Source organism: Castor canadensis, chromosome X (assembly GCF_047511655.1).
Source record: "Castor canadensis chromosome X, mCasCan1.hap1v2, whole genome shotgun sequence".
NCBI classification, from domain to species: Eukaryota; Metazoa; Chordata; class Mammalia; order Rodentia; family Castoridae; genus Castor; species Castor canadensis.
Window position 1 is genome coordinate 98464023 of NC_133405.1, and position 242756 is coordinate 98706778.

The window sequence follows — 242756 nt, forward strand, 5'->3', positions numbered from 1 at the left end:
TTAAATACTGCAAGCTAAACTTTTCTTGACTTAGGCTTTTAGCTCCACATATTTGTAAAACTCCTGAGAGACACAAGTACCCCAATATGACAGGTAGGAAGGGCTGGCAGAGTGGCTTCAAGCAATAGAGCACCTGTCTAGAAAGCATAAAGCCCTGAGTTCAAACCCCAGTACCCCCCCAAAAAAAAGAAAAAGAAAGAGAAAGAACAAGACTAACAAGTATGACTTCCAGAAAAGAGAAGACGGAGTAATGCTAAAGGGAGAAGAGAAAGAGATTTTAGAATTGCTTCAGGTTTAATGGGAGCAGAGGTAAAGGGCTATGCAGTGAACTGTCTGTGTCCTCCTAGAAGCATATTCAAAATCTAACCTTCAAATTATGATATTTTGAAGATGAGGGGTTTTTTTGTTTTTTTGGTTTGCTTTTTTTTTTCTTTCGTACTGAGAATCCAACCCAAATTCTCATGCATGCTAGGCAAACATTTAACTACTGAGCTACATCGCCAGCCCTGAGTTTTGGTTTCTTGTTTTGCTTTGCTTTGATTTTTGTGGTGCTGGCATCATGCTAAACAGTCTACTACTGAGCTAGACCTCCAGCCTCAAAGGTGAAGATTTCAAAAGGTGATTAAGTCATGAAAATGGAGCCCTCGTGCGTAGGATTAGACTTTAGTTCTCTTGTAGACAGAATCTCAGAGAGCTGCCTCACCTCATATCCAAGAAGTCAGGAGTCTACAAACTAATAACATAACATAATGTAATTCAGTACAACAAAGGGAAAATCATATAGATGCCTTGATAATAAAGATACACATTTGAAGCCACGTGCCATGACTCATGCCTGTAATCCTAGCTATCAGCAGGCAGAGATCAGAAGGATCACTATTCGAAGTCTGCCCCAGGCAAATAGTTTTCAAGACCCTATCTTGAAAAAACCCATCACATAAAAGGGCTGGTGGAGTGTCTCAAAGTGTAGGCCCTGAGTTCAAGCTCCAGTACTACAAAAAAAAGAAACAAGGTCTCACTATACAGCCCAGCCTGTCCTAGAACTTGCAATCATCCTACCTCAGCCTCCCTAGTGCTGGAATTACTAGGTAAACCACCACACCCGGTTCAGATTGATTATTTCAGAGTTACTTCCTCATAAGGTGGGGACAGGGAGACAGATGGAATAATGGAAAAATAGCTCATTGGTTAGTATCGGGCTCCTTTAGATTACTTTTTTTTGTGCAAGGATTAAGGTAAATTGAAACTAAGCTTTATATCTGACTTTCCAAGAAATCAGGATTAGAGAGAGAACAGTCAACTGGTATGATAATGGAATTTCTTTAATCCTTACACTAAAATAATAACCTGAAGACTGAAGGTGTAGTTCAGGGGTAAACTGCTTGCCTAAAAGGCATGAGACCCCTGAGTTTTATCCCCAGCACCCCCACACACACATACAATCCCTTCCATTACTGAATGGCATAAATGGGGCTGTTGATACAGCTTGGTGGTAGACTGCTTACCTAGCATACACAAGACCCCAGTCTCAAAGCTGTGAGTTCAAACCCTAGTCCCACCAAAAAAAAAAAAAAAAGGCTCCCCGGGGTCTGATTCCCAGCACCACAACAACAGCAACAAAGCCACTCCTGAGAACATACATTAATCCACAGGTAAACTAATGCTTTCATGAGGACCAAGAGGTCCTCATGACCCAGTCACTTCCCAAAGGCCCCACCTCCAAATACCATTAACAAAAGAATCTGGGGACTAAGTTTCCAACAGATGAATTTGGGGGACTCATTCAGACCATAGCAAATAGCCAAGGATACACCAATATTTGGAAATTGGATAGAAGTGGAGGAGTAGCCATAAATGGAGAAAGCAATAGAGAGGAAGAAACTGAGTTGCACTGGGAGGGGAGAGGGGAGGTAAGTGATTGCTAGTTTGGCAACATTGTCTCAGAGACAATGGGATTGACAGAAGCCAAATTAAATCCAGTTAAATATGGCCTTAGCCATGAGGAAGTGGAAACTGAAGAAAGCCAGAAGATTGGCTTGGCTGAGGAGTCAGATGAGGCCACGCCTAGACGGGTATGTGGTGGGTATATGATATATTCCTGAAATTGCGTCTATGGGGGGAGTTGACAACACTGGATTCAAACAACATTGATGGCTATCAAATAGGGGAATGTCTAAACAATGTTACATTTGTAACATGGAATATCAGCCAGTTAATAAGGACAAGCTAAAAGTATGTCCTCATAATAAACTTTTGGGAGGGGGATAGTACAGGAGTTTTGAACCCAGGGCCTCACGCTCTACCACTTCAGCTACGTACACCCCAAGCTCTAAAACACATGTCCTTATAGGTTAATATACCATCAAAAGAATATTTCCAAAGAAAAGTAAAGGATGGGTAGGTTGTATCTCTGTCAGTGCCCGATTATAATAAAAGTATGATATTTATAATTTCTTACAACCCTATGTGACTGTACACCTATCACAAAATTTTAAAGTTTAAATACTTTTTTGTTTTCACAGTAATCATTCATACTTTTTTCTACCAAAAATCTTTTACATTTTGTAAATAAAACAGAGCTGGAGGTGGAGTGGGAAGAAAGAAAAATTCCATCCCCTCAACTTCCCTGATCAAGGTGATAAAAGCCCAATTTCCAAGGTCTTTAAATTCGCCCCAGCCTGGAACCTCCTGAATGGATTCCCTAACGCGGGAAAAACTCCTAAAGCCGACGGCTACTCTAGCCTAACTCGGAGGACCAACTCGTTAGCCTGGTAGGTTAACCCCTCGAGCTCTTCAAGGGTTAAATAATTGAATGCCTGACCGGTTTCCGCATAGTGAAAGGAAGGCTCTCTCTCGCTCCCTCCCACTCCTCCCTAGTTCTCTAAGGTAATCTAGACCTTGGGTGACCTTTTCCGCCTGGGATGCCCCAGCCGGCTTCCCTCGGCTTCCCGATCCCTCTCGGGATGCTTTAAAGATCTGGAAAAGGGGGAAGAAGAGCCTCAGGCAAATTTTCTGAGCAGGATGAGTCACTTCCGGTCACAGGCTCGCTCCTCCGGAAGTAGGGCCTGATGTAAACACGGGAGCCGGGCAGCAAGGCCCGGGAGGTCGGAAAGCCGGGCCGCAGGCGGCACCGACAGCGGGGACCGGGGTTAGGGTCGCGTGGAGATCAGGAGGGCGAAGACTGCGAGGAGCTGGAGCACTATCTCACGGTTGGTCGGCATCATGGAGGGGTCTTCCTTAAGTAGGGAACTTGAAAGGCGGGGGAATCTGGGACAAGGGTATTGGGTGGGTGGAGCTGTTGGAAGAAGGAGGGTAGTCTTGGGAGAGGGAGAGGCATTCCGGGTAGGGTTCTTGGGTGGTGCAGGCATTTGCATAGAGGTATAAAAAGGGGTTCTTGGAAGCTGGAGCTATCCGAAGTGTGGGTCTTACAGTGAGACTGTCCCGGTGGAAAGTGTTACAGGGGGCAAAGGGAGGAGGTTTGGGTTCTTCGAGGATGGGCAGGGGTGCACCTGGGCAGAAGTCTTGGGGTTTGAAGGGAAGATGGGGGCTCTAGGGTAGGAATCTTGGGGAATGGGAACCAGAGTAGGCGTCTTGAGAGGTTGAAATTTTACCAGGTAGGGATTTGGAGTGATGTGTCTTGAGAAAGTGTCTTGAGGGGGTGGCTGTACCCTGGGACAGTGTCTAGGGGGAAAGGATGGAGGGTCTAGAGGAGGAGTGTTAGGTGGAGGGGTTCCTGAGAGTGAATGTAGGCCAGCTCGCTTGGACAGCACAGTACAGAGTATTGAATGTCCCAAGGGTGAGGGATTTAGAATGATGGCGGAATGCCAGGTTGGGTCTTCAGGGTATAAAGGGGTGTGAGAGGGGGCGTCAAGGCTCATTAAAGGCGTGAGAAGGATTTGGGGAAGCATGGGAGGAGAGTAAGGGTGAAAGGACTGAGGCAGATGCATGAGTTGGTTGAAATAGAGTTAGAAGGTATGAGTTAGGGAGTTTCTGTGGGTGGTGGACCATGCATAGCAGCTCAGGGTGGTGCAAGAAGAGGTGGAGGCCTTAGCCCCCTTCCCCCTATTTACTGACAGGTGGAGTTGGGTCCTGGTACAGGTGTGAAATAAGTGGGCGGGGCGTGGTTTCAAGGCCATGTCAGGCATTGGAACCAAGACTGACTGGGGGTGGAGAGGAGTTGTCACTGAAGCACTCCCTACCCCCTTACATCGTGACAATTCAGTAAGAGCTGGTGTCTAAGGAGGAAGTGGGGGATCCAAGTCTGTGTAGGCCTGAATCTGGGGTTGGCCAGATGTGAGAAAATGTGGGATTCCTGGTCATTCTGTTTGTGGCCTTGGTAGCTTAAAGCAGAGACTGTAGGACATCCCTCACCTCTTGTTTTTGTCTTCTTTGCACTTGGTAAAGAAGTTAGCAGAGTGGGGAGGAGGAAATCATTTTGGGACAGAAGTTCTAGGACTGGGAGCAGAGACTCCAGGACTCTTCTCAACTCTATCCTATTTGTGTACAGGGGAGCAATCCTGGACCATGACTCAGCAGCCACTTCGAGGGGTGACCAGTCTACGTTTCAACCAAGACCAAAGTAAGAGAGGCTTTCACCTATACCCTTATGGGATGGAGGAAGAGAGGGTTAGATGTGGGCTGTGAGCCCAGCTTCCCCCTCAGCATTTCTTGAAGAAGTCAGATTCCTTCTAATCCTAGGCTGCTTTTGCTGTGCCATGGAGACAGGTGTGCGCATCTACAATGTGGAGCCATTGATGGAGAAGGGACATCTGGGTAAGCTGCTGGTATAGTGAAGAAGGAATGGGCGGAAGGGCTGAGCTGGGCATTGGCACTCACCTGTACTGACACCCTGGTTCCTGTCCAGACCATGAGCAGGTGGGCAGTATGGGCCTGGTAGAGATGTTGCACCGCTCCAACCTGCTGGCCCTGGTGGGCGGTGGTAGCAGCCCCAAGTTCTCAGAGATCTCAGGTAAGTGCCCACATCCTCCCCTTGGCCCAGATTCCCCAAATTCCTGGCCTCCCACAGACACCCTAAGGCACTGGCAGATGAAGATGACAGAGCACCTCAGAGTCTCACAGTGAGGCCCAAACAGCTTGGTATTTTATTTTCATTTTAATGTTTTTTACATGGAGGTGTAGCTCAGTGGTAGAGCCCTTGCCTCGCATGCACAAGGCCCTGGCTTCAGTCCTTAACACCACCGAAACACTTATCAAGTGCATATCCTCAACTATGGAGCACTTACTGGGAATCTGAAACTGTTCTAAGCACTTTACGTATATTAACTCATTTAAAGTAAGAGGGAGGCTAAAAGGAGGACGTTGTGAAGGTGAATATGGTTGATATACTTTCTATACAAGAATGAATATAGAATTTTTAAACCTGTTGAAATCACCATAAAAAGGGGACTAAGGTAGAAAGGAGAAAAGTGGAGGGGATGAGCCAACTTAGGATACAATACATATATACATGCAAATATCATAATGAAATTCTGTATAGGTATCTTAAACAAACAAAGTTTTTTTTTCAAAAATGGAGAACAGGAAGGTAAAACAGGTCTTGTCTGGGGGTTAGTACCAGTGGGAGGAGGGAGGATATAAGGAAAGGGTGAGCTGGGCATTGGTGGCTCACGCCTGTAATCCTAGCTACTCAGGAGGCAGAGATCAGGAGGATTGAGGTCCGAAGGCCAGCCCAAGGCAAATAGTTCGTGAGACCCTATCTTGAAAAAACCCTTCACAAGAAAGGACTGATGGAGTGGCTTGGGGTGCAGGCCCTGAGTTCAAACTCCAGTACCACAAAAAAAAAGAGGAAAGAGTGTAGAAGGGTGAATATGGTGGAAATGCTATGTACGCATGTATGAAAATGGAAAATGAGACCTGTTGAAACTGTTCCAGGAATGGGGGGAGATAAAGGAGAATGATGGAGGGAATGAATTCAACTATGATGCATTGTAAGAACTTTTATAAATGTCACAGTGTACTCCTACTACACCAATAACAATAACAAAAAAAAAGAAGAGTAGCATATCAAAACCAATACCTACAATTCACAACAAAAATCCTCAGAGCAACTCCATGTGGTAGGAAGCATCATTATCTCTCCCACCTTTTGCTTTGCTGGGGATGGAAGCCAGGGCCTATTATCCCCATTTTTACTAATGAGTGAACAGGTCCAGTGAGGTTAAGCAACTTATCCAAGATCACACAATCAATAGGTTTTCAAATCTTGGAGCCGTCTCTCCAACAACCCCTTTGGCTTGAGCCTCAAGTGCCATCTTGTTTTAAGGGTTTTTCTTGTCGATCCCACTGCGACATGGCAAGAGTTGTCCTAGGTGAGTTACAGAGCCCTAGAATTCCTCACAGAAATCTCCTGGGGGTGTGGACTGGGATGGGGAAGTTGCAGGCCTGGGTGTTCATGAGCTGTAAGGTCCTTGACCAAACACTCAGCCCCTTCAAACCTTAATTTCCTTATCTCCAGATAAGCATAACAAACAGCTCTAGAATCTGTTCTCTCAGGCATCATGTCCACAAAGTGTTCATGCTGTGTGAGGCTCACATTTTTAGTGAAAGGCCAAGCAAGTGGGTTGTGGTCCCATGGGGAGTAGGGGTGGGTCCTGAGTCACCAGGGCTGCCCCTTACCCTAAATCTTGGCCCTGGCCAACCCACCCACCTGCCCAGCAGTGCTGATCTGGGACGATGCCCGGGAAGGCAAGGACTCCAAGGACAAGCTGGTGCTGGAATTCACCTTCACAAAGCCAGTGCTGGCTGTACGCATGCGCCATGACAAGTGAGCCTGATGAAGACTGGGGTGGGGGGCAGGAGGTCCCCACAGCAAGGGAGAGGGTTAGTCCCAGCTGGGCAGCCACCCTCCCCTCAAGGCCATCTTGTGTCATGTGATGCCTGCAGGATTGTGATCGTGCTGAGGAACCGCATCTATGTGTACTCTTTCCCCGATAATCCCCGAAAGCTGTTCGAGTTTGACACCCGGGACAACCCCAAGGGTGAGAGAACCCAGATATGCAGGTGTAAGGGTGGGAGATCATGGATGGGGCAGAGCTGAGGAAAAAAAAAAGAAGGGGCACACAGAGATGCTGGGAAAGAGGCAGGAAGACAGCTTCCCTGCACAGATGCTCAAATGGGCTGAGTCTTTTTGTCCCTCAGTCATTTCATGCTTCCCACCCTTGCCCTGCCCCACCCCTGGGTGCCCCAGAAAACAGTAGAAACACCTAGGGACAACGTTGGTGAGTGTATCAGGGAGCCCTGGACCTCCAGGGCTGTCATAGCAGCTTATTAGAATCTATGTAGCTGCTTGGGGAGGATAAGAATCTGCCTAGCTTGTAGGCAGTGCAGCTGAGTGGAAAGTCCGCCCCCCTGAGGCTGCTGTGGGTAACACATAATCCAGCTCTATCCACTCTGAAACCCTACTTGGCACCTCCTTCCCCTTCACCTGCCCATCCCCACTTCATCCTCACACCCTAGGGCTCTGTGACCTCTGCCCCAGCCTGGAGAAGCAACTGCTTGTATTCCCAGGACACAAGTGTGGAAGCCTGCAACTTGTGGTGAGCTATCCAGTGGGCAGTGGTGGAGACACGGGTGGGATGGCTCTCTCTGTAGACTCTTGGCCCCTCCCTTCCATGCCACCCAAGCCCAAACTGCTCCTCCTACCCCAGGACCTGGCAAGCACAAAGCCCGGCACCTCATCTGCTCCGTTTACCATCAATGCCCATCAGAGTGATGTGGCCTGTGTGTCCCTGAACCAGCCAGGCACTGTAGTAGCCTCAGCCTCCCAGAAAGGTACCCTCATTCGCCTTTTTGACACCCAGTCCAAGGAGAAGCTGGTTGAGCTGCGCAGAGGCACTGACCCTGCCACCCTATACTGGTGAGCACAGGATGTGTATGGTGGGCTGGTGACCTCACAGCACATGGCATCTGGGCATCACTGATGGTCTGTCTTCTAGCATTAACTTCAGCCACGACTCCTCCTTCCTCTGCGCTTCCAGTGATAAGGGCACTGTCCATATCTTTGCTCTTAAGGATACCCGCCTCAACCGTCGCTCGGCGTGAGTACCTCCTGCCCCGCCCTCCGGTGTTCCCCATCCCCCTGCCCACATGCTATACCGGGGCTTACCCAGTGCTGCCTGCAGGCTGGCTCGCGTGGGCAAGGTGGGGCCTATGATTGGGCAGTATGTGGACTCTCAGTGGAGCCTGGCGAGCTTTACTGTTCCTGCTGAGTCAGCTTGCATCTGCGCCTTCGGTCGCAATACTTCCAAGAACGTCAACTCTGTAATTGGTGAGTGTTAATAGCCTCTTGGTTTGGGGGTCTGCATGGACAAAGGCCTGAAGGTTGGACCTACAAGGAGTTGAGGGCTAACAGAATCTTGAGGGCACTGGAATGTGTGACTCAACTCCATCATCAGGAAAGGGACATGGCACTTGGGAAGAGGCCAGGAGGTAGGCTCTGAGACATGGGACACATGAGAGAATTGGAATGTGTAGCTGTGGCAGTCCCTAACCTTTTACCACCCTCCCCTACCCCCAGCCATCTGTGTAGATGGGACCTTCCACAAATATGTCTTCACTCCTGATGGAAACTGCAACAGAGAGGCTTTCGACGTGTACCTTGACATCTGTGATGATGATGACTTTTAAGAACCCTGGGGGCTGTGCTAGGAATCTACAGTAGCAGATTGCAAAGCTGAGCCCTGGGTGGGGAAGTGCTGTGGAAGCCACCAGTCAGCAAGCATTAATGAGGCCTGTGCCCACTCTCCACTCAAGCAGAACTACGTCTAAATAAACAGCTGACTTCTCCCCAAGCACTTTATGACTGTGTGCCTGAAGAGTCAGGCCAGAAAGCCAGGGAAGCAGCAGATTCCCTGGAACTCCTACCTTGGAAAAGATTGCCTGGGACTCAAAGGGAAGGGCTTAATGAAACCTGGGAATTTTCAAAAGCTTATCAGGAAGAGATGATCTCTGATGTGGCGAATATGAATAAAAGGCCCTAAACAGCATTTATGGTTTACCCTCAAGGGCGGGGCATGGGGTTTCCAGTAGAGGTGTGACCTTCTGTGATCCTGACAGGAAATGGAATGCAGCGCGGGTCCTCCTGACAGTCCCTGCCGCTTTATTGCTGCCTGGCTGGCTACTGTGTAAGCCGGCGGCACCGCCTGTACAGTCCCCCGTGGTGCCCCTCCCGGGGATGAATAAAAGTTTTGAAGAGTTAGGAGTGCCTCGACGCGTGGCGGAGGCTTGACTTCCCGGCAGTCCTTGCTGCCATAAGTTACTGTGTGTTAGCGACATTTCTGGTCACGTGCTCTGCAGTGTCTGCGCAGTATACCTAGTGGTTACTTGCTCCACCCAGACTCTATTTCCCCGTGTGCCCCGCGGCGCCGCGAGGTGTGACGGGTATTGTAGTCCCACCACCCTAAGGGCTGGTCCAGCAAACCAGCAGGATGTCGGAGGTGCGGCTGCCCCCGTTGCGAGCCCTCGACGACTTTGTTCTGGGGTCAGCGCGTCTGGCGGCTCCAGATCCTTGCGACCTGCAGCGATGGTGCCACCGCGTTATCAACAATCTCCTCTACTACCAATCCAACTATCTTCTCTGCTTTGTCATTGGTCTCGCACTGGCCGGGTGAGGGAGGAAGGTGGCGTTTGGCCGGGGACGCCAGCAGGGCCTGGAGGGTGGACTCGCGGGTCTTTGAGGACCAGGAGTGGGAACCCGAGGGAAGTGCTAGGCCAGGGTGGGGCATGGATTGGAGGGACTTAAAAGAGGCGGATCTTGGTTAAAAGGAGCTCCTGGGCGGGGGGTGGGGTGGAGGGAAGACTTGGGTAGGATGGAGAAATGTGGGACTAAAAGGAAAGCGGGCCGGGAGGTGGACCTGAAGATAAGGAGGGCCTGAAATGGAAGATGAGGTAATGTGGGTGATAGGGCCAGATTAAGGCAGCCCTGGGGGATTTAGGACAGACAAGGATGGAAATGTGAAGTTGAAGGATTTGAAGGGTAGGCTTGTGGAGGATATCGTCTAGGAGGGGAGCCTGACCGTGATTGGAACACGCCAAGAATTCCTTTTGGGGAATTTGGGCCCAGAGGGAGGACCCAGGGTTGAGAAGCCTGAAACCAGAAGTAGATGAAAAATCTGAAGGCGGGATATGGGCAGGGCTGGAAGTTAAGAGTGGGACCAAAGGCCTGGAAAGGGTTCTAGTAATGATGAGGGGGGGAGAATGGGAGTCTGGAGGGGACTTTTGAGGGGGAGGACTCCTGGGGAGAGGGAATTGTGTGTTGACAGAGGCCTGGATGAAGGATCTGCAAGGGTTCAGCTCAAATGGGTAAAGTGGGCACACGTGTGTTTCGGGGGAGAGGGAAGTTTGCGGAGTGGAGGGGGTAAGGGAGAGGAGCCCTGTATGGGTAGAGTCGGAAGGAAAGACCAGGGAAGTGTTGGGAGCCTGGGACGCCTAGCGGGATGGATGGATCTGAAATAGGGACCTCAGGAATTGTAGGATTGACACGGAGGAAATGAAGCTCCCCTTGAATCCCTGGAGGATAGACCTGTCGTTGATAGAGCTGGCAGGAGTATTTGCCGGGCTAGAAGATCCGGAGACAGGGGACCAAAGCTCTTGGGGCCCAGGATCGGAAGAATGGTGAGGCTAGCGTGGTGCCCTTGTTCCCGCAGGTATGTGAGTCCGCTCCACACGCTTCTGAGCGCTCTGGCAGTGGTAGTGGCCCTCGGAGTGCTGGTGTGGGCGGCTGAGACCCGCTCAGCTGTGCGTCGCTGCCGCCGCGCCCACCCCGCCGCCTGTCTGGCTGCAGTGCTTGCCGTCTGCCTCCTCGTTCTCTGGGTCGCGGGCGGTGCTTGCACCTTCCTGCTCAGCATCGCCGGGCCGGTGCTTCGTGAGTCTCTACTACCCCGAGATAGCTGGGAAAACAGCCAACGCATGCTTAAGACGCCAGACCTGCCTTGCACTTTTTCCTAGGCTGAGAGGGGACTGGGAACCCCGGAACAAGCTCCGTTAAAAGCGCCAATAAGGCTTTGCTCCCCACTTCTGGAGTACCCTTCTTATTACCGCCTTGTTGGGGTTCCTGGTGTTAAAGTGTCTTAAACTGGCCAGGACAGGCTCCCCAGCCGCTACTCTCTGGTTGCAGAGCAAATTACTCCGCCACACTTTAAGGATCAGAGGCTTCCTAGCCACTCACCACTCCATTGGTCTGCCTGTGTGCCAATTCCCTTTTGTGGGCCCTGATTGGAGACAAGGTGAGCCACCCCTCCATCACTGACCCCACTTCTCTTGGTACCACCCACAGTGATCCTGGTGCATGCCTCTTTGCGCCTGCGCAACCTTAAAAACAAGATTGAGAACAAGATCGAGAGCATTGGTCTCAAGCGGACACCAATGGGGCTGCTACTAGAGGCGCTGGGACAAGAGCAGGAGGCTGGATCCTAGGGGCCTGGCATCTGTACCCAGGACCTGGAGAACCCCACCCCCAGTCCGTACCCAGAACCCACAGTCCTCTCCCAGCCTTTAAAATAGGAGCCTAGAGTCCGCTGACTAGTCAAAACAACAGGACATCTTTGACTACCCACCCCAGTCCAAAACTAGGATGTCCCTCACACTCAAGCTCTCAGGATCAGTCTTCCCCAGCCCTGAACTTGGGACCTAGAGCCACCCACATCCAGCATCCAAACAGGTTTGAGACCAGAGCATCCATGGTCAGTCTCAAACCGTGGACCCAGAGATACTCCCCTACCCCAAATCTGGGACTCACAGGTCTATGCTCAGCCCCAAAGCTGGAGCTTGGGGCAGAACATTCCCGAATCTTGAACCCTGGACCAAAGCTTTTCCAGACCCCACCCCCAGCTTGGAACCCAGGTTAAGACATTGCCAAACTTTGAACCCAAGCCCCCAAGTGTCCTCAGCTCTCCCCTAGGTGGAGTCAGGTATCCTGACCCTGTTGAACCCTTGGTCCCAGGTGACTCCCTGCCCTCACCAGTCCCAGTAGCCTTCCTCCAACTCTGCTTAAGAGATTTTGCCCCTTCCCCCAGTGTTTCTGTGTCAAGGACCAAGGTGTGGGTTAGGGCAGGGATAGCTCCAACAGGGAGTAGGGCATATATAACAGTGTTGCTGCAACAATAAAGCTGTTGCATCTCTCCAGCCAACTTGGCCTCCTGGGTGAAGTCATTGCACCCTTGAATGGACAGTGCTCTTCTGCTTTGAACTCTGCTGGACTCTACATGTCTGGGTCTCTGTCAAGTGTATAGACTGAAGGGTGGCCACTCAGATCCTTCCTGAAACCCATTACCTCTGGATGAGTTGTAAAGTACAGGGAGGTTATAGGCATAGTGTGTGTATGATCATTGTTTGAATAACTGAGTCCTTGTTTGTGGTGAGTTAGGAATCTGAGTGCAGGCAGGAGTTGCCTCAGGTCACACATGCAAGTAAGGTCAAAACAGCTGACAACAGCTGGGCATGGTGGTACACGCCTGTAATCCCAGCACTTGAGAGGATTTCGAGTTGGGGGCCAGCCTGGGCTGCACAGCTAGACAGTTTGGAACAAAACGATGCCAATATCACAGGCTATTTCCACAGTGTTATTTCTTCTTACTATAAAAACATATCTTCTGGGCGCCGGTAGCTCACGCCTATAACCCTAGCTACTTAGGAAACAGAGATAAGGAAAAGTTCCTCGAGATCCTACCTCAAAAAACAACCATCACAAAAAAGGGCTGTTGGAGTGGCTCAAGGTGTAGGCCTTGAGTTCAAACCCCAGTACCACAAAAAAAAAAAAAAAGGATCTGGACTTTAGAGATGTGGGTCCCTGAGGCAAAGCAAACAGAGGAGCAACATGAGTTCAGTTTCCAATTTATTATAGAAATCCCCTTCCAGTGTGGATAGTGTCTTGGGCCCAGATCCATTGGTACAAAAAGAAAAGTTTAACACCAGGTAAAGGGGGTAGAGGAACCCCCAGCTGCAGAAAGTCACAGACAGGTATCATAGAAAACACAGCTTGTGTGAATTCCTTTAAAAAGTGGCAAATGGAAGAAAAGCCAAGGAGGACGTGATGTGACGTGACCTGTGACCAGACGTCACCTGAGGATTTCACTGGCATCTGGTTGCCAGGTTCAACCACCAAAACATCCCATACCCGGTGGCTCAGCCGCATGCCAACCTTCAGTAGGGCCTCTTGATTGGGGACGATCTGCACAGAGGCCACAGCCCCAGACAGGGACAGGGGCTCCTTCAGCCCCCCACCCATACCTTTATCCTTCCCAACGTGGGCACAGAGCCCACCTAACCAACTGCCTTGGTAGTAGGTGGCAGGGAGTTCTGTTCATATCAGTCTCTTGGCTGCCCCAAACAAGGCCCGAAGACCCTACATGGTCCTTTTTATTTATTGAGGACCATATAGGATTCCTGAATGGAACAGGCTGGGCATGGGGACAGGAAAGAACCCAACTAGGATGAGATCACAGTTTCTCTTTTATATATAAAATGCCTAGTGTTGGGCAAAGACAGTGAATACTAAATCACAACTGTAAACAGAAATGGAGGAAGGGGCTTAGAGTCCCCACAACATCAACCCTCCCCTTTGAAGCTAGCTGAGGTCCCCCAGTCCCCAGCACAGTGTGAGAGGAGAAGCAGGGGATTGGACACCTTCCTGGGCCCACAGGGAACCAGGGGCCTTGGAAGATCAGGTTGGTGCCCTCCAGGACTGAGAGCAACCACATCCCAGGACTCGGCGAGGTCAGCTGTGTGCTCTCCAGATGGAGTCATGCCCAGGCCAACAAGGGGCATGTCAGGAGGGGTCACACCAGTGTCCCTGGGGTTTGGGGGTCAGAACTGGAAGACTGCTCCCCCTCTAGTGTCAGGTCACTTAAACGAGCGTTCAGCTCCGGGGGGTACAGGAAGTCCGTGTAGTATCTTTAGAAGGGACAGCAGGAATCCGGAAGACAGGTGGGGAAGACGGAGAAGAGAGGAAAAGACAGACAAGACACAGAAAGAGAGAGGAAAAGAGGCTCGTTAAAGAGGTGGAGGCAGGCACAGGACAGCACCTTCAGGCTCCCAAGCATGGGGCACAGAGAAGAGAAGAGAAAAGCAAGGGGCACATTTGTCCCTTCCTCCCAGTACCCTGGCTTCAAGGCTCATTTCCAGCTGCCATGCACTGGTTCAAATATTAAAATCCTTCTATAGTTTGGGAAAGAGCTGTTGTGACCCACGATCCCCCTCCATTGGGACTCCAAGGACTAATAATACAGGTCAGGCCCACTACAGCAACCCTGTATCAAGAGTGCAGCTAGTTTCCTTATGGTCCCGGTTATCAGCTATCATGACTAGCTGCTCCCTGGCCTGGATATCTTTGCCATCTGCCTCAAGAGACCCCTACCCATCACTGAAAGCACCCCCATACCTGCCGGAGACAGGGGGCGCCGTGAAACTCCTTGAGTGCGGGATTGGCGCCTGGCTGGGGGTCCCGTATAGCCCCTGGCCCACCTCATAGCAGCGGGCATGGAGGAAGGGTGGGTGTGGAAGGCCCACGTGCGGGAGCATAGGCCGTCGCTGGGGCCCCATGGCCAGTCCCGAGTTCCGGATGTACCAGTCCCGCAGCCCCTCCAGGGCGAGGTTCTTGTGGCCACTGCGCTCACCAGCCGGGGGGATCCGGGTGGGTGGGGGCATCCACAGCAGAGGGTTTGGATGCACCTCCGGCCCCTCGGCAGCTTCCAGGGACAGGCCACAGGGCTTGGAACGGGTAGCACGGGTGTGGGGGTCCTTGCTGCGGAGGAGGGGGCTGTTGCCGTCAGGTGCATACATGGGTGGTGGGCCGGGAAGCATGGCGAGGAGCCCATCCCGGCGGGAGAGGGGTCCTGGGACCTCAGCTGCAGACAGCAGCTCCCCCCAGCCTGCCCCGCCACTACCTCGGGGCAGGCCGCGGTCCAAGGAATAGTCCAAGAGGAAGTCTCCACACACAGGTGGGAACCTGGGGGCCCCGCGAGAGGCAGGGGCTGCTGAGCTAGGCCGGGCAGCCCGTGGAGGGTCTGGGGGGCCAGCTGTGCGGGAAGAGAAGGCAGGGGTTGGTTGGGGGCGCTCATACAGCACCTCACTGCTCTTGCAGACCGGGGGACCGGCAGCAGGGGGAGCCAGAGGGGCAGGCGGGGAGCCAGCTCCCCCAGCAGCTGCCCGGTCCACCAGCAGGGCCTCGGAGCTGTTGCTGCGGCGGGTGCGAGCTGCGAATAGCGAGGCGCGATCGGAAGCAGGGTCCGCCCGGGGGAAGCCCATCTGGGAGTCCTGACTGCCGGACCACTGGCGAGAATGGAGGCCTTCCGGTCTGGGGTACAGAGGAGGGGTAACAGGAGTAGGGTCAGAAAAATCAGGCATGTGGCCTGAGTGCCCTCCCCACCCCATCTCTTTTTGAACCTCCTCTTGCACGACTCTAAAATGAGCTCAGGATTAGATGTTGTACTATGAAGATATAATGTAGTGGCAGGTAAAGGGCAGTGAGGTCTGGTCCCAGACTTGAGGCCATAGGGGTTGGAAATGCTTAGGGATTGGGGCTGCTGGCTCCAAGGGAGATGTGAGCATCTGTCTGGCTTATGAGAAAGCTAGCACAGGGCTCTTCCTTGTACACCTGGCCCCTGACCCCCTCTCCCCCCAAGGCTCTCTTGCAGGCGGGGGGGGGGGCTCCCTACCTCCAAAAGGAAGTCCTAGTCCTCAGGCCTGAAATTTAACACCTGCCTGAACTCTGTCCCATACTGTGTATGAACTGCCTTCAAAAGATCACCCCAACAGCCAGGAGGAACAGAATGCGGTCCCACCAGGACAGGGATTTTGTTTTGTTCGCAGTCTGAGAAAAGTGGGCACTTGAATATTTACTTATGAAACAGTATAGTGGTTAAAAGCAGACTCTACAGGCAAATTTGCCTGAGTTCAAATACCAGGACTTCGGTTTCCTCACAAGTTAACTAACCATTTGTGCCTCAGTTTCCTTATCTATAAAATGGGAAAGACAATACCACTCCCTCAGAGGAGCCTTGTGATGAAAATTAATTAATATCACAAAAAGCACACAGTAGGCACTCAGTACATGTTAACCAGAGCTTATGCCTGTATCTTTCAAAGGGAGATATTATGCCTATTTCATAAATGAGGAGACAAAGATTCAGAGGAGGGAAATGACTTTGTCCAAAAGGTACAGAAAGCCCATACTAAAGCCTCCAATTCCCACCCTCTTCTCACCAAGACAACTTCTGTTCACCTTGCAAGGTCCAGATGCTCACGCCCCACACCTCTTACTAGTCGTTCCTCAACACTTCCAGTTAGAACTAACAGTTCCCTCCTCTGATCCTCAGACCCACCCTCAGAGTCCCCTTACTTGCAGAGCTGGGGGCCAGTGCCCCGGGTGAGGACAGGGGTGGCAGGCACACTTCGCCCCTCAAAACTGGAGGCACTCCTGGGCAGCGAGCGTGTGGGGCTAGACAGAGATGGGCAGGCCCAGGTCGGGGCCCAGGTTAGAGACCACACCCAGCAGCAGGCCCTCCTGCCAACCCAGGCTCAGGATCCCATTCCTGCTCCTGGGGAAGTAGGGAAGGGGCTCACTCTTACCTGGTGGGGCTGGCCACAGAATTGCGCCGGCTCTTCAGATCGCCATAAATATCTGACGGGGGTGGTTTCCATGGGGCTCGCCGCTCGGGGCTCCCCCCAGATACTGCCCGCAACTGGTCCCAGGCCTTTGGTGGTGAGGGGCGCTCAGCCAGAGAGAAGCAGCTGCGGGGCTCCTCTGGGTGGAAGCAAAAGAGTGGAGTAGAATTCAATGAAGGGGCCCAGGGGGGCAGGAAAGGTTGGAGCAAACAAAGAGGGGGTGAATACTAGGATAGGTCAAGCAGACTCAGGGACAAAGCAGGGCAGAAAGGGGACAGGAGGAGCTAACAAGTAGGTCCCAGTGCTGAGGGGGCAGGACTGAGGTGATGTGAAGAAGATGGGAGCCCATAGGAAGATAGGGCATGGCTAAAGAAGTAGGTGAGGGACTAAACAACACAGAATGTTCTAAGGGAACACAGGAGGGAGCTGGGGCCAGTTTTGGGGGTAGGGGTCCTCACCATTATCATGGCTGGCCCCAGACTCTGAGAGGGAGCTGCTCTCCGAGTGTAGAACTACATCCTCTACAGGTAAAAAGAGGAAAACCGGCCTGTCATTCCCAAGTCCAGGCCCAGACACCATCTCCTTACACCACTGCATGGGCTCCTCTGCTTTGCCTGCCTTCTGCACCTTCATCCTGTTTGCTCCCCAAATATTCACCTTTACATAAATGGAAAACCGCAGCGGGCTTGTGTCTCCACCTTCCTGTGTCTACTGATCAGTCCTACCCTTGCCCTTGAGCTAGTTTGTCACAACTCTCCTTACTGGGTGGGTCCTTTAAGGTCCACCTCCCTCTCGGCCTTTGCTGGCTGCTCACCCATCCTACCCCTACCACCCACTTTGGCCAGAGTTCACTCTCCAGTCCACCTTCCCACTCACTGGTTGGACGCCGGGGCCTGGGCTCACCTTGGCTGAGCTGAGCAAGGCGTGTGCCCAGGCAGACTCCCTGGGTGGTGATGAGTGCCCCCGTGGACAGTGGCAGTGGCTGGGGTGGGAGCACTGGGAGGCCGAGGTGGGCCCGGACATCCCTGAGCTGCTCCTCCAGCTCGTGCAGCCTCCGCAGTGCATCTGCCTGCACCTGGCGCCGGCGCCGCCGCTGTTCTGTGCTCAGCTCAGGGGCCAGGGCCAAGCGGCGGGCAGCAGCCGCAATCTGTTGCTGCACTGACACCTCACGCTCTAGGGCCTCAAGAGCCAGCTCCTGCACAGCCCAAAAGGGGTGGACAGGACCAAATGTTGGAAGTGACCAAGCATGGGGATCAGATGCTGGGCAAAGCCCATCTAAAACTGGAGGCCAGACCTCCTCTTTCTGGGGGTAAGTCTATTTATTCATCCTCTAGGGAAGGGCCCATCTTGATGGGGGACTAGGCCTGTTCATCTTCCTAAAGGTGGGAGGTCTGTTCTGCAGAGTTAGGGACCAACATCATACTGGGAACCCATTTCCCCAAGCCCTTTCCCTTCTCATCTTAGCCTCTCCCTCCCCTGGCCACAATCCCCACTCTGCCCATGCCTGCCCCTGCACCATCTTACTGCTCACCTCAGCAGGGCACAAAGAATGGTGTGATGGGTTGGGATGAGGTGGAGGGTAGGCGCGTGCTGCAGGGGGCCGACGGCGCACCAACTGGGGCCGTTCACCAGGCTCCAGTGGGCACTCAGGGGGCAGCTGTCCAGTCAGCTCCTGGAGGGTGAAGGGGGCAGAGATGACCACAAGTTAGTTGAGGGACAGAATAAGCAGTGATGATCCCAGAAGCTACAGAAGTCCTCCAAGGATCCTGACCCTGCTGGACACCCCACACATGTTATCTCTTCCCAAGCTCCCAATCAAGGCAGGTGAGCAATGTAGACTCTTAGCCCCTCAATGGCCCAAACCTCTGGGGCAGTGGGCATGGGAGGCTGGGAAACCTTCTTTAGAATCCAGAATTCTGTTTGCTTACTTTTTAAAAAATAGCATACATTAATAGTACAAGGAGTATTTGTCTGATTTTTGAGATAGGGCCTCACTATGTAGCTGGGCTGGCCTTGAACTTTCAATCCTCCTGCCTCAGCCTCTGAGTGCTGGGAATACAAGGATGCATTACTGCATCCCTCAGCATCTGCTGAGTCCAGAATTTTTTAGTTTTTATAAAAGCACAGCATATTACATAACACTCCCTTTGGGCTCTGGGGCTGCATGGTCTGAACCCCATTATTATTTCAGGAAAACTGTGAAGATATTTACACTCAGAGGGGTAAATCAAAACTATAAGTTGCCCCATGTCAGTTAAGGGTAGGCTCTGCTGCCAAATTTTGGAAACAGTTTTCATGTTTTGAGGTTTGTCAACAAGGGACTGTGGGTCTATATCATCATATTTTATTGATTCCAAGACCTCTCAGCCAAGCTTTGAGGAGACAGAGGGTGACATGGAACCTATAGCACAGATAAGTGGTGCAGCAACTGCCATTGTAGTCTGCCTACCTAGGGGCCCCTCACCCCCTCCTGCATGATACCCTTAGGGCCAGGCCCTCACCGCCTCCTGAAGACACACTTTCCGGAGCTCCTGAAGTTTCAGGCTCAGTGCCTCTTGTAGGGCCCGCTGTCTGTCGAGCAGCCCCCGAAGACGCTCTGACTTCACCTGGGGGGCAGCGTCTCCAAACAGGGCAGCTGAACACAGAGGAAGCAAAGATCAGTGAGACAGCCAGGACATCCTGGAGCAGCTGTGGGACCAGGGACCAACCCTTCCCAAGCAGGCAGGTGGAGACTCAAAGCAAGAAAGAGGCAGTGGAAGGGGAAACCAGCCACCCACCTGGGGCATTGAAGGTAGGAGAGCTGATCAGCTGACCTTTGACTTCCATCCTGGTGCTGTCGGGAGGCCGTGGCTGATGGCTGGACAAGACCTGGCAGTGACGCACAGGAGGCATTAAGGAAACACATCCCATGAAGTCCCAGTCCCCAGCCCAACCCAGGTTCTCATACTCTAGCTGGGAATATGGAGTCCCCTGGGCCCCACCCTCCTCCCAGGCCTGCCCTGTCCAGATTTTGTGTTGACATCTGGACCCGCTTGGCTCTGGTACCTTGGTTCCCTTCCCATTGAGTGGGGACACAGCAAGTGGGAAGCTGACCAGACTTACAACGCCTCCTCAGAGGCCCATGGGCCACAGCCAGAAGTCTTCCCTGGGGAGAGAGAATTAATGGTACATATTCAACCAAGTGTAACAACAGCAGGCACTTATTAAGCACCTGGACGCCCGCAACAGTTACCTGCTACGCTACAATGAATCTTCGCAACCCCTGGGGATGGGAGTTCTGTGATTATTACCCCTAGCCCTTTTACAGATGAGGAGAGGAAGGCACAGAGGTGAAAGGACTTGCCCACGGCCAAGGACACAGCTCCCTCATGAGCTCCTCAGTCTATCAGGCCTCAAGGCTTTTGCCCAGGCTGTGGCTGCGTGGAGTGCTGTTTTCAGCCTCTCACCATCCAAGCCCTGCTTCTCACTTATTCTGAGGCTAAAATGTCACTTTCAGAGGTAGCCCGTGTGATGTTCTCTCACAACTGCTGTCAGACAAGAGATTGTGCCTCCCCTGTACCTCCGTGAAGACAGGAAATATGTCTATCCTGTTGCATCAGTGTCCCCCACACCTGGAATACTGCTGCACACAGCAAGTGCCCCATGACAGTCTGTCTGCCGGCTGGCTGAACAAATGACCGAATAATCAAATGCTGAGGGAGCTGAGACAGGGTTCAAGCTCAGCTCTGTGAGTCTATACTTGTCCCAATTCCGTCCTGAAGCCCTGTTACAGCAAGGAGTGTACACTTGACCCCAGGTTCCCTCTAGCCCTTCTCTCAATCTGTCCCTCTCCTGAATCTAGCCTAGGGAAGTCACCCTGCTGGAATTTGTGAGAGGCGAAGTCCACAACCACAGATAACACACCACCTGCCTCCTGTCTCCTTCTCTACCTCAGAAGCCCTGGCTGACCATTGAACCTCCTTGGCTAGCCTCCAGCCCTTCTTCATCCTCTCCTCTGGAGTTTGCTCCCTCCCTCCCACATCCTGCTTGGTCCCCAGCTGGGCAGCCAGGTGACATCACCTCCTACCACCTGGCCTAACCTCCTTGGCAGGTGACTGGGAGGGACTCATGGGCCCACGGAGTTCCCATTTCAACCTACCTTGAACTCCACAGCTTGTCACGACATGGCATCCAGGTGTGGGGAAGCCCCAGGCAACCAACGAGGCCTGGCTTCAAACCCCTTCCCCATCTTTACATTGTATGACAGGGTATGGTCAAGCTGCCTACAAGGTATCCCATTTCTCTGAAGTCCTTTTACTGCCCCACAAGGGTCTGTATCCCTCCCTGGAAACACTCATGCACTGTCCTCAATATGACAGTGAGATTAGTCCCTAAGCTTTGTTACAAATGCAGGTACAGTATATGCTTTATAGCAGTCTCACAGGCCCACCCATCTAAGGCCTGGCCAGCACTACCCAACAAGACAGGGTTTTCCTGATGCCCCAGCTCAGCCTCCTCTGTCCCTCAGCTCCGGAAGCAGCTACTTTCCCAGGTCCTATTTGAGTTTGGGGAATTTTCACAGGACTCCCCTGAGCCTTCCTCCACCCCAACAGGAACTGCCCCCTCCCTCATGGGCCCCTTCACCCCATTCACCAAGCCGAGGTTGCCCCAGTCCTTCAGTCTTTGGAAGCTCAGAGCATCCTGGAAGTAAACTCAGGGTCCAGACAGGAATCCTCACTCCACCCTGTCAGCCTGACCTAGGGGACATAGCTAGGGCATGAGTCATGGGGTCACTGGGCAGGCTAGACACAGGGTCAACGCCCCATACTCCACACCTGGCTGCAGAACCTTTGCCTCCGCTCCCTCCACACAATTGCCTTGGGGACTAGGTCTGCCCCTACCCCAGCCAGAGATGGTAAGAAGGGGATCTCAGCCCCTAGGGCCCCACTGGCGACCCTGGGGCCCTGTCCTGTCACCTCGATGGGCTGCAGCAGGAGAGTGCAGAGGCCCCCCCCCACCCCAAGGCGGGCCCAGCAGGTTTTTCAGGTCTGCCTTTCTGACACCACAGCGGGGGAAAGAAATTCCTGGCTGTAATGACTGTTTACAACCAAGACACCTCACCTGGGTGGCACCCTAACACTGTCAGTGGGACCCCCATTTTCACATCCTGCCACCACTGAAGCAAATACACATTCCCAAAGTCTGAACGGCTCCCCAGCCTGCCCTATAGCCCCAGTTTTCATCACTCTAGGTAAACAAATGGGGGGACAGGCAGATGCCTGCGAAGTGTTTCTCAGCTGAATCTGGCCTTTTCTAAAGGTCTGGTGGGGGAGGCAGATGCTACTCTGGCAGCAGGGAAGGGAGAGAAAGTAAGGGGTGGGGTAGAGAGGGGCACACATGGTCTATTCTCCCCAATCCCTCCTAGAATCCATTTCCGGCCTAGAATTCCTTTGTGCCAAGAAAGGAAATTGGTCATTTTGGGCTTCACCCCTCCACTCAGGCCCTCCTTCTGTGCTGACCCCCCCCTCGCCCCCCCCATATGCTACTGGTATACAGCTCCCACAGACCTGGCTCTCTCTTGAAGGGAACTTCAGTATACCCTATTCCAGTCCCCAGTCCCCATGCCCCACACTCCTGAGCCCACTGTTCCCAGGTACTCACCACTGGCAGAGAGTGCTTTAGGGTAGCCTCAGGTACCTCAAAAAATAAAATAGTTGTCTCGACCAGGCCCTGGCTCTATGGGCAGTGGCAGTGAGCAGCAGTGCCGGATGCCTTGGCCTCCTCCCACTAGGTAATGGCCCAGCCTACCTGGCCAGGAACTAGGCCAGCCCACACCCTTTAACCCTTACCTGCCTGCTACCAGAGTTAGGGCCACTCCTGGGGAGGCAGCTTTAGGCCATGTCCCTCAGGGTTCCCAGCATGGCCAAAGAGAACCTGGAACTCTCTTCTCCCCCAGACACCTTGTAAAGAACTGGGAAAGGACAAGGACGGCTAAGAGTCGTGGGAGTACCACTGCCTCTCCTGCTGCCAGACTCCCAGAGGACCAGAGCCTGCCCTGCCAAGTTAGCACCTTGGGGCTGGAGAGATGTACAGCCATGGTAAGAACTGGGTTTGTGTTTCTCCACAGTGTGCATCACATTCCCGAGACCCCCACTCTTCCCTCCCAGGAGTGTTAAGAGAAGGACTTCAGGCAATTTCCCCTGTCAATCACTGGGATAACAGTCTTCCTAGTTGGGGACAGAGAAAGTCAATCTTTCCAAGGAAAGGCCAAGACCCCATTACTTTCTACAGATCCAGAAGAAATAATCCTAGGAAATGATCCACAGCTTATGCCCTACAAACCTGGGGGATGGCACAAACCCAGCTCCTCAGAGCCACTTTACAGATGGGGAAGCTGAGGCTGGTGAGGTGAAGAGGCCTGATTGAGATCAGGCTGCATAAGAACAGGTAAAATCAGAACTCAGGGATTGACAGATTGAGGCTACTCCTGAGGGAGGAGGAGAAGGAAGGGGGCTCAGGGTTCTTCACATTCTTGATTGGTCTCCTCTACTCCTTCCCCTCACCATTTTAGGGCAAGAGTCAGCTTCATGGCAAACAAGGAACTGGGGGCTCCCAGGCTCTATGATGCACAGATCCCCAACAACAGCACCTGGACTCTGGCTCTAGGCCTGTCCCAGCATACAACACACATCCTGTGCTCCAGGAGGGACCATCTGCTCCATGACCTCAGGGCCTAAGCCTAATCCAAGTCCCTGCAACACCCCATGGAGGACTGCTGGGAACAGATGAGTGTGGCAAATGCTCCCTCCCTCCCAACTTGGCAGGTGGGCCAAGCCTACAGAAGAACTCCCCCTGTTGCATGCTATTAAGGCCTCCAGCCATTCCTGCCCACCTTTCTTCCAGGGTATGAGATTTCCGGTGTGGGACACAAAGGACCTTTTCATCGCCTTGCCCCCACCCTCTTCTTCCCTCCTTCAATGCCTGGGCTGGTGGAGTTGTGGGGGAAGGGGGCAGGTGGGCAGCTAGCTGGGCGTTAGTGGCCTCTAGCCATGACCTCTCCCACCTCTGTGGGATACCAAGGATGGTGGGAAGAGGGATGTTTATAAAATCAGAGCCAAGAGGAAAAAGAGAATCTGGCTGGCAGTGCAGATTGAGTCTTGAAGCTTTGGTTCCCTCATTTGTAAATGGGCAAAGGGTAGGTACAGAGGCCAAGGAAACTTTGGAAGGCATTTGGAAGTGCAAGGAAACTCAAACTCTGTCACTAATGATGGTTAACAATAGTAAACTCACATACATGGAGGTGGATTGGTGTGGGGGAGAGCAGGTAACTGGACCTCCTAGGTCAGGCAGAATTACATTGGTCCATGATTCCAACACATTGCAAGACAGCACAACCTTTAAACCCCACCCCAGCTGGTCCTGAGCCTCATATGGGACCTCTGCAGCTAGTACATGGTGGGTATGGGGTTCAATTCAGCTGTCACTTACTGGGTATGTGACTGCTTGAACTAGTCACTTAACCTCTCTATGCCTCAATGTCCTCATCTGTTTGTCAATTGTTTTTGGTGGCACTGGGGTTTATCATCCTCATCTGTTAAATGGAATGACAATAACCATAATTAGCTCACAGGGTTGTTGCCAGCACTGAGTTGATACATTTGCAGCTCACTTGGGACAGCACTTGGCTGGCTCTAAGTTCTTAGTAGGTGTTGGTTGTGTCAATTACAAGTATTCTTCCCCACAGAATCCAATATGTATATTTAGATACTTTTTTGAGACAGAGCTGGTACCTGTCAGACTCACCTGATAATCTGAAACAGAGCTGTTTTCCCCCAGATAACCTTGTCTGAACGTTCACCATCCAAAATCGTGAACTAAATGTATTCAGATGCACTTGAGATAGGCATAGCTGGTTTCCTTCAGCCTCTAAACCCTCCCTCCTTGTCAAACCAGACACTTGAAACAGAGCTGTTCCCCTAATTCTCCAATCTTTCCCTCTTCAACATTAAAAAATGCAGGAACAGGGCCGGGCATAGTGGCATGGGCCTGTAATCCTAGCACTCAGGGGGCTTGAGGCTGGTGAGGACGTGAGTTCTAGGCTAGCATGGGCTACAAAGATGGTCTCCCCAAAAAAATGCAGAAACCAAACACTTTCAGATAAATTGTCAGCACTCTCACTATCCAAACACAGGAACTGAATTTTTATCCCTGGTACTGGGGATAGAACCCAGAGCCTTGTGCATCCTAAGCAAGTGACTACCACTAAACCATACCCCCAACCCCTGAATACATTTTTGTTCTCCCCAATTTATGACGGGGGGTGGGAATGGAGTTTGTACTCAGGGCTTCCCAGTTGCAAAGCAGATGCTTGCTTTGTCCTTTGCTGCTTGAGACACACCTTATTTCTACATTTTTTTGGCATTACTGGGATTTGAACTCAGGGCCTCATGCTTGCTAGGCAGGTGTTCTACCACTTGAGTCACTCGGCCAGCCCCAGTCCTACATTTTTGAATCAGAGTCATTAACCCTCATCATCTGAACTTCTCCTCCTATGTATGATACAAAAACAAAATACCTTCAGAAAACTTTGCTTGCTTTACTGTCTGAACTTCCAGAACTCTCCCTCTCTCAGGACTCAGCTACCAAATAGATTGGGACAGTGAGGAAAGCTTGGTTTGGTATTAATAGGTTTGGATAAATGTTTTGGATAAATAAGATGGGTCTGGCATTTATTATTCAAACTCACAATGCTGGCTGGTGGAGTACCTCAAGTGCTAGAGTGCCTGCCTAGCAAGTGTGAGGCCCTGACTTCAAGCCCCAGTACCACAAAAAAAAGATCTCTCAAACTCACAATTTTATGATAAATATATGAACAAAACAATAATTGAATAGCACATTATCCTCTTGCTACCCAAATTCTCCCCATCCATCCTCAAAATCAGGGAGGTTCAGACAGTAAAGGAATTTCATGATATTGTTACTACCTGCTGGGCATGATTTTTTTTTCTGTGATGCTTGGGATTGGGCCCAGTGCCTCACACATACCAGGCAAGAACTCTACTACTGAGCTACACCATAGTCCCCTCTCCCTTGAAGATGAGTCTTCTGCCTGGGCGCTGGTGGCTCATGCCTGTAATCCTAGATACTGAGGAGGCAGAGATCAGGAGGATGGAGATTTGAAGCCAGCCTGGGCAAATGGTTTGCAAGAGACCCTCAGTTCAAAACCCAGTACCACCAAAACCAAAAAAGGCGGGTCTCCCTGTATCGCTCAGGCTGGCCTTGAACTCCTGGGCTCAAGTGATCCTCCCACCTCAGCCTCTCTAGCAGATGGGACTACAGGTGTGTAACACTGCACCTGGCTTAATGAGCCTGATTCTAACATCCAGTGACCACTTGTGTTCTCCCCCACCCACACACACACACCAGACCCACAGCAGAGATGGGATGGACTTAGCACCAAAAGGTTTATTGCTTACTGCTAGCAGAAGATTTAAGTCCCTTCCTGCTTCCCATTTCTACCAAGTCCTGAAGCCCCTGATCGAGAACAGACTTCTTTCCAGGCAGAGAAAACAGGAATCATACACCTAGGATCAAGATCAGAGGAACGGGGTAATATAACCTAGAAGATTCTTACACACCCTGGGTCCCCTACCTCCACATATTGTCTCTACTTCTCTGCCTCCCCCACCTACCATGAGACAACCCCCAACACAGCAAGGCTAGAAACATGACCCCAACCTCTCAGACTCCCAGAGAGCCACTGAATAATTTAGGGTGTTCTTTCACACTTGGGGAGGGCAGGGGGCATAGGAACATTTCCAAGTCATCCTGGGGAGGTAAGAGAAATGCAAGCTCAATGTGAGATCACCCTGGTGGAGTTGGGGGAGGGAGAAGTCAAATACGAAACCCCATCAGCCACACAAACTCACAAGACTGCCTGCTCCCGTTAAAGCGTTCAGGAGTACTTCAGAAGCCCTGGGAACAACAGAACCTTCAAGTTCAGGAACAGGATACAAGGAGACCCCCATCCTGGACTCAGGAGGAATGGGAAGGAGGTGTTAGGAAGGAAGATCTGAACAAGGTGAAAGGGGTCTAGGGTTTGGATGGGATGAAAGGACAGGACAGGAAGGAATGCAGGGGATAAGACAGAAAGAGTCATCACAGGATGGAGGTCAAGATGCAGGACAGGACTGGGGATGTGGTTTAAGTGGTAGAGTGCTTGCCTAGCAAGCATGAGGACCTGAGTTCAATTCCCACCCACCCTCCTTTTTTTTATACTGCAAAAGCAAAAAAAAAAAAAAAGTAAGGGGCTGGGCACAATGGTTCACGTCTATAATCCTACCTGGGAAGCAGAAATAGGGCGGATAGACATTTGAGGCCAGTCTGGGCAAAAACTTCACAAGACTCTATCTCAACCAATTAAAAAAAAAAAAGCTGGGAGTGGTAGTTCACGCCTGTCATCCCAGCCAAGAGGGAAGCAGAAGATTGCATGCAGGCCAGCCCAGACATAAATGTGAGATCGTATCCCAAAAATAAATAACTAAAGCATAAAGGGCTTGGGGGCGTGGCTCAAGTGGTACAGTACCTGTGTAGCAAGTGTAAAGTCCTGAGTTCAAACCTCAGTGCCACCAAAAAAAAAAAAAAAAAAAACCAAGCAGGACAGAGGACTGGAGTGTAGCTCAAGTGGTAGAATGCTTGCCTAGTATGTGTTCAAGAGTTCAATCCCCCAGTACCGCAAAAAAAAAAAAAGAAAGAAAAGAAAAAAGAAAAAGAAAGAGGGCAGAGAAAGAACAGAGTGCTGGCCAGTGGATGAGATAGAGTGGGTTCAGGACAAGAGAAAAAGTACAAGAAGGAGAAGAAACAGCAAGGCAGGGGTCAAGACCAGTACAGAGCAGGAGCCAAAAGACATGCTGGGACAGGCCAAACCAGTGGTCAAGGGAGGAGATAGGGAAAAGGGCAGGTTCAGGATGGAGGTCAGGAACAGGAAAAGACCAGGACAGAATGAGGACAGAAATGAGGTGGTGAAAAGAGAGAAACAGGACAGGGTTAGGGACAGGGGCAAGAGGCAGAAGAGGATGTCTAAAGGTGGTCAGCCAGGAGGGAGATCAGGAGTTGAGAGGGACCAGAGGGACAAGTGCAGGGTGGGGAGAAAGTACAGAAGTCAGAGGTCAGGAATCTGAATAGAACTGGATCAGATTGGGGTTAGAGGGACAGGACACTTGAATGGAAGGGGATAGGCATTTCAGGGGCAGGTCAAGCATCAGGATAGAAACAGGTAGTATTGGACAGTGCAAAATGGACTTCGGAGATGGGACAGAGTCAGGCACGGACCAAGTTAAGGATCCTGAGGTGGATTTGGGGGGGTCAGGACTGGATTTAGGCGGACAATACAGGGGTTGCCGATCACACTAGGCCAGAATACAGTTAGGTCAGGGGTCGGGCGCAAAGTCCTGAGGGCAAGGCTGGCAGGAGTTCGGGGTTATAAAATGTAGTCAGGTCAGACAGGGGTTAGGGGTAAAGGCACAGGGTTAGAGGTCGCAGGTGCGCAAGCAGGTACATCCTTGTGGGCGTTTCCTGGCCTTCACCCCGCCCGGTCCCCTTCAGTATTCCCATGGTGGGGGTTTGTTACTTACCAAGGGTCCTCACGCCGCAGCGCAGGCGGGGTGGAGTGTAGGCCAGCAGGGGCAATGGGCGCGCCCCTCCCTAGCTGTGCCCTGCTTGTCCCCGGGCGAGCGCTTACTCCCCTTCCGCGCCCTGACCGTGGGCCGCGGTCTGCCGCGCGAATGTTAGCTGTGGGGGCCAGACGCTAGACCCCCGGAGGATGGGAGAGGGGCACCGGCCCCGCCACGGGCGGTGGACCCGATCCCCCACCTTTAATTCGAGTCGGTACGCTCCTGGAGGCACGGCCACCTCCGCCGATGAGCGCGAGCCTTGGGGGTGAGGGGGAGGGAGAACGAAGGGGGCGGGGCGCGAGACCACAGCAGCGGCGGAGACGAAGTGCGCAGGCGCCAGCTCGGATCTTCGCTTTTCCTGCCCTGGGAGCGCCAGGAGCAAAGAAGCTGGGAGCGCGTGCGCACACGCTTTCTTGAGGGCAGCAGAGCCCTCCCTCGCCCAGGCCACGCCCCTCAGTGAGCAGGCTGACGCCCCTCATCCCAAGTCATCCTCCCCGGACTCCCGAGCAATAACCAAACTGCTCTCTATAAGCCATCATTGCACCTCTAAACTCCCCCAACGACCCCCTGTGTCGTCTCCCAAATGTCCCCCTAATGACCCTCCATCATCCTCCAAATTATACGCCGAAGTATTGTGTATGAATCTCAAGCAGTACCTCCAGTTCACACTCCATGGACACCCAAGCTGCACTAACACACTACTCACTCTCCATTAACCTTCAAAGCACACCATGTTGATCCCAGCTATACCCCTAAATTACCCTCCATGAATATTCAAATAGCACGCAAAAAATATTCATAGACCCCTCCTAATGCATCCCAAATCACTCTATTTATCTCTGAATTTCAACATCCAAACCATCTTCCACCATCCCCCCCCACACACACGGTATTCCTAAACTACTGTGCACTGATCATAAACAGTACTGTCCCTTCAATCCACTCTTTATTGACACTCAAGCTGTACTAATAAACTACCTTCCACTACCCCAAAGTTGTTCCCCCAAAACCATCTGCAACCAGCCCTGAAACTACTAACTTCTAAAAAGCACTTCTATTTTATTTATTTATTTGCAGTGCTGAGAACTAAACTTAGGGCCTTGAGCATGATAGGAAAGTGTTATACCACTGAGCCACACACTCAACCCCAAACATCACTTCTAACTCACTTTCCAGGGCTGGCAGAGTGGGCTCAAGTGATAAAACACCTGCCTAGCAAGCGTGAGGCACTGAGTTCAAGCCCCAGTGCTGCGAAAAAAACCAAACTCACTTTCCAAAGCACCATCCATTGACCCCAAAGTACTGTCCTGTGTTCTCCAAACCATTCTTTACTGATCCCCAAAGTGCTATATGACAGCCTCCAACACCACCCTAAAAATTTTGGGCCACTGAAATATGATAAAGATGCTCCCTACAGCAAGATGGTTGGTGATTATTTGGAGACATAATCCAAAATGTGCCACCCAAACCCTCCAATCACTCTACCTGCACCCCAAATTCAGGGACCCAAATTACAAAGCACTCTCCAATGATCTTTTCTTAAAACAATTTAATTAAGATACAATTTATATACTATAAAAGTCATCCATTTTTAAATATGCTTGACAATTTTAGTAAATCCACTCAAGTGTGCATCAATCACTATAACTCAGTTTTAAAGCATTTACAACATTCCATGAATATCCCTCTAAAAAAAAATAAAAAAAAAAAAGATCCCTCATGCCTGAATATAGTTAATCCTCATTCCCATCCCCAGCCTAGGTGACCACTATTCTCCTTTTGTCTCTATAGATTTGCCTTGTCCTGGACATTTTGTATAAATGCAAATGTGAATTCTTTGTTTTTGGCTTCTTTTACTTACCATAAGGTGTTTTTTGTTTTGTTTTGTTTGTTTTTTGGCAGAACTGGGGTTTGAACTCATGGCCTCATGCTTCCTAGGAGGCACTCTTAATGCTTGAATCTCTCAGACAGCCATTTTCTTGTGATGGGCTTTTTTTTTTTTAATTTTTTTTATTATTCATATGTGCATACAATGTTTGGGTCATTTCTCCCCCCCTCTCCCCCTCCGTTCCCCCACCACCACCCCCTCGCTACCCGGCAGAAACTATTTTGCCCTTATCTCTAATTTTGTTGAAGAGAGAGTATAAGCAATAATAGGAAGGAACAAGGGTTTTTGCTAGTTGAGATAAGGATAGCTGTACAGGGAGTTGACTCACATTAATTTCCTGTGCATGTGTGTTACCTTCTAGATTAATTCTTTTTGATCTAATCTTTTCTCTAGTTCTTGGTCCCCTTCTATTGGCCTCAGTTGCTTTTAAGGTATCTGCTTTAGTTTCTCTGCGTTGAGGGCAACAAATGCTATCCAGTTTTTTAGGTGTCTTACCTATCCTCACACCTCCCTTGTGTGCTCTCGCTTTTATCTTATGATCAAAGTTCAATCCCCTTGTTGTGTTTGCCCTCGATCTAATGTCCACATATGAGGAAGAACATATGATTTTTGGTCTTTTGGGCCAGGCTAACCTCACTCAGAATGATGTTCTCCAATTCCATCCATTTACCAGCGAGTGATAACATTTTGTTCTTCTTCATGGCTGCATAAAATTCCATTGTGTATAGATAGCACATTTTCTTAATCCATTTGTCAGTGGTGGGGCATCTTGGCTGTTTCCATAACTTGGCTATTGTGAATAGTGCTGCAATAAACATGGGTGTGCAGGTGCCTCTGGAGTAACCTGTGTCACAGTCTTTTGGGTATATCCCCAAGAGTGGTATTGCTGGATCATACGGTAGATCAATGTTTAGCTTTTTAAGTAGCCTCCAATTTTTTTCCAGAGTGGTTGTACTAGTTTACATTCCCACCAACAGTGTAAGAGGGTTCCTTTTTCCCTGCATTCTTGCCAACACCTGTTGTTGGTGGTGTTGCCAATGATGGCTATTCTAACAGGGGTGAGGTGGAATCTTAGTGTGGTTTTAATTTGCATTTCCTTTATTGCTAGAGATGGTGAGCATTTTTTCATGTGTTTTTTGGCCATTTGAATTTCTTCTTTTGAGAAAGTTCTGTTTAGTTCACTTGCCCATTTCTTTATTGGTTCATTAGTTTTGGGAGAATTTAGTTTTTTAAGTTCCCTATATATTCTGGTTATCAGTCCTTTGTCTGATGTGTAGCTGGCAAATATTTTCTCCCACTCTGTGGGTGTTCTCTTCAGTTTAGAGACCATTTCTTTTGATGAACAGAAGCTTTTTAGCTTTATGAGGTCCCATTTATCTATGCTATCTCTTAGTTGCTGTGCTGCTGGGGTTCCATTGAGAAAGTTCTTACCTAAACCTATTAACTCCAGAGTATTTCCTACTCTTTCCTGTTCTTGTGATGGGTTTTTTGAGATAGTGTCTCACAAACTATTTGTCCAGGCTGGCTTCCAATCATGATCCTTCTGATCTCTGCCTCCTGAGTAGCCAGGATTATAGCTGTGAGTCACCGACACCCAGCCACCATAAAGATTTGAGGTTCACCTCTGTTGTAGCATGTTCCACGTAGTCTCTGTTCCACTTGCTGCTGAATTGTAGTCTACTCGATGATCTCTTAACTGTTGTCCAAATTGCTCACTAACAGCTCCCCAACTGCAACTCACAGCAGCCTCCTGAATCCAGACTTCAAAACAGGCTCCCACTCAATACCCCAAACCACCATCAGCCCTCCACTACAGCACCAAACAGCTCTACTGATCCTCAGTCATCACTAAACTAGTCTTCCATGGCCTCACTTTCACCCCAAAACCACCTTCCAACAGCCCCATACACCATCAAATTGCCCATGACCAATGCCCAAGAAAGCAGGGCAGGTGGTGCTGCCTGTAGTACCAGCTACTCAGGGGACTGAGGCAGGAGGATCATTTAAGCCCAGGAGTTTGAGGCCAGCCTGAGCAAGATAATGAGACCTCCATGTCTTAAAAAAAAGAAAGAAAGAAAGAAAGAAAGAAAGAAAGAAAGAAAGAAAGAAAGAAAGAAAGAAAGAAAGAAAGAAAGAAAAGAGAAACTTCCTAGAATATCCTCAAAGTACCCTTTCAACAACACCCAGCCCTGGGGCTGGCAGAGTGACTCAAGTGGTAACAGCGCCTATGTAGCAAGCATTAGGCCCTGAGTTCAAACCCCAGTGCCACCAAAAAAAAAAAAGTTCAACAATATCCAACACTAACCACAAACTACTTTCCAATAATTACAAACTGCAACCCTAAAATTCTCCTTCCCCAACTTTGCCTCCTTGGTCTGGCCATTGTATCCTGAACTATAATCCCAAACCACTTTAATTTTTTTTTGAGACACTGGTTCAGTACATAGTTCAGGCTAACCTGGGATTCCCTGTTTAGCCCAGACTAGCCTTGACCTTGTGATCCTCCTGCCTCAGCCTCCTGAACGCTGAAATGAAAGGTGTGCATCACCACACCCAGTATCCAAACTTGTCTTACATTATGTACAGCTGCACCTACAAAACAACTACATTTTCCCAACAATACCACCCAAATCATGCTCCAAGAATTCCCAACTATGCCCTAAACTACCCTGCAAAGCCCTCAATATTACCTGCAAACATGCCTTATTTACCTTCTCCCCACGACACTACCACACCACTGTCCAGTGACCCTACATCCCTTTGATGGCTGCAACTGTACCAAATGCCCTCATTAACATCAAGCATAGCTAAGTCGGTCCAATAACCTCCAACTCTACGCAGAATCATCTATCAGTTTCCTGTGGCTGCTATAGGTAATTACCACAAACTTGGTGGCTTTAAACAATAGAAATGCAATTCTTTCACAGATTTGGGGGGTCCAAAGTCCAAAATGAGTTTCCCTGAGCCAAAGTCAAGGTGTCATGAGAGCTGTACTCCCTCTGGAGGCTCTAGAGGAAATCTGTTCTTTGCCTCTCCCAGTTTCTGGTGGTTGCTGGCATTCCTTGGCTTGTGGCCATATCACCACATTCTCAGTCCCTGATACCACATCACTTCCTCCTTTTCTGCCGGTCAAACCTGCTTCTCCTTACCTTTTATAAAAATACTTGTAGTTACAGTTAGGGTCTACCCGGATAATATAGAATAATCTCCCCATCTCAAAGTCCTTATTTAGAAGCCAAGCATGGTGGCACATGCCTGTGGTCCCATCTACTCAAGAGGCTGAGGCAGGAGAATTCCTTGAGCCCAGGAATCTGAGGCCAGCCTGGACAAGACTATAACAAGGCCTCATCTCAAAAAAATTCACAAACTTAATCACATATGCAAAGTCTCTCTCTCTCCCATTGGGGATTTTTGGTGCCATGCGTTGGTAAAAGAATTTACCAAGGGCCGGCAGAGAGGCTTAAGTGGTAAAGTGCCTTCCAAGAAAGCCTGAGGCTCTGAGTTCCAATCCCAGTGCCAACCAAAAAAAAGCAATTAAGAATTTACCAAGACATGTCGGGTCCCTGTGGTTCATATCTGTAACCCTGTTTACTTGGGAGGCTGAGATTGTGTGGATTGCATTTGGAGGCCAGCCTTGCCAAACAGTTCATGAGACCAATCTCCAAAATAGCCAGAGCAAAATGGACTGGAGGTGTGGCTCAAGCAGTAAAGTGTTGCTTTGCAAGCACGAAACCCTGAGTTCAAACCCCAGTCCCACAAAAAAAGAGAAGAATTTACCAAGACAAACAAATAGGAGAAGCAAGCAGTTTGTTATGGCACAGAGAAGCTGTGGCACCAATATGAAGGTTGGGGCAGGTTTATTTATGTAAAGCAAAGCAAATGTGTACCCTCAACAGGAGGGTGGGCAGACTCAAGAAGGAGTATTGCTCTAGGGGTCCCAACACCTCAAGCTTTTATTGGGGTCTATAGAAATGAGGGTGATCAATCCTGAAAAACCAGGCTATGTGTCCTTAATTCTCAGAGACTGACTCATGTGTCATCAACTCCACCAAAATGTCAGATAGTGGGACTTTTTGGCCTTGGATGGTCAGGCTAGGGCTGTTATTTTTTGTGGGCTCAGGGGCTGAGGCCAGGAGGACCTGCTGAATGTCACAAGCCATTCTGTGAATGTTGGCACTCCAGGATGTTGTTCCCACCAACATCCAAGCTATGGTTCTCAGCCATCAAATATATATATATATATATATATATATATATATATATATATATATGTATATATATTGTGCAAGGTATGCCCTAGGAAAGCACTTGTCATGAAGAAAATTGAGACGTGTGTATGAAGCTGGTGTTTGTTAAGGGGGGCATTGAATGACAGGGTCATTAACATGTGGGTCTATTCCACCTCACCCCTGTTAGAATAGCCATCATTAGCAACACCACTAACAACAGGTGTTGGTGAGGATGGGGGGAAAAAGGAACCCTCTTACACTGCTGGTGGGAATGTAAACTAGTACAACCACTCTGGAAAAAAATTTGGAGGCTACTTAAAAAGCTAAACATTGATCTACCATTTGATCCAGCAATACCACTCTTGGGGATATACCCAAAAGACTGTGACACAGGTTACTCCAGGTAACACAGGTTACCTGCACACCCATGTTTATTGCAGCACTATTCACAATAGCCAAGTTATGGAAACAGCCAAGATGCCCTACTACTGACGAATGGATCAAGATAATGTGGTATCTATACACAATGGAATTTTATGCAGCCATGAAGAAGAACGAACTATTATCATTCGCTGGTAAATGGATGGAATTGGAGAACATCATTCTGAGTGAGGTTAGCCTGGCCCAAAAGACCAAAAATCATATGTTCTCCCTCATATGTGGACATTAGATCAAGGGCAAACACAACAAGGGGACTGGACTTTGATCACATGATAAAGCGAGAGCACACAAGGGAGGGGTGAGGATAGGTAAGACATCCAAAAAACTAGATAGCATTTGTTGCCCTCAACGCAGAGAAACTAAAGCAGATACTTTAAAGCAACTGAGGCCAATAGGAGAAGGGGACCAGGAGCTAGAGAAAAGGTTAGATCAAAAAGAATTAACCTAGAAGGTAACACACACACACAGGAAATCAATGCGAGTCAACTCCCTGTATAGCTATCCTTACCTCAACTAGCAAAAACCCTTGTTCCTTCCTATTATTGCTTATACTCTCTCTTCAACAAAATTAGAGATAAGGGCAAAATAGTTTCTGCCGGGTAGCGAGGGGGTGGGGGGGAAGAGAGGGGGTAGGGGAAGGGGGTAGAAATGACCTCTTTTCATATGAATAAAAAAAATGGAAAGGCAAAAAAAATAATAAAATAAAATACAGAATAAGGAAATCTAAAAAAACACAAAAACAAAAAACATGTGGGTCTAGAGCCAGGCGCCAGTGGCTCACAGCTGTAACCCTAGCTACTCAGGAGGATCGCAGTTGGAAGCCAGCTAAAACAAAAAGTTCGTGAGACCCTATCTTGAAAAACCCTTCACAAAAATAGGGCTGGTGGAGTGGCTCAAGGTGAAGACCCTGAGTTCAAGCCCCAGGACCACAAAAAAAAAAAAAGTGGGTCTAATGCTACACATATTTGGTCCCCGTCTGTCACAAGTCTCTTTACACTGTTGCACCTTTTCCTCAGACTGTGATTTGATTTTGTTTTTGAGAGAGAGAGGGTCATGCTATGTTGCCCAGGTTGGCCCCAAACACTTGGACTCAAGTGATTCTCTTCCTTCAGCTTCCAGAGTAGCTGGGACTACAGGTGCACCATAGCACCTAGCTCAGACTATAGTTTCCTATTTGAGTGTGGAATGGAGACACCTGTAGAGAGGCTGTAGACGATGGAAGGGGGGTGTCTGTGTTCAAAGCCTAAATTTCATAAACTGGGGTGACCTCAGGCAAATGACTTCACCTTACAATACCTTGGTTTCCTGATCTATACCTTGAGAAAATAATTAGAACCCTCCTCAGGCTTGCTGTGAGGATGAAAATTAAGTTCAAAGAAAGACCAATAAATACTAGTTATTGTAAACCAGGAGCAGGTGGCTCACTCCTATAACCCTAACTATTGGAGAGGCTGAGATTGAGAGGATGGCAGTTTGAGGCCAGTCTGACAAATAATTCATGAGAGCCTGTGTCCCAAATAACCAGAGTAAGGGCTGGTGGAGTGGCTCAAGTGATAGAGCATCTGCTCTGTAAGTGCTGAAGCCCTGAGTTCAAACCCTAGTCTCACCAAAGAATATATATGTACATATGTTATTGTTACTTTTCCTTGTCTTTTACTTTTTGTTTTTCCTGCCCAAAACCTTAAACATATTCTCCAAAATTATTTTGTTATTTTATTTTATTTTATTTTGGTGATAGTGGGGTTTAACTCAGGACTTCACACTAGAACCACACCTCTAGCCTCTCTAGTATTTTTTTTTACACTTACCAGTCCTTTTTACTTGGCATTAATTGTCAGTCAGGATATGGAAATATTTGGCCATGACTGAGTTTGCAGATGGAAGTGAAGGAGGCAGTCACAGTCAGAAATGCAGTGTGCCCTCCACACTGGTCCTTCTTCACTGCTGGTGTGTGAGCTCCTTGTAAGAATGGCAGTAAAAAGCACATAGCAGTCAGACACCAGTGGCTTACGCCTGTAATCCTAGGTACTTAGGAGGCAGAGATCAGGAGGATTGTGGTTCGAAGTGAGCCAGGGCAAATAGTTCTCAAGACCCTATCTTGAAAAAACCTATCTCTAGTTTGACATCTATGAGTTTCTTCTTCAATGGTACAATTCACACCATCTTGAAGTCCTGGTGTCTGCTGAACCAAGCCTCTAGTATGCTTATAGTTTGATAATTTTGCTTTCTTTTCTCTTTTTGGCAGTACTGGGGTTTGAACTCATGGCTTTTGTACTTGCAGAACAGGAACTCTACACTTGGGCCATACTGCCCATCCATTCTGCTCTGGTTACTTTGGGAAGGGGTCTTTGGAACTATTTGCCTGGGCTAGCATCGAACCACAGTCCTCCAGATCTCAGCCTCCCAAGTAGCTAGGATTACAAGTATGAACCACTTGTGCCGCGATAATTTTGCTTTTTATGTTTAGGTTAAATCTGGAACTCATTTTTCTGAATGGTCTGAATAAAAAATGAAAAACAAATAAAAAAGCAGAAAATAGCCAGGAGCAATGGTTTAAGTCTCTACTCAGGGGTGGAGATTGAGAGGATCCAGGTTCAAGACCAGGCTGGGCAAAAAGTTCAAGAGACCAAATCTCATCCAATAAAACCTGGGTGTGGTGACACATGCCTGTCATCCCAACTATACGGAAAGCATAAATAGGAGGATTGCTGTCCAGGTCGGCCCATAAACAAGAGACCCTATTAGAAGATACCTAAAGAGAGCCAGGCACCAGTGACTCATACCTGTAATCCTAGCTACTCACTCAGGAGGCGGAGATCAGGAGGATGGAGGTTCGAAGCCAGCCAGGGCAAATAATTCTCAAGACCCTATCTCAGCTTTTCCGGTTGCGGCCCCGCGCGGTGTGGAGCTCAAGTTTTCGTTCGTGCCATGCAGTCCAAGGGTCCGCTCCAGTCTGTCAGGTCTTCGGACGCAGGAAGACCGCCACAGCCGTGGTGCACTGCAAACGTGGGAATGGCTTTATCAAGGTAAAAGGGCGTCCCCTGGAGATGACTGAGCCGCGCACGCTGCAATACAAGTTACTGGAGCTTGTCCTGCTTCTGGGCAAGGAGCAGTTTGCGGGCGTGGACATCCGGGTGCGCGTGAAGGGTGGTGGTCATGTCGCCAATCTCCAAAGCCCTGGTGGCCTATTACCAGAAGTATGTGGATGAGGCTTCTAAGAAGGAGATCAATGATATCCTGATCCAGCACCGGACACTGCTGGTAGCTGACCCCCCCCCCCCCGCCGCCCCGTCGCTGCGAATCCAAGAAATTTGGAGGACCTGGTGCCCGTGCCCACTACCAGAAATCTTACCAATAAGCCCTTCACAAAGATCAGGAGTCCTTTGTAATAAACATTGTGGGATTTTTAAGGTTAAAAGGGCTGGTGGAGTGGCTCAAGGTGTGGGCCCTGAGCTCAAACCCCAGTAACTCAGTACTGCAAAAAAAAAAAGAAAATACCTGAAGAGAGGTTTCTTGAGCTATAGGTGCTGCTCTTAAGCTACCCTGTTCAAAGCCCACTCCTCCCTTCTTTTGGAAGTGTACTTTCCTTCTTTCAGTCCTTCTCTCTTACTCTCAATAAAACTCTGTTACTGCTTCGCAAAAAAAAAAAAAAAAGAAAGAAAGAAAAGAGAGAAAGAAAGAAAGAGAAAAGAAAACACCTAAACTAAAAAAGGGCTGGAGGCATGGCTCAAGTGGTAGAGCACCTACCTAGCAAACACAAGGCTCTGAGTTCCAACCCCAGGACTGCCAAAAAAAAAAAAAAGACCTTAAAATTGAAAAGAAAAAATTAAATTAAAAAAATCAAATTCTGGGGAAGCCGATGCAGAAAGAAAGCTTCAGACCAGGGATTCCAAGCCAGCCTGGACAGCACATGTGCGAGGTCCGGGGTTTCACTTACCATACCAAAAAAAAGAAAACAAACAAACAAAAACTCGGGACGCTGAAGCAGGAGGATTACCAGCCTGGACTACACAGCAAGTTGCAGGCCAATCTGAACTACATAGAAAGACCCAGTCTTGAAAAACAAAAAAACAAAAGCATAGTGGCTCACATCTGTAATCCTAGCTACTCAGGAGGCAGAGATTAGGAGGATCACAGTTTGAGGTTTGAGGCCAGACTGGGGAAAAGTTTGCAAGACCCTGTATCAACCAATACAAAGCTGGGGCACATTGGCTTCTGCCATCTCAGCTACTCTGGAAGCATAAATAGGATTTCGATCCAAACCACCCAGGCAGAATCTGCAAGACCCTATTCCAAAAACAACTAAAGCAAAAAGGACTAGGGGTGTGACTCAAGTGGTAGAGCAACTGCCTGACAAGCACAAAGCCCTGAGTTCAAACCCCGGTACTGGTGCTATATCCCTTTGCATAGCTGCCCACCATCATCTCCCCTTTTAACGGTGTCTTAATAAATTTTTGTTTCCGACAGAGAGGTTGAGTTCAACTGCGGTATATTGTAAGAACTTTTGTAAATGTTACAATATACCCCCAGCACAACAATAATGAAAGTATAAATAAATAAATCTTTGTTTCCTCCTGAAAATAGTACCGCCTCCCCCAAAAGATCTAATACCTCCCCTCAAAATATAGTCATTTGTCCCCAAGACTTTTTTTGTGACTAGTCCATTTCTTTCCTAGTGATTTGAAATATTATTTACTAATTCCTATGAATACCCAGGATAAAAAATCTTTTCTGGTGGTGCTAGAGTTTGAACTCATCTTACCTCTTGCTAAGCAGGCACTCTACCACTTGAACTACGCCCCCAGATCTCAACTTTTTGTGTACTAGGAATTCAACCTAGGGCTTCTTACATGCTAAGCACATGCTTTACCACTGAGCTGCACCCTCAGCCCCTGTCGCTTGTGTGTGTGTGTGTGTGTGTGTGTGTGTGTGTGTTTCTGTGGTTTGAACTCAGGGTCTCACACTTTGTTAAGCAGACTTTCTACCACTTGAGCCATTCTGCCAGTTCTTTTTTGTGTTGGATATTTTCAAGATAGGGTCTCATGAACTATTTGCCAGGGCTGGCTTCCAACCACAATCCTCCTGATCTCTGCCTCCTGAGTAGCTAGGATTACAGGCGGGCCACCAGTGCCTGGCTCCCTATTGCTTTTTGTATTGTTTTTGTACCATTGATCTAGTTTCTTATTCCTGCTCACATATGGCATCTCGTGTATGTGATGTGGGGATCAAAAATAAGTCCTTGCAAATGCGAGGTGAATGCTGTAATGCTGAGCTGTAATCCCAGTCTCCATATCACATTTTTTTTGTTTTTGTTTGTTTAAGTTTTTTAAGTTTAAGTTTGTTTTTGTTTAAGAATGCCAGTACCAGAAAGAGCAATCCCAGTGAAGTTTCTAGCTGTCCAACTGATGGCGGGGCTTGGGACATTGGGAAGGAGGAAGGGACATTTTTGGGTCCAGCTTTTTTGTGGGCTGTGTGTACCTGAAAGGTATGGATGGGACCCTCCACTGTGTGCAAGCCGGCTTCCACGCATCTGGCACACAGAGGTGGTCGGTAAATATTGAATCAACTCATTTTCGGAGTTTACTGTATGTCTAACAAATAGCACTTTTCAGGATTTATCTCTGATCCTCATAACAACTACGCCAGCCAGGTATCACCACCCCTGTTTGACAGACCAGGAAAGTGGAGGCTCAGAGAAGGGAGGTCCCTTATGTTCAAACCCAGTTCGTCATGATTCCAGAAGTCATTCACAGAAGAACTAGATGTAATTTACTTCCGTCCACTCATTCATCCACCTGTCAATTCATTAATCGTCGATTGCGTAGCACAAGGACCATAGTACAACTGCTTTAGATGACATAAAACAGGCTGAGCGCTCTCAGAAGACCATCTCTGCCGCGGGACTGCGGGTACGCAAAAGGGCAGGGTTTCTGGCAGGCATATCCTGGGAATGTAGCTGCTTCTGCCTCCATTCTGGCTTTGCCTGAGAAGGCACGGCTAGATCGCAACTGGAGTGCGGTCTAGGACCCAGATATTTCGGATGTGGGCCGTGAGAGGGCGCGGTTCCTCAGCTAAAAGCTTGGCCTTGGAGACCCTTTGCACGCGGGCTGGATATTGGTGCGCAAGTGCAGAAGAGCCGAGGAGCTGCTTACCATTTTGCAGAGGGATAATTTGAGGGAGGGGGCGTGGCCCGGTGTGATGCAAACATGGAGGCGTGACTCAACCAAATTACCTCTCGCCTATTTGTCTTTGCCACTGAGGGCGTAGCTTAGGGGGTCCATTTCTCTGAATGAGGGAGGGCCGAATTCAGTGTTCGCTATGCCTCGAAGGCGTAGTTTAGGGCGGGCCTTCGAATCTCCCCTCAACGATTGGCTATGTCACTAAGGGGGTGGGACCCTATGAACAGTCCATCCCCAGTGTGGTCACTTCCTGTGGAGTTTCCCCAGTCCAGGGAGGAGGGGGAAGAGGACGAGGGGGAGGAGGCGGTCGTCCGGGGTTAGGTTGGGGGGTGTCGGTCCGTTCTGGGCGGGGGATGACTCACGGGCCCATCCCATCTCCCCGACGCTGCCCGCCCGCGCAGAGCTAGCTCCATGGCTTAGCGGAGGAGGAGGCGGTGGCGAGCGGGGGGAGGGGGACTCTTATTTTGTTAGGGGGACCGGGCCGAGGCCCGACCGGCCTGGCAGGGCTTGCCCGGGGCTGGGCGTCATGTCTCATGCGGCCAAGCCAGCTCTGGACGGCGTAGAGGCCAGCGCAGAGGGCCCTCGAGCCGTGTTCGTGCTGTTGGAGGAGCGGAGGCCGGCCGACTCGGCCCAGCTGCTCAGGTGCGGGGCCTCCTGGGGCCGGGAGTTCCACCTGAGGCTCCCAGGGGCCTCATCTGGGGACATCGGGGGCCCCGGATTGGGATTGGAGGCCCTTGGCCTACGTTTAGAGGACGTTTGGGCACTCGTTTTGGGGGAGCACCTAAGGAATCCGGTTGTGGCCTGCTTGGACTGAGGCTTAAAGAAGTCGTGGGAGTGCTTCGAGAGGGCCAGAATCAGATTTGGGAGGTCCTTGGTTGGGTCTAGAGGGGCATATTCTGGAGTATCAAGAAACTGGCCTGAACTTGGGGAACTCATTAGAGGCAGAATTTGGAGTCCTTGAGTAGTCGGGCATGAGGGGAATGAATTTGAGGGGACACTGTCAGGTGAGGCACTGATTTTAAGGAAATCCTGGAATCTTTTTTCCTCAATGTGGGAGAAAAGGTCCTGGGGGACAGCGGTACTGTTCCGGGAGCTTAGTGATTCCCAGTGACTGCTTGTTGTTTGGGAATTACTTGAATCTGGAGAGATTTGGGGGTATCTCAGATATGCCGCGTGTGTGTGTGTGTGTGTGTGTGAATGAGAGACAGCATTCAGCAAGACTTGATCAGAATAATCATTTCACTGCTGCCCACCCACCCTGCTGGGGCAGATCCTAGGGATAGTGAAAAAGCTGCCTTCCTACACAGCAGGGGCTTGAATGGGAGAAGGCCGGCCGACCGAGGGATGGTGATACTGTTATCTCTAAACTAGGGAGAGGGGGGAGGCCTCAGACCTTATTTGGGAACCCAGAGGAGGGTCTTATTCCTGCTGCCACTCACCCTAGCCTCTCAGCCAGCCCTGCCTACTCCCTACCCACACACCCCCTCTTCCTTTTATTTCACCCTCCCATTCTGTCTCTCAGTTCCCCGGTGTAATCTTGAGTCTGTCTCCAGAGCTGGAGTGAGTACCGATTGCACCATCCCGGCCTGGGTGGGTCCTCTGTCTGTCCTTTTCTCATATTCTCACTTCCATCAGCCCGTTTTGGAGCTCTGATCCTCCCTGTCCACACCCCTGTGTACCCCACCACCCATCTCTTCCAACTTCTGTGCAATGGGTGCGTGAGCATGGGAGGGGGCTTTGCCTCCTTTCTGTCGGGATTGTGCTGAGCTCAGCGGCTGCGGGAGCTTCCTCTTCCCAACTTCCTGGGTGGTTTTAGAGCCCCATCTGAGGGTGAGGGGAGGAAGGAAGACAGATTCTTGGGGAGGGGAGAGAATTCTTGCCAAGTGAAGTCACCCACAATTTTGAGGATTCGAAATCTTAGGATACATATTCTTTTTTCTTTTTTTGCGGTGCTGGGGATCGAACCCAGAGCCTCCCGCATGCTAGGCAAGTGCTCTACCACTGAGCTACACCCCCAGCAAGGATGCATACTCAGCCACGTGCATGTAAGTGTTGCCTGGACACTAGGGTCCTTTGTACCCAGCGTGGAGGGTTGAGCAGGAGCCCTTCTGTATATCGATTCACTATCTAATTCTTCATTACCTAGATCATCACAGTAGTGGGCACAGTTGAAAGGCAAGGGTATATGGGGTTTTTTTTTCTGTTTTTCTTTTTTTTGCAGTGCTGGGGATGGAACTCAGGGCCTCCTGCACTCTAGGCAAGAGCTACATCACCAGCCCCTGGAGGTGGGGGGGGTGTTTGTTTTGAGACAGAGTCTCACTTTGTAGCCCAGGCTGCCTCAGACTTGATTCCCCACCCCTGTGCTGGGGATATATGGCTTATTTCATGTTCCAGTAGGGTTGGTATTGGGGATGTGTGTTTTGATCTAAACAAAAGCAAGGAGAGGACTGGACAGGTTCCTCCAGCTAAGAAAAGAATGCTCGTATAAGGCAGATCATCCACCCAAATTCTCTCTCTTGTAAATGCAGACTGTGGGAGAGGGGAGCCTTTCATTTCCATTTTTATATTTGGGTGTGTATTGGTGGCCCCAGGAACTCTGGCTGGAGCTGGGAAAGACTCGTTTGCAGTGGTAGATCCTTCTGTAAAGTGAACCATCAAGCCCAGTTCTCTTTGTGATGTACTCAGTTTGTGTTACAATGGATTGTTAGGCTGAGGGGTGCCCCCTACTTGCTCTATATACACACATGGGTTCACATTGAGCTGTCAGGAAAACAGCAGGGGGTGTGGGGGCTGGGAGGACTCTGAATGCAAAGTGGATTGTCATTCCTAAAGTCTTGTTTTCCCCAAACCCAGGTTGTTGGTTCATGTGATTGTTAGTGTGAGGGGGTTGGGATGCAGGCGTTCTTATTGTTCTGACTCTCAGGGGACTCTGGGTAACTGCACAGAGTAGGGACAGGGGAAGGGGGTGGGGAACGGATGTGGGAATTCCTGGTGGTGATACCTAGCAGGATGGCTAAGTATGTATAAGAGGTCCCCCCGCCCTGTCACAGGGGAAAGGAGGGAAAGTAGGTCTCTCTATAATCACTGACCACTGCCCCTTCCTCCTTCCCACCCTCAGCCTGAACTCTTTGCTTCCGGAATCCGGGATTGTTGCTGACATTGAATTAGAAAACATCCTTGATCCTGACAGTTTCTACGAACTCAAAAGCCAGCCTCTCCCCCTGCGCTCCAGGTATGACTCGCATGTCTGATTGCCTTCAATTGGGCAAAGCCCCCGGCCCCCCTAGATGGGTAGAGACTCAGTGTCCCCCCTACCCATGCTGTCAGCAGCCTGTATTTTCTGAGTGGTAAATAAGGAGCCAGAAAGAATATGTCACACAGGAAAGCAGGTGGGCAAGCTAGGAAGCGTTCCACCGGACCTGCCTTGCTTGCTCCACTGCACCTGCTCACCCCTTCATGCACAAATATTCCTCCTGGCCTGGAGGATCCAGAAATGGGGCGTGGCTTACTTAAAGCCCGCCCCCTGTGGGTGGAGCCATAGCCAGAGTCCCTACTCAGCCCCCTCCACACTCTATAAACCTACTCACTCAGCCTTTGAGAAACCCCCTGCTTCTCTCTTCTTTCCCCCTACTTGGAAGTCTAAATGTGCTGAGTCATGGGCCTGGGCTCTAAGAGAGGGGAGGGGACATGGAAGAGGGGCAGGAAGAGAGGATTGTGAAATCTCAGATTTTCAAGACTAACTAGCTCCTGGCACCAGAGGCCTAGGCAGGAAGGAAGGATGGCCTAGAGCTCCCCTAGAGCCTGATGCCCACCCCCAGGAGCTCAGACAGCATCTCCAGCCCCAAATTGGATTTAGGAGTCCTTGGGATCCATGTTCCACTACCTCAGCCTCACTTCTGTTATGGCTCATCTTGAAATAGGAAGGATCTCTTGCAGTCCCCAGCAGTGGCGTCGACACTTAGTACATGAACTGGCTCCCAGTGAGGCTTCATCATGAGGACTCAAGACTAAATCTCCCCCACCAACCTGTGTCTGCTCAGGGCTGAGTAGGGTCTGGTCCCAGTGACTTCCCATGTCATGCTGTGACCCTTGAGGGCCACAACCAGGCCTGGTTGCTGTTTGTCCCCAACATGCCATAGTTTCTGAAGCCAGAGACCAAGCCTGGTTTCCGGGTCTACTCCAGCACATCATGACCCTTACTTAGGCTTGAGAAGAGAGCTCGAGCTTACCTGTGGCCCCATATTTCCCATTCCACAGCCTCCCAATATCACTGCAGGCCACGCCAGCCACCCCAGCTACACTCTCTGCATCGTCTTCTGCAGGGGGCTCCAGGACCCCTGCCATGTCGTCATCCTCTTCATCGAGGGTCTTGCTGCGGCAGCAGCTCATGAGGGCCCAGGCCCAGGAGCAGGAGAGGCGTGAGCGTCGAGAACAGGCTGCAGCTGCTCCTTTCCCCAATCCTGCACCTGCCTCTCCTGCTATCTCTGTGGTCGGCGTTTCTGCTGGGGGCCACACATTGGGCCGTCCACCCCCTGCGCAGGTGCCCAGGGAAGTACTCAAGGTAAGGCGAGGTCCAAAGGCCCTGGGAGTCAGTCCCAGTAATGGAGTGGTCCTAGGAGCTCAGGGATGGCCTGGGGTCCTGTTGACTTTTGGACGAGGTCCTAGAGGCTCTAAAGAGGGTCCATGGTAGCGTTTAAATAGTCCGTGCCTGCGTCCCATGTGTTTTTGTTTTCTTGGGGACTTCTGAGGGGTTCTTGGAAGTCATGAGGATGTCTTGGTAGGCTATGGAGGGTCCTGAGTGCCCCAGGTGGGCCCTGGCTTTGTTGGATGGTGTGTGCGGGTGTGATACATTAGTTCTTTGGCTATTGGGGTGTCTTCGGAAGCTATGCATAGTTCTACACCTTTTAGCTGGTGTCAGAGATTACAGAGACTGGTGGGGAGTTGTTGAGACTATGACAGAGGTCCTGCCAAGCTGTGGGTGGATCTTGGGGGCTGTAAAGGATTTCTGAGAAAAAGAGTTTGGGTCATTGGGTCACCAGTATGGTGAATCCAGTTCACCATTGGATTCACGAGTATGGGGTTTTTTGTTTTGTTTTGTTTTGTTTTTTGTAGTACTGGGGTTTGAACTCAGAACCTTGCACCTCTGCCACTTGAGCCATGCTTATAGGTTTTTTTTTTTTTTTGGTAGAATCTCATGTTTTTGCTTGGGGCTGGTTTAGATCATGGTCCTTTTACCTATGGCCTCCTGCATAGCTGGGACCACACACAGGCTTGTTAGTTGAAATGGGGTCGCTAACTCTGTGCCCTGGCCAGCCTGAAACTGTAATCCTTCTGGTCTCTGCCTTCCAAGTAGCTGGGGTTACAGGCGTGATTCATTGCATCTCGCTCACAAATATTTTTGAGGGGGTTCTCAGATTCTGGGTCCAGTTTGCCCACCTGAGCCTAGGAACAGATGACTTAAGGATTAGGATGGTCTCAGATTGCCCCTTTGAGCTCTGTTGTGCTTCTCCCCTTCCTACTCCATCCTTCTCAATCTCACAGGTACAAACCCACCTGGAAAACCCAACACGCTACCACCTGCAGCAGGCACGCCGGCAGCAGGTGAAACAGTACCTGTCCACCACACTTGGACCCAAACTGGCTTCCCAGGCCCTCACTCCACCTCCAGGGCCTGCAAGTGCCCAGCCACTGCCTGCCCCTGAGGCTTCCCATGCCACTGGCCCCACAGGCAGTGCTCCCAACAGCCCTATGGCGCTGCTCACCATCGGCTCCAGTTCAGAGAAGGAGGTAAGAGGCTCCCTGACAACATCTCCCCTTCTCATTGTTTTTCTATGGGGTCAGGGATGGAACCCAGGGCCTCACACATGCTAGACAAGCACTCTACCACTGAGCTACACCCCCAGCCTCCCCTTCCAATTCTTTTAACCTTGTACAATATTTACATCTTCCCCAGATTGATGATGTCATTGATGAGATCATCAGCCTGGAGTCCAGTTACAATGACGAAATGCTCAGCTATCTGCCTGGAGGCACTGCAGGACTACAGCTCCCAAGCACGGTGAGGCCCTGAGATGGGACACTGGTCTCAAAAATAGGGCATCCTTCTGTCACTAAGGCTATACCTATGCCGGCTGTGGGAATATATGAAATTCTTGCTGTGGACTGCACTAAGATAGGGAGGCCTTCTGTTGAGCATGAGGCATAGCACTGCCTGTGGGCCTTGTGCTGGCATTGTAAGGTAACTTCTATAGACTTTGATAGGTATGGGGTGGGGAGTTCATGGAGCCTCCAAGGCACTTGGGCAGTGGGAATTACCAAGAGGTGGGAATCAGGTAGCAATTTGAATGTCCCAAGAGATTCAGGTCATTGGGACATACCCAGACCGTGTAATGACAAACATACCAAAAGGCTGAAAAGTTGTCATGCATTAGAACAAGTGATTAGACCTCGTGGTGCTTGTAATGTACCAAGTCTCTTGCAATGAACTGGGCCAAGAGGTTGGATCCTTGTAGAAAGTGGACAGAACTTTGTAGCTGGGCACTGGTGGTTCACACCTGTAATCCTAGCCACCTGGGAGGCTGAGATCGGGAAGATCTAGGTTGGAGGCAAGCCCAGGCAAATAGTTTGTGAGACCTCATCTCCAAATAACCAGAGTAAAATGGACTAGAGGTGTGGCTCAAGAGGTAGTGTGCCTACTTTGCAAGCACCTGCTTTGCAAGTGCGAAGCCCTAAGTTCAAACCCCAGTCCCACTGAAAGAGAGAGAAAGAAACAAAAAGAACTTTCTAGATCAAGCGATATAGCATTGTAACATTCTGTTTCTGGAACATCCCAAGAATCTCATAACCTCTTGGGTAAATACTAACTAGCTATAGCTTTGCTTTTTCCCTACTTACCAAGAGGATGAAGCATATATATAAATGGTACCAGTTTGGGGCTGGGAATGCAACAGAGTGGTAGAGTGCTAGCATGTGCAAGGCCCTTGGTTCCATCTCCAAGCCTTTTCATTGATTTAGACACAGGAAGAGAGTGGGATCTTAGGTTAGACACATCCAGAAGACTAGAGGGTGTTTCAAAGCCATGGCAACTTATCAAGAGTGAGACTTGGGTGTACTCACATATTAGGGTATTAGTACTAGAATGTATCAGAGTGGTGTTAAGGAGAGGGGGAGAAAAACTAGGCTGATACAAAAGCAGTGCTAGTTGTTAAATAGTTGGACAAGAAATCCTGAGAGATCAGAATGTGCTGGAATATACTGGAGTCTGAGACCTTGGTACATGGCCAGCAGGAGACCATGGTACACAAGGTGGTGCAGCATGATCACAGCGAAAGGCTGCAGATTAGGTAGGAACTCTCCAGAAGGTCAGATTTTGGATGGAATGTTGCCATGACAATTTACCAAGGTCTGAGAAGATTGGGTTGGAGTGTTCCAAGAATGTTGGATCGGAATGTTGTGCTGGGAGGAGCTAATGGATTGGAATGTCGCATCGGAGCCGCCAAAGACCCGAAAACAGTGGTTTTCCAGCATTTCTTCTCAGAGCCAGCCCTGGGTTTGGGAGAGGGGTTTCAGAGGCCACTGAGGGATTTATGGGTCTGGATGGGGTGATAGGCACCCCAGGTAGGCAGCAGTCCTCACAAAGCAGGATCTACTTCATTGCATGCCTCATGTTGAGCTGCTATATGAAATTAACTTGATGGAGCCGGAGAGTCGACAAGAGCCACCCAGTCCTTGCATTAGTGGGCCCTGTTTGGGGTATGTGGAGGGTCAGAAGCCTGGATCTGAGGAGAGGACCAGCCTGGGCCTGTTCCCAACCACTGTTTCTATACCCTTGCTGCCCCCAGCTGCCTGTGTCAGGGAACCTGCTTGATGTGTATAGCAGTCAGGGTGTGGCTACGCCAGCCATCACTGTCAGCAACTCCTGCCCAGCTGAGCTACCCAACATCAAACGGGAGATCTCCGGTGAGTACCAGGGTCTTGGCCCCATGCCCTACGCTGTACCTTAAACTGAGTCCTGAGCCTATCAGGTCTGATTCTAAGGGAAAGGGTTTTGAGCAATACAGTAACAGAATGGGGCTGGGGCTAGTGGTGGGACTCAGTGGTAGAGCACCTACATAGCATGTATGAGGGCCTGGGGTCCATTCCCAGCACCGAGAGAGAGAGAGAGAGAGAGAGAGAGAGAGAGAGAGAGAGAGAGAGACAGACAGACAGACAGACAGAGAAAGAGAGAAATTCTTATGGGTCATGGTCCTGCTTTCACTCTATTTCTTCTTAACTGTCCTCTTGGGTGTAACGATTTCCTAGTGTCACTGGGGCTTTTTAAAAAACAGCAAAAAGAGAGACACTTTTTTTTTTTTTACGATGCTAGGGTTTGAACTCAGAGCCTAAACCTTGAGCCACTCCACTAGCGCTTTTTTGTGATGGGTTTTTTCGAGATAGGGTCTCACAAACTGTTTGCCTGGGCTGGCCTTGAACCATGATCCTCCTGATTTCTGCCTGAGTAGCTAGTATTACAGGCATGAGCCACCAATGCCCAAGAAGAGACATTTTAAAGAAAAAAAAGTTAGCCAGGCATGGTGGTACATTCCTGTAATCCCAGCACTGAGGAGGCTGAGTCAGAAGGATTTCGAGTTTGAGGCCAGCTTGAGCTACATAGTCAGACCTTGTCTCAAAAAAAAGGTCGGGTGGGGGGGTGCTTAAGAGTGTAGCTCAAGTGGTAGAGTGCCTGCCTGGCAGTGCAAGGCCCTGAGTTCAAACTCCAGTGCTGCCAAAAAAAAAAGTCACTTCAAGCTGTGCTCCATGTCATGCCCCTGTAGTCAAAACTACTTGGGAGGCTGAGGCAGGAGGACATCTTGAGTCCAGGAGATTAAGGCCAGCTTTGCAAACATGAAGCCCTGAGTTCCAGCTGCAGTTCCACCAAAAAATAAATAAATAATAAATAAATTAGCTGGGTACTGGTGGCTCACACCTATAATCCTAGCTGCGTGGAAAGCTGAGATCAGGAGGATTGAGGTTCCAGGCCAGCTAGGGCAAATAGTTCAAAAGACCCCTTCCCCAAAATAACCAGAGTAAAAATGAACTGGAGACGCAGCTCAAGTAGTAGAGCGCCTGTTTTACAAGTACAAAGCCATGAGTTCAAACCCCAGTCCCACCAAAAAAAAAAAAAAAAAAGTCCTATCTCCTATTCCCCACCGACTAACCCTTACCTCTGGATACACAGATTCACTCTTTCCTGTGTCCAGAGGCCCTAACCAACCCCCCCCACTCTCTTCCAGAAACTGAGGCCAAGGCCCTTTTGAAGGAACGGCAGAAGAAAGACAATCACAACCTAAGTAAGCTCTAGAGCATGTACACTTGCCTATGTGCTGTGGCGCTCTGCATGCTCCTTGCTCCAAGTCCTGGCCCTCCCTATGGGGAGCCCCTCCCTATGATAGCCTCCCAGCACCCCAGTTTCTCTCCCTTCCTTTACCCATTGATGACTCTTTCCTACTCTTTCTTTCTTCTCCCCCTGCCTCCAAAGTTGAGCGTCGCAGGCGATTCAACATTAACGATAGGATCAAGGAGCTGGGCACTCTCATCCCCAAGTCCAATGACCCGTGAGTCTGGCTGGGGACACATGGCCAGTGGGAGGTGGGGCAGTTCGAGGCCAGCCTGGGCAAGAAAGTTAGCAAGATCCCCCTCTCAATTAATAGGCCAGACATGGTGGTGCGTACTGATAATTCAAGCTATGCAGGAGGCATACATAGGAGGATGTCAGTCCAAGGTGTCCCTGGGCAGAAACACAAGTCCCTATCTGAAAAATAATGAGAGCAAAAAAGGGCTGGGGGCATGGCTCAGGAGGTAGAACTAGTGTGAGGCCCTAAATTCAAAACTGTAGTACTGCCAGAAATGAAAACAAACATGGAAAAAAAAACAGAAGAAAGAGGTTTGAGTTTGAGGTCAACCTGGACTAGGCAGTGAGACCCTGTCTCAAAAAAAGGAAGCACAGAATGAAGATGGGGAGTGTTGGGGAAGGGTGACTGTTTGCAGTGAGGAAGGTAGGACAGGCCTCACCAACAAACATTTAAATAAAGAATCTAAGAATAGCCAGGTATCTGTGGCTCACACCTATAATTCTAGCTACTCAGGAGGCAGAGGTCAGGAGGATCGCGGTTCGAAGCCAGCCTGGTCAAATAGTTCTCGAGACCGTATCTTGAAAAAACTCATCACAAAAAAGGGCTGGTGGAGTGGCTCAAGGTGCAGGCCCTGAGTTCAAACCCCAGTATGGCAAAGTAAATAAATAAACCTAAGAATGGGGCTAGGGATGTAGCTTAATGGTAGAATGCTTGCCTTGCATGTGCAAGGCACTGAATTCCATTGCCAGCACCACAAAAGAGAGGGAGAGAGTGCCACTTCGGAGTCCAGAGGACCAGAGGATATTCTAGGCACAGGCACAGCAGGGACAGAGGTCCTGAGATGAGAATGGTTTTCCACGTTCTAGAAACACTGAGAGGCCAATGTGGCTGTAGAGAGTCCTGGGCATGTGTAGGGTACAATCCTGCTTACCTCCGAGACTCCATGTGCAGCACTCCCACCATTCCTCCCTTGGCCTGCAGGGAAATGCGCTGGAACAAGGGCACCATCCTGAAGGCCTCTGTGGATTACATCCGCAAGTTACAGAAGGAGCAGCAGCGCTCCAAAGACCTGGAGAGCCGCCAGCGATCCTTGGAGCAGGCCAACCGCAGCCTGCAGCTCCGAATTCAGGTCTGGAAGGAGACAGTGACAGGAGTGGCAAGGGGGCTGGCTTCCTGCAGGTGGAAGCACAGGAAGAACAGGCCAGAGTTTCCCCTCTTGGCATACTCAGGGATCCCCAGACTTGCCAACTCCCATAATGAATAGGAGCTAATGTCCATAGCATTTATCTTGGGCCATGTACTGAGATAAGAGCTGTAGCCCATTACTTCATTTTACCCTCACAACAGCCATATGAGAGAGGGACTGTTAAACCCATTTTACAGATTGGGACTCTGAGGCTCAGAGACTATAAGCTACTTGCACAATTCACAACTAGCGAGTAGCAGTGGTTGAATTAGAACCCAGACAGCCTGCCCTTTTTACTAGTATACTTCTCTGGCCCTGAGGGACTTTGAATTGCGTCCAGCTTATCCTGTTTTTTGCAGGAGCTAGAACTGCAGGCCCAGATCCATGGTCTGCCAGTACCTCCCACCCCAGGGCTGCTCTCCCTGGCTACGACTTCAACGTCCGACAGCCTCAAGCCAGAGCAGCTGGACATTGAGGAGGAGAGCAGGCCAGGCGCAGCAACATTTCATGTGGCAGGGGGAGCTGCCCAGAATGCCCCCCACCAGCCCCCAGCACCGCCCTCAGATGCCCTTCTGGACCTGCACTTTCCCAGCGACCACTTGGGGGATCTGGGTGACCCCTTCCACCTGGGGCTGGAGGACATTCTGATGGAGGAGGAGGAAGGGGTGGTGGGAGGACTGTCTGGGGGTGCCCTGTCCCCATTGCGGGCTGCCTCTGACCCCCTGCTCTCTTCGGTATCCCCGGCTGTCTCCAAGGCCAGCAGCCGCCGCAGCAGCTTCAGCATGGAGGAAGAGTCCTGATCAGGCCTCACCCCTCCTCTGGGACTCCCCACACCCAGAAAAGGAGGACAAGCCAGGATGAGGCCCCGCCTTTAACCCCACCCTCCCATGAGATTGCCCGGCCCAGGAATTCTGGGGGAAGGAGGAGATGTGATCAGGCCCCACCCCTGTAATAGGCAAGGAGGAGGAGTCAGATGAGGCCTCGCCCCTTCCCCAAAGGAATCGCCCAGTGCTGGTATTTCAGAGGGAGAAGGCTTGATGGTTCGGAGAGCAGAGCCCATTCCCTGGGGATCACAGCCTTGCCTGTGCCCCCAGGGTCCCACCCTTGCCCAGGTGAGAGAAGGAGGCAGATGAGTCCTGCATCTGTCCTCTAAGGACTCTACTAACATAAATCTCCTAGGAGAATTGACAGTTTTGCCTTCCCTGGCACTGGAAGAAGAGTTGAAATGATGGAAGTCCCACTCCTGGGGGTTTAAGCCCGTCCCCTTCCCATGAACCCTGTCCTTGCCTGGGCAAGGAACAGAAGTAAGGATATGCTCCAGCCCCTTCCCTGGGGAACTCAGTCCTGGCCTTCTAGGAACGGAGGCAAGGCCAGGTAACATCCTTCCCTATAGGAAGAGCGCCCAGCACAGGTTTTTCAGGTGTGGAGAAATCAGTAGTGTCTGGCCACCCACATGGAGATCACAGCCCCTCCTTTGGCCCTTAGCAACATCCCATGCCAGCATTCCACAGTGCAGGGAGAAGCCAGACTTAAGCTCCCTGCCTTTACCTGGGACCAACCTGACCTGACCTGGGAGACCCTGAGTTGGCTTGCTCTTCGGGAAGAGGGCAGCTCTTGAAGTCCTGTGCATGGACTTTCCAGACTTATGTCTGGAGTGCAACTTTAAGCCCCCACCCTTGGGCAGAGTCCTGCCTCTTCCCTGAGGGTAGCATGGGGGACATGATGGGGATTAGTGGGGACCCAGTCCGGGTGCCCCACACCAATACCCCAGTACTTTTGTCCAACTTGTAAATGGACAGGGTGAAGGAAGGGGCTCTTCCAGGGAGCTCCCTAGTGCGGGAAAACGTGGAGTCTCTCCTACAAGGCAGGGGCTTGGACAAAGGGTTGCAGAAGTATATTGTACCCCCTCATTTGTTTATGTGATTTTTTTTATCAACTTCCCTACTCAGAAGCTAGGTCACCCCAACCTCTGTCCCCCACCCAGTTCTCCATTTGGAGGATTCCCCATTTCAGAGTTACCAAGAAACACTCCCTGCCCATTCCCACCCCTCATACCACCTACACCCAAGGTGTTGAGCATCAGATTGCTGGGGCCAGGCCCCAAGGTGGGTGTACTGAGCGGTCTGTAGGTTTGTGATTAATAAATGCTAGGCGTGTTTGATGCGCTTTTAACTTTGGCAAAGAGCCTACTGTCCTTGTTTGTGACTGTGCAGTAACCATAATCCATCTCCAAAATAACCAAAGCAGATAAAATGAGAAAAAAAAAGGACAAAATAACTAGAGCAAAATGGACCAGAGATATGGCTCAAGCTGTAGAGTGCCTGCTTTGCAAGTGCAAAGCCTTGAGTTAAACAGCATTCCACCAAAAAAAAAAAAAAAGTTCCTGGAAGAAACAAGATTTCAGAGGGATGATAAAGGAATTTAAATTGAGAGCCTGGAAGAAAACTACCTTCCCCCAGGGAAAACAGACCTTTTAAGGACCTGCCAGGCACCAATGTAACTGCTGCAGTTCCACCTGACTCACCTCTGCAGGTGTGTTGGTAAGAAAGTGCTGCTGCTTACTCCCATTTCCTCTTGGAAGAAGTTGAGGAATAGAATTTAAGTAACTCTTCTGAAGATAGGTGGGCTGTAAATGGATGAGGCACTAAATGGAAAAAAGCTATGTGAGAGCAGAGGGGCAAAGAAGATACTCTGAAAAGTTCACTTTTGAGGCAGTGCTGGGAATGAAACCCAGGGCCTCAGGCATACTAGGCAAGCTCTCTACCACTGAGCTACATCCCCAGCCCAGTAAGCTCACTTTTGAAACTATTAAGGAAGTATATAGAGAGGCTTTAACTCCCATTTCCTGTGTGGGGAGCAGGAAGTGATTCTTTCCCCAACCCATTTCTTGCTACTTTATCCTGTTACACTAAAATCCTTACTAAGACTTGAAAAAAAAAAAAACAATATGAGAATGCTGCCTGGCAGACAACAGATGTATTCAAGGACAAAGAAAAAAAAGGGGCCAGGACTGGTGGTGCACATCTATAATCCTAGCACTCATGAAGCAGAGGCAGGAGGATCTGTAGTTCAAGTCCAGCCTGGGCTACAGAGTGAAGCCCTGAATCAAAACAAATCATAAAGGTAGAGGAATAGAGACAATAGACAAGCAATTCAATTTTGGAACAGATATTTTATATTTGGGGAGAATTTAAGTGGAAGTGAGCAGACACAAGTAACTTACTGAAGACTGGGAAAAATAGTCTTCCTGGAATTCCTCAACCAAACTCTGATACCCAGGACCATAATCAGGCCTGGTCACTGCATCTTTCCCACCAGACTGTACCCCATGAGCACTTGTGCCAGGTCTGCCTGGTTATTACATCTCTCCCATCAGACTGACCCCTGGGCCTGGGACAGGGCTTGGTCACTGTGATGAGGCCTGGTTCTCCACCATAAAACTATATTCCAGATATTTTGGAGTGTGAAGCAGGAGGATCCAGAGTTCAAGGCCAGCCTGGGCTACATAGCAAGACCCAATATACTAAGTTCTGTAGATCTGGAAAAGACAACTACACGGGCAAGCAGAGGACAGTAGTCCTGGGCTTAGGTGAACCAAATGACGTTTCCAGGGATTGCACAATTCTGGAAGAAAGAGGAATTTGGGCCAGCCTGGGTTGGGTGGAGACTCCTCACCCAATACTTTGCTAAGGCATACACAACCTAAGAAGGCCACACTAAACGAAAGGCTACTTTGGACCTAGAATAAAAATTACTGTACATCCTTCTTAGAATATCCAAAAATGTACTTCCAAAGAATCAGATTGGCTGGAGGTGTGGCTCAGGGTAGAACACCTGCCTAGCATGTGTGAGGCCCTGAGTTCCACCCCCAGCAGCACCAAAACTAAAAACAATAATTAGGAGTCCAATACTCCTACGTCTTAGGCATGCCATAAATGATGTGTATTATTTTCCTGAAAAATGAAAATGGGAATAGCTGAAAAGCTAAAAGAATAAAAATTGAATATTAAAATAAATTTGGTTAACTGAAAAGAAGGCAGGAAAGAGGAACAAGGATCAAAAAACAGAAGGAACAAACAGAAACCTGTCAATAATTTCATAAAATGAGCATGGACTAAATGCTGCAATTAAAAGGCATCGATTTGCAAAGTACCAGTGGCTCCTGTTTGTAATCCTAGTGACTGACTCAGGAGGCAGAGATCATGAGGATCGAAGTTCAAAGCCAGCCTGCTGGGCAAACAGTTCACGAGACCCTATCTTGAAAAAACCTTCACAAAAAAAAAAGGACTGGTGGAGTAGCTCAAGATGTAGGCCCTGAGTTCAAGCCCTAGTACTGAAAAAAAAAAGCATCAGTTGGGCTGGGGCTGTAGCTCAGTGGTTAAGTGTTTGCCTAGCATGCATGAGGCCCTGGGTTTGGTCCCTAGTAGCACAAAAAACAATGCAAGGATTGGGGTGGGGATATACCTCAATGACAAGGCACTTACCTAGCATGTGTGAGATTCTGAGTTTGATCCTTAACACCACAAAAAGGGCAAAGCTGCTTTGTATTTGTGTTGGAGGGGGCACTGGGGCTTGAACTCAGGGTCTACACCTTGAGCCACTCCACCAGCCCTTTTTTGTGAAGGCTTTTTTTGAGATAGGGTCTCACAAACTATTTGCCCGAGGTTGGCTTCATGCCTGGGGTTGGCTTCGAACCGCGATCCTCCTGATCTCTGTTTCTTGAGTAGCTAGGGTTATAGGTGTGAGCTACTGGCACCCGGCTCAGCACCCAGCTTTTAATGCAATATTGAAAAAATCAAGCTGGGCTTGGTGGTTCATGCTTGTAATCAAAGCACTGAGGCTGAGGCAGAAGTATCACAAGTTTGATGCCTTCCTGGGTTACATCGGAGACCCTGGCTCAAAAAAAGGTGAAAAGATCAAAATTAATGTTAAACAATATATGCTGTACAAATAACAGCATTTTACATAAAGACAAGATTCTGCCCACACAGAATGGAGCACACCAAATTCTTGCACTCAAAAAAAAAAAAGATTCTAGCTCAGCATGGTGACTCACACCTGTAATCCCAGCTTCTAGGTGGTGGAGATCAGGAGGATCAAGTTTCCACGCCAGCCAGGGCAAATGTTAGCAAGGCCCCGTCTCAACTAGAATGAGTGTGATGGCATGTGCCTGTCGTCCCAGCTACACAGGGAGCATAAATAGAAGGATTGTGGTTCAGGCTGACCTGGCCATCAACAAAAGAACTCTATCCCAAAAATAACTAAATGCAAAAAGGGCTGGGGTATGGCTCAAGTGGTAGAGTGCCTTCCTAGCAAGCTGGAAGCTCTGAGTTTAACCCTGAGCACCACAACCCTCACAAAAGAGACAGGATTCTCCCCAGAGTTTGTAATAACTTCATAATTGTGCAAGTAAGGAGGCAGACAGGCTCAATGTTGTAAAAAAAAAATCCTCGTAATTTTTTCTGACAGTTGTCTTTGTATACTAAGGGAAGTTGACAAGTTTGTTTATAGCTGTAGTCTACAATATTGTAGGGTAAAAAGGAAAAATTATTTCATTCAAGTATGAGTTTGTGTGACCTAAAAAGCATTATTACCAACTGAGGTAGGAGGATCATTAATTCAAGGCCTGCCTCAGCTACATAGCTGGACCCTGTCTTAAAAATAAATAAATAGATAAACAAAATAAAGATGAGCACTGGTGTGGCTCAGCCTATAATCCTTGCTACTCAGGAGGCAGAGATCAGGAGGATCATGATTTGAAGCCAGCCATGACAAATAGTTCTCGAGACCCTTTCTCAAAATATCCCATCACAAAAAATGGCTGATGGAGTGGCTCAAGGTGAAAACCCTGAGTTCAGAACCCCAGTACCACAAAATAAATAAATTGGCACAATCCATTGCTTCTTGGCTTTTTGGCTAAGATCATGTGTTGTATCTGTTCTTATTAGTTTACTATCTCATATGTCCTCTACCCGAGGACACTATATTGAATGGATTTTTGGAACTAGGAGATAGAACAGGACCTTGCTTCATCCACTGCACATATCAAGCTGGTATTTCAGTACTTCCAGGAAGGATGCACCAATAAACAAACAAATAAATAAATAAATAGCTGGGTGCCAGTGGTTCACACCTGTATCCCTATCTTGAAAAAAACCATCACAAAAAAAGGGCTGGTGGAGTAGTTCAAGGTGTAGACCCTGAGTTCAAAACCCAGTACCACAAATAAATAAATAGGCACAATCCCATTTGTCAAATCTTGCTCTTATTTCCTGATTATTTGGAATCCTACTCAAAAACTAAAGGCCTATGCCTGTATCTCAAAGTGTTTTCCAGTAGTAATTTCAAAGTTTTAGGACTTACATTGAGGTCTTTGATGTATTTTAATTGGTTTTTGTACAGGTTGAGAAACAGGGATATAGTTTCAGACTTTTACATGTGAGTATCCAGTTGAAGAAGCTGTTTTTTCTCCATGTATTTTTTGGGCACCTTTGTCAGAAATCAGATGACTGTGGCTGCATGGCTTTATTTGTGGGTACTCTGTTCTATTTCTTTGGTCTATATGTCTGTTTTTGTGCCAGTACCATGCTATTTCTGTTACTATGACTCTGTAGTATAATTTAAAGTCAGGTATTATGACATCTCCAAGCAATGCTTTTTTCTCAAGGTTACTTTGGCTTTTTGAGTGTCTTTTGTGCTTCCATATGAATTTTAGGATTTTTTTTGTGGTACTGGGGTTTGAACCCAGGGCCTTGCTTTTGCTAGGTAGAAGTTCTACTATTTAAGCTATGTCCCCAACCAAGGATTTTTTTTCTATTTCTGGGAAAAATGTCATTGGAATTTTGATTTGGGGTTGCACTGAATTTGTCTCGGTATATAATTTTCTGATTGTAATTCATTTTTTATTTTTATTTTTTACAGTACTAGGGATTGGTCCAATGGTCTTGCACATGCTAAGTAAATGGTCTCCCACTGAGCAATCCTAGGCTGGAATCCCAGTACCTACAAAAAAAATAGAGACATATGAATAAAAAAAAATAGAAAGAATAATTTGTGAAGAAATGAGTCAAAATTACAGGGGAGCAGTTACAGTTTTTTGCTATAAACACCCAGTATTCCAAGTACAGAAAATAATCATTTCTTTTCTTTCCTTTTCTTTTTTTGTTTTTTTGGCAGTACTGGGGTTTGAACTCAGAGCCTGGTACTCAAATTTTCAATAACTAATAACATAAATATAAGCACAAGACTAAGCAAGTGTTGTTTTGATGCAGGATAGATCAGGGAAAATGAACATGAGAAACAGTAGCTAGGAATTCAGAGATAAGCACTGTATTAATAAATAGCTTGATTAAAAGCACACAGGCACTATTTTCTTTGTTTTAAACTTCACACTCCCTTAACAAACTGTAACATTTAGTAAAAAGAAAAAAAAGGGAGGAGAGCAGCTTTCTTCCCCCTGACCTTGCCTGCTTGCCCAAAAATAATTAGTGTTGTCTGAGAACTGAGCAAGGATATTGTAAAGAAAGACGCTTATCCTGGGAAAGAACTCCTGGGAAAATGACTCTTCTGGGGACAAAAAGTGTCCACAAGGAAAAATACTTATGCCAAGGATGGGCACCTGTCCTGAAGGGAGCATGTGGCAGGGATGCTCAAACGTCACTATGACATCATAGTGACCAAAATACAATGAGTGGACTAAACTTGAACTCTTTGGGCCAATTGAAAAGACAGTGTAAAAAGCAACTAATTTTACAGGTGTCAGAACAAAGAGGAGCACTTTCTCAAGGTAAATTTGCGCCAAACTCCCCACCCACTTTTTCACCATAATGCCCTGATGTTAGCCCACTCGCACTCGTTGTACCTGTCAGCAGATGTGCCCACACCCGTGTCTGGGCTGTGTACTGTCTTTCTACCTTTCCTTTGCCTTACTAATATAGTTTCTTGGTTTCTACCTCGATGTATCCTAAAATTGTTTTTGTGAAAATATCATGAACTCAGTACCAAGGGCCTCAGCTGTTTTGGAGACCTCCTCCCTGGAGTGCCTCCGGTTCTGATAACAGTTTGAAACAAACTTAATTCTTCTTGACTGTCAATTTCTCTTTGTCTTCCTCTCTTCCCTCCTCCCCCTCCTCCACCCCCCTCCTCCACCTTATTGGGGATGGATCTGAGGGACCTGGACATGCCAGCTCTATCACTGAGCTAAACTCCCAGTTGCTTACTGTGATTTTTGTTTTGTTTTGGTTTTGAGACAGTCTCCCAAGTGCTATGGTTGTAAGCATGTAAGACCATGCCTAGCCCATACTGCAAATGTCTTTTCTTTTTTTCCTTGTGGTACTGGGGTTTGAACTCAGGGCCTATACCTTGAGCCACTCCACCAGCCCTTTTATGTGATGGGTTTTTTCAAGATAGGGTCTGTCAAATTATTTGCCAGGGCTAGCTTTGAACTACAGTCCTCCTGATCTTTGCCTCCTGAGAAGTTAGGATTACAGGTGTAAGCTACCAGCACCCAGTGTGCTGCAAATTTCTGACAAAAGAGAGATTATTACTATTGGGTTCTTTTGTTTTGTTTTGTTTCTTTTTGCAGTACTGGGATTTGAACTCAGGGCCTACACATTGAGCCACTCTGCCAGCCCCTTTTTGTGATGGGTTTTTCAAGATAGGGTCTCCTGAACTATTTGCCTGGACTGGTTTCGAACCATGATCCTCCTGATCTCTGCCTCCTGAGTAGCTAGGATTACAGGGGCGAGCCACCGGCGCCCAATAACAGAATATTTTTAAAAAGCATGAACCTGGGACTGGAGTCATGGCTTAATTGGTAGGGGCTCAAGGTGTAGGCCTGAGTTGAAACCTCAGTAATGTCAAAAAACTTTTTTTTATGACTTGATTCATCCTGGCTAGCTCATTTATTCCAAAGGATCAAAGCCTTTGTTTAGAATACTAAGCATTCTTTTCAACAGTAATGCAACAGAATCAAGTGTTTGCAAATTAATTCAATTTCTTCCTGATGCTTTACTAAATGTAACTTTTTTTTTGAGACAACGTCTTGCTATTTAGCCCATGCTGGCCTAGAACTCACTATGGAGACCAGGCTGGCCTTAAACTCATGTTACTCCTGCCTCAGCCTCACAGGTGCTGGGATTACAGGTGTTCACTAACACACCTGGTTTTGGAACTGCTTTTTTTTGAAGTATTAAAACTAATAATTTCATAGACGATGCTTTCTAGAAGGCAATAAAATCAGAAACAAATATGCTGGGATATTCTCTTTGTGATTTTATGTATTTTAATTTATTTATTTATGGCAGCACTGGGGTTTGAACTCATGGGGCCTCACCTTGCTAGGCAGGAGCTCTACCACTTCAGTCACTCTGCCAGCACTTTTTTTTTTTTGTGGTACTAGGAATTGGATTTTGGCGCCCAGCTTACCAGCCATTTTTTGTGATGGGTTTTTCCAAGATAGGGTCTGGTGAACTATTTTTCCTTGGCTGGCTTCAAACTGTGATCCTTCTGATCTCTGCCTCTGGAGTAGCTAGGATTACAGGTGTGAGGCACTTGCACTGTCCTCTTTGTGATTTTAGATGTTAAGCTTTGAGCAAAAAAATCAACTTACCTCCTAGAGTGTCACAAGAAATTGCTGGAAGTCCAAATGGGGGAATGTTTCTAACCTTAGTTGAACATGTAAGTCATTCTAATGTCTACATAATCAGAGCTTACCATAAAAAGATATCTGTGTCTTATTTTTCTAATAAAATTAAAATTGAATTTAAAATGTTACTGCAAAAGCTAAAATACTATTGACATTAAAAAAAATATGCAGAGTGCCAATGGCTCACACCTATAATCCTAGCTACTCAGGAGGCAGAGATCAGAAGGATTGCAGTTCAAAGCCAGCTTTAGGCAAATAGTTCGAGAAATCCTATCTTGAAAATACCTAACACATTGCCTGGCCGAGTGGCTCAAGCAGTAAGAGTGCTAGGCAAGCATGAGGTCCTGAGTTCAAACCCTAGTGCCACACACAAAAAAATACCCAATGCAAAACAGAGTTGGTAGAGTGGCTGAAGTGGTAGAGAACCTGTCTAGCATTAAACAAAATATCTTTTTTTTCCCCCTGTGGTATTTGGGATTGAATTCCATGTCCCCAGCCCAAGAAACAAAATACCCTTTCTTTTTTATTATACTGTAAATGTATCCAATATGAACAAATGTGTCAGATTACTATTTAATATGTTCATGGTAGGATTAAGGAATAACTTCAGAATATAAGAAGATGCATCATCTTGTTTTTGGTGGGACTAGGGTTTGAATTTAGGGCTTCATGCTTGCAAAGCCCTACCACTTGCCTCCAGCCCAAGATGTAAAATCTTTATTGTTTCACAAAAGGTTTAGCACTCAGGAGCCTGAGGCAGGGCTGCTTAGCAAGTGGAGACTCTGAGTTCAAACGCCAGTACCACCAAAACAACAACAAAAAAGAGGCTGAGGCAGGAAGATCATGACTTTAAGGTCAACTTGGAGTACATAAGGAGATTCTGACTCAAAACCAAAATAAATAAATAAATAATAAAAGGAAGGAAGGAAGCTTATCTGAAATGAATTATTTTTTTGAGATAGAGTCTAGCATCTTGCTAATGTATCTCATACTGGCCTTGAACTCACTATGAAACTTAGGCTGGCCTGGAATTCATAATTTTGCCTTAGTCTTCAGAGTGCTAGGATTATAGATGTACATGAGGCTGAAATAGTTTTAAGCAACAGGTGCTATCATTAACTTTGTGATACAAACTTATCATTGTGTTTGGGTCATATTAAATTGATTTATGAAACACAATAATAAAAGAAAAAAATTGACTTATGAATTTTGTTTAGTGCATTTTTTTGTTACACTGGAGTTTGAATTTAGGGCTTCATGCTTGCTAGACACCTCAGTGCAGTCAAAAAAGATGGAATAATGGGAATTGGATTTGCCCTCCTGTATAAAACAATTAAAAATTCAGACAAATATATGAAAGATCTATGACCTTCAGACAATGAAGGAAAGTGATCCCCATGAAATGAGAAACAAGGGTGAGCCTTACCATCACCCACCTTCCTGCCTGTAGACAGAGGGGCAACTTAGGGTAAACCTTGAAAATACCATGCTATGTGAGATAAGCTAGACACAGGACAAATAGTTATAATTCCACTCACATGAGGTATTTAGACTAGGCAAATTTTTAGAGGCAAATAGTAGAATAGAGGTTAGCAGAGACTGGGAGGGGATGGAGAATGGGGAGTTATTATTGCTTAATGGATACAGAGTTCCAAAAAGTTCTAGAAATAGATAGTAGGAATGGTTTCACAACATTGCAAATGTGCTGAATGCCCCTGAATTGTACATGTAAAAATGATTAAAATAGCAACTTTTGTTATACATATTATAGCACAATTTTAAAGAAGACAAAGGGAACAAGATGCTTGTGACTCATGCCTGTTATTCTAACTATTGGGAGGCTGAGATCAGAGGGATCTTGGTTCTTGGTTCGAGGCCAGCCAGGGCGAATAGTTTGTGGCCCATCTCCAAAATAACCAGAGCAAAATGGACTGGAGGTGTGGTTCAAGTGGTAGAGCACCTGCTTTGCAAGTGTAAAGGGGTCTATTACTTTATGACAGTAATTGTGACTGTAAGTTCTTCGAAAGACACAAAATGCCAATGCAGACTTGGGAAAGATAGGTAGCAAGAATAACCCTATATACATATTAATGAAACTATATTTACAGTAAGACACCATCCCCCAAAGGAAATTCCAGGCCTAAATATCTTCCTTGGGGACTTGTACTATATACTTAAAGAAGAAATAATACCAGTTTTGAACAAACTCTTCCAGCAAATTTAAGAGGTGGGGCACTTCCTGGCACATTCTGTAAGACCAGCATTACTATGATACAAAGCCAGAGAGAAGTCATTCCAAAAAAAAAAGAAAGAAAGAAACCTACATAATTATCCTTCATGAACACAGATGCAAACGTTCTATTTTGTATGTTGGTGATGGAACCTAGGGCCTGGCACAGGCATGTTAGGAAAATTTTTTAGCACTGAGCTGCACCCCCAGTACTTCAGTTTTAGATTTTATTTTGAAACAATTTCAGGCTTGTAGAAAAGTTGCAAAATAATAATTCCCTCCCCAGTTGCTCCAGTGTTAACATTTTACCACCTTTCCTTTATCTTTCTGTCACTTTCTCTGTGTTTGTATTTGTGCTGAGACTCCCACACCATCCTTTCAGTTGAGGACCCAGCATAGCTAGGATTCATTATAATGAACAGATAGATAAACAACAGGACCAATAAGGGAAAAAAAAGACCCGGATAGGATCTGAGAAATCCACACACAGGCTTCCTTATGCTCTGTACCTCCTCTGAGGAAACAGAAAAGAAACATGGCCTGCAGACTCTGGTCAGGAAGAAAGCAGGCACAAGATTCCAGGAATCCTCTCCAAGGATCCCTCCAGCAAGTAAGTGTGACAGCAAGTGTGAGATATTGTCTACTAGGAACACTCAGACTCAGTGCCCAAGATTTTTAGTGGAACTGGTCAGTAAGTCCCCAACACATACCAGAATTCCAGGCTGAAGGAAGGCCAGAGTTGAACACAAACTACATTTCTTCTATGACCAGTTTAGTCACAGTCAGTCACTCATTTTTTAGTGCTGCTGGAGATGGAACCCAGGGCCTTGGAGCCCGCTAGACAAATGCTTTACCACTGAACTGTACCCCCAGTCCCAGTCACTCTTTTTTGTTATGTTAAATTTTTTTCCCAATACACATTTTTTTTATATACTAGGGTTTTGAACTCAGGGCCTCATGCTTGCTAGGGAGGCACTCAACCACTTGAGCCACTCTGCCAGCTGTTTTGTGTTGGGTATTTTTTTATGGTACTGGGTTTTGAACTCAGGGTCTGAACCATCATCCTCTTGATCTCTGTCTCCTGAGTAGCTAGGATTATAGGCGTGAGCCACCAGTGCCTGCAGCCACTCCTATTGAGGAAAAGTTTCTTTTCACTGTTGCAAACTTTACCAGCCTGGTCTCCAGATGCAAATCAAAGGCAACATCACAATTATGTTTTTCTAAGGATAGCCGTCTTGGTCTTCTCTAAAGGAAAGACATTCTCTTATACAACCACAGAATCAGTACCAAAGTCAAGACATTAAAATTTATATAGGGCTGGGCACTGGTGGCTCATGCCTGCAATCCTAGCTACTCAGAAGGCAGAGATCAGGAAGACTGCAGTTCAAAGCCAGCCTGGGCAAATAGTTTGAGATACCCTATCTCAAAAAAATCCATCACAAAAAAGGGCTGGTGGAGCGACTCAAGTTGTACAGCCTGAGTTCAAACTCCAGTACCACAAAAAAAAAAAGGTATAGGGCTGGGCATAGTGGTACATGCTTGTAATTCCAGCACTCAGGAGGCTGAGGCAGAAAGAAGGATCTCAAGTTTGAGGTTAGCCTGGGATACATAGAGAGACTTTGTCTCAAAGAAAAAGTCAGACTGAAGGTGTGGCTGAAACAGGAGATCACCTGCTTTGCAAGCACAAAGCCCTCAGTTTAAACCCCAGTCTCAGCTGGGTCCCCATGGCTCATGCCTGTAATTCTAGCTACTCAGGAGGCACAGATCAGGAGGATCACAGTCAGTGATCCAGTCCAGCCAAATAGTTCTCAGGGGAAAAAAGCCATCACAAAACAGGGCTGGTAGAGTTGCTCAAGGTATAAGCCCTGAGTTCAAACCCCAATAACATACAAACACACACACACACACACACACACACACACACACACACACACACACACACAATCAACCAGGAGGCCAAGGATGGAGACTGTGACAACATAATCTAACTCTATTACAAAATGTATGACACAACCTCACTGAAGGGGGTGAAGGCGGAGGATTGCTGACCTGGGTCACATTGGAAAATGGTGTAGAAACTCAAAGGCTAAAAAAAAAAAGGAGCCCTACAAAAGCAGTTAGTGGTTTCCCATGGGCATATGGGTGGGTTAACAGTTTTGATATTGCTATACATGTACACTGGGATTGAATGATTAAGGACATGTATGGTTGGAGCCAGGTTTTTCACTGTAGGAGTAGGAGGCTATAGACAAGCGGGAAGGCAAATCTAGAACAAGGCATGCATATGGTAGGGAAGACCAGTATCAAGTCACATTAATCTTAAAATGCATCTTAAAATACAGCTAAATGGAGTCTTTGCTCCCATTTCCTACATGGGGAACAGGAAACATTTCTCTTTTTCTTCCCCTCACCAACTTGTCTATACTTTATCTTGTTACACTAAAATAAATCTTGCTAAAACTTCCACTTTGTGAGACTCCTTGTGCAGCACCTTGAAATGCTTTCATGTTTGTGGATCTCAAGGACCTGTGACTTTGTATGGAAACTTGGAAGCTGTGGGAGCCCCCTCATCCATCCTCCAGTGACAGAACCAGTATGCCTCTGTGTCACAACAGTTCTGTGACTGGGTTCCTTATGTTAATATCTTATCTACCCACCTGAAGTAACTCTCTTTGCATCTGTACCAGCTTTCTGCTCTTGCCTTCAGTGAGGCCACTTTAACCTTTTCTTATCCATTCTGTACAAAGTGTAATTTGTAATCTTAAAGTTATTGTTAGGAATTAAAGCCAGAATAAAAGGATCTGTGATTGTCCTGGACATCAAGTGAAGTCATTAGTACTTGGTGAATTAATGCCAACAAAATAGATGTATCTTGTGAATTATTGTTATTCAATAAATTCTAACATTGTGGAAAGAAAAAATACAGCTAGATGTAGAAATAACTCAGATATGTGTATATATATGGCATAGTGTACATACATAGCTTCTGGGATCATAAACATAGTTGAAATATAAATGACAAACTGGAAGAAATACATGGAATATATATTACAGCGAAATGTTAATATCTCTACTACACAAAGAACTCTTGAAAACTGAGAGGGAAAAAGACCAAAAAGCCAATAGAATTGGCAAAAGATGTGAAGATAATTTCTACATTTGAAAAAAAAGATATTAAGGGCTGGGGGTGTGGTTCAGTGGTAAAGCATTGCCTAGCATGTGGGAGGCCTTGGGTTGATTCCCAGAACAGCAAAAAAAAAAAAGATATTAAAATGGTTATTAAACTTATGAAAAGATGAGGCCAAGTGTGGTGGTACATACCTGTAATCCCAGCACTTGGGAGGTTGAGGCAGGAGGATCTTGAGTTTGACACCAGACAGGGCTACATAGTGAGTTCCAGGCCAGCCTAGGCTACATAGCAAGACCCTGTCTCAAAAAAGAGAAATGAAAAACCAAAATCAAACAAAAAACTCCCCCTCAAGCCCAAAAAACAACAACAACAAAAAAGAGAGAAACATGAAAAGATGTCATAATAAGAGAAATACAAACTATACTAGAATGATACATCCATACTGTGGAATTCTATTCAATAAAAGAAAAAAATAACGATAGGCAACTTGGATGACTCACAAAAGTGTGATGATGAGTGGGGAAAAAAACACACAAAAGAGGATATGCATACTGTGTCCTTACATTTGTATAAAATTTTACAAAAGAGAAATGTAATCTACATGACAGGAAGCCACTTTGGTTCTCTGGGATGAGGCACAAATCGTTACATTGTTGTATACATTTGTCAAAACTCACTGAATTGTATCAATGTATTTATATAGAAAGATAGTGTATCTTAAAATTCAATGTTACAAAATTTTAAAGAAGGAGTCCTGGTGCAAATACTTTCCCACAGCAGGCTTAATCATTTCACTCCTATGAAATGAGATACTATTTCTTACTCTCAAATCAGTGAGATTTATAATGGATTTACGTACTTAACTCAATGTTCTTGGTGTTTCACTGTCCTGCTTTTGTTGTTGTTTTGCAGCGCTGAGGATCAAACCTAAGGCCTCGCGCTGATTATGCAAGCTTTCTACCCCTGATCTACACCATTGGCCCTAGGTTTTGTTTTCGTTTTGTTTTTAATGGACCTGTTTGGGAGAGGGGATTCGCGGCCAATCTTTCTTCTTAGGTATTTTTAATTTGTTGGTTGCTAGGTCCTTTACCTAACATGATGTGCAGCGTCAGGATAATAAAATCATTGTCAAAAATTTTTTTAAAGGTAAGTCTTCACCAGAGGCAGGATTCCCCTCAGGGGTCACCCAGTGGAGGGCGGGAACCAAACCAGAGGAAAGCTTCCGCTTTCATTTCCACGGTTATTAAGTCAACCACTCTCATTAAAGGAGTACCTCAGAAGGGTGATTTTCTGTCGGCAAACACTTCCCTAGCGACGAGTTCACCCATGCGACGGGGAGGCTATAAGATCGCGCAACAATAATGGGCAGTCTATAGAGCTCAAAAACCAGACCAGATGATTTACAATCTGGAAAAGCATTAAACTATTAATTCACATGACCTGCCATTTTTATTTTCTTCTCTCCATCTCTAAAATGCAGAACTTTTGAATTAGATTCCTCCCCCTTCATTCCTGGCCAGTGGTTAGGTCCGAACCGAATCCTGACAGTAGGCACGAGCTGAGGCTGCGCAGAGAGCTGGTGGGGGGGCGGGGGGGGAGTAACATGGCGCAAGCTCTGTCCGAGGAGGAGTTTCAGCGGATGCAGGTGCCGCTCGCCATTGGAAAGACAACCGGGCTAGGCGACCGAGGGCAGGGTAGAGAGAGGTCGTGCCATTGGCTCTGAGGAGTTGGTTGGGATGGACCTTGAGTCTGAGTGGTTGGTCTGGAGAAGGGAAACTGAGGCTGTGAGTGGCGAGTCTGTTGAATTGTGAGAATACTATTTAGGTTCTGAAGGTTGGATTGAGTTAGCCTTATGGGCGGGGGCGAGCGTCCTTGAGTAGGCGATACCTTATTCAGTCCTGGGGGGACGAGATCTCTGGGCCCTTATGTGGGGCATACCATCGGCGGTGATAACGTTAGGCTTTGAAGGAAGGAGATTCTGAGAGGGCGAAACCATTTTGTCTGGAGAGGAAGGAAACAGGCGTTGGGCCGTTTGCGTCATCGTGGGGGGAGCCCTTTGGAAGGCAATACCATTAGCTGGCAGGAGGTGGAAAGTTTGTGGGAGATACCACTATGTGAGGGGATTGGGGAAAGACCCCGGATATGTTCCTGGGAGGTGGAGATCCTAAGAGGGGCGGTACTATTGGATGATTAGGGATGATCCAATTAGGCCTGAGGTGAAGAAGGCCCTGAATGGGTAATACCATTAATCCCTAGTGGGGCCAGGACAAAAGTAGGTAAAAGAGGGATACCTTGGACTTCACAGAGGGGAGATCATTGGACTTTTGGGAGGTACCCTGTCTTGGTATTCTGACCATTTGATTCTGGAGACTATGAAACTGTGTGATAGCATTCTACTATGAGTGGGCCCTTCTTGAGTGAGTTCTTTACTGGGGTAGACTCTGAAAGGGGGAGCTCTGATTAGAGGCCTGTGGGGGGGAAGGAAGGAACTCTTGAGGAGAGGTAATCTTACTGGACCTTGAATGAGGGAAAACAGTTGTCCCTGTATGAAGGACACGGGATCATTGGACCGCAAATGGGAAAGACCACCATAACCTGTGCAGGGGAGTAAGAGCAATCCACCTGACCCACCCAACACCTTGTGTTGAGAGACCCTGAAAGGTGTAGGGTCATCCCATTGGATCATAACGGGAGGTTTTGTGAGGAGTGAGGGGGGGGAGGGGCGACCCTTGAATGAGGAAAATGCATCCTACCATGCATGAGGGAAAACCATTGGGCTTTTTGGGGGGAGGGATTCCAAGGGGATAGAAAGGGTGTTCCAGTTGGACTGGAACTTTCAGAGACTGATCGCTGAGGTCATAAAGAAGGCAGGGGCAAGAAAGATTCTGTAGAGGGCAAGCCCTCTGACCTTGAGCAGACCACCAGGTGGTGAGTGGTGGAGACACACAGTGCTTTGAGAGAGAGAGAAAGGTCCTGGTGGAGTAGGAGACAGTGAGTAGGGGTGGGAAGAGCCAGCCTCAGGGCCCGACAGAACTGGTGGAGAGAAGTGCGCTGTTTGGAATGGCCTATACTTCACATTCCTTTAATTCTTGAAGGGAACCTGGACATGCTTGAGAACCTTAAGAAGTGACAGGACCCTGGGAAGTCCCCTGACAGAATGAAAGTTGGGGAGGGGAATACCAGACCCTCTTCCCTTGGGAAATAGGTAGGAAGGGAGTCCCCTGTCCTTTGCCCTCAGGGGCCTCCAGGACTGGCCAGGGTGGTGTTCAGTGTGTGAAGAGGTCAGCCAAGATGAGGAGCAACTTAATCCTGTGCGTATAGAGAGTCAAGGAACAGCATGAGCGGGAGCTTGACTGTGTCAGCGCTCGGCCATGGCTCAAGTGCAGAGTGGATTGATGGGGGAGATGGAAGGAAGAGGTTGGTTGGAGTTACTAGTGGAGTTGGAGAAGATGGGACAGAGACTCATTGAGGATGCAGCATGCATAGCTCTTAAGGAGTGGCTGAGGAGGCATGTGGAAGGCACCAGTCCAGTCCATACAGCTTGGGGGCTTCGTTGCTTTATGGCGGGGGTAGGAGGGCTTTCCTGACAAGTCTTTTCTGCCTCTCTGTTTTCCCCAAAGGCTCAGCTCCTGGAACTCCGAACAAACAACTACCAGCTTTCGGATGAACTACGCAAGAATGGTGTTGGTGAGTCAAGAGAGTTTCATTAGATGGGGGTGGCTTTGGGGGACAGAGGCCATGGCCTGGTAGGAAGACTCTGACTTCTTGCCACTGCCTGAGACTGAGATTTCTTGCTTTCCCCACACTAGAACTTGCCAGTCTTCGGCAGAAAGTTGCCTACCTGGATAAGGAGTTCAGTAAAGCTCAGAAGGTATCTTCTTCCACCCATCCCCTGCTTCCCTCTACCTACCTACCTGACTCATTCACCCAGCCAGTGAACACCTACAGTGAACCAAACCTAATGTTATGTGCTGTTTTCATCTCATCATTTAAAGACTCCCCTTGGAAGTATCTTTAGTTCGTTCATTTTATTTAATCCTGCTTAATTAATTCATTAATTAATTTTTGTGGTTTGTTTTTTTTTTTTTGAGTCAGGGTCTTGCTGTATAACCCAGGCTGGCCTTGAATTCATGATCCTTCTGCCTTAGCCTTCGAAGTGCTGGGGTTATAGATGTGTACCACCATGCCCTGTTCTGTTTAATTTATTGATTAATCTTAATTTACTCTTAATTCATTCCAATCTTAATTACTTATTCATTCTCATTAACTTTTTTGTGAGGCTGTGGATTGAACCTAGGGCCTCATGCATGCAAGCAAACACTGTACATCCCCAGCCTTCATTCACTAACTTTTTATTTGAGAGGGGATCTTGTCATGTTGCCCAGGCTGGCCCTGAATTCCTGGCTTTGAGCAACCCTCCTGCCTTAAGCCTCCTGAATTACTAGGTCTATAAATGTGCATACCACACCTGGCGTTAATCACTAACTTTTTTGTGGCACTGGGGTTTGAACTCGGCCTCACGCTTGCTAGGCAGGTGCTCTTACCGCTTGAGCCACTCCACCAGCCCAATCACTAACTCTTAACTAAATAGTCAAGTCTATCAGTAAATCTGCCTTCAATCTGCCTCCCATTCTCCACCCACACTCCTATCTTGTGCTCCTACCTCCCATCCCTGTCCTGGTCCTGTTAGTAAAATGAGACCAAACCCACCTCTCAGGTTTCTAAATATGAGGTAGAATATAACCTATCATGGCCCCTCAAGACATTCATGGTCCATTCTTTTTTTGTGTGGTCTTGGGGTTTGAACTCAGCCTTGTACTTGCTAAGCAGGTGCTCTACCACTTGAGCTAAGTCCCCAGCCCCCTTTGTCTCATTCTTCATTGCTCTGTCTGAATGTGTAGCACAATATTCCATATGATATGTGCTCAGTAAGTATTTTTTGGATGAAGGAATCCAGAATGCATAAAATGTAGTAGACAGGAAAATGGGAAATGCTCTGGCCTGCCCAGCAGGGAAGTGGCAGTTTCCATGTTGGTGGGGCAGGGGTAATTGACATAGATATGTTTGGACAGATGTAGCCATCTGTCACAATTTCCCAGTTTGGAGATCCAGTCTATACAAAGTTAAATACTAAGACGTTCCCCAACTTCAAAGAATAGAGGAAAGTAAGATTTCCGCATGCTGCACCAGCAAAGCAGGAATTCTCATTCCCTTAATCATTCTGTCATTTCTGTGAGCTCCAAATTGTCATGAAAGTTCTGATATTGAATACACTCCCATCCCATAACCCATGTCATCATTGTCCTCCGTGAACGCTTGCCACAGTAGTCTCCATACCCTACAGAGGGGTCCATTGCTGTTCATTTTAGTTCTCTTCCTACCCCTCCCTTTAGGCACTGAGCAAGAGCAAGAAAGCTCAGGTAAGGGGATCTGTGGTGGGTGAATGTGTCTGTGAGACTGTGCCTTAGTGTGGGGATATTTCTGGGTGCTGGGGTCTCGTATTGGCCTTCCTTTCTCTGTATGTGCCCTTGCACCTGTTTTTTCCTTACTGCCACGTGTTTCTGTGTCTGTCTTTGTTTTTCTGTGTTTGTCTTGCATCCTCTATCTCTCTGCATATCTTTCTCCCTTTCTTTATCCTTTTCTCTGTCTCTCTGTCCATGTCTGTGTCTTCCCATTTCCTTCTCTCTGACTTTGTTTACCTCCTCAACCTTTCCTTTGCCTCTCCTCTACCTGTTCCTATCTCTGTCATCATTTCTCTTTTCTGCTTTTTCTTTCTTTTTCTCTGTCTCCTCATTCCTCTCTTCCCCATTTCTCTATCTTTCTGACTCATTTCTTTCCCTGACCCCCTCTCTTCTCTCTTTGTTCTGTTCTTTCCCTGGTGATTTCTCTATTCCTATCTTCCTGCCTTTTCTTTTTCTCTCTGCCTCCTGATCTTGCCCCCCTTCCCTATCTTCACCCCTTTTCCCATCTCTCTACCTCCCTTATTCCTATTGTTATCTTCCTCTCTTTCCTCTCAACCCCCTCCTTTCATGTTTTTCCCTCCCCATTTTCCCTTCTACTTTCCCGTGTGTGTGTATCTCTCTCTCATTTTATATCTCCCTGTACATCTCTTCCTATACTGCCTTATTCTCTGTACCCTATGCTCTCCCGCTGTGTCATTTTCTTCCTTTCTTTGTCTGCCCTGCCTCCCCATCTTTTCTACCCCTGTTGGAGTTTTGGCCCATTTCTGCCACTGCAGGAAGTCGAGGTACTGCTGAATGAAAACGAGATGCTGCAGGCAAAGCTGCACAGCCAGGAAGAGGACTTCCGTTTGCAGAACAGCACGCTTATGGCCGAGTTCAGCAAGGTGCTAGTGCCCGGGATAGATGGGGGTGGCGGGAATGGGGCATCCATGTGTGTATGGGTAGGGGCCATGGCTTAGGAGTAAACCTAAGCTGCAGAGGGTGTTTGGACAGGGTCTGGCCCTGAAGCACTGTCCGTGGTACTGAAACAGATCCCGGTCTGTTGCTGGGGGCAGTGATTTACAGATTGGGCCATCTGTTGTAGTGGTGGGAATAGAAAGCTTTGAACTCTGAGGTTGTTTGGTTCCTGGCCAAGGCACTCCTTTTCTTTGCGGTTCAAGTTTCCATGTATAGTTTAGGGCTGGTGCTATTGTGCCCAATGTTTTGTGGGATTTTAGGTAAAGTTCTTTTGCTTAATATGGGATGGAAAGGTATTTGAGGTACTTTCCCTTTTCCTTCCCTTCATCTGACATAAGTTTAGGATTCCACTTCTTCTAGGTGATTCATCCTGGATTGGCTAATTCTTTCAACTCACTGATTTTACTGCCCTGGCTGTTTCTAACCCTACTGAGAAATTGAAGATATTGTCTTTTGTTCTCTCTCTCTCTCTCTCTCTCTCTCTCTCTCTCTCTCTCTCTCTTCTCTCTCTCTCTCTCTCTCTCCCCCTGTCTCTCTCTCTCTCTCTCTCTCTCTCTCTCTCTCTCTCTCGGCAGTACTGGGGCAGTACTTGTGCTTGTTGGGCAGTCATTCTACCACTTAAGCCATACCTCCAGTCCTGCAACTTTTTTCTTATCTGTCTTCTGTATCCATGGTTGATCACTTTGTAACTTTTCAGTGTGTTTTAAGGAAGAATATTCTCTGGCAGAAAGAAAAATGGTATCTCCAAGGCTCTATTTGAGAATACACTGCTTAATACCTCAAAAAACAACCTTTAAGCAGGTACAATGCCAGGAGAGGCAGTTTTTTAAGTAGTGATTCTGAGCAGGGACTCTGGAACCAGAAGGCCTAGTCTAAGATCATGGCCTTACCTTTTACTAAGTATAACCTTCAGTGAGTTGCTTAGCCTTCCTGTTTCTTGTTTCCCAGATGTTAAAATAGAAATGATGATGATTGCACCTATCTCACAGGGCTTTTGTGAGGATTAAGCATAAGTCACAACAGAGCCTATCAGCTATGGAAGTGTTAGATCATTTTTTTGTGGTACTGAGGTTTTGAGCTCAGCACCTTGTACTTGCTAAGGTAAGTTTTCCACCACTTGAGCCATGTCCCCAGCACTTTTTGCTTTAGTTATTTTTTCAGATAAGTTCTCATGTTTTTTGTCCAGGGCCCATTTTGATCCATGACCCTCCTATCTACACCTCTCATGTAGTTGGGATTACAGACATGAACCGCCATGCCTGGCTTGTTTTTTTGAGACAGGGTCTTGCTAACTTTTTTCCCTTGGGCTGTCCTCAAATCTTGATCCCCCCATTTCTGCCTCCTGAGTAGAATTCTTCCATAAATTTAATTCATGTCTTTGTGTGTTGCTCTGGGTTGGTCACTGGACTAGGTGTAGAGACCATCATCATAGCCACCTTCTTACTCCTCTCAAGCACTGGAAGTACTCACAGGGAGACTTGGGGCTAAGCTGCCTTCGTCTGTTATTTGCCAAGACATTCCAGCTGAGTTGTTCCTTCAGCAAATAGTTATTGAAAACCTGTTATGTGCTCTGTGTTCTGGAAATACAGTTGTGACCAGCACAGAATGGTCCCAACTCTTGGGTAACTTACATTTTGGGGGTGAGTAGATGGGAAGCTATGATGTAGTAAACAAATAATAGTAGTGATATCTGAAATTTATATGGTATTTCCTGTATACCAAGAAATACTTCACTTGAAGTAGTCTACATTATTAATTTATTTCTTAAAATAAGACTGAGATATTTTTAGTATTCCTATTTAACAGATGAGGAAAACTGAGCCCAAGGGAAATTAAGTAATTTTTCCAAGGTCACCTAGCTAGTAAATGGCAGGGTAGGAATTTATATCCAAGCAATCTGTTTTCAGAATCTGTGCTTGTAGCTGTATATTACAAAAAAACTTAATTGTGATTAATGCTAGGTAAGAAAGTAACAAATATAAGGGCCACGGACATGGCTCAGTGGTAAATTGTCTGCCTAGTAAGCATGAGGCCATGAGTTAAAACCCTGGTACTACCACACACAAAAAAAAGAGGGCTGGGGATGTAACTCAGTGGTAGAGCATGAGGGAGGAAGGGAGGGAGGGAGGGAGGGAGGGAAGGAAGGAAGGAAGGAAGGAAGGAAGGAAGGAAGGAAGGAAGGAAGGAAGGAAGGAAGAACGAAAAAGAATATGTGGTGTTACGAGTACTGGAATTTCTGTGTTGAGTGATACTACTTGAAAGAATATCTGAGGAAAGCACTGAAGGATGCAAAGAAGTTAGTCATATGAAGAACTGGATGAAAGAAATAATGTTTTGGTTAGAAAATATCCCAAACAATAAAAATAAAAATTCTTGGTGGGCCTCAGTAGTCTGAAGTGAAAGTAGGAACGAGGGATCATCTTGCTGTGAGAACTGTGGTTTTAGCCAGGAGGTGAGCAGAGGCCTAGCTTAGTTTTATTTGCATGCCAAAGGCTGGCAATGCAAGAACTATAGGCAGTACTGTCTCTGGAAATGCCCTGAAAACTGTGGTGCCTGGGCTGAAAGGGAGGATCCAGGACAGAGTAATCTACAGATGGGGCAGTAGTGGGGGCTATCCATGGTGCTGACAACTTCCAGAGGAGTCTGAAGTCTTCAGTTACATCCAAGAGATTGGAAGTGGGCAAGGGAAAAATTGTTCTCGGTATTCTCATTCTTTTGGAATTTACCACTTAACAGATGTATGAATTTGAAGTTGTTTAACATCTCTGTGCCTCAGTGTCCTTATCTGTAAGGTGTGAGAACACCTATATCATAGGGTTCTTATGGGAATAAAATGAATTGCAAATGTATGGCCAGGCACTATGTATGTTTTAGCAAATGTTGTTCTGATTTGCTGATTCTCTGCTATCTCTCTCTTCCCCTGCTCAGCTCTGCAGCCAGATGGAACAGCTAGAGCAGGAGAACCAGCAACTGAAGGAAGGGGCTGCTGGAACAGGGGCTGTTCAAGTTGGGCCACATGTGGACGGGGAGCTGCTGAGACTGCAAGCAGAGAACACAGCCTTGCAGAAGAATGTGGCAGGTACATGGAGGCATTCCTGGGGATGCAGCAGCCTCACGTCTTGAGTAGAGCAAGTCCTCTCAGAGGAAGGAAAAGAGCTTCAGAGTGAGGCTTGGCCTTGCCATGAACCAGCATGTGGCTTTGGATTTTGGAAGCCATTTCACCTCTCTAAGCCAAAACTTGCTCATGTATACTGTGCACAATGAAGTCTAGAAGAAGGTAGTAGAGATTGTATTACTCTGTGCTTAGTTCAGGGCCTGGTACCTAGCAAAGGTTAACAGAGCAGCACTGTGAATGTTGAAAAAGAGATATTGGCTAGGTGGAGAATATGAAGGAAAGTGTTGGGGAGATTCTGAGCCCAGATTGTAAGTGGGGTCTAGACTGAAAGCTGAAAGCTCAGTAAAGTATGGGAAGGTCCTGATGTGTGGGCCGTTAGTGAGCAGCTGGGGCTTGTGTAGTAATTGGTGCTGCTTCCGTGATCAGGAAGGAGACTTGATGGAATATGGGTGGGAATTAAGTTATAGGAAGGATTCAGCTATAAATAAGGGGTACAGTATGGTAAACAGGATCTCAGAAGTTGGTAAGGTTTTAAAATGATTTTTGAGAAGCGTGGATGGTGCTTGTGGTCATTTTGGGGCAGGGTCTATATAACCTGAGAGGCTGAAGGGCAGTTCTCTCTATGGGAGTCATGACAAGGGACTTCAGAGACGACCTCATTTATTATACATCTTTGTTCTACCCACCAGCCCTGCAGGAGCGCTATGGGAAAGAGGCTGTGAAGTCCTCAGCTGTCAGTGAGGGCCAAGGGGATCCCCCAGGAGACCCAACCCCCACAGCCCCGCCCCCCCTGCCATTAGCAGAAGTGGAGCTGAAATGGGAAATGGAGAAAGAGGAAAAGAGATTGCTCTGGGAGCAGCTTCAAGGCTTGGAGGTGAATCTGGGTGTGTAGGAGCTGGGGTGCCAGGAGACAGGCAGATGCCCTGCCTCTGCCTGTGGTCCCATGGAAATGTCTGTGACATCACCATCTCATGGTCTGAGGGGTGAGGGAGACAGGAGGACAGGGGAAGGCCTCGGGAAAGCAGAGGCCTTCCCCAATCCTTGCTGACAACAACCCCATCCCTTATTTTGCCCTGCAGAGTTCCAAGCAGGCTGAAACATCCAGACTACAGGAGGAACTTGCTAAGGTGTGGCTGCTGGGCTTTTCCTAACAGAGCAGAAGGGGCATTACACCTCCTCAGAGCCTCACTTTCATCATGTGCAAAGAGGAGAGGCTCACACATATTTCTCAGTTGCTTTCAATATGGAATAGGCTAGCGTGCTCCCACTCTGTCTGTGCATGGCAGTCCCCGTTCCTTCTGCTTCCTCCCAACTTTGCCCATTCATTCATTCATCTAAGGAGTTACAGACTCCTGGCTCTTAAAACCTGGAGGCCTCGTGGTCAGACAAACCAATCAGGATCCTGCTTTCTGGGTCTCCCAGCCTAGCCATTCTATGATGTGACCATTGACCACTATTTTAGGAGCATAAATGCCTTTGGTACCCAAGAGATCTAGCTAGAAATAATATTGTTGCTGCTGACCAGCTGGGCAACCAAATTACTTAACCCTTCTGAGACTTGGTTTCCCTGTTTGTAAAACAGTAGTTCTTAATCCTCAGGGCTGTTTTGAGAATTCCATAGGATGGCATAAGTAAATCCTGTCTTTCAGAAAGGACTCAGGGGCTGGTGGCGTGGCTCAAGTGGTAGAGCACCTGCCTAGCAAGTGTGAGTCCCTGAGTTCAAACCCCAGTACTGCCCCCCAAAAAGAAAGGATTTAGTAAGAAGTATCTATGAATATTATTTTTGTTTTTATTAATATTATTCTCATTGTTATCACTTTTTTTCACTCTTTCCATTCCCCCCAGCTTTCTGAGAAACTGAAAAAGAAACAAGAAAGGTACGTTTCTTTTTTTCTCCGGAGTTTTGGGGTCCTAAAGGGGAAATGACTCCTGTTAATGACCCATTTATGTCTGTCTTTTTGTACTCAGTTTTTGCCGTCTGCAGACAGAGAAGGAGACGCTATTTAATGATAGCAGGTAACTATCATGGGGGCAGTGGTGGATAAATGGGAATCATGCCCAGCAGAATGGGCAAAGCTGGGAGACTGGGCCTCAAGTCATGCCTAATGCGCCCAGTGTTTGTCACCCATAGGAACAAGATAGAGGAGTTACAGCAGCGGAAAGAAGCTGATCTCAAAGCCCAGTTGGCTCGCACCCAGAAGCTGCAGCAGGAACTCGAGGCTGCCAATCAGGTGAGGGGCTGGGTACTGAGATCCCTGTGGTGGGGATCAGGGCTGGCAGTTTGGGGAGATCTGAGGTCCATGGAGGTTGATTGGGGAGTCTGATATTTCCTTTGTAGGAAGGACTAGATGTGTGTAGCTCCTCCAGGTGTTAAGAAAATGGGAAGCTATGAGAGCCCTGGGGTTTGGGATAGGTGTCTGGATGAATCAGATCCTGGGAAGTGGGGGAGCTGAGGACTTGGGGGCTTGTATGCCACAAGTTTGTATGAATATGAAATTCCCACTGGGAACAGGGAACAGGAATTGGAGTGAATCCAAGCTCTGGAACTTTCCCACTGGAAGCTGGGTGATGTTGAGACCTTTAAGGTCTGGGTGCCAGTACATTTGAGACTTCTAGGGGCCAAGAACATGGGTGCAAACTTTCAGTAGTGGGCCCTAGAAACTGGGAACATGAGGGCTGGGAAAGGAACCTGGGTAAAATTGAGATCCCCAGGAGCTGGTAGTAAGCTGGGTCTGAAGAGTGACAGGAGCTGGGTGCCAGTGGCTCACGCCTGTAATCCTAGCTACTCAGGAGGCAGAGATCAGGAGGATAGCAGTTCGAAGCCAGCCTGTGCAAATAGTTCATGAGACCCTATTTTGAAAAAAACCTTCACAAAAAGGGCTGGTGGTATGGCTCAAGGTGTAGGCCCTGAGTTCAAACCTCTGTACTGCCAAAAAAAAAAAAAAAAGAAGAAGAAGAGTGACAGGAGTACGGGTCAGTCTGAGATGTCTCCAGGAGCTGGAAACTAGGTTGTGTGAGTTTGAGATCTCTAGGATCTGGGACTAGGAGTTTGTATGGGTCTGAGACTCTTTGGAGCATGGGAAAAAGGGGTTGAGTGTGTCTGAAACTACTGGTGGTTAGGGTCTAGTGTCTGGGTGAAACTGTAGTCCCTGGGTGCTGACTACATCTGAGATCTTTAGGGGCTGGGAATCTTGGGGCTCCCAAGCTATAATCTGGACAAGTGTGAGACCTCATATTAAGCGGGGCTGAGAGAGTTTGAGCTCTTCAGGAGCTAGGGCCAGAAGCTTAGGTATGTCTGAGGTACTCCTAGGTGGGACAGAGGTAGGGGGAGTGTTTGCAGCCCTAGAGTCGGGGTAAACCTGAGATCTCCGATGGGTAGTCCAAGACACAGGTGCTAGGAACATGCTTTTGTGTGGTCAGGGAGAGAGTCCATTAGTTATACGCACTCCAGGGGAGGCTGAGGTCTCAAATGGGTTCACCTGACCACTTGCTCCCCACAGAGTTTGGCAGAACTAAGAGATCAGCAGCAGGGGGAACGCCTGGAGCATGCAGCAGCTTTGCGGGCCCTCCAAGATCAGGTACATTATACTGGTTGTGCTCATGGAGCTGGGTTGATGGTGGGGACAGACTGAGTGAGGTATGTTTATAGGCAGGTAGTGCCCCAGGGGTCTTACTTCTAGTTCTGGTCTGTGTGTCTGTTTTCCTTTCTTGGCTGTGGGTAGGTCCTGTCCCTCTGTACTGGACCCACTCTCACCTGTCATGGGGTTGGGGCCAGGTGTCCATCCAGAGTGCAGATGCACAAGAACAAGTGGAAGGGCTATTGGCTGAGAACAATGCCTTGAGGACTAGCCTGGCTGCTCTGGAACAGGTACAGGACACCTTGCTGATGCCTCCCCAAGTCCCCCAAGCTCTGCTTCTGTTCCATATCTGGGTAGTGTGGTCTGAACCCCATGCTATTCTCTGCCATCTCTTTCTGTCCTTCCTTTCTGTTGGCTTTCAGCCCTCTTCTCTCTGGCCATCCATTCCTGTTTCTCTGGCATTCTAGTTTCTCTCCAGTAAAGTGCATGAAATGTAATAATCTTGTCTATACTCAGTGATCCTATCTATCCATCCATCTTCCTATCTTTCTGTCTCCATATAACCACTCTCAGATCAAGCTATAGAGCATTTTCAGTACCCTAGAAGGTTCCCTTTACCCCTTCCCATGAGTACTCCCCAGAAAAGAAGTAACCAATATTCTGACCTTTAGCAACACGGATTCCTTCTGCTTGTTCTCCAACTTCATATAAGTGGAATCAATGTTCTTTTATCTCTGCCTTCTTTCTGGCACATTTGTATCTGTGAGGTTTATCCATATGTAGCATGGGTCTATTTTATTTACTGCAGAGTATTTCATTGCATGAATATACACATTTATCCATTTCTTTCACTGATTTTCTGTTTGTAATGTTTTCTTTTTGTCTTACTACTACCTACTTCTCTCCCTGTCTCTCTGGAACCAGGAGACCCAAGTTCTGTGCCTGGGCCCTGGGGTCCCTTTCATTCCATTTCTCATCATTACTGCTTTCTCCAGATCCAAACATCAAAGACACAGGAACTGAATATGCTCCGGGAACAGACCACTGGACTGGCAACTGAGTTACAGCAGCGGCAGGCTGAGTACAAAGATCTCATGGGACAGAAAGATGACCTCAACTCCCAACTCCAGGTGATGCCTCTGGCTCTGGCCTGTTTTGTAGTTTCCTAGTACTGGCTCAGTAGAGTTCCCATGAAGAGCTGTGGGAACATTGTGCAGTCAGGAGGATTAGATTCTGGTCTGAATCCCTAAGTTACTAGTACCTGTATGTCCTACCACAAGTTATTTCATTTCTGCAAGACTGACCCTCTTCAGTTATTTAGGATCTCTATCCTGGTTCCATAATATAGGCTGAATATCTCTTATCTGAAATGCCTGTGATCAGAAGTGTTTCAGATTTCAGATTTTTTCATATTTTGGCATATTTGCATATACTTAAGGAGATATCTTGGGAATAGGACCCAAGTCTAAAAATGAAATTTATATACCTTTGTATTCTTTTTTTGGGGGGGGTGCTAGGGATGGAACCCAGGGGGGTGTGCATGCTAGGCAAGTGCTCTACCACTAAGCCACATCCCCAGTCCCACAAAATTCATAAACCTTGTACACATGGCCTGAAGGTAATTTCATACAATATTTTTACTGCACCTGCATTTTGACTGTGACCTATCATAGGAGGTCAGATGTGGAATTTTCCTTTTTTTTTTTTTGTGGCACTGGGGTTTGAACTCAGGGCCCCACGCTTGCTAGGCAGGATCTCTTACCACTTGAACCATTCCACCAGCCCTTTTTTGTGATGGGTGTTTTTGAGATAGAGTCTCACAAACTTTTTGCCCAGGGCTAGCTTCAAACCAAAATCCTCCTGATCTCTGTCTCCTGAGTAGCTAGGATTATAGGAGTGAGCCACCGATGCCTGGCTGAATTTTCTACTTTTACACTCAAAAAGTTTCAGATTTTGGAGCATTTTGGATTTTTGGATTAAGGATTTTCAACCTGTAGAAACAATAATAATAGTAGCTTAAATATGATAAAAGTTTAGTTCTCTTCATATGTAACTTGAGTAAGTTGTTCAGGAATGATTGATAGCTTTCTAGTCACCAGTGAGCTGGGTTTTTTTCTCCACTGCTGTTCTGCCACCTTCAACACAAGACTTCTATATCAGGAATGGTGGCTCATGGCTTATAACATCATCAGAAAGGTGAGTCTCAAGGAATGGTGGCTCAAACTGCCTCATCGTCATGTTTGCATTTCATCTGAAAGAAAGGAGGAAAGGGGGCAGGGAATAAAACATAACTTGTGAGGCTTGTTGGTACACATCTATGATCCCAGCACTTGGGAACCTGAGGTGGGAGGATTGTGAGTTTGAGGCCAGCCTGAACTATATTCCCAGAACAGAGAGAGAGAGAGAGAGAGAGAGAGAGAGAGAGAGAGAGAAACATAACCTAACTTATATATACAGTTCCACAGAAATTAATCACATAAGCTGGGTGCAGTGGTATGCATCTGTAGTCTGCTTCTTGGGGAAGCTGAGGCAAGAGGATCACTTGAGCCCAGGAATTCAGAGCCAGCCTGGGCAACATAGTAAGACCCCATCTCAAAAAAAGAAAACAAGAAAGCAATGAATCACGTATCTGCATCTAACTGAGAAAGAGATGTCTTCTAGACCACCATGTGCCCAAGTACAAACTCTGTTACTAGGGAAGTAGGGGAGAGTGAATACTGGGGAACAACCAGCAGTGTTTGTCATATTTCCCATTATGATTTAGATGATAACACCCACTCTTCCAGGGGGAAGGGATATGGTCTAATAGAAATGTCCCAGGCAACTGGCACTTACAGGGGACTCTTACCAAACTCATCCCCTTTGTTCCTATGTTAGGAGTCATTAAGGGCCAATAGTCGGCTGCTGGAACAACTTCAAGAAATAGGGCAGGAGAAGGAGCAGTTAACCCAGGACCTCCAGGAGGCTCGGAAGGTGGGCACCAAGGGGACAAGGAAAGGGACTGGCTCAATCCATGGAGATGAGGGGAGGGTGTGACATTGTTAAATTCTGGGAATGGGAAGAGAAAGAAAGTGACCATTTTCATAAGGGCGGCCGAATGACTCAGCCAATTTGAAAGGGCTGGGTGGAGATGGAGTCTGGCCAGTTCCTGCTGCACAGGAGCAGGATGGTGGGCCTTTTCTGGTGTTGGGGGAGGAGGGTGACTGCCATCCTCCTGCCCCTCTTCCTGGCCCCCAGAGTGCTGAGAAGCGGAAGGTCATGCTGGATGAGCTAGCAATGGAAACACTGCAGGAGAAGTCTCAGCACAAGGAAGAGTTGGGAGCAATCCGACTTCGCCATGAGAAGGAGGTGCTGGGTGTGCGGGCACGCTATGAGCGCGAGCTCCGAGAGTTGCATGAAGACAAGAAGCGACAGGAGGAAGAGCTCCGTGGGCAGATCCGGGAGGAGAAGGTGGGTGGGTTGGTGATGATGCCCTTCTTCCTCTTTTCTTTTCCTTTTTTTTTTCCTGGTACTGGGGATTGAACCCAGGGCCTCTTACTTGCTAAACAAGTGCTTTACCACTTGAGCCACACCCCCAGCCCTGCCCTTCCTCCTCTAAAACCTGGGGACCACATTGTTGCCAGTGGGCCAGTAGATGGCATGTATGACGTGCCCACTCCTCTGCCTGCATGGCCCATGACTGTCTACTCCTTCCAGGCCCGAACACGGGAGCTGGAAAATCTCCAGCAGATGGTGGAAGAACTTCAAGCTCAGGTACACTCCATGGATGGAGCCAAGGGCTGGTTTGAACGGCGCTTGAAGGAAGCCGAGGTGAGTTGATGGTGCTTGTGGAGGCATAGAGGCTGGTTAGGGGCACCCATGCCAAACCAGGGGAGTGGGAGTGGTTACACCCTAGAACTTTCTGAGATGTCTTGTACTTGTAGGTATCCCCACAGTCCCCTTGACTCAATAGCAGTCCTCTGGAGAGGACCAGGGGCTGGCTAACAGCTAAGGCAGAATGTAAGGTGCACAGGGCCACTCTGCCTATGTGCAGATTTGAAAAATCACTTCTTTCTCCTGGACAGAATATTATTCTCCTCTGTCAGAATATTATTGTAATGCATGGAGTTTATTTGAACAGGAACCTTTATTGCCATTTTCTGGAAACCTCATAACAATACCTAAGAGGCAACGTCACATAGCAATGAAGAACACAGACTGGGGCCACTTGTTGCCCTGGCTTGGCCACTTCCTAGTTATGTGATCTTAGGCAAGTTATCTGAGCTCTCTGTGGCCTGTTTTCATCTTTGGTAGAAAGGGAATAGCAATAGGGCCTGAGGTATAATTCAGTGGTAGCTTGCATGCTTAACATGTGTGAGGCCCTGAGTTCAATCCCTAGCAGCAAAAATACTAAACAAAACCAAAAAAACTAAACAAATCCAAAAAAACCTACTGTCTATTATGGGAAGATTATAAAAAATGAGTGAATATATGCAAAATCCTTCAAACATTCCTGGCATGTACTATGTGTTATGTTTTGTTAAATAAAAGAAAATGGAAATGGAAATCTAGATTTACTATGTGAATGGCACAGTCTTACACTTCTACATACTTCTGCCTAAGGGTATGTGGTGTTTCTCACAAGAATTTTGTCTGCCAGGCATGGTGGTGCACTCCTGTAATTTCAGCATTCTTGAGGCTGAGGTAGGAGGATTGAGAGATTGATGCCAGCCTGGATTACATTGTGAGACCCTGTTTCAAAAAAAATCAATAGGGCTGGAGGCATGGCTCAAGTGGTAGAGTGCTTGCCTAGCAAGTGCAAGGCCCTGAGTTCAACCCCCAACACCACCAAAAATAAATAAAAAGAGCATCTGTTCTGTTGATCCCAAGAGTCCTGCTGAAATCTACATGCCCTTAACTGGGCATGACATCTTGTGGTGGGCTATGGCCAGACCTGAGACTTATCTTACAGGAATCCTTGCAACAGCAGCAGCAGGAACAAGAGGAAGCCCTCAAGCAGTGCCGGGAGCAGCATGCTGCTGAGCTAAAGGTGCCCCTAGCATGATGATGTTCGTCTCTGGGTGCTGGCAGGCCCTTGAGTGAGGACAGAGGTTTCTCAAGCTGTGACCTGAGCTGCTGTCTGCTTTGCAGGGCAAGGATGAGGAGCTGCAGAGTGTACGGGATCAGCTCCAGCAAGCCCAGGAGGAGAGAGATGGCCACCTAAAGACCATCAGCAACCTGAAGCAGGTCTGTGGTCTCTCCATGGCCCCAACACAGCCCTGAGCCTCACAGTACAGCACAGGGCAGGGAGGGGGCCCACTGCAGGCAGCTGTGCAGTCACCTGCCAGTCATGCCTTCTCTAACCACAGGAGGTGAAGGACACAGTGGATGGACAGAGGATTCTGGAGAAGAAGGGCTGTGCTGCGGTAAGGTGGGGAGGAGCTGAAGCACAGCCCACTACTGGCCTGTGCCCCCTCCCCTCTCATGGGCCCCCTGGGCCTCAGCCCTCATCTTTCCCCTTTCTCCATGCAGCTCAAGGACCTTAAGCGGCAGCTACACCTGGAGCGGAAACGGGCTGACAAGCTGCAGGAGCGACTGCAGGACATCCTCACCAACAGCAAGAGCCGCTCAGGTGAGACACCAGGACAGGCAGGCCAGCCTGTGGCTCAGGGTTTGCCAGGGCCTGGGCCTGTGGGCTACAGCGCTCTCAGTCCTGCTCTCTGGCCTTTACTATCTGTCTTGAACTCTGCCTCTTACCTGTCCCCATCTCTGTCTCTCCTCTTTCTTTTTCAGCACTGTTTCTTTCTATGTCTGTCTCCTTTTCACTGTCTCTTCTCTGTTCCTGTCTTTCTGTGTCTCTGTCTCATTTTGTTCTTTCTTTGTTTCCTCTATATTGACCTTTCTCTCTCTGTTTCTTACTTTTTTAGAAAACTTTTTTTAGAGTTGTAGATGGATTTTTTTTTAAATACTTGATCAGCTCGGTGCTTTTGGCTCATGCTTGTAATCCTAGCTACTCAGGAGGCAGAGATCAGGAGGAACACTGTTCAAAGCCAGCCAGGGCAAATAGTTCAAGAGATGCTATGTCGAAAAAAAAACATCACAAAAACAGGGCTGGTGGAGTGGCTCAAGGTTAAGGCCTTGAGTTCAAGCCCCAGTATCACAGAAAAAAAAATTTGATCTTCCAAAATAGTATTTTCCACCAACTTGAGGAGCAGAAACCTTCAAGGGCTTTGCAATTTTTTTGCTTCTTTGGCAGCCCTGATAGCTTGCTCTCACTGAGCTTTTCTAACTTCTAGGTTCTGATTTCTCTTAGCCATGATTTCAGCAAGAGAGGCACCAGTGATGGCCCTCTGGAATTTGACTACACGCCAGGTTCTTTTCTTTTGAATTTCTTCCGACTGTCCCTTTTTGTGCTTTCTTTTGTAGAGGACAGCCCAGTTTATATGTCGAGGATTCCTCTTGGAAAGGAATGCTGATTTGCATTTTGCATTGAGAAATTGGGAAATCTTCCCATCAGTACTGGTGTAGCGCCTCCCGTGCCTAGGGTAGATCTTGTATCCACTAAAACTGCCCAGCTCAACCTTCATGGTAGCAGCTGGTGGCCGGGGAAGATGAAAGATCTCTGCTTTCCTTCTCTAGATCTCTTTTTCTCCTCCACATCTTTTCTTCTCTTTTCCTTTATTTCTTACTCTCTCACCATCTCTATCCTGTCTCTTGCTTTCTCTGTCTTCTCCCTGTCTCCTCACATACACACTCCCACACCTCACTTGGTGTTTCTACATCTATTGTATCTGATCACTCATTCTATAAATCCTCACACTGAAGCCTAGGTTTCCTGATACAAACCCCCTGAGTCACTGCCCTCCAGGACCTCCCAGTGGAGCAAGGGAGACAGCAGCTGTTTTCATTATGTCGCTAACCCAATCCATACTACTTTCTGCCCCTTGAGGACAAAACACACACATACACACACACACAAAACTGAAGTTGCTTCCTCCTTTTAGTAGGGGGTGGCGGTCTGTAAATACAATGAAATAAATAAGATGCAGTGATGGTTCTGGTGCATCTCTCAGATCACAAACTCAGAGAAAACTTATTGCCAGTCACCAGTGCCTCACGCCTATAATCCTAGCTACTCAGGAGACAGAGATCAGGAGGATCAAGACATAGTTTGTGAGACCCTGTCTAGAAAAATACCCAACAGTAAAGGGCTGGTGGGAGTGGTTCAAGTGGTACAGCATCTGCCTAGCAAGTGTGAGGCTTTGAGTTCAAACCCCACTACCACCAAAAAAGAAAAAAAGAGAAAACTTTGCTCCCACTCATAGTTCTATGGAACCTCAACAGCCACCACACCCTTGCTGGAGATCTCTTGTGGTGTCAACCCCCTCTCTGACACCAGAAGCAGACATAAGGGCAGTGGCACATGCTCAGTGCCAGTATTTTTAGTTTTGGTTTTGTTTTGTTGACGTGGGGTCTTAATACATTGCCCAGGCTGGCCCTGAATTCCTGGACTCAAATGATTCTTCTGTAAGGATATGCCACCACACCCAGTCAGTGCCTGTGATGTGGCAAAACAGATGTCTCTCTTACCAAAGCAATTTCTGGCTGAGGCACTCAATCTCCTGAAATAACCTCTCTTTATGATGGAGGAGTTTTGTTTCTGTTTTGTTACAGATTGATGTAAGAAGTATGGGATAGATTAGAACTGATAATCTATCACATTCTCCTTGTGCATTAGATGGAACTGAGATCTAGGTGCATGGCTTAGAGTTTGTCTTCATCTTCTGTTTTTTTTTTTTTGTTGTTTGTTGTTGTTGTTGTAATTGGTGGGACTGGGGTTTGAACTCAGGGCTACGTGCTTGTAAAGCAGACACTCTACTGCTTGAGCCACACCTCCAGTCCATGTCTTTATCTTTTCTTTGTTTCTGCTCTGTGTTCTTCTCCGGGGTTTCTCTCCATCTCCATAATCTGCTTTGGGTATGCTACCATACTCTCTCCAGATACCTGTTTTCCTTTCTCCATACCTAAGTTTGAGTGCTTATGCTACTTGAGGGCTGTGTGTCCCCTCATTGTCCTCTTTCTTCCAGCCTCTCCCACTTGCCTCTCTTCTTGTGTTTGCCAACACAGGCAGCTATTTTTCCTGCATGCTTCTGCCTTTCCCCATGCCCAGGTGTGTCTCTTTGCCTCTTTCCATCTCTGTCAAATCTATTTCTGTCTCTTCCTGCCAGTCACTACCTGGCACCAAGGGTGAGGGGGGTTTGGCCTCAGGTTTCTCTTCCCTCCACTGCCTAGGCCTCGAGGAGCTGGTTCTCTCTGAGATGAACTCACCAAGCCGGACCCAGACAGGAGACAGCAGTAGCATCTCCTCCTTCAGCTACCGGGAGATCTTGCGGGAGAAGGAGAGCTCAGCTGTTCCAGCCAGGGTGAGGGGCAAGAAAGAGCCTGTAGCCTCAGCTTCTCCCACCCAAGATCTGGGGCACCCCCACTTTTCCCTTACGTAAAGCCCAGCAGAAGCATTTTACTTTTTCTTTTTGGTGCTGGAGTCAAACCCAGGGCTCACATATATACTCTACCATTGAGCTACACCTCCAGTCCCTGGCACCAGCATTTTTTGTCAACTTCTCCCCAAGCTCATCAACTTGGATTCAGATTGCTACATGGAGGACAGGCCATTCATTCTCTCTGATCCTCTGTTTCTCCCTCTGTGGGCTAATTCCACTTTTCCTGGTGTTGTGAAGTACATGGCTTGTAATAAGTACACCATCCACATAGAAGTTTCCTTCTTCCAACTCCTCACTCATATTATTGCCATCTGCCACATCATCTTCCCTGTCAGCCACTTTTATTGTGAAATAATGCTTTTATATTATTCCATAAAATGTGTATATTGTAGGAATTACAAAAAGCACACAGTGCCGCCAGAAGAAAAAATAATAAAAAACACAAATGAGGGCTGGCGGAATGGTTGAAGTGGTAGAGCACCTGCCTAGCAAGTGTAAGGCCCTGAGTTCAAACCCCAGTACCACCAAAAAAAAAAGCACAAATGAGCAAAGTTCTTTTCAGAAAAATTGAGCTCAGGAGTTTGGGATCAGCTTGGACAACATAGTTAAACCTCATCTCAAAAAAATTCTTAATTCATATCCTTCCAGATCTCTGTTTTAAAACACACAAAATGACAGTGATGATGTAGCTTAGTGGCAGAGCTCTTGCTTCACATGTACAAGCCCTGGGTTCAATCCCCAGTACTGAACACAAAAACAAACAAAAATGAGATTTGAGTGTTATTACATTATCTCTTCCTTTCCAATTTAGTAAATATTAGTCTTATTTAATACTGTGACCTCAATCAGAATTCTCTAGTTGGCCCCAAAATGCCCTTTATTGTGAAAACCAGCATTCATGTTCAGAGCACATGTCGCATCTGGTGATCTCTGTCCCTTAAATCCCTTTAGTGTGATCCCTTTTTTTTTTTCCCTGACACTAAACTTGTAGACAAGACGAGCCCAGGTGACCTGCAGGAAATTTCCCACCTTTTAGATTTTTCTACTGGCTTCCTGGACTCCATTTCCTGTCAGCTGTGAATTAGATCTCATTTGCTACTATAACTCCCTGATCCTCTCAATCAAGCTATGTGGTGATTACACTGTATACCCCCCATTAGGCCAAGGGAAATGCAGAGTCTCTGAGGGGGCCAAAACTGGCCTTCAGCCCTAGCTTCAGTGCCCATGCTCTCCTAGCACCTCCACCTCCTGACTCATGTCTGGGGTGGGTGATGCTAAGCCTGGGTTGGCCTCTCTCTCTTTCCTGCAGTCCTTATCCAGTAGCCCTCAGGCTCAGCCCCCTCGGTCAGCAGAGCTGTCAGATGAGGAAGTAGCTGAGCTCTTTCAGCGGCTGGCTGAGACACAGCAGGAGAAGTGGATGCTGGAGGAGAAGGTGCTGGCTGTCTGCCTGCTTGTCCCCACTTGAAGTGCCCTGGGGTGGGGCAGTGAGGAGGGGGTCTGGCCTGGCCCTTCATCATGGGTGAACATGTTCAGTTGACAGGCCTGAGGTGGGCTGGGTCATCTTGCAGGTGAAACACCTGGAGGTCAGCAGTGCCTCCATGGCAGAAGACCTCTGCCGGAAGAGTGCCATCATTGAGACCTACGTCATGGACAGCCGGATAGGTCAGTGCCCCCGCTCTAGCCCTCACTCCCAGTCCAGGCTTCGCCTACCCCTCCTTCTCCATTGTTCTATGCTGTGGCTTCTCTCTTCTGGGAACTTAGCAAAGATACTGACAAGACCAGGACCCATGGAGGGGAGAGCAGGGAAGCTTTGTGTCTATATCTTGCACCCTCCCTCCTCTCCATGTCCCTGTCATCTCTCCACGGTCCATTCTCTAGTGGGTTTCTCTGGCCTTCTCTGTCTCCTTTCTCCTCCCTGTGTCTTCTTTCTCTCTCTCTCTCTCTCTCTCTCTCTCTCTCTCTCTCTCTCTCTCTCCTCTATCCTCTATCCTCTCTCCTCTTTCCCTCTCCCTTCATTCCCCTCTCCCTCACTCTCCTTTCTTCTGTCTTTGTGGTCTCTTTTCTGTTCCCATCCTTCACCTTCTCTCACTGGCTCTGTTGTTCTTTCCCCATAAGTTTTCATTTTCTGTGTCTTACCCCTTTTGAGGCCCTTAACTCTTTTTTGCCATCCTCTTAGGTCCTTTCCTCCCTCCCACCCATCTGCCACCTCTCCTCCTCCTCTCCTCTCCTCTCCCCTGTCTTCTTTCTGATCTTCTCCTCTCCCTGATTTTTCCTAATTATTAACCAGAACAATACCCAGTGACTTGTGCTGAGGGTTTACTGTATGCTCTGTGCTTCACATGCAATCATATGCATTTTTCCAACTCCACCAGTTACATATCTCCATTTTCAGGGTCACATGGCTATCAAGTGACTGAGCTGGGTTTTATATGTCAAATCTGCTGCCCCCTGCATAACATGGCTTCTTCCCCTCCCCCAACCCGCTCTCCTCTTTGTTTCCTTCTTTTCTCCTCTGGCTCTGCCCACTCTCTCACCTCTCCTCTGGCTCTGCCGAGGGGGTGGTGCTCAGCCTGGGCCCTTGCAGATGTGTCTGTGGCAGCGGGCCACACAGACCGAAGTGGGCTTGGCAGCGTCCTGAGAGACCTAGTGAAGCCAGGAGACGAGAACCTTCGAGAGATGAACAAGAAGCTGCAGAACATGCTGGAGGAGCAGCTCACCAAGAATATGCACTTGCACAAGGCGAGTGTGGCCTACCGGCCTACACATCCATCCATCCAGCCACCTACCTCCCCAGCCACATGGTCCCTGGGTCATCTGCCAGTCCTCCTTGTCCTCCCAGCCATCCCCGTATGGATTCATCCACCACCTTTTCATAATCTCACCTTCCATTCTCCAATCACCTTGTCAGTTTAGGCTTTCACGCTTCCCTCTGTCTTTCCACCCACTCATCCATTCATACACGCATTCATCCAACCCATTACCCATGTGTCCATCTACTTACTCTATTTCCTCCTGTTTCCTGACATACCACTCTCCCTTATCTACTCATGAATCATCCTTTGTCTTACCTTTCATCTGTTTACCCAGTGGCCTTCCTACCTACCTATTGTCCTTTGTACAATTCATTTGTGTATATGTTTGCTTGCCATAGATCCCTCATGTGTTCACCCATATGTCTGTCCCCACCAAATATTACCCCCATCTGTGGGGAAGTCAGATCCAGCTCCTGCCTTGCAGAAGCAAGCTCATATTTATTAGAAGAGAAGGTGGTGGAAGCCCTCAGTTCAAACCCTAGTCCCCAAAAAGAGAGAGAGAGGGAGGGAGGGATAGAGAGGGAGGGAGGGAGAGAGAGAGAGAAGAAGATGGTGAGCGTGGCAGGTATATCCTCCAGCAGCACCAGGCCATAGCATCTCCTTAACTCCAGAGACTCCTCACTAATCCTTACAACTTCTCTGTGCCCAGGCCTTTGCTAGGGGCTCTGTGAACTTCTCCAGGTATCTTCCCATCCCAGGCCAGAAACCACTGGGCATTGATTACTGGGGTGAGAAGGAAATCACAGATGACACCCTAGGTTTGGTGATAAGAACTGCCCTTGCCCCCTTCTCTGGCCCCTGATGGTTCATTTGTTTCTTAGGACATGGAAGTTCTGTCCCAGGAAATTGTGCGGCTCAGCAAGGAGTGCGTGGGGTCTCCTGACCCAGACCTAGAACCTGGAGAAACCAGCTAAAGACCTGCAAACTGCACCCACTCCCTCTCCTTCCCACTCCCCAGGATGCCTTTCCCTTGGGCTGTGGTGGGAAAATGGGGGCCCATACCAAAATCTAATAGTTTGAGGGCATGGACATTAAAGGGGCTAGAGGCCTGTTACTGGTGTTAATGACCTGTCTTAGGGCGGAGGCCCGTGAGGAGGGGTCCCAAGGGAAGGGCAGGTATTTCTTCTTGGCCCTGGCTCCCAGGGGCTTCTGCCTTCATCTCTGCATGAATTCTCCTTTCCAGTGACCAACTCTTTTTTTATTTTATTTTATTTTTTAATTTATGTCTGGAAGCTTGGCTACTCTGCATTTGGAACTGGGGATATTGGGTGGGGGTGCAGTTCATGTTCAGCGTTCTAGCAACGCGAGTATGTGTGTATGTGTGTGTGCGTGTGTGTGTGTGTGTGTGTGTGTGTGTGTGTGTGTGTAAAGGCTGTGCAGCCAAAATACCATCTGGCCAGACGGGCCCACCCACTGACTGTCTGGTCTCATTCTTTTCAATCAAGAGGGATGCGCTGGGGATGGGGAGGTCATTCCATTGGAATGGGGAGGGGGGTCTCTGTCTACAACTTCTTCCACCCTCACCTCACTTGCCTCCTGACCACCCTCTCAAACTGAGTGGAGCAAAAATACATATAGATATGTATGTGGGTAGATGGCTATGGAATTGTGGGTATAGGTGAGTGGGCATATGAGGGGATAGATAAGTGCTTGGATGGACTGGATAAATGAGTGGGAGCATGCTCAGCAAGATGATGCATAGTTGGGAAATAAATGGATAGATGGTGGTTGAATGAATAAATGGGTAGATGGATCAGTAAGTGGATAGGTAGAAGATGAATAAGTGGAAATGTAAATGAACAATGAGTGTATAGATGCATGGACAAATGTACAGGTGGATGAGTTAGGTGGATGGATGGGTTTGTGGACAGGTTGAGAGTAAATTGACAGATGTGTAAGGGAATGCATAGATGGATGAGCTAATGAATGGGAAGAGTAAATAGGTTCATAAATGATGAGTGGAGGGATGAACAGATAAATGGGTGGAGGATTGGTAAATGGTTAGGCTGTAGTGGACATACAAATGGAGGAGTGAGTTGGTGGGTGAATTAATGACTAAATGGATAGATGACTGTTTTGCAAGCAGGAAGCCTGAGTTCAAACCCCAGTCCTACCAAAAAAATTTTTGTTGGTGGTAGAGTGGTTCAAATAGTAAGAGCACCTGCTTAGCAAGAGTGAGGCCCTGAGTTCAGACCCCAGTGCTGCCAAAAAAAAAAAAAAATTGGGGCAGAGGGATGGGTAGAATGATTGGATACGTGGGGATGGGGAGTGGAGGGATAGAAGAATAGTCAAATTAGGGTGTGATAAGAGGATTTATAGGTAGATATATGAATTGAAAGGCCAGACTTGGCCCTGCCTTACTGCGTCCTCCTCACCACACACCTTTAGTTAAAATTAGGTGTCCTGCCCTGGTAGGGCATTTCATACCCACCCATGATCCCAGCACTTGAAAGTTTGCCAGCCTGGGCTGCATAGTGAGACCCTGTGTCAAAACAAATAAATAAATAAAAAGCTTCCTGCCAGGCCCTGTGCCATCCCCTTTCACACTGCTTCCGTGAATGCTCCAAATACCACTGTCAAGTTGGGATAACTCCATCTGACAACTGAGGAAACAATGCAAGTCACTTGCTCAAGGACAAGGCAAGTCAGTAGCAAAGCTGGGGTTTGAACCCACCCATGCCTGCCAGAGGCATTCCATACTCCTGCTCCTGGCACCCAGGAGAAGAGCCCTCTAGGGGAGAAGGTGTGATTTGAGGCCACTGGATATGGACATAAGGAAGCCTGCCCCCTTGGCAAGGAGCAGGCCAGGGCAGGAGAGGCCTGGATTGTCTCCATTAGCACTCACCTTCCTCCTTATTTCACATCCAAAAGCCGAGTGGGATTTGTGTACTCCAGTCTCATACTGGAAGTCTTGTTTAGAGCTGGAGTTCTGACCAAGACCCCCGGGGGTGGCTTTGGAAGCCTAGCCATCTAGAGAAACTCCCCCTTCAATAATCCCCTCCTGCTTCTGCCCTTCCACAGCGGGGGGGGGGGGGGGCAGGGAGGGGACACAGCGCTGCATCATTCTCCGTGGCACTCCGCACTCCGCTCTGGGGCCATTAACAGACGCCTCCCCATCGATCGGAGCCGCTAAGTGCTGCTGATTCAGGCGGGTGGGGGGTTGGGGCCCCTGGGGCAGAGAGGGTAGGAGCTGGGCAGGAAAAGGGGGGGAGTCCAGGAAGGAGGTGGGGAGAACTGGCAAAACTCCCTGCCACCCCCATTTTCCAGATGACGCGACTGAGGCCCAACCAGCTTTGTAGGAGGCGGAGTCTCCCCAGGGTCTCTCTCAGCTGTCCTAGGGGAGGGGGCTCTGGGAGCCACGAGGCCCCTCCCTGCCTCTCGCTCCATCTCCCAGCAAGCTCAGAGGGGCGGGGAGAGAGAGCTGGAGGAGGAGAACTCAGGCAGCTCTGCAGAGGGGCCAGGAGCTCCGGTCTTTGGTCCCCCCCAGCCCCACCGCTGTTGCTGCTGCTGCAGCAGGGACACAGGTGAGGACGGCCCTATAGGGAGGGGGAGGGGGTCACCACTAGCGCTGTCCCTTGTCCTTTCCTGGTCCATCTCCCATGCCCTAGCCCATCCTGGGACAGTCCCTAGGGGTCCCACTGAACCTTGCCCTTCCAGAGCCACCTTCTAGGGACCCAGCCCCTTTCCCCTGTCTGTGCCACCTTCCCTCCTAGGCCTGGCGGTGGCTGCTCTCTTCACCTCCTCCTGCTGCTGCTGCCGCTGCTGCTACTGCTGCTGCCCAGCACACCGCCAGCCCTTCGGGGTGTGGTTTCCCCAGACCTGCCCCCAACGGTGGGACCCAGCCTTCTCCCGGCCTCTCCAGCCAGCCTTCTGCAGGGTCCAGCAGCCAGCCCCCTCCCTGGAGACACGCCCAACTGCTTTTCAACACCCCACCCCCTCTCCAGCCCATTTTGGGGGTAACTGCCTTCCTCTTATTCTTTTGGGATCTCCTGGATGCTCAGAGGCTCTGCCCAACTTTGGTGCAGTTTAGTTCCAGCCCCTTGGGATTCCCCGATGCCCCTTTTCCCTCCCTCTCAGAACTCTTCAGAGCGTGAATCGGGGTTTCCTGAGCCCCTGCAGATTCCCCCTTGCCCAGATAATTCCTAGTCTCTTAAAAAGTAACCAAGTCCGGAGTCTACCCCTTCAGCTATCCCACTCTTCTCTCCAGCCCCACTAGGGGTCCCTTGCCTCTCCTGCCTTCCCCAGAACTCCTGCAGAGTGTAGACAAACGGCCCCCCCAGGCTATTCTTGGCAGCTCTAGGCACTCCCAAGACACTTTTTAGCCTCTTTACAACCTCCTGGCTCTATAGCCACCCTTAAGATGCTCCAGCCCCCTTTTCAGATCCACCAGAAGGCTCCAGTCCCCTTATCTTTTCCCCAGAAGTCTTGAGGGTGTGGACAACCCTCCTCCCCTTTCTCAGACCCTCTAGAAACCTCCCCCCCTTCAGATACTCTCAGCCTCCTTCAAGCATCTCTGGTCCTATCTCTACCTCTCTGGATGTCCCTGTCTCTTCTCCAACAGGGCTAAGGGGTTCCAAGCCCTTCTTCCCTCTCTGAGAACTCTTGAGAGTGTGGACAACTCCCCACCTGCTTCTTGGTCCCTCTAGATACCTGCAGACGTTTCTCAGGAACATGCTGACCCCTCTAGAATCATCTCAGTCTCTCTGAACCTGAGGGATCCTTCTTGGGCTCCTCTGGCCACCTCAGCCCTGTCTCAGTCCCTCAGGATGTTGCCCAGGTCCCTCCTAAGACCCTCTAAATGCCCCCCAAGCTCCTGCCCGTCTCTCTAGTTCCTCCTGCTGGTTCCTCTTGGCCTCTCTAGAAACCCCCAGTTTCCTTGCCTGGTAGCCCAGGGCCTCTCCAAGCCCCCATCATCCTGGAGACAGCCACATTCTCCTAAACGCCACACCCCCCGAGTCTCAGGGGGCTTGGGGAGCCCCAGGATGGCGGCAGGAGTGGCCACGTGGCTGCCCTTTGCTCGGGCTGCCGCGGTGGGCTGGCTGCCCCTGGCCCAGCAGCCCCTGCCCCCCGCGCCGGGGGTGAAGACGTCTCGAGGGGATGAGGTTCTGGTGGTGAACGTGAGCGGCCGGCGCTTTGAGACCTGGAAAAACACGCTGGATCGCTACCCAGACACTCTGCTGGGCAGCTCGGAGAAGGAGTTCTTCTATGATGCAGACTCAGGCGAGTACTTCTTCGATCGCGACCCGGACATGTTCCGGCACGTGCTGAACTTCTACCGCACAGGCCGGCTGCACTGTCCGCGGCAGGAGTGCATCCAGGCCTTCGACGAAGAGCTGGCCTTCTATGGCCTGGTCCCCGAGCTTGTGGGCGACTGCTGCCTTGAAGAGTACCGGGACAAAAAGAAGGAGAACGCCGAGCGTCTGGCAGAGGACGAGGAGGCCGAGCAAGCTGGGGATGGTCCTGCCCTGCCAGCGGGCAGCTCCTTGCGACAGCGACTCTGGCGGGCCTTTGAGAACCCACACACAAGCACCGCGGCGCTCGTTTTCTACTACGTGACTGGTTTTTTCATTGCCGTGTCTGTCATCGCCAACGTAGTGGAGACCATCCCGTGCCGCGGCCCCGCGCGGCGGCCACCGAGGGAGCAACCCTGTGGTGACCGCTTCCCGATGGCCTTTTTCTGCATGGACACAGCTTGTGTGCTCATATTCACCGGGGAATATCTCCTTCGGCTCTTCGCGGCCCCCAGCCGTTGCCGTTTTCTGCGGAGTGTCATGAGCCTCATTGATGTGGTAGCCATCCTGCCCTACTACATTGGGCTTTTTGTGCCCAAGAATGATGATGTCTCGGGTGCCTTTGTCACTCTGCGCGTGTTCCGCGTCTTTCGCATCTTCAAGTTTTCTAGGCACTCACAGGGCTTGCGGATTCTGGGCTACACACTCAAGAGCTGTGCCTCTGAGCTGGGCTTTCTCCTCTTTTCCCTCACCATGGCCATCATCATCTTCGCCACTGTCATGTTCTATGCTGAGAAGGGCACCAGCAAGACCAACTTTACCAGCATCCCTGCAGCCTTCTGGTATACGATTGTCACCATGACCACACTTGGGTGAGTGCAGACCCTTGTTGGGAGCTGTACGATCAGTCAGTTACACTCACAGTTACATTCACCCTTTGTGTAAAATTAGGAAGTTTAGATGAATGATCTCTGTCTCTCTCTGTGGTACTGGAGATCAAACCCAGGGCCGCCTTACACATGCTAAGCATGTGCTCAGCACATCTCTCCACTCTCCCTTTCTTCCTTTCTCTCTCTCTCTCTCTCTCTCTCTTTCCCTGCCACCAAGATCTTGCTATATACTCCAGGCTGGTCTCAAATTCTCAACTCTCCTGCCTCAGTCTCCCAAGTGCTGGGATTACAGTGGGCACCATCATGCCCAACTTTTTTCTCTTTTTTAGCTTCAGTTTGCTCATCTGTAAAAATTTAGGGATTTGTTCTTAATCTTCTAGTCACTCCCAGCCCTGACCATATCTTAATTTTTCTAGGCCAGCAGACTTGGGTTCAAGGATTGTTTTAGCTGCTTTCTTTCTGTTGATATTTTCTCAGGGTCTCAGTTTCCCCCACTGTAAAGTGAGAAATGATCCTTTCATCATCTAGAGAGGATTCAGTGACATCAGGGTTGTGAGTTCTCTGCATGTTTCTGGTCCAGGTTACGTAGGTATTGGCTTCCTCTCATCCTTTTTTTCCATTTTGAGGAACCATGTCTCCCAACATTCTACAGTTGTCTGCTGTGTGGGGCACGTCCTCTGGGGTTTTGTGATTCCTTGATGTTTCCCAGAAGATATTTTCAGCATTATTTTTTACTCCCAGTCCCTGAGAGGAATCAGAGTTGGGATAAAACTATCAAATGGAATCACCAAACTTATGAAGTTTTTTTTTTTTGGGAGTGGAGGGAGGTGCGGGGAATTGAACCCAAGGCCTTACACATGCTAGCCGCAGGCTCTCACTGAACTTCATCTCCAGCCCTCATGATTTTTTTTTTTTTATTGTGGTAGTGGGGTTTAAACCCAGGTCCTCAAGTTTGCACTCTACCACTTGAGCCACGACCCCAGCCCCATGATGTTCTTTTTGTTTATTTGTTCACTTAGGATCTCACTGTATAGACCAGGCTGGCCTGGAACTCATAATCCTCCTGCCTTTGCTTTCCAAGTGCTGGGATTACAGGCCTGTACCACCAGACCTGGCTTCCTCTTTGTGTGCTTAAACACATTGCGTAGGGAAGATGCTGTGACCCTTCTCTAAATTTCCATCACTGGATTTAAGGATACTGTTGGTGCTCAGTGTCTGTAGAATGAATGGCTGAATTGGCCTGGCTTAGTGCCTTATTAGAGGTACAGAAAAAGTGATTTGGGGTTTCTTTTTTCTTTCATTTTTTGGGGGGATTAGAAACCGGAAATAAATTCTGGTTGGAGGTTCAGGATTGGATCAACAAACCAATATTGAGCCCTGACCTTGAATTGGCACTGGATATTTTGGTGTCCTTTGTCCTAGTCAGTCCTTACAACAATCCTGTGAGGGCAGGTGGCTTTCCATGTCTCATAATTGAGACAGTCTGAGGCGACACATCCCAGAGCCAGAAATGGCCAAGTTGGAGAAACTTTGGAGCAGAGTCCTGAATGTTTAAAATGACTGAAAACACAGAAATAAGAAAGAGCCATCCTAGGGCACAGCCTGAGCAGAGGCGTAGAAGCTGGAGACTTGTAAGAGTTCTGATTGGTCCTGTGGATAGCACATGTGCTCCTCCTGAGCCAACTGTGGAACCTCCCTGAGCTGCATCTTCTTCTTCTGAGAAAAAAAAGTCAGTAAACTTGGTTCTGTTCCATCTCCTTGGGAGGGGGCAGCATGGAGGAGGGCAGGCAGAGCCTCAAGGCTCCCTATTTTATTGTATAAGGACAGGTTTGTAGTTTTGTTTTTGGTTGTTTTTTTTTTTTTTTTGACGATACTGGGGTTTGAACTCAGGGCCTTACCCTTGCTAGGCAGGTGCTCTACCGCTTGAGCCACTCCATCAGACCCTTTTTTTGTGATAGGTTATTTTGACATAGGGTCTCGTGAACTATTTGCCCTAGCTGACCTTGAACCTTGATCCTCCTGATCTCTGCCTCCTGAGCAGCTAGGATTATAGGCATGAGCCAGCAGTGCCTACCAGTGCCCACTGTATGCGGATAGTTTTAAGGCTTCGCCTGGGGAGGGTGGAATTAGAAGGGGGTCCTACCTAGACAAAGTAGAGTGGTAGCCAAAATTCATGGAATACTCTTCCTAGGATACAGAACCCCTCAGCTGCCCTGTAGTGGGACTCTCTCCCCAGGAGCTGTGTTTACTTGCCTGTGACTTCCTCATTTTCCCTTCTGCTTGGTCTCAATAGATTTCCAACTGACTCCAACTCCCAGGGCATAGCTCAGATGGGAGTAGCAGCTGGTAGAGACTTAGTGACAGCCCCATTTCTCATTTGACTCCCACTGCTGGCCAGGGAGGTCATTCTCCACATTTTGCAGAGCAAGAAACTAAGGCTCAGAGACTCTAAGGGCCTGGTCCAGGTTGCAGAGCAAGTGAGGGCTGGATGGAATGGAATGGGGGACTGAGAGGTTGGTAGGCACTTTTCCTGACCTTGGCCTACCTCCCCCCTTCCCCAGCTATGGAGACATGGTGCCCAGCACCATTGCTGGCAAGATTTTTGGATCCATCTGCTCACTTAGTGGTGTCTTGGTCATTGCTCTGCCTGTGCCAGTCATTGTATCCAACTTTAGCCGTATCTACCACCAGAACCAGCGTGCTGACAAGCGCCGGGCGCAGCAGGTAACCTTATCTTCCTGTTGAATTCCTGTCATTACCTACACCCTGAGCCGGTCCACTGGGGCTCACCCACCGGACCCTCTGTCTCCTCCTCTCTCTGTAGAAGGTGCGCCTGGCAAGGATCCGATTGGCAAAAAGTGGAACCACCAACGCCTTCCTGCAGTATAAGCAAAACGGGGGCCTTGAGGTAGGGAGGGGGCCAGGCTGGGGTTGGGGGCGAGGAGGGATGGCAGGAGGAACGTGCTGACCTCTTTCTGCTCTGTGCATTCCAGGACAGTGGCAGTGGGGAGGGACAGGCATTGTGTGTCAGGAACCGTTCTGCTTTTGAGCAACAACATCACCATTTGCTGCACTGTCTAGAGAAGACGACGGTGAGGCCTAACGAGAGTTACCCTGGCACGAGGGAGGGGGTCCCTCTGCCACCACGCCAACCCCCTCACTGGGATGGAAGGCTTGCCACTAGTTGTAGAAATCACACAGGGCTTCCTGGAAGATGCTGAGCCTTGAACGATGGGCAAGGAAAGGGAAGAGAGAGTGACTTCCAGAAAGGAGGGAACAGGCTGAGCAAAAGCCTAACGGTGAAACCCGCTCCTATGGGGTTCCCTGTGACCCTGCTCTCCTTCTGCCCACAGTGCCATGAGTTCACAGATGAGCTAACCTTCAGTGAGGCCCTGGGAGCTGTCTCGCTGGGTGGCCGCACCAGCCGCAGCACCTCTGTGTCCTCCCAGCCAGTGGGGCCTGGCAGCCTGCTATCATCTTGCTGCCCCCGGAGGGCCAAGCGCCGTGCCATCCGCCTTGCCAACTCCACTGCTTCAGTCAGCCGCGGAAGCATGCAGGAGCTGGACACACTGGCAGGGCTTCGGAGGAGTCCTGCCCCTCAGAGGTAAGCACCTGAGCCACCTGCTGGTCAGGAGCACAACACTTGGACCAGTGCGTCTGAGCAGGGTGAACACTTGGTGCAATGCCAGGGACCCATAGGTACTCTACAAATGCCAGGATTGCTGTGGCAAGTATCAAGATCACTCCAGGCCCAGCAAGTCAAGTTCAAACCCAAACCTCCTTCAGGCGGGTACCTTGAGCTTATCTGGAACACCTCATTCTCATTCATTCGTTCAAATATTTTTTGAGCATTGGTGGTGGTACATGCCTATAGTTCCAGTTACTCAGGAGGCCGAGGCAGAAGGATCACGTGAGCCCATGAATTCGAGGCCAGCCTAGGCAACATAGAAAGATCCTATCTCAAAAAAATAATTTATTAGCCAGCCGCTGGTGGCTCATGCCTGTAATCCTAGCTGCTCTGGAGGCTGAGATCAAGAGGATCTTGGTTCAAGACTAGCCCAGGCAAATAGTTCTTGATATTTCATCTCCAAAACTGACCAGAGCAAAATGGACTGGAGGTGCGGTTCAAGTGATGATAGAGCGCCTGCTTTGCAAGCACAAAACCCTGAGCTCAAACCCCAGTTCCACCAAAAAAAAGTTTATTGATCATCTACCTACTGTATACCACCTACACTTTTAGGCACTTGAGGTATAGCAGTGAACAGAACAGACCGAAATCCCTACACTGGTTTGGGTGGTGGTAGGAGCTCAGTGGTAGAACACTTGCTTGGCATGCAGAAGGCTTTGAGTTCCATCCCCAGCCGTGCCTCCCCTCTCCAAAACAAAAGAAAGAAAGGAAGAAAGAAAAAAGGGCTGGTAGAGTGGTTTAAATGGTAGAGTGCTTGCCTAGCAAGCGTGAGGTCCTGAGTTCAAAACTCTAGTACCACCAAAAACAAAACAAAAACAAAAACAAAAAAAGAAAGAAAAAAAAAAGAAGTCCGAAACTTTCTAGTGGGATGAAATAGTTAACACACAAACGAATACACAGATTATATAGCGGGTCAAAGATTTGTAAGTGCCAAGAAGAAAAATCTGGGATGGTGCCTAGAGTGAAGAGCAGAGAGTGATGAAGTTTTTTCTTTTCTTTTTAATTAGCTTTTTGTTTTTTTGTTTTTTGTTTGTTTGTTTGTTTGTTTTGCAGTGCTGGAAATGCAGCCCAGGGCCTCACTCATGCTAGGCAAGTGCTCTACCTTTGAGCCGCATCTCGGCCTAATGCAGTTTTATTAACGTGGCCAAGGAAAGCTTTTCTGTGATGACATCTGTGCCCAGGCCTGAAGGAGGCAAGGGAGTGAGCCATGCAGATAACTAGAGGAAGAGCTTTCTAGGCAGAGGGTACAGCCTGTGCAAGTGCCTTGAGTTACCTCAGGGAGGAAGCAACTGAGGGTGGAGCTGGAGCAGAGTGATAGGCCAGCCAAGTCCAAAGGAATGAGGACATAGGTTTGTAGATCCTAGTCTAGACTTTTTTGAGAGAGTCTCACTCTATAGCCCAGAATAGCCTCAAATTCTCAATTCTCCTGCCTCAGTCTTGAGAGTGCTGGGATTACAGGCATGCTCCACCACACTCAGCTACTAGTGTAGATTCTTGCAGGAATTGTGGTATCGTCAGTAGTAACAACAGGAAGTAATACTTTTGTGGACTTGAGGTGTAGCTCAGTGGTAGGGTGTGTGCTTAGGATGCACAAGACCCTGGGTTTAATCACCAGCACCACATAAAGTTATATGTGTGTGTGTATATGTGTGTGCACGACTCACGTTCTAGGCACTGCTCTGAGCACTTTGTATAATTTAGTATCTCATTTGATTTCCACAATAACCTCATAAAGTAGGAAATACTGTTACTTCCATGCTACAAATGTAAAAAAGGTTTAGCGTGATAAAAGTGTTACCATGACTTGAACCCAGGACTAGCTGACTTTAGAGCCCTCACTCTCCCCATCATAATTAAGGATGCAGGGGGATCCTGTAGGCACTCAATAAATGCCAGGATTGCCGTGGCAAGCATCAAGATGACTTTTGAAGAGCCTTCCATCTTCCCCACCCCTGTCCACAGCCGCTCAAGCCTCAATGCCAAGCCCCATGACAGCCTTGACCTGAACTGCGACAGCCGGGACTTCGTGGCCGCCATCATCAGTATCCCCACCCCTCCAGCCAACACACCAGATGAGAGCCAACTTTCCTCCCCTGGCAGCAGTGGTGGAGGTGGTGGCAGGGCTAGTAGCACCCTCAGGAACTCCAGCCTGGGTACCCCCTGCCTCCTTCCTGAGACTGTTAAGATCTCTTCTCTGTGAGGGGTGGGCCTGCCCATTCAGAGGGTCCTCTTCATTCTTGGAGACTCCCTTCCAAAGCCATATTTTGAGGAGGCAGAGAGGGGAAGGGCTGGGGACTCCTTCTGCCCCCTGCAGAGAACTATGCAATGGAGTTTCATGGAAATACCCACCTGATGGAAAGGAGTCTGGAAATGGGAAATTGTCCCACCCCAGACAGTTTTCTTGGTGAGAGCGGAAGCTCTGGTTTTTCCACAGGCCCCTGGCCTCCTTGCCCCAGCACAGTGGGACTGGTTCTTCTCCCCCAGCTGGTCTACTGCATGCACCTCTCCTCGGGCCCTCGGAGGTAGGAAAACCTCTCCCCCATCTGACATGGGAGCTCTGACCTGACAAGGAGAGTTGAGATTCCTCTTCTCTTTGGCTGGGCTGTGGAAGTTTGGGGGTTCAGAGAAGGGAACCCTCATCACTGATCTAGCCCCTAGGAGACATCCTTGCCCTCCACCAGGCCCAGCAATTCCCAGATTCCGAAGCTTATAATGCAACCATGGGCTTCATGAGCTGTGACCTCAGCAGTGACCTGCCACCCCTAGGCCTTAGCTGAAGGGTTGGGCTGCCTCTCCCAACACACAGATAGCACAAACACCACCGCCCCCTTCTCTGGCTGCTGGAAGTGGGCTCCTGCCACCCTGTCCTCTGCTGGGCTTCCAGGAAACTAGCAATAGCAGCTGCTGCTGTGACAATATGCAAAGCCTCTGACCAGTTTGCTGCAAAATTTACATCTGCCTTGATCAGATGGGCCACCTCTAACTACTCCTCCTTCTCTCTTCTCTTCCTGGGTTGGGCTGGAGTCTGGACTGGCTGAGATAAGAGCCTGGCAGCCAGCAAGAGCTGAGTTGTGTTTGGAGATCATGGGCCAATTCCATGTTCTTGGGCAGGAGCCCAGAAGTGTCAAGGCCTGGGATCTGGGCTGTTCCTGAATTCTGTGAGTTATAGGAGGAACTTCTTGATCACCTCCCCCAGCTCCACCCCATATAAGCATCTCACTCCTGGGTCACCTTTTGGAACTCTGCTGTCAGGCTGAAATCCTGATACCATCTCAGATTCCCTGTCCCTAGCACTGTCCTCCTGGAGCTAGTGGCTGACAAAGATGTAGTTTCCATCAGTCAATAAAACCTGAGAGAAGAGATGAGGACTGAGCACCTCCTGACTCTGTGGGTTTGGGGACTGGGTTGGGCTGATCTCAATTCCTTTCAACAGTAGAAGGGCTGATGTGGGAGGTGGGTAGCTGGTGATATATTCTGGACAATGAGAACCTAGGAGAACTGAAAAAGGGAGGTTTGAAAAGTCGACCCCTATAACCAGTGAGACACTGGGCCCTGAGACATTGCCTTTGGACATTCTCTGCTTCAGTCCTTTCACAGATGGGGAAGCTGAGATCCAGAGCAGCACATAGTTTGAGGTGACTTAAACCAAACAGCTGTGAATTAATCCTAATAAAAGCAGCTCTCCATTTGACTATTCCCCTTCCTTGTGAAGTCTGCTACGATTTCTCTTTTGGGCTACTGGCTCCATTAGGCCAATGTGTGATTGAGCTCTGTAGAACACTGAGAAGGCAGACCGATCTGTTCCGATCAGGTCGATGTGTTCCAATCCTTGGGTGAGAGAATCACTTACCTTCTCTTACAGCAGGTTGCTAATCTGTGGGATAGAGACAATAATTCATTGATTCATCCAATATTTATTAACTGCTCATGATGTGCTAGCCCTAGGGTACAAAGACAGGCAAAGTAGACATTGTCTTTGATATACAGAATTGAGCATGGAAGGCAGACAATTAAGCAATTACAACAGAGTGTGAACTAAGGTCAGTGCATTTAGAAGTATGTATATGGCAGCACGCAAGGAAAGAAATGGAGTTAGGCAGGGAAAAGATGGAAGGCTGAAAACATTGTAGACAGAACAGCTTGTGCAATGACCTGGAGGTTAGGGAGTGAGCTCAGGGCCTTTGGGGAACTGAAACTAGTTCAGTTCAGCTGGGAAGGGGAGTGTGAAGCTGAAGGGGAGGAAAGAGGGAGAAGAAAAGCCAGATCATATCACAAAAGGCCTTAGAAACTAGGAAATGGATTGGGACTTCTTTCTAAGGATAATGGGGACCTCTGAAAATTTAGAAACAAGAGACTCATGATGAGGCTTGTGCTTCAGAGGATCAATCTGACTGTGGAGAGTGAGTTACAGAGACACTGTTCTGAATGAAGCAGAGGGGCAGTTAGGAGACTTTTGTGAGTTGGTTGCGGATGGTGGCTAGGATCAGAGTGATGGCAGTAGAACTGGAGAGTCAAGAGATTTGGGAGACTAAATGGGCAGGATTTGGGAGTGACAGGCATGTGAAAATTGGAGATGGAGCAGTCAAGGGTGACTCCCAGGCTTCTGGCTTGGGCAATGGCTGCCTGGGGTGCTGTTCACTGTCAAAAGAAAGATCAAAACTGTTAGTGCAGTGCCAGGCACATATTAAGTACTGGACAAAGGTTAGCCATGAATATTATCATAAATTCAGTTTTCGCTGGAGAGATAACCAATAGGGAGTGGGATATATGGGTCTGGAGTGAGACTGCCATGGAAAGATTCGATGTAATAATGTGCATAGGCATTTGACACAAAGTCATGAACGTGGCAGGCCCAGTCCCCTCATCCCATTAAGTCTCAGGAGCAGAAACCACCACTAGGGTGACTTTCACTTGGGTTGAGCATCTGGAGAGAGGTCAGTGGCACTCAGAAAAGCTTTTCACAGTCTTTTTGGCTTCTAGGGATGGTCCTTGCCTTTCACAACACTTTCTTAGTTCATGAGCTCATCTGAACTCTGTAACTATTCCCTGAGGCAGTGTAGGCAGGCATTATCCCATTCTTGATATTTTGCTTTTGATGAGAAATCTCAAAAGAGGCACAATGATTTGCACAAGGTCATACAGCATAATGATCCATTTGTGCCAGGAACAGAGGTCTTCCTGCTACCAAAACCTGGGATCCTCCAATTGCACCACCATGCAGAATAGTTTATTGAGCACATACTATGTGCTAGCTACAGCAACAGGCCACTTACTAACATTCGTCTCTGATCCTCAAATTGGAATTATTGTCATTTTATAGATTCGTAGAAATGGAGGGTGGAGTGGGTATGAAATGACTTGCTAGGATCACACCTCTAATCCTAGCTACTCAGGAGGCGGAGATCTGGAGGATGGTGGTTCGAGGCCAGCCCCTGACAAAAGTTAACGAGACCCCAATCTCAACCTATGAAAGCTGGGCGTGGTTGTGTGCTTGTCATTCCAGCTATGTGGGAAGTGTAAATAGAAGAATCACTGGTGTTTGAGACTCTATCCCAAAAAGAACTAAAGCAAAAAGGGTTGGGGGTATAGCTCAAGAGATAGAACGCCTGTGTAGAAACCCCAGTATCGCCAAAAGGAAAAAAAAAAAAACAAACCACACTTAGACAGGAAGGGCAGAGCCAGGATTAGTTTAGTAGCCATCCGACTGCTCAATAGCAGGGGTTTTCCCAACACTATTGCGAGATGCTGACTGGTGACGGAGACGCCAGCTGGTGACGGAGAAGGTTCATAAACATTGTCTCGATGTAAGCAAACTCAGTTTTAGAAAAATAATAAAAATAAAAGGCTTGCTGCGCCTGCGCACTAGCTATAGGGGCGGAGAGGTCAACGCGAGGGCGAGAGGGCGGAGGCGCCAGAGAAGGCGTGTCTCTGTTTCCCAAACACCCACTGTCTCCACAGTGCAAGTCTGTTTCAGGGTTGGCCTGTCTCAAGTAAGTGACGGCATTTCTTGGCCAATCATCGTAGGACTTAGATTGTTGCCAGGGTGAAGCGGTGCCCACCCCATCGGATTTGCAGATGGGTGGAACAGGAACTGACGTAATAGGGGAAATGTATGCTCTGGGAATGTTGATGTTTTCCAGTCTCGGCAACTGCGTTCAAGTTGGAAGCCTGGAGGAGAGGCAGTCTTTCGGTGCACGGGGAAGGCTACGCTGTTCTTTCGCAGTACCCACGCCTGCGAATTTGAATCTCGAGGAAAGAAGCGAAAATCAGAACGGGACTGACAAGAAGGCTGGGAACCAGGGTGCCGACTTTGAAATTTGAGACGGAGGGCACGGGAGGGCAAGCGCTCCTCTCTGATTGGTTCGTGGGCGTCGTCAAGGGCCCACATAGCTTCTTCCATTGGTTTGTGTCTGTAATTGTTGTGGCAGCAGCGGCGATTTTGCCCACGTACTTCCGAGCAAGAGGCGGGGCTGTGCCCTGGTGCGCGTGCGCAGCACCGGGGGCCCCACCCGGTAGTTCAAGAACCTGTGAGGGGGCGGGGCGAAGAGGTGCTTGTTTTGGTTCTGTTTCCTTTGAAGCAGAAGCCCGGAACGAGGTAGCGATAAACTCGCTGGACTTGGAGAGGCGGTACAACGAACTCATCGCGGTGCCTTCATCTTGGACTTTACATCCGGGATCTCTTCCGGGCGTGACCTGCATACCGCCTACGGTTCTCGAACCGGTGTCTCGATCTCTTTATCCGGGCCTTGCTGTTCCCGTCGTGCTTCGCGCACTACAGTAGCCCCCTCATCCGGGTTCTCTCCCAGCGTGCCCCGCGCCGGGTTTGCTGGGGGGTACTTGGCGGTGCCGCCATGACTATTCTCCCCAAAAAGAAGCCGCCGCCTCCCGACGCCGACCCCGCCAACGAGCCGCCGCCGCCCGGGCCGCTGCCCCCAGCGCCGCGGCGCGGCGGGGGTGTGGGCGTGGGCGGTGGCGGCACGGGCGTGGGTGGTGGCGACCGCGACCGTGACTCGGGCGTCGTAGGGGCCCGTTCCCGGGCTTCACCACCACCGCAGGGCCCGCTACCGGGCCCTCCAGGCGCCCTTCACCGTTGGGCACTAGCCGTGCCGCCTGGCGCAGTGGCAGGCCCTCGTCCACAACAAGCCTCTCCACCTCCTTGCGGGGGCCCTGGTGGTCCCGGCGGCGGCCCGGGTGACACGCTCGGTGGAACAGCCGCGGGTGTGGGCGCGGCGGGAGTGGTGGTGGGCGTGGGCGGCGCCGTAGGCGTGGGCGGCTGCTGCTCAGGACCTGGGCACAGCAAGCGGCGGCGTCAGGCTCCCGGGGTTGGCGCAGTTGGTGGGGGTAGCCCGGAGCGTGAGGAGGTCGGCGCTGGCTACAACAGTGAGGACGAATATGAAGCGGCTGCAGCACGCATTGAGGCCATGGACCCTGCCACCGTCGAGCAGGTAAGAACTGGAGGGTGAGGGGTGGGCAGGTATATCAAATGGGACCTCCAGACTGAGAAGGAACCCAAGGAACGCTGTTCGGGATTGCTCCATGGGACCTCGGCCTAAATACAGGGCCTGACAGTCTTCGGTGGTGGAAGCATGAGGAGTCCTCTAACCTTTCACGAAAGGACTGGGGGGGGGGGGTTTAAGGTCCTAGATAAGGTAAGGGGCTTAAAGATGGCCTCTGAGGCCTCTTTTGGGTCCTTTAGTTGTCATTCCAGGCCCCGTGTTCTCATCCTCAAGACCAATGATGGGAATTTTCCAGGATTCACAGGAAGGATGGAACTCTTCCTGAGAGGGAGGTCTCAGGTCTCTCCAAGGGATTTAGGTCTGTGTTCAGTAACTAGAGTGTTATTTTCCTCTGGGAGAAGAGTCTGAGATTTCTTTTCCGGGGAACTCAAATAAGGTGACAACCTCGGAGAAGTGATCTGAGCATCCCCAAGGAACCTAAACCCTTTGAAGTCTGACATTCTGTGTATAGAAGGACTCCCCTCCCCTGGGTAGAGTTGACAGGAGCGCCTGAAAATGGGTCCTGCCTGAGACCTCCCGGGTCCTAAACCTGCCTTGAGGGACCTGAGATTCCTTGTAGAATTAAGGACTTCTTGCACACTCACATGCTTCAGAGAGGAATTCCCTAGGCTTTCTTCCAGGGGTGTAAGACTTCTTTCAGGGAGATAAGATTCTTTCTCTCTTGGGGACCAGGACCACAACCAGTACTCAGGGACTAGAGACTACTTGGGTACAGGAGAATCATCTCCTTTCTGAGTGACAAGGATCTGTGTTTTCTGTCGGTGCCCTGAGACTTCCTTCTCTAGGATATTATTCTAAGGCATGGGCCCTTGGCCCCCCCCCCCCCACCTCCCAAGAAGGGCCTGAGCCTTTCTTCAAGAGAATGAGACTCAAGGCTTTGAATACTGTGGTCTAGGTTTCCCTACTCCTGGATTGGGGTTTTTAGAGACCAGACTTAAGCTCCCTTCAGGGGTCTAACATCCCCCTGCAAGCATTCCAGACAAGATGAATTCTTTAGGAGACCTTTCTTTTGAGGGACTGGTGTCTGAGTGTTCTTAGGAGTCTGAGAGCCCTCGACAAGGATGAATATGAGACTATTCTACCTCAGTTGTTTTTATTTTTTGGCAGCACCAGGGTTTGAACTCTAGACCTCACACTCTTACCGCTTGAGCCTCTCCACCAGCCCTTTTTTGTGATGGATTTTTTTTTCTCTCTCTCTTTTTTGATGGTACTGGGGTTTGAATTCAGGGCCTCACACTTGCTAGGCAGGTGCTTTACCACTTAAGTCATTCTGCCAGCACTGTTTTTAGTTGGGTATTTTTTTGAGGGAGGGTCTTGCGAACTATCGCCTGGGCTGGCGTCGAACCTCAATCCTCCTGATTTCTGCCTACTGAGCAGCTAGGATTACAAGTGTGCACCACCAGTGTCTGGCATTCTATCTCAATTATAAGTACTGAATCGCACTGTGAAGATTTAACATCCCAGGTTTCCCTCTGAGGGCTTCTCTTTGACTCCCAGGGGCTTGAGCTTCTTGTCAAGTGTCCTGAGACCACTGCTTAGGACATGGGCAGCATGGGGTCCTAGAGGTGATGGCTGATCCCTCCTTGTGAATCTAAAATTACCGTCAAGGGCCTGAGACTGACTGTACTTGTACTAAGGACATTTGGGTTTACCTTTAGGAACAGGAGTCCTATACACCACCCCAGAGGCTGTTGTGTTTCTGAAGATAAGCTTGAAACTTCCTCCTCAAGAAACTTGAGGTACTTCCTCAGAGACAAGAGGACTTCTCCCCACCAGAACTGAGTCCTGACATGCTTCTTTGGGGGATGGATATAGGGTCCTGAGACTACCCCCACGGGTTTAAACTTTACCTCAGATGTTTGAGAGCCTGTTTTCCCTCTTTAGGAGCTGGGACCTGAATCTGTCCTGAGGGAAGTGCCAGCTCACCTGGGACAAAGTACATAATACTCCAGCCCCAGGGGCCTTTTAGGAGCATTGGATTTCCTGCCTTGGGGACTTGGGTCTAAGTCTCCTATTCCCCTCAGACACATGGGCAGGGTGGAATTCTGAGGAAAAGAGTCTGGGCCTCTTTCTAGGGGCCTGAGCCATTCTCAGGGACAAGAGATCCTTTGACGTAGGGATTGATGCTTGAGTTCTCACTTATTTGGGCATGATGCTCTCCTCCTAGGTGATCTTTTCTCAACAGGGAGAGGAAGACATGAGGTCATCTTGAGTGTGGCTCAATGGAGGTTTCCTCCATTGGACAGAGAACCTGGGGGCTCCACAGGTCTATCACAAGAAGCCCTTACCCTGAGCTACCTCAGGTGAGGGCCAAGAAGGTTCCCCTACATTCTGTGAGAAGATTGTCAGATCCTGGGACCAAGAAGTCTGAGGCCTGCTCTGGAACTGGGAGAGATTCTGATACTGTTCAGCGATGCTAGCTTCCCACTTCCAGGGTCCAGAAAATAATCTAAGTTCTGAACCACTTTTGTTTTTTTAAAATGAGACTTGGGTTTGAATTCAGGGCTTCCCACTTACAAAGTGGGCACTCTTAACACTTGAGCTGCACCTCCATTCCATTTTGCTCTGGGTTTTTTTTTTCCCCTTTGTTTTTTTTTTTTTTTTTTGGTGATAGTGGGGTTTGAATTCAGGGCCTCATGGTTGCTAGGCAGGTGCTCTAACACTCGAGCCATTCCTCCAGCACTGCTCTGGTTATTTTGGAGAAGGAGTCTCGTGAACTATTTTGCCCTGGCTGGCCTCGAACTACAATCGTCCTGATTTTCACCTCTCAAGTAGCTTGGATTGCAGGTGTGAACCAACAGTGCCTTGAACCACTCTGCCAGCCTTTTTTCGCACTGGGTATTTTCGAGATAGGGTCTTGAGAACTATTTGCCCAGGCTGGTTTCCAACTGCGATCCTCCTGATCTCTACCACCTGAGTAGCTAGGATTACAGGCATGAGCCACCAGTGCCCTGCTCTGAACTTGCTTTTTGAAAAGCATTTTTCTTCTCAGGGACAGGAAAGGGGCTTGGGACATCCCCACTTTACACTCACCCCCCTGACACACACACTTTTTTTTTTTGGCAGAACTGGGGTTTGAACTCAGGGCCAGACCTCTTTTGGCCATGGGTGTTTTTTTTTTTTTTTTTGAGCTGAGATCCTGATCTCTGCCTCCTGAGTAGCTAGGATTTACAGGCATGAGCTACCAGCACTTGGCTCCCTCTCCCTTTTGGCTCAGGTAAATCTCTGTGTTTTTTACAGAGACAGGCCTGGTCTTGAGTTCACTGTTTTTGTCCCCTCCCCACTCATCATTTCTTGTTTGTATTTTTTGTTGGCGGCACCAAGGTTTGAACTCAAGGCCTCACACTTGCTGCAAGGCAGGTGTTCTTACTGCTTAAGCCACTCCACCACCCCTATTTTGTGATGAATATTTTTTGAAATAGGGTCTTGGAAGCTCTTTCTCCTGGGCAGGCTTCAAACCCTGAGCCTCCTGAGTAGCTAGGATTACAGGCTACCCATCATTTCTAGCAGGATAAATCATCTGGACTCAGGGAGCCAGAACCAAGAGTTGTTTCTTTTCTCCATGGTTGGGGTAAAAATCTCTTTCTCCCCTACAGAAATAGGGAGCCATACATTCGTGCTCTCAGGGACAGAGATGACGAAAGTATACTGCTGCCATGGTAATGCAAAAAGCCACTTCGTTACAACCTTATAGTCCCACCCTCACATTTGCCCCATAAGAACATGGAAGTCAAACTTTATGGGCTTGTGATACCTGCCTTTTCTGATGATGGAGAGGCTTTCTGCCCTACTTTTGGGATAAAGAGGAAGAAGTTGCTCCTCTTCTCCTCGCCTTACCTGGCCCAACTTGGGACCTTTTGAGAATGATGGAAGTAGAGCGTCATTCTGCCACTCCAATCTTGATCAGAAACTGTCACCAAGACTGTTTTGTAGCCTGGAGGCCTATTGAATCCCTTGGGCAGAGGGGATATTGGTTCCATTTCTGTGAACATACCTCTACTGTCTGACAGCTGGGGTCCAGGTTCTGGGGAGGTGGTGTCCGGGGGTTCCTTTTCAGGCATGGCTTCCTTGCTGAGCGCTTACTCTCTGAAAGGATGACTTGTAAGCATTCTGAGCTTGGGGACCCCATAGAACTCTTTAAGAAGGGGACATACATGCTGAGGTGGTGGAAGATGCTGGATATAGCACTGAAGTCAGGTTGTCTGGGTTCCAGCTCCGGTGGGTTGGTTGGGTTTTGCTGAATGAACCACAATAGGTTTTTTCTATGTTTTTTGCACCTCAGTTTCCTCACTGGTCAGATACAGTGCTGATGAGGTGTCATTTAGCTTTGGGGTTTTAGGGAACTCAAAGCTCTCTAGACTTGGAGGTGGTAGTGAATAATTGGTGTCATTTGAAGAAAACCTGGCTTTCTTCTTTCTCCTCTCTACTTGCCTATCCTTTCCCAGCTATCCAAGCTTGACGGGAAGGACAGAGTGGCATGTTTGGTATGAGGCTCAGGGTTTTTGAGGGGTGTCAATTTTTGTGGCTAACTGTCGTGAATAAGCTTGGTGGAATTGCTTGATGGATGGTGTGGAGAGAGTTGTGTGTGGACAGTTCAGGCTTCAGAGCTGGACAGGCTTGATTTCAAACCCCAGTATCTTCTGCTGAGCTGCTTTAGGAAGGTAGAATAACTACTCCCTCTCTCAGCTGCCATTTTTGCAAAAATCCATCCCTGCTCAGGGTTATTAATTGTGTGACTGTCCGACCTTTCCCACCTTGGACCTTGGCTTGTACTTTTTGCCCAGAATGGACAGTTTGGCCCAGGAACATCTTGCTTCATTAGGAGTCTTTGTTACAACCCTAGTAACCCATCATTTGGCATCTAGGAATTTGCCTATTCTTTGGGCTCCTCTTACCCCTTCTGGAGTTGAGTAGCTAGCTGGAGCTGGTGGGGAAACAGAAATGGTCCCTGCCTAGGTAACGTGAATTCAAGTCCTGTTTCTGCACTAAGCCTTTGTGTATCTTCTGGCAATTCCTTTTTCTGGGTATTGGTTTCTCCATCCACAAAATGGATTATGATAAGAAGAGAGGTTGAACTCATTGCTCTAAAGCAAGTTGCAGTTTCTTCTTAGTTTTTTTGTGGGGGGAGGATGACTGGGGTTTAAGCTCAGGGCTTTGTGCTTGCAAAGCATGTGTTCTACTGCTTGAGCCATACCTCCAGTCCATTTTCCATTTTTTTGTTCTGATTTTTTTTTGGCAGTGCTGGAGTTTGAATTCAGAGCCTCACAGTTGCTAGGCAGATGCTTTCGTCACCTGAGCCACTCCACCAGCCCTTCTTTATGATGATTTTTTTCCAGATGGGGTCTCAAACTATTTGTCCAGAGAGGACCTCAAGCTGCGACCCCCAGCTTCCCGAGTAGCTAGAATTACAGGTGTGAGCTTGGGGATGTATTTTCTTTCAGAGGATATGCTATAACATTTAAACTAGTGTTCAACTTCCTTTTTTCTGGCAAGTGCTATAGGCCCTTGGGTGGGTGTTTGTTTTGCAATATTGGGAGTTGAACTCAAGGTGTTGGACTTACTAGGCAGGTGCTCTACTATTTGAACCATTCTACTATCACCCTCCCCTTTTTGCAGCACTTGGGTTGGAACTCAGGGCTTCACGCTTGCTAGGCAGATGCTCTACCACTTGAACCATGCTTCCAGACCTGTTTCTGTTTTTTTAACAGCTTTACTGAGATGTAACTCAGGTACCATGCAATTCCACAATTGAAATTGTACATCTGTAGAATGGTGCATCCATCACCAATCAATTTTAGGACATTTTCATCTCTCCAAAAAGAAACCCTAAGCTGGTGCCAGTGGGTCATGCCTGTAACCCTAAACTATTTGGGAAGTTGAGATCGGGAGGATTGAGGTTTGAGAGCAGCCCAGGCAAATAGTTCATGAGACCTCATCTCCAAAATAACCAGAATAAAATGGACTGGAGGTGCTGCTCAAGAGACGCCTATTTTACAGGCATGAAACCCTAAGTTCAAACCCCAGTCACACCAAAAACAACAAAAAAAGAAACCCCTTACCCATTATCTCCCAGTCCCTCTAGTTCCTTCCAGCCTCTGGAAACCACTAATCTTTTTTTTGGTGTTGATTTATTTGTCTATTCTGTATATAAGTGGAATCATACAATATGAGTCCTTTGTAAGTTAGTTTTTTTTAGTTAGCATAATGTGTTCAAGGCTTATCCATGGTGTACCGTGTGTCAGCCAAACAGTAGGATTTGGGATTTTTTTAATCCTCCCATCAGTGGCTCAGCAGTAGGTTGGGGTCTTGTTCCTCTATCCTGCTTCTGCTGTGGAGGACTTGTGTGGGTCCTTTGAAAGCAGTGTGTCTGTGTTTCTCATTGGATGGGCTGCCTGTGTTTTGCCTATGGAGCTGAGTCAGTGTTCCTGGGTGTTTGGGGAAGAGGGTGGTCTTGGCAGCAGGGTTGCTGGGTCAGAACTGTGAGGCTCAGAATACTAAACACCTCTTGGCCATGGGCTCTGAGAAGACATCTGACCATTGCTACCACTACTACTGCCATCTTTCCCTGCTCCCTTCCCCTTCATTGGCAGCTCATTCACCCATAGGCAGGCTGGGTCAGCAGCTTCCCAGGCTGAGAAGGAGGATTCCAGGCCCCTACTGCCTTAATTCTAACCCCTTCCCTAGGGAGGTGGATTGTGCAGAATGGAAGCCATGCCATGTTTTCTTGTAGCCACAAGGCCCTTGGAGCTCAGATACCAAAGATTGCTTCAGTGAAACCAGTTTTGGGCTTTATATGAGTTTCCCATAGCTGTGTGTCAAATTACCAGGAACTGGTTAACTTAAGCAACAGAAATGTATTTTCTTACAATTCTGGTGACCAGAAGTTCGAAATTGGTTCCACTTGCCCAAAATCAAGGTGTTGGCGGGACCATCCTTTCTCCAGAAGTTCTGGAGAATCTCCAGAATCTATTTTGGAGAATTCAGTTCTTTTCCAGCTTGTGGTGGCTTCCACCATTCCTTGATTTGTAGCTGCATCACTGCAGTCTCTGCCACTGTTTTCATATTGCCTTTTCTGTGTGTGTATGTGTGGTTTCTTCTGTCTGTATCAAATCTCCCTGACTCTCTTAATAAGAATACTTGTGATTGCATTTAGGTCTCAGCTGATACCCCAAGGTCACCTTCCCATGCATGATCCTTGAGTTACACGGTTTTGCTAAATAAATCTTTGCTAAACTTCCAAAGGAAATTTTTTATTTTTATTTTTTTGTGGTACTGGGATTTGAACTCGGGGTCTACACCTTGAGCCACTCCACCAGCCCTTTTTTTTGTGAAGGGTTTTTTCAAGATAGGGTCTCGCGGAATTCTTTGCCGGTGTTGGCTTTGAACCTCAATCCTTCTGATCTCTGCCTCCTAAGTAGCTAGGATTACAGGCGTGAGCCACTGGCTCCACTGCCTCTGGCTCCAAAAGAAATTCTTAATCACTTCATTATAACATTATCACTTTTCATTATAACATTTATAGGTTCCAGGGATTAGGGTCTGATATCTTTGGGTGGCCATTATTCAGCCTGCTATCAATCAGAGAGGGAAAGGGAACCCATTAAGTGGTCCTGCCCAGTATCTCTCTTACTGGGAAGCTTGTTATCCCATTTCACAGATTGGAAAACTGTGACTTAGAGCAGTTCATCACATAGCTAATAATAGGTGGAACTGGCTTTGACTTCGTTAAGCCTTTAGACTAATAAGTCAGAGCCCTGCCTCAGTTCCTGGGATACTTTGGTGTCAGAGAGCTTTGCCCATCCCTCTGTGAAGTCTTAGATAGGGAGAGACTCTCCTGTAGGCTCAGAAGTGAACTTGAAAGTTCAGGGCCTGGACTTGACCAGGTTAAACTTGTCTGTGGGTGGGCTGTACTCCAACCCCACTCCCATCAGCACTTCTTAAATATTTTTTTCCCAAAGGAAGAGGAAGGCCAGAGATGCCTGCCAGTGGTCCAGCCTCTAGATACAGGCCTAGATACCAGTCTGGCTGCCCTAGGACCAAAGTCCTGTTTGTGCAAAGGATCTGTCTATTTAAGCCTCCATTTTTAGGGACAAACCAGGATTTTTCCCAGGAGCTGCTGCCAGGGATGTCTCTGCTGTGACTCATGAGGTGTCTTCTGTTGCCTCTATACAAGACTTTGCTGGTGTCCAAACCCCAGCTCCTTTCCAACTTTGTAAAATGAGGATAGTACTTCCTGCCACTTGGGCTCCAGTATCGACAATAAAATGAGGTCACCCCTTGCATCTGGCACCTGGCCTGGGGCAGACACGCAACTAAATGTGGGTTCATTTTTTCCTGGCCCTTCGCTCTTACTTGTCCAGTCCTACTTTGGCTTTTGCTCTACTGAACTCATTACTAGGCTCTGGTCACCCCTGGTGCTTAGTGGCAGAAGTGACTTAATAATTTCTCATCTAATTTACAAGCATTTCCAGAGGTCTTGGTGTGTTAATCCTTTGCTCAGGTGCCAGCCTTAATGTCAGGGTCAGGTCCCTTCCTCTGTTTCACAATACCCTGGGTGTGCTCATCTCTTTGGAAGCCCTGTGTACACCATGTGTGGTCATTGCCTGTTTTTCTACCCCTCCCCGGGCAGTTTGTGAGCTTATCAGGGTAGATACCAAATCTGATTCATTTCTTCATCCTCATTGTACAGCGCAGGATCTGACTCAGATATTTGTTGGATGAATAAGTAGGAGCCCTCTTTGCTTGCCCTTTCTCCTCTCTTATCTTCCTTCTCTCCATACCTGGAAGGTTGCTGTGCTCCTTTTTTTTTCCTTCAGAACTCTTCTGTCAGGTCTGGGCCTACTGTTGCAGTTGCAGTTTTCCTGCTGGACATTCCAGGCTGGGGTGGGTCCCATAGTCCTGGGAGATGGCTGACCCTGTTGGGCAGGGGTGGACTTGGGTGTAACTCTGGATAGAATGTGCTAGTCCACAGCTAGTCCAGGAGGGGTACCTGGACTGCTGGAAAGTTAAATACAAACAGGAGTCTGTGCTGTCCATTGTCGCTGCTAGAAATGCAGTCACACTTTCCTGGGGTCGTGGGCCCTGATGATGGGTCTCATAGGTATTCCTTTGTCTCTTCATCCCTTCCTGTCCAGTGACTTCACTTAGGACTTTTTGAAGGCCTCTACATCATACATTATGTCTGTCTATGCCTGTCTCTTCCCTTTTATGACTGGTGGCCACCTTGCCATTATATGGTATGTAATTTACAAAGTCTCTTCAGGTTCTGAAACTCCTCTTGAGTCTCCTGACAGTTCTGTAAAGTACTCTTGAATTTGATAGGAAACTGAAGTTTCTTGAGTTTACACAGCTTACCTAAAATCAAGCAGCACCTCCAAACCTTACACTTATTGCTTTGCCAGAAATTCCTCTCCCCCAGTTTTCCTGGGTGATGAGTTCCACCCCTTGCCTGAGCTGGGGACAAATGGCCTTGCAGAACTGTATAACCCTCTGTGTGGTCAACATTAGCTGGGAATCCTATAAATTCCTGGGTTGGATGATGTCTCCAAGAGGCAGGCTTGGGATCTTATACTTTATAGGCAGCCCTGTTGCTGGGTCAGGCTGGCTTCTTCTGGTGGCCGGCAGAGGGCGCGAGGGGCCTGGGAAAGGTATGCTGCTTCTGCTTTGTTTGAAATGGGAAATACATCTTAACTGGTACGTGGTCATTATTTTTTAAATATCTGAAAGAACACATTTGTGCAAGTTCGTTTAACCTGAATCTTTGGGGTTAGATATGATTTGGGATTTAGAAAATTTTCAGAGTTTAGAAAAATTACCTGGTGTATATATAATTTGTATTAGCGCTCCAGCAGAGCTGGAGCAGCACTTCATGATCAAACAACTGGGGCTGGCAGAATGGCTCAAGTGGTAAGAGGGTCTGCCTAGCAAGCGTGGGGCCCTGAGTTTAAACCCTAATGCCACCAGAAAAATTTTGCATGATTAAACGTTTTTGTAGGAAATGTTTGAATCTTCACCTCCAAGTGGGAGACCTAGGTATGGGTCAGTTCTGGTCAGGTTATGATGCAACATGAGTTAGATAAAGGCTGGATTTTAAAATTTCTTTTTAGAAAGACTTTTGATGTGCAAAAGCTTTTTGGATTTTGGAATTTTGGACAAGGTATTGCACACCTTTATTAAGAAGGAAGGTGTAGGAAAATCACCTGTAGCACCAGCACTTTAGGGGTAGTATTTTGTTGTCTAGCCTTCCCAGTTTTGTGTGTGTATATGTTTGTATGTATAGATGGGTGTAAACATACATGTGTGTATATATATGTTAAATGTATTCAGTCACAATTGAGGTCTTACTTTACTTTGCACACTTTTTGCCTTGCATCGTACATCTTACAATACCCTAGCTGTATGAGGGGCTAAAGATTTAGGCTCTTGTCAGTTACTCTTCAACATCTCCCCTGGGTGAAACTCCTTGAAATAGAACCAGATTCTCTCCATCCAGGTACTTGCCCAGTCTGGGCCTCTGGCTGCCCGAGTGAGGCCCTGCAAGATCAGCAGGAATGAGAAAGCAGATGGGGTCTGTACTTTCAGGGCATTTGGGGCCCCTCTGGGAATAAGTCTTATTCTCACCCAGCACTGATTCTGTAAAAGAAAAGGTCTCCGTTCTGTGGGCATGTAGTGTTCCAGAAGGGACAAGAACTACCTAGTGTCCTCCCTGTCAGTCATTGGGCACTTCAGGAGCTTGAGGGCAGGGCCCTTGGGAGGTGGTATAGGCATTCCCTGTTTCTGACCGTGCACCTCTTCCCTCCAGCAGGAGCACTGGTTTGAAAAGGCCCTACGGGACAAGAAAGGCTTCATCATCAAGCAGATGAAGGAGGACGGCGCCTGTCTATTCCGGGCTGTAGGTGAGTCTCTGCCTCAGGCCCTAAGGGTCTAGGGCTGTGCCTGAGCTGTTTCCCAGTTGTCAGGAGTAGCCTCTAAGACAAGGTTGAGGCAGAGGTAGCTTATGTCTTAGGGTTCCAAGCTGTAGCCTCAAGTTGGTATCTTACTTCTGACTCTGAGTGTGGTAGTATGAGAATAATAATAACAATGATAAAATAATGTATGTCACTTAGGGACAGATTGTTCTGCTGGCACTAAGGAAACCCTTTTTATTCTCCCTCAAGCTAGGTGACTATAGGGACTGTTGTTGCTTCTATTTGTCAAATGGGAAAGGTAGCTCAGATGGGGACTGACTTGCTCAGGATCACACAGATAGTATGTGATAGAGTTAATATTTGGAGTCTTGGGTTGTAGTAGTCTGAGGTTCTTGCTCTTTTTTTTAATTTTTTTTTATTGTTTATACATTTACTTGTATGTATATACATTGTTTGGGCCATCTCTCCCCTCTGCCCCCCTCCCCCTCCGTGAGGCTCTTAACCATAGCACATAGTTGTCAGGAATATAGGCTACCTGAGTTTGCACTCAGACCTTATCTCCTGTATGTTTGGGGTCTCCATTCCTCTGTGTGTGTGCGTGTGTGTGCGTGTGTGTGCGTGTGTGTAACTAGGTTTTTACAAGGTTCTTCTATCATGGATTTTTTCTTTTAAGTTACACGAAAGTAGATAGAATAGTGAAATGTTACATACCCCATCTAGCTTCGTAATAGTCATCAGCACATGGCTAGCCTTGTTTCTTCACTACCCTTCCCACTCTTTCTCACTCTCCTGAAACCAAGAATATTTTTAAGTCAAAATCCTGACAATAGGATCATTTCATTCGTAAATATTTCTGTATGTTTCTCTAACAGATACAGACTCTGTCCTGTTTTTAAACATCAAAATGCCATTATCACATGTAACAAAATTAATAACTTCATAATACTATCTGCTAGCCAGCCTGAGCTAGATCTTTGAGGCTCTTTTGGTTCTGAATCTGTGACCCAATAAGTAGCTGTGAAGTTCTGTGCTAGTATGAAGGAGAAACTGGGAGTGTGATCTAGTCCTCTCTCTGGAGCTCTGCCCTGTCCCACAAAAAAGTGCCTCTTGATAAGAGCTTTGAACTGGCAGTCAGAAGACCAAGCTCCTAGTTCTGGCCCGAACTCATAACTGTTGTGTGGCACTCAGCCTCTGTTTTCTCAAATGGTGGGGAACAAATGGTGGTGTTCCCAAGGACTCCTTGAGTTTCTTACTAGTTTGTTCTTTTTTCAGGCTCTGGGTAACCCCCATGTCTACTGGTGGGTTGGACTGGTTCAGGTACCATTCCTGGTTGCATTACTGATTATTACTGTGACCTTGGGCAAGCAGTTCTTTATTCCAAAGCCTCTTCCTTTAACTGTAAAATGTTGGGGCCAAAAAACAACAATTAAACCATTGTTACGTTGGTTTAATGAGGATACTTTGGTAAACCCCTTCAGTGCCTGACATATAGTAGACCCTCATGGAACAATAGCATTGGTAAAGCCCAGGGCCAGAAATGTTTGTTGAATGGGTGGGGGTGAGTGGTCACTTCCTTCTTCTACTAAGCAGAAGCTGTGCAGGCAATCGGCTCTGTTGGACTAGGGGAAATCCCAACCCTCCTACCCCTCTGGCTCTAGTTCATGTTCTCCCTGAATATTTCCTAGAGAAAGAGCTGGGTTTGGGGGAATCTTGAATAAAAGGAAGGCAGAGAAAGAACAGGTGGGGGAAATTGATAGGTGCTAGGCTCTGCATTGACCTCAGGCTGGATGTGAGGGAAACAGGGTCACTAGTGGACTTAGGCATCTGGACTTGAGTGGTCACTTAGGAGCTAGTGAGGACCTGGTGTGTAACCCATATCAAAAGCAGTCTTTGTGTGTGTGTGTGTGTGTGTGTGTGTGTGTCTAGCTATTCTCCCCAAACACCCCAACACCTCCCCCTCCCCCCACCACCATTGGGGCCTTCCAGTAAGGGGCCCGAGCTTACAGGAAGAGCTGACCACAGCAGGTTGAAGGCCTTTCCTTATCAGCACTGTGGCTACACATTTCCCCTGACTGGGCTGCCCTCGGCTTTTCTCTGTAAAACCTCAGAAGTCCCATGGCCTATCCCCTGAAGTACGTGGCCTCTGGTCTCTAGGCCTCATCTAGAGGTTTCCCTGGTGCCGAGTACACAATACATGTGCCTGGGAAGGGGACTTTGTCCCCAGGCCTTCTGCTGTCCCCCTGTTTTCAGCTTAGCATGTACAGGGACAGATGGCAGCCACCTTAGGCTTAGTGCAAAGGCCTACAGGCTCTTGACTTCTTGCCATGCATTGAATAGTTGAAAGGAACTTACAACTGGGAGTTGGAGTTGGGTGGATTGCAAACAGAGAACACTCTGTTTCACTGGCATTCAACTGGGTGCTTCAGGCTGTCCTGCAAAATTTGGATCATTACCCCATGATAAAGATAAGAATAGATGGAGGCTTGGAAAAGGAGGGCTTGGGGATGTAGCTCCGGGTAGAGTGCGTTTGCAAGGCCTTGGGGTTGATCCCCAGCACCACACCCCCAAAAAAGAAAGAGATAGATATGAGAGAGAGACAGACAGACAGACAGACAGACTGAAAGAAAGGAAAGGAAAGGAAAAATGAGCCAGGTGCAGGTGGCTCACATCTGTAATCCTAGCTACTCGGGAAGCAGAGATCAAGGAGGATTGAGGTACAAAGCCAGCCCAGGAAAATAGTTTGCGAGACCCTATCCTGAAAATACTCAACACAAAAAGGGCTGGCAGGGTGGCTTGGGTGGTAGAGAGCCTGCCTAGCAAGCATGAGGCCCTGAGTTCAAACCCCAAAAGTGACACGCTCAGAATCATCAGTGGTAGAGCTAGCATGGGAACCCCTAGGTGTGTAAAGGACACATTCTTTCTATGGTCCTAGGAGCCCTTAGCTTGGTTGTCTACTGACTGGGTGACTTCGGCTGTGTTCCTTGACTTTCTCTGGGCCTTAACTTCTAACTAGGAGCATTTAGTCCTCTACTGTTTGGAATCCTGAGGCAGGTAGTTTTCTGCCCTCTGTTTTGTCTCTGAGGTTTGGGCAGCCCTTTTTGAACCAATATCTAATGCTTGTACCAAATTCTCCCCTACTGCTTCCTGTTGGGGATTCACGAGCATCAGTGAACTGAAGGCTTGGGTGGAGTGGAGGTGGGAGCCTGAGTCTCAGAGGTATCCCGTGGCCCCACCCTGCCTCTGCTATGCTCAGATAACCTCCTCCTGGAAACATGAGTCTGCATCTCTTCCTCTTTCTCTTCTTTCCTCCCTTTCTCCATGTAGGTTTGACTCAGCAGAAATCTCTGGCCCTGGCCATAGCTGTGGTGCTGGCCTCTGAGCAAAGTGGGGGTCACATGGATGTGTCTGCATGGGCCAGAAGGGAGTTCCTGGAGCTATGTGTGTTATGACCAGAAATATTAGCCAGGCCCACTCCCCTGGGCCTTTTTATCTTGGAACATGGACCATCAGCACTGGGAGGGATAAATTTTAGATCAGTTTTAACTGTTTTGTAAATGAGGAAATTGAGGTCTCAAGAGAAGGCCAGGACCTTGTCATATCTGGGCCACACAGCCAGTGTCAGAACATCAGTGTTGAGGTTGAACTAGGCCACAAAGGAGAAGATTCCCATTGGCTGTTTCCTGTACACCAGCCTCTTCACCTCTCTGCCCTGCATCCTTCTGTTTTCTCATCTTTGCCATAGGAATCCTTGAGCAGTGGAACACACATCTAAGAGACCAGGCTGTCCAGGTGGCTGTGTTCTCCTGTCTTCCCCACTGGGGTGTGTCCATTGAGGTAGTTGGGTTTGTGGCCTAGGTAAACCACAGCTGCTTGACAGGCGGGTGGAATCTTTTCCTGGCTCCTTTTTTTTTCCCCCCCGGTGGCACTGGGGTTTGAACTCAGGGCTTTGTGCTTGCAAAGCAGGCACTCTACCTCTTGAGCCACACCTCCAGTCCATTTACTCTGGTTATTTTGGAAATGGGGGAGTCTCGTGAACTATTTGCCTGGGCTGGATTTGAACTGCCATCCTCCCAATCTCAGCCTCCCGAGAAGCTAGGATTACAGGTCCTGGCTCCCTTTTCCTCAGTGAGACTGGGGTTCCCACTAGAGCAGGAGGGCAGTGGGGAGCAGACCAGGTTGCTGACGTCCCCTTCTGTGTGTAACCACATTTCTGTGGGTTTTTTTTTAGGTTCCTTTCAGACAGCATGCTTTCTTTTCTGGCCTTAGCAGAACTTCTGGCAGACAGGCAGGCAGTAACCTGGGGAGTAGGCGATTCCCAGAAGCCTCTAAAGCAAATGGGAGGACCCTGTACTTACAGTCCTTTAAAAATACTCAGGTTCTCCCGCTTTGCTTCTCCATGGAAGCCTGGGCAAATACTGGTTACATTTTAGGGAACTTGAGGAGAAAGGACCTCCCCCAGGCAGCAGGGGAGAGAGGTTGAGGCAAATTTGTTAGTCATTCCTCCTCCTACCTACCCCTGGCAAAGGCTAGGAAGGAAGTGTGTGTATGTGTGTGGGGGGGGTGGTATTCTGCACAGTCTCATGGCTTGTACAGCATTAGTCTTTCCTGGTTGGTGGCAAGGGCATCTACTTGATGCATGTGAGATTCTCTGTTGTGTGGTTGGCTGTGTGGGTATTTAGTTTCTGAGTATCTTTGGCAGGCTCTGCTGGCTGCATGTGGGTACGAGTGTGCATTTCTATGCAGGTGTCTCTTTAATGTGTTAAGAATATCTTTGTTTTGTTTTGTTTTTTTGATACCACAAGTTTTTGGCGGTGCTGGGGTTTGAACTCAGGGCCTCATGCTTGTAAGGCAGGCGCTCTACCATGGTTTGTATTTTTGAGACAGGGTCCCTTTATGTATCCCAAGCTGGCCTCAAAACTTGGGTCTTCCTGCCTCAGCCTCCTGAATGCTGGAATTACAGGTCTGTGCAACCACACCAAGTTGTGCTGAGAATTTCTGAGGGATCCCTTCCAGCTGGACCATGAGAGGGGAGAGAGCAGGTGCAGATGGCCAAGTGCAGCGTCAGCAAGAGGAGGAGTTTCAGTTTCTGTCAAAACAAGTTCTCTGAATTCCCCTACCTCTGCAGGTCATTGGGCTGCTCTTTCTCCTACCTTGAGCACCCCCAAAGGGAAGTCCAGCCTGGCCCAAGCTCCAAATAACAATGTTCCGGGAGGAGGAGGGCTTTCCTAGAGAACAGAGATGGGACTAGGACAGAAAAGCTAAATCAAATAGAGTGTTTTGGCACTGACTCATGCCTGTAATCCTAGCTACTGGAGAGGCAGAGATCAGGAGGAACACGGTTTGAAGATAGCCCCGGGCAAATAGTTCTCTCTCAAGACTGTATCTCTAAAATAACCAACACAAAAAAGGGCTGGCCTGGGAGTGGCTCAAGGTATAGGCCTTGAGTTCAAACTCCAGTACCACCAAAAAAAAAAATTGAGTGCTTATGCTTTCCCTGTTTCTATCTTTGAAGAAGTGTCTGTTCTCCTTTATTGAGGAGGTCCTGTTGGTTTTTCCTTTCCACATTTTTTTTCATTATAATGGTTGTAAAATTAGGGTACAACCTATAATCAATGTGGGGGGTCCCCCCAAGAGCTATGATGAGTGTGAAAGTGTTGTAACTTTCTCATACCTAAGGACCCTATTTGGGAAACCTGTATTATTAGTTTGATTTGGTTGTTAAAGTTTTGAATGGAGAGCACAGAGATAGGCTGTGGACCTTTGGGTTCAGTAAAGGGAAAGTCATTCCTGCTTGCAAGAGGAGGTGTAGCCACCATTCTGCATTTGGGGCTTTCCTGTGGTGGAGGAAGTGCAACAGAAATGCGGAAGGGCTCAATAAGTAATTCCCATAGCCTTCTGACTGACTCTGTGGGTGGGTAGCTAGTAATATGGTGACAAGTAGAGGTCCTGTTTGTTGCCCAAGTCCTATGCCTCAGGTGCTTGGCAAACCTTCCCCTGTAGTCTTTACAGCACCCTGTGGGTAGAAGAAGGGGTACTGTCCCCATTTATGGATGAGGAGATTTCAGCCTAGAAGTTAAAGGCTTTGTCTAGTGCCACACAGCTAGGAGATGACAGAGGCTTACTTCCAGCTAAAGGGGTCAATAGCAGGGAAAAGGGGGAAACCCTCATAGAGTTCTCCTCCTGCCCCCTTCCCAGTCCCGGAGTCTTGCCTCTTTTCCTCCATTTTCCTGCATTTAGCTCTGGCAGATACAGCTCTCAGGCCTGCAAGTGACTGTTGACCCATAGGAGGTGTGTGTTTGCCTATCTCCCTGAGCCTGGCAGCCCACCGCCATTAACCCCTTTGCTCCCATCTCAGTTCCTGTTTACTGCAGCTGCATACTGCCCTGCCTCCAGGCTACCCAAGCTCAGCCTACAGAAATAGCTCCTCCAGCAGCCCAGGCAGCCACAGCCACTGCGGGCTCTGTGGTCCTGGCTTCTAAGAAAGGCAGCAGCAGGGGGGCCCCAGCCTGTGTGCAGGACATGTGACTTGCTGGAAGTGCTGCTGGGTAGGGGTGGGGGGCCATGTAGCCACAGAAGCCACATCCTTGTTTACATCTGTGAAGGGGCTACCCCTTCCCACCTTTGCAGTCCCCACTCCCCACGCCCCTCAGATCTCTTTAAGCACAGCCTACTTTCTATCTCAGAGCAGCCTTTGTCTCCTTACTGTACAGAACCCTCCAGGGAGGGAAGTGGAGGATATCAAAGGACTTCTGGAGGTCTTCGGAGGGGTAGACTGCCAGGGATGGAAGAGCTCTCTGGAGCCTTCCCTGAGTGTCCTGTCCCTGCTTCTATGCCCCAGGGAGATCCCATCAGAGCATTGGCCCTCTGGGGAAACAAAGGGAAGTTCCCTCTTGTGGCAGCCAGTAGAAATCAGGCTTGTTTAATCTTCAAGGCCACTTTAATTTCTTAGGGAGAAGCGCCTCCTGCCCCCCACCCTGTGTAGCAGCTCAGCAAACTGTTCCTTTGCTGTATCAGACCCTGAGCTAGGGATGGCTTATGTGTGAACTGCCCTCTGCCTCCAGTGGGAGCCCAGTGTGATCAGGATGAATGTGGTGATAGAGCTTCCCTGGGAATGGGAACTGTGCTAAAGACTGGGGGTGTAGCTGAGAGAGTTCTGGCCTAGCATGTGTGAAGCCCGGAGTTTCATCCCCAGAACCACAAAAAAAGAAAAAAAAAAAAAAAAACCCAAAATGTAACATATTGGTGTTTGAGAAGTAGGCATTACAGAGGATAGGAAGTGTTCAAAGGGACATGTGTGAGGATCCTTTAATGGGCAGAGGAAACCAGGTTCTCTCTTCTCTTAGTTTAACCAAATCTTATGGTGCCTGGAGCATTTGGTCCATGGTCTGCCCTTGCTTGAATTAAGCTGCATTTGAGTACATGTGTGTCTTGCCTCTCTTACTAGACTGTATGTCCCTTGAAGGCAGGGACAGGATTTTGCTTCTGGTTCTTGTTTGTTTGTTTGTTTGTGGTACTTGGGTTTGAACTCGGCCTTATGCTTGCTAGGCTAGCACTTTACCACTTGAGCCACTCAGCTGTTTTGTGTTGAGTATTTTCGATAGGGTCTCTTGAATTATTTGTCCAGGGCTGGCCCTGATCTCTAGGATTACAGGTGTGAACCACTTGGCTGGCTCACTTTTTTTTTTTTGTTTTTTTTTTTGAGACACGGTCTCACAATGCATCTCAGACTGGTCTGGTACTCATAATTCTCCTGTTTTAGCCCTCCCCCGAGTGTTGGGATTATAGCAGTGCCTGTAGACCTGGTTTAGGATTTTACTTCTGTCACCTTCACAGTACCCCTCATTCAGGTTTCACTACACAGAAGGGGACTCTGATTCACTGAGTGACTTCTGTCCCAAGCCCACTGCTGGTTACTTTATACACATTATCTCATTGAATCCCCATAAGAGGCTTATCAGGTCATGATCTGTCTTACTTCCATTTTATAGATGAGGCATAGGAAGTCAGAGGATCTTGTCTCTGGCTGCTGGCTGCTTGGCTCACTAGCATCTGGCAGAATTGGGCTTCGAACCTTCTTTTTTTTTCCTTCATACCTTTCTCCGTGTGTGTGTGTGTGTGTGTGTGTGTGTGTGTGTGTGTGTGTGTGTGTGTTAGTTAAAGATGGGATCCATACCTTTCTGTGTGTGTGTGTGTGTGTGTGTGTTAGTTAAAGATCGGATCCAGGGCCTTGTGCATACTTTTTTTTTTTAAGGAAAAAAACCCTATATGACTCTTGTGAACTTGGGCAAGCCACAGGTCTCAGTTTCCTCAAGTGAAAAGTGAGAAGGAATATGGAATGTCCAAGGAGACTTAGAATGTTGTTGATTTGTCTGAGTGACCTGTCATGCCCTAAACAAAGTTATCTGCCAGTGAGAGCTGCGGTTGTATCCTTCTCACCTGTACTCTATTGTTCTTCAAAATTGTCTTTGCCTGCCTCTTTTTCCATGAGCAGTTCCCAACCCACAAAGGCAAGAACTCTCCAGGTCTTGGAGTAGGAAAGGGAGTTTCCCTTGTCCCTTGTCAGAATTCTTCTCTGGTGGCAGCTCTGACCTCAGCCTCTCCTTTTTTCTGTCCACCAGCTGACCAGGTATATGGAGACCAGGACATGCATGAGGTTGTGCGAAAGCACTGCATGGACTATCTGGTGAGATCCTCTAGAGGCCTTGGGGTAGGGGGAGGGTGGGGTGATCTTTGCAAGCAGACCTTGATCTTCCAATCTGTTCTGCAGATGAAGAATGCTGACTACTTCTCCAACTATGTCACAGAAGACTTCACAACCTATATCAACCGGAAGCGGAAAAACAACTGCCATGGAAACCACATTGAGATGCAGGCCATGGCAGAAATGTACAACCGTCCTGTGGAGGTCTACCAGTACAGCACAGGTACTTCTGTAGTGGGTAGGTGAGGGCTTAATGGTACCTCATCTGAGCCTGCCATTCTTGGCCCCCTGTGGATGCTCCCTCCTTTTCTTTCTCTGCAGAACCTATCAACACATTCCATGGAATCCATCAGAATGAAGATGAACCCATCCGTGTCAGCTACCATCGGAATATTCACTATAATTCAGTGGTGAATCCTAATAAGGCCACCATTGGTGTAGGGCTGGGCCTACCATCTTTCAAACCAGGAGTAAGTATGTTCCTGTGCCCAGTATGGTTGTTGGATATGGAGTTTTTGGTCCTTCCCCAAAGCCCCAAATGTCCTATGTCTTCTCTGGGTCCCCTTTGAGGTTTAACCACTCTATAAAATTAGGGAGTTATTACCATTAATCTCTCAGTTCTCATTCTGTGGTCTTGATTTGCCTGTCAATGAACTGGCTCACTTATCTTTTCATGCCTGTTGAGGGCTGGCATTTTAGGATATAGAGTCAGTCCTTGGACTGCAGTGGCTCAAGTGATAGATTGCCTGCCTAGCAAGCTCAAGGCCCTGAGTTCAATCCCCTGCCCCACCAAAAAAAGAAATCTAAAAAACATTCCATGCTGGATGTGGTGGTTCACATCTGTAATCTCTTCACTTGGGAAGTTGAGGCAGGAGTATGGCAAATTCCAGGCCAGCCTGGAACCTTTTTGGAGACCTCGTCTCAAAAGAAAAAAATCTAATAAAACAAACAAACAAAAAAAAGGCAATCACCATAAAATAAAAACAAAAGACTTAGAATATAGAGTTCTCTTTGGAAAGAATAAACCAGGACTTAGTCTGGGTGTCTTGGCGTCTTCTTCCCTGACTATAGCAGTTACAGAGCCAAGGTCACAGAAACTTGAAATGGGCTGAAATGTGTAGGCCTGGCCCACTGCTTACTGGTTGTGGAGCCTGGGCAGGTGTACAAACACTTTGAGCAGCCTCGTGGATACAGAAAGCACTTCCCACCCAGCGTGTACTGACAGATTCTCATTCATTTTCATTCTCTGTTCTCTCCCCATCTTCTCCTCTCCTGCCTCCCCCCCCCCCAACCTCCTGGGGACTTTGAGATCATTTATTCTGGTTTCACTTCCTACAAACAGAAAGTGGTCCTGCCTCATTTTAGGAAACACCTTTAACACCAACACACCCTCTAACACAGGGTTGGGTTTTTTGTTTGTTTATTTGTTTGTTTGTCCAGTTCTGGTGTTTGAACTCAGGGCCTTAACACTTGCTAGGCTCTACCTCTTGAGTCACACTCTGTCAGCCCCCTTTTTTTTTCTTTTTTCTTTTTTTTTTTTTGCTGTACTGGGGCTTGAACTCAGGGCCTTCGTCTTGAGCCATTCCACCAGCCCTTCTTTGTGAAGGTAATTTTCGAGATAGGGTCTCACAAACTGTTTGCCCGGACTGGCTTTGAACCTCCTGATCTCTGCCTCCTGGGAAACTAGGATTATGGATGTGAGCCACCTGCACCTGGCTGTGTTGGGTATTTTTAAGATAGGGTCTCTCAAACTATTTGCCCAGGCTGGCCTTGGAATGCAGAATCCTCCTGGATCCTCTTGATCTCTGCCTCAAGAGTAGCTAGCTCTGCAGGTGTGAGCCACTAGAACTCAGCTGTTTTGTTTTTTAACTTTTTTAGAAAAGTTTTAGATTTATAGAATTATTGTGAAGAGTTTCCATATGCCCCATTGTGATTAATGTTAGTGTTGTACATTTATCATAATTGACAAACCAGTGTTAATATATTAATACAGTTTATGCAGAGTACTTCAGTAATCTGATGACCTTTTTTCTGTTCCAGGATCCTATCCAGGGCCTGCCTAACAAGTGGGAGGTCCTGTATTCAAACCCTAGTGCCTCCAGGAAAAAAAAAAAGGATGGGGGCATGGCTCAAGTGGTAGAACACCTGCCCAGCAGGATTCTATCCAACATGCCCTCTTACATTTAGTTGAATTTTCTTTTTTTTTATGGTACTGGGATTTGAACTCAGGACTTTATACTTGAAAAGCAGGCACTCTACTGTTTGAGCCACACCTTCAGTCCCCTTGTTTTGTTTTTCATCTGTTTACTGGCTATAGTTTTGCCTTTTCTAGAATGTCATTTAATTGAAATCATACATGTATGTAGCTTTTTCAAGCTGGCTTTTTTTTTTTCTGTACTGGAGTTTGAACTCAGGGCCTATGCCTTGAGCCACTCTGCCAGCCCTTTTTTGTGATGGATTTTTTTGAGATAGGGTGTCAAGAACTATTTGCCCAGGCTGGCTTCAAACTGTGATCCTCCTGATCTCTGCTTCCTGAGTAGCTAGGATTACAGGTGTGAACCACTGTTTCCCAGCCAGACTGGCTTTTTTTGACTTAACACTATGCTTATAAGATTCATCCATGACTTTTCCTGGTTTGACTGCTTATTTTACCTCTTTTTTTTTTTTTTTTTTTTTTTTGATGGTACTGGGATTTGAATTGAAAGCCTCGCTAAGTGGGCACTCTACCATCTACCACTTAAGCCACACTTCCAGCCCTTTTTTTGCTTTAGTTGGTGTTCAGATAGTCTCCCCCCCTTTTTTTTTTTTTTTTTTTTGCTGTACTGGTGTTTGAACTCAGGGCCTTAAGCTTGCTAGGCAGGTGCTCTACCATATGAGCCACTCCACCAGCCCATTGTGTTCCCCTACCCACCACCCCAAGGAAAGGGATGGCTTTGGACCTTGATCTTCCTACTTAGGCCTTTCCTTTCCTTTAGCTGGGATTATAGATATGCACCACCATGTCCAGCCAGAGCTGGCCTCCAACCTCAATCCTCCCTTCCTATCTCTGCCTCCTAGGTGGCTGGGATTATAAATGTTAGTTTTTGCCCTGGCGTCTTTCTTTAAAAATGTGAATATTTAGGCTGGTATGATGGCTTAAGCCTGTAATCTCTGCTACTCAGGAAGTGGAGATCTGGAGGATCGAGGTTTGAGGCCAGCCCAGGCAATATGTTAGAGACCCCATCTGAAACAGTAGCTGGGTATAGTGTTACATGCCTGTCATCTCAACATGGGAGCATAAATAGAAGGATTGAGGTCTGAGACCCTGTCTCAAAAATAACCAAGCAAAAACTCTGGGGGCATAGTTCCAGTGGTAGAGTGCCTGCCTAGCGAGCATGAGGCCCTGAGTTCAACCTCCAGAACCACCAACAAAATTTTAAAAAGTGAATGCTTTATGTTTTCCTGATGAATAGACTTAATTGTTTTGAACAGTTTTAGATTTACAGAGTAATTGAAAAGAATATACAGAGTTTCATTTGGTCCCTTCCTTCCTGCAAAGTTTCCTATTACTATCTCTTGATAACTCTGGTGCATTTCTTACAAATGTATGAACCAATTTCGATACATTCTTTTTTCTTTTTTTGAGATAAAGTCTCAGCATGTAGGCCAGGCTGGTCATGAACTCGTAATTTCTGTCTCTTAGCCTCTTGAATGCTGGGATTACAGGTCTGCATGGTGCATTCTTATTAGTTGGAGCCATGAAGCCTCCTTCTTCCCTTGTTTAGGTGACCTTGACAGTTTTAAGGAGAAACCCTCAAATGTATTATATTGTAGAAAGCTTCTCTTCTGGACTGGGAGCTTGGCTCAAGTGGTAGAGTGCCTGCAGAGCAAGATTGAGGCCCTGAGTTCAGATGACAGTACTGCAGGGGGAAAAGAATATTTTGACAAATTTTGGAATTTGATGGTCTCATTTGTGGGTTTGGGGAGGAAGAGCACATGTAAACTGCCATTATATTATATTAGGGATAAATACTAGGAATGGGATTATAACTGTTGCCTTGGTTTTTTTTTGTTTGTTTGTTTGTTTTTTCCGGTGCTGGGGACTGAACTCAGGGCCTTACACTTGCCAGGCAAGTGCTCTTCCACTGAGCCAAATCCCCAACCCCGGGATTATAACTGTTGATGTTGTCCTTGATCACTTGGCAGAAGTAGTGTTTATCAGGTTTCTCCACTGTAAAGTTACTCTTTCTCTCCTTTACCATACTGTACTGTTTGAAAGGAAATCACACTTAAGGAATTTTTTTTTTAATGGTACTGGGATTTGAACTCAGGACTTTATACTTGTGTAAATTATTTAAAATTTTTCTACAGGGGACTTATCCCCCATTTATTAACATATTTACTCATTCATTTATATCAGTGTGCATTTATGGGTTTTCATTTTATACTTTGAGTTTTAATCTTTCTTTGTTTCTTTCTTTTTTTCAGTACTGGGGTTTGAACTCAGGGCCTACACTTTGAGCCACTCTGCCAGCCCTTTTTTTATGATGGTTTTTTTTTGAGAGAGGGTCTCCCAGAACTATTTGCCTGGCCTGGCTTTGAGCGCATTCCTTCTGATCTCTGCCTCCTGAGTAGCTGGAATTACAGATGTGAGCCACAGGCACCTGGCTCTACCTTTATTTCTTTTCTTGATCAAATTGTGCCAGCTTTTTGTGTATGTATATGTTTGTGGTGCTGCAGATCTAATCCAGGGCCTTGCACATACTGGGCAAATACTCTACCACTGAGCTCTACATTTCTAGTCCCTATTCCAACTTTTTATTTATTTTGTTTGGCAGTACTGGGGTTTGAACTCAGGACTTCATATTTACTAGGCAGGTGCTCTACCACTTGAGCCACTCCTGCCTGTCCTCTATTCCAACTTTTATTAAATATTTCTTGGCCTCCTGGTGCTGTTCTTACACTGTAGAGAGTGGAAGCGAAGTAAACCTACCCCATAATACACCTCAGCCCAGGCCCTGTGGCTGGTCTGTATTGTGAATGGGGAGACATGGAGAAAGAAAAAATTAAAAAACATTTCCCACTTTTTGGTGATTCAAGGTGTCCAGGTTCATCTTGTGTATTTCTACCTCTAGTCCTAGAATTGGCCACTTTTCCAAGGGTCTCTTGGAACTTCTTATAAGAGAATGGTTTTAGAACTTAAGAGCTAGGTGCTAAGTATGCTCTTGGCTACCAGGTTGTCTTTTAGGCCCTCTCATCTAACAAAGTAAGGAGACATGTGACATGCTAACCTGTGTGTGTATGTGTATCAATATGTAACCATCTGAATCTATATTAAGCTAAACTTGGCTGTATTCTTATGTCTCCACTCAAATCCTTTTACCACAAGCCTCATTCTAGCCTTCTCCCCTTGTTTAAGAGTAAATTCCCTCTCCAAAGGTGGGAAACCTTACCCTATCACCCACAAGTCATTTACATAACTGCTACTTGCATATACATGTATAAGCAGGGTTAGACTCATTAACCAGTACCCCCCAGAGTACAGTGATATGCGCAATTCCTTTTGCCTTTAAATTCTATTCATTTCCAAAGTGCCTTAGGTCACCAACTCCCCTCAGGTCCTTGCATACATTTGTAATTCATTTAGATTCTTTTGTCTCCGTCTGCATTCTATTCTGGGATCCCCTCCTCCCCTTCTTTTTCTTTCTTTCTTTTTTTTTTTAAATCAGTATACATTAAGGATTAGTCTTTGTTTTGTAAAGTTCTAAGGGTTTTGACAAGCGCATAACAACATCTTGTATCTACCATTACAGGACTATTCACAATAGTTTCAGCACCCTCGAATTTCTCTGTGCTCCCTTCCTCCTCGAAACTACTGATTGTTTATTGACTCTGGTTTTGCCTATTTTAAAACGTCACATAAGTGGATTCATGCGATATGTAGCCTTTTCAAACTGCTGCTTTTAGGTAGCAGTATGCATTAAGGTTCCTCTGTTTTTTCATGGTTTGTTAGCTTCTTTCTTATCACTTACTCTTCCATTTATGGAAGAGTTTGTTTAATCATTCACCTATTCAGCTACATCCTTAGTTGCTTCCAGGGTGATTTTTTTGTTTGTTTGTTTGTTTTTTTAGTTTTTCTGTTTGTTTAGTGAAAGTGGTAGTAAAATTTATTAGGCAAGGAATACACTTTCAATTTGAGACTCAAGCAGGAGATGAAATTGACTTCTTCCAGCTTCCAGTTTTTGAATAAAGCTTGTATAAACTGCTGCATGCAGGTTTTTGTGTGGACGTAAGTTTTCAGATCAGTTGTGTAAATATCTAGAAAGAGCTTGTAAGACCATGCTTTGATTTCTAAGAAACTGTTAAACTGTCTTCCAGGGTTGTGCGTCCCCAGTGTAATGGATAGTTTGTTGCTGGTGCTCCACATCTTTCCCAGCAATTGATCTTGCTAGTGTTTTGTTTTTAGCTATTCTGTTTAGATGTGTAGTGGTAGCTTGCTTGCTTTCTCTCTCTCTTTTTTTTTTTTTTTTTTTTGGCAGCACTGGGGTTTGAACTCAGGGCCTTATGCTTGGTAGGCAGGTGCTCTTACTGCTTGAGCCATTCCTCCAGCTCTCATTGGTTTTAACGTGCCTAATGATAGTGTTCAGCAATTTTTTAGCGGCCTGCCGCTGATCATCTTTTACATGTTTATTTGCCGTGTATGTATCTTCTTTGTAGAATTGTGTGTAGATTGTTTGCCAATTTTTTTTCTATTTTTGCGGTACTGGGGTTTGAACTCAGGGTTTCACACTTGATAGGCAGATGCTGTACCACTTGAGCCACTCCACCAGCCCTTTTTTGGGTATTTTTGAGACAGAGTCTCGGGAACTGTTTGCCCTGGGCTGGCGTTGAACAGTGATCATCCTGGTCTCTGCCTCCCTAGTAGCTAGGATTACGGACATGAACCACCAGCACTCAGCTGCTTTTTTTTTTTTTTTTTTTTTTTAACAGTGCTGTAAATTGAACTCTGCCTCCCATATGTGCCACCAGCCCATGTTTGTCTATATTAACTGGCCTATTCTAACATAGACTTAAAATACTTTCCCCCACTGTTCTCCAAAGTATAAAATTACATTTTACTTCATTAGCATACATGCATTTGTGGGCAGAATGTATATATGCATTAAAATGTTAACTCCTGGGCTGGTGGAATGGCTAAAGTGGTAGAGCGTCTTTCTAGCAAGTGTGAGGACTGGAGTTTAAACCCCATTACTGCCAAAAAATACTTAATTCTTAGAGCTAATCCCAAGTATGGCCAAAATTAGAAAGTGTTAACTCACTGGTTGTGATGGTGCCTGCCTGTAAACAGTGCTCAGGAGAAGGAGACCCAGGCAGGAGAATCTTGAGCTTAAGGCCCAACTGGAACAACATAACAAGATCCTGTCTCAGAAAAAAAAAAAATCCTGTCTCAAGAAAAGAAATGTTAACTAAAGCTTAAACTTCATGAAGCAGTGTTTGTACTTACTCCCTGGAACATGCTGTCCTATTTCACACCCTGACCTGTGGTAATCTCAGTGTCCTACAAACTTAGAGCACCCATACCATGCCAATGCTGGTCCTTCATCCCTTCACACAGCCCCCTTACATGATTATGCTTCCTCCACCCCTTGTCCACACAGCTCATTTCTCTGGTCATCTTTTCTCTTTGCCCCATCTGGACATATGTGAGAAAGGCTCCAGCATTGTGAAATTGAGTCATGAGTAAATGAGTATTCTTTAACTTAAGGCCTAGGCTGGCTGTAGACTCAGTGCCATAGCTGAGGTGTCTGCAGTTGTCAGGGCTTTCTGAGCATAGGAGTTTGGAATATCATAATTCAAGCCTGCTTTACTCCAGTCCCTGATAAATAGGCAGTCTGCCACAGGGTGCTTTGTGGGAGTACCTGCTTTTCCATGTCTTCCTTGCCTTGGCCTGTGGGACTACCTTCCTGAGCCTATTTGGGCTCTTCACCAGGTTCATAGTGTCATCCTACATTATTGTTCCTGTGCAGTTTGCAGAGCAGTCTCTCATGAAGAATGCCATAAAAACATCGGAGGAGTCATGGATTGAACAGCAAATGTTGGAGGACAAGAAACGAGCCACAGACTGGGAGGCCACGAATGAGGCCATAGAAGAACAGGTGGCTCGAGAATCCTACCTGCAGTGGCTGAGGGATCAGGAGAAACAGGCCCGCCAGGTCCGAGGCCCTAGCCAGGTACGTCTTAGACTCTGTCATTGGCCTGCCCAAAACCCCAGTAATTCCCACATTTTGCCTCAAATAAGCAGGAAAAAATGAAGTTGTTTTGACATCAGGGATGGAGAGAAGCTACCAGTTCCATTGTCACTCATCTTGGTCTTAGTCTTGGCTTTGTGCCTTGGAAGTCTCAACACTTGTGCAAAACAAGCTCTAAAGGAGTGATGGAGAGCAGCTACTGCTGCTGTGACACACAAAAGTGATGGATAACTGCACAAAGACAAGCTTTTGTTGAATACCCTTGCACACCAGCTTCCATAGTGAGGATACAAAATCTGGTCCAGCCCTCTCTGCCTTCAGTGGTCCAGCTATTGAAGGAGACAGACTCATCATCACTGGGGCCCAATGAACCTGACTGCAAGACCAGTGGAGGTGGGAAAGTTGGGGAGGACCCAGGGAAAGGTTTTATTGTAAGAGTAGGGAGGGGGAGGGCAGACAGGCATCTGAGAAAATAAAGAGTTTAGAGTGATTGTAGATACTTGAAAGAGCTCTTAGAATACTGGAATGCTTTGGTGAGCCCAGCAGGCCAAGATCCCTGTCCTTGTGATATAGAATGAAACAAATAATCAAAATGAGTAAATTAGTTGAGAGGTGCCATGGAAGAAGAATGGAGAGTCAGGATACAGGGGATGAGTAGGGCTCAGTGGGGATAGGTGATAGCTCACAGTATTAAACAGTGTGGTCAGGGTGGGCCTTAGAGGACGTAATACTTTGGCAAAAGCTTGTAGAAGGGGAGTACATTAGCTGAGTGCCAGGACCAGGAAGGCAGAGGACCAGGCCAGCACATCTGATGTGACTCAGGCACAGCCTGTAGTAAGACCAGTACGGCTGAACAGAATGTAGTAGTGGATGCAGTCAGGGATTAGTGGGGTCAGGTTGGGTGTGGTTTGTGGGCTATAATGAAAGCTTGGGCTTTTACTCTGAGTGAGACAGAAACAATGGGAGAATTTTGAGCAGAGGAACGGTGGGATCTGAGTTAGAACTTTACAGGATCCCCCTGACTACTGATTGTAGAATTAGAGTCAGATGGGGGACAAAGGAGGAAGCAGGGGCCCAGTGAGGAGGAAGCTATTGTAGTAGTCCAGGTGACTGGTAATGGTGCTGGCTGCGGTAGTGAGAAGGGGTTGGATTCAAGATCTCTTTTTGGGAGTACTGGTGTTTGAACTTAGGACCCCATGCTTGCTAGGCAGGCAGACTCCACAAGCCTTTTTTTGTGTTGGGTTTTTTTTTGTTTGTTTTCCTTCGGCGGCACTGGGGTTTGAACTCAGGGCCTCAAGCTTGCTAGGTAGCCGCTTTACCACTTGAGCTATTCCACCAGCCCTTGTGTTGGGTATTTTTGAGATAGGGTCTCACAAACTTTTTTGCCTAGGCTGGTCTCTAACTGCTATCCTTCTGATCTCTTGCCTCCCTAGTAGCTAGGATTACAGGTGTGAGCCACTGGTGCTCCAGTTGATTCTTGAAAGTAGAGGGAGTAGAACTTCTGTTAGTTGGCTTCAACAGAGTGAGAGAGTGAGTTTAAGAAACTTAACCTATGTCCTGTGAGGCACCCTGGGGTCCATTTTATGAGTGGGAATGACAGGGATATTCCCTGTCCCTGTATCATAGCCAGGAACCTGAGAAGGGAGGAGTACTTGGGTCTGGGGCTCAGAATTGTAGTGGCTGGTGTAAGTCTTTACTATATTTCCTTCCCTACCACAGCCCCGGAAAGCCAGCGCCACATGCAGTTCTGCCACGGCAGCAGCCTCCAGTGGTCTAGAGGAGTGGACTAGCCGGTCTCCAAGGCAGCGGAGTTCAGCCTCATCACCTGAGCACCCTGAGCTGCATGCCGAGCTGGGCATCAAGCCCCCTTCCCCAGGCACAGTCTTAGCTCTTGCCAAACCTCCTTCACCCTGTGCACCAGGTCAGTGACTTGATTGCAGGATGAGAGCTGGTGTTAGGTCCTGCCTGTGTGTGTCCTGGGCCCTACCTCTGAGTGTTCATCTACCTTAGGTACAAGCAGTCAGTTCTCGGCAGGGGCTGACCGGGCCACTTCCCCTCTCGTGTCCCTCTACCCTGCTCTGGAGTGCCGAGCCCTTATTCAGCAGATGTCCCCCTCTGCCTTTGGTAAGTTTCCTCTGGTGATTGGCCATTTGGGAGTTGGGAAGAAACAGCAAATCCTAAGAGGGGGTTTCTAGAGCTTCTGGACATCTCCCCATGAAAAGAAGTCAGAGGCACCAGGGTAGTTTTTCAGGCCCAAGGAGTTTTCCCCACAATGGGGGTCTAGTGGGTTCTCACAGGCCTGGGGGGAACCTATGAGAGAAAGTGGTAACAGGGACCTGTTGGGGTTTCTCCAGAGCCACGAATCAGCCAAGAGCAAGGGTGCTCCATCATCCTTTTCCTCTTCTCTCTTCTGCCCAGCAGGTCTGAATGACTGGGATGATGATGAGATCCTAGCATCGGTGCTGGCAGTGTCCCAACAGGAATACCTAGACAGTATGAAGAAAAACAAAGTGCACAGAGACCCACCCCCAGACAAGAGTTGATGGAGACCCAGGGACTGGATACCATCTCCCAACCCTGTACTCCTGCCCTCTGGTGCCACCCCACGTTCTTTGGCTTTCTTCTTCCCTCTTACCTCCTTCCCTTCTTCCCTCTCTTGCCTCCTTTCTACTTCTGTCTGGCTGGCCCACCCTGCGCTCCCTCTCATTCCTGCCACCACTATTCATCTCCGCCAGCTGATGTGCCCTGTTGCCCCCTGCACAGCACCATCCCTGCATTCCACAGGGGACTCTGGCAAGGGTGCCAAAGGTAGGCGAGAGGCACACAGAGAAAGACCACCTGGCAGCCAGGCAGCCCCAGAGGAGAGAGACAAAGGAAAGTCTCCTGCTCACCCTTCTTCTGAGATCAGATAAGCTTGTCACCCCTCTCCCCACAGTGATGCCAGGGAGGTGGGAGGAAGAAGTGGGAAATTTCCCTTCCCAGTACCCTAAGAATGTCTGAGCCTTCAATGTTGAATTTTTCTTTATTAAAATGTACTTTTATCTTATAAAATCAACCAATCAAAAAGATGTAAACGACAGCATTGGCTCTGTGAAGGCGGCATCTTTCTGGTTTGGGGGCAGGCAGGCTGGCCATGTGGCATGGAGGGTACGCAAGGACGTGGGTTGCTGCTGTTTTCTGGCCTCCAGCTCCTTGGAGGTGGACAGAGGGCCTAGGGTGTAAACCAGGGTGGCAGGACAGGAGTGGCAAACGTCACACTGGTTTTTGGACAATGAGACCCTGACCTTGCTGCATTCCTTTTGCTTCCACCACCACCACTAGTCTCTGGAATCTTGAGGTGGGGGGGCATCTTTGGAGATCATAGCCGCCACCCAGGATTTGAGTGTAGGGCGTGGGAGCAGCCTTGGCAGATGGGGCACCCGTGCCCTGCAGGTGTTGACAAGATCTACCATCTGTAATGTCCTTGGCACAATAAAACCAAATGTCAGTTTCCCTGAGCTGCTCTGTTCTGTGTGGGGCAGGGGATGGGTGGGACTCTGGGAAGAGGAGGTGATGACACAGGGCTCGGCTTGACCTCTGAGATCCACATGATCTCCAGTACAATGTGTCTGCAAGTTGGGGTTCATACTTGATTAACTGTTTATTAAACTTTCTTCTGGCCAGGTGCAGTGGTATGTATCTGTAGTCCAAGATACTCTCCAGGCTGAGACCAGAGGATTGCTAGAGCCCAGGAGTTCAAGGCCAGCCTGAGCAACATAGGCAGCCTCTGTCCTTTAAAAAGCAAACAAAACAACAAACCACCTTCAGGGTCTGTTACCAAAAAAATCTCTTTTGTCTGTCCCCACTCTTGCCTACCATAATTCCTGGGGGGAGGGTTGGGGAATGGGAGCATGGGACAGAGATTGAACGTCCCATCTGAATTCCAACTGCTCTTGCCTCCACCCCCTCCTCCTGTCTCTCACCATCAATGTTTGCTCTTTCTTGTGAATCTGATGGGGAAATGCTTTGGAAATGCACAACTGACACTTGCATTAGCAACATGAGTTTGGTGGAAATGACCAGAGGCACATCCTTGGCTGGAAGAATGAAATGGCTAATTCCTTTTTTTTTGTTCTTCACCAGTCCTCTTGACACCTCTGAGCCTCCCCCTCTTAGGGGCAGGCTGATCCCCAGGTTTTCTCAAAACATCTTTTTTTGCCATGCCTCCTTTATGGGGGTCTCTGTAGACCCCAAGAATGTTTGGCACTGAGGTGGGGGCATGACATACCTAGTGGCTGGCTGCAGGGCATCTGCAATGTAATGGTCAAGCAAGATTTGAAACCTACCTCTGCCTTTTCTAGTCCTGTGTGGCCTTGGGCCTCTTGAGTGTCAAGTGTCCCTTCAACTACAGGGGTGGTGAGTAACCTACTACCTCCTGCTCCCTGTGATTATGAGCATTGACAGAGAATGTATATGGCAACATAATGTACCAGTGGGCATAGTACCCTGCACATTCTGAGAGCACAAATGATTGATTATCCTATTGTAGAAGTTTATGCACCATTTGGTTTCCACCTGCAATTTGCCCTTCCCTTCTCTGAGAGATAGAGGGTCACCTGAGAAGCCATTTGACCCCATTCGCATTTTTACAAATATCAGCAACAACTACTAGAAATACACTTCCTGGCCAGGGGGCTGTGTGTGTGTCTTAAGATCAGCACTCCCACCAAAGCCTGGCAGGCTGATAGTAGACTACTGGTAATGTCGCGTGAACAAGAGAGATCACGTGTTTGCTTTTTGAAAAATGTCTGTGTGTGTGACTGCAGTGAGTCCAAATTTTTCTGTGCATCTCAGTGTGTCTCCAGTATGTGAGAGAGAGAGAGATGAGGGCTTGTTTCCAGGTGTGTCAGATGGTGACTGTGGGACTCTAACAGTTTGTGTCTGTATCTGAGATAAGTGCATGTCTGCGTGGGTCTGTCTGTGACAGTGCATCTGTGGTTTCTGTCTGATGGGGTGGATGTCCGTTTGTGACAGATACTAAGTAGCTATTTCTGTACAGTTTGTTGCAGTGACAAGGCTGCATGTCTGATGGTGTGTTTGTGACTGGGTCTGTCCATGTCCATTTTTTGTGACACTGCCAACCTGTGTGGCTCTCACATCACTACATGCCTGCCTTTGGAACACTGCATGTGTATCTCTGGAGCATCTGTCTCTTCTTGTGACAGACTCTGGGTCCATAATTTCTGGGACAATACAAGTCTTTCTGTGATAGTGCATGTCTGGTGGTGCCAGTGTGTTTGTAACAAGTTTGTCAGTATGTAGCAGAATGTTTCTGTATTGTCACAGTATTGTAAGTCCATGTGAGTTTCTGAAGTGTCTGTCTTTCTATAATGTTGAGTGTCAATTCTGAGACATTACTTTTCTGACTCTGCATATGGTCTAGGACAAGTTCACATAAATGTGTCACAGTGCTTGTTTGTGCATATCTCACGGATTTCTGTGATTCTGGAGTTGCATGTCTGTCTTCCTGGAGCATGAGGCCCTCTCTGGCCATTTTTCATGTAACTGTTTTTACCACTTTTGAAGCCTCTACCATGGCCTCATTCCCTGGTCTCTCTCTCTCAGAAACTCAGCCCCCACAAGAACCAATGCCTCCTGTTTAAGACCCTAGACCCACTAACTGGTCAGGTGTTGCCTAGGTTAAAGGTTGCAAAACACCCCGCAGTGTGAGAATCAGTGTACCTCCCACGGCAGTGGTCAAGGATGTTACCCCTCCCCGAGGACTGGACAGACTCTTTGGGGGGCCTCATTTCAGTTTTCAGGCGAAGGCTGCCGGTTGCTTAAAGAACTCTGGTCCTGGGTGAGAAAGTACCTTTCCAGACAGATTAAGCCCCAGGCCCAGAGTCTTAAAAAATGGCCTGGAGCTATCTCCGTGCTAATCTTGAGGCAGCTACAGCGACGACAAACCAGCTTCCTAAGAAAGGAGGCTGCGCAGTTATTTTTTAAGTGTACACACATAACACACCCCCCCCACCACCACCACCACCACCAACCACCCTGCTCAACCAAAACAAACGCGGGTTGCTGCATAGGGATTCCCAGAACCGGTTTCTTCTCCGTGTGCGCCCCCATCATTTGCATTCAGGCTCCGCCTCCGCGGAAGAACCAGGCGTATTTTGCATAAGAGGGCACTTGAAGTGTTGAGGGTGGTTTGCAAATAAGGGCTAGTTCCGATTGGCTGGGGTACAGCAGGTGCCGCGTCAGGATTGATCAAAGCCAGGTGGGCGGGGCTGTCGCTCTGAGCGACTCTCTCGGGAGGCGCGTGCCCCGGCTCAGTAGCGTTGGGGCTGGCGCGCGCGACGAATCTTAACGCTGCGCCGTCTGTGGGCGCTTCCGGGCCACCAGTTTCCCTGCCTGCCACCCTGGCGCCCCCCAGCCCTGGCTCCCCAGCCGCGCTGCCCCGGGCGTCCACGCCCTGCGGGCTCAGCGGATTCAGCGGGCTCAATCTGCGCAGTACCTCCTCCATGTTGACCAAGCCTCTTCAGGGGCTCCCTGCGCCCCCCGTGACCCCCACACAGCCGCCAGGTGAGCGCAGACTCCCCTTCCGCGACAAGGTGGGGTCGGCCGGAATGGTGGGTGCCGGTGCGGGGGCTGGGGAGTCATGGCAAGGCTCAGTACGCCGCCACCCTGACTTCCTCGCCTCCGCCTGCGTAGGAGGCAAAGATCGGGCAGCGTTCGAGGCCGAGTACCGACTCGGCCCCCTCCTGGGGAAGGGGGGCTTTGGCACCGTCTTTGCGGGACACCGCGTCACAGATCGACTCCAGGTATGCACCACGAGCGTCTTCGGAGAGTCAGGTGTGTTTGGCAGGGTTTGGGGGTCCTTGACCTGGGATGCTGGTTGACTCAGGTAGCCTGCAATGTGTGAGGTAGGGTCATGAGGACCAGGATGCGGGTTGCTGAGGGGAGGGGGTGCCAGTCGCGCGCGCGCATGCCCGCCCTTCTGTGGCAGTCCAGGTGGATTTGGGGGAGGGAGGTAGGAGGTTTCAGGGCAGGAATTCCGGAGATTTAGGGAGTTAGGCTGGGGAGTGGGGTTCTTGAGGACTCAACCCCAAGACACAGGGGGTATATATATGTATCTATATATATATATATACATGTACATATATGCATACATATATGAAGGTGGGGGCCTAGATGGAGATTTGGGGGATTTGGGAGGTAGATACTAAAAATATGGAGTTGTGAGACCAGGACCCCGGTGCAGAGTTGGGGTGTCCTGGAGATGAATAGAAAGATCGAGGGCTTAAGGTGTCAAGAAATTAGATGTGGATCAGGGGTAGAGCTATTGCCTCTCCCCCCGCATTACAAAAGCAAAAGAGGGGGTACAACTCAATCCCTAGAATTGAGGGGTCCTGATGCCCAAGGAAGAGAGAATCCAGGCCTAAGCATGGTTGGGAAGAAGCAAAATTGGTTCTGGGGGCTATGAAGTGGAGGTTAGAAGTCCTGGCCTATTATATGAGGTGTAGTGTGTTTGAGAACCAGAAATACTATGGTACTGGCAGGTGAACACAAAGGAGGTGGAGGGTTTAGATTGTCAGGTGTCTGTGAGGGTCTTATGCTGGCCTCCTTATCTCGGCTCTTTTCTCCAGGTGGCCATCAAAGTGATCTCTCGAAATCGTGTGCTGGGCTGGTCCACCTTGGTGAGTATCTTTGATGTCCTCCTTGACCTGAACTTAATCCCTTGGTTTTTAAAGGGGATGTGATTCCCTGGACCTGTGTAGCAGTGAGAGCACTCCCACCAGCCTATGTTTACTCCTTGAGGTGACACAGTTCTGATTCACTTCACTTCCCCCAAAGCCCTGGATTTTCCTCTTCAGATCTCTCATCTTCCTTTCAAGCATTGCTTCGGGGGCTGCCCACAGGGCATCCTGATGGGGAAAGTGGCATAGGTCACTGGTTGCCATGGTGATGCTAGGTGATGCTAGCTGCTTCTCATTGCCTCTGAACACTAACGGACATCAGGGCGGGTCTGGGTAAATTGTAGGGAAAAGAGCGCCCCCTGCGGGCATTTTGGAAACAGCGCCTGCGCAGGCCGTGGGACTCAGAGGAAGAGGGTGCGCCTGCGCAGCAGCAGAATTTGCATCTCCGTGAGAAAACCTGTCTGCGGCTGTGCGGTGTGGCCTCTAAAGGGCCCCACCTCACGCAAGAAGTCTCCTTCTGGCAGTCACTGCGCACAGTTTGGAGGCAAGAGAAGACCCGTTATTAAGCTATTCTAGGTGCTGGGTGGCAGTGACGATCATGTAATAGTTTTTACTCTGCCAGGTCCTCTGCAGTTAGTCACTTTATGCTATTTAACAAATGAATTGTTAACCCATAAAATTGGGTGCTTACTATGTGCTAGGCATGATTATAAGAACTTGAAAATACTGCATTATTTATTAGAGCTCATTTTGTGCTAAGTCCCTATCTACTAATTGCATCCACCTGTTTAACAAATACTGAGTCCTACCCTGTTAACAGGCACTGTTTGGCACTTGAGGTATGTGAACAAAACTGACAACCTGCAGAGCAGGGTGGCTCACCTACGTGAAGGGCAAAAAGTATGAGACTCTATGTGAAAAGTAACTAAAGCAAACAGGGCTGGGGGAATGGGTGGCCCTGAGTTTGAAGCCCAGTACCACCAAAAAAACCTGGACCATTGTAAAATGATAGTGTGTTAGCTCCATGTCAGACCTTGTACTGCAAACTGTTTTCATTTGTTTAACACTTAATTGAGCACTTACTGCCTAAAAGTGCCATTCTAATCTGTGAACAAAGTCAATAAAATATAATACATAATAGTGTTTCTGCAGAAAAATTTTTCTTAAAAATCATCTCCATTTAAACATTTACTGAATGCCTACATGCTAGATGTGTATAATCTCTGCTCAATTCATCTTCTGTATGACTTTGAGGCCTCTCTCCTTTGTGTGTGTGTGTGTGTGTGTGTGTGTAGTTAAACTCACAGCCTCACTTGCTAGGCAGATGCTGTATGGTTTGACCCACACTCCCCAGTTACTTCAAGACATTAAAACTAGGATACTGGCCAGGCGCCAGTGGCTCATGCCTGTAATCCTAGCTGATCAGGAGGATCTCGGTTCGAAGCCAGCCTGGGCAAATAGTTTACGAAACCCTATCCAAAAAAAAAAAAAACATAAAACCGGGCTGGTGGAGTGATTCAAGGTGTAGGCCCTGAGTTCAAGTTCCAGTAATGCAAAAAAAACGGCTAGCATACTAAGGTGGAGGTAGGTTGCTGAAAGCCATAGGCAGGAAGCCAAGGGGCTATAAAATGAACTTGGGGAGAAATTGGCCTCAGCTACTGACTTGACATCTGCCTTCTCTTTTCTCTTTGCTTTTTACCCCCAGCCAGACTCAGTCACATGCCCACTCGAAGTGGCATTGCTTTGGAAGGTGGGTGAAGGCAGTGGGCATCCTGGCGTGATCCGCCTGCTTGACTGGTTTGAGACTCCAGAAGGCTTCATGCTGGTCCTTGAGCGGCCTATGCCTGCCCAAGATCTTTTTGACTACATCACAGAGAAGGGTCCACTGGGTGAGAGCCGAAGCCGCTGCTTCTTTACCCAGGTAGTGGCAGCTGTCCAGCACTGCCATGCCCGTGGAGTTGTCCACCGCGATATCAAGGATGAGAACATCCTGATAGACCTCTGCCGGGGTTGTATCAAACTCATCGATTTTGGTTCTGGTGCCCTGCTTCATGATGAACCCTACACTGACTTTGATGGTAAGGTTTTTAACCTTTAATATTTCTAGCCTCCTTACCTTTGATCTCTAATAGTGTGTTCTGTAACCCTTGATCTACACTGCACCTTTATAAGGTTCTTGATTTCTAGTACTTGGGAGTCTTAGGCCTAGATAGATCTCTAGTAAAGTCCATTTACTGGCAGGGCCCTAGTCATGTTCTGGGCTGTAATTACAGAGAGGAATCCTGAGTGTTCCTTTTTTGCTAGAAGGACCTTACTGATATTTTTTTAAGTGCTTTCATTCTTTTGAGGGGACTCTGACATTTTCGCTGCTGTTTGTCTGGTGATGGGACTCTGCTGTTCTATTTAAACAGCTACTATTCTGGTGACAAGATCTTCCCCTACAGTGAGTTCCATACTTCCCTGGGGACTAGAGATTGAAGAAGGGTATCATCAGAGAGGGATCTAACCCTTGGCTTGTGTGCAGGGACAAGGGTGTATAGCCCTCCAGAGTGGATCTCTCGACACCAGTACCACGCCCTCCCAGCCACTGTCTGGTCACTGGGCGTTCTCCTCTATGACATGGTGTGTGGGGACATTCCCTTCGAGAGGGACCAAGAGATTCTGGAAGCTGAGCTCCACTTCCCTGCCCATGTCTCCCCAGGTGAGGCCTGCACTGACCCCAGTCCAGCAGACTCCATTTTTCCCAAGAACTGGTACCCCCTATTGACTGTTAATATCTCCTTGTGCTTTTTGACCCACAGACTGCTGTGCCCTAATCCGCCGGTGCCTGGCCCCTAAACCTTCTTCCCGACCCTCACTGGAGGAGATCCTACTGGACCCCTGGATGCAAACACCAGCTGAGGAAGTGCCCCTCAACCCCCCCAAAGGAAGCCCCACCCCCTTGGCGTGGTCCCTGCTTCCCTAGGCCCACCAGGCTCCCACTGGTTGGAATCCCATGGTCATGCCACAGGGATAGATGGACATCTGTTGACCTGGTTATACAGGTTGTTAAAAATCCAGTATTACTAAGGTCAGGGATTAGGGTTCAGGGGTCAGAAGATGAGCCAAGTCTGCCCAGTTCCCATCCCAATCCTGTGAAGAAGCCTTCCTCCCAGAACCTGTGGTCCCTTATTCTGGAGGGGGAAATTCCTTGCCACTTGTTCTGTTCAGGATGTTGATTTGGTTGGAGATTTCCCTTCTGAGCCCTAGGGCTCTTCATTCTGACAAGTTGTAACCCCTACACTGGCACCTCCTATACTACCACCACACAAACTTAGACACTTAGTTCAAATGCTCTCACTTGGGCAAGGGTGCTTTCCTTAAAATACCCCAGCAGCTCTTTCTTTAGCAAAAGGGCCCTTTCCCCTAGCTGAGGGTCCCATGTATTCAGTCAAGCTGCTTGCCTATCTCATCCCAGAATTGCTTATTCTGGGGGAGGTAATGCCCTATTGGTATCCTAGGGCTCTGTGTGTGGGTGTTGGGTTTTCTTTTTTTTTTTTTTTCTTTTTTGGTGATTTTTGGTGAGGGGACCCTAATGTTACCCCAAGTGCTCTTATTCTGGTGAGAAGAACCTGACTTCCATAATTTAGGAAGGAATGGGAGATGGACACCACCGGACACCACCAGAGACAAAGATGGGAATGGATGGTTTTGGGGGGGATGGGCTGGGGGAAATGTCCTGCTGTTTATTCTCCTGGGGTCCCCCCTCTCCAACTTTTGCTGCCTCCTACTGAGCCAGGATTGTCCCATTGCTAAAATGTAAATACTTGTGTACTGGAGGTAGGAGAGCTACAAGTGTGCCCTCCAGTCCCTTCTACCCCTGCCTGGATTATTTAAAAAGCCATGTGTGGAAACCCACTATTTAATAAATAAAATCACAAGCGACTGACCATGTGTACAGGCAGGTGTTTGTGGAGCATGTACTGTATGTGGAGCCTACGGTAGACTACTGGAAGGAAGAAATTCCTTCCTTGTTGAAGAAATGCCCTCTCAGAACCAAGAGTGGTGGTACCCCTCTAATCTCAGCACTGAGGCTGAGGCCGGAGGTTCCAGTATAGAGACCTTGTCTCAAAAGAAACATTCCCTTTAGGACACTGACAGGACTGGGGCTCTAAATCTTGTGAACCCTTGTATTCTCCCTACATGATCATCATTCTATCTTGCTGTCACTTGACCCTGCCTCAGTTCTGCCTCCCTCATTTTCCTATCTAAAATCTGTCAGGGCCCATTCCCCTAGCCAAGAGTCCCATATATTCAGTTAAGCAGCTTGCTTATTTCATCCCAAGAATTGCTTATTCTGGAAGGAGGTAATAATATCCTATTGGTATCCCAGGGCTCTGAGTATGGGGTTTTTTTTGGGGGGGTGATTTTTGATACAGGGGCCCTACTGTTGTGCTCTTAATTCTGGTGAGAAGAACCTGACTTCTATAATTTAGGAAAGAATGGGAAATGGACACTATCAGGAATTGTAATGTTCTGTGGAGTTTCTCTATTCATGGAGAGAGTTCATGATATATTGAGGTGGGGGAGGTTTTCTTTCTTCCTAAGCAGGTGCTCCATCACCCCTTTTTTTGTGTGGGGTTTTTCCAGGATAGGGGCTCCCGAACTATTTCCCCGGGCTGGCTTTGAACCGTGATCCTCCTGATCTCTGATTCCTGGGTAGCTAGGATTCCATGCGTGAACCCCCGCGCCCATTCGGGAGGGATTATGTCAGAACATTCTGAGGACGTCAAGATACTCTATCAGAACTCTGCCTTCACACTCGTATAACTCAAGTGGAAGGCTTGGATGTGCTCGCCAGTTCTTCACCTGTCCCCAGCGCCTCTTGGCTCAGCCACTCGCTTGCCCCGCCCCTAGAAGTCTCCGCGGACCCTCGAGGAGGCGGGATCTGGCCGGGAAAGAGGAACTTCAGTCCAACCACAAAGACCTAGGAGTTCCTGATACGAAAAAGGGCGGTGTCATCTGCAGGTGTTGCCAATAAAAGAGCAGAGGTGACGGAGTCCCTAAACCAGTAAGGTCATGAGACAAGATGGGCGGGGGGGTATGGTGTTCGGGATTAGTTAGGCAGACAAATGGGAGACGGGCAAGAATGGGCCAATGAGGTTCTATAAAGACGGTCGGAGAACCAGCCGGCCGCATCCTCCTGTAACGGTCTGACGGATTTGGAAAGCCCTAGGCCACCATCTTAGCTTCACTCTTAGACGCGGTAGAGGAAGGCCACGACACGGGCCATTCGGGTAGTCTTCCCGCCCTGAACCCAGAGGCCCGGGAGCGGAAGTTACGGACACGGAAGTCGCCTGCTGTTGCCGAGGGGACGGGCCGGGCAGATGCCAACATGGCAGCGGTTGGGGTTGGCGCTTCCACCGCGGCGGCCGGGCCAGGGGCGGTCTCCGCGGGGACGTTGGAGCCTGGGACCGCGAGTGCGGGTGAGACGCGCTGGGGCCGAGCAGTCGACGGCGGGGCGGAGGTCGGGAGCGTTGAAGGTCGGAATGGGTCCTCACTGAAGTGACAGGGAGCATCCGGTATAGACCGATCTATATGTGTGTGTTGTTGGAAAAGGAGAAGAGGACGGAACGGAATAGTGTGTATTAGGGGCAGTAACAGACTGTTCTGAGAATGCCTCCGGGTAGGGTCCCGCATTTGGAAAATAAAGACCTTTCTGAATGTGGAGGGAATCTCCTTTTGGGGAGACTAAGACCACCGAGACCATTCGGAGTGCGGAGTGTGCGGGGCTTCCTTATGGAAGGGAGAGACCATTCCGAGGGCGTGGGAATTCTTACAAGGGAAAGACTTCCGACGGTGGTGGTTCCTTCCTTGTAAATTGTCAGGGTGGGGCAGGTTCTTCCTTGTGTACCAGCGGGTCCATTTTGAGGACGAGAAGGGCCTTCATTATATGGGGAGAAAAATGTTCTGGGGAGGTCCCTTCCTAATGGAGGTAGAGCTCATTGTATATTAAAGTGGGAGGGATTCTTCCTAGTATGTCAGAGAAAGAACATTCTGAGGGTACCGAGTCCTTCCTTATACTAAAGAGTTCATTGTGAGTGTAGGTAGAGCAAGGAATTATTCCTTGGCTGAGGAGGGAGGGTGTGCAGGGGTGGGAGGATGGACCATGTGGAGTATAGGGAAGTGTTTCCTTGTGTGACTGAGGAAAACAGACCATTTTTGTTGGGATAATGGCTCATCATATAGGGTTAAATCCTTGGGACAATGGGGGAAAATGGAAGAAATAACCATTCCTTAGGGGTGATCATACCTTCTGCAATGGTCCCATTCCCTGTATTGGGATGTTATTCTTCTACATAGGACTATCCCTCATTAAGTAGGAGTATCACCCATAAAATGGGAGTCGTCATAGTTCCTTCAGAGACCACAGACATATGAGTTCATTTGAGGTAATCCATATACGTTCTGTAGCCCAGTGATAGGCACACAGTAAGCACACAGTAAACGTTGAGAATGCAGTTGCTGCCATTCTGTCAGGAAGAGAGTTGCTTCTCAGTGGAGGGAGAGGGAGCTGAGGTGGGTATCCAGGGCCTATAAATTTGCTGACACCTCAGCAGGGATTCCAGGTATGATCTGGACAGTGGGTTCCGCTTCTCCCTTTCTGACTTCCTGCCTTTAGCTAATTGAGTGGAAGCAGATAGGGGTCAGACCCTTATTAGGTCAAGGTGGGCAGGCAGAGGGGGGAGTTGCAGAGGAGCAGGGATGGGTAGTAGTGTGGGTATGCCTCAGCAGCTTCTGACCCCCTCCTTTCCCTGCCCCTTCCATTCCCTACAGCTCACCGGCGCCTCAAGTACATATCCCTAGCTGTGCTGGTGGTCCAGAATGCCTCCCTCATCCTCAGCATCCGCTACGCCCGCACACTGCCTGGGGACCGCTTCTTTGCCACCACAGCTGTGGTCATGGCTGAAGTGCTCAAAGGTCTCACCTGCCTCCTGCTACTCTTCGCACAGAAGAGGGGTACGAGCCAGGGAGGGGGTTGCTGGGTGGGACTTCCCAAGTATGTGTGTGTGCTCACATGGAGGGTTTTCTGGGGAGTACATATATATATATTTTTAAGAATAATACCAGCTGGTGGTAGTGTGTATCTGTAGTTCTAGCTATCCAGGAGGTTGAGTCAGATTACTTGAGTTTAGGAGTTCCAGGCCAGTCTGGGCAACATAGTAAGACCCTGTCTCAAAACAATCCAGATGTGGTGGTACATGCTGTAATCCCAGCTACAAGGAGGGAGGGGCAGGCAGGAGGATCTCCAGTTTGAAGCTGACCCTGGCAAAAGTGGGAGACGGTTATCAAAAATAAACTAAAGCAGAAAGGGCAGAGGGCATGGCTCAAGTGATAGAGCCCTTGCCTAGTAAGCTGGAGGCCCTGAGTTGAATCCCTAGTACTATTCCCAGAAAAACCCAAAATAAGCCAGGCGCCTGTGGCTCACACCTGAGCAACTCAGGAGATAGAATCAGAAGTATCGCAGTTCGAAGCCAACCCAGGCAAATAGTTTGTGAGACCCTATCTTGAAAAAACAGTCAAAACAAAGAGCTGGTGGAGTGGCTCAAGGTATAGGCCCTGAGTCAGTTCAAACCCCAGTACTGCAAAAAAAAAAAAAAAGGGGGAAGTAAAATTATAATACCTAAAAGTCATACATAACTTCAAAAATAATATTAAAAAAATTAATAAATGGTGTTCAAATTTATGATTTAAGTGTCCTGAACGTTTTTAAAAATGTGTTGGTACGTGGCCAGTGTTTTATAATTGTTTGATGTCTTCTAAGTCTATTAATCTCCAGGTTCCCCTCCAACTTTATTTTTTTTTTCTGTCTTGGAAATTAATTTGTTGAAGAACTTAGGTCATTTGTCTTGTAGACTCTTGGTAGTCTGAATTCTGCTCATTGCCTCTCTGTGGTATTATTTAACACGTTCTTCTGTTTTCCATACTTCCTCTAAGTTAGAAGTTGGGTTTACCTACTAATTTAAACATTTCCCTGGAGCCATTGTCCTTTGAGATGTTGCCCAGTTGTTTTTTCTCAAAGCCTTGTATATGTAAAGGATAGAAATTAATGAACTATGCCCAATGAAGTTACATAGAATAAAACCTTTTTTTGTGTGACATTGGGGTTTGAACTCAGTCTCACAATTGCTAGGTGGCTCTACCACTGGGCCACTCCACCAACCCTTTTTTGTGATGAGAACTATTTGCCTGAGGCTTTGAATGGGTGATCCTTCTGATTTCTGCCTCCTGAGTAGCTAGCATTACAGGTATGAGGCATCAGCGCCCTGCAAGAAAACATTCTTACTCACCCTTGAACTCCAGGAACCTGGGATGCAGCAGTTTAGGAAGCCTGCTCTTTTCTTGATTGATTCTGTGGACACTTAGGAAGGAATGCTGAGTCAGGCCCTGGGCTGTGCAGGTAGGTGTGTTAACATCACAGTTATGCATCTTGCCCTTACAAGGTTGATATTTGAGATAGGAAGTCACAGATAGCTAGAGCTCTTGCTCACAATTTCAATTTGTGTTTCTTTTTTTTTCTTTTTTGATTTCTTTGAGAAGAGGTATCCCTGAGCTGCCCAGTCTACTTTTGAATTTGAACTCAGACTTTCAAACTCCTAGGCTCAAGAAATCCTCCCATTTCAGCCTCCTGAATAGCTGGGGCTACAGGCATGCCATCATGCCCTACTTAATTTGTTTTCCTTTGAATTAGCTTGATAGTAAAACCTAACCATGGGCTTCTGATATAGCTCAGTGGTAGAGCTCTCACCTAGCATGTACTAAGACCCTGAGTTCCATCCCCAGCACTGAAGAAATGAAAAAAAAGAAAGAAAAGAAAAACCTAGCCTGACTTGATGTGGAGATCTTGGTATATTTGTGTTTTTAAATTTTCCCATTTTGTGTGAATAGTCACACAGCTCACCACAGAAATACGAATGTGCTGCTTTATGATACGCAGTACCACTTATGTGGGGTTTGTGATGTGATCTGTGGTCCATACACCATGTTACCTTTCTAACACCTGGGAAATGAGAGTTTAGAATCCAGTAATTACGCCTTAAATGAGCACTGTGAAGGGCAAGGGCAGAGTTTTGTGAATGAGCAGTGGTGTGGAGACCACCCACCTCCTTGTCAAAGACTTAAAAGATGAACTGAGGACTAGTGGAGTGGCTCAAGTGGTAGAGTGCCCACCTAGCAAGTTCAAGGCCCTGAGTTCAATCATCAGTACCACCAGATTTTAAAAAAAAAAATAGGCCAGCTTCTGGTGGCTCATGCATGTAAATCTTAGCTACTCAGGAGGCAGTGATCATAAGGATTGCAGTTCAAAGCCAGCCTATGCAAATAGTTTGTGAGACCCTATCTCAAAAAAATGCTTCACAGAAAAGGACTAGTGTAGTGGCTCAAAGAATAGGCCCTGAGTTCAAACCCCAGCCATTCCACCAGCCTAAAAAGGGGCTGTAGGTCAGTGGTAGAGCACACGCTTAGCATATTTGAGGGTCCTGGGTTCAATCCCCAGCACCAAAAAGTCTAAAACTTCCCCTCTGTTCATGAGATGGCCTTCTACCCAAGCTGAAGGCTTTGTACTTCATAAGCTCCTAGTTAATGATGATTAATTATTTCATTGTACAAATGTGTTGAGTGCTTGCCCTGAATTGAGCTCTATGCCAGGGAGATAGGCTCTTAGATAAGTGAAATGTAGTTGATGATTAGAAGACACAGTGTTATGGATGATTATCTTATGGCCATTTCTCTTCTTAACAGTGGTGAAAATAGAACCTGAGGCCTCACATAACTGCTGGGCAAGCACCCCATTAAACTGAGTATCCGAAAGGCTTCTTGTGGACATGGTTGTACTGTAGGGGAAACTGAGCACAATGGCTGAAGGTATAGAGTGCAATGCTTAATATGCACAAGGCCCTGTGCTCCATCCCCAGCACCACAAAATAAAAATAAAAAAGGACAAGCCTGGTGTGGTGGCTCACGCTTACAATCCTAGCTACTCGGGAGGCAGAGAGGAGGAGGATTGTGGTTCAAAGCCAGTCTGGCAAAAAGTCTGCAAGACTCTATCTCAGCCAATAAAAAGCTGGGCACAGTAGCATGTACCTGTTATCCCAGCTACACAGGAAGCATAAAAAAGAGGTTTGCAGTCCAGGCTGGCCTGGGCATGAAAGTGAGACTATTTGAAAAATAATGAAAGTGAAAAAGGGCTCAAGTAAGTAGAGCAGCTGCCTGCTAAATGCAAGGCCCTGAGTTCAGACTCTAGTACTGCCAAAAAAATACACACAAGGACAGACCTCATTCCAGCCCCCAGGGAGCCTGAGGGAGTAAGGGTAGGTGTAGGGCATGGAGGTGGATGCAGGAACCGGGCCTGGTCCCAGTCGCTTTAGTTGTCCATGCTGAAAGGGCTGTCTTCCTCCCACCTAGGTAACGTGAAACACCTGGTTCTCTTCCTCCACGAGGCCGTCCTGGTACAGTACGTGGACACACTCAAGCTCGCAGTGCCCTCTCTCATCTATACCTTGCAGAATAACCTCCAGTACGTGGCCATCTCCAACCTCCCAGCTGCCACTTTCCAGGTGAGCCCCAAACCAAGCATGGCCCCAGGGAAACTGGCTGCTTGGAGGATATCGTGTGGGGAGGAAGGCAGGCTGCAAAAAGCAGGAGCTGTGTCACTTTCAGAATGTTCTTAGAACTCCCTTGACCTCAGTTCCTGCATGTGTGAGAATGAGGGCTAGAAATAATGATATCTGCTAAAGGGAATGCTAGGTTGATTGAAAGAAATACCTGGAACTGGGTGTGGTGGCGCATGTCTGTAATACCAGGAGGCTGAGGCAGGAGGATCAAGAGTTTGAGGTCAGCCTAAGCTATATAGCAAGACCTTGTCTCAGAAAAGCAAAAAAAAAAAAGAATTAGGACTCACTGGGGATGTAGCTGTACTACCAAAAAATATATATAAATAAACTTAAGGCTATTTGTGGGAAATTTTGTACGATGTTAAAAGAGCCTAGATGCTGGGGCCAGGTTGCTTGGATTCAAATGTCTGCTCTGCTACTTTTCAGCTGTGTGATTTTTGGGCAAGTCGCCTAACCACCTCTCTGTGCCTTAGTTTTGCTCTTCTTCCTTTTTTTTTTTTTTTATGGTTTGTTTGGTTTTCGGATAGGGTCTCACTATGTAGCTGGATTCCAGGCTGGCCCGGAAATGCTTATTTTCCTCCTGCCTCGGCCTCCAAAGTGATGGGATTACAGGTGTGCGCCACCATGTCTGGTTTACTCCTTTTTAAATTGGGGATTACAGTGGTGCCCACTCCTATGTTAGTTTTGAGGATTAAATGAACTAATTCCCATATAGTACTGAAATCCACACCTGGCACATAGTTATATGTAAATATTTGTCAGCTTTATTGTTTTATGGTTGATTCATTTGTATCAAGCCCTCCCTCATCACAAAGCCCACCATTTAGTCATCACCTACTGTGAGGTGTTTTATATACCTCAGCCTTATTTTATAGAGATGAGGCCAAGGCCCAGATAGCACAAGTACTTTGTCCCTGGTAACACAGCCAGGAAGCTGGATTGGGATGTGGAGTTGGGTGTGGCCTGGGACTTCCTGACACAGCTACCTTTCTGTGTACTCTCTGGTTTTGTTGTCACGTACCCCACCGTATACTTTTCATTGTGGCTGGAAGCCCACAGTGGATGCCGTCCCCTGTGTGCATGTTGGGGGTCAAGATCAGCACTCAGTGCCTTCCATATGCTGCTTGCAGGTCACTTATCAGCTGAAGATCCTGACTACAGCACTGTTCTCCGTGCTCATGCTCAACCGCAGCCTCTCACGGCTGCAGTGGGCCTCCCTGCTACTCCTCTTCACTGGTGTCGCCATTGTCCAGGCACAGCAAGCTGGTGGGGGTGGCCCACGGCCACTGGATCAGAACCCTGGGGCAGGCCTAGCAGCTGTCGTGGCCTCCTGTCTCTCATCAGGCTTCGCAGGTGTCTATTTTGAGAAGATCCTCAAAGGCAGCTCAGGTTCTGTGTGGCTGCGCAACCTGCAGCTGGGCCTCTTTGGCACAGCACTGGGCCTGGTGGGGCTCTGGTGGGCTGAGGGCACCGCCGTGGCCCACCGCGGTTTCTTCTTTGGGTACACTCCTGCCGTCTGGGGCGTGGTACTAAACCAGGCCTTTGGTGGGCTGCTGGTGGCTGTTGTTGTCAAGTACGCTGACAACATCCTTAAGGGCTTTGCCACCTCCCTGTCCATTGTGCTGTCCACTGTTGCCTCCATTCGCCTCTTTGGCTTCCACCTGGACCCATTATTTGCCCTTGGCGCTGGGCTCGTCATTGGTGCCGTCTACCTCTACAGCCTTCCCCGAGGTGCAGTCAAAGCCATAGCTTCTGCTTCTTCCTCCGCCTCTGCCTCTGGACCCTGTATTCACCAGCAGCCTCCAGGGCAACCACCACCACCGCAGCTGTCTTCCCACCGTGGGGACCTCATCACGGAGCCCTTTCTGCCAAAGTCAGTGCTGGTGAAATGAGGGCTGGTAGCGGTTGGGGGAAACAGGGAAGGGGACTGGGGTGAAAGGTGTTGGGCATCTGCAGGACCCAAGTTGTAACCAGGTCCTGGCTCCTCTGGGGTTGGAAGACAGTTTTTTCTCCCAGGTCATTACTTCTGGAGGGGCATGGGACTGGGGCTGGATGTCACATGAACCCTTCCTGATATACTGAGTGACTCCCCTCCCCTGGAGGGGGGTTTTAGAGCCTCTTCCTTTGCCCTAGTCCAACCTCTTCAGAGACAGGGTTGGGGGTATTGCATTCAAGGCTTTTTTGTCTGCCCACTGCCCTTTGCTGGGAGGTATCCTCTCACATCTGGGGCAGTCCATCCCAGCCATTCCTCCACTTCTGTAAGGACAGACTGAAGTCCTGCAGCTCTTCAGTAATGACTAAGGCCTACCTGTGGGATTCAGTTGCCCGTTTGAGGACTTCTGTCCTCCCTGACCACCACTCTGGATCATGTTAGCAGCTTGGTGTCTCTCTTGTGGCCCGGAGACCCTTGAAGACAGGTCTATTGCAAGTGCCCAGGGCAAGGAAGAAACACCTGCTGAGAGTTCAGCAGCATCCCTTCTGGAGGGAGGGTGCAGTAGGGGTGTTCATTTTTTAGTGGTTTAGAGGCTCATGGTGTAACCAGATCATTAATGATCCAGAGTGTGGGAAAAATGGGAAGGGGAGGTCCTCAAAATGGCTGAATCTCACTGAATTGAAGACACTGGCAGTTGCCAGATACAGGGTTATTTTCTGAGACATCCGAAGGGAAAAAATAAAGCTGCCAGTCCCACTCTTGCTACCCCGTTGACTTTATGAGGCACCCTCACTTCATAGGGGGTTGTCTCAGGTTAAACCATGGAGCCTGCTCCCTGCACTCCCCAAAGCTTATTAATTCCTTAACTGTATCCCAGGGTGTGTGTATATGTATGTGTGAGCGTGTGTGTGCATTTGTGCGTGTAAGGAAAGTGCCTGGGCTGTCTTTGCTATATGTAAATAGGGCCATTGGATCTTTATTTTTGATTAATTTGTTCTGATTTTTTGGTTTGTTTTATAAAGAACTGTAATGAACAAATGTCAGGATACCCAATGCCAAATAAAGATGTTGTATTTATTTAGTCCATGTGTAGCTTTCTGACCCAGGGGCCCCATGATCTCCACATAAGCACAGTTACTAACCCCAGGACTACCAGCCTTACTACCACAACCCTCACTTGCTCAGGAAACCCACCTTCCAGCCCACCCCAGCTTTCTGTGTTTCTCTTTCCTCCCCATTCCCACCACAGGTTGCTCACCAAGGTGAAGGGTTCGTAGCCGCCGGGATTGAAGACGTTGGCCTGGCCCTGTTCTCTCTCCTTGCCCTGGCCCAGCTGGGACCAAACTTGATCAGTATTAGGGGTAGGGTGAGGTAGACATGGAACCCCCTCTCCATGCTACCCCTGCCCCCTGCAGAGCTGACATGACTAAGCTCTTTGTTAATGACCCACCTCAGCTCCTGCTACCCTTACAGTATTTCTTATTCTGCAAATAAAATGTTTTGCATCTTGCCAGCTTGGGTTGGGAAGCTTGAAAAGAGTGAGGAAAGGAAGCACTCAAGTCTCATGGACCTGATCCACAAAAAAGCTTTTATTGGAAACACCAAGGGGGGTGACTAGGAGTATAGCTCAGTAGTAAGAGCGCTTGCTTAGCATGTGCAAAGCCCTGGGTTCTATCCCCAGTACCACACAAAAAAAGAGAAAGAGAGAAAAGAAAAGAAAGAAAGAAAAAAAAACTATCAGGGCTGCGGAGAGCAAAGGTTCAATCCTGCTGTTTGGTTCGAGAGGCCTCAGCGTTTGCCCGGAGCACAGCGCCTGGGGATGGGTATGGACGCTGTTGGAAGAGGGGCCCAGCTGCTGTCGTGTCAGCGCCTGTCTTGGCCTCATTCCGCTTGGGGAGTCCTGTTGACCATGTGCCCCTGGAGGTGACAGAGGGTCAGGGTGGGAAGGGGAGTGTGGTGGGCACCCCCGACTGGCCAACACAAGAATGGGGGGAGGAGATGGTGAGGAGAAGGATGGTGTTCACAGGTAGAGTGAGATTCATGAGGAAACAGAAAGGCTCACAAGGGGTTTTCACTTACCGGGGCGCGTCTGAGTATGAGCTCGGGTCCATGGGGTCTAACTCTTCATCCTTTCGGCTCACTACTGTGGAAGTAAGTGACAGGTCAAATTTTTTACTCAAGGCACAAGAAGCCCCTGATCATTGACCCCCCTCATCCCTGGAAGAAAAGGAACCTGTGGCTGCCATGAACCACAGCACCCCTTTTCCAGAGCCCAGGTCCAGGCACACACCTGAGAGGGGACTTCCTTATATACCCTGGCACCTCACTTGTTTCACCCAAGTCCCAGCCTGCTCTGCTTACCCTTCTTGCTCTTGGGGTACGGAGCCAGTTCTTCCCGGCGATGGTGGCGACGTTCTTTGCCCTCTTCCCGGTCTGCCTTGTCATACCCACGGTCCCGATCCCGTTCCCTGTCCCGCTCTCTCTCTCTGTCTACTTTGTCATAGCCACGCTCTCGATCTCTGTCAGACTTGTCGTGATTCCGGTCTGACTTCTCGTGGCCCCTGTCTGGCTTCTCATGACCACGGTCTGACTTCTCATGGCCCCTGTCAGACTTCTCATGACTTCGGTCCAACTTTTCCTCAGCATCTACAGGGACACAGAAGTCCTGAAGTGACCTCCTCCCACCAAATACCCAGCATCCCCTGCCTTCAACAAACTCAAAAGCCTGGGGTTGGGCCTGCCCAGCCTCACCTGCCCCTTCCTCATCCGGTGTAATTTTCGTGGCCCCTCTCTGAGAACGGCTAGGGTCACCCCAGATACCCTTGCACCTGCCAACTCACCTGCACTGTTGTTCCTGAGCTTCTTGGCAGATTTGGTAACAATGGAGTTGGGGTCATGGGGGGAGAGCCAGGACACAAGGTCTGTGTCCACATTCCAGTAGTAAGGGAGCCCACTGTAAGGCAATGGGAAGGGAAGAGTGTTAGAACAGATACCCTCTCACTGTATCAACTCTTATTTTCCCAATCCCTGCCTATACCTGCCCCATGTCTGGATCCCCCTATCTCTTCCCTATGTCCGTTATGTACCCCACAGTCAGGGGCAACACAGGAAGAGCAAAGTCTGAAGCCAGCTACCACCACCCACTTAGGTCCCCAGGCTCACCAGGAAGGGTCAAACACTTTGTACCAGCTTGGTGGCAGGCCCTCCAACCGGGTGGCCTCATAGTCCACAGGATCATCATCATAGTCCTCAGCAATGATCTCTTCCTCCGGTTCTGGCAGAACAAGGAAGAGGAGGAGGGGGAGAGCAGTTAAGGATCAAGGGAGTTCTCATGTTACAGTCAGGGCCTGGAAAGACACAACAACTCACATCTATAGAAGACACAAGTGTGTACGTATGTTTGCCAGGAAATGAAGTATTTCTCATATTCCAAATACATCTGTTTTAGGGGGTTTACCAGAAAATTTACCTAAGTAAGTCCTTTATTTCTGGGTTCCAGTGATTAATTTATGCTGTTATCCAAACCTATCTGGTTTCAGAATTGATAGGGATTCATCAAAAAAAATGTATCTGTAACAGGCTGGGGGCATGGCTCAAATAGTAGAGCACCTGCTTGCCTGGCAAGCATGAGGCCTTAAGTTCAAACCCCAGGACCACCAAAAAAAATATCCACATTTATTCAGATCCTGAGTCCAGACAGTAGGTGGCACTGTGTTATCTAAACCTATTTAGATGAAATAAGTGAACAGCAAGGGGTTTATCTGCAAATAATTTCCAATCTACTCAGCTTCCAAACTTGGTAATTTACAATTTCTGAGTCCTGTATTTTGAGTAACAGGAGTTGGAATAGCAAGGGATTTATCCAAACATTGCTCTGAATCCACTCAGTTCCTGAGGCCTGACATAAAGTAAGCCTGCAAAGATGTCTGTTAATAACAGCAGAATAAGCTGAATGCCAGTGGCTCACTCCTATGATCCTAGCTACTTGGGAAGCTGAGATCGGGAAGACCACGGTTCAAGGCCAGTCTGGGAAAATAGTTCAAGAGACCTCCATCTCCAAAATAACCAGAGCAGAAACTGGAGGTGTGGTTCAAGCAGTAGAGCTCCTACTTTGCAAGCATGAAGCCCTGAGTTCAAACCCCAGTCCCACAAAAAAAAATACACATACATATAAAATGGTGTCTATTAGCTCAGCTCAGTTCCTGGTCCTCAGTAGACCTATAACAGATGTCAGCTGTGGATATAATTAACAATGAAATATATATGCCAGCAACAGCACAGTGCCTGTCACACAGTAGGCCTGAAAGAGATGTCAAGTATAATTATCAATATTACTAATAAGATATATATTAATTAGCATTAGCCCTGGTACTCTCAATAGACTTAAAAAATATCAATGGTATGGGGGTTGGGGGTGTAGCTTAGTGGCACAGCACATCTAACATGAGTGAGACTGAGGATTCAATCCCTAGCACTGCACCCCCCATACCAATGATCATCAGTAGTATCATTATGCCTTAGATCTGTATGCCTTAGATCTTATTACAAGACGGCATACATCCGGGTATGTATGCAAAAAAAAAAAAGATGGCACACAGCTGTCTTGTAATAGATGTCAGTTATCAATAAGGAAATTACACCTTTTCCAGTGTCTGGCACACTATAGTCTAAAACAGATGCCAGCTTTTAGTATTATTAGCAATATGGTATAATTAGCAGCCAGCAATACAGTAGGCAGTAGGCTTAAATGATAGATCACCACTGTCCTTTTATTTATTTACTTATGTATTTTGGGCAGTTCTAGGGTTTGAACTCAGGGTCTTGAGCTTGTTAGGCAGGTAATCTACCACTTGTAGCCACACTCTCAGCTCTTTTTTGCTTTAGTTATTTTTCAGATAGGGTTTTGTGCTTTTTGGCCAGGGCAGGCCTCCTACCTACACCTTCCACCTACACCTCGCAGGTAGCTGGGATCAGAAAAGCATGTGCCACCACACCCAGCCAACTACTATCATTTTATGCTGTTAACCATAATATGTATACCAGGCATTTAGGAAGCCCAAATATATGTCATTGATATGGTGAACTAAATAAGTTATCTATCACCATTATTGTGTCCACAACCACAAAATCTCTGAAACACATGCTATATGTGGTAACCAACAAAGCCTCAGTTTGATCCCCAGCACCAAAAAAGAAAAGACAAAACAAAACAAAGCCTCAATACCTTGCCACTGTACTTGCCACACAGAAGACTGCAGGAGATGTCAGCTGTCATTTCTATTAAGTACCCTGTAGTCACCGCTATGGATTGAATCATGGATTTATTTTATTTAATGATTTTTTGACACTGGATCTCACTATGCTGCCCAAATTGGCCTTGAACTCCTAAGCTCAAGAGATCCTCTAACCTCAGTCTCCCAAGTAGCTTGTACTACAAATGCACGCCACCATGCTCAGCTTGATTCATGAATTGAACTCAGCATCGGGTATCAGAATTACTAAGGATGAAATATCTATCCTTCAACCACTATCCATACACAGTGTTTACCACGCAGTAGGAATAGCTAGGAAATGCCTGCCAGGCCATGCAAGGTAGCAACTGTCAGTATCAACAAAGTGCCTGTCTAAATGGCACATGGTAGTCCCATCTGCTCTTAATTTTCTCACCAGGCTCCAGATGTTTGAGGATGCCTCTCTTGGCCAGGCGGGTCTGCAGTGCAACAGGCAGCGGCATAGCGGGTAGCTGACAGACCTAGAGATAAATGGACAGATTAAAAACCAGCTCAAATGAAGATTCGAATCTGGATTCAATAACCATGCGACTCCTGCAGCGTGCACTCATCAGGTCCCCACCTACCCAACTACACCACTAGCTGGGTGAGCAGAACTAATCTACGTGCTAAAAGATGGAAGAGACAGATGAATTATCACCGAAAGTCTCACCACTGCTGTTCTCGAGGCCGGATGCTTCAGGACCCAGTTCCTCTCCAAGACCTAGGCTCCGCCCACCGCCGAAGGGACGACATGCAACACACCCGTAACCCAGAAATGGGCTCACCCAACGTCCCTCCAGCACTGCGCGATGGGAGGAACCAAGATGCTGGAATGGGGAAGACAATGCAGCACCTCGTCTAGCGCTAAAAAACAAAATGAGCCCACCCCGTTGTTACCGGTACAATGGGTGCGGATAGTGCAAAGCTTTCAGACCGCCGCCTCTCTCGTCGTCACTACTTAGGTTCAGCAATACCAAACAAGCTTCTTTTCCCAAAGCACAAAATGAGGCCTGCTCTCCCCAGCCGTAACCCGGCGACGCCAAGGGCCCAGGCGAACCGACTACGTATGTACAGACAGCCAATAAGATTGTGTCTGTGGCCTTACGTATGGAGAAGCTACCCAATTGTTTTCCTAGAATAGTGGGACGCTCGCGCGCCTGTGTGCGTTTACACTGGGGGCGTGGCCCGCGAGAGTGTCCCGACTGTGCAGCTAGAAGCCGGCGTCATGGAGGAGTACGCTCGGGAGCCTTGGTACGACGATGGGCACAGGCATAGGGAATGTTGTGGTGGTGCCCAGGCCAGCCATGGGAGGCGGGCGGGGGAGGAAGCACCTGCCACCCAATGCCATATCCCGGCCTCGGGAGACTTAGAAACTTAACTCCCTCACCTGGCTCCTCGCTCTGGCTTCGTTAAGAGCTGCTACAGTCGTGTGCCCGAGACGGTGCAGTGTAGGACAAACCACCACACATTTCCCGACTTTGTGTCTCCTATTCGCTCTTTGTTAACGAATGGAAACACGCTGATGAAATCCAGTCCAGCGGAGGGGTGGGGGCGGTATTGAGCGGAAATCCCCAGGGTCACCTCACGCGGTTTTTCCCAGGTCGCTTTAGTGAATTGGGAGGGGGCATGGATGAGCATATTGTGGACAAGGAGAGGACGTTGGATTCTCCTCCTGGTCTTCTTGGCTTTTCTCTGATTTAGGCTTAAAAGTGACAAAGGGGCAGACTTGGTTCGACGTGCTCATTGTCACAGAAAGGAGTGCCACACCCTGTACTTTAGTGACAATACTAGCCTACTATAGGCCTTATTGAAGGTGTCAACTCTTTGTGTAGATCAGTTCATCTGAGCTTTGGTAGTAGCAAAACAGTTGGCTGATTCTTTGGTGGGAATCGAGTATCCCCCCCCTTTGCCCTATTTGTCGCTTATTGAGATGGGGGGGGTGTCTCACCATATTGCTCAGGCTGGCCTCGAACCTGGTAATCCTCCCGTGGGATTACAGGTATGCACCACCGCACCGGGTTTTTCATTTTGTGCTTTAAGAGGTGGGGAAACATCTGGTAGGATTGGCTTGTTACTATTTGAAGCATGAACTTCCCATTGGGGTGACTTGGTTTCTCCCAGTTGGAAAGAGTCCAGGTGACAGGGCCTGTCACGGAGGAGACTCACATTAACCCCATCCTTCCCTTCCTGCTTTCAGTCCATGGCGAATTGTGGATGATTGTGGTGGAGCTTTCACTATGGGTGTCATCGGCGGAGGAGTCTTCCAGGCTATCAAAGGCTTCCGCAATGCCCCTGTTGTGAGTCTGGGCCTTCCTCCAGTGGTGTGAGAATCAGCCTTGGCTACAGAATACTGCCCTGAAAACTGCTTGGAGCTGCCTGTCAACACACTTACTTATCCTGTGTGCCAGGCTTCCCTCCTGGACCTGGGGGGTTTGGGAACTCTGTTCTCTACCTGTCCAACCAGAGCTCCTCTGCGAAAATGCTGTGCTGTCATAACAGTCATGGAATGGGGGGAAGCTCAGTGGTAGAGCACTTGATAAGCATGTGTGAGGTCCTGGGTTCCATCCCCAGCACCAGGAAAAAAATAGTCTTCACCAAATCTTAAATGTGTGTGCAAAGTCAGATTTTACCTAGAGACAAGAGTCTGAGTTAGAAACCTGGATATTGGGAAATGACAGGAGTTTAATTGACAATTGAAAAAAAGTCAAGTCTGCTTCTCTCTCTGACCACTCTCCCTGCCAGAAGATTTCATCAAATGCCATGGCTTTAAATGCCATTCTTTTGCCAAAATCTCTGTAATTTATTTTTTCCCTCTAAAATACTTAGCTTTATGCTGGTGGAGTGGCAGCCTAGCAAGCCTGAGTCCCTGAGTTCAAATCCCAGTACTGCCAAAAAAAATAAATAAATAAAAACCACTAACAATGAACATGTGTACTTTACATACTAAAGCATTTCCCAAAATTTTAATGTACACAGTGACCAAAAACACTGAACACTTGAAGGTGGTTAAGCAGCTTCATAATCAAACCAGGCTTTCCTTATTTGCCAAAAGAACAACTCTTTCCATTCTCTTCCAAAGTTTCAACAATGTTAACATTAAAACCAAACACAAATTGAAACCAAGTAGCTTAACAGGCCACTCAACTTCTTAAATAAAAGTAACTTTTCCTTATCTTTTTAAATGAAAGTAACTTTTCCTTTCTTTTTAAATGAAAGTAACTCTTCCCAGTGCGTCCCCTGAGGTAAGTCAAGGAAATACTTTCTGAGTAATTTGATTGTATTAGATTCTACACTTTCTTTTTTTGAGACAGGGTATTGCTATGTTGCTCAGGGTAGCCTGGAACTTTGGATCCTTCTCCCTCAGCCCGCTGAGTGCTAGAATTACAGGTGTGCACCATGCCTAGCTTCTGCAATTTTTATTTGTAGTTCTGTCCCCTCAAGTCCTAGAATTCTCTTTCCTGTGTCTTTGCTCACGTTTCTTATCACATGTTTCTCCCCTCCTTTTTTTTTCTTTTTTTGGTGACCTCCAGCATATATGCTAAGTATGTGCTCTACTACTGAACTAACCCAGCCCCCAACACAGGACATATGCCTCTTCCTCAATGAGACCTTTCCTGACTCCTTAGCCACCATCATACCTCCTTGTCCTATTTCCTTTAGAGTACGTGTTGCTGTCTGGAGCTGTCTTGCTTCTCTGCTTAAGATCTGTCTCTCCCACTACAGTGTGAGCTCTGGGAGAACACTGCTGTACCACTAAGTATAGTATGGTGCCTGCCCTGTAGAAGGTGCTTGTTAATCATGTATTGAATGAACGAGTGAACAAACAGATAAGTTAAATTCATTCCAACTCTAGGTCTGTGTTTGGTTTGGTTTGTTTGTCTGTTTGTTTCTTTCAGTGCTAGGAATCGAACCCAAGGCCTCACATCATTCTAGGCAAGCTTTCTGCTAATATACTATACCTTTGTCCACCCTCCCCCCTTCCCTCTTTTAAAGGCTAGAAACCCTATCTGCCAGTGGCCTCAACCCTGCCCTGACCCCTTTCCTTGCTTTCCCCAGGGAATTCGACACCGGTTGAGAGGTAGTGCCAATGCTGTGAGGATCCGAGCACCCCAGATTGGAGGTGAGGAGTTTGGGGGGACAGGACATGTGATGGCAACTTTCAGGGTGGTTGATACTTTGGGGCCAGAATGCAAGTTGCAGGTATAGATTTTAGCACCAAGTCTGCCCAGGACTTCCCAGGGGAGTAACATTCCCCAGCAATTTAATTTGGAGGGGCAAGAATATGGATTCTGGAATTTAAATCTAGGCCCTGACTCATCCCTGTTATGACCTTGGGCTAGTAGCATACCCTCTCTGAACCTCATCTGATGAGGGTAAATTAACCACCCTAGTAGTTTTGTAATTTGCTTAATTTACATGGTAGTTACAAAGTGCTGGTGGCTATGCTGAGCCCTTCAATATTATTAGTTAATTTAAATTTGCAGAAGTCAAATAACACAGAGTACCTCAAATAGGTCCTGGTACACAGTAAGTGGGGAATAAACATTTTAACTACAGGCTGAGTATTCTTATCCAAAATGCTTGAGACTACAAGTGTTTCCAATTTCAAAATTTTTAAATTTTTTTTGGTGGTACTGGGGTTTGAACTCAGGGCCTCACACTTGCTAGCCAGTCACTCTATGACTTGAGTCACCTCGCCAGCCCTGTTTTGTGTTGGGTATTTTCGAGATAGGGTCTCCTGAACTATTTGTTCAGGCGGCCTTTGAACCGCGATCCTCCTGATCTCTGCAGTAACTAGGATTACAGGCGTGAACCACCAGCACTGGTGAATTTTTCAATTTTAGAATATTTGAGTAATAAGATATCTTAGGAATGGTACCCAAGTCTAAACATGAAGTTCATTTATGTTTCATGTACACCTTATACATATATCACAAAGATAATTTTATCCAATATAATTTTTTTCCTTTTTTTTGCACAGTATGGGGGATTGAATGGAAGGCCTTGAGCATGTGTTAATTATTTTCGAGATAGGGTCTCGAGAACTATTTGCCCAGACTGGCTCTGAACCACAATCCTCCTGATCTCTGCCTCCTGAGGAGCTAGAATTACATGTGTGAGCCACCAGTGCCCAGCTTATTTTTTTTTTAAGAGATGAGGTCTCAGCTGGGCACTGGTGGCTCATGGCTATAATCCTAGCTACTTGGAAGACTGAGATCAGGAGGATTTCAGTTCAAGGCCAACCTGGGCAAATAGTTTGAGAGACCTCCATCTTCAAAATAACCAGAGCAAAATGGAGGAGGTGTGGCTCAAGTGGTTGAGCTCCTGCTTGTCAAATGCAGAGCTCTGAGTTCAAACTCCAGTCCCACCAAAAAAAGGGAGATGAGGTTTCGGGACTGAGGTTGTAGCTCAGTGATAGAACACTAGGCTAGCATGCACAAAGGCCTTGGCTCAAGTGAACTGCCTTTAGCTTCTCAGCCTCCCCAGTAGCTGGGACTATAGGTATATAACACTGCACACAGCTAATTTTACGCCATATGTTTAGTTTGCCTGCATTTGATTGCAACACGTTTCATGAGGTCAGCTGTGGAATTTTAAATGCTATATGAAAGATGAATCTAGGGCTGTAGGTGTGGTTCGAGTGATACAGCGCCTGCCTAGTAAGTGCCAATGCTCTGAGTTCAAATCCCAGTACTGCCACACACACACAAAAAAAGATGAATCTGCTTGTAACCATTTGTCAACTCCCTATGAAGGTGAAGGGAATTTTGATGGCAATTATTGACTGGAGTGGGAACTACACATGATGGGACAGACAGAATATTCCTTGGGAGTTTGCTATCTGTCTCTGTGTCTTGGTGTATGCTTACCATGCACTCTACCACTGAGATACTTCCCCAGCCCCTTTCTTGCTATTCTGCGCCAGAGTCTTCAAGCCTTGAGAAAGTGGCTTCTTGAGATTTCTGTAGAATGTTAATTAGACCTCTAACCCCCTACAGGTAGCTTCGCAGTGTGGGGAGGCCTTTTCTCTACTATCGACTGTGGCCTGGTGCGACTGCGGGGCAAGGAAGATCCCTGGAACTCCATCACCAGTGGAGCATTGACTGGGGCTGTGCTGGCTGCCCGCAGTGAGTGCCCCCAACCCCTGGTCCTAGCCTTCCCTCGCCCCACTCCCCGTTCTCCCTGCCCTCACTTCTGTCTCTCCACCTCCAGGTGGCCCACTGGCCATGGTGGGCTCAGCGATGATGGGGGGCATCCTATTGGCCCTCATAGAGGGTGTCGGCATCCTCCTCACTCGGTATACAGCCCAGCAGTTCCGCAACGGTGAGGACCTGGGCAACGATGGTCAGGGAGGGGTAAGACTTGCTCTGCCAGCCTCCTTTACTGTTCCTACCTCATTCATTGCCTCTTTCTCTTCTCTCCAGCGCCCCCGTTCCTGGAAGACCCCAGCCAGCTAGCCCCTAAGGAAGGTAGCCCAGCCCCAGGCTATCCCAGCTATCAGCAATACCACTAAAGAAGCCACCACCGCCACCATGGGAGCTGCTCCTCGGTTCCCTCCCCGATGATCTACCTCCAAGGGAGGGCTGGCTCCCACTTAGCCTTGGGACCTTCTAGAGAGGGCCTCTACTTGCTCCCTTGTCCCAGGGTGGGGGTGGGGCACCCCAGCTGCCCTGACAGATGGGTCTCCGTTTTCTCTCAGGGCACCCCAGCCCCACACATGTAACAAGCCCTCACCCCAGCTCCTTTGTGTGGCACCCTGATGAGTATTTAAAGTCAGTTTTGAAATTCATGTTTATGCACTGCTTGAGTCACCCCCACGGCCCTCTCCTCAGGACAAGGAGCAGAGCTCTTACATGGAAGCCTAAGACTTGGAGTCCTACAACGAGTGGACTCAGTAAAAGCTTGCAAGTGAATGAGCAGAGAGAGAGAAGATGCATGAAGAGTGTCTCCAGTGGTAGAGCGCCTGCCTAGCAAGTGTGAGGCCCTAAGTTCAAACTCCAATACTAGCATAGCAAAAAAAAAAAAAAGTGAATTAGGCACATGAATAAGGGTGGGGAGAAGAGACGTGTCATCGGCAGATGAGCAGGCTTGGGGAAGAAGTGTGGGAACACAAAGATTGCTGGGGAGGTCTACACATTGTATCACTGATGCCATTTACACACTCCAATACCCCTGACCCCTCCTCTCCCCTCCCCATTGCCAAGGCTGGGAAATAGACCTCAAAGGAAGCCCTTTCTGTATGCCAGACACCCCATTTGCAAAAAAGAATCCCCTCACTGTGGCCCTGGGATGGAAGCAGGAATCCAGGAGACCCGGCTTCCTTAAAGAAGTCACCTTGTGTCAGTCTCTAGTTCTGTCACAGGCTTACCATGCTAGTCTCCCATCCTCATGTTGTCAATTTGTTTTAATTTTTTTTTTTTTACAATACTGGAGTTAGAATTCAGGGCCTTACACTTCTTGAGCCATGAATTCAGCGCTTTGGTTTTTGGCTGTACTGGGAGTTTGAACTTGGGGCTTCATGTTTGTGAGGCAGGTGCTCTACAACTTGAGCCACACCTCCAGTCTTTTTTGCTCTGGTTATTTTGGAGATAGAATCTAACTTTTTGCCCAGGCCAGCCTGGACTTGGATCCTATTTTATGCTTCCCAGAATTACTGGGATAACAGGTGTGTACCACCACACCCCGCTTTTTTACACTGAGATGGAAAACTTGCAAACTTTTGCCTGGGCCGACCTTGAGCGATGATCCTCCTGATCTCAGCCTCCTAAGTAGCTAGGATTGCAGGCGTGAGCCACTTGCATTCAGCTTTGTTTTATGTTTATGAGTCAAGGTATCAGACACTATATAGTGTAGACTGGCCTGGAACTTGCCATCCTTCTGCCCCAGCCTCCCAAATGCTAGAGTTATAGGAGGCACCACCATGCCTGGCTCCACTTGTTTTTTAAAGGCAACCACAAAACAAAATAGCCAGAAATGTTTCCTGTAAACCTAGCTACTCAGGAGGCAGAGATCAGGAGGACAGCGGTTCGAAGACTGCCCAGGGAAATAGTTTGCAAGACCCTATCTAGATAATACCCATTGCAAAAAAGGGCTGGTGGAGTGGCTCAAGGTGTAGGCCCTGAGTTCAAACCCCATATATTACAGCAGTGTTGGGAATGATACCCAGGCCTCTGCATCCTAGGCAAGTGCTCTACTGCTGCTCCATACACCCAGCCCAAGAAGTGTCTGGTAGAGCATTAACTTCCCATCAGCTGGCCTGGCCAATGAAAGTCAAAAGTTATGCAAGTGTTCTTGGCAACTCTGTGTAATGAATTCGAATTTAAACTGGTTTCTTGGGCTTCTAAAGTAGAAGTGTTATTTGTGACATCTGTACTAAAAAGGTCAGAGACACATGTAGACCACCTTTCCAATCGTGACTGCTGCCGTGGGAACTGAAGCTCCCATGATGAGAGGGTCAGTTGTCCCTGTCAAGACTTCTGAAGCTGGGTGTGGGTGGTTTATGCCTGTAATCCTAGCTATTTGGGAGGCTAAAATCAAGAGGATCAAGGTTCGAGGCCAGCCCCAGGCCAATAGTTCTCGAAACCCAATCTTGAAAAAACACATCACAAAAAAGGGCTGGCAGAGTGGCTCAAGTGGTAAGATCACCTGGCCAGCAAGCGTGAGGCCCTGAGTTCAAACCTCAGTACTGCCAAAGAAACATGAGCGCCAGGAGCTCATGTCTGTAATCCTAGCTATTTGGGAGGCTGAGATCAGGAGGATTGCAGTTTGAGGCCAGCACAGGCAAACAGTTTGGGAAGTCTCATGTCCAAAATAACGGGATGGGAGGGGGGATGATGGATAGGAGATACGGTTCAAGCTGTAGAGCACCCTCCTTGCAAGCACAAAGGCCTGAGTTTGAACTCTAGTACCACCAAAAAAACCAAAAAAACAACTCAGTTCTTCTGACTGGCCCAAACTTGCCTTGTTTTTAGAGACTACTGGATATTTTTAAGGAAAAGGGCAGTAGTATTATTGTTTTGTGGACACCCACAGCAAAGGGAGGTGGTTTCAAATGTCTGGATATGTCTAAGGATTGTCCTGAACAGGCAGAGTAAATTAGTGCCCAGCAGGTTGGAGCTGGGTGCCAACAGAAGTAGCAATAAGGATCTCAGGGCCAGGATAGCCCTGGCTGGGGACTTGGCGCAGTGCTAAAGGGCTTCACTAGCAAGCTACTAATTTGTATCTTCATGGAGTACAGATGCTGTGAGTGAAGAAACAGCAATAGAACAGGCAGGAAGGTCTCTGAATTCCCAAACAGACCCTCCAAAACAGACCTCCCCACCGTTACAGCCAGGTGGGCCAGGGCTTGTGCCTGCTAGTAAGGACTTCCGCAGAAGCAAAGTCTTACTTCAACGTCTAGTTTTCACAAGACCAAAGTTTGGCATTAGTCTTTGTGTGTGTGTGTGTATGTGGTGCTGAAGATGGAACCCAGGGCCTTGTGCTCTACACAAAGCCACACCCCCAACCTGTTTCAATGATCTTTGAGGGACATGTGAGTATCAGAGGGAACAAGGGGCCTTCAGAAAGAGTGCTGCCCTCTGAGGTGTTTTACTTAGTCATTTAGTTTTGAGATGGGGTTTCACTATGGTGCCCAGGCTGATTTCAAACTCCTGCGTTCAAGGTATCCACCTACCTCAGCATCCCCAGTAGCTGGAACTACAGTCACTCACAACTGTGCCTGCCTTCCGAAGTTTTTTAAAAGAACAGATACTATATTTTTTTAGGGGGAGAGAGGAGAGGAAGAGAGAGGGAGAGGAGAGAGAGAGCAGTCAAACACCAATGAAATTCACAGCAACACCTATAGTCTGAGAAAACACACAAGAGAGGGTTTTTTTGTTTTGTTTTGTTTTGTTTGTTTTGTTTTTTAATGTGACAGAGAGAGCCAAAAGTACAGTAGACCTTTGACGTCTTCAGGTCTGTGGTTCCAAGGAGCTGGCCACTGGGGAGCAACTGCGCATGCCCGGAATGCACAGCGTGCAGTGCTCACTGCAGCAGCCTCACTCATTTTCCCCATTACGCTGCCAAATTCCGCTGAAGCCGCGCCGCTTTCACCCAGTCTCGTTTTCACGTGAGCACTCAAATTACGCACCTTCATGTTTCCCTTGCTTTCTGGGAGGCAGACTCGCACAAAATGAAGGGCGGGGAAACACTCAGCAGAGCATACGAAATTTCAACACAACTGAGGAAAACGGGACTCAGCTCTGCGTCAACTGAGCTGCGCAACGCATGTCCAAGAATTTCAGTTTTGGGTTTTGAAATTGCTTTAGATATTAATTAATATATAAATTAATTAATTTGTTTATTTGACTGCACGTTGGTCAAGACCACATGTAACAAATCTGAATGTAATAGGGTAGTCACACCTGTAATCCCAGCACTCAGGAGGCCAAGGCAGGAGTATGTGAGTTTGAGAACAGCCTGAATTCCATACTGACATCCTGTCTCAAAAACAAAAAAAGGAATAGGGTGTCAAAATTCAATAATAATCACAATCCATAGTGAACTAAAAAGAAAGAAAGCAAAAAGAATCAGAAAGTTAACCTTGTTTCCTTGTCTTGGGCAGAAGCTGCGCTCTCTAGTCATCACCCTCTGGAAAATTCCTAAGAATCCTCAAGGACAGTTTTTCCTTTGATCATGTAGTGTGTGTTTAGGTGGGGTATGTTGGAGATGCAGCTTAAAACCTATTATGGAGCCAGGCACCTGTGGCTCACACCGGTAATCCTAGCTACTCAAGAGGCGGAGATCAGCAGGATCGAGGTTCCAAGCCAGCCCAGCCCGGGCAAATAGTTCTAGAGACCCTATCTCAAAAAACCCTTCACAAAAATAGGGCTGGAGAGTGGCTCAAGATGAAGGCCTTGAGTTCAAGCCCCAGTACTGCCAAAAAAAAAAAAGACCTATTATGGAGGCTTCCATAGGCATATACACTCTAGTAAGTTATTAAGTCCTTTTGGCCAGCAATAGGGTAGAATTCAAAGGGTAGGGTAGTAGTCAAAGGGAAATTCCAAACCCTGCTTTGCTTGGTCTACTTTAACTCAGCCACAACAAAGTACAGGGGATGGAGGTCCCCAGAAAGGTTGGAGCTCATTGCCATCCTGGCTGTTTGCAGTTTGACAGTACTGGGAATGAAATCCAGGGCCTCCATCACTCCACCACTAAGCTACATTGCCAGTTCTTGTAGAATTTTGTGAGATCGCTTTGAATTTTCCTGAAGACTATGGATGATAATAACTGTAAATTTTCTGAGTACAAATTAAAAGTTGCTAGGTGTGGTGGTGCATGCCTGGAATCCCAGCACTAGAGAGGCTGAGGCAGGAAGATCGTGAGTTCCAGGCTAGCCTGGACTACATAGCAAAATCCTATCCCAAAATGTTCTAACTTTAGGTTTTTTCCCCCAGATAATTACCAACTATTACTCATTTTATTTTTATTTTTATTGTGATAAAACACTTACAAGATTTACCCTCTTAACAAAAAGTTCAAATGTACAATACCTTCCTATTGACCCTAAGTACAATGTTGTACAGAAGATCTCTGGAGTTTTTCATTTTGTGGTACTGGGATTTGAACTCAGGGCTTCACACTTGCTAGGCAGGCACTCTACCCCTTGAGCCATTCCGTCAGCCCCTATGCTTATTAGTTAGTAACTCTACATTTCCTCCTCTTCTCAGGCCATTGCAACTATCACTCTTACTTTTTAAAAAAGTTTTGGTAAGTACTGGGATTTGAACTCAGGGCCTTGCACTGGCTAGTCAGGTTGTTAGAAAGAACAACCACAACTTACAACACATTAGGAGGCATTCTTAAGAGTTCCAGGTCTGGTTTCCATCCAAATTCTACCTTTCCAGTCTTTTCCATGATTGTGTTGCAGGCAAGTAAGACATGCACAGGTCCATCTTTTTTTTTTTTTTTTTTTTTGCGGTACTGGGGCTTTGAACTCAAGGCCTTCACCTTGAGCTACTCCACCAGTCCTTTTTTGTGAAGGTTTTTTTCACGATAGGGTCTCGGGAACTATTTGCCAAGGCTGTCTTCAAACTGCGACTCTCTTGATCTCTGCCTCCTGAATAGCTAGGATTACAGGCGTGAGCTACTGGCACCTGGCTCCTTTGCTATCTTAAGTAATAGCAAGGCACAGGAAATTTCTTATTTTGTTGTCCTTTTTGTTTGTTTGTTTTGTAGTACTGGGGATTGAACTCAGCCTCTTGCTTGTTAGATAAATGCTCTACTACTTAAGCCATGCCCCAATCCTGTTGTGCATTTATTTAAAAAGTTCCTCTATGGGAGAGGGGAGAGTGAATGAAGGAGATTAAAGTGAGGGTGTATGGTTGATGGACTTCATGTACTTATATGAAATAGAACAAAGAAACCTGTGATTGCTTTAAGTGGGATGGGGAGGGGTTGAGGGGGAGAGGCATTGGGGGCGATCTAACCAATGTACCATATAAGTCTATTCGGAATTGTCACAGTGAATCCCCCTGTACGACAAATATATCCTAAAACAAACAAACAAAAAAACAACCTCTAGTGGTTAAGAACCTAGTGCAGTGGTGCACACTTATAGTGCCAAATGCTCAGTAGGCTGAGGCAGGAGAATTGCTTGAGCCCAGGAGTTTGAGCCCAGCCTGGGCAAAATAGTGAGACCTAAAAATAAATCAATAAGTCAGGCACCAATAGTTCACACCTTTAATCCTAATTACTTGGGAGGCTGAGATCAGGAGGATCTTGGTTTGAGGCCAGCCTGGGCAAATAGTTTATGAGACCCCATCTCCAAAAATAACCAGAGCAAAATAGACTAGAGGTATGGCTCAAGCAGTAGAGTACTTGCCTAGCATGCTTGAGGTCCTGGGTTCCAATCCCAGTATGGCAATAAGTAAGTAAGTAAATAAATAAAGTGATCAGGGAATCTCTTTGTTAAAGCATTTCAGAGTCACAGATTGAGCCCAGCACTGGTGGCTAGTGCCTGTTATCCTAGCTACTCAGGAAGCAGAGATCAGGAGGATCATGGTTCTAAGCCAGCCAGGGCAAACAATTTGTGAGACCCTATTTCAAAAATACCCAACACAAAAAAAGGGCTGGCAAAGTGGCTCAAGCGGTGGAGTACCTGCCTAGCTAGTGTGAAGCCCTGAGTTCAAATGCTGGTACCTTTAGGGAAGGAGTTGAGGGGGAGAGACTATGAAGGCAATGTAGCTAATGTACAATATAAGCCTAATCAGAATTGTCACTATGAACCCCCCCCATAACGAATATATCCTTATAAAAAAAAAATCCTGTTACCACAAAAAAAATTATCATAAAATATGCATGAAAGACTTACCACTTAAACCCTTCTAAGGATGGAGGAAAACCTAACTCAGTTTCTGCTGTTCTCTCTCTTAACAATCAACACAGAAGACTAGTAGCCAAATGTGTGTGTGGGGGGGTGAGTCCCTCACACCCCAAGTAAGCAGTCAATTCTGCAGGAGCCCAGGTGGGTGTTCTCTGATTCAATTCCATTTGGATCCTGTCTACCTGGCTCTAGCATTATTAGATCCTGCCCTGGGCACTCAATACCAAGACTGTCCCCACTTCCAGTGTTAATCACAAGGCTCAGGTTGTCTTTTTATGGATGGGGGCAGTGCTGCGGATGGAATCCAGGGTCTTGTATGCCACTGGGCTCTTTGAAGCCCTTACCTGTGTTTTGTTTGTCTGTTTGTTCTGGTGGTACTGGGATTTGAACTCAGGGCTCACTAGACAGGTGCTTGGCTGCTTGAACCATGCCTCCTTGCCTGTGCTTTTGATTGACAGGAGATAAATGGGTCTCTACCCCTTTTGGGTTCCATCAGGATAATACAGCGGCTGCCAGAAAGCAGGCTAGCTCTTTCCTTTGCTTACCCACTTATTACAAAGGTAATGACAAGGGATTAACACCAAATGAAGAGATGGATAGGGCAGGGGCTGGGGGTGGGCACCAAAGTGCCACGCCCCCTCCACGTGCTTGGTTTACAGAATCCCTCCTAATCCAGTTCTTTGAGCTTATTATGGAGGCTTCATTATAAGAGCAGATTCATTAAATCAGCGACTACTGATGACCAACTGAGCCTTCAGCCTTTCTCCCCTCCCACGAGGTTGTGGGTGGGTCTGAATGTCCCAACCCTTTCATCCCGCCTTGGTGTTTCCTGTCACCAGCCCCCATCCTGAAGCTACCTAGGGTGGCCAGCCTGCAGTCAACATTAGCATACAAAAAGACACTCATCATTTGGAAGATTCCAAGGATTTTAGGAGTTGTATGCCAGGAAATGGGGACAAAGACCAAAGCGGATTCACAAAATCACAGGCTGTGCACTAAACGCATTCACACTGTTGTGCTAGGGACACCACCATCTCTTTCCAGGTCTTAAAACCACTTCTTATTATTTGCAGTGTTGGGGATGGAACCCTGGGCCTTGAACACACTAGGCAGGTGCTCTGCCACTGAGCTGCACCCGCAGCTAGTATTTGTCCTTTAGTAATTGGCCACTTTCACCTAGCATGATGTCCTCAAGTAAATAGCATGGGTCAGAATCCCCTTCCTTCTTTAAGGCCAAAGATAGCCCTTTGGGTGACTATGACACATTTTTCTTATCTGCTTATCATCCATGGATCAAGTTGATTCCACCTTTTGGGTTTGTGAATAATGCTGTTATTAGGGGGTGTGCAAATATCTCTTCTTGGGGCTGGGGGTGTCCCTCAGTGGTAGAGTGCTTGGTCCTGGTCCCCAGCATCAGAGAGGAAGGAAGGAAGGGAGGGAGGGAAGAAGAAAAGAAGGAATGAAAAGAGAGAGAGAGAGGGAGCGTGAGAGGGGGAGGGGGAGAGGGAGAGAGAGAGAGAAGGGAAGGAAAAGAGAAAGAAAGGAAGGAAGGAAGGAAGGAAGGAAGAAAATATATCGTAATGTCCTTGATTTCAATTCTTCGGGGTATTTACTGTTGGAACTCAGCAAACAATACCTCCCTTTTGATATGCTGGGGGCCTTAGAACCTCAGTCTGAAGGTCCCTGTGACCTTCTCTGTTTTCTCCCACTCCCAGGGCAGGGACAAGCTTTCTGCAAATTTCCCTTGACTGCTTAAAGTCTGGACCCCCAAGGATGAAAATAATTACCCCAGGTCCCTTCCTGGAGTTTCCATTAACTAAACTCTTTTCACAGGAAGAAAGACTGAAGACTACCAACACAGCCTGACAAGCCTTTTGTCACACATCATTGTCCTCTATTTTGGTCCCATAGAGAGTCATTGTCCTTTCTGTGAGCCAAACAGATTTTGTACCAGGCTGTAGTGTGTGTTCTCCGAACCCAATGAGTTCTCCTAAAAAACACTTGGTTCCACTGACGCTCCCCATCCTCCCCTGCCCCTATAGAAATAGGAGTATACAAGTTTGGACATAATTTGAGTCCATCAATGTATCACTCCTGTGTCCCCCATGCTGTGACTTTTCCCTTTGCACTAATATATTTGCATGCCTTTTTCTCCTACTCAATCTTGGTTTGTTTATCTCTGCCACCCTTTGGAGGGCCAGGGGAAATTTCTCTTCATGCTGACAATACTCAGAAATGGAATTGGCAGATCGCATCAGTGTTTTCTTTTTGAACAGAAGCTATACACAACACCAACAAATCAGGGATAGTGGGCTAGGGAGGCTCTGGCAAATCTGGGCAGGGTGGAGACAGCATGGTGACAGGTAAACCATCAATGCGCTCTCCTTGTTCAGGAAGCCCAGGGTGTTGCAGCAGTGGGAATCCATGTGAAGGAAAAGCAGCAAATTTCACACTGACAAGCAAGCAGGTCTCATGACTCCAGTGTCATTTAGTTCATTGTCCTTGGACTTGTAGACCTCTACAAGGGTTCTAGAATCCTGGAAACAACTCATTTTGTGCACAGTTCTCGTAGCAGTATTTGACTTTTGTGCTATGATCATGTTTCTTTCTTTTTTTTGGAGGGGGGCAGTTACTGGGGTTTGAACTCAGGGCCTCACACTTGCCAGGCAGGTGCTCTACCACCCTAATAAGGCTTCTTTTAAACACAAAAACTACATAATCACTAAAATATAGTCATAAGACTGCCTTTAAAAATAAATAAAATAAGGACTGGGGTGTGGCTCTAGTGGTAGAGTGCCTGCCTAGCACGCTCAAGGCCCTGGGTTCAAACCCCAGCACCACAAAAAAAGAAAAAGGAAACTTCTACTAAAAGAAACAAACAAAACATAAATTTAAAAAAAAAGAAACCTCTATTAATCTCAGAAGAGAATAAGTTAATTATTTTTACAGGAAAAGGAATCGAAATTCTAATGATACATAAAATAATGTATATGTTAATTATAGTTATCTTGACTAAGCTTCAGAAACATTTTTTGCCAGACCTGGTGACTCGCCTATAATCCTAGCTACTCAGGAGGCAGAGCTCAGGAGGATCACAGTTCGAAGCCAGCCCGGGCAGATGGTTCACAAGAAATCCATCCTATCTCGAAAAAATCCATCACAAAACAGGGCTGGTAGGGTGGATCATGTGATAGAGTGCCTGCCTAGCAACCATGAGGCCCTGAGTTCAAACCCTGGTATCACCAAAAAAAGCAAACCTAAACCTTTTTTTTTTGTCACTTTTGTTTTGAGGCAAGGTCTCTCTATGGAGGTCAGACTGGCCTGGAACTCTCCATCCTCCTGCCTCAGCCTCCTCAGTGTTGGGTTACAAGCATGGGCCACTACGTCTGGCTGGTAACCTTTTTTTTTTCCTCTCTTTTAAAATTAGTATACATTAATTGTACAAAAGGTTTTATTATAATATTTGTATACATGCATACAATGTACCTTGATCAAACTCACCCTCTCTATTACTCTTCCTTATCCCCCTCTGTTAAAATAATTTTAATGGGTTTCATTATTCTATTTTCACACATGTGTATAAAGCACTTTGCTCATATTCATCCCTCCCCCCCCACATTTTACCCTCTCCTTCCCTGTCACCTCTGTTTTTTTTTTTTTTTCAATTTCTTTGGTGATAAAGGGATTTGAACTAAGGGCCTGCAGCTTGCTATGCAGGTACTTTACCATTTCAGCCACACTGCAGCCCTACTTGCTCCCCCACCCCCATTTTATCAAGCCACTCATTTTTTCAAGTCTAGGTTCCATATAAGAGAGAAAATCTGCTGTATTTGTCATTCTCATTCTGTCTTTTTGTGTATGTGTGTTACTGGGGTTTGAACTCAGGGCCCACATCTTGACAGGAGTTCCTGTTTTTCTTATTGATTTCTCTATAAATCATATATATATATATAGATACATATATATATTTTTGGTGGTACTGGGGTTTTGAACTCAGGGTCTTGAACTTGCAAGTACTCTCTCCTACTTGAACCACACCCCCAGAACTTCTGGGTCTTTTTGTTTTGTTTTGGCAGCACTGGAGTTTGAACTCAAAACTTTACACTTGCTAAGCAGGCACTCTACCACTTGAGCCACTCTGCCAGCCCCCTTCCAAGTTCACTGTACTTGTTGGTGTTGTCACTTGTGGTGACACAACTTTATAGAGCAGAGACGTCAGTCTCGGGCTGTATGTTGGCCAGAGGCCACTCAGCTCCAAGAGGTCAGCCTCTGCCTTTGCCATTTAAGGTTCCCCAAAGTAAGCCAGGTATGATGGTTCGCACCTGTAGTCCCAGCACTCAGAGGCTGAGGTAGGAGGATCTTGAGTTTGAGGCCAGCCTGGGCTATGCAGTGAGACCCTGTTTCAAAAAAAAAAAAAAGTCTCCTCAAAGTGGCTACTTGCTTTATGAAAGACAGCAAGGGGAAGGGAAGAGTCTCTCACAAAATGATTGTTTCAACCTTTTTTGGTTTTTGGCGGTACCAGGGTTTGAACTCAGAGCCTCACTTGCTAGGCAGGCATTCTACCACTTGAGCCACTCCACCAGCTCTTTTTTGTGACTTTTTTTTGTGATACTCCTGATCTCTGCCTCCCTATTAGCTAGGATTATAGGTGTGGAATAGGCAAGCATTCCAACACTGAGTTACAACCCCAGCCTCTTTGAAGCATCATTTTATGTGGCTTGAAATCCTTTGGAATAATATATGGATAAAAATCTATATATGTATCTATTTATGGAAAAGCAAGTAGATACAGACAGTAAATTAAGACAGGGTCAGGAGGATATGGGGAGAGACAGAGACAGAGTCAGAGATAAGTAGGAACAGTTGAGGAGAAGAAGACAGAACCAGCCAAGGGCACATAAGGACAGAAAGAGAAACACAGAGTCATAGAGAAATGAAGGTCTGGGAATGGAAAGGAGCATTTATTGACTTCATACTGAATATCACTTTTTTTTTTTTCAGTACTGGGGTTTGAACTCTGGGCCTACATCTTGATACACTCTACCAGCCCTTTTTTGTGTTGATTTTTTTCAAGATAGGGTCTCACGCAGTATTTCCCCGGCTGGCTTCGAACTGCGATCCTCTTGATCTCTGCCTCCTGAGTAGCTAGGATTACAGGCGTGAGCCACAGGCGCCTGGCCTGAATATCACTCTTAACAAACCTTCAGTGCCATTCTGAGGTTATGGTTACTCGTCTTAGCCTGACAGCGGTTGCGGGGCTGAGTCTTTAGTGTGGTCAAGTCATCTGTTTAGGCGTGGCTCACAACATGCAGTCTGTAACTCTTAGTCCAACGAACAGAGTACCGTTCATCTCCTGCCTAAGGAGGGAGCGGAGAGGACACGACCCCCACATCACTCCACTAAGTCAATTTTCCCTGCCTGTCTGGTCGATCCACAGCAAGGTCTATTGCCCTAGCAACTGCCCTCCGACTGCCATGGCAACCGCCAGCGTAGGCACCAGCTCTCCACCTGGCCCCTTGGGCATCTCCATGGGGACATACGGGATGGAGGGGCTGCCAGAGCCCGGGGCTGCGCCTGCGTAGAGCAGCAGAAGAGGGTGCACGGGAGGGGGCTCGGCTCCTGCGTGTGCGCAGCCGCAGAACCCCACGGCTGTGCCTGCCAGCCTCCTCGCTGCGCACTTGCCAGCCAGTCCGCCCGTCCGGAGCCCGGCTCGCTGGGGCAGCATGGCGGGGTCGCCGCTGCTCCGCGGGCCGCGGGCCGGGGGCGTCGGCCTTTTGGTGTTGCTGCTGCTGGGCCTCCTTCGGCTGCCTCCCGCGCTGTGCGCGCGGCCGGTAAAGGTGCGACCCCAGTCCGATGCGGGTGCGGGGGGGGAGGGGAGAAGGATGCTGCGGGCCGGGGTCGGGGACGCATCCTTGCCCGAGCCAGTGCCCGGCATGTAAGGAGAGATCGGCCAGGGGGACCCGGGCTCTAGCCCGCAGTCCGCGCGGAGTCCAGGCCGACACACCGAGAGCAGGTTCAGTTTCTGCGTGTGCCGGTGGTGATGTCCTTGGCTCGGCCACCAGCCGCGCCCTGTCACCCCTCCGCATTCTGAGCCAGGCTGGGCCTCGCCCCGCCCGCGGTCTGTGGCGCTGTCCAAGGCCTAGGGCGCATTCAGGTAGGGCGTACGCGTCAGTATGTGTGCGTGATGTGAGGACAGTGGTGCGGGGGTATTGTGTCCTAAGTGTGTGTCCTTTGGTTTGACCTCATCCGAGTGTCCAAAGATGATATCGAGTGTCCGGGCGTGTACGGTGTGCGATATTGGGGATGCGTCTGTGTGTGACTTTTGTGACCCCGTGTGTACATATGAGTGAATTATTATGTGTGATGACGTGGTCTATGGGCGTGTGTTGTGTGAGTTCGTTTTTTATTTCGAAAAGAGTGGTCCTTGTCTCTGCGTGTACATCCCATGTTGGTTCTTTGGGCTGGGTGCTAGGGATTTTGTATGTGCCGTCATGAGGCCATTTCTCTTAGCTTCGTTGTGGAGCTGTGTCATCGTGGAGAAAGGAGCCATGATGTCTCTGTTCTGCATTGTGTCTTCAAGCATGGTGCGTGTCCTTGCGCTTGGGTGGCCTGGATCATCCCACCAACATGGAGTGTACACACCGGACAGGACCACAACGCCCCATCCCAAATAATGCCAAAGTGCGGTTCCTTGCGCATGGATGTGGCAGTGTTGGGTTGCATATACACATCTCACGGGCGGGCGGGCGCGCGCGCGCGAGAGAGAGAGAGAGAGAGAGAGAAAGAGAGCGAGAGAGAGAGAGAGAGAGAGAGAGAGAGAGAGAGAGACACTGATTGCTGATGAGTAATTTTCTCAGGGCCTGTCTGAGGGGTGGTGGGTGCTAACCAAGGCACTTAGAACAGCTTCCTCTTCTAGCTCTTCAGGGCTGTCTGAATCAATGTTAAATTATTAAGTATTTTATATAGAACACTATATTTAACGTATGTTAAATATAGTAAAGGATAAAATGATAAAATAACCCTTGCATACCCACTAAACTTATGAAATAAAAGTATGACCAGTAATAGAAGCCTCCATGTGTCCCATCTGGGTATCCTCTCTTCCCCCTATAGTCATTATCCTGTATTATGTATTTTCTGTGCTCAGATTCTTTTATTTTATTTTTCTGAGACAGGGTCTCAACTATTTGCTGGGGCTGGCTTCGACAGTGATCCTCCTAATCTCTGCCTCTTCAGTAGCTAGAATTACAGACGTGAGCCACTGGCACCCACTGTCCGCAGATTCTTTACTTTTATTTGAAGCTTATTGCTAAATAATCTATCATTTAGTTTCTCCTGCTTTTAAGCCTCATAGAAATGGAATACAACTGGTCATCTGCCACCTGGTAGTCACTAAGGGTCCCTAGGAAGTTCTTTTGTGTGTCTGGTAGTCTCAGGCAGTCTGCAGTGGGATTCTGGAATTTGCCTTTGTGAGTGTGAGTGTGTGTGAGGTTTTGTGACTCAAGCAATCTACCACTGAGTAACAACCTTAGTCAGAACTTGCCTTTTTTGGCTTTACTTTGTGGCTATAATTAACTTAACTTTATTGCTGCATAAGATTTTATTCTCTGAGTATGAGTCTACAAGCATGTCATGCTTTCTACATGCATTCTCAATGTGTCAGTGGACAGTGGATTGTTTCCAGGCCTTTCCTTCTTTCCTTCCTCCCCCTGCTTTAATGAGATTACCAATGTGGCTGTTATCTTCCATCAATTTATGTCCAGTAGTATAGGTGCTCATGCTCCTGTGGGGTGTAACACCCCAGGAGTGGGTCAGAAAACATGTGGCTCTTTTGAGGCAATGCCAACCTGCTCTTCAAAATTATTTTGCCAATTTAATTCCCACCCGCAAAGCGTAAGAATTATTCCAAACCCAGTCTGCAGAGGAACCGGGGTAAGTTCTGAGAGTCACTAAGGCATCGATGGGGATGTGTGCTTCTGGGGGTCTTTGGTGGTCTTGAGCGTGTCTGGAGATACCTGGGGGGTCTCCCGCGGCCTTAGAGACATTTGGGTACTTTGGTGGGGGCACGGTGGTTTGGTCTGAGGGATCCCACCTCCTTTTCCTGCAGGAGCCTCGTAGCCTGAGCGCAGCGTCACCGCCCATGACTGAGGCTGGCACTCCCCGCCGCTTCCGTCGGGCAGTGCCCCGAGGAGAGGCGGCGGGCGCGGTGCAGGAGCTGGCCCGGGCGCTGGCGCACCTGCTGGAGGCGGAGAGGCAGGAGCGCGCGCGGGCCGAGGCGCAAGAGGTCGAGGATCAGCAGGCGCGCGTCCTGGCGCAGCTGCTGCGGGGCTGGGGCTCCCCCCGCTCCTCCGACGCGCCCTTGGGCCTGGACGACGACCCCGATGCTCCCGCGGCACAACTCGCCCGCGCCCTGCTCCGCGCCCGCCTTGATCCCGCCGCCCTCGCAGCCCAGCTTGTCCCCGCGCCCGCTCCAGCCGCTGCGCTGCGACCCCGGCCCCCAGTATACGACGACGGTCCCACCGGCCCGGATGCTGAGGACGCTGGCGATGAAACATCCGATGTGGACCCCGAGCTGCTGAGGTGCCTGCCGGACAAGGGGCGGGGAGGGCGTGGTGAGGGGCCCGGCCCTGCTTCACGTGGGGGGGGGCGATGTTTCCTTAGTCCAGAGGAGGGGCAAAGGTCCTGGGGCCCTGGGAGGGAGTGAGGTCCTGGATCCAAGGTGGGGCGAAGATGACTGGCTGGAGGGACAGTGCAGGGACGTGGACTCCGGGTCTTGGGGAAGAGCGGGGGTTCTGGTGGACCATTTCTGCTGGGAGAGGTAGGTGGGGAAGCCATAGTTTCTGGGGTGGGGGGCGGCTACGTCTGACTGCCTGGAAGCAGTGGCGCCGGGACGCTGGAGTGGGGAGGGAGCAGGCAGTATGAGGTTCTGGGGTTCTGCCGTCCGGGGCTTCCGCGGTGACACGGGGGACAGAGCCTCACGCTTTCTGCTTTCCGCGCTGCCCGGCAGGTACTTGCTGGGAAGGATCCTCACCGGAAACGTGGAACCCGAGACTGCGGCTGCCCCGCGCCGCCTCCGCCGTGCTGTAGATCAGGATCTGGGCCCGGAGGTGCCCCCTGAAGGTGTTCTTGGGGCGCTGCTGCGCGTGAAGCGTCTGGAGAACCCCCCGCCCCAGGCGCCCGCCCGCCGCCTCCTGCCACCCTGAGCCCCGCCTGCATCCCATGCGCCTTGGAACCTCCAGGTCCCGAGCTTGAGCTTTCTACCCCGAGCACGTTGACAGCAGCTTGTCCGAGAGTCCCACCCTGGCCCTCAATAAACATGGTCTGAAGCAGCTGTTTGTCTGAGTGGCAGCGGCTAGGGGGTGGTGACTGGCGCTGGTAGTCATCCCTGGAAGAGGACAGAAGGGTCCTCCCCCCAGGCCCTGCATTTCAGATACACCACTCCCCAGTCTGCACCAGTCCTGGCTGGCAGAAGCTTCCGCAGGGACTGTGGCAATTGCAGTCCGCTCCAGAAACTGCTGCTAGACGAGGCTTCACTGGGGTGTGGGGATCCCAAGGCTGTGAGGTCACCTTCAGGGCCTACTTGGCATCTTCCGGGGTTCTGTCCTCCGGAGGGCCAAGTACCACCGGCTAAGCTGGTTTATACTCACTCATGGTCTTTGCTGCCTCAGGGGATGGGTGAGTCTTCATTCGAATGTCTCCTACTCCATTGTCTTCCATCAGCTATCTTTAATATACAGCTTCTATCACTAGCTAGCCTTCTGTCAACCAGGAGCAGGATTTTTTTTTTTTTGGTGGTCCTGGGGTTTGAACTCAGAGCCTCCTCCTTGCTAGGCAGGGGCTCTTACCGCTTGAACCAGCCTTGTTTTGTGCTGGGTGTTTTCCAGATAGGGTCTCTGGAACTATTTACCTGGGCTGGCTTTGCACATCAATCCTCCTGATCTCTGCTTCCTAGCATAGCTAGGATTACAGGCATGAGCCACCAATGTCCAGCTCAGGGGCAGGCTTTTTAAGTGTCTTATTTATCTCTACATCTTGGTACCCAAAGCAGGGCCTGGCATACGCACAGTTCTCCCAGGCATATTTTTTCTTCCTTCCTTCCTTCCTTCCTTCCTTCTCTCTCTTGCTGAGACAGGGTCTCATCATGTAGCTTAGGCTGGCCTCAAACTTGTGATCCATCCTTCTACCTCAGCCCCTGCCCTCGCCCAAGTGCTGGGATTACAAAGATGTGCCAAGTCCCCCAAATTTCTTCAGTAGCTTTTTTTTGTGTGGGGGGGGCTGGGGTTCGAATTTAGGGCTTTACACTTGCAAAGCAGGCACTGTACTGCTTGAGCCATGCCTTCAGTCCTCCCCCAAATTTCTTGAATGAAAGAATTCTCATATTTCCAGTAACATTCTATCCAGTCTCACTTCCACCCACGAAACATCTGGTAGGGAGGCAGCTTGGAATCATGAGAACACCACCTATTTAATTTTGCACAGAACCTCTCAAAGTGACAACATAGCCAACACTAGACACCCCCATGTTACCAAAAAAACCCCTCACCAAATGAAAATAAGGTGTCCATCAGTCCCCATTACACCAAGAGTGTCCATGATACTTGTTTGCTCCGTGTGGGGGCAGTCTCATGTCAAGGGAACCATCACCCTGGCCTGGGAAAGGGGTTGCTTTACTTGATCAAGACCTTCAGGCCACACAGCAGCCACAGCTGCACATAGCTTTCTGGTGCCGGGTCCTCTCCCGATCGGGCCCTGCCATGGCTTCCTGGGCCCTCTGGATCTCCCGGATGAGCAGGGAAAAGGCTTCCTCCACACCTTTCCGCGTCTTGGCTGAGGTCTCCACGAAGGGGGCTCCCCAGCTTTGGGCAAGGGCTGCAGCAGCAGCACGAGCATCTCCAGCGGTACCCTCCAGGTCACACTTGTTGCCCACCAGGACAAGGGGCTGGTTGTGGTGGGGGCCCCAGGTGGCCCACATCTGCTGCAGTTGGTCCAGAGATGAGGGGTCATCGAGAGCAAAGACACCCAGCACCCCATCACCAACTGCCAAGCACTGGTCACGCAGGGCTCTGTGGCTATCCTGCCCTGCCGTGTCCAGCACATTCAGAATGTAGCCTCCATTGTCCAAGGCCACCTCCTTCCAGTAGGAATCCTGGATGGTGGGGTCGTGGTCCTTCACAAAGCACTGGTGAGTCATCTGGATGGTCAGTGCGCTCTTGCCCACGCCGCTTGCGCCCACCACCACCGCCTTGTACTCGGGCAGCTGCTTGCTAGCATCCCTGCAGTGTGCCCAAGCCTCATGGCTCTCCTCTGGGGAGCACAGGCCTGGGCCCAGGCCTGAGATGCTAGACTTCGTTGGCAGCGGCATGCCCCAAACAGGCAGCTGAAAGAAGAGATGCGAACAGCAGGCTCTGTGAGGGAAGAAAACAGGGGTGAGGTCAAGGGGACCTCTGGGTGTCATGGAATCAACATTTGCTAAGTGCCTATTGTGTGCTGATCATTTTCTAATAGGTATAGTTATTTATGCTATTCTCTCTCTTTCTTCCTTCTGGATATAAACTGTATAAAGGTAGGTTTTTTTGTTTTTTCTTTTAATTCTTTTGGCAGGTTTGGGGATCAAACCCCTGGCCTCTATCACTGAGCTACTCAGCCCCAAAGTTGAGACATAATTTACATCTCATGAGGTTCACCCAGATAAAATGTACAAAGAGCCAGGTGCCAGTGGCTCACATCTGTAATCCTAGCTACTCAGGAGGCAGAGATCAGGAGGATCACGGTTCGAAGTCATCCCCAGGCAAACAGTTCAGAAGACCCTATCTCAAAAATACCCAACCAGGCAGTGACTGGTAAAGTGGCTCAAGTGGTAGAGCGCCTGCCTGCCTAGTAAGTGTGGGGCCCTGAGTTCAAACCACAGTACTGGTAAAAACCAAAAAAAGTACAATGAACTTTTAACATAGTCACAAACTTGTGCAACCACCACCATAATCAAGTTTAGAACATTTTTGAGGGCGTTCCTTCCCATTGTGGAGGTGGGAGGGGGAGGGAGGGGTTGGTCATTTTTGAACCCCAGCCAGGCACTGTGCCGATCAGATGGTTGTCTACTCTGAATTTTCCCGAGTTTATTATCTTTGTGTGTGTGTGTGTGTGTGTGGTACTCGGGCTTGAACTCAGGGCCTTTTGCTTGCTAGGTAGGCACTGTACCACTTGAGCCACTCTGCCAGACCAGGACATTATTATCTAAAAAGAAAATAAAGTAAATAAGTAAATCATGTTGTTTGTTAGCCATTTTCATTAGAATTTCGTCATATATTTATTGAGAACCTTCTCTGTGGCAGGGACATAGAGGCGCACAAAACATAATACAACACAGCCCCTGTGAATGTTATTTTCTACATTGTCAATAACGCCACATTGCTATCTGACAACAGACAGCAAACAAGATAAATAAGTAAAATCGATTTCAGCAGCAGGTGGTCAGCATGCAGCAGGTGCTCAGTTAATGTCAGGCACTTTTTGTTTTATTATTTAATCTTTCATTGATTCATTCAAGGATCTTCCTGTATGCCAGGCATTATGATTAAGGCACTGAACAAAACAGACTCAACTCCTCGCCTTGGGAACCTGAGATTCTGGCAGGGAGACAATAAACATGATAAGTAAGGAAATTATCTTGCATATTGGAAGAGGATGGGCACACAGCAGGTGCTCAATTTGTGTTAGCTATTAATAGCAAGTCACCATTAACTCACTGAATGCACCTCCATCTCCGGTTTGGGAATCGCCCTCCAAGAGTGCACCACAATGGCAGTCACCACAAGGCTCTCTGGAAAGCCGGGAGCAGTGGCAGTTGAGGGGGGGGCAGATACGGGGTTCCAGGTGTGCACAGCAGGTTCTGCTGAGTTTGGGATAGGGAGGTGGGGGAAGGGCAAGGTCTCAGATGGAAGGAGCCCTGAAAATAGTCACTGGAAGAGCTTGCTCCAAAAGGATGGGCAGGATGAGGAGAAAAGGGAGCCCAGAGCAGAGCTTGGGGGATTATCAACGTTTGGGGACAGAAAGAGAGAGGAGTGTGTTGAGGACCCAATGAGCAGAGGGCCCAGGAGGGGCCAGTGAAGGGGGGAGCAGTGCAGGTGGAAAGGAGAGGCCGGTTCTGGAATACTGGGAGGTGGTGCTGAGGCTTTCTCTAGAGATTAGGGGTGGGGGAGCAGGCAAGGATAACTCCCAAGTTGGGGGCCGGAACAGCTGGGAGTGTGGGGGTGCCATCCTCAGAGGTGGGGGAAGTGTGAGGAGGGCTCCGCCCTCTTGGCCAAGGTGCTGGCGATTACCGTAATGACCTACCGTGAGAGCAGGGCAGCAGGCACTCTTCTCTCCCGAGAGCTTGGTAGGGCAGGGGGAGCCCCTGACGTGCCCACAACTCACCCCATCTTTGTGACACCCTGGGGAGGCCGAGATTAGGTCGCCATGCCCGCTGTAGCGATGAGTGAGAGCGAGTGACGGGATCGGCCCAGGCCACACGACTGAGATGCCACAGATCGGGGTCTCAGCCTTCTGCTCAAGTAACACAGATCCCCTGGCCGTGGTGAGTGCTAATGGCGTGTCCCCAAAGAGTCCCCGAGCCCCGGTGGCCGTCCACTGAGCTGCCTGGGCCAGTCGCCTGGCCTCACCTACCTGACCTGGGACGGGGAGCTGACGAACTGGGGACACAGGGCCAGGGAGAGTGAGAAGGGTACGGGGTTGCCCCAAATAGGCCTTGCGGTCCCCTTTCAGGGTTCGCCTGGACAACTCGCCGGCTCACTTACCGAGCCAGGTGAGGTGGGGAGGGGTGCCTCTAAAACTGTCCCCGCGAGCCCCTCCACTTTGGGCTCAGTCTGGATAGCGGCGCCCGGGTGGTCCTTTCTCGTCCCATCCAGAGAAGCGGCCCCGCTTCCCGCTCAGCGCGGGCACCCTGACGAAGCGGGGTGAGCGAGGGGCTCGCTCCCTCAGGGGAAAGAGAGGCGGACGGGAAAGGGTCCCCTCAAACCGACGCGGAAAGACCCCCCCAGGCTGGAGTGGGGCCGGGGCAGGGGCGTCCCGCTCACCTGAGTCCCGAGAGCGGTGGTGCGCTGAGAGGTGGCCCGCAGCTCTGACGGGACAGGCTGGGGGCTTGGCTGCTCCCCACCTCCGGCTGCCGCTGGGCGGGGGAGTGGGCATGCGCAGGCGCCCTCTCTCGCCCCCTCCCACCTGCTCGCAATCCCCTCGCTGCCCCCGCCCCCGCGGGGCCACTGCCCGGGTCATGCCTGGGGCACCTGACCAGGGCCACGGAGGCGGCTGTGCTGTGGGCAGCCGGCAGGACCCCGCACCTCCCCCGGCGCCACGCCGCGCCTCTCCTGCCTGGGCCTCCTTTGAGATGGGACCTGTTGAACTGTGTAGAGGTGTGTCAGACTTTGACCTAGAGGGCAGGATTTGGGGATTTCAGGGACCATTTTTTGAAGGCTTAATTGGGGCTAGGGAGCCTGTGTGGCAGCTTCAACTTGGGGTTTTGGTAGCTCTGGACGGGGTGGTATCTGTCCCACAGGGAAAGAGTTGCAGAGGAAGGACTATTCTGTCATGTCATAAAGAACTTGATTTGAGGTAGATGTGCAAGTTATAAGTTTCCCAGACTCCCTTGCAGCTATGGCAATTATAGGACCCAGTTCTGACCAATGAGATGGAAGCAGGGGTGGGGCATCTGTAACCCTCCTACAAGAGGGTGGACCCAAGCCCTCTTGTCCTTCCTCATTCTTCTTTTTGACTAGGTGGGTCTCTGGGGGTCATCTTGGGAACAGAAGGTGGCAATGAAGAAAATTCCCAGAAACCTCAACCAAAGTAGTTCTCCTTTATGGGAGAAATAAAACTCCAAAACTGGCCTCCAGCTTCCCCCTCAGAACTGAACTCTTTCCCTCAGGAAGACCACGACCAAGTCAAAAACATCCCCACCTATTGGGATCAAGCCAATGAGACAGATGGGGAAATGGGGGCCTGGTAAGGATGCTCCTGATAATTCTCTTGTCTTCTCAGCCTAGGGCATGGCTGGGCTGCCTGTGAGGCCATTTATAAGCCAGGCACTCATTTCCTCATGGATTCTCCAGTGGAGAATCTCCAGTAGAGCCAGTCATGTTCTATTTTCAGTTAGATTTTTAAGGCAATGAATGGACAGAGGTTGATTTCATGAAGACCCTCTCCCGACAGTTACTCATTAGCCCTGCTAGCTGGAGATGCAGGGTTCTCAAAGTACTCAAAGTTAAAAGGCTTTCTCCAGGATTTGTAACAACTTTAGTTTTATTAAATATGCAACCCCACCATAACTACTAGTTGTCTCCCCTCTCCAATGTTATCCTTGTAATTCAGCCCCCCTCATGGGGCCACTGAATCGCCTCACTTTCTTTCTGGGTGGAGTATTGTTGTACCTTAAGCAGGCAGTGGGCAGGGGCAGATGCACAACTGATCATTCTAGTCCACTTAAATGTATTTACACTTAAATAAGCACCCGTGGGTGACTTGCAAAGGATATTCAGGGTGGGCCAGAGTGAGAAACCACCCTCATCCAAGGTACAGGTTTCAAGGAACTAAGAACTAAGGATGGTCTCTCTTGGGCTTCCGAAGGTAGAGAAGAGGGAGCATGTTCTGAGATTTAGTGTGGTTGAGGAATGTCCTCCCCAAACTTGATCTGGTGGACAACATTCTTCACATGCAGGATGTCCTGAGGAGGAAGCAAGAACAAGGCAGATGAGAGGAATGAAGATAACTGTACCTCAGCCAGGAGGAGGCATTCCCCACTCCAGCCCCCAGCCACTCCATCTCCTAGACTACTCCACAGCCCCACACCATGCTAAATACCCAATCACAGAAGGGATGTGTGCATAGACGGGGGGTGGTGAGTGTGCTAAAGGATCTGCCCACACTCACCTGGTGGTGGACATAGGCCTGACAGATGTAACACCAGGCAGACAGGTCCACACAGCTGAGGACCAGTGGGTGTCTAGAGGCTTCAAAGTGGCACACCATATGAGCACTGACGTAGCGACTACAGTAGATCTGAGATGGGGGAGTAAGCGTCAGTGGGGCTCAGCACCACCCTGAGGTTTACTGCTGGGCCAACCTCCACCCCATTCCCTTTCTCTGCTCCATACCTTATAGCAAGATAAACACAACCAGTTCTCCTCAAATGTTCCGCAGCGTTCACAAGGCTGAGCTGTGTCCAGGCCTTCTTCAGGTATGGGGCATACTGCCCCCAAATGGGGACACCAGGACAGTGGTGTCACAGCATAAAATATGTCCTAGGGTAGGTAGGTGAACCTGAGTAAGATGGGGACCCCATCTCTCCACTATACATAACATTCTTCTGCTTGGAGGCATGAACGGGTAAGAGAAAGAAGCCATAACCCAGTCTCTTCCTGAGCTTACCTCATCACTGTCACCAAGTTCCCCAAAGTCTTGCATCAGCACTGAGCAGTCAGTGTCCTGACCTCCAGCTGCCTCTCCTAGTAAGCCCTCTTCTCCTAGGGTCTGAGACTCTAGGGTCTCCTGAACACAGAAGGAAAACATATACCTGAGAAATCAAATTGTTTTTGTGTGTGGTACTGGGGTTTGAACTCTAGCCCTCATGCTTGTGAGGCAGGTGCTCTACCACTTGAGCCACACAGCCCTCTTTGCTTTAGTTATTTTTCAGATAGGATTTCTTGTTTTTGTGTGTGTGTGTTGGGGGGGGGGTTAGTAGCCTGGACCAAGATCCTCCTACTTAACGCTTCCTGCATAGTGTATGCCACCACACCCAGGGGGTCTTGCTAACTTTTTTGCCCAGTCTGGCCACTAACAGTCCCTCCCAATCTCCATCTCCCAAGTAGCTCGGATTACAGACATGTACCACTATGTCTATCGAGAAGCCTAATTCTTACCCTTCCTTCCCTCTCTCCAGGTGTGGAGGACCATACCTGAGTTTCATTGCCTAGTTCCAAAATCCTGTGACTCCCAATCAGCTGACAGGGGGATGACTGGGCTGTGGCTCCCCGCACAGGTGAGGCTGCTGGAGTCTGCTTGTCTGTGTTTGAGGCTAGAGGAGTTTGAATCACCTCACTTTCTCCTGCAGTCTCCTCTGAAGTGGTCTGGTCCAGCATGACTTCCCCTGTGGCTGCTTCTGAGTTGACCTGGTCCACTCTGGCTCCTCTCACAGACTCCACTGAAGTGGCCTCGTCCCCTGTAGCTCCTTCCACAGTCTCCTCTGTGGTGGCCTGCTCCACTGCAGCTTCTTCCACAGACTCCTCTGTGGTGGCCTGGTCCACTGTGGCTTCTCCCACAGACTCCTCTGTGGTGGCCTGACCCACTGTGGCTCCTCCCACAGACTCTTCTGAGGTGGTTTGGTCCACTGTGGCTCTTTCCACAGTCTCCTCTGAGGTGGTCTGGTCTAGTTTAGCTCCCCCAGTGGCTCTCTCTAAGCACTGGTCCTGAGTGAGTGTGGCTACATTAGCTGTCTTTGATTTAGTCTGTCCTGGAGTAGACTCTTTTGCAGGTAATGTTGAGGTAGCCTTCTTCATGCCTGCTCTCAGAATCTTCCCTTCTGGCATGGTCACCCCTTTAGCCAATTTAGGATTGGTTGGATGGGATGCCTTCTTGGTGACGGGCTTAGAAGCGGAAGATGTCTCCTTGTCTTCTACCTCTGAAACCATGGAGGGAGATCCTTGTGTGTGAGTGCTGTCCCTTTCCTTGCTTCTAATCCCTTCCCCCACTCCCTGAGTCCCTTTATTGTCCCCAATTTCTCCCATCCACTCACTCATGACCCGCAAACTGCGCCAGTATCTGCGATGAACTTGGATGGTCTCAGTGATTGAAGCCAAGGCCCCTGGTTGCGGAGGCCGCAGCAAGGGCAGTAGTGGTGGCGGGTCTCCAAGGAGGGAGTGGGTGCAGGCAGCCATGGACTCTGAGATAGATGTCAGGTTGTAGCCACCCTTGGGTAAGGAAAAGGGAAGAGAAAGGTATAGTGGGGGGTCATCAGGAATTTGGATGGTCAGAGGTCCTGCCACCCCAATTCTACCTCCTCCCTGCTTCAGGACCCTGAGTCTGGAGTGGAAGGTAGCATGAGGAACAAATGAGTGGAGCCCACATTTGTGAGATGGGCAGCACTTACTGCATGGTAAACTATTTGCAAGTGCACTGACGATCGCATTAGTAATAGCTGACATTTATTAAGCATTTGCTGTGTGTCACACCCTTTTTTAAGTATTTGATGTGCACTAACTCATTTAATCCTCACAACCACAGCTGCTCAATCTGTACATGAACCTGCCTTCACACCATACAGAAATCTGTCTTCACAAGGTCTAGGACTCCCTGGCCTCACATCACATAATACTCTGACCAGACCTGTAAAAGATGGGCACTGTGAACCCATACAGAAGGCTCTGGCCTGACCTAGTATAGAAACAACTGTTATTTTCTCTCCAAATAATCCCCTATCTTATACATTTTTAATATACCCTAATTACTACTCCTTTTATACATAGGGAAACCAAGGCTCAGAGTGGTTAGGTGACTTGTCTGAGTTACAGCCATTGAAGAGGCAGTGCTGGGGTTTGAACACGGGCTATCCACATTCTTAACCACCACTCTGGCCTGCCACAAGCAGTTCTAGGTCAGACTTTTTGCAAGCCAGTTAATTTCTCTGTGACTGACTTTCCTCATCTGTAAAATAGTGAAAATAACAGCACAGAAGTTGGCTGGGAGTGTTAAGTGAATGTCTGATCAATGCATAACAGTAAGAAGACACAGCATTTTATAGTGTTTACCATAAAGGCACTCTGCCATGGTTAGTCAGCCCCACCTTACAGATCAGGAAACCCTAGCACAGGAGCAAGGACACTAAGTCACTTATAAAAGGTCAGGGAATTTTATTTGTCTATGAACTTGTTAGAAGCAAGTTCAAGCCTTGGTTCAAGCCCCAACTCTGCCATTATTAAATGTGTGGCCTCAGGCTAGTCACTACCCCACTTTGTGCCTCTTCCCCTGATCTGTGTGTGTGTGTGTGTGTGGTACTGGGGCTTGAACTCAAGGCCTATACCTTGAGCCACTCTGCCAGCCCATTTTTGTGGTGGGTTTTTTTTCGAGACAGGGTCTTACAAACTATTTGCCTGGTTGGCTTCAAATCGTGATCCTCCTGATCTTTGCCTGAGTAGCTAGGATTACAGGCGTAAGCCACTGATGCCTGGCTCAGTTCCCCTGATCTTAAGAGAGGAAAAAGATCAGGTAAGCAAACCGTACTTCACAGGGCTGCTTTATCAAGTAAACAAAGTGCTAAGAAGAGTATTTTGCACATAGTAAAGGCTCAATTAAAGCTCTTTATATTATTGTTATTATCCTATTAATGCCCAGCAGGTGCCAACAATCCCAGGTGGCTCTGTATTCAAAGGGGATTTGAGGAACCTGCCCTGAGTAACACAGCTAACTCTTGCAAACTGCCCTTCCATTGTGGAAAGAGGGACCGAGAGAGTTACCTCTAGGATAAGGATAATGTGACCATTGGCAAGGCCCATCAGCAGGTGGGTGAGGTGGGCATAACCCTCAGGTGACACCTGGCAACCTCCTAGCGGGTCCCCTCGTGCAGCGTCAAAGCCAGCTGAGACCAGTACCAGTTCTGGGTTAAACTGAGGCAGGAAGAGAAGAGACACATGGGCATGAGGGGGAGGGTTTGGGTAGGCAGTAAGTGATGGGACAAGGTCAAATGAAGTGCAAGTCCAAGGAATGGAGTCTTGGGACCTGGAGACTGAGAGAGGCCAGACCAGAGACCTGAAAATAAAGAGTGGGAGACAGGGAAATACAAGAAACAAGAGACTTGGATACAGACTGCCAGAGACATGAACACACCAGGCACAGATTTAGAGATGTGGAGAGACTACAAATGGACAGAAGGGGACATGAGATAAGAGTTGTGAGACAGAGCTGAGTCACAGAGACTAAGATGTCAAGAGGTGGTGACATGAGAATTGGAGAGACAGTGACATGTCCTCTCTTATACACACATACCTAGGGTCAAACATGGGACACAAATGAACATGATATAGGTTTTTATACACACAGTACCATCACAGAATATGTGATAATGCAAGTGCCACACACAGAGAAGATGGTCACATACCCCTACACAATCAGATAGTCCCACACAGGCGGAACTGCACATCCACACTAGTCATGCACACACACACTCAGTTTCCAGAGGGGCAATAATCCCCAGCCAGCCCCGCACAATCACAAGCATATGCATGCTATCACCACAGTTACAATGATCATACACATTGTTATGCCCACAGGTCATGGTCACTTGCACATAGTCACACAAACACAAGGTGGTCCTGGCCATCAGTGTGTAACCAGATGCATGCAGATATAAAGGTACACAACACACCCATGTCCATGTTCACAGTGGTGTGCACATGTGTGCCCTCACTGAGTCACTTATGCACATGCAGTTGGCCCACCAACTCATTTCCAACCAGGCTAACCCCAAGCCAGAAAGACACATATACAAATAGCCAGGACAGATAGACACAGAGATAGTAGACCTACAAAGCCTCCCACATTCAGAGCATCTCACATAAGCTGTCACAAAAGATAGCAGCATGCAGTGACATACAATATCACACCTATCACACAAAGGGAGATTACCTGTGCAGTGTCACACATGTACCCAATCCCGTGCCTCCCTTGCACACACAGTTCTACAGAGACAGTGTCACTCTCACACCCAGTCAGGCACTCATGATGGCAGACACAGATCCAGCCAGGCCACAAAAGCCACCCCTACACATCCAAGAAACCCTTACACAGAAACACCACAGATGGTTATCACATGCATATCAGAGAGAAAACACTCACATGCAGCCACATGTGCATAGTCAGACAGACACACAAGATCATCAAAGCCACCTCTTCCCCAAAAGCCATTGCTATAGCCATCCATAGGCTGTCTCATATGATCCATCACCCGGCAGTCAGACACACATGCTGAGGAGGCAGGCCTGTGCCACCACCTTCACAGGTGTGTCATATACTAACCTGAGACTTACCTCATAGGCAATAGGAAGCACAAGACGATGCCAGGCAGCCAGGTAGTCAGCATCACCCACGCGGGGTCCATTCCAGGGTACATTGACAGTGAAGCCGGTGCCCTCTGCCCGGCCTATCTGGCTGCTGGCACCCTCATCCCCCATGGGGAAGAAGGTGCCACGGTCATATCGGTGCAGGGATACATATAGCACACTACCAAGGACAGAATGGGAAGGGAAGAGGGCCATGGCTGGTTAAGGATTCCCAGCACCTCTCTGTGGCATAGCTCAGCCCCCTCCCTGACCATACCCTTGCTCCTAGCCCCAGACCCTCACCTGGGGTCATCCTCAAATATGTGCTGAGTTCCATTGCCGTGATGGACGTCCCAATCCACAATCAGGATCCTGGGGAGGGGAGAGAGCCTTAAAAACCTGGGATACTTGCCTCCTGGGAGAGGGCTAGGGCTAGACGTCTGGGGTCGCAGAGGCATTTGTTGCTGGGTAGCAGGACCCTGGGTCTCTTAGGAAAGCACTGGTCATCAGTGTAAGGATGAAGGCCTGGCCCTGGGTTCCTTCACTATGGGCCTGAGCAAGTGCTCCTGGCTGGGCCTTAGGCCCTTCTAGGGAATGACTTGGGAACTGGGCTAGAGGCCTGGGTGGTTAAGTGTCATGTGCTGGACCCTGGATCTTTTGGAGTGAGCACTGGGGGTCTGGGCCTTGGTTCTGTTGGAATGACTGTGAGGGGTCAAGAATGCTTGGTTTGGACCCGGGATCCTGGTTTATAAGTGGGGTCTTAGCAGAGTAGGCACTGACAGGACCCTGCTTTACTGGGGAGGTGCTAGGTGAGTAGTCCCTTGCTTGTTTCTGGGGAAGTCCTGGGGGCTGTGCTATGGGCCTGCTGAGTAAGCACTGGGAAGGGGAGTGTCCAGGTCCCTGTAAGGATCAGGTTTGTGGGGAGGGATCTCCAGGGAGCCCTTACCTCAGGGCACGCCCACTGATGGTCTGAGCATGGCGAGCAGCCACAGCCACAGAGTTGAAAAAGCAGAAACCGCAAGCAGCAGCATGCTCAGCATGGTGTCCTGGGGGGCGCACCACTGCAATACCGTTCAAAACCTGGAGAGGAGCGAGGAGTAAGACTGGACCCCTAGCCCTCATACTGGCTCTCCCCTTTTTACTCTGTTCCCCGCCAATACACCAGCTGCTTGGGGAGGTACCCTCCCCCTCCCAGTGATCAGGAACCCTCCCATTGATCCTTTCCTTCAGTCCTGCTCAACTCTCTCAGTGTAAGTGGCAGGTGGCCTTCTCTCTCTATTCCGCCAGCACCTCCTCTTCCCAGCCCCATGCCACCCCAAAAGGACACACCTCTCCTGAGAGCACAGCTTCCACCAGGCGGCAGGCAGCGCCCGCAGCCAGCTGCGCACAGGTGAAGGTGCTGGGACAGAGGTAGATGGAGTCAAAGTTGGCACCTTCGCGGTGCAACTCCCGGGTCTTCATCTTCTCTGTGGCCCGGATACGCTCCACATACTCAGCACTGGAGGCACAGAAAAGCACACACTAGACAAGGAGGTGGTTCTGTCCCCTTCCTGGACTCCCGCTGAGACAAGAACTTGGGTCCCTTTGGGTCTGCAGCAGTTCCACCCACATTAGAGGGGAGCCCCAGGCTCCAAAGGCCCAAAGCCTGATCATAGTCTGCAGCCCGCCTACCCCTGGCACAGGGCCTGACCTGTGGCAGGTGAGCAGCTCGGCATCTGTGGCAGCCCGCACAGGCAGGATGAGGCAGTGAGCGGCAAGGCCCAGCTCCTCCAGGTGGCACATGATCCGCAAGATACGCTGAGGTGTCTCGGGGTGATGGCTATCAGTGCGGGGAGAAGCAGAGGTAGGGGCTTAGCGTCTGTAGGGAGCAGACCTCCACCACTTATCCCAGCCCACCAACTGCATACTTGTCCCATAGGTTGCAGTGACTCATCATTCTTTGGTCATAGACCAGACCAGTGCGATGCTGCAGCACTGGCCATGTCAAGACTGGTAGCGCAGAGGCTTCCCAGGGTCCTTCCTCGGTCTCCTCCACAGTGTCTTCCTCCTCGCCGTCCTCCTCTGGAGTGTCTACTGCAAGAGGAGGTCACTTATTATATATTCCCAATCTGGATTCCCCTTACTCTCTGGGAAAAATGTGACCCAAACAGAAAGGTGTGGGACGCCTGAAACCTAGGCCCAGTGAGAGAGAGTGTCCGGCCCTCCCCCACCAGTGCGGTCCAAGAGAGTAAGAGGGGTATCTGGAAGAGTGTTCCTCCAGAGCTCATTCCATGCGCAGCCCCCATCAAGCCCACCTCCCACCTCCTACCTGATCTCACAAGGATTCCCCAGAAGGGTTCTAGGGCTTCCAGAGTACAGGAGAGTGAAGTCTGGGCACTGAGGGAAGGGGAGGAAGAAATTCAATGAAATAGTTCCCAAGTGAACAGTAAGGGCCCCCCCTTTCTCCTCTACCCAGGCTCACCTTCGACAGGGCACACCAGGGGACTCCAGCATGGGGCAAGGGTCTCCCAAAAGGGTGTGGAGTGATGCACTGACACCTTTAGCAAGGGAGTGAAGGTTGTAGCCACCCTGGGGGAAGGAATTGTGAAGGGGGTGAGGAGAGGACCAGACGTTACCACATTACCAGGAAAGAATACTTAAAATCCTAGGGTACGTAGTATATGTCAAGCAAGAAGGAATTTAGAGGGTGCCTTCCCATAATTCACTGGACAATGACGTGAGGTGAATGATCATTTTGCTCATTTCATTGAGGAAAGTAGAGGCACAAAGAATTGTGACATGACCTATGCAAGATTGTCCAACTCGTAGGTGGAAATGTGGGGCCAGGAACTCCTGGTGTACTTGAAAGATCTGAGTTTTATTTGTTTGATTTTGCAATGCTGGAGATGAAACCCAGGGCCTCAAGTATGTTAGGCAAGTGCTTTGCTACTGAGCCGTGCTCCCAGCCCAAAAACTCTGTTTTTTTTGTTTTTTGTTTTGGTAGGACTGGGGTTTGAACTCAGGGCTTCACACTTGCAAAGCAGGCGCTCTACCACTTGAGCCATACCTTCAGCCCATTTTGCTGTAGTTATTTTGGAGATGGGGGTCTCATGAACATTTGCCAGGGCTGGCCTGGCAATCTCAGTCTCCCAAGTAGGTAAGATTACAGGCATGAGCCACTGGCACCCAGCAAAAGCTCTGTTCTTAAACCCTCTAGGATCTACGGGGTGAAATGAAGGTGAGTCACTCACCTCTAGAGACAGAATCAGCTTGCCTCCTGCCAAACCCATGAGTAGGTGGGTTAGCTGGGCAAACCCTGCTGGAGTGGCAGCCATCTCACCCTGAGAGGACATAGACAGTGAGCCTGGTTCAGTGCCAGCCCCTTTTGCCCATCTGCAACCCTAGGAAGCTTTCCTTACCTTGGGGTCCCCTTGGAGGGCATCAAATCCAGCAGCTACTAGGACCAGCTGAGGCTGGAACTAAGGAGGGAATAGACTATGTGAGATCACCTGCCTTCACGGGCCATCCTTCAATGTTGCCCCTCACCCCAATATTCCCTGGATCCCCAGGACCTCAAAGGCAACTGGCAGCAAGATATGCAGGAAAGCAGCAATGTAGTCGGCATCCCGCATCCCCACCTGCAAGTATAGAGGCATAATGGAGAATAGTCAGCCACCTTCCCTGAGCCAGCAGAAGGGTAGAGCTGGGCATCACTTTGGGTGGGCAGACACTGACCTGGTTCCAAGGCACATTGATGGTGTATCCTTGGCCTTGACCAAAACCTGTGGCAGACCAGTTAGAGGCCTTAAGGTGGGGCCAGAATCGACCCTGCTCATAGCGGTGGATAGAGAAATAGAGGACACTGGGGGCAGAGAAAAGAAAAAGTGAGAGATTGCCTACCATGTACAAGGCCCTGGGTTCAATCCCAAGCATAGAAAAAATACAGGTGAGGAAGCTGGAGAAGAGAGTCAAGCCTAAGATATTTCCAACCCATAAGTGCCTGTGTACTCAACCTCTCCTTTCTCCATTCAACCACTCTTTCATTCTCTCTTTAATTATTTCCTCACTGACTTTTTTTTTTGTGGCACTGGGGTTTGAACTCAAGGCCTTGTGTTTGCTAGGCAGGCACTCTACACTTGAACCACTCCTCCAGTCCTTCTCTGCCAATTCTTAATTTGTACATCCATTTTTTTCCATTAATTTACCCTTCTATCAGTCACCAATTTATTCATCTTCTCATTCATTAATTCTTTCATTTACTTATTCATTATCCCACTTATACATTTGGTCTCCCACCAGAACCCCTCCATCAGCAAATATCACTGCTTCCTTGGTGTCCACCCAATTTCAGACTCAGGGCTAAGATCCGAAGAGGTATTGGGTCTACCCCAGCTCCAGGGGGATCCTGACTCTGTGGGAGACCCTGATCTTATCTGCCTACTACCTCCCCTGTGGCCAAGGTAAGAGGAGCAGGATAAACCCTGTAACATTAGAGGCCCATGGGGGCCTTGGAAAAGAAAGCCAAGGCTGAAAAGAGCCTCAGGCCAGGCTGTGGAGCTTACAGAAGGAAGTGGAGAGACCCAGAGGCCAGGAATAATGAGGGGTGGGACTTCGTTCTGTGTGTGGAGCTGCAGTGTGTGTGGGGGGGTGTTGTCTTGGGTTACCAGGAGGTCAGTGAGGGCAGTCCCTTTTCCCCAGTGCCTTATAGGCCACCCCTATTACTTTTTTTTTTTTGCAGTATTTGGGTTTGAACTCAGGGCCTACACCTTGAGCCACTCTGCCAGCCCTTTATTTGTGATGGGTTTGTTTTGAGATAGAGTCTCAGGAACTGTTTGCTGGGGCTGGCTTTGAACCGAGATCCTCCTGATCTCTGTCTCCTGAGTAGCTAGGATTACAGGCATGAGCCACCAGCACCCGGCTTACTACTTCTGCTTTATAGGTGAGAAAATCAGTAGTCACAGGGCTGAGAGGGACCAACATGCAAAATAGATACTGGAAAGACAATGTACAGGTTCCAGTTGAAAAGCCATGTACAGGTTCCTACTGAAAGCACAACAAGGCGTGGGGGAAGAGGCTTAATTCTGACTGGGGAAAAAAATAAAGACTCTATCATCTATCTGACCACCCTGTCTCCATCTATCTGTTCATCCACTCTCTACCTGGACCCAGGAAGGATATAAGGGAGCACTTCCCCCTTTTTAGGGAAGTGCAAGTAATAGTGGTAAGCTAGCAGGGTGGTTCACTGCTGTAATCCTAGCTACTTGGAAGGTGAGATCAGGAAGATCGCGGTTCATGGCCAGCCCTGGCAAATAGTTCATGAGACCCTACCTCCAAAATAACCAGAGCAAAATGGACTGGAGGTGTGGCTCAAGCGGTAGAGCGCCTGCTTTGCAAGTACAAACCCTAGTCCCACCAAAAAAAAAAAATAGTGGTAAGCCATGAATCTAGATAAACTTAAGAGTGACATCTTCATAAATGTTGGTAGTATAGCTTAGAAATTTAATACAATGAATATAAAAAGATTCTCAAAATTGAGGAAAAATATCTTGGAATCAGGGAATGAAACCCCCACAAAAGTTCCAGTCTTGAGTGGGTGGAGGGTGATTCTTTGATTTCTGACACTGACAAATATTCCATCTAAACATTTAATAAGGTAATGATTAGAGGAAAAGAAATACACAGAGGGATAAAAAAATTATCCTCAGGTGAAGAAAGGAATAAGTAAAGATTTGAAGAAAGCCAATGCCACAAGACAGCTACCAGAACCAACAAATGGGAAAACTAGTGCCTGAGGAAACTAGGTTTATAAAAGAAACAGAAGAGGATTTTGGTTTTACTTTTTGTGGCTCTGGGAATTGAATCCAGGGCCTTGTACATGGTAGATAAGCATTGCACCACTGAGCTACACACCCAGCCTAGAAGGGGAATATAAAATAAGTTCAACCGACTTCAAGTGGAATGGTGGGTTGATGGCACAGATTTAATTCCTTAGCCTCCTGTCATCCCAGTCAAAAGACAGTAACAGTGCTGGGCATGGCGACAACCACTATAATCCCAACACCTGGGAGGCAGAGACAAGAGGATGGAGAGGAGTTCAAGGCCAGCCTGAGCTATATAGTGAGATCCCGTCTCAACAACAACAAAAATTACAGGTAAAATACCAATGCAAAACCTCACAGAAGCTGGGTGCCAGTGGCTCACATCTGTAATCCTAGCTACTCAGAAGGCAGAGGTCAGGAGGTTTGCAGTTTGAAGCCAGCCAGGGCAATAGTTCACAAGACCCTATCTAAACAAAATCCATCACTAAAAAGGGGCTGGTGGAGTGGCTCAAGGTGTAGGCCCTGAGTTCAAGCCCCAGTACCACAAACAAACAAAAACAACAACAACAACAACTCACTGAACAATGAACAGACACTTAAAAGATGAAGGACAAGAATGATGTAAAACAGGTCATGTTCAAACCCCAGTATTGCCAATAAATAAATAAATAAATAAATAAAATTTAAAAAAGTAGAGGGGAAGAGGATAATGGAGGAGATGAACCAAACCTGGTACATCATATGCATATATGGAAATGTCACAACAAAACTCTCTGTATAATCATCATACACTAATAAAAATGTTAAAAAAAACTAGTTTCAAAAACAAATAAAAAAAGACAATAAATATCTATTGGTGCTGAGAATGGAAGTGTACGAAGCACATACACATTCTACCACTGAGCTATACTCAGAGCCAGTAAAGGAATTTTAAACAAGTATCAATCCAGAAAGACACAATAGGAGAAAGGATGACAGATAGCAAGAGACTCCAACAAATCTGTGGAAAGTAGACTGGCCCCAAGCAGCCCTTTCCCATGCTGAGCAGGTAGGGATGGGACTCAAGATGACATGAGGATTCCCTTCTGGAGAAGTCAAACATAGATCCACAAAATCAATTCTGACTAGCTTATGCACTGAATGACCAGTTCACCAAATTTACTATTTCTGTGCTTTTTTTTTTTTTTTTTTTTGCAGCACTGGGGTTTGAACTCAGGGCTTCATGCTTGCAACACAGGCGTTCTACCACTTGAGTCACACCTCCAGCCCCAAACTATTCTTTTTTTTTTAACTTTTTTTGTGGTACTAGAGCTTGAACTCAGGACCTCTACTTTGAGCCACTCCACCAGCCCTTTTTTGTGAAAGGTTTTTTTTTTTTTTTTTTGTGGTACTGAGGATTGAACTCAGGGCCTCATGCATGCGAGGCAAACACTAAACCACTGAACTATATCCCCAGCCCTTTGTGAAAGGTTTTTTGAGACAGGGTCTCTCGAACTATTTGCCCAGGCTGGCTTTGAACCGTGATCCTCCTGATCTCTGCCTCCTGAGTAGCTAGGATTACAGGCGTGAGCCACCGGAGCCCGGCTTTACTTGTTTCTTATAAACTACTTGGCTTTAGTTTAACTATCTTTATTGTCTTCACAATAACCTCTTAAGGACTGCCGATATGTTTCCCTGCCACTGGAGTTAAGAGACTGAGAGATCTGAGATGAAAAGAATTGTGACATTGAAGGGATGGATAGATTTTTTTCATTTATACATTTTTTTTTTGGTGGGACTGGGTTTTGAACTCAAACCATTCATGCAAAGCAGGCACTTTACCACTTAAGCCACACCTCCAGTCCATTTTGCTCTGGTTATTTTGGAGATGGGGTCTTGAAAACTATTTGCCTGGGCTGGCCTCAAACTGTGATCCTCCTGATCTCAGCCTCCCAAGTAGCTAGGATTACAGACATGAGCCAGCAATGTCCAGCTCAATTATATATTCTTATTCATAAGGAATTGTATTGAATATATTCACAATTCTTCATATATATGAACATAGTCAATAATATATCCACAAAAGTAATATCTATAGCCTCTAATACATCTATTTTTTTCATTGTTTGAATTGAGGATTGAACTCACTGAACTACATCCCTAGTCCCTTCTGATGAATTTGTTAAAACATAAAAAAATGCTTAAGCCAGGTGTGGTAGCACACACCTATAAGTTGAGCACTTAGGAGGCTGAGGCAGGAGGATTACAAGTTTAAGACTAGCATAGGCTACATAGTGAGACCCTGTCTCAAAATAAAAAGAATGTCTAAGTACATAATTCAGCAGAAGGGCTTGCAGATAATGTTGAGGCAACCTATTAGGACATATGGCAAAAGGAAAAATAGACAGAAAACATGAGACAAAAAATAAGCCACAAAAACAAAACAACAACAAAAAAATAAGCCACATAAGATCAACGTAGGAGGTCTAATATCTGAATACTAGAAAGAGTCCTAGAACAGAGAAAACAGTAGAAGAAATTATTAAAGATCTAATAGCTCCAGGTGTGGTGGTGAGCACCTGTAATCTCAGCTACCCCAGAAGTGAAGGTTCCCATAGAGCATAGTGATACATGCCTGTCAGCTACCATGGGAGGCAGGCAGAGGTAGGAGGAGCACCTTAGGCCAGCACCTGTCAAAAGCTCAAGACCCTATCTGAAAAATAATTAAAGCTGGAAAGCCCTGAGTTCAAACTCCAGTCCCACCAAAAAGTAAGTAAGTAAATAAATAAAAATAACTAAAGCAAGAGGGGCTAGGCTATGACTCAAGTGGTAGAGCATTTGTTAGGAAAGCCCGGAGTTCAAGCTCCAATACCACAGAAATAACAACAAAAAATATAATAGAAGAAAACTTCCAAGGACTGAAGAAAGGCTTAAGTCTTCATGGTTCAGGGTGAAAGTTCAGAACAAAGGGGATAGAGAGAAGAACTGAATACCTTGCAGAAAACAAAACAGATTACTCAGAAAGAAATGAAAAGACACCTGTTAGGATCTGGGCGCCTGTAATCCTAGCTACTCAGGAGGCAGAGATCAGGAGGATCATGGTTGAACCCAGCCCTGGGCAAATAGTTTGAGAGACCCTATCTCGAAAATACCCAATACAAAAAAGGGCTAGCGGAATAGCTCAAGTGGTAGAGTGCCTGCCTAGCAAGCTCAAGGCCCTGAGTTCAAACCCCAGTATCACCAAAAAGAAAAAAAAAAAGACACTCAGCAACACTGAATGATGGAAAATAATACATCAATGTCTAGAAAACAACCTAGATTGGACAAAGGGTCATGGGAATTCAAGATCTCTGGAAGAAAACGTGGATCCTATGTACTCATTTGGATAGAAGGCTAGATAAAACAACTATTACTTAGTAATGTCCCCTACTGATAAGGACTTGCTCAATCACTTTCTGTGGGAAGGGTAAACTAGTACCCTTCTGGGGTGGAAAGTCTGGCAGTATATACCAAACCTTAAAGCATACTGACCCATCAGACCCAGAAATCCATTATTAGAAATTCATCCTATAGATATAATTGAAGAAATGTAAAATTATATATTTATAAGATTATCGTAGTCGAATTGTAAGTATCATAAGTATCCTAGGATTAAATGACTAGAGGTACAACCATACAATGGAATACTCTACAGCCCTTATGAAGAATGAGATGCGCCAGGCACTGGTGGCTCACACGTAATCCTAGCTACTTGGGAGACAGAGATCAGGAAGACTGCAGGTCAAAGCCAGACCCTATCTTGAAAAAATGCATCACTAAAAAAAGAGCTGGTGGGTGGAGTGGCTCAAGTGGTAGAGCACCTGCCTAGCAAGTGTGAGGCCCTGAGTTCAAACCCCAGTGCCACCAAAAGAAAAAACGAGCTGCTTTTAGCAATACTAACATGTAGAAGTGTTCCCAATATGCTGTTACGTGAAAACGGCAAGTGGCCAAAGAACATGTGGAACAATATATACAGCCCTGAAGTACCAAGGTGAAACCCCCTTGGACTATCAACATACACTTAATCAAAAAACAAATAAAGGGCAGGAGGGAAAAATAAATCTTTTCTGGGGGTGGGTACCAGAAAAGGTTGGAGGAAGGGCATAAGGAAAGGGGAATGAGAGTAAATATGGTGGATGTATTTTGTATCCATATATGAAAAAAAGAATGAAACCCATTGAAATTCTAAGCGGGGTGTGGAGTGGGAGGGGGGAACAGGGAGAATGATGGAGGGGTAAATCTAAGATATATTGTAAGCACATATGTAAACATCATAATGTATCCCCCATACAACTATGATATGCTAATAAAATCATTTAAAAATTCCTTAAAAAAAGAACATGTGGAGGATTATCCCATTAGGTAGTATGTTATTAAAAATAATGATAATAATGAATAATTATACATCTATAAAATATTTGTAAAGATAAGACCTAAACTGTCAATTTATTTTTGAGGTGATGGGAATTCTAAGAGACTCCCCTTTACACATTTCTGTCCTGTTTATTATTCTTAGTGCTGGAAATGAAACCCAGGGCCTCACATGTGCTAAGCACATGCTCTACCACTGAGCTACATCCTTACCCTATTAAATTTTTAAACAAATACTTTGCAGTACTGTCATAATCAGAAAAAAATAAAGTAATAATTTGAGGTCCACTCCAGCTCAAGGGTAAATTGGTGAAAAAGATTTCCAAATATTTGTGGGTCAAATGCCATCTCTTTTACTTACCCTGTCAGGTTCAGGCCCCCCCATGTATAAAATAGTAGCCTAACAGTCCCACCTCGGAGTGAAAGTTGGAGACAGTAGACATACAGGAAGCAGCACAGATTCTGGTCCCAGGAAGGCCCAGTGTATGTGAATGCCTTTCTCTCCTTCCCAGCTCCTGTGTCTGGGTCTGGAAGGGTGGTGTTAGGGGTGATTGGGAGTTTAGCACCTAGGGTGGAACTTAGGATGTACCTGGGGTCCTGGTCGAAGGTGAACTGTGTTCCTTGACCGTGGTGTACATCCCAATCCACAATAAGGACTCTGAGCAGGAGAAAAAGAGGGTTTTCTGGAGGAAGAGCCCAGACCAGGCTATCCCACACCACGCCACCCCATCACATCCACTCTCTGGCACTAACCTCTGAATGCGGTGTTTCTTTTGAGCATAGCGGGCAGCCACAGCCACATGGTTGAACATGCAATACCCATCCATAAGACTGTGCTGGGCATGGTGTCCAGGAGGCCTGTGCAGGATAGGGAAGGCCGAAGATTTGGGGGTCCTCCTCCTCTACAGAGATGACTCTCCCCTGCTCCCTAATTCTAGACCACCAATTTCTCCAGTGCTGATGTCACAAATCTTCCAGGACCTGAGTAACTGGGGCCCTTGAACCCTCACCACCCCCAATCTATCTCTCCTTCTCTAAATTATTCATGCACTCGCTGGGCATGGTGGTGCACACCAGAAATCCCAGCATTCGGGACGCTGAGGCAGGATTGAGAGTTCTAGGCCAGTCTGTGCTACACAGTGAGACCCTGTCTCAAAAAAAAAAAAAAAAGAAACAAGCAAACAAACAAACAAAAAGGTTAAGCCATGCATACATTCTCATACCCAGTCATTCAGCTGCAGGGACTTAGCCCACAACCTATATAACAAAAAAGTGAAATAACATGTTTATAAATGTACCACCATATTTGCTGTGGCATTTGTTTGAAGCAGCAAATGATTGGGGAGAACCAAAAAGCCCATCAGTAAGGGAGTGGTTAACTTAAAGTGCATTTGTACAATGGCAGCTACTGAGGTCTAACCTACACACTGTTAGAGAAAGCTTTCTAAGGCAAATACATGAAAAATGCATGTTCTAGAAGGGAGTATGTCACATGCTTACTACCATTGGTGATTTTAAAAGTTGGAGGCTGGGGGTGTAGCTCAGTGGTAGAGCATTTGCCTAGCATGTGTAAGACCCTGAGTTCCATCTCTAGAACGGCAAGAAAAAAAAGAGGTGGGGGAAGGAGGACAAAGGCCCTATCTTCTGCATTTCATTAAGTCTAGGAAGCCAGCTGTGACAAGATGTTCCATGATTTTACATGCCAACCACAACACAGAATATGTTACTGATTAAATTCTGAGATGTCACTGTGTTTAAATGTATTTCAATTTCAAGATGTTCCAGATATGGAAAAATGTACACCTCAGAATCAATGAAATATGATTGTTGTTCCTTGAATAACTCTATCCATGAGAAAACATAGGAGTTGCTGGATACAATGACTATCTCCTGGGAGAGGAAGCAAATATCTGGGCAATAAGGGTAGGAGAGACTTTTTATTGTATATTCTTTTTTGTGCCTTTTGACTCTTGAACCATATGCAGATAGTACACTTGGGGGAAAGCCTTTTTTTTAAATGTAAGAAGTCAAAATGCTGTAGTGTCCTACCTGATGATAGCCATGCCATTTCGAATCTCAGCTCCCAGGACGGCATCTACCAGCCTGAGAACAGAGCCTGAGGCCAGGCAGGCACAGGAGTATGAGTTCTGGAGACAATAGGGAACCAAAGAGGGAGTGAGAGAAAGAACTGTCCTATCCACTCAACTTCTTCCCCCAGTGTGGGTGGGCATGGGAATGGGGAATCCCAGAATTGCTACCATTCCCTGACCCCATGGTTCTCATCCATACCGGATGCAGATAAACTGAATCATAGGTGCTTGCCAGTACGCGGAGTTCTCCCTCATTCATGTACTGGGTCATCTCCATCAGATCAATGTACTCTAGGCTGGGGTTACAAATAGGGAATGAGATTCAGGGACTGGTCCCCTGAGCCCTCCTTGAACCAGCCCTCTGGTCAACCTGGGGAAATGGCATATAGGACACAGTCCTTGCTTCTTCCCTAGCTCACCTCATCACCTCCAGTAATATCCTTTGTTCCCTGTTCTAGCCTCCCCAAATCCTACTTCCAGGCCTTTGATCAGACTGTCCCAGCTCCTTCCTTCCCTCAGCCCTTCTCTTCATTGCACTCACTACTTTTCTCCTCACAGAGCTTAGCTCAGATACCCCTCTTCCAAGCTAGCTTTTCGTGAGCCATACTGCACCAGGTCTCTTACTCTGGGTTCTTCCAGCCCCCTGGGGACCCCCTGATCACGCTGCCCACACATTCACCACCTGTTTATACAACCAGATTATAATAACAATAGTTCATCATGACCTGATGATATGTCAGGTCCCCTTCAAAGCACCTGACATACATACATTAAGCCCTCCTGAGGAACTTATGTTTCCTAGCAATGACACAGACTCAGAGAGGCTCAGTGACTTGTCCAAGGCTGGCCACAGAGTTCATGACATTCCTTCCCAAAGCATTCAATCTGCCCTGGTTGGTCTAGAGCAGCCTCCTCCCTGTCCTACCAGGCTCCCAAGCCATCACCTGTGAACCAACATCAGCTCCTCCTTTTCTGCGAACCGGGCCTGAGGAGAAATGAGGAATAAAGAGCTGAAGTAGGCTGTGCCAAGGTCCTGGCAGCTCTCTGCCCTCCACCCAGTATTGGTTGGAGCACTCACCTGAAAGCACACACAGCGATCGAGAAGACTCTCCTGGATCAGCTGCTCCTTGATGGCATGGAGTCGCTCAGGGCTTTCAGGGAAGCTGGGGAGTCATAAACACAGACATGGGGACATGTCTGAGCACTGCATCTGCTCTTGCCACATTTCCCCATCCACCCTTCTATAGCTGTGGCATGATCCTTATCCCGTCACTTCTGGAGTCAGACACTCTCCTCCTCACCACTACTGCTGCCACCAGAACCTCTAGCCTGGGCTGTCACATCATCTCCTCCTAGGCCTCCCCGCTTTTGCTCTCACTCCCCCAACAGTCCTTTCTGCATACAGCAACCAGATAGAAGTTAAAATCCTAATCAGATCACATCACTCCACTATTTGAATTATTTTCATGGCTCTCATCCTATTCCTAGGAAAAGTCAAAGTCTTCCCCATTCATGCCCAGAAGGCCCTAAACAATGTGCCCCCATCATCATTCTGACCCCACCTCCTACCACTTGCCCCCTTATTCTCTGCTTCATCTGCACTGGTCTCTCTGGTCCTCAACTGCACCACATACCCTTCAACCAGCCCCCAGGACTTCATTCTAGCTGTCTTCCCTGGTCTAGAACACTCTTCTCCCAGATAGCTCCATGGCTCACTCCCTTACCTCCTTCAGATCCCTGCTCAAAAGTCAGTGATACTTTCCCTGACTATTGTATTAAAAATACAGAACTTTTTTTTACTCTGCCTTAGTTCTTCCCCACAGCACTCCTGACTTTAACACACTATATTGTTTACTTCTTATTTATTTGTCTTCCTTTTCTCCTGAAAGCAAGAGTTTAGTTTGTTTTGTTTACTGTTGTACCCCTAGCTCCTTGACAGAGGGTAAATATGAGCCCCACAAATGAGTCTTTTGCAATCATTGGCCGTCTTGGGTTGGGATCGGAGAGGCGGTTACTAAATCAGTAACCACATGAGAATAATGATTAACAAACAATGGCAGGGACGAGGAAAATCGCTAAGATCAGGTGGCGGGGGAGTAACAGCCAGGCTAACTGGCTCTGAGAGAGTCTCTCTGAGTCTTATCGAGATGTGAACATTGGAAAAGGGACCAGCCAAGGGTGAAGACCCAAAGCGAGAGGCTACCTGACATACTGGAAGAACAGCGAGGGGACCAGTATGGGTGAAGTGAAGTGAATGAGGGGGGAGGATTGACTGATGAGGTCACAAAGGTGATGTGCAGCCAGATCACGTGGAACCTTAGAGGCCAGAATGTAGAATTCAGACTTTACCTTGAAAGCAATGGCCTGCCCTTGAAGTATTTTAAGAAAGGGAATGTCATGTCATACAGATTTTTTAGACTGCTGTGTGGAGGCTGGAAGCAGGGACCAATGAGGAGAAGTCAGATACTGAATATATTTCAAACATAGAGCCAAAAGAATTGGCTGATTCTTTTGAAAAGTAGAGTGGATGAGAAATGTAATCCTTCTGTTTCAGCACAAATGTCCTTTCCTCAAAGCAGGCTCTGGGAACTTGGACAGATACTACCTCTATTAAGCACTCCTAAATACCCTGGTCTTATTCCATCTTCATTAAACACTCTATACTGCTGTTGGCTACTGATCTCCCCTCCTACTCAGCAATCAGCTCCAGGAGAAGGGACCTTTCTGTTTTGTTCAACACATTTATATCACCAACTCCTGGCACACAATAGGCACTCAATAAATGTTTGTTGACTGAGAACCTTTCAAGAATGGGCCCCATCCTCCCTAAATCACCAGCTTCCAGTCTCCAGGCTGGTGTAAGAAAAGGATTCATTCTTGGGCTGGTGGAGTGGCTCAAGTGGTAGATCACCTGCCTAGCAAGCATGAAGCCCTGAGTTCAAAACCACCCACAAACAAAAGGATTCATTCTAGCTGGGTATCCCCCAATGTATTTTCTTAGTTTGGGGACAGCCTGAAGGACCCAACCTCACCTGTCATCCCAGAGACAGTAGAATTCATTTAGCTGCTCATCAAACACAAGGCCAGTGCCCGTCACTATCTTGACCTCAGGGTTCAGATCCTGCAGGGAAAAAAAAGAGACACAGATCCATTCGGGGCCTGAATCAGAGGTAACATCTCCCACTGTTCAGGGTGGGGAAGGTTGGATTTTGATTGTTACAGGAGGCCATATAGAGGCCAGGCCTCTCTCACCAGCCCTTGCAGCCCCACGATTAGGTCTTCTTCGACTTTTTGGCTCAGCTTCTTCATCTTGCCTTTCTTCTTTATTTCTGCTAGATTGGGAGTGGAGCGGGGTGCAGCACCCTTCTTAACACTTCGTTTCTGCCAATCAGAGAGAAGGATCAGAGTACAGGACACGGCTGGCTTGCTTTCCCTCCCCAGCAGGGCAGGTCTGGGGCCTCACCGAGGTAATGCTCAAGTCGTGAGAGGGCGACTGGGGGTTGTGTCTACTCTTACGATGTCTGGTAGTGGTGGAATCCTGGCCGGTGGAGGTCATGGCTGGGGAGGCTGCAGCTCTGCCGCGGCTCTGGCGGGGGTGCAGTTGGCTGTGAGGTGGCTGAAGTGCCCTGAGGACCCCACATCCCCGTCCCTTTCCGGGCCCCGCCCCCTAAACTAGACTCCATCCTTTACGGTCTCAACCCCAGTGCCTCTAAACCCCGCCCCTCAAGGCCATCTCCGGCCACTGAGGTGTCCATTCCACCTGGTCCCGCCGGTTCCGCCTCTTTTACAGGATTCTTTTCCCCGCGGTCTTGCCCTTTCAGTAAGCAATTAACCCCAGGCTCAATCCAGATCGTCTAGGGACTGTCCTTTCCAGCCAATCACCGCCCCTTTCTCTCTACTAAGCTTCATTCCCACACCCTTTAATTTCTCTAAACCTCGCCCAGACCGCATCCTTTCACAAACCTGCCCTTTCGGGCCTATCTCCCAGGATAATCACCCACCCTTTCACTCAATCAGACCCAGCGCCGGCCTCGACTCCACCCTTAACGATTCACTCAACTCCACCCCTTATCGGGCCGGACCGGTACCTTCCACTCCCTCAGACCCCGCTCCTAGCCTTTCAACAAGCCCAGTTCCTCAGGGGACTGCCCCTTTCCTTTCCTCAGACCCCACCCCTTGCCCAGATCAGATCCATAACGTTTCACCAAGCCCCCTCAGCCAGTCCCGGGCCGTCTCTCGTCATTCTCCGCCCAGTTCCCGCCCAGCCGTTGACGCTAACCAATCATTCAGTCATCACTTACTGAGCGCAGCCCTTTTCTCAAACTCCGCCCTTGGTTCGCACCGCCAAATTCCCGGCGACCTGTGGGGCCTCGGGCACCGGATGCCCTCTTTTCCATTGGGTCGAGTGTTCCTATGGCCCGCCCAGGACCAGCCCACAGACCGGATCGTGTCGACCGGCCGCGCGTCGGAGAGCGAAGCGAGTCGTACTGCGCCTGCGCAAAGCGTGCGTCACTGCCTGGAGACTGAGCTTGGGTTCACGCTCTCCCCTCCCCCTCCCTCCGTCACTATCGAGTCACTTTAGGAGCCCTAGAGATGTCAACCAGCTGTGCCGTGCGGTGATTCGAGAACAAGCAAGGAAGCTAGAACGTCAAGAAGGGGCGTCTTCTCTTCTTGGAGTTTACTGAGCGGCGCGTGGCGATGGCGTAGCGTGGGCGGGCTAGTGGCTGGGCTGGGTGAGGTTGACGCAGTACTATGGTTGGTGGCAGTCAAAATGGCAGTGGTCATGATGATAAATTTTGAGAATATTCTGAGTTACTATTCACTGGAGAGAGATACACGAGAACCACTCACGGAATGTTAGCTGTTAACACTCGAGTGGCGTGGAAGGAGTCTTAGTGGGGGCCAGTAATGATTACTGTTAGCAAGTATTGTTAAGTGACAGACATTGTTGAAAGCCACAGTTTTGTGTAGTTCCCATTATTAAAGCTGCTTTGCAGATAAGGAAACTGAGGTTACAGGACTTAGCCATGTGACCGTGGGCAAGTTACAGAACAGCTCTGTGCTCGGTTTCCTCATATGAGAAAGTTGTGATAATAGTACCCGGGGCTAGAATGGACCTGGAGGGGAGGTTCTCGTGGGTGGCGGCAGTTCCCCTACCTGCCACCTCCACCGGGTAACCTGTTTCTACGCTGTAGTAGGAAGCGAAGCATGTGCGTGCAGCTGGCGGGTGGGAGGACAAGGGGAATTGGCCCCATGGCCCCCTTCCTGCGACTCCCACCCTGTGTCTAAATGTCAGCCGCACAGGAGGCCGGTTTGCCGTCCTAATCTCCCTCTCTCATTCTCCACCATTTCCTACCCAGCTGAAGGCTGGGGCCACAGAGATAAGCGGTCTGGGGTTCTGCATCACTGACTAACAGATTGACAGCCCCACCGCCCAGTAGCCAGGCTCTCTGACCCTCTTGAAATCGCCAGTTGCAGCCTCCTCTTCCCTTGCACACTTTTCCTACCTAAAGACCTTTAGATCTACACACACCAAAGAAAACATACATGATGATACACACTGAGAAACATTTTGGGGTTTCAATACTTGCAACATAATACACTAAGGAGTCATGTATGGGTCAAGGGTCATTTTTCTGTACAGTCAGAAGAGAGGTTCCTCTAGAGCAGGGGTCAGCAAACCTTATAAAGGGCCAGTTTTGCAGGCCACATATATTCCCTGTGGAATATTCTTTTTCTTTCTTTTTTCCAAGATGGAGTCTCACTGCATTGCCCAAGCTGGCCTTGAACTTCTGGGCTTCAAGTGATCCTCCTGCCTCAGCCTTCCAAGTAACTGGGACAACAGGTGTGCACTACTGTGTCCAGTCATTCTTTTGTTTTTTGGTTTTGGGTTTTTTTTTTTTTGTCATACTGGGGTCTGAACTCAGGGCCTTACCCTACCAAGCACTCCACCAACCCTTTAAAAATGTCAAAACAGCCAGGCACCAGTGGCTTATTCCTGTAATCCTAGCTACTCAGGAGGCAGAGATGGGGAGGATCCCGGATGGAAGCCAGCCTGGGCATGTAGTTCATGAGATCTTATCTCGAAAAAACCCATCTCAAAAAAGGACTGGTGAAGGGCTCAACGTGTAGGCCCTGAATCAAACCCCAGTACCACACACACACACAAAAATGTCAATACAGCCAACAGTTTGGCTTCAGGGCCTTAGTTTGCTGACCTCTGCTGCAGATGTCAGTCCTTGGTTTCCTTTATCTGGCTGATGTTTTACAGAATGAGGGCAAGGATTCCATTTTTGAGAGGCATTCCTTTTGTGGAAGTGTGAGGACAGGGACTCATGAACAGAGTCAGGTCTCTTCTGCTATTGCTTTACTGGTTCAAGCCAATGTTCATGGAGAGAGTGAGGACAAGACATCTTAACATACTTAGTGACTCAAGCAGGGATTTCTATATAGGACAAATTCATAGTTTCTAGACAGTTCTAGGCCATGGGTTCCTGTGAAAGTTCTGAAAGGGGCTTCTTTCTTTCTTTCTTTCTTTCTTTTGGCAGCACTGGGGTTTGAACTTAGGGCCTCACGCTTGCTAGGCAGTCAGTCTTACCGCTTGAGCTACTCCACCAGCCTTTTTTTGTAATTTTTCAAGATAGGGTCTCCAGACCTATTTGACCGGGGCTGGCTGTGAACCATGATCCTCCTGATCTCTGCCTCCTGAGTAGCTAGGATTACAGGCATGGATCACTGACACACAGCAGGATGGGGTTTCTTAGACTGTGTTATGATATGTCACTATAAAGAGTTCAGGTGGTCTATTACTAGATTACTCCAGGTGTTTCAGTAAGGTTCAGAGGTTGTGTTCACAGAAACATGAATATCAGTATTCATGTCCAGATTTAGATCAAGAAATTCTTATTAATTTTAGCTGGTAGAGTGACTCAAGTGATAGAACACCTGCCTAGCAAGTGTGAGGCCCAGAGTTTAATACCCAGTACCATAAAAAAAAAAAATAAAACTGAAAAAGGCCAGGCACCAGTAGCTCACGCCTGTAATCCTAGTGGGAGGCACATATCAGGAGAATTGCAGATTGAAGCCAGACAGGCAAATAGTTCTCGAGACCCTATCTCAATAATACCCAACACAGCCTCCTGTGCTTACCACAGGCTGTGTTTTTACACTGACTAAACAGATAAAGAGGAGGAAAAGTAAACCTACCCCATATACACTTCAGCCTAGGCCCTTTGCTTTGTCTGCATTGTGAATGGGAAGACATGGAATGGGAGAAAAGAAAGAAAATACCCAATACAAAACAGGACTGGTGGAGTGGCTCAGATGGTAGTGCGCCTGCCCAGCCCTGAGTTCAAACCCCAGTACCACAAAAAAAAAAAAAAAGAAATTGTTATTAATTCTAAAGGAATTATACTAGCAACTGCAACAAATCCAGAATCTCGGGGGTTTAACAAATGTTTATTTCTTGCTTATACAAAATCCAATCAGAATATTTCCCTTTATTCATGGACCCAGGCAACTTTTGTGACTCTGCTCTCCTCTATGTCCTGGGAGTTCTCACTATTCAGTTGCTAGATGGGGAAAAAGAAATAGGGAGAGATTGCATGAGAAGTTTTTATGGACCATTCCTAAAAGTGGGATATGTCACTTATGCCCAAACTCCACTGGTCAAAACTATTGCCTATCCACATATATATGCAAGGGAAGGGCTGTGGGCAGAGCACAGTGGCAGGGCACTTGCCTAGCATGTGTGAGCCCCTGGGCTCCAGCACCACAAAAAATTGTAAATATGTCAATTTTTGTATTGATTAAGTGTTGAGGTGATAATATTTGGGGATATTAGATAAAGTAAAATACATTAATATGTTATTAAATTAATTTCATTTGTTTTTCTCATTTTAAAAAATATTTAATTAGCATATGTTAGTTGTACAGGGGTTCCATTGTAACATTTACATATATGCTTACAATGTACTTTGGTTAGGTTTACCCCCTCCCTCATTCTCCTTCATCCTCTCCTATCTACTTAAGATGATTTGGACAGGCTTCAGTGTTCTATCATCTTCATATAAGTATATAAACTACATAGACCATATTTACCCTCCTTTACACTCTTCCCCTTTTTTCTCTTTTTAATGTGTCTACATAAAAATTTTAAATTATTCAAGTGATTCACATTTTTTTTTCTTTTTTTGCAGTGCTGCGGATAGAACCCAGGGCCTCATGCACTCTGGGTACACACTCCACCACTGAGCTACATCCTAACCCCAGGACAGGAGTTCTGTTACTGCATAAAGTCAAGCTAGTGTTTCCTGTCTGGGATGAGGAGAATGTTGTCTCCAGCAAGGGTTAGAGGCATTGTAAAGTCAGCGGCAAGGATGGGAAGGTACTTTTTCCTGTACAAATTAAGGTTAGGTGTTCCTTTCAAAGCTGGGGGAGTGGGTTTTTATAGATGGTCAGGCCACAGGCTCACAACATTTTCAGGCCATGTATTTCTGTACAGGATCAGAGCTACATTCTGGAGACGGATGGATCAGAAGACCAGGGGTTCTTATATAGGTTTCAGACAGGTGTTCATGGTAATTCAGATTATGGGTTTTTGTTTTGCTTTATTTTGTTTTTTTGTTATTGGTGGTACTGGGGTTTGACTCAGAGACTTATGCTTGCTAGGCAGGTGTTCTACCGCTTCAGCCACTCCACCAGCCTTTGTTTTTTAAGAGATGAGGTCTCACCATGTGTTGCCCAGGCTGGCTTCAAACTCTTAGCCCAAGAGTTCGCCTGCCTCAGTCTCCTGAGTAACTGGGACAAGGTCTAGGGATGTGGCTTAGTGTAGAGAGCTAACCTAACATGTACAAACCCTTGAGTTCCATTCCTAGCACCCAAGAAAAAAAAAAAGAAAGGAAATAAGGCCGGGCTGTTGTCCTAGCTACTTTGGGAGACTAAGATTGAAATTGAAAGGATCACGGTTTGAGGCCAGCTCAGGCAAATAGTTTGAGAGACCCCCATCTCCAAAATAACCAGAGCAAAATGGGCTGGAGGTGTGGCTCAAGCAGTAGAGCACCTGCTTTGCAAACGTGAAGACCTAATTTCAAACCCCAGCCCCACCAAAAAGAAAAGAAAAGGAGAAAAAGAAAGAAAAGAAAAAGTGAGTTCTATGACTTGGGGATGTAATTAAGTGGTAGAGTGCTTGCCTAGCACATGTGAGACCCTGAGTTCCATCCCCAGCATAGCAAACAAAAACAAAAACAATAGTCAAGTATCTGGGATTACAAAAGGTGTTTACCAACGTGCTCAGATTAGATTATGGTTTATTTAACAAGGAGAAAACAAGTTCCCCTACAGTGTGGATATTTTTATATTGGTTAATTCCTTGGATTTCTCTAAAGAGGCAAATGGAAGTTTCCTGTTGAGAATAAGGCAGGGGTTTCTGCAGCAGCTTAGGGCACAGGTTTCTGCTGGGAACCACAGAGAGGAATTCTGCGAGAAGTTAGAACCATGGTTCCATCAGAGATTCAGGTTCATGTGTTTCTTCTATTGGGTCATGGCAGTGGCTTCTGTACAGGGTGAGGGCAGGGCTTCCAGGATGAGGCCAGGGCAAGAGCTGTTACAGAGGATCCCATCTGGGCTTTCTGTTCAGGGCCAGTAGAGTGTTTCTAGATAGTAAAGGTGAAAGTTCCTGTAAAGGGTCAAATCAGAGAGTCCTGTAAATGAGTAGAACTAAAGGATTTTTGTTGAGGTTTGGGGAAAAGGTTATCTATAGGGCCTGGTCAGAGGTCCTGCTACAGTTGTGGACCAGGTTTCCCAAATGTCATGTAAATAGGGCAGGGGAGCCTTGTGCAGCAACATCACATGGCAGCCATGCAGTGGACAGGAGGTCCTCATGTGCCAGGTAAAGCCATAGGTTCCTATGTAGAATTGGTCAGGGCTCAAAGCTGAGGGTCAGCACAGGTGTCCCTGCCATGTGGTCAGGAAAGAGTTGTTTTTTCTTCCTTCCTTCCTTCCTTCCTTCCCCCCCTCCTTCCTTTCTTTCTTTTTTTTATGGTGTTAGAGTTTGAACTCAGGGCCTACACCTTGAGCCACTCCACCAGCCCTTTTCTGTAATGGTTTTTTTGAGATAGGGTCTTGCGAACTATTTGTCCTGGCTGGCTTTGAACCTCGATGCTCCTGACCTCTGCCTCCTGAGTAGCTAGGATTACAGGCATGAGTCACCAGCGCCCAGCTTCTTTCTTTCTTTCTTTCTTTTTTTTTTTTTTGAGGCAGGGTCTTAATCACTTAGCTCAGGCTGGCCTGGAACTTGCTATGGAGCCCAGGCTGGCCTTGAGCTCCTGAGTGCTGGGATTGCAGATGTGTACCGCCATGTCCAGCTTGAAAAGAATTTTCTATTTAAGTTCCAGACTGAGGCTCATTTTCCAAGTTGGAGTCTGGGTTCCTGCAGACACAACAGGATAGGATATGTGAGATGCAAGACTGTTGTGCCGGATGATGTTAGAGTCATTGCCAACAACGAAAGCAAGGGCTTCCACATGCAATCAGGGTTCTTGAGGGGGTTGGGAATGGGGATTTTTGTAGAGAGTGTGTCAGGTCTGTGGTGGTTCAGAAGTCAGTTTATTGTGAGAGGGATGTGTCTACTTCCCGGAGGGTAAGGCTGTAAGCCAGCACAAGGACAGAGGCATTCCTGCCTGAGGTCCAGACAGGACTCAGAGAGAGATGGAGGCTCATGTAGAGGTCAGGATGGGCATCCCTGTCAAGAGTGGTGCAGGGGTTTCCTTACAGTGTGTCATTAGGGATTCCTAACTGGGCTATGACAGAGATTCTGTACTGGGGGAGGATAGAGGTCCTCCTCTACAAGGTGGGCACTGGGGTTCCTGTCCAGGATCAGGATGGGTTCCTGCTGATAATTAGAGAAAAGGTTCTGGCTGGTTGAGTGACTCAAGTGGTATGAGCGCCTGCCTAGCAAGCATAAGGCCCTGAGTTCAAACCCCAGTGCTGCAAAAAAAAAAAAAAAAAAAGAAAAGAAAGAAAAGAAAGAGAAGAGAAAGGATTCCTAAGCTTAGAGCTCAGAGCTAGCCTCATATACCAGGTCAGGGCAGCTGTTCATATGTGGGATGGGCCCAGAGCAGGTAGGGCCAGGCACCTGTGCAGCACTGGTTCTGAGTGGAGTTGCTAGCCACATGAGGACAGGAGCTTCTGCATGGTGTGAGGGCTAGGCTTCTTCAGGGGCCAGGCAGACAGCTTTTACAGGGTCAGGGCCATTCTGGCCAGTTCCTGTAAGGAGTGTAAACTGTTGTGATTCTGCAGTGGGCTACTTGGTGGTATTGGTGTGGCAACTACCTGACAGTGTTGTTCTATGGAGGACAGCTGCTTACCCATAACATACTTAGGGTCTATGGGCCCCTCCTGCTCCTATCTCTGTGTCTCTGGGGTGAAACAGTATAAAAGCAGCTCCATCAAATGTGACACTTACTTGGGGGTGGTCACTCTGCCTAGATCTGTGTCCTTAAATTTGGTGTGGTCGGTAAAAGGCAGTCATCACTCCCTGAACCTCACTTCTTCATTAGTAAAATGAATATGAATATCCTTTCCTCAGGGTATTTTTTTCTTCAGGCATTATGAACTAAACCATCAAAGCCTCCCAGCCTGTAGCCTGACCCATGGCCAGCACTCCAGAAATGGTGCTGCTTTCTGAGGGGAAGAGAGACCAAGACACACTCTGGGCCAGACTGCCAACTCAGCCCCTTGCTAAACTGTGTGACCTTGGGAAGCCACTTTACCTGTTTACCTTAGGATGTCCTTCTGACTCAGTATACTCCTATAAAAGTGTTAATTAAGTTGAAGGGCACATTTCACTTTGTGGGAGCCATTCACCCAGGTGAGTAGGAGTGTTGGAGAGAGAATTGGCAGTGTGGAACTACTCATCAGGGGGTCTAAATATCATGTCCAGGGGCTGTTTCACCCTCCCAATCTCCCCCTCATTCTCCTCCATTTCCCACAGGACTGCAGGCCGAGCTGGGCTGAAAGATAAGAGATGACTGACAGGAAGGCCCAGGGACCACCCCACACTCCAGCTCTGTCTGGCCTTCTGACCTTGGCAGCTACTAATCCAGCCCACCCTTCCTGCTTTTCTTTCCTGAATGAAAACTACATCTTTTGTTCCTTGGAAGAGGCTCCCCAACTTACACTATGGGGAACTATGCATGTTGATCCCTCCACAAACAAATGTACACAGAGCTGCTCACATTGTCAGCCCCCAGAGACAATGACATGGCACATGCCACATGGTAAGCACACAAACACACACATGCACAGAGCCTGGCAGAGATATTGTCATTGCCAGACACACAAAGACATTCTGATACACACCCTCACGGTCATACTGTTATGCCTCCACACCAGCATATGCAGCTCTTGCTCAACGTTCCAAAGATATTTATCAATCAGATTCTGTGTCCAGTGCATGTGCTGTCACCCGGTCTCAAAGATAACCAAGAGTCATGCACAACCGCAGGACTACAACCTCACATACTTCCTTATCACCCACTATTATATATACACTTCCACATGCTGTTATTCCATCACCTGGCCGCACGCATGCCATCTCATAGCACCTTACCCCCATTTAGCAGGTCACATGCCATCTCACCATGATACGGAATGCCCTAGATGCTCTCCACAAAGCTTCATGGAGAGTGTTATGCTTGCACGTCATAACTTTCAGTCACGAAATGTCATATATGCCATCTCACCCAGCCTTATACACTCAACATTGCAGCTGGATGCTGCCTTCAAAAAGTCATCGACACTGATACATATTCCACCTGACACCACCATTTATTAAGCCAAACACAGACTCACACCTCCAATTTCAGGTCTTTGGTGGTTTTATTTTACAAAAGCTTTGAAGGTACAGGTGGGGTTGTCTGCAGCCCAGGGGTTGGGTTATAAAGACTGCTGGCTAGAAGAGGAGGGGGGAGCTGGGCATGGTGGTACATATCTATAATCCCAGGCCAAAATCCCAGGATTTGGGAACTGTGGCAGGAGGACCTAGAGTTTGAGGCCAGCCTGGGCTACCCAGTGAGACCCTGTCTCAAAAAAGAGAAGGATACCACCCCTTACCTGAGGCCATGCCATGTGCCCTCAAGAGCTGAGTGGAGCCACCACAGTGGTGCTGGTGGTGGGAGGCACAGGGCCTGTGGGGAAGGAGCCTGTGGGTGATCCCAGCAGGGGGCCAGGGAAAGGCATGAGATGGCTAACAGGCCCTGACAGCACCACGGGGCCCAGGCCTTGGTAGAGATGGGTAGTACCCGGGTTACCCAGTGTTAAGCCTGAAGCCACCTCCCCACAATTTCCACTACTGGTGCCGCCAGCTACCACCATGAAGCCACCAGCTGGTCCTTCTGCTGCTCCTGCTCCTCCCAGACTTGACCCCCTCTTCTTTTTCCCTTTTCCAGATGCCTTGCGGTTCCGAGTCTGGATACCATCCTTCCGCATGGTCAGAGGTCGGTTCACCTGCCAAAAGAAAGGCCACAGGTGTTACCCAACCCTTTGTGTCTCTGTATCTGGGCCAAGGACACCCTCCCCACCCCACTTCTTTAAGAATAGGGAGTTGGGCCAAGCACCGGTGGCTCACGCCTGTAATCCTAGTTACTCAGGAGGCAGACATCAGGAGGATTGTGGTTCGAAGCCAACAAGTAGTTCAAGAGACCCTATCTCGAAAATACCTAACACAAAAAGGGTTGGTGGAGTGGCTCAAGGTGTGGGCCCTGAGTTCAAGCCCCGGTACAGCAAAAAAAAAAAAAAAAGAAGAAAGAATAGGGAATTGGTCTGGGGCATGGTGGTTTATGGGTGTAATCCCAGCTATGCAGGAAGCTTATGGTGGCAGAGACTGGCCTCGGGCAAAATAAGAGACCCTATCCAAAATACATCTAAAGAGAAAAAAGGGCTGGGTGCCAGTGGTTTATGCTTATAATTCTAGCTACTTGGGAGATAGGAATCTGGAGGATTGCAATTCGAAGCCAGGCTGGACAAATAGTTCATGAGACCTTATCTCAAAAAATACCCAATACAAACTGGGCACCAGTGGCTCACACCTATAATCCTAACTACTCAGGAGAGCCTATCTTTAAAAACCCGATACAAAAAAGGGCTTGGTGGAGTGGCTCAAGGTGTAGGCCCTGAGTTCAAACCCCAGTACTGGAAAAAAAAATAACCAACACAGTGCTCACTTTAGCAGCACATATACTAAAATTGGAATGATACAGAGAGGATTAGCATGGCCCCTGAGCAAGGATGACACATAAATTAGTGAAGCATCAGGCTAGAGGAGTGGCTCAAGTGAAGAGCACCTGCCTAGCAAGTGTAAGGCCCTGAGTTAAAGCCCTAGTACCATGAAAGAAAATTCATGAAGCATTTCGCATTTTTTAATAGTGGCAAATAAAACATCCTATTTGTGAAAAAAATACCCAACACAAAAGTCAGGGCTGTCAGAGTGGCTCAAGTGGTAGATTGCCTGCCTAGCAAGTGTGAGGCCCTGAGTTCAGACCCCATACTGCCTCCCCCAAAAGGAATTGGTTCAAAGACTAGTGGAGCATGGCCCAGGGCTGGCACAGATGGCACAGGTAACTTCTTAAGGAATCTGAGGTTGGGAGAGCCCCCAAGGCTCCTGCTACCTGAGACCTAACATGGAAGGAAGCTGATAACTGCAGGTGGGAACAGGAAAGAGACAGGAATGGGAGGAGGAAGTGGAAAGGAGGGATAAGAGGAAGGGGAGCAGAGTGAAGTAAGAGGGAATAGAGAAGGAAGAAGAAAGGAAGAAGGTTAAGAGAAGGGAAGAGGAAGGAGAAAGGGAAATGAAGGGGAAGGAAGAAAAGGTGAGAGGAAGGAGAGGAAGAAGGAAGAGAGAAAAAAGAAGGTTCAGAATAGAACAGGACTGATGAGGAGGGGAAACTTTGTGCAAGGACACCATGGTGTGAGGACAGGAAAGCAGAGGGAAGAGAGGCTCTGAGGGACAGGGCATCACCTGGTGTAGCTTGTAGTAGAGGCCACAGGCGTTGCATACAGGGTCTCCGCTGGCATTTCTCCGCCACAGTGTTGTGGTGGTTGTCTGGCAGTTAGTGCACTGAGTACCTGCCCGTTTGCTAACAATCTGGGGGACAAAGGAATGTGAGATCAGTACCCTTGGGGAAGTGGAAGTGGCATGTGGGCTCACAAAACCTGAAGGACCCAAGGGGTGAAGTTCAGGTTGAAGGGGAGATTTTCTATCTGGGATAGGGTGGGCTTTTTTTGTTGTTTAGTTTTTTGGGTTTTTTTTTTTTTTTTGTATCCTATGGGAGACTCCACTGGACTGTAGCCACATATCAGAATCACTAGCAGAGTTAAAACACATTCTGGGACTGGGGGTGTGGCTCAGTGGTAGAACACTTGCCTAGGATGACACCTCTCTGCACCTCAAAGCAAAATCTTGATGCCTAGACAGTGCTGCAGTTGACTTCAGAGGGAAGGACCCAGGGTGATTGCAATGTAAAGCCAGGGATGAAAACTCTGCTGTATGGGCTCGGGGTGTGGTTCAAGTGGCAGAGCAGATGCCTAGCAAGCGCAAGGCTCAGAGCTCAGATCCCAGTACTGCAAAAACAAACAAACAAAAAACCCCAACTCTGCTGTATAGGATGAGGGCTAACATTTCTGCGCAGTATGAGGAAAGATTTGTTTGAAGTCTCTGAGGGTAGGTAGAGGGTGGGAGTTCCAGTATAGAGCCGGAGACTGATGGGGAGGACAGGATTTCCATATGGTATTAGCACAGGGGCTCCTCTGTAGGGTGAGAGGCAATAGTAGGACAGGGGTTACTGTATGATGGGAAAATGTGGGCTCTTGTCCCTGGCAGGAACAGGGCACCTGTGTATGTGAGGCAGACCTGTGGTCTTACCAGGCGCTTCTTTGGCCGGATGAGGGGCCTGTTCTGCCCATTCATCTTGTGATAGAGACCACAGGCATTGCACAGGTAGTGGCCTGTCCTGTCCCTCCGCCACAGTGGAGTGGCTGTTGCTCCACAGTTCACACACTCCCTGGCCTCTGGTGGGGTGAACAGAGAAGAGGGAGCCAGGCTTAGCTTAACTTTGCCTTGGGCCACCACCCCCTACTCAACCTCCCTGTCCCTTTTTGAGACCCTCACCACAGGGGGGCAGGGACAGGCTTCCATGAAACTTGGGGGAGGAATAGCCTGCTGAATTGAAGGGGCTCCCAGTGGGAGAAAAGAAGGGACTGGAAAAGTCAGGGCTTCCATAAGCACTGCTGGAGACAGGGAGTGATGAAGGCAGGGCAGTTCCCAGGGTGAGGAGGTCTGGACTCAGCCGCTCTGTCTTCAGGGTCTCCAGAAAGGTGGTGCTGCTCTTCCCATCTGGATCTTCCAGGCCCTGGGGAGGGGGGTCCTCACGGCTTGGGCACACAGTCGAGGCAGGGTAGAGCCCTGTCTTTCCATAAGCCCAGCCAGCATAGGGTGAGCCCCCTGGGATCCCCTCCATACAGTTGAGCAATGGGTACACCTGAAAGACTGTTGAAGGTAGTAGAAGGAAGGAGGAAAGAAGGAGAGAGATCAATTTAAGGTCATCTCATTTTCAGGGTGCAATAGTGTCTACCAGCCCCAATATGGTGGTCAGCTTTCAAGCCTTTCCACAGGTTACCAGAACAGCTGCTGGCATTGGGTAACTTCCTGGATTATGAGCACCACTGGTCACTATGGCAACCATAGTACCCTCTAACCATTTCCACTGAGCTTTGAGGATGACTATCATTGGGACTTGGAGCCTATGGATCAATTGATAAAGAGCTACCACATACCACATACTTCCAAATGTGCTTCTCCAGGAGCATTGGCATTCCCAGGTCTGAACTTAACTAGGGAAAGGGATCATAAAATCCATATGCAAAGCTTTCAGCCATTTCCAAGGATTCTGACCTAGCTAAGGATCCCCATGGCAATCCCACCACATCTAACCAATGCCAAGGCAGCCACCCCAGTGGAGTTACCTGGGGAATGTCTGTAGGCTTCAGTGTCCCTGTAGTAGGCCAGTGCAGTGGCTGCAGCAGTGGCTGTGCTTGGGGCAGTAGAGGAGGCTGCTGCATCCAAGCCCTCAGGCCCAGAGGGGAAGAAACTCCCGGATTCTGGTGTTGAGGATACCAGAGTAGGATCCACAAACTGGGGTAGGGATTCTGAGGTCCCCAGGGCCCCCAAGCCAGGAAATTCCATGGGGCCACTGGGGTTTAACCTGTGAGGACAGGAAGGGTTCTCAGACACCAAAATCCTCCTTCCCACCCCTCGATTCCCCTCCTGCTTACTCTTCTTCCCTCCTTTCCCCCTCCTCCCAACCTATCTTCTCAGTCTCCATACTCCTCTCCACCTCTTACATGTCCTCCTTCTCTTCCACTCCTCCTTTCCCACACTGTCATTGCTCCTGTCTTCTACTCTATCCTGTCACTTCTTATCCTCCCTCCTTTCATCTTCTTTCCCATTTTCCTCTTCTTGCCCCATTTGTCTTTCCTCATCTCCATCCACTTTCATCTGCTCTGTCATCTTTCTTCCTCTCTTCTTCCTCCTCCCATTCCCCATTCTTCCCCCTCTTCCCCTCCTCTCTTCTCTCTTTCTCCCATCTCTCCTATCTCTTCTTCCCCCTCAAGTCCTCTTTTTTTTTTTTTTGTGGTACTGAGGTTTGAACTCAGGGCCTACAGCCACACCACCAGCCCTTTTTTGTTGGGAATTTTTGAGATAGGGTCTTGAGAACTATTTGCCCAGGCTGGCTTTGAACTGCAATCCTCCTGATCAGTGCCTCCTGAGTAGCTAGGATTACAGGCGGAAGCCACCGGTACTGTGCCTCTTCTTCCTTCTTTCCACTCTGACCTCATTCTCCTCTTCATCTTCCTTTCTCTGCTACATCCTTTCCCTCCGTGCCTTTCTTCTTTTCCTCTCCCTTTCCCCTTTCCTTGTTCCTTTCTCTTCTCTCCCTTCTTGCCCCCTCCTTTTTTCATGTTTCATCTCTCTCTTTTGTATCTCTGCCTCTACTCCTTTCTTCCTCCTTTTATGCATCCTTCTTGCTTCTTCCCTGTTCCCCTTCTTTTTCTTTATCTTTCTTTCCCTCTTCCTCCTTGAACTTTTTCTACCTCCTTTTCTCCCATTCCTCATTTCTTCCTCCCCACTTCCTCTTCTTATTCTCTCTCTGTCCCCCATCCTTCCTCCACCTTCCTCTAGAAGAATGGGATGGGGTATACAGCCAGGGTCCCTTGTAGCCTTTGTCACTCCCCCCAGGGCCTTGGGGTTCACCCTCCTAGGCTCCCCAACTTCATCCCTATCTTTTGCATCTTGCCCTCTGACTTTCTCAGAAACCCCATGGTTTCCGGGCTTCACTCCCCTTCCCCCACCTCCGTTGGGTCTGCAGGCAAAGGGCCTCCTTAGTTCCTCCCTGTTCCATGGGGGGGTCAGTACCCCGCACTGCTTATCTCTGCCATCCCCGCCCAACTTTTGAAATCACCCCAAGGCTACTGGCTTCCTCTGAGGAGGGTGACAGGTGGGAGGTCTCTCTCTCCTACTCTCTCCCCTAGTGAGGCACACCACAGTTCTGCTTTCACTCATCTTCAAGTCCCACTATTCCCAGGCCTCAGTTTCCCCATCTGCACTGCTGGAATTGGTTACTGTCTGAGCTAAAACTTGAAAGATGGCTGTTGTCTTTGTCTTCCTTATTTGTTCTGCCTCCCTGGGTCTCTTTTCACCTGTTTCCTTTCAAGTCTGCCTCCATGTTTCTGCCCATCTTCCTTTGCTTCAATGATATACCTTGTCTTCTGTGAATTTATGGACATATGTTTTGTTTGTCTTTCCTTGCTTCTCTCTCTCTCTGATCATCTCTCCCAATCTTTATTTCTGTCTCTATCTCCGTGTCTCTCTCAGCTCTCCTGTATATGTTACTCTTGCTTTCTCCCTCTCTACTCATGCCTCTGAAGTTTCTGTATCTCGGATTCTATTTCTCTTTTTGACTCCCACTGCCTCTTCCTCCTATTTCTGTCTTTGAGCCCTTGGACCTCTCTTACTCTTCCCATAACCTAGAGCACATCTCACTGTACACAGCCCACAACAAGGAGTCAAGAAACCTGCCTCTGGCCTGCCTTCTTGGTTCCCTGCCAGTAGGGTGGGGTGACAGAGATGGAGTAGAAAGCTACTTCAGACCACCCCCCTACCCTGTCTGCATGATCTATTGTATAGCTAGGCCAAGGGGTAGGCCCTGGGTGGGGAACTGTGCTGGGAAAGAGACAAGCCTGTGAATATACCCACCACTGTGGCTACCTTGGTCCCAGGGTTCCCATGTCTCTCCCTGGACAAAGTGTCTGCTTCCCCATCTTGGCTCCCATCTCACCCTCCATCTCTTTCTTCTGTCTCTAAGTCTTTGTCTCTGTCTCCATAATCTGTCTCTCTCTGTCTCTGTCTCTGCATTTCTGTCTTACTCTTCTGCTCCTGGGTCTCATTCTTCTTCCTTCTGTCACTCTGTCTGTTTTGTTCTTTCTTTGAGCCTCTGTCTCTCTATTTCTTCTCTTTTTTTACAGGAGAACGCGTGAACGCAGTCCCCCACTACCACAAAATATGCGGTCGAGTTTCCCACATTTGGGGAAATCACAGGGGTCAGCACATCCAGAGTGCAATGGATAAGCCTCACCCTGGGAAAACTACCTTCGTGATCATGGTATCTCCCCTGCCAGGTAAGCATTCTCTGTTTCTTCTTTATCTTTGTTCATGTCGCTTTTGTTTCTTGCTCCTTTTCTCTCTCTTTTTCACCATCTCTTTTTGTTTTTCCCTCCCTTCTCTCTCTGCTTCTCTCTCTCTCTTTCTCTCTCTCCCCCCCCACCCCCCCCCCCGGTCTCTTGGAGGGACTGGGGTTTGAACTCAGGGTTTGGTGCTTGCAAACCAGGGACTCTACAGCTTGAACCACACCTCTAGTCCATTTTTCTCTAGGTATTTTGGAAATGGGGTCTTGCGAACTATTTGCCTGGGCTGGCCTTGAATCATGATCCTCCTGATCTCACTCTTTCAAGTAGCTAGGATTACAGGCATGAGCCACCAGCACCCAGCTTCATTGTACATCTCCTGTTGTCTTTGTCACCACATCTTCCTCATGCCTTCATCCTCACCCCCCATAGTCTTTCTCCAGCTCCACAGTCCCCGCTGCACCTTGTACCTTGGTGGGTCCAAGGCTGCCCACTCCTCTTGGGGCAGGCTCCCCCACCCCAGTTATCACTCTCCGGACAGAGATAAAGTTTATCTTGAGGTTGGGGGATATGAAAGCTCCTTATCAGCTGCCCAACTAGAGAAAGCGCTGCCCCAACCAGAAGCACAGGCAGCAGCAGCACCTTCCACTCCATCGGCCCAGCCCCTCACCCCAGGTAACTCATGTTCTTACCCCAGCCCTCCACAGAGGGTCTCACAGGTCCAGAGGGGGCATAGACAGTTCTGGGAGCGCAGGCTTGGGGGTTAGTCATGGAGTTTGAGGGTCAGATGTGGTGTTGAGGAGTCAGAGAGATGTTTAGGGTATAGCTGTGGAGTTTGAGGGAAGCAAATGGGTTTGAGGAGCAGAGCCAAGCTTGGAAACTTGAGACACATTTTGGTTTCAGAAATAGGTTAGGAAAGCTGACATGATTTTGGGGAATCATGTGAAGTTTGAGAGTCAGTGACAAAGCTGAAAAGTTAGAGATGTAGTTTGGGGTGAGAGGTGGATTCTGGGGCTCATAGAAAACAGGAGGAACCCAAGGGTTTTGCTGGCCGGTGATGGAATTTAGAAAGCAGAGATCACCTTGGGCAGGCAGAGTTGTGGCTAATGGTTAGAGACAGATTGCAGGAGCACAGAAGGAGTTGAAGGAGCCAAAATAAAATGGGGCAGAGAATGGTCAGAGGGGTTGGGGTGAGGGGTGTGTGTATGTGTGACATGTTTTAGGGCTGGGTGGGATAGGGTTTAGGGAAGACAGACGTGAGGGTTCATTTGAGGGGCTAGACTTAGTGTTTGAAGTAACCAACACATTTTGGCCAACGGACAGGAGGTTGGGAGAGAGAAATGGTTTGGGGAGAGCAGAGTGAAGACAGGGCAAATATGGGGTTGGAGAGTCAGAGATGGGGTAAGAGGATAAAGCTAGGGTTTGGCAGGTCAAAGACAGGCTTGGAGGATCAGAGAGAACTTGAGGCAGAGACAAGGGGATTATGGAGCAGGTAAGGGGTTCAGGAACAATAGCCTTGCGGGAGCTAAAGCGAAGGTTTTCTGGAGAACACAGGGAGACAGACATGTTTGGGTAAGTGGAAACCAGACTTAAGGCAGGGATAGGAGTTTGGGGTATGAAGGCATGTCTTGGGGGTGATAGAGTTGGTGTCTATGGAAGGCAAACCTGGGGGTATGAGGAGGAAAGTTAAACGGCCAGGGGCATATAGCTAACTTAGAAGGAGTGAGTGGAAGTCCACAGAGAGAGGTGGAGTTTAGGGGAGAGACATAGGGTTGAAAAGATAGAAGTGGGTCTGAGGAACAGTGGAGGGATTCAGGGGTGGCCAGCACTTTAGGGGCAAGCAATGGGTAGAGGAGCCTAGAGCAGGCTGGGAGAAGCAGCCTGCGGTGGGGGGGGGTCTCCTTGCTGGGGCTCTTTGGGGGCTGAGACTGACCTGGGCTGGTTGGTGCGGAGGGTTCAGTTACCTTGGGGATGTGGCGAGCTCAGTGTGATCCCAAGGGGTGTCCTGGCTGGCCTTGGCCTTTGAGACTCCCTTCCTCCCTCCCTCCTACCGGCCCTCCCTCCCTCCCTTCTCCCTCCTCCCTCCTCCACAGGGAGTGGCTGATGCCCCAGTGGGTGGGGCAGCGCAGGGGAGGGGGCATGCCCCCTGCTTATGGGGGACCTCTTGGACACTGGGGGCCCTAGGTCCTCCCTGTCCACCCCATGGATTGTTAGACTCAGCCTGCCTTGGGTTTCCATGGAATTCAGTATCCAGCTAAGTGACATAGCCGAAATCAAGATAAATGAAAACAGCACATACCCGTTCATGACTCCCCTGAGCTTTTCAGTGAGGAAAGCCTCTACTATGTGCCAGGCTAGGTGTGGGTTGGACCCTTATGTATGTGAGCTCTCTTGGCCATAGCGAGAGGAGGGATGTGGCTGTACCCATTTCACAGGTGAGAAGAATGAGGCTCAGAGAAGTTCAGTAGGACTTGAACCATCACTTGGGAGCCACCTTGATGAGCCAGGCTGGGGAATGAGGCCAGGGCCAGGGCCAGGGCCAGCAGAGGCAAGGGCACACTCTCTTAGTGGCAGCCAGCATGCACGCCTGGGGCTTACGCCAGCTCCAGCCTGCCCTGGGGCAGCAGATAAGTCTTATCAGATGGAGGCGACTGTGGCTGTTGGCGCCTGCAGTAACAGGCTGTCTTGGGGTTGGGAGGCAGGGAGGGGGGACACCCATGGAAAATGGCCTCAACTTCTTGCCTGCCATACTGCTTTGGAAGTGGGAAATTGAGGTCTCACCCAGGTGGGTTGCCCTGTGAGTCCTGAGGAGTGGGATAGGATGGGAAGGGAGGGAAAGGAAAGGAGTCAGAGAGAGGCAGACAGGAACAGAGATAAACAGAGAGATGGAAATGAGACAGAATTCTATGAGGATAAATAGAGGATAAAAACAGAGGTGGAAAGAAATAGAGAAAGGGTACAGAAAGAAGAGACAGGCATCCAGAGAACCAGAGACAGTTAAAACACACACACAGAGGCAAAGAGAGAATGCGAGACACATGGACGGAAGGTAAAAGAAAACCTGAAAATGACCGAGGCCAAGGACACAGGTGGAGAAACCAAGAAGGGAGACTGAGGCAATGTTGTAGAGAGGAGCACAGAGACACAGATATTCATAGACAGAGAGTCTGAGACCCCAGGTGGCAGTCTGGGGTAAGCCCTGTGTGGGTGGTACCTGGTGCTGGGGTAGGTGGTTGGGGATATAGACTTGTGTGATCTATGTGGCTTTGCCTTTATCCTGCTGTGAGGGAACCCTAGAGGGTCGCAGGCTCTTGCAACCCAGTCTGAACCTTGCTGCCATGCCCTGCCTCCCCTGAATATTCCTTCAAATGACCACAGTGCCTCACACTGACATGGACCAACATAGGTCCATTCTGAGCATTTTCTGTGTAAAATATGACACACATATACACAAATATTGAACTTGGGTTCCCATAGCGCAGCATCAAGGCTCTCTCGCCATGATCTTGAACTCCATGGCACAGTGAGCTCCTGACCACCCATTCTGCAGGTAGGGAGACAGATTCACAGGAGGGCAGAGGGCAAGGATGGAACCTTGGGTCAGTGGGGTCTTCTTGCCTCCCCCACCTTCCGCAAAGGGAGGTGACCATTTTCATCTTACCTCTCTGAGTCTCATATTCTGGGTAGGCACAATGGGAGGTCTGAGGAAAGAGTAAGGCCACAGCTTCCTATTTGTCAACCTCCTGCTGTGTGCCACGCTCTGTGCTAAGCCACACAAGCCACATTGGAGCCAGCCCTCCCTCCATCTCCTTCAGGAGCCTCACAGACTCCCCAACCTTTGAGGAGTTCCCACTCACCATTCCTTCTGGGCCTCCTTTATAAAAGATGGGGTAACAAGTGGCGCTTGCTCCCCAGGCTGACTGGGGAGACTGAATGAGTTTGAATTCATGTGAAGTAGTTACAACTGACTTGAATCTGAGATCTCAAAAGTGTCAACTATTCTAATTTGTGTTGAGTACTCATCTACGTCTGAGATCTCAGTGTTAAGTATTCTGATTTATTTACTGAATATCTATTGTATGCAAGGGATATCCTAACACTGCTTCTAATTCTAGTTCTAATGTTAGTATATGCTGAGTAGCACTAATACTAGCTAACATTAACTCTAAATTCATACTAGTGCTAATACAAATTTTAATAGGAATATTAATACTAGTCTAATAGTAATACCAATTGAACATTAATCCTCTTAGTAATATTAATTCTAAAACTTATTATTATTATTGCAGTGCTGGGGATGGAGCCCAGGGCTTCACATGCTAGGCAAGTACTCTACCACTGAGCTACACCTCCCAGCCTTAAAACTAATTACAATTCATTCTAATTCTAAGAACAATAACAATGATACTGCTGATTCTTTGAACTCAGGGCCTAACACATGCTAGGCAGATGCTCTACTGCTTGAGCCACTCTGCCAGCAATACTACTAATTCTGATACTGGTGCACTAAGAAAAGACAAGCAGTATGCTAAGTGTTTTCTATGCAAAATTTTATCCCATTCTCACCAGGTCCTTGTAGTGTAAATGTGTATAGTCACCCCCATCTTCCAGACCACAAGTACCTGCACAGAAATGAGTCTATCCAAGGCCCAGGTACTTGTCTTAGCTCTTACACCAATTTGCTGCCTGATTCCTGGGCAAACCACCCTCTGAGCCTCAGTTGCTCCACCTGGAAAATGGGTATAATCCCAGGCCCCCTTACCCAACATAGAATGTAACCAATCAGCACAGAGCCTACCTGGCTCAACATAAATGGTGTCCTGTGTAGACAGTAATTCTCACCATTGCTATTATTATTAGCAACAGAGGTTGCAAGGTTTGGGGCGAGTAGGTGGACCCTCATTGGAGAGGCTAGTGTCATGTCTAAGACAAAGGTTTGGCGCTGGATTCACACCCCATTTCTTTATTCCTGGAGGGGACCAAGGGCTTAGTAAAGGAAGTAAAGTGTGGGGAGTGGGGTGCCTCTGAGGCCAGGCCTCACCCTATTCCCTCCCCCATCCCCGTGGAGAGGACACAGGCCCAGAAGTCTGTGGCAACAGTTCAGCTAGCAAGGAGGCAGCTGGGAACACATAGATAAGGGAATCAGCAGGGGCCAGACCAGGCTTTGGGGAGCTCAGGGTGGGGGCAGGACTGTCGGGGCCTCCAAGTCCTCTCTGCCAGGCTGCCATTTGAGACCAGCGTCAATGTCCTCTCTTCCTGGAAGACTTTCCTTACTGGTCCCTTCCCTCCTGGCATCTTCCAGGGCCTTGGAGCTCTACTTGAACCAAGCCAATGGCATTTGGATATTTGTGCCTATTCCACTTATTCCTGACTGTTGTCCACCTGAGTGGGGATGGTGCCTTACCTTCGACTTACCTCACTGTTGATAGCACCAAGAGAAGCATCAACCAAAACTTGCTAAGGAGTCATGTGTTTGAACTCAGAACCAAGGTTGGCTGGTTTTTTTAAAGGAATTATTATTTTTGAGGGGTGCTGGGGGTTTGAACTCAGGGCCTACACCTTGAGGCATTCTACCAGCCCTTTTTTGTGATGATTTTTTTTTTTTTTGAGATAGGGTCTCTCGAACTATTTGCCTGGGCTGGCTTCAAAACATGATCTTCCTGATCTCTGCCTCCTGTGTAGCTGGGATTACAGGAGTGGGCCACCAGCACCCAACAAAACACTTTTTTTTTTGGCAGCACCAGGGCTTGAACTCAGGGCCTCACACTTGCAAGGCAGGCGCTCTACCACTTGAGCCACTCTACCAGCCCCACCAAAAGTATTATTTTTAATTGAGACATACCGGTTGCGCATATTTATGGGGTGCAGCATGATCATTTGATACATGTACATAATGGTTAAGTCAGGGTAGTTAGCATATCCATCTCCTTAAATATTTATCATTTCTTGGAAGCTATAAAAGTTGATCTCATACAAAGAGGGTGGAATTCCATCACTAGAGGCTAGGAAGGGGCGTGGGATGGATTAGAGGGAGGTTGGATAATGGAGAGCAAATGCAGTTAGAAGGAATAACTTCTAGTGTTCTACAGCACAGTAGAGTGACTATAGCTTACAATAACTGATATATATATATTATAGATGGTAATATATGTATGTATATATGTATTTGATGTTATTATTTAATGACACCGGAAATAACATGTTGTAAAACAAGTTGGTTTGCCGGACACTGGTGGCTCACGCCTGTAATCCTAACTACTCAGGAGGCAGAGATCAGGAGGATCTCGACTCGAAGCCATCTCGGGCAAATAGTTCTAGAGACCCTATCTTGAAAAAACTTTTCATAAAAAAGGGCTGGTGGAGTGGCTCAAGGTGAAGGTCCTGGGTTCAAGCCCCAGTACCGCAAAACAAACAAACAAAAAAACCAAGCTGGTTATAAGTAGTAGGAAGAGGATGACTTCACTTTTGATAAAAATTTAAAAGTAAGGAAGTGTGGTGGTTCCCAGTGTGGTGTAATCCCAGCACTCTGGAGGCTGAGACAGGAGGATTGCAAGTTTGATCTCAGCCTGGGCTACATAGCAAAACCCTGTCTCAAAACACCAAAAAATTTTAGAAGTATAGACATGCATGCACAAAACTGAAAGGACTCAGTGATAGAACCAGTGCTTCAGTTCCATCCCCAGCAATACAAACAAAAAAAAAAGAAAACAAACCTGGAAGATTTTATAACTAAAAATCAATATTACTTCTGTTCAATGGTTAAATCTTCCCTGTGCTTTTATGCGTTTCTTGAAACACAATTACTTCTCAAACAAACAGAAGGTATTGAAGAGAGAAGCAGTTATGAAATGCCAGGAGTTAGGAATCCAAGAAGTGAAGCCAAGTGCCCAGCACTCACACTATATAAGGTCTGAAACCCAAAAGAGGTTCAGTCATGGTGAAAAGGTCAGTCTAGAAGTGGAATGCTGCTCTTTTCTTTTCCTATTGGAATGCATTTATCAGAGTGTTTCCCCTGCATTTGAAGTTCTCTGTGTAATTGCACTCAGTGGGACTCTAATATTAACTGCCACAATACCAAAATGATACCAGCAACTGTAGTTTTGAACTGCTACACAATCTATTTCGTATACCACACAAACACACCAGAAATATGCTCCTGCCCCAAAAAACCCCATCTGACGAAATCACTGACTGCTGTTTTTCCTGACCTCTGTGCATTTTCAATTTCACGACAAATGTATGTTTTGCATCATGGATCTGCAACAAGTCATTTTTTCTCACAAGGAAGCTAACACTACTGTAGGCTAAGCACTGTCTCATAGCGTGGCTTTAAATCTACTGATAGTTGGCGTTGACTTATAAGTACTCTGCAGAGTTGGAATGATTTACCAAATTCCAAACCACCTTGCATTTTGAGACAGGGTCTTGGGGGGTCTCTCTATGTTGCCCAGGCTGCCCTTCAACTCCTAAGCTCAAGTGATCCTCCTGCCTCAAACACTTGCTAGTTATTTTTTTAAATCTTTGCTAAATTTCCAAATGAAGAACACCTATACTGCTGAGGCTCTATAATCTCAGTCCTGAGAAACCCACAGTATTATTCGAATAACAATGAGAAATAGCCCACATTTCTTGCTCTTTAACAAATAAGCAAACATCATTTTTAAATTAAAAAATTATAAAATTATGCCTTTACCTTAAAGTACTTCATAGGTAGAAGTAGCTTTGAGAAACCAAAGCTTTTTGTCCTTTTATACTGGGCCATTCGAAAGACCCTTAAGGTCCAAGAAACAATTAAAATCCTAAAATAGCTAGGCACTGGTGGCTCATGCCTGTAATCCTAGCTACTCAGGAGGCAGAGATCAGGACAGGAGTATCACAGTTTGAAGCCAGCCCAGGGAAATAGTCTGGGAGGCCCTATTTTGAAAAACAGTCCACAAAAAAGAAAAAATAAAGTTCTGGTGGAGTGGCTCAAGGTATAGACCCTGAGTTCAAGCCCTAGTACCACAAAAAAAAAATCCAAAAATAAACAAACTTTTCTGTATTATGACCACCTATCCAGTACAAGTTTTTTGTTTGTTGTTTTTGGGTTTTTTGGCAGAACTAAGGATTGAACTCAGGGCCTTGCACTTGCTAGGCAGGTGGTCTACCACTTGAGTCACTCTGCCAGCCCTATAAGTCACTTTTTATAGCAAGTTAGTATAACAATCCATGCCACAAAAGTTTAAGTATACTTTGCCAGATGTAATCCTAGCTGTTCAGGAGGTGAACCAGGAGGACTGTGGTTCAGGCTAGCCTGGGCATAAATGCAAGACCCTATCTGAAAAATACCTAAAGCAAAAAAGGCTGAGTATACCAGAAGGAGAGGTACAAAAAGAATTATATTAAAACAAAGGGTTTGGGGTGTGGTCCAAAGGTGGAGCTCCCGCCTAGCAAACATGAAGTCCTGAGTTCAAGCCCTAATACTGCCCCAAAAAAGCCCTCACAATTGTTACAGGACAATGGGGTTCTTCTGATCTAATGACAATGGAAATAAAACCAAGGCAGAGAGAAGGGAACAGTGCAAGCAAAGTTTAACTGGGAAGGGAGGAGGTTAGGTCTGAAAATGAGAACGGGGAGCCCACAGGATGGTTCCACAGGGCAGGGGAAGAGCAGAGCTTTTATTTCTTGGGCAGAGTTTGTAGGAGAGGCTTAGGGTCTATTGGTTTTTCATTAGCTAACATTTAGCCTTGAGGACTGGGCAGTTCCTTCCCACCAGAAGCCTTCATAAGGACGAGCCTCTGTAGCAGTTAAGAAAGTATATGAGAAGGGATAGTGGAAAACACACACTTAGCTTGCTTGCTTGATTTATTTACTATTTATTTATTTATAAGCGCATTGCTCAAAACTGTGTAAGTTCATGAATAAGGTGGGCTTACTATATATTTTTTTCTTTTGTTGTTTTAGTGGGACTTGGGTTTTGAATTCAGGGCTTCATTCTTGCAAAGTAGGTTCTTTACCATTTTAGCCACATCTCTAGTCCATTTTGCTCTGGTTATTTTGGAGATGGTCCTCACAAACTATTTGCGTGGGCTGGCCTTGAAGTGCAGTCCTCCTGATCTCAGCCTCACAGGTAGCTAGGATTAAGGTATGAGTCATTGGCTTCCAGCCCCTTTTTCTATTTTTGAATTTTGCGACAGAGTCTCACTGTATAGTCCAGGCTGGTCTTGAACTCGTGATCCTTGTGCTTCAGCCTCCCAAGTGCTGGGATTATAGACTTGCTCCACCACACTCAGCTCACACTTTGCTTTTAATGATTAACAGTTTAAAGAGTCCAGTTTGTTGTCGTGGGATTTTTTTTTTACATTTTTATTAGCATATGTTAGTTGTAGGGGTGTTCATTGTGACATTTCCTTATGTGCTTACAATATATCTTAATTAGATTCACCTCTCTTTCTCCCTCATCCCCCTCCCCACCTCTTAAAACAGTTTCAACTGGTTTCATTGTTCTGTTTTCATACAGGTGTATACAAAGTACATCACATCTACCATATTTACCCTCTCTGTTTATCCTCACCCCTCCCAGTGGTACATACCCCCGACATGACCTGTTTTCCCTTCCTGCCCTTCATTTTCTAATTGGGTATTGATTGTACAGGGGGTTTTGCTTTGGTAGCTCCCACATGTACGTGTTGTACTTTAATCAGATTAATCCTCTGTTACAGTGTTTGTTGCAGGGTTTAAACAGTGTTATTCTCTTACCTAGTTTAGTTTTAGAGACCCTGAGGCAGAGGCACCCTAGCTTTATTGGTACACCTGGGTTTTGTGTCCCATAAGCTTGTTTAGGAGAATGGGGGGATAGAAAAAAGGGCATCCTTTCATGCCAGCTTCATGGAAAGTGAAGAAAAAAAACCCAGAGACCCTACCTGAAAAATAAACTAAAGCAAAAAGAGCTGGAGGCGTGGCTCAAGTGGTAGGGTGCTTGTAAGGCCCCGAGTTCAAACCCCATAATTGCCAAAAAAAGAAAAACACATATTGCCATTCTCTCTATCTCTCTCTTGTTTTGTCTTTTTTGGTGCTGGGGATCAAACCGAGGGCATTGTGCATGCTAGGCAAGTGCTCTACCACTAAGCTACATCCCAGCTCTATCACCATTCTTTTTTGACAGTACTGGGGTTTGAACTCAGGGCCTTGGGCTTGGTGTTAGGCAGGTGCTCTATCACTTGAGCCACACCTGCAGCCCTATATTGCTGTTTTTAATGGATAACAGGTTTTGAGTTGAGGCTTTGGACCTGTACCTCTATCCCCATGGACGTCCTTGTCTTTCTCACAATGACATGATTTTTTTTTTCGGAGCTGGGGATGGAACCCAGGGCCTAGGCAAAGTGCTCTACCACTGAGTTATATCCCAGCTCCAAATGTAAAATATTATCACAACGAAGACCAAAAATATTCTAAAGACTACAAATCTTCCTTTGGTAGAGAAAGGAATAAAGTTCATTGAGAGGGGAGGAGCTGCCTGTGTAGCTAAGTGGTAGAACAGTTGTCTGGCATGTGGGAAGCCCTTGGTTCTGTTCCCAATACAACAAAAGATTCATTTTAGGACAAGTTATTCAAAATAAGAGGAAACTGTGTTTTCAGGGAGGGACCTCCTACTGTCTGGTGATTTCTTGCAAATGTGTTTTAAAGATTTTGGACTTCGGGATTTTTTGCAGGTTTTTTGGCTCTACTAGAGTTTGAACTCAGGGCTTTGTGCTTGCTAGGCCTGTGCTCTACCACTTGAGCCACACCTCCAGCCCAAGATTTTGGACTTTTTTTTTTTTTTTTTGGAATTGGGGTTTGAACTCAGGGCCTACACCTTGAGCCCTTCACCAGCCCTTTTTTGTGTTGGATATTTTTGGAGATAGGGTCTCCCCGAACTATTTGCCCAGGCTGGCTTCAAACCACGATCCTCCTGATCTCTGCATCCTGAGTAGCTAGGATTACAGGTGTGAGCCACTGGAGCCCAGCTGATTTTAGACTTCAGAAGGACTTTCTTGATTTTCTGAAAACCAAATCTATCTCTTCCTCCTCTCTTAGTCTTGCCTTCATCATTCACATTCATATCAATAAATGGAGGTACTGTAGAACTGAAGGGCACAGCAGCTTAGGCAAATTTAAGTTCTATGTTCAATGGCACAGTTGGGTGGTTTTAGTTTACAACAGCTGATTATATGTTTATACATATATAAATACATATGTGTATATAGATTGTGGTAATGAGGCCTTGTGCTTGCAAAGCAGGGCTCCACCACTTGAGCCAGTCCACCAGCCCATTACTTATATATTTTTATATGTATGTGTGCGTGGTGCTGGGTATGGAATTCAGGTCTCATGCCTGGTAGGCAAGTGCTCTACTACTGAACTACATCCCCAGCCCTGATTTTATATTTAATAAAGAATGAGAAGAGAGGAGTTGAAAGTCTCCAAATGCAAGGGAATGATAAATGTTTTTGTTGTTGTTTGTTTTGCAGAGAATATAAAGGGTACTATAATAAGCATCCATTTTTCTCATTTTTTTTCTGGCTGTACTGGGGTTTAAACTCAGGGCTTTGTGCTTGCTAGGCGAGTACTCTGCTGCTTGAGCCACACATCCAGCCCTAGGATTCAGGTTTTTTTTTTTTTTGAGACAGATTTTTACTATATAACTTGGGCTGGCCTCCAACTTGCCATCCTCCTGGCTCAGCCTCCCAGGTGCTGGGATTACAGACATGTACCATCATACTCAGCACTCAGTTTTACAGCACTGGAGTTTGAACTCAAGGCCTCATGATTGCTAGGCAGGCACTCTTACCCCTTGAGCCACTGCATCAGCCCTTATATATATTTTTAAAGCAAATTATAATGGTCTGGTAGAGTGGCTCAAGAGGTAGAGTGCCTGCCTAGCAAATGTGAGGCCCTGAGTTCAAGCTCCATACCACAAAAAAGTATAATTCTGTGATTCACATCCAGTGTTTAATCCAGAACATTTTCATCACTCTGAAAAGAAACCCTGTACCCATTTGCAATGACGCATAGTCTCTGGCTACCATTGATGGACTCTCTCTGTCTAGATTTGCCTTTTCTGGACACTTCATACTAATGAACTCATATGATATGTGACCTTTTGTATCTGGCTTTTTTTACTTCACATGAAGTTTTTAAGGTTTGTTCATATATCAGTAATTTATTCCTTTTTGTGGCTGAATTATGCTTAACCATTCCGTTGTTGATGGACATTTTTGGCTATGATGAATAATGGCACTGTGAGTGTTCATGTAAGACGATTTGTGTGGACATATGTTTTCAGTGCTCTTGGGTATGTGTGGAGGAATGGGATTGTAGGATGTCATATGCTCCCCAGGCTGGCCTTGAATTCCTGGGCTTGAGTGGTCCTCCTTTCTGCTGTAGCCCCCTGAGTAGTGGGGAGGACCTGTGTGCCACTGTGCCCAGCTGTTTAACTTTTTGAGGAACTGCAGAAGTGTCCCCCAGAGCAGGGGTATGAGGGTTCCAATTTAATCACATTCTGTCCAATACTTGTTATTCTCTCTCTTTTTGATTACAGCAACCTAGTGGGTGTGAAGTGATAGCTCATTTTTTTGTTTTTGTTTTTGTGGACTAGAGTTTGAACTCAGGGCCTACACCTTGAATCATTCCACAGCCCTTTTTCTGTGATGGGCTTTTTCGAGACAGGGTCTCGCAAACTATTTGCCTGGTCTGAGATCTCCTGATCTCTGCCTTTGCCTTCTGAATAGCTAGGATTACAGGTGTGAGCCACTGTGCCCGGCTCTCATTACGGTTTTGATTTGCATTTCCCTAATGACTATGGATATTGAGCATGTTTTTCATATGCTTGTTGACCATTTATATGTTTTCTTTCTTTTTTTTTTTTGGTGGTAGTAGGAGTTAAACTCAGGTCCTCAGGCTTGCTAGACAGGTACTCTACCATTTGAGCCACTCCTTCAGCCCCTAATTCTTTTTTTGATGCCGAGACTAGAACCCAGGCCCTTGTGCATGCTAGGCAAATGCTGTACCACTGAGCCACATCTCCAGCCCTTTTGCCCATTTTAAATTGGGTTGTCTTTTTATTGTTGAATAGTGAGACTGCTTTATATGTTTTGGATACTAGACCCTTATTAGATATGTGATTTGCAAATATTTTATCCTACTGTGGGTTATCTTTTTACTTATTTTGAAACAGTGTCTATGTTGTCCAGACTGGCCTCGAACTCCTGAGCTCCAGTGATACTCCTGCCTCAAATCTCGAGTAGCTACAACTGCAGGTGTGTATCACTGCACCCAACTCTTGAGATTATTCTTCGAGACACAAGAATTCTTAGATATGGTGGGGTTTTTTTGTTTTTGTTTTTTGCGGCACTGAGGGTTGATCTCAGAGCCTTGAGGTTGCTAGGCAGGCGCTTTACCACTTGAACCAGTCCACCAGCCCTAGTTTTTAGTTTTGGTAAATATCAGTTTATCTCTTTCCCCCCCCTTGGCTACTTCAGCTTTAGGTATAACATCTAAAAAACCATTGCTTAATCCAGGGTCTTACCTCTATGGAGACTTGCATCTATTTTTTCCCCTTTTATGGCAGTGCTGGGGATCTAACCCAGAGCCTTGCACATGCTAAGCAAGCATTCTAACACTGAGTTACATTCCCGGCCTTTGTTTAAACTTTCTTTGAGATATGGTCTTGCTATGTTGCCCAGGCTGGTCTTGAACTTCTGGGCTCAATGAGTTAAATTTTGTATATGGTGTGAAGTAGCCGTCCAGCTTTATTGTTTTGCATGTTGCTATCCAGATATCTCAGCACTATTTGTTGCAAAGACTTCTTTCCCCATTGAATTGTCTTGGCATTCTTGCCAAAAATCAATTGTCAGGGCTGGGATAGGGAGCATGTCTAGTAAGCTTTGTGGGCCTGAGTTCAAACACCCTGTTGGAGGGGCGTGGAGAAAAAGAAAAAGAAAGCCAATTGCCTGCAGGGGTGAGGGGTATAGATCAGTGGTAGTGTGAATTTCACGTACCCAAGGCCCTGGGTTTGACCTCAGCAGCAGCAGCCAAAAATAAATAAATAAACAAAAATTTTAAAAACCCAATTGCCTATGATGTTTGAACTTATGTCTAGACTCAGTTCTATTTCAGGTCTTTCTCTGTCCATTTTTATGCCAGTACCACATAGTCCTGACTATTCTGTGTTACAATGGTAAATTTTTAAATTGGGAGGTTTGAGTATTCCAACTCTATGCTTCTTTTCAAGATTTTTGTAGGTATTTTGTGTCCCTAAAGTTTCCATATGAGTTTTCAAATCAGTTTGTCAATTTCTACAAAGGAACAAGTTTAGATTCTGATAGAGATTGCATTAAATCTGAAGAACAATTTTGGGAGTATTGTCATTT

At 48.0% G+C, this 242756-nt stretch overlaps 15 protein-coding genes, 5 non-coding genes and 2 pseudogenes across 62 annotated transcripts; 15 read left to right on the forward strand and 7 right to left on the reverse strand.

The window, feature by feature from the left end:
• Positions 1-2849: 2849 nt before the first annotated feature.
• Positions 2850-9005, forward strand: Wdr45 (WD repeat domain 45). 5 transcript variants are annotated; one of them, XM_020171586.2, is made up of 12 exons: positions 2850-3209; positions 4508-4579; positions 4699-4773; positions 4865-4969; positions 6213-6329; positions 6676-6784; positions 6904-6998; positions 7477-7556; positions 7668-7876; positions 7956-8057; positions 8142-8287; positions 8537-9005. In XM_020171586.2, exons 2-12 carry the CDS (start codon positions 4525-4527, stop codon positions 8644-8646), a joined length of 1203 nt encoding a protein of 400 aa, XP_020027175.1. In that variant the 5' UTR covers positions 2850-3209; positions 4508-4524; the 3' UTR covers positions 8647-9005. The 5 variants fall into 5 exon arrangements, with proteins under 5 accessions (XP_020027175.1, XP_020027176.1, XP_020027177.1 ...); XM_020171587.2 differs by having other exon boundaries at positions 2851-3209; positions 6679-6784; XM_074064074.1 differs by lacking the exon at positions 2850-3209 and adding an exon at positions 3318-3378.
• A 364-nt stretch (positions 9006-9369) lies between these two features.
• Positions 9370-12146, forward strand: Praf2 (PRA1 domain family member 2). Its single transcript, XM_020171590.2, has 3 exons — positions 9370-9625; positions 10665-10882; positions 11294-12146. The coding sequence occupies exons 1-3, from the start codon at positions 9447-9449 to the stop codon at positions 11431-11433; spliced, it is 537 nt and encodes a 178-aa protein (XP_020027179.1). The 5' UTR covers positions 9370-9446; the 3' UTR covers positions 11434-12146.
• Positions 12147-12833: 687 nt separating this feature from the next.
• Positions 12834-28627, reverse strand: Ccdc120 (coiled-coil domain containing 120). 12 transcript variants are annotated; one of them, XM_074064067.1, is made up of 12 exons: positions 28233-28627; positions 26076-26183; positions 19723-19765; positions 19398-19488; positions 19122-19255; positions 18152-18292; positions 17524-17815; positions 17079-17141; positions 16585-16759; positions 16355-16453; positions 14396-15310; positions 12834-13908 (listed from the first exon to the last, which is right to left on the reverse strand). In XM_074064067.1, the coding sequence occupies exons 4-12, from the start codon at positions 19444-19446 to the stop codon at positions 13794-13796; spliced, it is 1983 nt and encodes a 660-aa protein (XP_073920168.1). In that variant the 5' UTR covers positions 19447-19488; positions 19723-19765; positions 26076-26183; positions 28233-28627; the 3' UTR covers positions 12834-13793. The 12 variants fall into 12 exon arrangements, with proteins under 12 accessions (XP_073920168.1, XP_073920164.1, XP_073920170.1 ...); XM_074064063.1 differs by having other exon boundaries at positions 19666-19765; XM_074064069.1 differs by lacking the exon at positions 26076-26183.
• A 9130-nt stretch (positions 28628-37757) lies between these two features.
• Positions 37758-38187, forward strand: LOC141419710 (small ribosomal subunit protein uS9-like; annotated as a pseudogene).
• A 3117-nt stretch (positions 38188-41304) lies between these two features.
• Positions 41305-53987, forward strand: Tfe3 (transcription factor binding to IGHM enhancer 3). Of its 3 annotated transcripts, none has more exons than XM_074064344.1 (11): positions 41305-41650; positions 42978-43053; positions 44127-44240; positions 45331-45569; positions 46550-46795; positions 46962-47066; positions 48850-48967; positions 50281-50337; positions 50526-50601; positions 51601-51748; positions 52165-53987. In XM_074064344.1, exons 4-11 carry the CDS (start codon positions 45351-45353, stop codon positions 52603-52605), a joined length of 1410 nt encoding a protein of 469 aa, XP_073920445.1. In that variant the 5' UTR covers positions 41305-41650; positions 42978-43053; positions 44127-44240; positions 45331-45350; the 3' UTR covers positions 52606-53987. The 3 variants fall into 3 exon arrangements, with proteins under 3 accessions (XP_073920445.1, XP_073920443.1, XP_073920444.1); XM_074064343.1 differs by having other exon boundaries at positions 41306-41650; positions 45266-45569; XM_074064342.1 differs by lacking the exon at positions 42978-43053 and having other exon boundaries at positions 45266-45569.
• Positions 42953-43028, reverse strand: Trnaa-agc (transfer RNA alanine (anticodon AGC)). The gene has a single exon. It is a non-coding gene; the product is annotated as a tRNA-Ala (tRNA).
• Positions 53988-57701: 3714 nt separating the features above from the next.
• LOC141419980 (U2 spliceosomal RNA) lies at positions 57702-57892 on the forward strand. The gene has a single exon (XR_012444704.1). It is a non-coding gene; the product is annotated as a U2 spliceosomal RNA (small nuclear RNA).
• A 10503-nt stretch (positions 57893-68395) lies between these two features.
• On the forward strand, positions 68396-92630 carry Gripap1 (GRIP1 associated protein 1). 3 transcript variants are annotated; one of them, XM_020172576.2, is made up of 26 exons: positions 68396-68456; positions 70432-70498; positions 70621-70682; positions 72205-72231; positions 73050-73157; positions 76159-76309; positions 77035-77219; positions 77425-77472; positions 78191-78222; positions 78314-78361; positions 78477-78576; positions 79846-79923; positions 80121-80213; positions 80919-81053; positions 82801-82896; positions 83161-83373; positions 83620-83733; positions 84875-84952; positions 85054-85149; positions 85272-85328; positions 85435-85534; positions 88195-88325; positions 89713-89835; positions 89972-90065; positions 90988-91142; positions 92038-92630. In XM_020172576.2, the coding sequence occupies exons 1-26, from the start codon at positions 68415-68417 to the stop codon at positions 92128-92130; spliced, it is 2526 nt and encodes an 841-aa protein (XP_020028165.1). In that variant the 5' UTR covers positions 68396-68414; the 3' UTR covers positions 92131-92630. The 3 variants fall into 3 exon arrangements, with proteins under 3 accessions (XP_020028165.1, XP_020028164.1, XP_073920525.1); XM_020172575.2 differs by lacking the exon at positions 68396-68456 and adding an exon at positions 68475-68595; XM_074064424.1 differs by lacking the exon at positions 68396-68456 and adding an exon at positions 68499-68515.
• Positions 92631-94449: 1819 nt separating this feature from the next.
• Positions 94450-104534, forward strand: Kcnd1 (potassium voltage-gated channel subfamily D member 1). Of its 3 annotated transcripts, XM_074062813.1 has the most exons (7): positions 94450-94740; positions 94930-97319; positions 99899-100061; positions 100162-100245; positions 100331-100429; positions 100691-100941; positions 102988-104534. In XM_074062813.1, exons 2-7 carry the CDS (start codon positions 96199-96201, stop codon positions 103223-103225), a joined length of 1956 nt encoding a protein of 651 aa, XP_073918914.1. In that variant the 5' UTR covers positions 94450-94740; positions 94930-96198; the 3' UTR covers positions 103226-104534. The 3 variants fall into 3 exon arrangements, with proteins under 3 accessions (XP_073918914.1, XP_020028145.2, XP_073918916.1); XM_020172556.2 differs by having other exon boundaries at positions 94450-97319; XM_074062815.1 differs by having other exon boundaries at positions 94450-97319; positions 102079-103101.
• A 2568-nt stretch (positions 104535-107102) lies between these two features.
• Otud5 (OTU deubiquitinase 5) lies at positions 107103-139875 on the forward strand. Of its 6 annotated transcripts, none has more exons than XM_020172577.2 (10): positions 107103-108470; positions 119035-119109; positions 119344-119437; positions 128068-128132; positions 128217-128373; positions 128472-128620; positions 136157-136360; positions 138098-138299; positions 138389-138502; positions 138797-139875. In XM_020172577.2, exons 1-10 carry the CDS (start codon positions 107877-107879, stop codon positions 138919-138921), a joined length of 1779 nt encoding a protein of 592 aa, XP_020028166.1. In that variant the 5' UTR covers positions 107103-107876; the 3' UTR covers positions 138922-139875. The 6 variants fall into 6 exon arrangements, with proteins under 6 accessions (XP_020028166.1, XP_073919447.1, XP_020028173.1 ...); XM_074063346.1 differs by having other exon boundaries at positions 119347-119437; XM_020172578.2 differs by having other exon boundaries at positions 107104-108470; positions 138800-139875.
• Positions 133070-133183, forward strand: LOC141420164 (small nucleolar RNA SNORA51; annotated as a pseudogene).
• Positions 139876-139992: 117 nt separating the features above from the next.
• On the forward strand, positions 139993-147981 carry Pim2 (Pim-2 proto-oncogene, serine/threonine kinase). Its single transcript, XM_020172557.2, has 6 exons — positions 139993-142942; positions 143072-143181; positions 144007-144057; positions 145763-146135; positions 146582-146758; positions 146859-147981. Exons 1-6 carry the CDS (start codon positions 142882-142884, stop codon positions 147020-147022), a joined length of 936 nt encoding a protein of 311 aa, XP_020028146.1. The 5' UTR covers positions 139993-142881; the 3' UTR covers positions 147023-147981.
• Positions 147982-148762: 781 nt separating this feature from the next.
• Positions 148763-158152, forward strand: Slc35a2 (solute carrier family 35 member A2). 3 transcript variants are annotated; one of them, XM_020172559.2, is made up of 5 exons: positions 148763-149522; positions 150874-151056; positions 154501-154652; positions 156430-156582; positions 157892-158152. In XM_020172559.2, the coding sequence occupies exons 1-5, from the start codon at positions 149432-149434 to the stop codon at positions 158015-158017; spliced, it is 705 nt and encodes a 234-aa protein (XP_020028148.1). In that variant the 5' UTR covers positions 148763-149431; the 3' UTR covers positions 158018-158152. The 3 variants fall into 3 exon arrangements, with proteins under 3 accessions (XP_020028148.1, XP_073919448.1, XP_020028147.1); XM_020172558.2 differs by having other exon boundaries at positions 148846-149522; positions 155840-156582; XM_074063347.1 differs by lacking the exon at positions 150874-151056 and having other exon boundaries at positions 148777-149522; positions 155840-156582.
• A 57-nt stretch (positions 158153-158209) lies between these two features.
• Positions 158210-163370, reverse strand: Pqbp1 (polyglutamine binding protein 1). 8 transcript variants are annotated; one of them, XM_074063350.1, is made up of 7 exons: positions 163303-163370; positions 162310-162394; positions 159805-159916; positions 159483-159595; positions 159004-159288; positions 158722-158785; positions 158210-158559 (listed from the first exon to the last, which is right to left on the reverse strand). In XM_074063350.1, the coding sequence occupies exons 2-7, from the start codon at positions 162374-162376 to the stop codon at positions 158403-158405; spliced, it is 798 nt and encodes a 265-aa protein (XP_073919451.1). In that variant the 5' UTR covers positions 162377-162394; positions 163303-163370; the 3' UTR covers positions 158210-158402. The 8 variants fall into 8 exon arrangements, with proteins under 8 accessions (XP_073919451.1, XP_020028152.1, XP_020028153.1 ...); XM_020172563.2 differs by lacking the exon at positions 163303-163370 and adding an exon at positions 162802-162975; XM_020172564.2 differs by lacking the exon at positions 163303-163370 and adding an exon at positions 162701-162975.
• Timm17b (translocase of inner mitochondrial membrane 17B) lies at positions 163012-168705 on the forward strand. Its single transcript, XM_020172568.2, has 6 exons — positions 163012-163166; positions 164113-164212; positions 165972-166035; positions 167915-168043; positions 168129-168239; positions 168341-168705. Exons 1-6 carry the CDS (start codon positions 163141-163143, stop codon positions 168427-168429), a joined length of 519 nt encoding a protein of 172 aa, XP_020028157.1. The 5' UTR covers positions 163012-163140; the 3' UTR covers positions 168430-168705.
• Positions 168706-180910: 12205 nt separating this feature from the next.
• Pcsk1n (proprotein convertase subtilisin/kexin type 1 inhibitor) lies at positions 180911-184607 on the forward strand. The gene is made up of 3 exons (XM_020172574.2): positions 180911-181115; positions 183386-183858; positions 184286-184607. Exons 1-3 carry the CDS (start codon positions 181002-181004, stop codon positions 184479-184481), a joined length of 783 nt encoding a protein of 260 aa, XP_020028163.1. The 5' UTR covers positions 180911-181001; the 3' UTR covers positions 184482-184607.
• A 1005-nt stretch (positions 184608-185612) lies between these two features.
• On the reverse strand, positions 185613-189460 carry Eras (ES cell expressed Ras). The gene is made up of 2 exons (XM_020172555.2): positions 188022-189460; positions 185613-186683 (listed from the first exon to the last, which is right to left on the reverse strand). Exon 2 carries the CDS (start codon positions 186638-186640, stop codon positions 185963-185965), a length of 678 nt encoding a protein of 225 aa, XP_020028144.1. The 5' UTR covers positions 186641-186683; positions 188022-189460; the 3' UTR covers positions 185613-185962.
• A 1088-nt stretch (positions 189461-190548) lies between these two features.
• Hdac6 (histone deacetylase 6) lies at positions 190549-213076 on the reverse strand. 7 transcript variants are annotated; one of them, XM_020172586.2, is made up of 29 exons: positions 212931-213076; positions 212093-212215; positions 211882-212010; positions 211662-211750; positions 209708-209792; positions 209574-209614; positions 208829-208925; positions 208589-208686; positions 207293-207397; positions 207129-207197; positions 200067-200193; positions 199904-199969; positions 199751-199810; positions 199583-199672; positions 198814-198920; positions 198661-198728; positions 198260-198422; positions 198043-198171; positions 197682-197850; positions 197299-197432; positions 196656-196724; positions 196341-196533; positions 194772-194921; positions 193055-193229; positions 192219-192940; positions 191692-191811; positions 191418-191564; positions 191194-191322; positions 190549-190987 (listed from the first exon to the last, which is right to left on the reverse strand). In XM_020172586.2, the coding sequence occupies exons 1-29, from the start codon at positions 213024-213026 to the stop codon at positions 190919-190921; spliced, it is 3819 nt and encodes a 1272-aa protein (XP_020028175.1). In that variant the 5' UTR covers positions 213027-213076; the 3' UTR covers positions 190549-190918. The 7 variants fall into 7 exon arrangements, with proteins under 7 accessions (XP_020028175.1, XP_020028174.1, XP_073919227.1 ...); XM_020172585.2 differs by having other exon boundaries at positions 198260-198425; positions 212931-213075; XM_074063126.1 differs by lacking the exon at positions 212931-213076 and adding an exon at positions 212803-212867 and having other exon boundaries at positions 198260-198425.
• Positions 213077-215762: 2686 nt separating this feature from the next.
• On the forward strand, positions 215763-215895 carry LOC141420147 (small nucleolar RNA SNORA51). Its single transcript, XR_012444833.1, has one exon. It is a non-coding gene; the product is annotated as a small nucleolar RNA SNORA51 (small nucleolar RNA).
• Positions 215896-221461: 5566 nt separating this feature from the next.
• Positions 221462-230431, reverse strand: Gata1 (GATA binding protein 1). Of its 2 annotated transcripts, none has more exons than XM_074063134.1 (6): positions 230331-230431; positions 225649-225887; positions 224795-225172; positions 224549-224694; positions 223646-223771; positions 221462-222135 (listed from the first exon to the last, which is right to left on the reverse strand). In XM_074063134.1, exons 2-6 carry the CDS (start codon positions 225866-225868, stop codon positions 221764-221766), a joined length of 1242 nt encoding a protein of 413 aa, XP_073919235.1. In that variant the 5' UTR covers positions 225869-225887; positions 230331-230431; the 3' UTR covers positions 221462-221763. The 2 variants fall into 2 exon arrangements, with proteins under 2 accessions (XP_073919235.1, XP_073919234.1); XM_074063133.1 differs by having other exon boundaries at positions 230300-230405.
• Positions 222844-222948, forward strand: LOC141420044 (U6 spliceosomal RNA). Its single transcript, XR_012444753.1, has one exon. It is a non-coding gene; the product is annotated as a U6 spliceosomal RNA (small nuclear RNA).
• On the reverse strand, positions 228205-228368 carry LOC141419954 (U1 spliceosomal RNA). The gene has a single exon (XR_012444679.1). It is a non-coding gene; the product is annotated as a U1 spliceosomal RNA (small nuclear RNA).
• Positions 230432-242756: the final 12325 nt, after the last annotated feature.

Coding starts and splice junctions, on each gene's coding strand:
- Pcsk1n (XM_020172574.2), top strand. CDS start 181,002: ATGGCGGGGTCGCCGCTGCTCCGCGGGCCGCGGGCCGGGGGCGTCGGC. Junction 181,116..183,385: donor TGTGCGCGCGGCCGGTAAAG/GTGCGACCCCAG, acceptor CTTTTCCTGCAG/GAGCCTCGTAGCCTGAGCGC. Junction 183,859..184,285: donor GTGGACCCCGAGCTGCTGAG/GTGCCTGCCGGA, acceptor GCTGCCCGGCAG/GTACTTGCTGGGAAGGATCC.
- Timm17b (XM_020172568.2), top strand. CDS start 163,141: ATGGAGGAGTACGCTCGGGAGCCTTG. Junction 163,167..164,112: donor GAGTACGCTCGGGAGCCTTG/GTACGACGATGG, acceptor TCCTGCTTTCAG/TCCATGGCGAATTGTGGATG. Junction 166,036..167,914: donor CCGAGCACCCCAGATTGGAG/GTGAGGAGTTTG, acceptor AACCCCCTACAG/GTAGCTTCGCAGTGTGGGGA.
- Ccdc120 (XM_074064069.1), bottom strand. CDS start 19,446: ATGGAAGTCAAAGGTCAGCTGATCAGCTCTCCTACCTTCAATGCCCCA. Junction 16,454..16,584: donor TCTGTGGCCAGCCCCACCAG/GTAAGAGTGAGC, acceptor ATCTCTGTCTAG/CCCCACACGCTCGCTGCCCA. Junction 15,311..16,354: donor ACTGGCCCCCAGCTCTGCAA/GTAAGGGGACTC, acceptor TCTGTACCCCAG/ACCGGAAGGCCTCCATTCTC.
- Kcnd1 (XM_020172556.2), top strand. CDS start 96,199: ATGGCGGCAGGAGTGGCCACGTGGCTGCCCTTTGCTCGGGCTGCCGCG. Junction 97,320..99,898: donor GTCACCATGACCACACTTGG/GTGAGTGCAGAC, acceptor CCCCTTCCCCAG/CTATGGAGACATGGTGCCCA. Junction 100,062..100,161: donor ACAAGCGCCGGGCGCAGCAG/GTAACCTTATCT, acceptor CTCTCTCTGTAG/AAGGTGCGCCTGGCAAGGAT.
- Pqbp1 (XM_074063350.1), bottom strand. CDS start 162,376: ATGCCGCTGCCTGTTGCACTGCAGACCCGCCTGGCCAAGAGAGGCATC. Junction 159,917..162,309: donor CCTCAAACATCTGGAGCCTG/GTGAGAAAATTA, acceptor TTGTTCTGCCAG/AACCGGAGGAAGAGATCATT. Junction 158,560..158,721: donor TCATACTCAGACGCGCCCCG/GTAAGTGAAAAC, acceptor TGTCACCTCCAG/GGGCACATGGTCAACAGGAC.
- Tfe3 (XM_074064342.1), top strand. CDS start 41,535: ATGTCTCATGCGGCCAAGCCAGCTCTGGACGGCGTAGAGGCCAGCGCA. Junction 50,602..51,600: donor ATCCCCAAGTCCAATGACCC/GTGAGTCTGGCT, acceptor CTTGGCCTGCAG/GGAAATGCGCTGGAACAAGG. Junction 51,749..52,164: donor GCCTGCAGCTCCGAATTCAG/GTCTGGAAGGAG, acceptor TGTTTTTTGCAG/GAGCTAGAACTGCAGGCCCA.
- Gata1 (XM_074063134.1), bottom strand. CDS start 225,868: ATGGAATTTCCTGGCTTGGGGGCCCTGGGGACCTCAGAATCCCTACCC. Junction 224,695..224,794: donor CCTGTCCCTGCCCCCCTGTG/GTGAGGGTCTCA, acceptor TCACCCCACCAG/AGGCCAGGGAGTGTGTGAAC. Junction 222,136..223,645: donor TCTACTACAAGCTACACCAG/GTGATGCCCTGT, acceptor TTCTTTTGGCAG/GTGAACCGACCTCTGACCAT.
- Pim2 (XM_020172557.2), top strand. CDS start 142,882: ATGTTGACCAAGCCTCTTCAGGGGCTCCCTGCGCCCCCCGTGACCCCC. Junction 146,136..146,581: donor ACCCTACACTGACTTTGATG/GTAAGGTTTTTA, acceptor GCTTGTGTGCAG/GGACAAGGGTGTATAGCCCT. Junction 146,759..146,858: donor CCCTGCCCATGTCTCCCCAG/GTGAGGCCTGCA, acceptor TTTGACCCACAG/ACTGCTGTGCCCTAATCCGC.
- Eras (XM_020172555.2), bottom strand. CDS start 186,640: ATGCCGCTGCCAACGAAGTCTAGCATCTCAGGCCTGGGCCCAGGCCTG.
- Otud5 (XM_020172577.2), top strand. CDS start 107,877: ATGACTATTCTCCCCAAAAAGAAGCCGCCGCCTCCCGACGCCGACCCC. Junction 119,110..119,343: donor GGAATGAGAAAGCAGATGGG/GTCTGTACTTTC, acceptor TCTTCCCTCCAG/CAGGAGCACTGGTTTGAAAA. Junction 119,438..128,067: donor CTGTCTATTCCGGGCTGTAG/GTGAGTCTCTGC, acceptor TCTGTCCACCAG/CTGACCAGGTATATGGAGAC.
- Praf2 (XM_020171590.2), top strand. CDS start 9,447: ATGTCGGAGGTGCGGCTGCCCCCGTTGCGAGCCCTCGACGACTTTGTT. Junction 9,626..10,664: donor ATTGGTCTCGCACTGGCCGG/GTGAGGGAGGAA, acceptor TTGTTCCCGCAG/GTATGTGAGTCCGCTCCACA. Junction 10,883..11,293: donor CATCGCCGGGCCGGTGCTTC/GTGAGTCTCTAC, acceptor TACCACCCACAG/TGATCCTGGTGCATGCCTCT.
- Wdr45 (XM_020171586.2), top strand. CDS start 4,525: ATGACTCAGCAGCCACTTCGAGGGGTGACCAGTCTACGTTTCAACCAA. Junction 7,877..7,955: donor GACCCTGCCACCCTATACTG/GTGAGCACAGGA, acceptor TCTGTCTTCTAG/CATTAACTTCAGCCACGACT. Junction 8,058..8,141: donor CGCCTCAACCGTCGCTCGGC/GTGAGTACCTCC, acceptor TGCTGCCTGCAG/GCTGGCTCGCGTGGGCAAGG.
- Gripap1 (XM_020172575.2), top strand. CDS start 68,548: ATGGACCTTGAGTCTGAGTGGTTGGTCTGGAGAAGGGAAACTGAGGCT. Junction 70,683..72,204: donor AGTTCAGTAAAGCTCAGAAG/GTATCTTCTTCC, acceptor CCCTCCCTTTAG/GCACTGAGCAAGAGCAAGAA. Junction 83,734..84,874: donor GGCGCTTGAAGGAAGCCGAG/GTGAGTTGATGG, acceptor CTTATCTTACAG/GAATCCTTGCAACAGCAGCA.
- Hdac6 (XM_020172585.2), bottom strand. CDS start 213,026: ATGGAAAAGAGGGCATCCGGTGCCCGAGGCCCCACAGGTCGCCGGGAA. Junction 208,926..209,573: donor GAGCTGATGTTGGTTCACAG/GTGATGGCTTGG, acceptor TTGTAACCCCAG/CCTAGAGTACATTGATCTGA. Junction 197,851..198,042: donor GAGCTGCTCACCTGCCACAG/GTCAGGCCCTGT, acceptor CTGTGCCTCCAG/TGCTGAGTATGTGGAGCGTA.
- Slc35a2 (XM_020172558.2), top strand. CDS start 149,432: ATGGCAGCGGTTGGGGTTGGCGCTTCCACCGCGGCGGCCGGGCCAGGG. Junction 149,523..150,873: donor GCCTGGGACCGCGAGTGCGG/GTGAGACGCGCT, acceptor CATTCCCTACAG/CTCACCGGCGCCTCAAGTAC. Junction 156,583..157,891: donor ACGGAGCCCTTTCTGCCAAA/GTCAGTGCTGGT, acceptor TTCCCACCACAG/GTTGCTCACCAAGGTGAAGG.